The 288,358-nt window shown below is 41.8% G+C and overlaps 5 protein-coding genes and 1 long non-coding RNA gene across 21 annotated transcripts in view; 3 read left to right on the forward strand and 3 right to left on the reverse strand.

Annotated features, from left to right (window-relative positions):
• Positions 1 to 12,085: 12,085 nt before the first annotated feature.
• Positions 12,086 to 83,091, reverse strand: REPS1 (RALBP1 associated Eps domain containing 1). Of its 9 annotated transcripts, none has more exons than XM_076333718.1 (20): positions 82,895 to 83,091; positions 65,713 to 65,836; positions 61,110 to 61,306; positions 51,065 to 51,218; positions 44,475 to 44,539; positions 43,774 to 43,936; positions 43,401 to 43,464; positions 42,376 to 42,530; positions 36,790 to 36,929; positions 32,064 to 32,144; positions 28,882 to 28,969; positions 27,935 to 28,036; positions 23,723 to 23,795; positions 21,306 to 21,424; positions 20,490 to 20,554; positions 19,187 to 19,372; positions 17,643 to 17,738; positions 16,872 to 17,020; positions 16,128 to 16,233; positions 12,086 to 15,520 (listed from the first exon to the last, which is right to left on the reverse strand). In XM_076333718.1, exons 1-20 carry the CDS (start codon positions 83,045 to 83,047, stop codon positions 15,452 to 15,454), a joined length of 2,349 nt encoding a protein of 782 aa, XP_076189833.1. In that variant the 5' UTR covers positions 83,048 to 83,091; the 3' UTR covers positions 12,086 to 15,451. The 9 variants fall into 9 exon arrangements, with proteins under 9 accessions (XP_076189833.1, XP_076189832.1, XP_076189831.1 ...); XM_076333717.1 differs by having other exon boundaries at positions 36,790 to 36,908; positions 44,412 to 44,539; XM_076333716.1 differs by having other exon boundaries at positions 23,723 to 23,792; positions 36,790 to 36,911; positions 44,412 to 44,539.
• A 21,488-nt stretch (positions 83,092 to 104,579) lies between these two features.
• ABRACL (ABRA C-terminal like) lies at positions 104,580 to 108,921 on the forward strand. Of its 3 annotated transcripts, none has more exons than XM_076335512.1 (3): positions 104,580 to 104,634; positions 107,135 to 107,201; positions 108,359 to 108,921. In XM_076335512.1, exons 2-3 carry the CDS (start codon positions 107,141 to 107,143, stop codon positions 108,541 to 108,543), a joined length of 246 nt encoding a protein of 81 aa, XP_076191627.1. In that variant the 5' UTR covers positions 104,580 to 104,634; positions 107,135 to 107,140; the 3' UTR covers positions 108,544 to 108,921. The 3 variants fall into 3 exon arrangements, with proteins under 3 accessions (XP_076191627.1, XP_076191628.1, XP_076191629.1); XM_076335513.1 differs by lacking the exon at positions 104,580 to 104,634 and adding an exon at positions 104,910 to 104,953; XM_076335514.1 differs by lacking the exon at positions 104,580 to 104,634 and adding an exon at positions 104,915 to 105,002.
• Positions 108,922 to 133,525: 24,604 nt separating this feature from the next.
• HECA (hdc homolog, cell cycle regulator) lies at positions 133,526 to 159,542 on the forward strand. Of its 4 annotated transcripts, none has more exons than XR_012994920.1 (5): positions 133,526 to 133,775; positions 148,101 to 149,141; positions 152,261 to 152,415; positions 155,128 to 156,232; positions 159,301 to 159,542. XR_012994920.1 is itself a non-coding variant. In XM_076333724.1 (5 exons), the coding sequence occupies exons 1-4, from the start codon at positions 133,544 to 133,546 to the stop codon at positions 155,290 to 155,292; spliced, it is 1,593 nt and encodes a 530-aa protein (XP_076189839.1). In that variant the 5' UTR covers positions 133,526 to 133,543; the 3' UTR covers positions 155,293 to 155,326; positions 155,913 to 159,542. The 4 variants fall into 4 exon arrangements, 3 of the variants coding, with proteins under 3 accessions (XP_076189839.1, XP_076189840.1, XP_076189838.1); XM_076333724.1 differs by having other exon boundaries at positions 155,128 to 155,326; positions 155,913 to 159,542; XM_076333725.1 differs by having other exon boundaries at positions 155,128 to 155,326; positions 156,136 to 159,542.
• A 15,200-nt stretch (positions 159,543 to 174,742) lies between these two features.
• On the reverse strand, positions 174,743 to 226,648 carry TXLNB (taxilin beta). 3 transcript variants are annotated; one of them, XM_076333727.1, is made up of 11 exons: positions 226,587 to 226,648; positions 225,501 to 225,735; positions 206,479 to 206,895; positions 204,414 to 204,505; positions 200,445 to 200,615; positions 193,174 to 193,368; positions 191,333 to 191,452; positions 185,945 to 186,019; positions 180,514 to 180,606; positions 179,238 to 179,333; positions 174,743 to 178,128 (listed from the first exon to the last, which is right to left on the reverse strand). In XM_076333727.1, exons 3-11 carry the CDS (start codon positions 206,879 to 206,881, stop codon positions 177,316 to 177,318), a joined length of 2,058 nt encoding a protein of 685 aa, XP_076189842.1. In that variant the 5' UTR covers positions 206,882 to 206,895; positions 225,501 to 225,735; positions 226,587 to 226,648; the 3' UTR covers positions 174,743 to 177,315. The 3 variants fall into 3 exon arrangements, with proteins under 3 accessions (XP_076189842.1, XP_076189844.1, XP_076189841.1); XM_076333729.1 differs by lacking the exon at positions 226,587 to 226,648 and adding an exon at positions 225,905 to 225,959; XM_076333726.1 differs by lacking the exons at positions 225,501 to 225,735; positions 226,587 to 226,648 and adding an exon at positions 212,043 to 212,214.
• Positions 226,649 to 228,725: 2,077 nt separating this feature from the next.
• CITED2 (Cbp/p300 interacting transactivator with Glu/Asp rich carboxy-terminal domain 2) lies at positions 228,726 to 231,646 on the reverse strand. The gene is made up of 2 exons (XM_076333730.1): positions 231,393 to 231,646; positions 228,726 to 230,754 (listed from the first exon to the last, which is right to left on the reverse strand). Exon 2 carries the CDS (start codon positions 230,745 to 230,747, stop codon positions 230,022 to 230,024), a length of 726 nt encoding a protein of 241 aa, XP_076189845.1. The 5' UTR covers positions 230,748 to 230,754; positions 231,393 to 231,646; the 3' UTR covers positions 228,726 to 230,021.
• A 45,376-nt stretch (positions 231,647 to 277,022) lies between these two features.
• Positions 277,023 to 288,358, forward strand: part of LOC143158150 (uncharacterized) — a 12,783-nt gene continuing 1,447 nt past the window's right edge. The window contains exons 1-2 of the long non-coding RNA XR_012994921.1: positions 277,023 to 277,139; positions 281,419 to 281,491. This is a non-coding gene — a long non-coding RNA (uncharacterized LOC143158150). The remainder of the gene's footprint in view (positions 277,140 to 281,418; positions 281,492 to 288,358) is intronic.

Below are 288,358 nucleotides of genomic sequence, written 5' to 3' on the forward strand. Positions count from 1 at the left end.
GGTTACGTTGCAATTCAAAGTATTTCACCTTTAACACAGCACGTACAGGGGTTCTGCAGCATCAGTGTATGCTGCTTAGCATTTTTCATAATGCTTCAACTCTTGAAATATGTGTTTGTACTTTCAGTTCTACTCATTACAGAAAGTTAAAAATGGTACCTCACTCTCCTCACCTTCCCAAAGCAGATGGAGAATTGAGTATGTCTATTTTTTTTTATTTCTTCAAACACAGGTTCACGATTCTTGCACATCTTTCGCATAAAAAAAATGAAGGAAGTTACACATTTCTTATAAAAGGCAATAAACCCCAGCTCCTGCCCTAGGACAGGAGCAGATGTGGGAATGCTTTCTCCACATAAATCTCAAGCTTCCTATGAGAAATCAAAACTCCCGTTTTCGTGGGGATAATCTCCCCAAGTATTCCCTTGTAGAAACAGCGACTATCGTAGGTGTAACAGGTGCTTTGAGAGTACTTTTTGCTAGAAAGGAGCTGCTCAGAGCTTACCTCTCGCAGGGAAGCTGGGCACAGAGCTCACTTCCTAAAAATGCAGATGGCAGCCACATTTGGCCTAGACTATTCCAAACCACACAAGGACGCAAGCAGGCTTACTGCGTGTTAAGAGTTGCTTCTTCTAAACGCACTTGCATTTCATCACTCCTCATGCGACCGAATCTGGCAACTTCATGTCAAATGTCACATATATGAACCAGTTCTGTCCATATGCAAGCACCGAGTCTGAGTTCAGAGACTTTTCAGGATTACTAACACAGAACATGTTTTATCCAGCAGTACTGGAAATTCATTCTCTTTTGATTACAAATAATTAAATTCACTGTCAGTGATCTATGCCTTCTGCAATCTTACTGTCACCATCACAAAACATGGGCTTTATTTATCACAGCCCTCTTCACTGACTATAAAAAGACAGAATATTTAGTATGAATGAGTACATACCAAATCCTCGACTGACTGCCCAGAAGTACCAACCAGCACGCAGCGTGAAACATTTGATAGCGGGAACAAGACATCAGAGCAGGCCACACGTAACAACTGCGCCGCAAATGGAGAGAAGATATTTTCATCAGACCTGCATCGATAAAGCAGAGCAATCTAAATGCAGCTCTAGGCTTCAGCTGGCTCACAGGGAGGTGCTGTGACAGGCTACCGGTTGTTACAGTGAATGCAAACGAGCTGCAGATCAGCCGGCACGTTTTAATTCGTAGGTACCAACCTAGAAAGACTTCATGCTAGCTGCACGTTTGCTTCTTTGTGCTTGAGAATGTGCTACTATTGCTATACCGTATTATCTAATTTCTTCACAATCGTTAAAAGCTTGCAGGAAAAAGCGCTCCTCCAAATCGCATCCTTTCAGCATTGCTTTTGAAGAAACAAAGGATGTATCTGTGTTAATCTGGCAGCAGAGAAACTGATTGTGTCACTCTCTAAAGAACAATGCTCTAGATGTTCAAACTACTGGAGATAATTTCAACACAAAATATAAAGCAACTCTCAGAATGCAACGATTAATAAGGGTAACAGTATACTGCATGTAAGAAACAGCGTCAAAACCGCAAATATCTGTGCTCACGCGGATTTGGCTTTTTGGTGCACAAACAGCTTGACGGAGGAGCTCAACTCTTCAAACTAATGAACTAGCTGACACATCTTTGCCTTCTGATGCAGCAGCGATTGTTGTCTTCTGCGCCAGAAGTACTTGCAGTAGGTGCACTGTAAAATGCAACGTCTTTAATTTAATGGAAACCATGAGGGTTTTATCCTAAGAATGTGACTGAAATTTGAAGTTGGCAGGAGACTTGGTTTCTGAGGCAAGGCAATGTCTTCAACTTCCAAGTTCCAGACTGGCCCGAAACAATTGTTCTCGGAAGCTCATGAAACTACCTCAGCAGATCTAATTTAAACCTACAGCCATGGATTCAGAAAGGCATACAAACAAAAAACAGCGGTCCCCTCGAAGCAGCCTAGCACTAAGAGGCTGCTAATCTGAAATGGAAAACTTGATAGCCGTTTCTTAATTTTTGTCACGCGCATTTGAAAGTTGTAGCCCCTTGGGCTAACTCTACCTTGGGAGAAGATAAAAGCGTGCCGAGTATGGATTTACAAGGAAAATGACTACCAGTAATTTGTACTTTACAAACATCAAAAGCATGTTTTTAAACTCCCTGCTGCCCATATGACAACAGCACTGGAAAAGGTTTTCTCTGCCATCAAACCCACAAAGACATGGCATAAAAATGAACAGAATGGCTGAACCGCCCCAATTTATAAATCTGCAGTCCCACATTATTAGGGCATGAGACTGGTTTTTCTGCCAGAAAAGTTGGGTCTTCAATAGCAAATGAAAGAGATGTTACAATAGAACACACCATTACTTCTGTAAACTTATTTAGCCAAAGAACTGCTGGTGAGCTGGATCGGGAGTAGAACCACCACCCCAAAGGCTCTCTTTGTTTCTGAAACCCTACCCATTCTCAAGCCTCCAAAATTGTGCGTGCTGTAAAAAACCCAGCCTGGCGGGGCTGTAACCTTGCGCATTAGGGCACTACTGACTCTTCACTCGTTCTCCCTAATGAAAAAGTCTAACAAATAGCAGCAGAGTGTAACAGTGGGAGTTTTTTAAAGCGTTGACTCTATCGGGCGTTTGCTTGGCAAATGCCTCTACAGCATCTATTTTCAAAATCCTCAAATTTCATTTTTCAAGTTTCACTACTCAATTAGGAATGTACCATGTCATTTTGAAAGGTGCGTAAAAATGGGACACCCTCTAAGGAACAGAAGTTGTTCCTTGTTACTATCCAACATTTCACCATGATCATCACACCTGTTTTGCATGGATATCTGTTTAGACTGGTAAGCACTGTCTTTATACAGAATTTGGAAAAATATTAAAAAGATGCAAACTTTAAAACAGCTCCCTCGCTAGCACGACAGTACCGGGGAAATTATTTTTTTGTCTCCAATCTCCAGCTCACTTCAGTAGTTTAACTCTGTAAAATAAATGCTTTTGCAACAGCATGAATATGCTAGAAGGAGGGAACCTAACAAAGCCATTGCTAGCGTCCCTTACGGAGCCCATACATCATGCGTTGGTGTCACCTACTCTACATTTTCCATTGCATCGCTGTAGTGGCACCACTTCCCACCACTAGTGCAGACAGAGAAACCATGCGCACATGGAACGTGGTGCCACTACAGCGATGCAGCGCCAAAATCTAGAGTAGGTGAGAAAGGCTTCCCCCCGCCCCGCTCACTCCAGCGAGCAGGCTGGCCACGGGCAAAAGGCTGGGAGAGGACACAGCCAGGGGAGCTGACCCCAACTGACCAAAGGGACATTCCCGACCTGAGCGATAAAAGCTCAGGGGAAGAAGGAGGAAGGGGGGGGATGTTTGTGGTTATGGCATTTGTCTTCCCAAGCAACTGCTATGTGTGCCAAGTCCCTGCTATCCTGGACACGGCTAAACACCTGCCTGCTGATGGGACGTCGTGAATGACACTGAGCAAGAGCTGGAACAGACTTTAGATAAGGGGTTAATTGAACTTGGTCAGATAAAGTTGATGCAAATGAAACAGTATTTCTTAATGCCTGGAGGAAACAATAGCTTAGTTATTTCAATATCTGCTCTCACATTAACAACTTTGTTGTGCTACATGTATTTACGCAATGTTTAGAGGATTGTCCCTGGCTCTGATACCAAGGCATTCCTCTCTTCTTCTCCCTAGACTGGAACCCTTACTAGCAGTGTCTTGTGATAAGTAGCTGCTGAATACAGAAACTACTTGCAGAGACTGCCTGCTATTGCTTACAAAGTTTTTTCTTCTGGTCAGAAGGTCAGTCCATAAAAGACTCACCATGTACAAAGATCAACTCTCCAGCCAGAGTAGCACTAGAGCTTATATTGCCAAGCTGGGAGACAAGACGACAGCAAGGGATTCTCAACTGGTAACTCTCACCATTTCTCTGTATACAAAAGGCCTTAAGTAAAACTGAGCCTGAATTCCTGTGCAAGCAAACTCAGATTTTTCCTTTTCAAACTACCAACATGATTCAACATTCAAAAAGGCACCTGCCTCCTCCCCAATGAATGGCACACTCCAGGCGTATCCATTGACTGATGGTCTTGTTCTCTGACTAAGCGCATGATGTCTAGATCCTGAAGAACAGTAAAAATGAAAGCTGCAGTTCATGACCTACAGCCAAGAAAATCGGTTTTAAATTAATACTTCTCCAAATGATCCTTCTCAGCTAGATTTTGAAAAAGTGACACACTTTGCATAACACTTACTAAGGAATTAAGGCTGACCACATTTAATACAATAAATACTAATATCCTGTAATAACAGTGTACTTTAGAATTTGTTTAAAAGCAGGTCTCAGATTCTGCAATAACTGCAGATCCCTATAATGCTACTTGGTTCTCTAAAGAGTCAGTTTAGTTTTGATAATTTTTAGCTTGATTTTTAATTTTGACCCAAAACAAGGTTTATAAAACAGTTCTTGCATTGTCTGTTTTTGACTAGTCAAACAATTGCTTGAAATGCTTTAGTTTTCAAAGTCCCAAAATAAACAGTCTGACTATTAATATGGAACATTTTTTTGAGAAGAATCATGTTGCTAGCTTAACTCTTAAACTTAGCTCATTTCCTTTTATTTTTGACTAGGAATCTGCAAGTCGTTAAAGCCTCCTCAAGCGCTTTTAACACATGCAAACAGATAAAGAAAGTGGATGAGCACAGCTCAGTTTTACGAACTCTTCGACATAAACAACACATAGAAGTCACTACGTACAGTACTGGGATAAGGACTGCATGATTAATCCAACTAAGTATCACACTGACTCATTTGTGGACAAAGCAGTCACCTTATTGTTGGCAAACAAAGCAAACCAATTAGTATTTGCCTTTTTCCCTGCTACACAGTTGTTACATACACAGAGCTCAGAAATTATCCCTGCACAGAGTGTGACTTGGTCCACGCCTTCAGGTGTACTGCTCTCTCTTCAGTATAACGTGGTACCCAGAGGCTTAGCTGGTCAGTTAATGCACCTACCTGTCAGTGCTTGGGGTTTAGCTTCAAGGTCTGTTTTAGCTCAAATCAATGTTTCACAGCTCACCGAACGTTCTTAAAGGACATTCGCACCTCTGTCAGAAAAGCACTGCTCCGATCGGAGCAGTGCCAAAGAGAAACACAGATTGCCATGGGGCTCTTACAAGAAAAGGAGGCATGAAGATATACGAGCCAAGTTTGCTGCTTGTAACTAAAATCTGTCATGCAGGATGAAGTCAGACACTTACAGCTGGGGATGTAGAGCCTTTAAAAGCATTTTTTCAGGAGTTTGTTACTGCAGTAAGTTTGATTGCATTGCTAATACTTACTTTAAAAGCTTTTACCAGAACCTTTACAATCATAATCATTGTAACATACATATTTAAGACTTCTGCCAGTCAAAAAGGTTGACAGAAACTATAGGAGCTAGACCAATGAATAATTTTAAAAGCTTAATGCAAGAAAATACTTTAAGCAACGTATTTCCTACTCAAATGCAAAAAGGTTTCTATTTAATTCTCAAACATATCACAGAAAATAAGGTATCTCTGAATCACAGGACTAACTGCAGGATGAATAAGAACAACGTGTAAATCACCAGATACAGTCTATAAGGAGTGAAATTATTTTACATTGTTTTCTGTATATTTTTAAGCTACAGCTTACTATATACACGATAGAAGACGAAAATAACCAGGAAAATAGACATAGAAACGCACACGCCGGTATTTCTGTAGCAAGTGCTACTTTTTGCTAAGCACATGCCTAGAGACCATTTTTATTTTGGAATTTGTAAGCAGAATTCAGAGCTGAATGCCTCAAGGAATACATAATTTTGATTTGTGTACTTTTAACAACAAATAATCCTTGCCTTGAATTCAATTCTCTGTTGTTCTTGTCCTCTGATCAAAAGAAAAAACATCTATAGATATTATAGAGTAGGAAAAAAAATTTTTTTAAAAATAATTTCGTTGTTTAAACTATCATCAGAACAAACTGCATTTCAGCTGTTAGTCCCTAACACTACAGAAATTTAACATTACTGAGTTAACAGCACCAAAATTTTATTCAGCCTCAGAGTGAAAAGTCTTGCTCTGTGTGGGAATATACACCTTTCTTCAAACACCATTAACATGACATTTTCACTACGACTTCTGATCTATCCTAGAACAAAATTTAAAATGTTTTAATAAAAATATTTCACTGATGGCCAGGGCTGCTATACAGTTTTAAACTCAAGTTTAGGTTGTTGATTTGACAGGTTGCCCTGAACTTACTTAGTAAAGAACACAAGCTTTTTTCCGGATCTCTGCATTAAAGGGATAATTGCATGTGAATAACTGCAGGACAACTTTTCAATTATGGGGCCATCACCCTTCTGTTTTACAATTACGCATGTGTTAAAAAAACACCCACCCCTTTTTCTTCTCAAGCCACGTAAAGCTTTTTATCCCCTTAGCATAAAGTTCTAAACCTCCACCAGTCACAGACCTTCTATTTTAAAGTTACTGTCTGAAACAACGAACTCGGATTTTAGGGTGAAGACACAGCAGACACATGAACCGCGCTTGCCAGGCAGCTAGCTGCTCACAAGTGAGAAGCGCAAACACTGGAAATTGTGAAGAAGGTTTATTTTATTCCACGGAAAGCAGCACCCGAAGTCAGGTTAACGTTCAAGCGATCTTCTCTGATACCACAATCTTACAACTGACTAAGTGTGCCCTAGCAGCTGAGACAGGCCAGCAAGAATCTGCTCAGAAGAGCTGCTGAGACAGTACCCATCACCTCCAGTGACTGGAAGCTATAATGCTGCCTGAGGCACTGGACTGGGCTGGGAGCCGTTACTCCAGTTTTGCTCGTACTGCTGGCTTTTCACACCCCTGTCCCTGGAAGGCTGTTGTTTTTCTTTTCTTTAATGACAATCTGTAGCAGCAAAAGATAACGCAAGTCAAGAGTCAAGATATATCAGAAACGGCTGCGGCTCTGATTCTGCAACGAGACCCGACGTGGCAGATTTCTGTATTAGCACTGAACTTTGCTGAAACAAGGCTTTACACAGACTTGTGGACACTTCCATGAGATCTGTAAATCTCTCTATTCTAAGACAAAAAAAACTCCATATGACATTTCTAATGGCTGACATTAGATCTAAATTTTGAACCTTAAAAAGTTAATCATTGTAACAGATCATAGTTTTCCCGCTCCTATTTAGAAATACCAAGATTAGTACGAGACCTTCAACATATAGGTCTTTAATAGTACTAAAACAACAAAAACCAGGACATGAAACAACCGAGAACAAACTAAGTTTTCCCACAAACTGGAAGACCGGGACCAGAGCGACTGAAAGAAAGAGTAGCTTGCAGATAATCTGACCACCCTGATCAATGCAATATTGCAGCACTAAGCCAAAGGCCAAAATACTGAAAAAACTGAAAATTTCAAAATACTAGAACAAATACAGTCTAACAGTTAAGCACGTACCAATACGAGAAACATTTATATGGAACCCTTAAAATTGCAATGCACCTGTGAAAGAAAATAGAGGCATGTTAGAAGCAAACGACAATCAGCATTCCAGGTTAAAACCATTCAGACTACCATTGCAACAAATAAAAATTGTTTCAATTTCTGTCAGGATTTTCAATCTAATTTAATGTAAAATAAAAAAACCTACAGAAGCTACAAGAAAAAAGTAAGCATTTCTTATTTTAGTTTTAAAAGTTGGCGATTCAGCTGGTTCAAAATGTAACCTTGGCAGACCTACTTCAACTTTCATTGGTTTTACAAGAAAGACTATGCAACCTAGCTGAGAAAAAGTCTTTTTCTTACTTTGTACAGGCTAGAAGTTATAAGCATCTTAATACTTTCAGAACAGTAGCAAGGGGCTGAATAGGCTACCAAATCAAACAAGGTTTGAGATCAAAGCTGTACATTTATAAAGTGTCTTGAATTCATAGAGATCCTGCGGATCTTAACAACAAAGCCAGAAACCTCCCACTGGGTTAGCTCCTAACTCGGGAATGAAAAAGAATAATTAGTCTTAATACTACAAACATATGCTAAGCACCAGTATGGAAAGAGAAAGTAGGCTGGAAATGTTTTTAGATTAGTAAAATTAGTTTAAAAAAGTTTAAAAAGCCCAACTAACTTGGCTTATATTTTACAGGACAACAATTTCTTTTGTTCTCAGTTTGAAATCTAGGCAGATCTTAGCTATTCTGAGAGAAACATTTCCAGAGTAAAGTCAGCCCAGACCTTAAGCAAATTATTAAGTTCAGTCTACCCCTTCAAACACATACAAACTTCTTCGGCAACATGCTTTATCCTGCTGACTCGGTAGTTTGCAGGGCAAAGTTGGGACTGACAACAGAAGTCCGTGTTTATCGTGCTGGAAATGAAAAGGAACTTCTCACAGCTTGTTTGATAGAAGAACTAGTTTGAACGAAGGTTTGACTCCACAGGATCCCATGTCAGGACTGAAATCTTCTAAAGACAACTGCAAGCAGATTGTAAATCCAGATGAAACAAGAATCAATTTTGTCTTAAGACTATTAACTTCATGCAATTTCACAGCAACTAGATGTACTGCACTACTACGAGTTTGAATCAGGCTGTACTTTCACCTTAAGGTTTCAGGAATGCACTTAAAATACAGACTTGCTCGAAAAGAAAGCTGCATGCATGCACAATTTCACGTCTATTGGTAAATTTATATGCCCAAGTAAGGAGTACACAGAAATTCACGTAATTCACCGAAAGGCTCACTCAGTAAATTCATTGTGAAATTACCAGCTTGATCATCCAAACATATGGATACAGCATAAAATCATATGCTATTATGCAAGAGCCTAGCATTCATTGCAAATCTCAACCCTATTCCTACCTAATTTACCTACCTAACAGACCAGTTAAATATGTATTCAGAGTTATAATTAAACACATAGTATCAAGTACCCGAGTTGGACAGTAGCACTACATCTATAGATACTGACACACACAGTTGCGAGCTTCCTTTGGATCCAGCATTCAACCTATTTGCCCCCATTTTTCTCTTATCCTTACTGTTGGCTTTAAAGTGTTAGGACACTTTAATATATAATAATGTGTAAAATAATACATCATAATGCCATCTTTATAAAAATTTTAAACCCAAAATTCTAGCTTGGAATCAACATCGTATCTATTTTCAGTTCAATTTTTGGCATTACTCACTTTATTTTAATTCAGATCCAGACAGTCTTGAGTTGCGACGGTTGAAATGCAACCCCACTTAAATCAATGGATAAAATTTTTTTCCACAAGTGGAACAAAAACTTTTCTACTATTCTACATGCACAGCTATTTGCAAAAAGGAAGTTTTAAGATTTCAAAGGATTCCATCGTTGAAAAGACTACAGGAGAAAAGGATAAAAAACTATTCACAAAGTAACATTTGATACTTCTTTTGGCATGAAAAGTTCTGAGAAATTATGAATGTTAGTATGTTTCTTGGTTAGTGAGTCCACCTATGTAAGCAACTTGGCAGAAGCCATTAAAATCCATCAAAATGATCAACCTCTTAATTTTGATAAAATGACATGTGAATTAATACTGCTTTTCCATGGGAATTTTCTTAATTCAACACTACCTTATCCCCAAAGACAAAGTGCAGAGCAAACCAAGGAATACATTCATTTTAAGTACCCCTCTACAGCAAAAGGACCTCTTGATTCTTCTATGACCTCTTGGTTCCTTCTGATCAGAAAGCAGGTGACCAAGTTCCTTCACGAGGGCAGTGAAAGACAATGGGGTTGAAGCTCTAGGAGAAGGGTTTGTCGTAAATTGCAGCGCTCTTCTTTCAAAGGCAGGGATACAAAACAGAAGAGACAAGTTAAAGCTGGAGGCACATCACTTCCGCATTTTCTGATAGCATACCTTGAATTACAACTTTCTATAAACTTTTCAAAATCTTTTTCTTGAAACACATACTGTATTTTCATACTTAGACTGAACTCAAGCTTTGTATCAGTTCAAGATGATCTGCAAAATAAGGCACAACAGCAGTTAGTACAGAGTGCTGAATTCCAAGGCAGTTTAACGAAACACACTCCCAAGATACCACAGGGGTTCCCAAAAGTATTTCCTTCGATGTCTGCCGAGAAATCATATATTGCTGAAGCTACCTACTATACATACCTTTTTGCTAAGTCTGACACAGCCAATCACATATGCTAGACCTTCAGAAGCTCCTAACAAGTGTTCACATACACAAGTGTTTACAGGAACTGCTGTAACGCTTATTCCACTCCCCGCTCCCCCAACCGCATGTCAGGGCAATTCATTGATTTTAGTGCCTCCTTTCTCAGTATGTTCCTTCAAATGTTAGTCTGTCTTATTTGCCTTTTGAATGGATACCAAAGACAACAGGCTCCTTGCAGAAGACATTCCTGATTCAAAGTGCTGTTTCTTACATTTAACTTGTTCTACCCCATGGACCAGACCCTCTTCTGTCAGTTTAAATGCAGTCTTATTTGAGCCGAAGAGAAAAGGCAGTTGGACTTCCAGGTAGATGACAGAAAGCAAAAGCCACCGTTGCTGCTATATGGGATGTATCAAAGAGTTTACACACATTGTAGAGTAGGATGTCTCTCTCTCTGTGAGCTCCTCAGTAGACTGGGAAACAAATACTCCAATCATTTAAGGTTCAACAGCGGTATTGCTAGAATTTGGTTTTTTTATCAATACACCACTGAATGCCAGTTTAAATTGCTTTCACTATTTATGATGTTTTGTTCATTTCCTAGGTCGCTCATAATCAAGACCAGTCAAAACAGAGTAATTTCAACTGCTTCCAGATTAGATGCATTCTTAGTATCTGTAAGAGTGAAAGTGTGAAGAACATATTCTACCAGAGATGGAAGAGAATTCATGTAGCTTTCTGTGCTACAGTATGCTGTCAAAGTGTGACAAATAGTACTCACAGTCTTCTTAAAACTTTGGATATAAGCTGTGAGATCACAAACTTAGTGTTTCATAGAGTTACAATTCTGAACAAGGGCTGTTTCTGACAATAACTTAAATGCAAGACATTGAATACCTATATATCAGTAAGCTGGAAAAAAGTACTGTAAAATCACTTTGGAGTACACTGTTAGTGTACAGCTAGGTACAATTAATGTACAATCAGCAGCGTACAGTTTAGGTACAATTAGTGTAGAATCTAGCTTTAAAGCAGGAATTGCACCTTTAAAGCCCGTTTTGCCAATTTAAAGAAATATCACTGAAAGGAAATTACACAGTATTAAACCCTCCCCCCAAACACGTAACTGAATTTTGAAGAGCAATTAATTCAAAGACTCCTGTGAAGAAGATTTTGCTTGGGTACTAATTATCAGGACAACACTGTATAGTCTCATTTGGTTATTAGTATATAGACATTTTTAACATTGTTCCTACACAACCACTAGTTAGTTGTTTTCTAAGACTATTAAGAGAACATAACATTTAAAATGTTTTTGTTATTAGAGAATAAAATCCTTAGTTTTCATGTGTTTTCTTCTAGAGAGCTGTATTATAAATGATTAATACATCAATGTGCATGGCAAAACATGCTGGAATTCTGCTTATGAAATTAAGTTGTATGTCTCAAAAAATGGAACTTTGGGGAGTGTAACTGAATGAACTGCACATGGACTGCTTTGTAAAGTATATAAGCAACTTAAGCATGCAACTATGTTTAAAATACACAAGTTACTTTGTGTGGAAGATTAAAAAATAAAAATTGCATTGTTATTACTCACTTGGGAGTAACATGTTTTTGTAACGTATTACCTTTTCACGAAACCACATTCTATTAGAAACTAAGACTAGAATGAGTCAGGAGACAGCAGTTTTGCTTTTTTTTTTTCCTTTTAGGAAAGTTGCATTTAGAGACAAACTCTGTGCATAGCTGAACCCAGGAGAGTAACTCAACTTTGCCCTAAAGGTAGAGCAGAAACACAGCACACCCCATCCATAAGGGAGAGACATCTCACACAAGAAACAATGCCGCAGATTTATTTTCTTTAGTTTTAAGTTTTTATAACCTCAACTTTGTTTATCCCACATAAGACATTTTCAGTAATAAGAGATCCTCTAGTTCATGTACTATACAATTGCAAGTAAAATGAAGGGCATGTGAAGTACAAAAAAAAAATTGAAAATACTAGCTTACATTGGGTAGACTTTAAATACTGCTCAAAAAAGTGGCTTTTCAGCTTTTTACCTTTGCAGTTTGGAAATCTTCTCTGCAGTCCAAAGATAGGCAAGGAATGGAGAAAAAAACAACTCCAAAGCAGGTGGAATGAAGAGAGAGGCACATTAGTAGGAGAAATAAAGGAAATGCAAATCAAACGAGGAAAGAGACACTCCTCCCATCACAAAGTCCAACAAAACACATTTTGCAGGTGTTTCAGAAATGCATGCTGCTGTCCATCCATCCTAGCTGGGTACATGAATCACACTCCATACTATTTGTAGTCTACATTTATGCTTGCAATATAGAGAGCACATCTCTTGTACGGTACATAATTCCTTGCCCCAAAGAGCTTACAATCTAAGTTCATAAAAAAGAATGCATCAAGTAGCTGGATCAAGATCAAACAAATGGAGAAGACAGGGAAATAATTTTATAAGAGATTAAAGCTGGGTTACATTACTAAGTGAGGTAACTTCTGAACACCATTGGCAGTGATGTTCTTAAGACATAAGTAATTTTTCAGTTAGAAGCTCTTCTGATCACGAAAAACTGGTTTAAAACATACTGAATGATGCATTAGAAGTAATCCACAAATTCTTAAAAATAGACTTGTTGGCAAGACAAAAATGTTCAGATTGCCTAAGTTCTTCACTTGAGACACTAACTTGCCATTCTACTAGAAAGATATGGATGTCACAGAAATTCATATGTACATGTCACGTTTGAATGTGAAAGGCTTTTTACATTTAAGCTTAAAATGTTAAATTCTGATTTAAGAATCCTGCTGCTATAAACATAGGCTTAATACTTAAATATTAATATGAAAATAGTTCTATTTTAAAAATGTATTTTTAGCTTTAATCTATGGACAACATACAGTTGGTTTGAAATCAACATTCTTTGACTACAGTAAGTGACCCACTTTTCCCAGTTTTTAAAACACTGTTCTTGCTACTTGGCAGTTAAAATAGAAGTGACTAGTCCATCAACTTTAAAGTTTTTTAGTTTTGATTTGGGTTTTGGTTTGGTTTTGGGTTTTGGGTTTTTTTTTGGCATTTCCCTGGTTATATCGTATTTTTTAAAGTCAAAGTCTTGCACTTTATCTACTAATTGGCAAGACATAGCTGAAATGTAATTTATATGTAACCTTTCTGCCCATTTCACTATCATTTCTTATTCCGTTAACATGCAAATAGAAAGTATCTTCTTGTCATGCAACTATGACATTCGTGCCTTTCATACCAGGGAATCTTGCTTTGAATTATAGACATAAGCCATCCGCAACACTTCCATGACATTTGAAAAAATGTTGGAATTGTTATAGTAATAAAAATTAACCATAATTATTCAATCTGTATATGATAACCAAAAAGAGAAACACTTCTTTTTCACCTTAACAAACAGCATATCCAGTGGAAAAATCTGACTTGAGCTATCCTTTTGTAAGGGAAGCAGATGCTAAGAGAATTTCATTTAAGCATAGAAGTGAGACAGCGAGGATAAGGACTGCTAACAGTCAATCCATTTAGTTTTAATTTTGAAAGGTACTCTCAAGGAAATCAAACCAGAAATGAAGACTAAAGAACTATATATTTCTTTGACCCAAGTCAGTACTAGCATTTACTTTTTAGAGGTTACAACTATATTAAATTTGCTTATAGGAGGATACAAAAGGAGTATAGCCACAGATTACCAAGAGAATTTGATCACTTCTGACCAACAGCTAAATAATGAGGGAAGAAAATGGTCAAGGGAATATGATCAACTATTTCTCGTACATGCCACAAAACCTACAAAAAATTCCCTGCAGACCTGTAATAAACCCCTCCCCACTATATGAATGAGTTTCAATTCCCAGGTAAAGATGAATCAACAAAATTAAAATATTGTGCTGTTTTATTGGTGTAAAAATCACACAATTGCTAGTTCTGATTCTGCAGAGATACATCCATGCAGTTAAACATCTATGATCCCACAGCCAGAAGAAGCCATTAAATAGAATATCTGCTGTTAGTCAGCAATTAATGCAAATTTACATATGAGATCAAAAGGTGTGTATCATACAATATACAACAAATCCTAATACAGTACATCAACCTGAATAGCAGGATACACTCAGGGAACTCTGTTAATAGTGAAGCCTGTCTATATGCCAGAGAAATAAGGCCTGGAAACAAGATGACATAAGGTACCCCAGAATTCCTAAGAAGCAAACTGTTCATTTTTTGTTTGGTTTTTTTTGTGGGTTTTTTTTTCTGGGAATTAGAAGTTCATAGAGGTATTGACACATTACTTGACAATACAATTTGTTATAGTGAAGACTGGTGGATGTGATGTGTTATTAAAAGGTAATGTGTGAAACATGCAATTACAGGTGGTGCTTAGGTAACGTGTAATTAATACGTTGGGGATTTACACCCAACTCTTTTCACAAAAGGGAGGACTGAAAAAGGTCTGTTTGATAGACTACCAATTGTACCATAAATCTTTATATGCATGCGGCTGAATCAGGATCATGAATGGATAAAATGTGAACAACTGGCAATCTGTGGTTACGTACTCTATAATGTATGCAACAAAAACACAAAATGAAATCCAGTCGATACGGCAAACAGCCTGCAAGAACTCTGTCAACCTGAATAAGTTGGTTTATTGCAAAGAGGCAGGCTTTCTAGAATTGTGAACAACTTTCCAATTGTGAAAGGCAGCTTGGGAAGTCACGCTAGCTGATGGCAGATTACTAGTTTTTCTCTTTTCTGGCACAATAAAATAAATGCCATAGCGAAAGAAGAGTTTATGTGCTTAAAGTTTAAAGTCAACTGATTAGCAATCCTCTTCTGCAAAGATGTTTCAATTGGAAAAAAGAAACCACTAAAAAATTCCAGTTGGAAATTTTGGCGACAAACTCTGGAAAATCAAGTCCAACAAAGATCACGGATGCCCACAGAAAGTGATGTGAGAGGCAGTGTCACATTCAAGGAAAAAGTTTTTTTTTTTCTCTGTACTGAAACTAAAATACTTAAATAGAAAAGTGGACAAATTGACAAAACAGAACCACAACATTTAATGTAGAATACAGTGCACTGAGCTAGATGCATGGATCTTTAAATAGGCTTTGAAACCAATACCCCTTTCAAAATTAGTAAATTCACAGTTAACGGCAGTAGGCTTAGAGGTGAGAGAAGGGTCGAAGTTGTTCCAGTTGGACTTCCAGGGAGATTCTCTCTTCAAGAACATCCTACAAAAGAAAGATTTTCTACTGACTGTCCACAGAGAATGAATCTTAAAAATTTCCTCATGCAATCAAAACTGGTAAAAGTCAGCTTCAGTTTTGAGAACTAACGTCCAGGTCTTTTCTACAATCTGGAGATCTCTTCCCATAATCTGAATAGAAGATTGGCTAGCTAGTAATTATAAATGAAAATCAATACTTTGCTCAAAAGCAAAGCCATTTAGTATTTCTTCATTCCTTTCACATCACCCAAACCCACAAAGTTGTAACCAGCTGCAAACCCAACTATAGTATTTTCAATCAAGTCTAAAATGTTAAGGGGGTGAAAGCTCTCATCTCAGTTAAAGGATTAGAAACTCACAATTTTTTCCCCCCAGTTTTTCGTCTTATGTGAATTTTATGCACCTTGACTCTCAAACAGTAACAAGTGAAATTCAGGCTTGATAGTTTTTAAAATGGCCTATCTTCCAGTCTAGACAGTACCACATAAACATTTATATCAATATCCTCTACTATGTATATAATTGGTTTGCAGAGATGCCTGTTACTGTGCATCACCAACATCTTGCCCTCTCAGGCTCTTCTCTTAAACAGACAAAGATTATGGAATTACCTTTAGTTGCTGCTGTAGTTCACTATTCAATCTGGCCAAAACAGTGTTGGTTTCCTTGTTACGTCTGATCGATGCCTGAATTGCCTTCTTGTCTTTCCCCACTGATCTGAGAATATATTAGAAGTATTGTAATAAGTCATTTAGTTGCTTAGCTGAGTATCTCATTTATAGTCCCTCTTTTTTAAATGAGCAGAATCCTCTTTTCAAAACTTTTTAACTTGTTACACTGCTAGTTTTCCCTCTTCTCTCTGGCTTGATTAACCTTGTTTGTTTGCATGGAAGCCACATATGATTAGTTTCAATGAAACAGCAAGAAGCACATTTTAAAAACTTGTAATAATCAATTTTCTGAAGTTCCAACACACCGTACCGCATTCATTTACCTCAAAGCGACTAAGGTTATAGTCTACTTTCATGCTAGGACACAAAGACTATACATTTTAGACTGTTCATAGCGACCACTATTTAAAATCAAACACCACATCTTAATACTTCCACCACTTATTTCCAACATACTTGCAGAAGTTAAAAGAGTTCACACTCCAAAATTCAAGATCTCTAAAAGGTCTCTCAGTAGTAGAGGCTTCAGGATGATCTTGTTTAAAACCCCAAAATCTTTAAACTGTTAAATTAATCTAATTCAAACACATTGAAATTGTTTGCAACTCCTAGAACAGAAAGTGTGTATGCTATTTAAATGTAAACTTTCCAGTAACAGATGTATTTATACACTTCTTGGGTTACCTAGGAATAGATGGCTGTGAAGCAAGAACAGCAGCTATGACACCTGTTTTCTGTGTATGTTCCTCAGCTTCAGGTTTTAGCTCATCTTCTGATTTTAATCTTCTGCGAATAGGCTTTGGTGGTGGAGCAAGTGGGGTAGTGCCTTTACCCTGAAGAGGAAAACACAGTCTATGAATTCTCACAAACTGCATTTTACTTGGATTATAACCTGGTAATTTGTTTGTGTTACATATTCTTAAAACCAGTTACTAAGCTAACTGAATTTACAACCTATCAGGTATTTTCTGATGAACATCTAGCTGCACTCTCATATGGTCTGGAAAAAAACTTAAGTACTAAATCCTACCCCCCGGTGAAATGGCAGTAAGTTGCTACACACTGACAAAGAACTGTGCAAGCAGAAACACCACAGTATAACTGACAATTGCAAATACACAACATCTCAGAGCACGCTTTCCCCCCAGTAATTATGTGTCTGTAACAAAAAAAAAGCTACTGTTAACTAAGTTCTGCACTAAAAGTTTTGCTCGGTTTCAAAAATCTGAACACTTACAAGTATCTTAATTTTCTGCTATCTCGAGAATAAAACTAATCATGAACATCTTTCGATGCAAAAATTCACTATACACGTGCCTATTTCAAGCACATATTGGACCTAAGAAAACTGGGTTCAAGTGGAAGTGTATAAAGTTGCTGTTGCAAATCAAGAGAGTTGTATCATTTCATATACATCAGACAACTGCACTCTCCTTCCAAGTGTACTTTGCATACCGCACTAGTAGGGACATTAGCAGGTGCTTTGTCTTCCACTCTTCCATCTGCTTTGGCAACTCTAAGAGAACTTGCAGAATCAGAGGGCTTTTCAACCTGAAGGGATATAAACTATATTTAGAAAACTACTTCTTAACAAATATTTCATTTGGCAACAGTTGGAATAAATAGAAGTATGCTGTGTTTCTGATACATGGATACACTTAACACCTAAAATTCCAGCTCAAGTCTTCTTTAGAAGCACAGGCTGGAATACAACAACAATACCTGCTTTGGAGCAAAACCATCTAAAACTATCTTGGTCACAAACGCTGTTTTGGCCTGGGAGCAGCTTACAGAAGAGGCACATAGTAAAAAGCTGTACTTCTAGCATCAATAGTCAGACCTGTCTTTTGATACAGAAATTAAGATTTGATACAGAATCTAACATCACTATGAAAAAAAGACAAAATAGTTACTTGAAAGTACTCTGCTCTCAAGCATTGTACACCAGATGTTGGAAGGCCTCTGAATAAAGTCAAATCCCCAGTGTTACGAGGCACTGTATAGTACAAAAGAGGCTGTGGCCTGATGATAAACTGCTACAGCTGTTTCTGCTATTACATTACCACCATTATCTACTTGTTACTGCCAAAGGTTAATCCCTCCAATGGAACACAATGCAACTGTTCCCCATGCACCTCAATGCAAAACAATCAGCAAGCTCAACTTAAGCTTAAGCTGCCACTGAAAACTGCTAACATAGCTGATTTTGCAATGAGGTACATGGAGAGTGCTCAAATGGCTCCATGTCACTGACCTTCCTGATTAAGGGAAGCAAGAACGTGCTGCCGATAGTTGGGAGAACTTTAAAGCACCACTGGTACTTTTGCAACTGAATACACAGAAGTGCCCTAGAGAACTTACAATCTGGATGAAGGCTACAAATTATGAAAGGAAAATGTGAAGTAATTCATGTAATAGCAGTAAGCTATTATGACATTAATAGGAATAAAAGTTTGGAAGCCTCAGGGTTTAAGTCCTGTGTTTGTAGTAGGAAACAAGGTTTTGTAAACATCTCTAAATCTATTATAGAAGGATGCCAGAGCTCTATTCACTTTAGCTGTCTGTCCAATGGCTTTGAACAAAACCAAATTACTGGAGTTTTAACAGATGTTTACGATACTTGACAGTCATCTCACTTATTAAGACAGACTACTTTAAAACTTACCAGTCATTTGGAAGGCTGGCAAGAGTGAGCAGAAGAGGAGTTCTGCCTGTGCTAAATCTTAAATGCACCAACACAATTATGTTTGTGCACATATGCTAATAAGTACAAAATCTTTTAAATTACAATCGAGAACTGAGAAGAAAAGAATTTCTTCTGCCTAGGTGTTTGGCAGCTACTAAATAAGAGTGGCAGAGTCTAATGTAATTGCTTTCTAGCAAAGGATTGGGACACCATAAAAAACCCCACTGAGTTCAAACAGCAGAAATAGGTTTTAACAAAGTCTCATAACTGTTGGTGGTATTAAGCAATTGACAAGATCTTCGCTTCCGCTCACCTGCAAAACTTCTGAGTGTGTTTCAATTTCATCATCTTCCTCTTTGTTTACACCTGAAACAGCAAATGCCTCAAACTGGCTGAAGTCTGCAAAATTTGGCTGTTCTGGTATTTGTTGAGGTGAGGTACTGGTATGAGCTATTAGGCCTTCAGCATCTACTGGGCGATGCACATGAGGACCTGCACCCTGCAATAAAATAACAAAAATATTTAGTGACATTGTTCTTAACATAGTTATCTGATGCAAAGAATCTCACCAAACAACAGTTTGTGACAGAACATTAAAGACTATTTGCCTTTTTAGTGGACAAAGATTTATGTCCTGTCAGTAGGACAAAGTGCATCTCATCTAAGACACAATCAGACAGACCACTCTCTGCGTTTATAAAAATAGAGAAATATTTAAGAGAAAAGGAAGTTCAATCAGATGTGCTATTATTCAGAGAATGAGACCAAAGATGGATGCACCGCAGGACTATCTAGACTCATTGGACAGTAGATGCTTCTGCTGTAACACAGTCCAGCTTGGCTCCGTCAGGCTTGATACAGATTTTTAGTCTGGTTCCATAGGGAAACATGCTTATGTGATCACGCTGTATGGAATGTGTCTGTCATTGTACCCTTGCAGATGATTTCTGGATCCATTGACTGCCTTCAATTGCTGGTAACTCAGATTCTAATAAGTAGCTGCTGCTGAAAAACAACTGAAAAGCAATTTTATCTGTCCCATGTCAGATCTGCACAGCAGTTGAAAGATTCAGCTGGTTGAGACAAAGAAAAAACAACTCTTCCAGGATTTCTTTTCTACCAAATCAGCTAACTGAACTGACTCAAACCAGGACTGCAAAGATCACCAAGTCTATGACAAAGGAAGAAGTGGGATCACTCCTTTTGGGAGCAGGCATGTTATGTAAAACTATACCCTGTGCCAGACACAGATGGAAGACAAACACTTATTTTGTAAAACTTTGAAAGATTGCTCTTACAGTCTGTGTTATGGCCTATTAGCTATACGGGGACAGGTAAAGAAATGTGAAAGAGTAACTTTCCTCTTTCCTACAACTCAGAGCTCTGGAGCCACTCATTGCTCCTCAATCTCTACTTTAATCCCTTCCCATGGTTCCACCAGAAGCAAATCTTTATTCAGGAAAGGCTAATATTTGGCTACAGTCTATGTTTTGCCATCATTCACATCCTGGTGGTTTCAAAAAATACTACTCATTTTAGAGATAAGTTAAAATTCAGAGTTAGATAAAAATGATGCACCAAGTTAGAGTATGATTCTTCAAAAGTGACAACATCACCTGTGAAGGCTGTGGTCTTGGAGGCACTGCAGGGGGATAGGCAACAACTCCAGCCTGTTGCTGTCCTGTAAAAGAGGCATCGCGTTTGGCCAGGATTGTTACTCTTCGCATCACAGTGCTATGTAATTTTTTGACTTAGCAACATGAAGAAATCCTGCATTTTGCCTACATATTAACCTGTCATGTTGAGGACCATAATTGTAATGTCATCTCCTTTCAAATTTGCAAACAGACAAAACAAGGAATCAGAACATGGATATTGTCCTTTGTTCCAGTCCAAAGTACAGACGTGGTCATACTTTTCTGATCTTAGTCCTTTTTTTCTCATTATACACTCTTAACATCTTCTCATACTTTGTGATCCTGAATTGAAAAGTACTGACAAGTCAGAAGTACAATAAAAACCCTTAACCAAAGCATCAGAAGTGACCTTTAATCATTTCTCTAAAGTTGAATACTTAACACGTGTCTCTAATACATCTGACACCAAAAGAACTCCTCTTGAAAATTTACTGGCAGATGCAATTCATTGCATGTGGGTGCACTACCAAAATGTTATTTCCTGACCTTGCTTCCCACATTCATCTAAAGGACTGCAATGCCAGCATTCAGAATTTACTTCTCAATTACCTGTTTAAGCAAAGTGGAGTACAAATTTTAATATAAACAGGAAGAGTGACAACATTTTCTGCTTCTTCATTCAGAAGCAGTTATTAAAAAACACCCTCTAAATCCTTCTTCAGAGGAAAAAAAATTGTCTGCTTCAGGAATATATGTGCTGAAGGATAATATACACTAGGAACACAGTATATCTACCTGGGGTAACTGAAAAGGATCTGTTCATATCTAAAGATGATGATCGAGAATGAGAAGGATGAGGCCTTGGAGGGGGTGGCGGCGGTGCAGTGTTATCTGGAGATGTTCCTGAATGTGATCTGCAAAACATATAAACTTCTGTAGTGATTTTAGGTAGCTACAACAGAACTAAAATTCAAAAGTTCTTCAAAGTAGGCAATTAAAAAAATAAAGTTTGACAGATGGAGAAGAGCCTGATTGCCATTGATTTTGAAGATTGCAAAATCACTTTTAAGCTTCTGGTATTCTTTGATTTCACAATTGTTTTTTATACTTCTATTTACTTAAATCTCCGTTATCCAAATTATTCTTGTATTACCACAAGTAATTTATCTTTGGGAAACCAACAGCTTGATACACCTCCCAAACAATGATAGTTCAGAAACACAGAATCCTAAATATGGTAATTCCATCCAGATGGTAGTCACTAGAATTTGCAAAGTACGTAAGATGTAGTCAACATCTTGATCAGGTTTTAAACGGGTTACGTTCAATGTCACTGAAGAAGAATATTAAGTTTCTGTTGGACCTGCCTCCAGGTATACCGAGCTTACGGAGCTATCTTGTACACTGAGATACATATATTTAATTCTCTGCCTGAAATTTTCCAAATCCATATACTCGGTAGCATCTTCAGAAATTTTAACTCATTCTTAGATAGGATCACCATCTAGTGGATACCTGTTGTAAGTTCATCGAGCACACATGCAGAAAGGACAGAAGGATGAAGTACTGCACTAAGTGCCATTTAAGTGGGATTTAATGTATACAGAATTTTTGTACAGCTTCCATCTAAAAACAGCTTGCAGAAACTTCCTATCTAGTCCAATCTGAGCAAGACATTTACTGAATCACTTACATGAATACGGCTACTCTGTTATTCAACTCACAAATAAGTGATAAAATCTTTTCTATGACTGACTTCTGTAACATTCTTCTATAACTACCATAAGATATAAACTAGGAGAGGTAAGAGGCACCTAAGTTTCACACAAAACCTGAAATTCCTGAAAGTATAAGTCCAGACAGAAAACTGAAGTATCACAATAGAAAAATCTGCTTCCTTAATATACTCTCGAGGACAACACTTCTGTAACACTGCATAACCCTCCAGCTGATGAAATACAAATCTAATTACACTGACTCCTAGGGTCATCCCTCTAGCTAGTCTAGTATAAAAGGCACAAGCAGGATAAAAAAGGGAGAAAGTGGTTTAAGGACACTCCTAAAGTATCATTATCTGACATAGCCTTGTCAGTTTTTGCTTTTTGAAAATACAAAAAGTACTCTGGACTAATGGTAGGGCTAAGGACAATGTCATCTCTGTAGACAAAGTTGCAATTGGTAGAAAATATGTCAGTGGAAGGAAGTAAAAAAGGAAGTGGGAGAAAAATTTCCTGGATGGACGCTGCCAGAATTGCCAGATCTCGACAGAAGCTACCTGTGCCATAAAGCGGCAACTCATCAGAAAGCTTCACTCATCTACAAAAGTTCAGCAAGAGAACCGAACCCAATCAGAGATGAAAAGAACATGTTGAAACCACCATGTTGATAGTGCAAAAACATACATAGAAGCAGGACAGACAATCAGATTTGCCATTAAGTAACAATGGAGGAAAGAAGTTTTCAAGCTGCCATACTGAAAGGCAATTGCAAATCTTTCTTTGCTATTGAAGTCACCCTAATTATTTTTGTTTTGAAACTTACCTCTGAAACTGATTGTAAGATGGTTAATGGCGTAGCTGGTTTTTAATCCTATTCAGGCAGATTTAATGGGAACAATTAGCACCAGCTAGTACAGCACATTCTCTTACATCAAACGATGCAGTTGTTGGTTATGTGCTTGCATAGCTTCCTCCAGTCCCTTAATTTATGTTGGGCCTATGACTGCCCTTCATTTTATAAAGCCCATTATTAAAAGAGATTGAGTTACTGCCGTGATATTTCTAATTTATGTTTTGTTCTTCTTTTATGCTACAAAGTCACAAGGTCCTTCTCCATTAATGCCTAATGGATATTTCTAAAAATACAAAAAACTGGTTTCAAGTAGCATCACAATCTCCTGTGCATACATTCCCTTGTGTTTAAGGAGAAAGTCTTTATCAAGATTTCTGACTGAACGTGGAGTTTCATTTGATTGGCCAATCCCAAACAACTTTTTAGACTATGTTGTTTTTTGAATTTTCACTTTACACATTAACAGGAACAGCATACATTGTTAATGCATTAGAAAACAGACTGCCTCCAGATTCCCGAGTGTTAAAGCTAAGAATCTCTTTAGCCATCATTTTACAAGCTAGTTGTCAAACAACCAGAAGCTCAGAACAGGCTTCTTTAAACACCTTTTATTTATTTTTTTCAGTTGCTACTCTACTGACCGTTGCCGTGTTACAGTGCTTCCAATTTGCTCTGGATCTGAAGTATAGGAGTCCGAACTGCTGTAACCATCTGCTGGTAAGAGAAAGTACAAAGTTTCATATAGGTTTTGCATCATTAGTATACCCTAACAGATACAGGTAATATATAATTTCAAATATCCCATTTTTATTTTTTAAAAAGGTTTATGTCTTTGTATTGCTTCCCTGTAAGGTATCATCAGGGCAGGATTCAAAATCCTTGAGTCTGAATAACTGAAGGATCCAATACAAACCAACTCCTCTCGCCCAATACTACGAGTTGTTTGTTACTACTGGGATGTACTGAAGAATAAACAATGACAATAATGGTGTATTTAAAATACAAAATGTAAGTTTCATAAGCAATAATTTTTAAACACTTGACATTCCATCACTTCAACAATCTAGCCAACAAGAGTAAGGGACATCCAAGAAAAAAAAAAAACAAGAAGTAGGACATGCTTGGTTTTAGAAGTGCTGAATGATTGTCACCAACCTTAGAAGTCAGAAAAAGGAAAAGGTATGTACAATACACAGATGAACTCAGTAGCTTCGCTACAACTGTAACTTCTGTACCTTTAAGGCTGGTAGTCAGCTCTGTTTTGGACTAAATCTTTTTAAAAGCTTTCAGCTTTTGGTCAAGGCAGCCTATAAAAATGAAAGATGCTATTACAGCATCAGGTAGACAGTTTCCTTAAGGACACCCTTACCCTTAAAAGCTGTGCAAAGCTTGAGGGTTCTTCCCCCAGAAATGAGGAGTCTCACCAAAATCACAAGATTTGTGTGGAATGAATGTAGACAGAAAAATGGCTCTCAGAGTAATTTATCACAAGGGATGATTCCAGAGCACCTGGTAAAGCACAATTCAAGGTGGAAAGTCACTGGAGCAATGAAACCCACCCGATTAGTATCAGTAAAGAAGAGAATTCTATCCAAGAACATCAAGATTTTTTCTGAATTGCCCAGTCTCAAAGGATTACTTTAACCTCCTAGGACACTAGTTTTCAAAAGTGTTAAGACACATCAACCAGGATCCAGAGACGAGAATCCTGCAGAGATGACTTTCCTGTTCAGCAAGGCACATTCTTTCCTGTTACTATTTTTTTTTCCTTAAAACTACAGCTACATTAATCTAGCAAAGTTGGTTTGAGACCTCTACCATGCAGTCAGCTGAGGAATACCTTATTCCAAGTTAATTTCAGATTAAAAGTTATTTTGCAGGTTTACAGGTGTGTCTCTATTCAATGAGGGCTACAGAGAACTAAAAAATACCTATATAAACATTCTTTTAAAAAAAGAAACAGAAATGGCTACCATGAGATGACACTGAAGTTTTCAAGGATCAAGTGAGAAAAGTTTTAAGCAGAAGTTGGCTATATGGTGAATGGAATTATCTCTCTCCAATCCAAACATCTCTAGTACAGGGTATATTTCTCAAGCCATCCAGGACATAATATAACCTAGTCAAACAAGAATTCATGTAATCACACTTTTAAAGAGGAAAGAGTAAGTCCTTCTGAACCAAAAAGTTGACACTGATAATGGAAGAAGTATTTCTAAACCAATTTCAAAGACATTTGGACAGTAAACAATTTCAATGGCTTTACAAGGCAAAGGATGGTCACTTAGCAAATGTAATCTTCATACTGCACCAATATTGGCTAATCCAAACTCATGAGTTTGAATACAATTTTAAATCTAACAGAATCCTTTTTCAGTATTTCCAGTAACGTAAGCATGATAGTCAGGTAGAGTTCCTATTATGAAGGATATACACACTTTTGCAATGTTATTTTTGTCCTCAAGGGAGGTTTCTACTTTTCAGTGTTAGTAATACAAGTTAGTCTCCAGCTTTGTTTGAATTTCATTATGAAGGAAGGTAATTTAGATTATCCTTACCTTCTGATTGCAGTATTCATGATCTTGTTTATATCATTTAGCAGGAGTTTAAAATAACATATTCACAAACTTGTCCTTAATGACATATTGAAGTAGCATGTTGCTTTAAAGTTAAAACAATCTGGGAAACCAGCAGTTATTTTTGCTGCTTTTATTTTTACTTGCATAGTAACAGTTTCAACACTGTGGGTGTCCAGCACTCAGAAGAATTATTGACGCACTTCTCCAGTTATCACTTTCTGAGGTTATAGATCCTCTCTCCTTTGTTCCAAATCACACAGCTTGCACAGAAAGACAATTGTGCAGTGCCTATGCCTACTGAATTCTTTCTTATCTCATGCAATGGAAAAGTTTGTCCCTGCTTCCTGGCTTAGGTCTGAGCTGCTATTTACAAATTAGTAACTTCCAAGCTGAATCAAGTTGATGTAAAGCATGGAAAATAAAGACAAATTGCTAATTTCTCAACATCAAGATGATGCTTATAAATCTCCATTAGTTCTCAATTCAAATACTATTTTAATATATTGATCCATGAACAGTAGACTATGAGAAGTAAAATAATTAACCTGCATCTACATTTTGATCAATAAACCACTAAGAAATCTGTACAATGCAGAAAAGCATGTGAACCTATAAACAAAATATTCTAGAAGAAATGTTCTTAAGAATATCCATTTATGAAACAACACTTCCAAAACAGTGAGACAGATAGATAAAACCAAAACACTTACAAAAAGACTTGCTTAAATTAAGATTGAGACTCCCTATTCTCAAATGAATTCTGGCACAGATAAACAAAAACAAGCAACTAAAGCAAACACTGAAATCAGTGTCCAGCCCAGTAACTCAAGGAAGCACACTACAGATATTGTCACTGATTTAGCATAGAAGGTGCTCAGATACACTATTAAAGTATGACACTAAAGAACATTAAGAAATGTAATTACCAAGACAGCAAGTCTGCACAAAAAAAAATCCTGTTAGATTTATGTGGTTTTTTTAAGCATCAAAAATTCATTTTCTGGAGTTAGCTTGTATTAAATGATTTCTTCGGGATTCACTTGGAAGGTGTTAACTAACCATATTACTTACAATAGTGACAAGAGCCATTTCTTCAGAAAAAGGATGGGCATCCCATGATAACTACAGTTTGAGGTACTACAGGGTGGCTTCATGTTACACTGCAATGAGGTTTGTTTTATTTCACTACATTCTTCCTCTGAGGGAAGAATACTTCTCAGTATAATTACAGTTACAGGCCCTTTATCAAAGGTTAAGCTATACTTGGAAAAGGAAAAAGGACTACAGAAGGGCTCTCAGAACTCAGATCCTGCGTATAGTAGTAGTTTCCCCATTAAAAGACCATGTTTGCTCATTCTTTCTTTTGCATCAAAAGACTACCTAGTAAAAACAGAGCTCTGCTTGAAAAGACAGACAGGCTCAAGACGTTGCTCAGAAGAGTGCCACTGAAACAGAGTTCATGAGGAAAACAAAATACATTGCAAAAAGGCACCTTTTAAATTACTCCTGTATTACAAATCAACCAAAATACCTCTGTCTTAATACTGCACAGCAAAGGACTCAAAGTAATGAGTTCTTCAAACCTTATTTTTACTGAAGAAAAGTTCCCAGCTTAAATAAAATAAAATAAAAAAAAAAAAAATCTCAGAAACAGACTCCAGAGACTCATTCAGGCTACATATAATCTGGGACCTCTCTCAATATGAGAGAAGTAGACTAATCAAACCAAAATAATGCAAAATGTTTTGGACATAGGAGATACTGAAAATCAGAAAGGCTACTAGAAGCAAATAAACACTTGAAAAGCTGTCCCTAAAAAATAAATCTAGAAGTCTATCACATTTTCTTAGTAGCTAAACCAGATGAGAAGTGCCTGAAAAATCTTGTGGTCAACAGGTTTTCACTCTTCAGAAAACATGTTGTCACACAGTTCTGAGGAAGTAGAATCAAATGCTACTTAGTCAATTCCACTTTCCATACATTTCAATTTCTCATCCTAAGATTAAAAGAGAAAACAGGAAGATGGAAGAGAGCTGACAAAATGAACTTTTTTGAACATGTATGGCAGGAAAACATCTCCAGTGACATCAGTAGAACTTTCTTAATTACTACTTCTAATATATACTTCATATCAGAAATGTCTCTATTCTTAGGATAAGTTTATCTCATTTTAGAGCTGCTGTTAGCTAGCAAGTTTTCATTCACTGAAGAATATATCAGATCCACATTTTGCATGATGTAAAAAGTGAGATCAGAAAGTACTTTGATACTTACTAACTGTATTTCCAGCTGTAAATTTTACAGATGAACTCATTTTGTTTTCTTCTGGGAGATCAGGTGGTTTCACAAGTAGTGGGCTAGTAGGGTTAGCATGATCTAGATGGAAAAGACAAGCCTAATAAACAAATGTATTCAAACTAGCCTTTACTTCTGATGCCAAAGCTTTACATTAATTTCCTGTCCTTACCTGAAGTGCTGCACTCAAGATTAAAATTGTTGTATTTTAACACTTTTGGCGTATGAATTATTTTGACTTTGAAGTTTTATATTGTAATAGTGTTATTTCTCAGTGTTAAAAGATGGGAATCTTTACCTATTTACAAGGCTAAGGAAATTTGAAAAGAAATGTGTTGTGGATACTTGTTTATTCTCATATGCTGAAGACTCTGCACGAGCTATATGACTTTAGGAAATACTGGCATATTGGGACACGTCTGTAAGTCAAGACTGCACTGTTCCTCAAGGAAAATTATCAAGCCACCTCGCTTATTTTTGACCAGTGTTAAAAAAAGAAGAAGAAAAAAAAAAGGCCTGCCAATACTCCCAAATGCTGTCAAGTTTCAAAATAATAAACTCAGTATTTCTGACCACAGGAGAATAAGCTTTATCAGTGCAGGCTATGTTCTCCATCTTCACAGTCTGTCAGAAACCTAGACATCATCCTGGAGGCCCAAATCAAATCTGTATCATGATGCTCCTGAACTGCTTCAAGCAATGATCTCCTATAGGTGATGAAATCGTCACTGTAGCAAATGGCCAATTCAAACTCTGCACCTATCTGAACAGTACTCTAATTCTTAACTCAGAGAATCTCATTCGTTATGCTGGTTACAACTCCAAATATATTCATCTAAGGAGAAGAAAAAGCAAGCATGTTTTAGGAAGCAGAGCCAACTGTAGTTTTACAAAACTTTCCTCATTAGCAAGAGAAAATATCCTACCACTTCCAGTTCTTTTAAGCTCCATTTCCTGCATGTGGATTTTGCTTGGAGTCATTCTTATGGGAACTGGGTGCACAATTGCAGTGTCCTGTGGAGGAGATGAGAGTTAAGTGATGCTAAGCTAGTTTTAAATTGTTCTATTAAGAATCTCTGACACCATGCGAAATGCCATTTCTAAACAAAATTCATAAATTTTATTTTTTACACGGTTCCAGGGGATTGAATATACCCATAAAACCAAAGCTCTATAAGCTGAAGTTTCTCTAATGATTTATAAGGTGTAACCTAGCATATTACTTTAAAAGGGCACTAGAAATGTTTCTATAGATTACTGTGTTGTAAATAGGACCTGAATTTTACCAGCTTTCCACCATTTTTGGCATACCAGATATCTGTTACTTCAAGTGCATCTTCAAAAGAAAACAAACAAACAACCCCCCCCAACAAACTTTAAAATCCACTTTTGACTTAACTTATGATGCCTCAGAAAGTTATGGCCTCTTTAAGTAGTATGAATAATTCTCTATAAAATAGGTACTTCATAGCAGTTTAAGAATAGTTTCAAGAGTCTTTAAAATAGTAAAATCTTCTAAACTTAAGTATAATAAACCCTATGGAACATATCTCTAGATAGGTGTTGACCTTACACTTAGGCTTTTTCTTTGCAGTTCAGACAAGGGACTCCATTTTAATGTACTTTATAGACAGCCCTTTCCGTTTGGTTTGGAGACTGAGTGTAGATAACAAACAGAAAAATCTCAAACCTTTTATGTTTGTTCACAAGTAACCTAAAAATAGGGACATAGCTGTTTGAGGTTTTTTACTGTTATCTATATTCAGAATATATGAATGGGTGGGACAATGACAGCACAAAAAAAAATCCCAGATTATATTCTGTCCCTAGAAATAACAAGAAGTTTCAAAGCTACCCTTGTATCAGAAATTTAATCTGTTCTGACTGCTCAAGTAGACCAATTTCACCAAGCATAATACATTTACATTAATATTTTCTAAAACTCTTAAAACTTACTTGCACTATTCTTGTTGCAAATATAGGCTTTTAAAACCACTTTCTAGTCACAGCTCAAACACTCTTGTTGCACCAGGCTTTTAGGAATAGTTATCACTTTAAAACATGTTGCGCTTTTTTTCCCCTGTAATGGGATTATCATGCAAAGATCACTCTTGCTGTAGCTACTTCAGTCCTCTGCTGTAATCTAATGCGCAGCTACCACGAAAATAATGTCTTATAGAGTTAAATGGATTTTTATATAATGTATTAATTCAGATCGTTAATCTAATTTTACACAAAACAACTTAACATGTTACCAACTTTCACTTACAATAGGTAAATTATGTTCCTACGGGGGGGGGGGTGTCTGTGAATGTACTGTTTTACTCTTTCCACTTATCTTTTACCTCTAAAGCAGCTGCTTTTCCAACAAAAAGAGAAAAGAACTGGTCTATGAATTTACTCTTTAGTTATTTATTAACAACTGCTTGAGAAAACTGATTCTCTCCTTTGAGAAAGCAGGAGTTGTTCAATAAATCAGTCCTAGGCATCACTGCTGACTGCTAAAATAAGAAGTCTGCACACTGTCACTGAAAATTTGCTCTAATTTGTTCTTACTTTCCTATGAAAATAGACTCTGAAGTATCTATTTCCAAAGTCTGTTACCTTAGCAAGCATCAAAGATGCTCACCATTCTTTAAAATTTTTCTCAACTACCAGCATTGTAAGAAAACGACTCAAGAATGTCATCTCCCAGTATATTTTTTGTATTTCTATTGAATTTCTGTTTATACACACATGCATACACACAAACACACACATAAACATATATATGGCTATATATGTTTTGCATATATCATCACTGTTCTACTTTTTAGATTATCAACGTATGGGAAAAAAATTCAAACTTCAGATTTCTGTCAGTTACTAGTTATGTGTAAAAATAAATTACTATCTTATTGTGGAAACAAGACAGCAATAGCTCTTTACTGTCAAGCAACTATACACAGTAAGAAACAACTACAAACTGATTTCCATCATGTTTACATCATTAAAACATAAAAATACAGTACATTTAAACCAAAAAAGTCTCTCTCAGATGAAAAAGGGCTGGTTTTCACTTTATGACATTTTCATTTGTTTTGAATGTTTACCAAGGGCAATTCTGAGCACAGGGAACAGTGCAGTTTGAATTCTAGCTTCCAGCATCTAGAAATGCTATTTCCACATAAATATCAGTGTTAACTCTGAGAGTGGAGCACTGATATATTTAAAATACATGTATATTTATGTATTATCTTTTCAGAAGTGACCTGTTTAATATTAAAAGCGGTTAAATGTGTATTATGTACCCCTATTATATTTTGTTATGTAATCAAATGGACACTAACACTGTAATTAATTAAATTAAAATGGACACTAACAGTGGTAATTAAATCTGTAAGAAAAGCAGGATGAAAGCAGCGGCTAAATACGAAAGTAATTTTAATGCATTTCAGAACTGCTTCAATGTCACATGCTGTGAAGTTTAAAACGAGCAGAACTTGACACACTGTAGTGAATTTCTGGCTCCCAAACTTGGCAAGGTATTTAAGTACATAATCCTTCAGAGCACTCCTCACTGAGTAAAGCATTAGAACAGCACAGGTTTAGCTGGAGAAATACTAAAAGCCTTATTAATAAGTAACTTGGTGAAAACATTAGCAGTATGAAATACCACACCCATTAAAGCCCAGCAGTTTTTTCAGTGAAGTTGGCATTGTCAGCTCCTAGGAGTTTGTGCAAATCAAGCTCTGCAACTTAAAAAAACAAAACGACACAGAAGACAAAATCTCAAATGGGACTGGTTTATCACTGGGAGGGGCACTTGCATTAACTTATAAATATTTTCAAAAAAACACTTAGTTTAAATACTTTGTGTAATACAGGTTTTGATAGCAGTGTTGTATTACATCAAAATCAAGGGAAAAAAGCATTCTTTGCACTCAGATCTTAAACATGAGCAGTACTAGAAAATTTATATTCCTAAAATAAGCAAAAAAATTAAGAAGCCTGCCACCATTCCCCAAAAAGCAGTCCATGGAATCATGCATAACAGCTAAATACAATGAATGGAAATTCAGTGTTAATAAAATTAATTTCAAACAAGCAAGCTAAGTGATTGACTTACAGGATCAGCTGGTGCAATGTTAGAATCAAATTGGGTCAGAGTTTGTGAGCTTGAAGAGCGTTCGCTAAATGTCTCCCACTGCTGAACAGACAGAGGAGAGAAGTCAGCATGATGAGAAAGATGGGAGTAAAAGATCACTGAGGAGATTTAGCATAGTAGTTTGGAGGTTGCACTGGAAAGTACTAATTTGCACTGGACAGTACTTGACTTGGAAAGCACGCTAATACACATTAAGTATTTCTATTTCAGTCTGAGATTGTTGTGCAACTAACTGTTATCTGTCAATATTAATCTTTACATTCACATTTCATAATGAAGATACAGGTGCACAGTCAACACAGAAGTACCTTCAGAGTTCATGGTTGCCAATGAAAATCATACAATTAAAAAAACTGGTTAAGCCATTCAAATACCGTAAAGATAAAATCAGTGCCACATGTTGTGTGTATATCTGTAATTATAAAATCCACAGAAAGGTTCCTCAGCTTTGTAGCTGCCGAGTTTCAAATGTATTTTGTAAATGCTGATTTTCTTACAAAATCCCAGACAAATGAACACTGAGCAGAGTACTCCAGTTACACCAGTTCAGCTTGCCAGTGCAACCCGAGAAGTGATTCTATGCTGTAAAAGAGTATTTTTTACAAGTCTAAATCACTGACAAGGCAAAGAATTAAATTCAAACATACTGTTGATTGCTAAAAGCAAATAAGTCAATCTCTGAACAATTTTATAAGATATAGGCATGCTGTATCAATACATGGTTGTCAAGAGTCTTCATGCTTAGTAAGTCAAGCTACAGCCACAACTGGATCAACAAAGTACCAAAGTACCTAAAATTAGTCTGTGATCCAGAAACCAGATTACAAATCACAATAGGAATGCTAAACTTGTTATATTTTTGTAAAATAACAAGTAAATATTAACCAAGTTTCAAACACTACAACAAAAATTACAAATACAAAGTTTTTAGTGCTCAAAATTTGACAAAAATGATGTTAGTATAACTGTGAAAACAAATTCATATTCTTGTCCCATCTCTATAGGCAAATCAGTGTAAATGATTCCAGAAGATACAGGACAAACTACATGGTGCTAGTCAACCTAATCTCATGCGCTCCTCTACAACTGAACTAAAGTGAGTGGCCTGTATGTGAACCTAGTCTAAAAAAAATTATTTCAGAAATAACTCTTTATGGAAATTCCTAAATAGCTGTTTTCAACCAGCTGAAATTAAATTCAGAAAAAGATCAACTAAATTTGTAACTGCTTTCATGTGTGGTGCCGTTTCTTGTAGAGACAGAGCCTTATCTCCTCATTTCAAACTCTAAATTAAGGCAAAGATTACGGAATACTGTTCATATGGGTTTTTTGGGGGTGGGCGTTTTTTTGGTCTTTTTTTTGGTGGTGGTTTTATTTGTTTTAAACACACAAAACTACCCCCTTCATGGACAGAATCTAATGAAACCTTTTTAGTAAGAACATAAGGTTTCCCCTTCCTAATTGCTCTGTCCCACTCCCTGTATTAAACAGTTCATCTCTGCGTCACTCCACCCCTTCGTGAAGAGGCAGCACTGCAAGCAGTTTGGAGCTATACAAATGTTTTGAGTGAGCCAGTTTTTACTAAGTCAGAAACTTAATGGCCAAGTTCTGCCAGCCTTTGCCCTGATTTGGCCTCTTGCATTTATGCAGCTGCTCATTTTCATGAAACATGCGTTATTTATTTTAGGACTACCACTACCCTTTTAAACTTGATTTGGCCAGTGGCTTCAAAGTCACCGGTGAGACTGGCAAACAGACCATTGGATTACAGAAAGTTTCTTAATTTTTCAAAGCTTCCATAAAGACATACAGCATCTATGTTATATTTAAGATCAATACTAAAATATTATTTTTTAGAGATGGATGCTGAATTTACCTCTTATTCTACTCCTCTGAAGCCAAACTGCAGGACATTTATTACTTGTCCTCAGGGTCCCTAGCTGGGCACAGAAAAATGACCACCAACACCTCCTGACTGTTCTGGGGAATATGCTGTTTGTGCTCCATCCTGAAATACTACCAGAAGCTAGTTACTGCTAATTTCCTGGTTAACAGAAAGCTACATACATTAAGGATCTACTGGACTGCATCTCAAACTCTGTGCAAGGTTTAACAGCCGTGACACTACAACTGATCAGCTAGGATAAAACTCCCACTAGCTGAAACTAAAATACTTGCCTTCTAGACTTTCAAAAATACTTTCAAAAGGTTAATTACTAAAAACTAAAACTCTCAACAACCTGAACCATTACTAAAAGAACACCAAGACATTTGAAACAAGGTGTAACAGTTGTGAACTCAAAAGCAAATCTCCACATCTGTGTCAAAGCTAATACAACCATATGACACTAGACTTTCAACAAAAATTTAATAGGCTTTTCAATTTTTTTTAAGCTCTCAGAATTAAGTGCTCAGCCTTGAGATGGGATGGAAAGAGATGTCTGAAGTGAGAAAGAAGTGATGAGTGAACAGATGAGAATGTGAAGCATGTAGTATCCAGAGTTAGGTGAATTTTCATGGTGCTCTTTATTCTGAAGCTTGAGATTGATGCCTTAGGTCCATACTTGTGAGCTTACAGTAACTGAGCCCGGCAACTGGAGTCTAAAAATCAACTATGAGCTAGAAAGAGCAGAGTAACAACAGTTTTGAAACTAACTGGGATGAAACTGCCTGGAAAGGCAGATGATTCAAAGATGCATAGCTTTTTCAAGAAATTCATTTGAACCTTTTATAACTGTCATCAACAAAGAGGAAACAATTAGACTGGTGCCTGCAGTAATGCCAGAAATTTTTTTCACGGCATTAAAACCTTGAGGACTTTGACCTGATTCATGCTGAAAAGAAAATGCTGAGGAGCAAGAAGCATGCATAGCAATATAGCTGAAAAAATCAGAAATTCCTTTGTGTTAGAACAAAAAACTCTTAACATTTAATAAATGTTCAACTCTTATTTTAGTATAGTTAGTATTTGGTAGTATATTTAGTGTGAGAACTTTTCCAAAGCTCTTAAAGTTTTAGTAGATTTTCAGAAAGAAAATACCACATTATCTATCTGAATGGACAAAGTCAGTTTCGTAAGATTTTGGCTGATAGAGAAGTGTCATTAACTTTGTTCCACTAGTGCAATTATCCTATTCAATTGGTTTGAGTTGCACTGGACACTGAAGGAATCTGTTCCATTATGATGCAGCTTACCAAATGATTAGCTTATCAAATCTTTATTGCAAACATGAGGGAATGTATCAATGCAAATTTTAATACAGTTGCAGACATTTACAGCTTTTCAGCAACAAGTGAATATCTGCTCACCTCCCTCCTAAAACACAGCTTCCTACCAGCAGTCTGAAGAGTCACTCTGTCAAATAGAACAACTAAGAATCACTAAATCCTTTCCTACATTTTTTATTTGGTAAGGACATCACTGTGAGGCTAGCATTTGCCCTTAAAAGGAACAGCAGACTTTACAACATCCTTCCTCCTGAGAGACAAAGAAAGTTTCCTCTGCTCCTAACTTTAATCCTAAAAATTTGCTTATTTTCTGTTTCATACTGACTCTTCTTTGGTTTGTCTAAATCTTTTACTACCAATCGTCTATTCACTTGAAGTCTAACGAAGAAAGAAGAAAGCCACAAAAAGCTCTTTCAATAAGAGAAGCAGGCAAGATAATACTCAGCTACTGATAGAACTATCTTAGATGTTAAAACAAGTTTTAGATTCTTCTTGAGAGTCTCAGATTATTAAATGAAAAGAGTTTTCCATAAATTATTTCAATACTTTTCCCTCCCCCCCCCCCCTTATAATGAAAAATAAGCCTACATCATCTTTGTAGTATGGTTGCAGTCAGGAACTCATTTGAGTGTCTGAAGTGGCTCTTAGAATAAAACATTGGTTTATTCTAAGTCACAAAGGCAAAAATGTTAAAACAGAACAACAAGAAAAACTCTAGGAATCAATCCCTTACAGGCTTTTTAAACAATGGACATTTGTGGGGGGAAAAAAAACCCCAACAACTGCTTGGTAACTTCAGTTTCAAATTCTGACAAAATACAACTTTACTATATAAGACTGCTTATATAGCAAATACGTATGGTAAAGGATGATAAAGCAGCAGTACATAACAGCAAAAATTTAAAATTTAAATAAATTTAGCCAGCAGTTGGCTTCAGATTCAACTTTGAGTCTTTACTCCTGAAACAAACCCAGAGCTATGACTTCTCTACATTACTGGTGAGATATTTTATATTTCAGGGTAAAATGATCTCCAGAAATAAGTCTCAATGTCCAGATCCATCAGAAATTTATTTTGAAGTTTTGCAAAAGTGTTGGCTATAAAAGCCCTTCAGAGGTAACAAGAAATCCCAACCAAAAACCCACCCTAAAAGAAAAAAATCAAGAATGAATTCAACTTCTCCAATAAATGATATGAGATCATTTTGTGATTAATATAAAGCTTAATTACAGTTAATGACAACATTTTAAACAGTAGCTCATCTCACAATGAGACAGAAAAATCAGAAGGAAAACATTACCTTTTTTACAATTTAACATGTGTAGAACCTTCCTGTGTCTATTGTCCTGCTGAACTTTTTCACTAGTTGTCATCAACAATCCACTTATGATGAATTATGGATGCATACACAATGTAGTTATTGACTGGCAATGAAATAACTCAAATAAAAGTGCTAACCTCACTGCTCTGATTCAGTTCTGGCCAGGTCTGGTTTAGGGATGGCATTGATGGAGACTTGCTTGGAGGTGCTTCTGCTGGAGAGCTGGAGTAACCTACCTCACCAGTCTGTTCCCCAACTTCTGAAATGACAGGAATCACTGTAAACCAAGATCATGAATTGTGTTCAGTTTATTCTCAGAAGAGCTGCTCACGTTTCATGGAAAGTGCAAAGTACCCTTTGCTTTTCTCTTTTCCAAGTAGATACTTAGCAGCACCCATTCAAGTCAAACATACTATTTATCCGGTGCTACTCTTATTTTGAGGATCTTTCTAAAAAATGGACTTTGAAGATTACTCTTACCATACTACCTCCCAGTACTTTGGGTTTTAAATAGCATTTTTAGATTTTGATTACATGTAGAAATAAATATAATCCTTTCTTACATTATGAGAAAATAACTTCACACTAACATTTATTACATCAAATCCAGCACCAAGAAGTTTATCTTCCTTATATGAAAGCTTAAAGCAAAACCAGCATATCAATGCAAACATAAACCAAAAATATGAAGAGATGTAAACCATTCCCTTAGATTATTCTCCAAAGAATATTTTAAGTTTTAAGCCTCCTTACTAAAACAATGGTGTTTCCATTCACTATATTTTGCAAATTGAACAAGTCTAGCCGCTGTCACATTGCAACTGTACATTGTTACTGTTATTTCAGTTTTCCCTGAGCTTTCAGCAAGTACAGTCCCTTGCAGAAACATTCCTCCAGAGTTGTATAAATTTTCATGATGCAGCATAGTTATTTTTGTTCTGTTCAAATTATAAGACAATTGGGTAAAGTAAATCTGAACAGCAGATTAAGCATTCTGCATAACAGTAAAATCCTGCTTACAGTGTCTTCTACTTTGCTAGATACCACAATACAAGCTAAAGCAATGCCTTGAAAGCCTCAAAAAACTGAAGTTCAGATTACAAATGTGTAAGTGTAAGTAACAGGAACAGTTGAAAGAGTGACTGATAAGTAGCTAGACATATTAACAAGATGTTTGTAGTCCAAAGAATTAAAACTCTGAACAAGACAAAATACTGCACAAGAGGAAAGATGGCTTAATTAAATTACCATTTAAAAGGACTGCTTGATAGGGATGTGATTGAAGACGACTGCCACAAGAATGTGTGATACGCTGTACCAAAAATTGATTAAAATTTATAAAAAGGACTGGTTTCAGACTCCTGAAGAGCTGAACTCTGCAGCCTGCTCTTCTGCTACGACAGCTCAATATTCTGTCTGCTGTCTTCCATTCAGCAGAAACTCGTAACAAATCCAGTGTCAAATCAAGCTGTGTGGCTTGCGGGAGTGGAGGAAGCATGTGTGTGGTGGTGTAAAACTGGCACCAACAAAAAGTTTGAACTGGAAACACTTGAATAGTAAATGGTGACCAACTGCACCTTTGAAAACCCATAACAATCCAGTATTGTCTCTGAAGTGCTGTTGAGGACAGCAAGAGGCACAGCCTAAAAAGAATAGCCAAAACACTCAAACCCAAAAAGAAATTAATTGTCCCATCTTGAGGCCAGGGGAGGCTGAGGTGCTACTGACATGAAAAACGCCACACAGAGAAACCAGTAACTCAAAATTTCAAAGGTCTTGTAAGCTTCCTGTAAATAGCCAGGCATCAGGTTGAGACCCGATGTTCCCAAAATTGTGCCCAGCACCTAGCATCTTGTATTACTGTCCTTTAGGGAAAATGGCTTTACAAAGTATTCAAGATAGAAACTACATCTAATACCTGCTTCAGGCAAAAAGCATCTGGCAATAAAAACCAGGCTACATCAAGCTGATATTTACAGGCACAATGATGTCACCAAGTAATCAAGATGACATGCTCTGGTCATTGTACACAGAATAATATTCTAAGTTCAAAATATGCCTGTGGTAATGTTTTAGGAATGCATATTGCATATCAATTGCTCTGAAGTGTAATATGAACAAAAATTTTCTGATGAGTTTAAAACACACTCAAAATTCTCATTTCAGCAGTGGTGCACTAGATAACTGAACTAACTACTAGTGTAGTTAGTGACCTTGTGTTAAACACAAGGTCAAAAGATAAGGCTGAAAACTGCTGTGGATAGACTATGCAGCTACCTGTAATTCAAGGAGTTTTGCAAATATCTACACAAAACATGCATGAGACACCTATGGAAAACTTCAGGGGTTAAAGTAATTAAGTTGTGTAAGACACAAAGCACGGCAGATTCTTTTTCTTACAAAGAAATGGCATTGTTGCAGCAGCCCAAACAAAAAACAAATTCACAGAAAAGCAAAACTTGCTTTGAGTTTTGTAAAGGGTTGATAGCTTTTACTAACTGAGATAAAATTGAGTTTAAAGGAAAATATTCACATTTCTTTACGTAACAGGAAGTGAAACTAGTACTCTCTTCAGCTGCAGATCATAAATTCTGCCAAGACAGATACAGATGCTATCAATAGTATTAAATTCATAAAATAAATGTATAAGCACTTAGAGAAGTATTTGTACAACTGCCTGACTTCACGCTCCCATTTTCATTCACTGCAGTTTTCTTCTACAGGCTGTTCTTACGCAGACAGACCTTGCTCATTCTGAAGAGCTGAAATTATCTATCTACAAACACCACAACACAATGTTAAATCTTAAGTGGAGCTGCTGCAATCCAAATCATTCTTTGAAGTATACAATCCAATTCAAAATACTGAAACCATTCAAATGTGTTGTAGAATTACCACATTATTTTAAGAACTTAAAACACCTCATTTCTCTACCTAGTCAGCAGAACGATATTAGCACCTCATTTAACATTTTTTTCTATTAAAATTCTGTAGGGGTGTAGTGCTATACCAGAAAAATGACAAACTATATAAATGCTTTATTATACGATAGGTCTGTGTCATGTGAGAGAAATACATATCCCTGGTCATGAAACCAGATGTAAGACAAGACCAATCTATTAATGGGTTTGGGACACCTGGAGCTGTCACATAATAGATTCACAGGGGCTGATGAGGGAGAGGCTGCCAGACTGGACCACAAGAGTTCTTCTCTCCCTCTGTCTGAACAGAGACATAGGGTGCAGGGAGCCCTCTGTTACTTTCCTTTCTGCTGGCCACTAGTTCAGAAGTCAAAATGGAAAGAAACAGCAAGTTTCAAGCGCAGAGCAGAAGCGTGGAAGACCAAGCGGAAAGTTTCTAACAAAAGGACAGAATTAATAAGGGTATTGCTAGCACTTTTGAAATAAACGTTAACCATCTTGCACATTGGTTTAAAAAGACATTCAAGTAATTCGCCTTCTTGAACAGTTTGAAAGTATGTTATTCACACTGAGGCTTCAGTCAGCAGAAGATGATCACTAACAATTTCTTTGAGAAAGTTGTATCCCATGAAAGAAGTGCACTCAAAAAGACGCTCCAGTGCCATACTTTACAGTTTCTATTTCCGAGAAGGCTGTTGGAAGCAAGCTTTATTGAAATACAGCTTTTATGGGAACTAGAAAGAAAAAATTATTACAGAAATATAACTGGTTGATCTTTCTAGGCTGATTTACAGTCCTTCAGTTGAACCCATGTAATTTAACATGCACATTAGTCTGCACATAGACCTATGACTAACTTTTAATTTAGATTAAAATAGTAAACGTATACTGGAAGTTTGGACTGTTGTAACTACAAGTAAAACTATAGTCAAGTCAGTAATTTCTCCTAAAGTCTTTTATTCAACATACAAGTTTTGGTGATAAATCATGTTGGTGCTAGAAAAGATTTGCTATTTCCAATACTGGAGGCCCAAATTAAAAAAAAAAAAAAATCTAGTTAACTGGATAAAACTCAACAAGTTTACAAGAACTGTCAGTTTTCATTGTAGCTATTAATAACAGCAGAATCAAGTATCAATCAGAACTTTTTTTTTTTAAGCACAGCTTACACAGCACGGTAACCTTTTAACATTCACTAGAACAGGGTAACTTCCCTTTAATACCAAAGGGAAAAACTTTTTTTTTTAACTGCTTTTAAAAGTAGTTTTTCCTCAATTTAAAAGCCACTTTGTACCTCATGAAAATAAGTCAAAGTTTTATATTAACAAAGTTGCCTGTAAAATAAGAACAATAAACATACACATAACACTTTTTAGTTTAATGTCCAATTTATAAAGTTTCCAGACAACTTCAGTTAAATGATAAAAGCCTTGAAATTTACTACCAATAAAGGCAGTAGAAGATCAGGTATAGATATAGTTGGGGTTTTTTGTTTTGTTTTTTTTGTGGGTTTTTTGTGTTGTTTTTTTTTTTAAACTAACAATGTTTTATACAAATAAATTTTACTCCATTTCCTATCAAGATTTTTGGCCATCACCTTAACACAAAAATAGACAGAATGGGTAGGTTTCAGACACTTACTAGGTATTCACCGAATTAATTGTAGATACTTCTTATGTATGTCTTCGTGATAGTAAAATGCTTATTCATACTGAAAACACTTCAGTTGTGGCTGACTGCTGTTGGAAAGGTTCTCTGAGGAGCTAAGCTAGTCCCACAAAAAGTGGTTTAATTATCAAAGCAGAGGTAGTAAGAGCCACAGTATCTAGTTTAAGAACTCGTCAATAATTGTCAGATGAGTCTTTGACATCCTACAAACACAGTATGAAGAGATCCCCTTTGAAATATTTAGTAAAAAGAAATAAAATTCTAGGAAATCATAGTACCTGTGAACCCACAGTATAACCTGACTTTCCAAGCAAAGACTGCTTGTTAAAAAGTAACCTAAAGCAGTTTTAAAATATTGAGTTTCCTTTATCTGTTTTAAAATAAAAAAGAAAGATGGCCACAAGCATCCTGTTTTTAAACACCACTTCTACATGGAACAGTAGTTTGCTTTTCAGTTACGGGACCAGGTTTTTGGCACATATTAACAAACCATTGAATGTATGAGTTCTGCTTATCTGGGAGCATCCAAAGGTAAAGGACTATGCACAGAAAGACTAGGTGCCAAAGCAATGGAGGATAAATCCTGCTGTCAAGCCAGGAGTAGAATTAAAAAAAAAAAAACAAAAAACAAAACACAAAATCCGTGCTACTGATCCTGTACTTTTAAACTACACAGTCCTACCTCTAGCATTGAATCTGGGAATATTTTCTAAGTACCTTCAAGACTCAGAAATTCATGCCGTATTTTCAGAAATGAGGGTGAACAGAAAGCATATTCATTTGAAAGCAAGTTTGAAGTACAGCTGGATTGGGAATTTGGAATACAATAGCTGATCATGAATAAAATCCATACTATGACAATCTTGTTTTCCTTAACTTTTAAAGGACACAGGCAGTATTTCCAAATATAACAGTCAATATGTGCACTGTTCCTAAATAATATCTCCCTGTATAGAAATACGTATGTGTTCAGATTAGCTCTGAGCAGTGATTTAAGATTTCTAAAAATTGCACATTGCTTTACTTCATACTGACTAATGTGTTACACAAACTTATAAATATCTGCTGATATACTGTAACCTTAACTATACCATCATTTAAAAATAGTGGAATTTGTGTTGAAGCATGTCTTACCTGTGGAGTCTTCCAAATCAATCAGTTTGGGCATTAAACTTTCAGGTAACTTTTCTGGCAAATCATACCCATTCTTCCTAGCAACTACCAGATGAAATGCAGCACAGAACTCATCCAATGTCAGTGCACCATCTTTATCAAAATCTGACAGTTCCCTAAAAAGGAAAACTTAGTATAAATAACATTTCTTAAGGTTATTTTATTTCCAAAAGACACACTTCTGTTGTGCTACTTGGAAGATCAAAGAATGCAGTTTATAGTTCATTTTACCCTATGAAACACTTCATATTAGCAGTACATGCTTTATTCTTCAAAGAAGATGAGCCTTCATTAATAATGTTTCTTAGACCTTAAAGATCATTTAAACCCACTTTTATCTCTCCAGGTTTTTAATTCATTTAAGCCAGTACTACACAATATTATTGGCCTCAGATTTTTGGCAAAGTATACTAAAGAAATGATAGTGCTGAGGCAACGTGGTTTATTTTAGATGGGAAAATACCTGAATTAGAAATCACTACACTGAAAGAAAGATCCAATCTGCCAAGGTAAGCCATTTAATGATAGCATGCAATGATGCAGTACAAATTTTAGAATACAATGAAATACAAGCTTTGCACCAAGTCAAAGCTAAATTTGTCATCAAGTCCCACTAAGTGCATTTAAAAATATTTGCATCTGTACGTTTCATTTAAACTTAGACTTGAATAAAGAAATACAGATAAGGAATTAAGTATTTAAATTTAAATGCATCTTTAACAATAAAAACATCAAATAAATTACTTCTTACTCTGAAGTATTTGAAATTTCTTCAAAAGCTCAAAATGCCTTGTAAATAGTGCTAGCCTAGACCCATTAAAGCCCACTAAAATAATATTGGTATAAATGTGAGTAGGACTGAACATACTACAGTACTAGTGAAATTTCACTTAATAACAACTTCTGGTAAGTAGATTATTAGATGACTGCCAGACAGCTGTCATCTTTCTAAATAATTATCCTGAACAAAGACACATCACACTTACCAAATATGAGAAAGTTCAAGAATAGGTAGTTTTGACTTAGTGAAAAATTCTTTAGCTGCAGATCCTGAAAAATTACAACAACCATTTTTAGTATTTAAAGCAAGTTAAATCATTAGAAGACTTACAGTTATGGTAAAGGAGATGAGCTATTTAGCAAAGGCTTTGGGAAAAAAGGCACTAATTACCAGGGTTAAAAGAAGGAAAAAGGCAAATTAGTTTCAAGTCCTTTCCTCAATTACACTGGACTTTACTAGAATATTATCAGTAAAATGTAGAACTTTCTTCAAAATGGTATGTAAACCTAAGTAAACAACAAAGTCTTTGTAACAGAACTGCTGTACCCACAATTATATTTTTTTAAAGAGTAACTTACCTGGTATAAATCCATTTAGATCAGGTTGAATGGTTTTAAACTGATTAACATAATACTGCCTTTGTTCATCAGTTATTTTCCAGGGGTCATCATAACTACTTGATTGCCTACGAATTTCATTTGTTGTTGTAGCTGATGCTACAGTTCGTACTGTTGTCTGGTCCTGAAATGAAATATTTTTCCTCAGTATTATCTACCTAAAATGCTTCTATGATTCTCAACTTCTTGCCTTCAAAAAATAAAGCATAGTTAAATCTCGCTGTAGTTTAAAAACTGCAGGAAACTATCAGCAGATTGCATCTACAGGATAATGACGGTATTTTTGCACACTGATAGATATGGATAGGAATGACTGCAGGCATGTAAGCAGAAAAAAAGTATGGCACATATGCAAAAAAGCTAAACACAAATGTTTTAAAGTCATAATTGTTGACATTTTTTAAATTAGTATCTTTCAGTTAATCATTCCAAATAAAGTCAACTCAATGAAACAAGTATCTGTTGGGTAAACAGCACTGAATAGAGTACAGCACAGATACACAGTAAACATCTGCAATGAAAATCGTAAAAAAAAGGAAAAAAAAGGATTGCAACATCAATCTGAATGAAGCAAATCAAATACCAATAAAGTGTCACACCTGGACAGAAGCAGGATGCATGGCTAAAAGAGCACTGGTTGGTGGGGTATCTGCAAAACTGACCCAATTTTCTTGATGGGGTGGTGGTGAATGGCCAGACCATATGGGATCACTAGAAGTAGATGAGCCTGAAAGTAGAAGAAACATTTCCTTTTCAAAAGACAACCTTGAAAACTGCGTAAGAACTATGGATATGGAAAGCAGTCAAAAAAAAAAAAAATCTGAAACACATGCTCCTGTCAGGGAGATACACACTTGTAGAATGGTGAAGAAAATGAAAACCAAATTGCACCAAGGTGACAAAGTTCACCTCCTGACAACTCACTCCTGTAGATTTTTACATTAGGTCAGCTTAAATCTGTTCTAAAAAGACAGAAGTGAGGAACAAGCTTATTGCAACATGTGTAAAATGTAAATTGGGTTTTACCCATTTAATGGGTTTTGAATGAGTTAATACTCCACATTTTCACTTAATTGAAATGAGTAACACTTGTATGGACAAACAGCTATTTAAAAGCGGCATATGATATTAGCATGCAACTTTATTATAATTTTTTTTTTTTTTTTTTGAGTTTAGTTTGCCATTCAAAGAACAAAGCCTTGGAAATTCCTCTTAAGAATCAGGCTTTTTGCCACAGATAATTTTTTTTCCTAAATTATTTCTAGACTAGCTTAACTCAGTTGCTTAAAAACAGTCCAAAAATAATAAAAGGCATCCATATAGAGTGCTGACATCTGCTATCTAATAACTACCTGGAACACAATAATTGAGATTCACCCAGTGCCTTGTTACAATCTACTTCTGAAGTACTGCTGATGTTCAATGTCTTAATATTGAAATAATGATGAAGCAAATATAGAAAGATTTGGCCACTCACTGCTCTATATAGAAAACCTTCAAAATTCTCTTAAATTGCAGTTGCAAATTAAAAATTTAAGGAACTCCGATCGGACGGAAAAAATCCCATCGAGAACAAGTCTAGAAGAATCCCAGGAATCCATTCTACTCCTTGACTCCTAAAAGAAATGAACTCCTTAAATCTAAACAGCGGATGTGAAACTGATTAATCTACTCTTCTTGCACAACTAAATGCTTTCTCTTGAAATATGTTAAAGTCATACTTAGATAGGAATTTCTGCCTCACATGTAGAAGCAGGTTTCCCTTTAAAAGGCAGGTCAACTTCCTGTGAGCTTCTGTAAACCCTCCACAGCCCACAAACAAGAATACATTAATGTCATAATTTTAATCCTGCCACTAAGAACTAAATTGAAGCAATAAACCCCAAGAATTTATTGTCAAGATGCTGACTAAAAAAATATTGCTATGAGAAGTCCATTTATACATAGGTAATCTATTTATGAAGCTGACCAATATCAACAATTTCAGGTTCTTGGAGACTGATGACACTGCTAGTACACAATCTGCAGTAAACAAAGTGAAGGAAATCTGAGAGTCAGTGAGGCACACTGAGGGCTAACATCTAAAGTGACAGTAACATTGCTAGTATACAAAATTGCTATTTAATATCTGGCAGTATACAATTACTCTTTCATTCCACAAATGACCATTTTCCTAGGAGAAAGTAATGAGAGAGATGCATAGAACTGGTTTATCTTTGCTCTTCTCCTATGTACAATAGCCATAATTGTGCACAACACACTTAATCTTGCATTATGTAGAGTAAAATTTGAGATTTCCAGGGGGAGAAAGATTTTTGAAGGAGGAGATAAGTCAAATATAGAAAATTGAGATGTTACATTATTTCTGAATTTCATCAAAATATGAGACTAATACCAAGGGGCTTTTTGGTTTTTTGTTTGTTTTTAAGTCAGCTTTACTAGGATAAAAAGCCACTATTAACTACTCCTTTTGTTCCCAAATTTGTCCTCCACTTCTGGAAGCTCCTGATGTGGCCTGGAGCTTCTAGTGACTTTATCCAAAATTGCTGAGAATAAAGGCAATGAGTTTGACAATGCTGTTTGCCTTGGGGTTCTTCTTCAGTAGCTGGCCTAACTCTAAAACACTAGAATGAAACATGCAGGAAAGCTCAGTCTCCCTCCACCTGGTCTCTCTCAGCACAGGGCTAACAGACAGTAAGATTCAGACAAGTCCTCCCCGTCTCTCCTATGGATATGCCACACTCAAATTTTGCTTTTCATACAATGGCTCTCCCCTTCTCTGCCCCTCAGACACTATTGCCACTAACCTTATATATGTTTACTCCGCCTTTACTTCTCCCAACAGCTTGTCTTAGTACAGTTCAATTTGTACCCCACTTAGCACAGCACCTCTTCCAAAGCAGTAGTTTCACAGCAATGGAGATGCCAGTAGCACCAAATTGTCATACATTTGTAGTACTTTACAAGTATTACAAGAACTGTTTCCTTCCTCCCCTGTTCAAATTATCCCAACAAGAATATTCTTGCTTTACTGTTCCTGTTATTCACTCTGTCATGCAACATTTTAGGACACAGGATGGGAAGGTTGGAGAACACTGGAGAAAGATTACTTTACTAGTAACTGTGGACACCTGGATCTACACACATACTCATGGACTGCCACCAGCCAGTAATTCAATTCTCAATCATTAAAACTACATCTATTTGACATTTGAATTAGAGATAGTCACCCCTCACTTTCTTCTCAAACTACAAAACCAGACTGGGAACACAGGTAGAAGGGAAGGTGGAAGAAAATTGGGTCACAGAGAAGACTCAGAACAATCAGTGTATTTTTATTTTTTTACGATTTGTAACCCAATGAAGAAACAACCTTCAAAGGTCTCTGTGCATTTTCATCAGTGAGAACACCATTAACAGCACTTTGAATGGAGAGTATGCTTAAGACCAATTATCAGATTTGAACTAGCTGAAGTCTAATGCACTATGTTTAGTATGAAGACCTAACTTGAATTCCTGTGCCTGCTCTATATCCTTCTCCTCTAGCTTGAATATCTTACCAACACATTGATAACTAGTGGAAAATGATCTCTCTTCCTGTGGGACAAAAGTTACCCCCTCACTTTAAGCTACAAATGTAAGAAATGGTCTATCTAGATAACATCTGAGTAGCTTGTACTTTTAAATAACTATACAAATGTGGGTCAACTTACAGAGAACTAAATTTTCAACTAACTTTGTAAACTAGCAAGAGCTCTCCTTACCATCAATTTGCAATGAAACAAAACCAGAAGGTCAGTCCAATTTTGGCAATAAGATAAAACGCTGTAGAGCTCTTCCCTCCCTGAACAATCACGTCCAGGTAAGAATAATCCTTAACTTGTAACAAGGCCAATTATCAACAGACATTTAAACAGTAACTAAGAGACAAAGGACTATTCAGTCCCCTGCAAGCACAGTAAGCATCTTAGGACTCTAAAGATGCAAATGAACTCTTAGCACAGTAGACATGTTTCACTTCTGTCCATGAACTTTTCTGGTTCTTGATTTCATGAACTGCAGCAAAATCTCTCCCAACGAGGAAAAGAAAGAAGTGTGGCTTAGGGCTGCAAGTTCTCCTACATATTCAGACATCAAAACAGAACTCTGATGTAATGCCAAGGAAAGCTAACAGAGGTCCTATGACTGAACAGAAAACCTCAGATTTTTTGACTAGTTTGAAATAATTGTCTGGATACTACCAACATAAATGCTCTGCTTTGCTTCCAGTCCAAACAGACTACAAGGCAATAAAAAATAGTTTCTAGTCCCTGTTTTGACATGCCACTCAACTATCATTTGAAGTGGGGAAGGGGTTCTTTCTCTTTAGGTTGTCACAGTCAGAATCCTTCTAGCAGCTGAAGCTGTAGTACAAAATGAGCTGAAAAGGTAAAAGTATGAAGTTTTTTTTTTCCTTCTCTTGTAACTATAGGAATAGGAGGCTCTCATCTCATATACAATTCTGTTTCCTACAAAGGGTTCAGTCATCCACTGTATTATTCTATGAAGACTGATCTAGAAAAAAATATTAAAGAGATCAGAGATGAAAGCCAGAACTGAGACATAACAACATGATTTTTGAACAGCTTTATCTTAAACTGTTAAATCCAAGACACCTGGAAGACTTGAGAGACTCAGGTTTTAATAGAATTCACTCAGACATTTAAGGATGAGACCTGAACTTCATTCTACACAGGTGATCAACATCTGTCACCGAACTTTTAATTCCTGATATTAAAGTAAAATACATGCACCCTTTGGGGCTCTCTTTACAAAAAGCCTTGAAGAAAGATGGTAACAAGCCTTGGTTTCTGATTTCAGGTCACTTGTGTGTAAGCACACTGAACTAGTCATGACAAAGCCTCGGGGTCCAGCTACTTATGAAGCATCACTAACACTATCCTAACTGAATTATTGGACAACACAGCAGCAAAAAAAATTTTAAAAACCAAACTCTTCTGCTCTGTTGAGATGAGAACAGGTTTTCTTCCTCAAGAAATTGAGAACTACAGCTAGAAGTTATGCTTAAGACTTCTGATACAAGACAAGGTGTAAGATTTTTAAAAACAACAATTGAGTTATTATCTAATAATTATTGTACAGCCCAATTTGATACAGAAAGCACTATTTAATTTTGTTCATGGTGGGAGTATGATGATGCCCTGGAGTGTCTTTACTATGCATAAGTCAGAATCTTCCTGTTTAAACACATCTTTCTCCTAACAAAAAAAAATGTTGTTTTGATTTTTGTCCTTCTGGTTTAAGGCAACATGCTGTTTATTACTAGACCCATCAGAAACATTTTCACACTTGAGGTTCCATGCTTTCAGTTGACAACCCCACTACCTCAAACAATGTTTCACGTAATGTGAAATACAAGCAGAGAGACCTGGGTTCTTATTTTTCTTGGATCACAAGTGAAATGGTATAGCCCTGCCTTAAATCCTACTGAAATAATATGACATACTTGCAAATTACCTGCTTTCTCAAGAACATCTTGCATCAGAATCAAGATGAGCTTGCAGTGCTGATTTTAAGAAAAGTAACCAACAGTCTATTTAGTTCTACCTAAATGTCAGCAGAACGTAACTTTTCTACAAAATACTGTCCTTAAAAAGTAGGCTCAAGAGAGGGAAAGAGAATGACGAACTGTCTACAACAGCTGAAATTCAAAGGAATAATCAATCATCTGCAATGCAAAAGAATCACCCACAGTGAATCAGGATGACGTTTTTTGTTAAAATAATATATGAAAATCCACTCTACCCTTAGCATTGGCAGAACAGACAATTCTTCTATAGCAGTATCTCCAAATTACTTTGAACACACTATGAATGCGTTTCAGTATGGAATATAAAATTGACGAATATTGAGCTAGTTCAGAAATATTTTCAAACTACTACTGAAAAATTTATCCATTAGACATCACAGGGAAAGCATTGCCAAACTGAAATATTAACATGGTGTTACAACTTTATTTTTAAGAGGACAATATTAAACTCTTCAACAGTAGGAACAGTCTGCATACTTTCCCGGAATCCTTGACTTCATAAGTTAGAAAAACTTCACAAGTTAGAAATCAGCTACCAAACTCATATTTCAGCTTGCAAGAAAAGCAAATCAACTAAACTATGCAAGAAAAAAGTAAAGAAATTGACTGCTGAAAAATCACAATGCCTGGACTGAACCCTTAGAAGTGATTATATGTGCAATGAGCAGGCTAATAATCTTCATTTTTTTTATTCCAAATTGACTGGCACTTACTAGCAAATAACATTCAGGACACTGGCATAAACCTCTGCATACAACCCATTTCACTTCTAAAATAAGTTTAATTTCCTTATCCAACCAATTCTAACAACAGAATCCCTGGTCCTCCATGGATGCTTTTAACTACAGAATGATAAATTGAAAGGTAACATCAGTTTTGGAATATCACAACTGAAATCAACCAACCAACCACAGTTCAATCTGAAACTACAGCCTACAAAATACAACATATTATTCAGCAGTATCATCAAAAACAGAACCTGAACTAGAATTGCTCCACTGTTCCCAAATTTATTAAGTCTATCAGATATCAGAAAACAGAACTTTTTGAAATATGAGATATTAAGGGGAAAAGCTTTTTAAATCTGAACACAGCGATACAACAACAGGGAGGGTCTTCATGTTAAATGAAGAACAATAAAGGATGAAAAGGTGACTGAAACAAGTGGTTCTACCTTGACAGACTGGAGATACAGTAGCTTCAGTTACATTTACATAAACTTTAAAGAAAGCAAAAAAAATGTTAAGAGAATTAGTTGTTCTGTCAATTCATCTAATCTACCAGAAACATAATTCAAACAACCAACACATCATCTGCTGTTTTCCCTTCAGCTCCCCTTGTTTTTGGGTATACTGACAGTTCCTGCACAATTTCAACAAGATGTCAGTTTTGTATTAGAAAACCTTCCACTGGGAAACTTCTGTACTCTCTTTCCCTCCCTCCAAACTCTGAGCATTTCCCATACCACACTAAGAAATGGATCCGCCATATGCAACACCACAGATTCCACAGTGCTGCCATACACAGGAACATTTGAAACTGCAAGAAAGTTTCCAGGATTGGAAAATACAAAGATAAACTGCCCTAAACTCATTTAATATACTTATTTAAGAATTCCACAACTTTGGGTTACAGCTGAAGCATAACAGAAGACATTTATACCTGGTTGTGCTTCACTAAATGGAGCCCAAAAAGGCCCAGGTCCAGCAAGAGGTCGTTCATTATTCCCTCCGCTGGGATGGCGGTTGTGCTTCCTCCATGTATGTGGAGAGGTTGGTGGGGATTGCTGTGGTGAAACAACTGGAGATGTGGACTCCTAATAAAACAAAGGAACCTTTTAAGTTTTTTACTAAATAACTAAATACATAAAAGCCTATCTAAAACCATTATTTCTAGGAACAACCAACACTGCAGTTAAAGTCTCATTTTAGAGAGTGAAAATTTTAGTAGTTACAAAAATGAGGGAACAGGAGAAGTCAGGTACAGTATGACTGGAACTGGACACATTCACTTCAAACAACGTCATCTAATATATTTTTAACTTGGCATTCTTAAGACAACAGCAATACCAAGTTAAATGACTTAGCTACAAAGGAAACTAGATTATAAGACTTACTTTCACTTGTGATAAAAGTTACATTTGAACCCAGGTCTCAAAAGAAAATATTACTTACTGTACAACTTATTATCATACCTAATTTTCATCAAGTGATTCACAATCAGTTACTTTCATTTAAAAGACAAACCAGAATTAAACATTGAAAAAAAATCACTAGACAGGCCACATTATTTTTTTTTAATATGCAAAAACATAGATGTGTTTTTTTCAAAGAATGATGCCATCTAGGATATACTTCTCTGCTGTACAAATTACAAGGTAGTTTTGCCCTGATGTTAAGGCTCAAGCTTCTCTTTAATCTCATATTCTACTATATTCTCCCTGAACAGGTAGGAAAACAGAGAATCACACGTGCAATTTCTACCTGGAATCAGTTCTCATGAGACATTCAGATTACCAGATTATTCCATTTCAAATAAAATACAAAGGAAAAATCATTTATATTGTACAAAGTATTTATATAGTAGAAAGTAATTTCCTCCCTATATCTAGATCTTTTGAAATTCCTGTGTGCCGTTATCTCCCAATCTGAACTAAACTGTATTAGTAAAACAAGTACAACAAGAAAGCAAAGCTTGAGCTCCGAGTTTCCTGAAAGTAAAAACAAAGCTAAAAATCTCAAAATCTGTTTCAGCAGTAGACAAAAAAAAAGTTTGGTACTCTATGTTAACAACTGTTAACATACTATCCACCACCAACAGCCAGACTGACTGTAAACTTCTACATGATTCCCAAAACTGAACTGGTTTACTTTGCCGAATATTCAAAGGTCATTATGCTTTTTAATCAATATTATATCTGTAAAAGTCTAAAAGTCAATGAGTAAGTGCCATAAACAAGCTTTTCCCCATGCAAGGTACATACTAAAGCTACATGCACCCTAACAAAAACGTTTTAGGGCCATGATGACTGGTTACTTTCTAATGTGTTGATGTAAACTTTCACTTTTTTCCCCCCCTCTGATTTTCATATTTCCTGGGATACAAGGCCAGCCTGGTTGATTCTGCAACTGAGGTATTTTCTGAAAGTTCTGACCATTGAGTCAGATTTCTTTAAATAAGTTCCTAGGCCACAAGATTTTGAACTTTCCATTCAAAGCATTTAAATGATGCCCATATGTATTGGCAAAGAGTATTACAAAGTGTCTGGGAGCAGTACTAATTCACTTCAACTTTTAATTCAGAGACCAGCTGATTGCACAAAGTCACTGGTTTTCCACAGTACCTCCACCAGTTCAAGATTTTTTGTTGCAGTTACATGCCTTTCTGAAATTTGCCTGAAGATTCCTTCTCTTAGCATCTTACTTGACAAGGAATTTATTTTAGATGACAGTACATTCTTACCCTTACAAGTACATGGGGGCAAGAGGGGAAGGAGCGAGGGTATCCAGAGTACCACTTGCAGGCTGGAAGCTAGAACCGAGGTTGAATGGTTAGTCCGCTTAGCATAGTGCAACAGGTGCTAGGAGAACCGTCATGACGCATCACTGAAATCAATGAAAAGCTTCCTCTTCCATTGGCTTTTATACAAGCCATCTTTTATCAAACATGATTTGAAGGATGTTTGAATTTTTAGACAAAATACCATGAGTAAACCTAGGGAAAGCTATGCTTGGTCACAGACACTATTCATTTACTCCAGTACTCTTACTCTGATAAGTCAGATGGTCCAGAAAGACACAGAAGAAAACCTGAGGCAGACAAACATATGATAGTCTACCTAAAGGAAACCACTCACTACTTCTAGTAACTGCATGTGAACATTAAAACTCTTGACACATAGTCCTCATGAAGCAGCCTTGCCCTAATGAAGCTGACAACCCTCGCTATTCAGTAAGCCTCCGTCTAACATTTGGCCTTATGCTCAAGGCATAGGAAGAAATTGTAAGTATGATCCTCAACTTCAGTTCTTCTAAATGTTTACTTTACATGTGGTTCATGTGATTCCATAAAGCATGTAATAATGGTAATCATATCGTCAGAAGTACAAGCATAATAAATAATTAACTTTGTTCTCAATGTTCCAGTCAACGTTGTATCAGAATTCTGAACATTTACAGATTTCTCACAATTGATTTGGAGCTTTGGCTTACAGACTCCAAAATTATATAAAAACATGTCACCAATTCTGATGTTAAAAAGCTTCTGGAAGAGGGACAAGCCACATCTTCAGTTTTAACATCATTACAAGAGACACATTCCCAAAACAGTTTAAACCAAATTTAGATGGCATTACTGTGGCACCATCTTTCCCCTGTGCAATCCCAGTCGCTCTCATATACCACTCATGGCATTCATTGATCCAGCTTACTAGAAGCTTAGGAGAGCTAAACTCTTTATTTTTTTTTTAAATATGTATATGTGTGTGTGTACACATATTTGCGTGTGTCTGTGTGTGTATATACACACATATAAAATGGCTTAGCCAAAATACTGATGGCTCAATGCAAGTGTAAAGAAGGAAGATGCAAGCCAGAAAAGACTGGGGAAGAGGCAGGACTGTGGAAACATTGACTCAGATTCAAAAGCAGTCATGGGAAAACACAGTGAGTAGGGATTTATTGAAACTGTAATTACATACAGGTTCATTCACCCCTTATATATAGGTTAACATCAGCTATGTATCTTGACAACTTCTGACCCACTGCAAAGGCATTTTCATATACTCATGCCTAGAAAATGGTTTGTTGTACAAAGTTTCCACTTCAATTTTGCACTGAGCTTCACATTTTAGTAAACAGAGGCAATATGGTTCATTAGAACCACCTCTGTTCCTCAACTGCAACATACGCTCTCATAAACTGAGAGTGTATGTTGCAGCTGAGGAAGTAGATTCTTCACTTTCATCTGTCCGATCTATTAATAAAAGAAACTAATTTTGAAAGCCTGAAATATCCGGGATCAGATTTTTCTGAGTATTAGGGTACAGATGCTAACTTAAATGCTCTTCAAAATCCTAACATGTAACAACTACAACAGTTTGCCTAATTTGGGTTACTAATAACCCAGCGATTTTGAGTTTCACCAATTTTAACAGAAGTTACCCACCTAATCTCTTTGGGAACTTTGACAATTTTATTCACCATCTGCATACTGTAGTTGATGTATCATTTATTAGACCAGCTACTATTAAAATCTTATCTTGATAAACTGTTTTAGCACTTTCAATGAAATTATATTTAAACATTTAAAACACTAGCTTTTAACTTCTCTCCAAACAATCATAGAATCATTAAGGTTGGAAAAGACCTCTAAGATCATCGAGTCCAACCATCAACCCAACACCACCATGCCCACTAAACCATGTCCCTAAGCGCCTCATCTACACGTCTTTTAAATACCTCCAGGGATGGGGACTCCACCACTTCCCTGGGCAGCCTGTGCCAATCTTTAACCACTCTTTCAGTAAAGAAATTTTTCCTTACATCCAATCTAAACCTCCCCTGGCGCAACTTGAGGCCGTTTCCTCTCGTCCTATCACCAGTTACTTGGGAGAAGAGACCAACACCCACCTCGCTACAACCTCCTTTCAGGTAGTTGTAGAGAGCGATGAGGTCTCCCCTCAGCCTCCTTTTCTGCAGGCTAAACAACCCCAGTTCCCTCAGCCGCTCCTCATAAGACTTGTTCTCCAGACCCCTCACCAGCCTCGTTGCCCTTCTCTGGACACGCTCCAGCACCTCGACGTCCTTCTTGTAGTGAGGGACCCAAAACTGAACACAGTATTCGAGGTGCGGCCTCACCAGTGCCGAGTACAGGGGCACGATCACTTCCCTACTCCTGCTGGCCGCACTATTTCTGATATAGGCCAGGAACAAGCCTCAATAAAAGTCACAGCAATTACAACGTTCTGGTTTTTACTATCTTAAGACATTTATTTTTCCTCTTTACATTATTCCAGAAAACAGATCTAAATAAAAGCATGTTGACATAAATAGTTAATAACTATTTAACATTTTCTTGTTAAATCAAACTGCTGAGAATATTCTTCTCAATAACTAATAAAAAATACTGTTATAGCTAACAGGCAAAAATTAAGTAATCCACCTTAATTAAAAAAAATTCACATTAAAAAAAGTTGTAAAAAAGCATTATTTTCATCAAACTGGAATTACAAAACCAAGACACTATGAAGGACTCAACTTGGACTTTTTTGGACTGGTAAGTAGTTACTAAAATAGCATGTTAATTAAAAAAGGTGATGTGATATAATATATGGCCCTAAAAGAACCACCTTAGGGAAGGTAAGTCAAACAAACTGGCGTAGGCAACACAATACTGTGCTAAAGCAACTCTGGAGGGATCTCAACCTCAAAAGGGCATTGCAAGCATACATGAGTCAAATGAGATTATAAACCTTTTCCTGGATCTCACACCTCAGGCCAGAAGAAAGCCTCCTAAGGAGAATTCCAGAGACAATGAAGCCAGACATGGTATCCAAAGGGTAGCTCTAAGGGTGTTGTGATCCAGGTCCTGATACCACACAGCCTGCATAAGAGTCAGGGAACAGATCCATCATGAGGAAAGATTATGCTAGAGATGGTAATTGCATTGCAGAACCCATGTTTTTGCAATCAACTAGCATTCATACTGAAGAACAAAATAGTCCAAGGTTCAATGCGAACTTCTCCACATGCAGCACTACATATTTTTAGAGAGGGGAGGTGTGGTTCAGCCAATTACAAACTTGTTAGTCTGACCTCAACAGTTTGAAAGGTTTTAGACTAGGTTCTGAAGAAAATAATAATTAAAGACAGAGAGACAAACGGAAAAGGGATCAATCACAGCATGGGAAATTTTACTTAAGTTGGCTGATATTATTTTTGTGATTTTCTGGGCAAAGGAACTGCACTACATTTAACCTGAACCTCAGCATACTTCAGTGGAGTGCCATACAAGATAATTCCAACAATGTGGAGATTAATCCAAGAACCTAAGGTTCAAAAGAACTGGCTACAGAAGGAGCAAAGCTGGACTGTATTAGAATGGGAACTATGGGATTGAAGGGAAGTTTCTAATAATGCTTCTGAATGACTGATTTGGGGAATGACCTAATTTGATACTTTAGGTAACTGTTTATGCACACTAAATAGCATGCTGATGCATTCTGACAACAAATGTAAGGAGGCAGACAGATGGATTCCTTTCAGGACATATAGGTAACAGTAAACCATCAAGTTTAAAACATAAAATACAATTTCTTGCATAGTGGAAATTAATACCAAAATGCATAATCAGCTGAAAACAGAAGACTGGATGTACAGGTCAACTATCAGACCACTACAATATGTCAAACGTGACAGATTTGCTTTATTCACAGCTGCTAAGGTATATGAGATATATCAAGCAGAAGTAGGGAAGTACCCTACAAAATAGTATTCATACTGGTGAGATCTCATTTGGAACAAGAAATACAAATCTAAAAATATTTTCAGTAAGAACAAATTCAAATTGAATCAAAGGCAGAGAAGGATTATGAGGATTACTGGTAACTACTTCATGAGACGAAACTGAGACTATGGATTGTTTCGTCAAGCAAAACAAAGCTAAAGGGGAATACAACTGTTTTCCATTAAGCACTGGTGGTGTTCTGCAGCAAATACTAAGGACAAAGCTGTTAAAAGAACAGGTATTACCTGATCTGAGTAAAGTTAGGTGGGAATTCCCACCATATTCCCATGAATATTCCACTATATTCCTACTAAGACTCTGGAATAATTTTCCCCAACAAGACCAGTGTGGATAAAAGGTTGCGATTTCAAGAGAGAACCCTGATTGTTTTTAAAACGCATTATCTAATACAATTTCTCACAATAATAGAGGGTTAGACTCAGTGACACAACAGGTCATTTCCAGCTCTGTGCTCCTAAACAATTTTCTTAATAGCAGATACATTTTACCTGGAATTACCTGTTCAGTCTACAAAACGGAAGCGAACAGAAATGGACTACTGGCAAAACCTTAAAAGAAAGTCACACAACTTCTCACATAGTTAAAAAAAGTTGAAATGATCAAATTTTGACTGCTACAGGTGCCAAATTTGAGCTGTCCCCTCCTAAGGCTGCACTGATATGGCAATAAATCAATATAATCTAGAGTGCCAGTACTATGCTTCATGCACACATAGGTAGATGAGTACCTTTTATTTTCACCTGATATAGCAAGGTTCAGCCTATAAGCATTTGCCACATACATGTTTTTCAGCTGTTAGAGCCTCAACATCTGTTGAAACTAGCTACCCCCCTTTCCTGGAAAAGGTGGCAAGCCAGGTGAAAGTATCCTAAAGCAGTACCTGATCAACACCTGGATCACACTTAACAACACTGCAAGAAGTATTTGCTTTTTGGCTTTAACAACAAAACACAAACCATCCAAAGGCATTATCTAACAGACTGATATTGAGAACATTTAGTCACTTGTAAGCTACTTTCAGAAGATCAAAAATAATTCCTAATCGCAGCGTTGCCGCTTCTTCTAAGAAACTGCTTTCAGTACATTTGACTTATTCCTTTAAAAAAAAAAAAAGCTTCCATCTACAATGACAACTCCTAATTCTACTAGAATTTCTTTTTAAAAAGCACAAGAACTCAACAGAATCTAGATTCTCAAGATCAGCCTAAATTAACATTTTTAGCAGCATAGCTGCTACTACCAAGGCAGAGAGATATGTATATACACCATGGTTAACATACCTATGTCAACAAAAGTGCTCGTATATATGTCACATTGTCAGCAGAAGTGTTCCAATCTACTTAGCCTCTACTATTTAGGAAGGAGAAATTATGCCAGCAGAAAAAAAAAATTTCCCCCAATGTTTTATCTCCGCTAGGATGTGCTGTCAACATGCTGTCTAGTGAGTAAAGGCGTATTTCACTATTTGGTTTGACTCCTAGAATCAGTTCTGCAGCTTCCATGACAGCTGGGCATGACTTCAGTCATCTTCTATTAACACTAACAATATTAAAAAGATACAAACTCCTGGCCATTACTATATTTACTTGGCCATTATAAACTAAAAATGCCACCACAAAAATGGCTAGAGACAGAAAAAGGATGTTACTGAACTTAGTTCACGCCTACTTTAAAAGATGAACTCATTTATAGCTACTCTTTGGAAACACAATCTGATTGCCATTTCCTGATGCCCTGCCTCCGAGTGAAGCTCACTGAGGGGGAACTGCCAAAACAATGCATTGATAAAGAAACAGTTTTAGCTAGGACATTTCAGTAGACAATAAGTTAAATTCTTTTACATAAATTATTTGTAATTATAAGATATTAACCTATGCATGACAAACCTCGCCAATATGGAAAGCTGCACATGAATGAACCCAGTTTTTAAAGATTAAGATATCTTATGATTTCATACAAATAATACTTCAGCCAGAGCATTTTATGAAATCAATGTATTTTGAAGTGCCAGGCATATTAGCAAAGCCAGTAAACAGTTTAAGAAAAAAAAAATCAAAACCCAAACTCACTAATGGAGTATCTAACAGCTACATGATGAGCTCTAAAAGTGAAATATCCAAGCTTGACTTCGACACTTAAATTCCTCCAGAAAGAACAGTGATCCCTAGGAAAATGACATGCTGCAATTTACTTCTCAGACTTCAGCTCTTCTCATCCTCATCACTGAAAGAGGTGGCATACAATGAGGATTCACAATCTGAACTTCTTTGTAGATTTTGTAAATCTGAGTGGTATCTCCAGGTAAAGACAACTGGATCAGCAATTTCTACAAAAACATGGCTAAAAACTGTATCCATCTTTTGGAAAATAACCCAATTAGAGTATTTATGTGGTTAAGCAAGAAACCTGGGCTCAAGCCCCTTTCTCAGCCTAAGGGGATTCAAATTCTCAGCTTTTTTCTAACGTGGTGTCCGAATCAATAAATATTAGGCTGGGACAAGAAGGCTGCTTGAATGGATTCATTGTACAGTCAGAAGTGTAGAATCAGACACAGAAAATGCAGTTTTACAATAGGGTGCAAAATCAGACAATAATTCCCTGATGTTATAGATCATGAATACAGCTTAAAACTGCTGGACTCAATGCTGTGCTGTCTGTTGCATTTGCTCCAAGTCTTTTCTGGGCCAGATCTCTCAAAGAACTTATATACACAGACTTTCTTTATTCCGATGACCCCATACGGTCTTGTGTGAAAGAGATACCAAGCTGCTTCTATCAGCCAAGATGGAGAAATGAAATCTGGATGCTTATACAACTTTGTGACTATGTGGCTGCTTTATCCAGGACTTGAAGACCTCAAACACCAGATTTTTTTTTTTGTTATTTTAAAGTTAGACCAGTACAGATTCCTGTATCAAATTACAGCTGTTCACTAAATAAACTCAACACCATGATGGAAGCATACAAAACACTATTTAAACCAAACTAAAACCCCATCATCAGATCAAGGAGATCTGCAATAGTTGATTTCTTCATGAAGCACTTGGGAGCTCTCTCAAACACACCTAACCAAAACTAGACAACGACAAGCTATCTTCAGATCTACTGCAAGCCCTTCTTTCATTACAGTCCCCATCTCCAGTTTGGGAGAAAGGAAGCGGCAGCCAAACACTGATTATGGATGGCCGCTGCTAATTTGCTTTTTCTTTATATTGGATCAGTCTGGGTTATTCCCAGAGAGATTAATAAATGTTTACGAGTGATTCCTTGATTCCCAGAGAGATTAAGGGATGCTTGCAAGTTCCTTGATTCTTTACAAAACAAGCCCAGAAAAGAGTATACCATGGGGAAGAAAACACGTCATTCAACAGTTATGCACAGACACATACACCCATCAAAATTTAGTATTTGCACTCAGTGTTCTTGCTTGCAGAAAAGAATCAGAAGAGATTTCCCCATGGAAAGAGAGTGTAAAGACTGTAAAAACCAAGGAATTCTGAGGAGGCACAGAGTTGTAAGCCTTTACAGTTTTCATTTATTCAGATATCCTGTAGCTGAAGATGAAAGAACCAGTGAGCAAAAGGGAAATCAGTTTTCTCATTATTAGAACACAATAAAAAGCTATGTGAAAACTTCTGTCTTATTTTTGGTTCTCATTGTCTCTACTTAACAATTAAATAGTTCAACAATAAAATGTAAGGCAGAGAAAAGTAACTATGAGACTTTAAAAAAATTTTTCTAAATAAAGTATTTCAGATTTAAAGGTATCGGAGCGTGTTGAGGAACTAGAAACCCAGTCTTCCATGGCATTCAGTACCACTGTTCCAGCGACCAGGAAGCCAACATGAACTATCTAATAAACGAGGTATTAACATCATAATGATTACAACTTGGTATTTGCTATCATATCTTGCACACTGATTTTCTTTTCTGTCTCAATTTGTTGTCCATTACCACCAATATTTTAAACACAGATTATAAGACTTCATAAAAAAGCGTCTCCTACATGCAAGTATTTCAGAAGCATAATGTGGTATAATGTACACCAGTATGGTTTTTTGGGTTTTGTTTTTTTTTTTAAAAAAGAAACTATATTGAAAGCTTAGAAGCCCTATCAAATTGACACCTATGCAGCAAAGTAGTGGTTAAGAGTCCCATTTAATCTTTTAAGTTAATTTACCTGTTGATCAGTTGATGTACGTTGCTGAACTGCATCATGGCTCACAGAGCCTTTTTTGACTTGTATCCTGCCAGGTGGAGGAGGAATTACACCTGAATATGAAGCTGGATTATCAGCATCTGAAGAATACAAGGCTGTGTGTCTTGATTCTTGTTCATTCTTTGACACAACAAATCTGGGAAGAGGGAGGTCCTTTACTGTTAAAAAAAAAAAGAGAGCAGGCCATTTACTATACAGAAGTATGATGCTTAAAAATAAAAATGCACTTCTATTTTGTAGTTAAAATTTCACACGTGCCTCAATTACTTAAACACTGAGACTGCCACTACAGTCAAGCCAACATATGCCAGTTGGAAAAAAGCAAATACCCCTTCTGCATTATATTTCACGATTCTGCTACCCAAGTTCTGGTTTTGGTATACAAAGAGGACTTCACATAGCTCCATAACAGTTTTACAGAATCACAGAATAGTTTGGGTTAGAAGGGACCTCTAAAGGTCATTTCGCACTAGAACTCTGCATTAAATGCAGTAGCAATCAGATAATCTGGATTTAGCTCATTTTTTCTTAGTTTTGCCAACATTTAATTATTGAAGTGTGATTTTCAAAATTTATCTACCATTTCTAGCACATATATAAAATTAGAGAGTCTACATACAGAATGGTTCATCAGCAAAACAAATGCTAAAATACTGCAGTATATTCAACATCACCTTTTAGTGAGCTGATGTCATGTTTATATTTACAACAGATAATATAATCTAGTCTTATTGCAAAAACTGCAACTATTGCTTAAACACATCTGTGTATACATTTCTACAATAGAAGCTAAATTAGCTGTTTTACTGGGTACAACTGGGAACATTCCAATATCGCCTCACTTTGTTACAAACACCTATAAAGCAAAGTTTCTACAAAATGCTAAGAGGTCCTTAGCTTTATGTACCACAGTTCAGAGTAGTCTGATACAAAAATGAGGCTACATAAGTCTTTATTTTTTCTCTGCAAGATTTCTACCATTTTTCTTACTCACAACCACACCTTTCTTACTGGTCCACTGTGAATAAAAAACTGTGAATTTGCAATACACCTCCCTTGCAAATTATTTTTCCAACACAACACAAATTTACAAGCACGGCTCAAATTTAATTTCTCTTGTTGACTGCTTACATTGATTACTTTCGGTATTGAAAATGAGTCGGTAGTACTAACAACCGTATTAAAGTATGAGATGAAATTGCATACATTTTATTACATAATACATTTTTTGTTTATATTTTATGTTTATTACATAAACATTAAACTGATTTGTATTTGAAGAGTGTCATTTGAATCTATATTATTCAACAACTATACACACCTTTATGTAACCATCCAGTATTAAAGAATAATGCCTCAGTAAGAACATAAATTCTTGATTTAAGCCTCTGTCACTAAGCACAACTCCATGTGCCAAACAGCTTTCATCGGAGGGAAGGATCATGCAGCACAGCCTCTTTGCTAAATTTGTGGTTACCCATCACATGGAAACACTGTTAAAGCAATTCCTGATGCCTTCCTCATTCCTAGATGCCCATTTTCACATTAGCATTGTACCCCATGTTGCACTAGGAAGGTTATTCACGTAGCTAAACAGTGAACAACAGCCAGCCAAAAAGTGAAAAAGGCACTGCATACAAGTGAAAATTTGTATGCTTGCAAAACAGGATAATACAGACGCTAGAACATCCAACTGACACAGGGGAAGTCTATGCAATCGGTTGCTCCAACATGAGGCTTTGGCATGAGATATCTAGCACTATTTCACAAAATAATATAGAGGGCTCAGAAGGAACACAAAATACTCTATTGCCTTCTTTAAAAACAAGACTAGATAAATATAGGTTTGTTTTGCTGTACTAAGTTTCTACATGGCCATTTGAAATCTGCCATTTTTACCTCTCTCCTCTCTGTCTTTTCCCTGTAACAGCAGAAAAAAACCTTATTTTAACACTACAACATTTGTTACCATTCAGAAATCCCTCAATTATAAATGCAATAGCTGTTATGAATAGAATTAAATCTTGATATTGACTAAATCAGAAAGTTCTCTGTTCTTTTTATGCCCTCATCCTTGTTAATATTTTCTTCCACCAAAAACTGTATTCCATACTTAGAAACTGCTTATTAATTTCTCAATTTTTAGCTTCCGGGAAGCAAAATTTTCTGGGACAGCAAAGGAACAACAGATTTAGAGGCTTGTAGTATAATAACTAAAGCCAGTATTTTTACTACACTGCACATCTGAGTAACCAAAAAAGCACTTATTTAACTAAGAATCAACTGGATGACACTTGTGTTGGATGGACTTAGTACTCAAAATTTGACTGTAATCTCCACTCAGCAACTCACATAAAGCAAGCTTCCTGTCTACTTAAGAGAGACAGTGAACCAAAGAGCAAAAGAAACAAGAAGAGAAGGGGAGAGAAAATACCAAGACAAAAGAGCGAATAACATTAAGACAATCATTGAATAAAACATACATAGAATGCAGAGCTAAAAAGTAGATGTCCTAAAATATAAACTTTTAACTAATTGTAAATGTTTTACTTTGAAGAGAGAAAGAGTATACGGTTTAGTTTGGGATGGCTCTAACAGTTCCTCTTCAAGACCTCTTGGAGATGGACTGTGGGCAGAAGCCAGCTGGCCAGGCTGCTGAACCCCAGTTTTCAAAGGAAGGTAACCCAAGCTCAGAATCATTTTATGAGTCTTCAGCCTGCTGTATTTTAGCTGTTTAGTAGCTGCTACAACAACACTTGAATCATCCTAGGAGCAGGAACTTCATAGACAGGACTGGAACCACTGCAACCAAGGCAACAGACAACCAAAGCTAAAAACAGTTAGGGTAAAAATAAATGTTCTGTCAATTGTACTTGTATTTAGTAGGTTTGGAAGCAGTTACAGAAACTTATTCCTAGAAGTCTAGAAACCATTACAAGTATTTCTAGTATCGTCATGAAACAAGGAAATGTATTCCATTATAAAAGTTCCAATGGCCGCTAATTTTACAGCAATATATTTTATATTTTGGAATTAATTCTGTACCTTCATTTCAATTCCCTCCTTCAAATTTCTTCCGATTTTTTTTTTAATAGGAAAGCTCCCTCCAGTTAAGGTATCTTGCATTAAAATAAAACCAAGCATATAAAAGCCCTGGAAAAAGCTACATACACAGATTTAATCTTTGCCTTCTTCAATGGGTATTTGATGAGAAATCCCACAATTGTTATATCAAGTCCCAGTTCTATCAGATATTAAGAGTTGAAGGTCCCTTTTCCCTTCTGATTCTAGGGCATTCCACTACAACTTGCTGAAGCTTTAGATTTGGGAACACTCATCGGGAAAACCAGGGAAACGGTTTATAAACATAGGGTGGCTTATCAGCAGAAAGGAACTTGAATACTAGCAAAACGTTGACTGAAACCATGCACTTTTCCAAAAAGCTACAAAAAACCATGAAAGCAGTATATACCGTTTGTACAAGCCTAGAATAAACGTAACTGTAAAAGTATACACGATGATTCCTTTCTTTTTTATAGCTTTGTCAAATACTTCAGTCCTATCAGATTGTTTTTAACATAGTCTCCTTAACTACTCTGTTTAAGCTATATCCTTTAGACACAAAAAACTCCTAAACTTTCTTGTAATTACTAGCATATATAAATGATATCGTAACATGTATTCTACAGACATAAAAATCTACTAGGGAAGTCATCTTAATGCAAAGCTGTGCTCCAAAGATACCTCTAAGTTGTGAGTTGTGTACTATGCTGCAAAGGGCTACAGTGGCTTAAAACTCACTACTGTGTCTTCCTAAATCTCTCTTCATCTCACAGAGCAACATCGACATGTATCCACTTATGTCACTCAGAAGGCTACAGCAGAGCCTCATATCAAAGCTCTTTCTGCTGTTCTGAACCATCTTCTTAGCATGAGTCTTTCTCCTGTTCCTATTTCACTACCAACACCACAGCTGACCTTTGAAAAGCAGGATAACAGGTGTTTTGGCTGGTAACAGACTTCAAACATCTTTTACAGGTCAGGTTTTTCACTAGAAAAATCAAACCACTAATCTTCATACTTGTGCTAAGAAGGAAGAAAACTGTCAAACCAAGTGCGAAGGAATGTGACTTTAGAAAAGACGACCTTTCACTTGTTGCAATCAAGGCTTCATTAACTCAGCAACTACAAAAGCCTGCAAATGTTGCATTCTTTTCATTCCAATTCACATTAGTCCTATTAGTACTTTATTCAGAGGATATATCACACAAGTTCTCACATTCGTAATCTATAGAATGAACTTGTACCTACACAACAGTCAGTAGTAGTTGTTCATTTACCCCATGATGAACACAGTATTTATTCAATAAGAGCAAGGTATTTCACCACATTTATTGCATAGTAAGAATACACTCCCTCATAGTCTCTCCACAATTTTTTTAAGTTAGCAACATGTATAGAAAGACACACCACACTAATTTACAAGGTTACTCTACAACAATCTGTGAGCCAAGTACAATAATTCTGCTTAGCAACTCAATTTCCCCCCCATCCTGTGATTTACCTGTATTTAAGCTTTCCACTCTTAGAGGGAGACCAGATTGGGCCACAGCAACAAGTTTCAAAGCAATGTAAAATTGACTTCTTCCAAAATAGCCGAGTCTTGTTGCACCACAGAGCTCCATAATCTGAAACAAAACACAGTTACTTGTACAAAGAAACTTAAAACACAAACTGCTCTACAGAGGCGATTTCATACATTTAAGAGCAGCATGCCTTGCATTAAATGCTCTTAACAACTTCCTATATACTGTATTTCAGTAACAACTTCACATGCAATCTCTAAATATTGTGACATGAGTCAGAGTATGTGATTCCTCACAACCAGCAAAAGCACCAAGTCTAAAACTTAAGTTTTTCCCAATTATCCACCTTTTCTTTCACCTAGGCTTTAGAGGTTCTACAGAGTTGATACGAGATAGAGTAAGAGAGCATAACTGGGGTCATGTTCCTTTTTAAAACAAACAAAAAACCGCCCAAAAACCGTCAAGAAAGCACATAATAAACATCCTATGTCACTATTAGCTATTCCATTAGCAGCTATATTGTCTATCTGCCTTTAGTAACTGCAACAGAAAAGGAATAGCATTCAACATTTTTAGTATTATGTTGTCAGATGTAATCCAGAAACACAAAACGAAGATTTTCAAATAATTCTCAAAATTGAGCAGTGTGTTACTGATCAAGTTAGAGAAATAGCCTGCCCCTAAATTTCTCCCTGAAGAATTTCAATGACGAGGTTAGAATTTATAAAAAGTGAAAAAGCTAGACAATTGCAAATGACACCTTCCAGCCTTTTCTGATATAGGCTTGCTATAGTTCAACTTTTAACATACAAAACAAACCTCTGAAGTATTCATTCAGAACACATAGAAGTATCTACACATATGCATGGATTTCAGCATTGGAGGAGAATGCAGAACTTCAGGTTCTCCAAACAATGCCACAGATGCTGTTTCATTTAAGAAATACAACAAAGAATTGGTGTTATTTTATTCCCTTTTCTTCCCCTGGTGTTCTATATGACGGAAAGGTGGTTTTGTCTTTTATTATGAATTTTGAGAAATTTTGGTTCCTCCAGACAGCAGCCATGTATTCAAACATACTGACTGCACACCCCTCCACATCGAAGACCTGCAAACTTGCTAAGGGTGCAGTCCTGCTTGTGCCAGGTCACTGATAAGATACTAAGCATGACACACCCCAAATCAGACTCTCCGACTGTCAATCAGACTGTCTTTTTATCTACCTACCAGTCTCATCTAGGCTGTAATGTTCCAAATGAGACACAAAGATGCTCTCGGACACCATTGTGAAAGCCTTGTTGACGTCAAGGTAGATGACATCACTGCTTTTCTTTCCTCAACCACAGTTCAAGTTTTTCCATCACAGCAGACAATCTGGCTGACAAGTACCCTTGGTAAATCCATGCTTGCTAATCCTAATTACTGTTTTCACCTTCATATGCCTAGAAATGGCTTCCAAGCAGACTTGCTCCACAATTTCTCAGGGACCAAAGTACAGCTGACCAGCCTGCAGTTCCCCAAATCAACCTTCCTGCCCTTCCTGAAGACAGCTGCAACACGTGTTTCTCCAGTCATTGAGGCCCACCGCTGATCTCCACAACTATTCAAAGAGAAAGCTGACTTGCAATGAACATTAGCTAGCACTCTCAGCACGCTCAGAAGCATCCTATCTAATCCCATGAACTTGATATTTCTCAAGAGATCCATCAATAATCTGTACTACTACTAGTTTCTCTCCTCCTTCAATCCCACCTCCAGGCACAAAGGCCCGTAAGACCTTGTCTGTGAAGATCAGTGCAGAGAAGGCACTGAGAATCTCAGCCTCATCTACATCCATGGGTGCGAATTTCTCTCTTCACCCTTCCCACCAGAGCTCAGTCGTAAGCTCCCTGTTTGGCAAATCTGGTTTCTTGACACATCTGCTCATTTACCTAACTCCTGGGATGGACTGTTACTGGGCTTAGAGAAAGCTGTCCTGAAAGGATGAGGAGCCCTGCTTGCAGGCAAGTTCCAACTGAAAAAGTCAACTACCTTTTCACATAGCAGCAACTGAACCACATGATCCATGAGGAGTTAGTCTGTATGCTTCAGCACTGCTGAAACAGAAAATTGTCTGATTTACAGAGTTACCAAAGTCTAACAGATGGGTTTATTAACTACAGCTGAGCTAGATATGGCTCAACAAAGAGCTGCTTGGGTATTTTCCTACCATGCACCAGGATTCTAGGACCTCATGAAAATAAGCTGTTGTAAAACCTGTCACAGGAAGGTGTGACAAGTTGACAAACACTTAGTCCCAAAGTCATCCCAAGAGGATCAGCAGGTCTAGGGCTGTGCATGCAGCTCAAATCCTGCTGGACAGAAGCTAGCTACATTAAATCACTTGGCTATGTCTGCATTGCACTTCCCACATTGTCCTACAGTACCTGTGTTATTTGTATTTTCCCATTACAGTGTTTCTGTAACATGATGTCTGGACAGAAGTCAGGGCATTTTCTAAAGTTCAATAACTAAAAGAAAATAATTCTTGAATACAATACGAGTTTCAATAGGTTGGTTGGACTACAAAAAGTGCCACGAGGAAAGAAGTGAGTCTAAATTGACAGGTGACAATTCAAACAATAAAAACTCTGAGGCATCAACATCTAAAATAAATTGCCTGTACCCAACCTAATGCCAAAAATAATTACACTAAGTTTAAATAACTGGCAGAACAAAAGCAGTGGAGATTCAAGAAACAGCTAGCAATCAAAACCAGTGCTACAGCAAGAGCAATTCCTTTTTTTAAAGCACTATATCCTGGAAGACTGATTAACATCCATGTACTTGACTACACCTAACACAGAAAAAGCTTGTGGATCCAGTGGCCTAGCACTGACATGAATAACTGAGCAGACTCTGGAAAAGCTTCTTATGAAAGGAAGCAATGATGCAGGCATTTGGAGCCTATGGAATCATTAGGCAGTAATGGCTTTGAGCAATTTCAAAGCCAGTGCTGGACTAGAAATTACCTTGTTTGGAGCTAGTCAGTACTGCCAGACTGAAAAAACCTTCAGTTAAAAACTGAATTAATAATTAAGCTACCATGGCAGATAAGTATTAGAAAGGAAAGACAAGCGTGGATTCAAAGTAAATAGGTATAAATGTAGAAAATCCGCCAGACGTAAGTATCAAGAAAAGGAAAAAAACTAAGGTACAAAAAAAACCCCAACGAAAAAGAATGCCCTTATGCTGCTGAACAAGTAGCTGTCAAATCCACCCATAGCTAGCTAAAGGAGTCCTCTATTTCAAACACAGAATATAACCCAATCAGAAACATGACTGAAGGTTGAGTAAAATCATTAAATGCAAACATGTAGTGGAGACTCCTCTGCTGACTGACAGCATGCTTGAACATACACAAAGCAGCCTACCTATAATCTCCTTGAAGGAGGATTGAAACATTCAACAGGTAATAAGCTATACTGATGGGGCGGGGGGGGATAAAAAAAAAAATCAAGGGATTGGTTCTCTGAGATTTATGTTTAGGGCTTTCATCTTCTTAGGAAGAGAGAGTATAAGGAATTTCCTTACACTCTTCAAGGAATGCAGAGCCATCTTCAAGACAAAATGCTCCATGACTGTTTTCATCTCCTTAGATATTAAGGTCCTGAGGTCACACTACTGCAGTTAACCAGATTAAGGCCAACAACTCTGTGAAGCTCCAGAATTGCTGGAAGCTGTTGATACAAAAGAACCTCAGTGCAGTAGCTGTAAATTATGAAATTGCACACTCAGTCATCATACTGCAAAGAAGTAACAGCAGCATCAACAGCATCAGGAGTTGGCACAGATAAGACATGCATAGGAAGCAGTATGTTGACAAAGGGCACCGTTTCAAACACATACCTTCCAGAACTCTTACAGGTTTCAAATAAGAGGTCCTTGAACTTGGAAAGGTTTGTGAACCAAAAAAAATAAGACCTGAGGACCTTTAAAAATTCCAGGTGAAGTGGAACCAATCACATCTCTATCAAATGTGGTGAAATGCACTTTCCAGAACTCAGAAAACCTCTCTGGAAGAGTATTCCAGAACGTCACAGTCCCCCTGCCCCCAGGTTCTTCCACAAGGCAAATCAAGCCCATTATCTGTAAACATTATTTATGCAAAAGTACAACAGTATTTAAGCAGGGATGACTTCAATAGTAAAACAACAAATGCAGTAACATGCATTCCACCTACATAGTAAAGATAAAAATATTTCATCTGCTTGGAGAGCATTACTGAAGTACCTACTGTTCCATACCAGAGGGTGGTAAGAGGCAAGACTTTAATGCAACTTTTGAAGGCTGGAAGTTACAACACACATCGTGTATGCTGACAGGAGAGGGGAGCGAACAAACTCAAAGGAGGACCTTTTGTATCACCTCATCTGAACTAGGACATTAACACAAGTCTATCCACTAAAAAAAAAAAAATCACATTTTGATACGAAGCAAGAAAGAAGAACTGGGATTCAGAGTATACATTTTGGTCCTGATTTTATTAACACATTCTTAATTTGAGGTATTCTAGTAGTCCTACTGTGACCTGGCAGGAATTTTCATGTTTGTATTGTTGGTGTAAAACTTTTTTTTTTAATTAAGAAACACAAAAGAAACCCTATGTAGGATCACAGAATAGTTGAGCTTGGAAAGGTCCTCTAGATATCATCCACTCCACTTCTGCTGCTCAAAGCAGGCTCAGCTACAGCAGGTTGCTTAGAACCGTGCCCAGTTGGATTTTGAGTATATCCAAGGAGGCAGACTCTAGAAACTCTCTGAGCAACCTCTTCCAGTGTTTGATCACCCTTACAGTAAGAAAGTTTTCTCTTATGTTTAAATGAAACAATCACCAGGAACAATATCATATAAACCATGGACCAGAGGTGCAAAACAAGTTTTCGCATTCATTTTACAATATTTGATACAAACTTGAGTTAAACCAGACCAAATGAATACTTGTGCTTCAGTATTTAGTACATGATTTTTCAGTTTTACTGTGCATATTGACAATAACCTTTTAATGAAAAGCAAGCAATACATTAAAAAAAAGCTAATGGTTTACTTCAGATTAAAAAAAGCTGAAAAATTAAAAAGAATAACCTGCATTCAGTTTTAGGTTGTTTAATAAAAAGGTAACTATGATTACAGGTCGATTTTGATTCACAGTTTAAAATGAAAAACATCACGTCAACAATGTTATTCCTGTATCCCATATGCAGCAATTTATTGATGAGAATTCTAAAGCTCTTTGCAAACTTAAATAGGTATGACATGATGTTTTCCAAATTAAAAGTTTATTGGAATACAGCCTCAAATTGGTATATATTGGTGTATATATATATATACATACATACAGCCTCAAATAAATATGCTGTCCTACAGAGGTGCTCTCCTGAAGTCATGTTATCCACTCACCTCAGCTACAACAAAAATTAACCATATCTCTACAGTGTAATGTAATCTGGGGATGTAGAAGGGAAGTTGAAAAAGTATTTCCTAATCTTTGCTACTGTAACAAAAAAAACCTGACCATCACTACATACCAAAGACCTATGAAAACCTCCTTCATGCTTTTTTCCTAGATTGAATACATTTCTTTCCTCACAATTCGTTACCTTCTAATCTTGTTATTCTGCAACCACTGTTCAATAGATCAACTCCTGTCACTTCATTTATCTCAATCTGTCTCACTAATTGCAGACCACAGCTTGACACAGTTTTCTAACTACAGTCTCACCTATCATCAACTGGACAAAGCAATACTGATTAGTTATTCATCAAGAATTTTTAACGTTTCTTCAGAAGAGTCTCATTTGACAGGTAGCTTCTCAGATGCAACAGTTGTGACAGCACTGCATAGCAGGAACAAGACAGAGAACTGATAAAGATCCTTCTTTTGATGAGTTATTTTTAACCAAGTCAAGTCTTTGACCTAGTTCTCCGCAAGGCTCCACAAACCTTGGCACATGGTGGCACACAAGAAAAAAAAAAAATTGGAGACAGGACAAAAAAAATGCCACTAAAAGAAACAGTTCAAGTATTGCTCTGAATTCTATGTTTCAGCACTATTGGCAGTATATGACAAACATTTAAACAGTCTTAAAACTATCCGAAGATCATTTGCAAAATGCATTTATGAAGGATATCGAGAACTGCTATATTTAATTCAATAAGTGTGAAGTAGGCAATGTTCATGTGCTGAACAGCAAATATAATATTACCTCTAATACATACATTTATCTTATTAGGTACTTAAGAAGCGTAGTAGTAAATATACTTAATTAGTTGATGCTAAGAATTCCCAGGCACAGGGTATATTTGGGACATTGTTGTACTTTGTTGCATAATGAATAGTAAGGTCTTCGTTTTAAGTCTTACTGAATGTTCCATGAAGATGGATCTCAGTCAGTGCCACAAACCTGGCTTCAGAACACAGACCTTTAAAGAAATAAAACCAATAGTATTGGAGGACTTCCAAGACGACACATGCTCTCTGGCAATGAACTATTTAGAGTCTCCTCCTGTCTGAGCCTCTCCTAATACTCCTCCGCCCTTGATTTTCACACTGCATGTATCCACAGTGGAAGCAGACTGCTAAAACACTAACAGGAAGAAAAAACTACTCATCAGCTCTGACAATTAATTTTCTATAGATGCTTAGAACTAAACTTTCCTATTCCACAGGTCATTTCAGGTTCATACATACATATATTCCAATCAAATGAAACTTCAGAATTAATCACATCAGAAATAAAGTTAATTAGCTGGTCAAAAAATGATCCAGTATTTTAAGCCTCAGAGGAATGATTCTGCCCCTGTACTTTGGGATCTGTTTTACAAGGATGTCCACTCCCTAAGTAAGGGTTGGCAGATTTGGAGTCATGCTTTCACTCTGTTAATAGAAAAGCAGCAGACAAAAGCACTGAAAATTTAAAACTCTGATTTATGACAGATGCACATAATAAATACATCTCTTAACAAGTGAATATGTTGAACACCACACACACAAAAAAAACCGCACAGAATTTTCACCTACTGTAGTACTTTTTGAACCGGTTATATTTTAGGTCATTCCTGACTTCAACCCATTCCAAAAGCGGTCTGCAACATCTCCTATTGTTCCTGGTAGCACATATGTTCATGGCGGATAAGCCTCACAGTAGCTTTGATTTTTCCATTTGCAATCAAAGTTTGTGGTCTTGCTAACAGCTCCTGCAGAAGCTGTTACAAGCCATATACATGAATCTTACCTGCAGAGCCTTATGCAGAGCCCCACAGCTGTCTAGCGGTCAGTGGTTCCCCTCTTGATTTGGCAGTACATGGTAACCACCATCAATCAATCCAAAGATGAGGCAGATGCACCCTACATGCAACTACAAAGAAGTTCAAGATACTGATTTAGACAGGCCATTTCTCCAAAGATCTGGAGCCATAGACTGTCCTACTCGACTATAACTCATAAACAAATTATTGCCAAATACCCTCAAAAAGAGGACAGAATAAATAAGCTTATGCCCTTCTGACATTTTCAATAGCACCAACAAAGGAAAATCCAGACAGCCACAGGAACACTCACTTAGAAGTAAAAACTCATAGCGGGGAGACCTCAAGGCAGAGTTGCTCTTTGCTTGCATTAAGATTCTCTCTACTGCTTTTTTCTGGCAGAGTAGATGCTCATGAGAAAGGTACTTTACGAGTAGTAATGGTAATAAAGCAGCAAGAAGAACTAGAAATAAAAAATCTGAAGCAGCAAGAGACAGCCTGGGGACCTTCAAGAACCATTTTTAATTCTTGATGCATAAAGTGAGGTTCTTTTAAAAGGAGCTATTCCACATACCTGTCTCCTCTTCCTATGCAATTTTACATTACTGCTTAACCTAAATAGCTCCTCCCTCCTCTACTCTCAGCTGCACAGTTCCCCATTCCTAAGCACTAACCGTTGCTCATCTATCTGATCACACAGTACGATTACTCCACTCAGCAAGCCAGCAAAACGTTGCTGTCTTAGTTATCTGCCCTTTTATTAGAATCATAGAACAGTTTGGGTTGGAAGGGACCTCTAAAGGTCATCCAGTCCAAGCCCCCTGCCATGGGCAGGGACATCTTCAACTAGATCAGGTTGCTCAGAGCCCCGTCCAACCTGACCTTGAATGTTTCCAGGGATGGGGCATCCACCACCTCTCTGGTGGGTAACCTGTCCCAGTGCTTCACCACCCTCAGCGTAAAAAATTTCTTCCTTCTATCTAATCTAAATCTACCCCCCTTTAGTTTAAAGCCATTCCCCCTTGTCCTGTCGCAACAGGCCCTGCTAAAAAGTTTGCCGCCATCTTTTTTATAAGCCCCCTTTAAGTACTGAGAGGCTGCAATAAGGTCTCCCCAAAGCCTTCTCCTCTCCAGGCTGAACAACCCCAACTCTCTCAGCCTTTCTTCACAGGAGAGGTGTTCCATCCCCCTGATCATTTTCGTGGCCCTCCTCTGGACCCGCTCCAACAGGTCCAGAGCTGGACGCAGTACTCCCGGTGGGGTCTCACCAGAGCAGAGTAGAGGGGCAGAATCACCTCCCTTAAAATGAATCTGTCTACGGTACAGCCAGTACTCAGCAGCTACAAGATACATGGGAACATGTGGCTGGTAGCAATAGTTTGTTCATTTGACTCTAAACTTCTTGTAAGACTGCAGCCTCAAGAAAGTTGTGTGCTTTGCATTTAAGAGGAGCAGAAAAGGCTGAAATGAGGCAACTGAACAGAACGTCACATCAAGAGCACTTGCAACTCCACCTTCTTTGCCTTGCCCAAAGAAATCCTCCTTAGAAGGGAAAGATATATTCACATATCAGGCTGCTAAGAATTGCCCTCAAAACAAGGGTGTCTCCTTTCTCCTGGTGGTGCCATGAAGAGTTCAAGCAATATGAGATGACGAAACACACTTTAGGAAGAACTCTCAATGCCTGAGCCAGTCTGTGATGATTTGAGACTCCAGAATGATTCACTCAAGCGACTTTTCTGGAACAAACGGTAGCAGCCAAAGTATCCATATAAGCACCAAGAAAGCATCTAGCTTCAGCAGGCAGAGATATTTTACAGCAATAATATATTTAGTATTTCAAATTATTACTCCAATAACAAATAGTGCAAGGGAGGTCATGCGGATGTTCTAACTGTAGATGCTCCTGCCATGCAGCATTAAGTTGAATATTTTTCCTGCAAAATTTCTACTTAAGTGCTAAATGCTGAAGAGAGCAGCATTTATATAGACATTCTGATTCCTTTCAGACCTCATTTATAATTGAAGCATTCCAGTGATTGATATTCTTTGCTAATAATTATTTTCTTACTTTTTTGATTTTAATATTTTCTCCACACATCACCTTTCATCACTATGCCAGAACAAACGCAAGACAGAAAAGCAAAGAATGGACACAAGCTTCTGGCTTTTTGCTAATGGAAAATGAAGATTAAGGCATCGTCTGATCCCAGAATTAGTGGTCATGCTGTGGCCTGGCTAAATAGGACTGCTCAGATCTGGTCTTGTTATTCCTGAGCACTTCCATACAAGTCTACCTGAAGCTACTGTGCCCATTACTTTACGCTGCTTTCCCATCTCAATCGTTTTTCCTCCGAGCAACAATTTGATCAACGTTAATTAGTTACTTAGCTTTGCACTGCTCTCCTTCTCCCAAAAAGGCCTTTACAAGTCTTAACAATGTGTCTATCAAAGTTTAAATAAACCTCAGTTAAAATTCTAAAAACTGCACGTTTACAGAGCTACATTTGAGATTCGTAATAGAGCTGCTGACACTAGGTCTTAAATGATTTAAGACATTTTAATTCAGAGAGAACAAGTCATACACACTATTGCAGTAAGAACAGACTTTTCTACAAAATTCACAACTAACGGTCTGAAGCAGGAGTAAGTTAGCACCTAGTGTTAAATTTTACACAGCTCAGTCCTGGTCACCCTTCTTTTCTGGGATTACTGAAGTTGAAAGATGTATTTGAAACTGAGTCATCCAATTGCTTTATTACCATACTTCAGGAGCATTTCAGATGTCTGAAGTTCAGAAATTCAGGTCAGACTGCCATCTTTTTCAAGTCCTTTAACCTATCAAAACACAGTTCCTATACACAGACAGGCATGTCTAAGTTATAATGTATTTTTTGTATAACAAGCACAGGGGATAATTTAACTTTTTAGACACCAACCCCAGTTGGAAAAACAAGCAAGTCACAAACATGGTCACCAACTCAGTCAGTCAGTTTAGAAAGAATGACACTGCTGGCTTAATATCCCTATGGTCTAAAGAAATGGTAAAGGAAAAAGAACAAGTGGGAAATACATTCTTACACTATTACTGGAACTCCAGTGAGAAAAATCTGGTAGTCAACATATTGCTCCCACACTCACTTCTGACTTCACACTCATTTAAGCAAAGAGCAGAACTCCAATTTGAAGTCTAGGAATTCTACAAGAAGGACTAATCTAAACAGCAAATATTTATGACCTAACAGGTGTGAAACTTGTCTGTAAGGACTAATATTTGGAAAGCTAGCAAATATAATTGAAAAGTCAGAGACTGCCAGCAAAATCCTATAATTTCACAATATCTGCAGTAATATTTATTGAAGATTAGACTCAGATGAAGGCATGTTTACAATTTTTCAGAGTGGGTGAAGCACTCACAACTTCTAATACAAAAGAATCATCTTTACCAGAAAAAGATCAAGTTTACAATACGTAATTTTGTACAGCTAACTTGATTCTAAGACAGCTGCATTTGCCAAAGGCCGTGATATTTCTGAATAATTTTAGAATTCTATCCAGCCATGTCAGAATAGATATTAATCATCCCTGCTGTCATCTGACGGCACATTTAAAAAGAAAAAATAAACTGTTTTCAAACAAATCTGAGCTGTGATACTTGAAATTAGCTGAGTGCTGTGCTGGCATACGGAATTACATAGTAAATAACTCCTCCATAAGTGACTATACAGTATGAATGCCAGTCAATTACACTGAGAAATCAGCTGAAAACAAACAGAAGTCTAATAGACCTAATCTACACTCCTAAAGTTTTGCCATTAACTTCCTGCCTTTCATTTCAAAAACAATGATTATTCTCTGACTAAACACTGCTGAGATATGAGACTACTCAAACTAATTAACTGTAAAGAGAAAACAATTTGCAGCCCACTATAGTCTCTGTGAAGGTAACATCATTAAAGTAAACATTTTTACCAGAATTCTGCAGAAAACTCAAAGCACAGTTGACAGGATACAAAGGAGACTAAGAGCCATTTCTGGCACTAACAGAAAGTAGACTGCTTATACATCTCATCATTACAGAGAAACAAAACTAACCTACTGCTCAGCTGAGAGGAAAGAAAAATACTCTATTACAATAACATTTGAGGGAAAAAAATACGTAATTCACAAATTGAATATTCTTAACTGCAGATCCAGGCACTGTTTGCATTTACAACAGATTTCTAACAATTCTTATTTCCTAAATGAGAACCAAGATACAGCCTAATATATGTACAAACATCCTTTAAATATATACGTATTATCTATAAATGTTACACAAACTACGTATGATTATAATCCTAAAAGGCTACAGACTCATCAACTTTATGGTGCTCAGGCTAACAAAATATTAAGAATGAGTAAAAAAAAAGCTACAGTTATACACGTCTACACTGGAAGAATGCCTTAGTAACGACCTGTTGTGAATACTGCCTCAGAAGAAATCTAAACTAATTTTATTTTAAAATGTCATGTAGAAAAGCTGTAAGCTTTAAAATAAAAATATAAACCCAAAATGTATGGGTTGGATTCAATTAAGTGATTTCTTTTTAAAATTTGGGCTTGTTTGCAGATTAGGTAAAGGTGAATATTAGGAGAGGAAAGCTTTCTACACTGCATACATTGCTTTTTAAAGATCTGAAAGTGCTATGTATTTTTAAATATACTCCAAGTCGCCGAAAGGAAGGCATGGGATTTGCAGAGTATAAGGAATTCTAACTTCTTACCCCACCAGTTCTGAAAGGATAATAAATTCAGCAAATTAACCAGAACGAGGTTGAGTCTTCTGCATGTCTCTACCACACAGGTAATCCTAAGCATGCCCTGGCTCAGCTTCCATTTTTCGTTGGCATTTAGTAGAATCATAGAATCATTAAGGTTGGAAAAGACCTCTAAGATCATTGAGTCCAACTGTCAACCCAACACCACCATGCCCGCTAAACCAGCAGTAAATTCTACTGATTTGATAAACAGGTAGTCTTTGTGTAGGAAAATTCATTGAAACAATAACTGCAACAATAATATCACTGTGAACAAGTTTTTATTTTCTTCGATCCCCTTCTCTCTACATCCATTCTCCAACAAAGAGGCCAACATTTTAAATCAAGAACCTGCAATTTCGTTTTGCCATGTTCTGCCTATAGATTGTAATTCCAATTGTAATTGCATCACATGCCACAGATGAGCTCTGGCATCTGAGGAAACTACCATTCCACACTCTCCGTTCCCTATGTTTGCCAAAAGCTGTCACCCCAAGAACAACAGAAGGCAGCATATGCCTGCACCTTAGCTGTTTTTCTGCACAGTGCAGAAATTGTAGCTGATGAATGAGGCTTCACTAAGAGTCTGGACTTTACAACGAAGCAGCTGCATCACAGGTATGTACTTTCTTACAACTTTTGATGCAAAGGCAGCAAACTCTGACAGAGAGTTGAGGTAGACAACCAGAGACAGTAATTTTTTCCATCAATGACACAAGAACAATCAAAACTAATCTGTCTGTAAAGACTCCTTAGAAATGAAAAAAAAAAAAGGCTTGAAATTGGCTAACATGAGCCAAAAACAGGCTTTACACTAGGTTTTTAATGGGCTAATGCAAGCATATTGTAATTGAAGAAACTGGGCATAACTGTACAATTTATCTGTCATTTCAAAGGCTTTCTAAGACTAAATTAGAAGTCAGGTAACGTTGCTGTACATTGCCAACGCTGAAGATGACAATTCATTTGTTTTAGGGAAAGTACATGCAAATACTCGCATATTTGTTGTTTTATAGTAATGTTGTATTTTAAAGCAAGATGCCTCGACTCATTAATTTCAGATGAGTATCATACGCACAACTGATTTCTTCTTCTCTTGAGAAGTTTCTATGATGCATAATCAAAGAAAAGAGTGCGAGTTCATGAAATTTTCTGTGATTAAACCACCTAAATAAGAATTCTACAAATTGAACAAATGGGACAGCTATTATATTAATCCCATGCACAAGTAATGAACTTCACAATACATTTTTTGGCTGACTGTAGCTTTTACAAGCCACTTCACCACGAGTACAGAGGCACCAAGAACTGACTTTAATAGCATACGTACATTAGCTTTTTAGGTCAGATGTGAAATGTGCTTTTGAAACCAATTTCCTGATCACCCTCACTGCTCTGGTTCATACTGTGCAGCCACTCCAGAATAGGCAACTAGACTTCTTTTGTATGAAGCTAACCTAGAAGATACACTCTAGGAGTGCACCTAATGAATCCCAGCTAACATTCAGTCTACAGGACCAGGCCAGAACTTGATCAAAGGAAAGCTTCTGAAATACATATACAAAGTGGATGGCAGCTCCTCAGCATCACTTCTGTTGTGTCATACTATTTGCTAATACAAACACTGATGCACATGCAACCGAGCCATTAGCTCAGGCAGCTGAGTCAAGTGAAAAATAACTTGACAAAAACCCCTAACTTTTGGCTGAACAAGCTTCCTGAACCAGCTCACTGTCTGTTCAAATGAACGTCAGTGCCAGCATAAGGCAGCTCCAGCTTCTAGTGGTTTAAGCTACCATGAAGCCCATGCTAGGTCACAACTGAAATACCCAATCGCTCTAGAAAGAGGAAAGTTCTCCTCTTCCCCTCCATCAGCAAATGGTTTTCCTACCTCCTTCCTTCTGCCAGCACTGACATTCATTCAACCCCACTGTTAGCTGATACAGAGTTAAAATCAACAAAAAATTGTGATTAATGTTCTGCCTGCGTAGCCCCTGATGCCAGCGTACAACAGCATCGGACAGGCACTAGCGCCTTTGCAAGGAAAAGCAGCAGCAGCACATGGCTGGGGGAAGGGGGAAGACTGAACGACCTCCTTCAGTGGCAACTCACCATTAGACTGGTTTAGCTGCAATGTGAAACCACACCCTGAGAGCAATTTACAGACTCATGTAACTGTTGTGAAGTAGTTGGACTTGTTATCCCAACACAGGTACTTCTAATTCACTGTTTATGCAAATCTTCCACCTCAATGCTAATTTCAAGGATGTGCACAAAAAGGCAGAAATATGGGTTAATAAAGGCTGGTGTTCTCACATGTGCAGTTAAGGCTGTAACACAGTTTGTGGTATTTTTGTTCTGGTAATAAGGCTGTCCTTCTGTACGTATGTATTAAGTGGACATATAGCTTTTCTCTTCCAGGGTTTTGTTGCTTTGTGAGCATATGATTTGTATACAGCAACCGTAACTGTTTCAGTTTTCTATATGTTCATTTATTCACATTTAATAGGCAGCTGACAGTGTCCCTCAGAGGCAGAAATAAGAATGATTTGGAACAATTAGCCACATGTATTAACTTTTCCTGTTGCAAGATGAATCTCACATAAACATAACTCTTTGCAGGAAAGGTTGCATGTGTATCCAGCCTGTAAACAACAAATTTGCGAGCAAAACAAGTTATGGGTCTAAAAATGCAACTGTCACACATTTTCATTTCCAACAGAATCAATTCTGAATTATTCAAAGGTATCTACAGACCTGTACTACTGAAGAGGAAAAACCTGGAGGTAGTTCCTCAGGACTACTTGGCCCCTGTGAGTTTGAAGAGCAGTAATTTTGTACTGTTTTGCACACCTACGAAGGTACTTAACACTCACGTGACTAGTACTACACTTGCATTACAGGATTATATAATAATAGGGTAACTGAATCAAGTTCCCTTCCCCACAAGCATCAGGTGCTTCAAATGAACAGGTAAGAACACAGCACCATGTGGTCAAAAGAAAATTCTATCTCCTTCACAGGGTTTCCTTATTTCTTAAGCTGTATCATCTTGAGGTTTTAGTTACATAGTCACAGCTTCCAAAGCATCAAATGCAATTTCCCTTGGAAGAACCCCCATCCAATGTATTCAGGCCTGCGTTAACCTGAGGTACAGCCCTACTTCAAGGAGAACGTAAAATCACTAGACTACTAGATTCTCTCCCTCACAAGTACAAGGTACTTTACAGGTGACCAACAGTGATTGCACAAGATAGTCGTAATGGGTCAAACTGCTAAGGGCATTCTGACTTTCTTTGTATTATTTACAGTCTCATTCCTCATGCAACCTAATATCTTGTTTGCTGTTTTAACTGCAAGGTTTTCCTTGAGATCACTACAGAGATAAGCCAGGTCTGCTTCTTGAGTTAATTTACTTAGAACCCATGGAATGATGCCCGAGTATTTTCTCTTCTTCAGATGCAATCTACTTTGCAAGAAAATATTTGACCTCCTCTGCAACAGATAAGGATATAATCTGTGGCCACTTGTATTCAAAATTCCAAGTCTTTCCAAGTTCTTGCACTAAATCCCTACATAGAACAAAATCTCTAACACTAGTCTACTTTATCTTTACAGTGATCCAGACAAGTTTTATGGAAAATAGATTTTAAATACAACAAACATGTAAATGTTCACTTTCCTGGGATGATTCTTCTGAAATTGGTTGGCCACACACAGAAAGAAGCAGTGGGTGGCCCTTGAGAAACCTCACTCGTAATACTGAGCATGCAGACTCTCTTACCATTAAGTCCAGTCTAGCAAGTCATCAAATAAGATTACTAGTTTTACCAGTAAGAAGCATTTCTTACTCATCTCCCTCCCACTTTTTTGCATCTTAAACTCATTTTAACTAACCAAGTTGCTCTTAGGAGCCCAAAACACATCAACAGTAACCCTAGTTAGGCGTTAAGTATTCTCCTGAAATCTGGTACTAAATTGCAGAATGCTGAAATTTGTGTACTGTATTTCCAGCTACAGTAACTTTAATGCTTTGTTAAAAGGGCTGCTTATCTCACTAGGCTGAGGATGAAACTGCATAAAAGGCAGCATGGCTTTTTAGATACAGTTTTACCCACAGCAGCTCAAACTTCAAAGCATTGAACAATGACAGAGGGAACTGCAGAAGCAGCAAATAACAAATAGCTGTTCGTAAGAATGGTTCACTGAGAATACTTTCCTCAAATAATCACAGAAGACACATCAGAGCAGACTTTCCCTTTCCTATGTCGGTAGCTCTGTAATACTGCTAACACCTTTCAGACGTAACCTGGCCAAAGAAATAAGTGCTAAAACTGTGCACATACATATTGCAAGTATGGGCCCGTGTCATTCTTAGCACCACATTTTTCTTTATTAGAAATGTTTTGATGACTACAGGTAAGTTAATACCTGCCGAGAACTGATGTGCAAAAAAGACTGCACGGCTTAGGTGAAGTGGATTAGCATCAGTAGCACCCAGCGATACAAACCCAGATTTCCTTCTGTGTTGCTCTTCATCAGCAGACTGTGGGATGAATCTGCCTCACATCCCCAACATGCTTTGGGGTTCTCATGCTTTGGATAGCCTCTGCCGACACGAAGCAATCGAGACACTTTCCTACCAGTTGCTGGACATCGCCAGCAGAGGTATCAACAGCCCCTTCCTAGCCTCGTAGTCAGAGGCCCCACAAGTACATAAGCGGGGGCCTGCTATAGGCATGCTCAGCGCAGCAACTCGCTGCACCCCCCGCCCTTCCCTCTCCGCCGGAGAGGCTCAGCCTTCCCCTCCCGCCGGGGCTCAGGTGGCCAGCTCCGGGCCGGACAATAGCTCCCGAGTCTCCCGGCGGGTCCCGCTCCGGCCTCCCCGCCCTGGCCCGCCACCGCCTGCGGGACGACCCCCGCCGAAGGGCTGCCGGGCGGACGAGGGGGCGAGGGCCGAGCCGAGCGCGGCGGAGGGGAGGGGCGGCAGCGCCGGACGGGGCTGTCTCCCCGCGGGCTGTAACGGCGGGGCGGTGCCCAGGCCCGCCGCCCCCCGGGGGCCCGCGACGGCTACCTGCATCACCACGTCGTTGGGCAGCTGCGCGGCGCGGAAGAGCTCCAGCACCCGCCCGTTGGACGCCACCTTCTTGGTGCTCTCGGTGTCGCAGTAGGAGAAGAGGTCGCAGTAGTAGCGCTGCTCCGCCTCGCTCAGCGTCAGGCCCTCCATCTTACACCCCGGCTCCGCGCGGCGCTGCCGCCGCCGCCGCCCCGCATCCAACGGCGGCGGCCCGGCCGGCGGGGGGGCGGCGGGGAGCGCGCGGGGCTGCCTCGCGCCGCCCGGCCCGTCGCGGGGTGGGAAGGGGGGGGGACGGGGGGGGGGAACGCCGCCGCCGGCCGCCGCGCGCCTCAGCCAACCGCCGCGCACGAGCGGCTGCTCAGACCTTCCCCCCACCAACCGCCCACCCGCCCCGCCCTCCCGCCCACACGGCGGCGCGCCTGCGCGCCTTCCCCCGCGCCTGCGCCGACCGCCCGGCGAGCGCGCGCCCCGGAGAGGGAGGCGGGGGAGAGCGCCCAGCGCCGCGCGCCGCCGTCCCCTCCGCGCCGCGGGGAGCCGGCCCCCTCCGCGCGAGCGGCGGCGGAAGCGCCAGGCGCGGGGGGCGGGGTTAGCGGGGAAAAGGGCCAACGGCGTTCCTCGCCGCCCGCGGGCCCGCCCCCTCCCCGCCTCGCGGTGCCGACGCCATCGGCGGCGCCCTCGGGAGGAGGGGTGAGGGGGAGCCCCGGCGCACCGCCCCCTTCCCGGGGCCCGGATGTGCCGTGCGGCCGTGCGCGGCAGCGCCCCCTACGGGTGTGGCGGTGCGGGGAGGCGGGCCCGGCCGGGCCGCGGCGGCTCCGCGCTGGGAGCTCTCCTCAGGGACCCCTTGAGCTCTCTGCGGGGTGCCGGGCCTGCAGCGCTGGTGCGCAGGCGCTCGGCTCCCCGCGGGGGAACCCCCGCTTTCTTCGAGACAGCGGCGTTGGCCTCTCGCTCTCTGGATTGGCCGTGACTGCGCGCAGCCGCCTCCGCAGGGGCCTCGGCCGCCGGCTGCACAGGCCCCCGAGGAAGCTCCCCAGTAAATCCCGCGGGGATGCGCGGCAGCCCTGCCCACGCAGCCGTCCCGGTCCCGCGAGGCTCCGCGGGTCGCGTGAGAGGCGGAGGCAGTGCCGAGCGGCTTCCTGAGCCTGCCTTCCAAGGGGCTCGGGGCACACGGGTCATGACGAGTACAGGTTCTCCGGGTAACCGGTGAAGAATTACCCAGTCTGTACGTAGGCCCTGCTGTAAATGATTGCCTTCCTCCGCGTGCTGCCTCTTTCCACTGCCAGTGCCTTGTGCAGCAACACCACGTAACACAGAACAAGAAGCGGCCTGGATAATAACTCAGTACATCAGTCTTGCAAGAAAGAGTAGGCAAGAGCTCGCTTACCTCGTCAGCCAGAGCTCTTGCTCTGCGTGCCTCCCTTGGCTGTGTTCCCCTGGATTCTGTGTGTTTCCCTGGGTAAATCTACGCTCTCGCTGCAGTACACTAACAAAGTTCCCTCCAAGCTGCTTTGGCTTCTGGAGGGAGTCTTAACATCCCTGACAGAGTAAAGGGCCTATGCGGAATGCCATGGTCTCTTGCGAGACCCTTTTGACTACCTGATCTGATTTAAGTCCTGCTGAGGTAGCAGTCCAGTACTTCATACTTAGAGGCATCCTCTCATTTTTAATTTATCCTTCTTCCCTTCTTCCACTTCATCTTCCTTCACAACTCTTTCAATTTTTCTCTTTCCAGATTGCTGTTGCCAACTGCTGTACTTCCCTTAAGCACCTCATTCTTTCTGCCTCTTAAGATAGCTATGTTCTGAACTTAAAGCAGAGATTCATCTTCCTTGCTATTTGAAATACACAGTATATCCTTTTGCTGCTAACTAAAGTTTCTGAAAACCAGTGATATGTTAGCTTATAGTTAAAGTAACAAAAGGATCTTCCCAGAAATGTACCATTATCGAGCTTTTGCAACCCCAAATGATAGTAATGGTGAAACCATACAGATTGATCACATTTCTCAGTTAGTTGAAATTCCTCAAAATAGGCTATACTGAGGAAATAATTAACTTTTTTTATATCTAGTTATTTTGATTTTATAGACTTAGATAAGGCCAACAGCATTGTAGGTCACTTAATTGGAGCTATTGTCACATCAGTATCTCTGCAAGTAAAATGAATGTAACCTTCTCCACAGCTAAATTGCATACTGCAATTCTATTAGTTATACAGAGCCATTTGTAGAAGAGGTTTTTAAGTCACTTATTAGCAGATGATTGAGTTCAAGTGCCTTTGCTTCTTACAGGTTCAGTGATTGTATGCTATTCGGGCATGGGAGTTTGAAAGATTAATAGATGTATATATCTGTAGCTATGAAGTTCTTCAAAAGTTAGTGTAAGGACCCCAAAATACTTTTATTGTCAAAATAATTTTGAGTTTTACGTCTAAAAGTAATCTGAACATCTTATTATTTTAATTGAGTTGTTATTTTATTATTTGCATTTTTGCAGCGGGAGCACTCTTTTGACATTAATGGGGATCACTTGGCTGCAACAGTTTGTACAAGACACAAAGAATAATACAGAGAGGAGGTTCCCTAGTATGGACTAGTCCCACATGTCCAAATGCCAAACAATTCTGAAGTAAGTAAGTTTAGTAACTCTATTTCACTAAAACCATGATGTGGCATGTGAAAACGTCACGTCATTGCTTACTGGAGAGTTGAATGCTCTGGGGGAATATGCCGGGCTTTTTGCTGTGTATAGCACCCCTCTGAAGCCGTTCCGGTAGCTATTTTGGAAAACAGGTTGTCGAGTCTCATTTCCAACTCCCGTACCATAAACTTACCTTCTTGCTTTGTGCTAATTCAGAGGCTGAGCAGAAAGGGTAAGAATGACGTGACGTGTAGCAAATTCATTTCTAATTCCCAAGATCTACATGTGGGAGAAGCATCTTTGTCTCAGATATTCCCAGCACAATGTTTCTGTGTTTGGCTGTGGGATCTCCCTTCCCCCCGATCGGCCCCTTGCAAACCTCCAGGCCGAGGAGGGATCTGCTGTTCAGAACATCACCTGTTCCCATCAGGACAGACTTGGCATCTACTGAGATAAAAAATATAAATCTTTTCAGTGGATTCTCAATGAGGATTCATTTTGTTTGGCTGGAGAATATGCTGTTTGCTACAGGATGAACTGAGGAAAATAGTATTCTGCATGTTTGTAAGATCCATTAACTTCTCCATATTTGCCTTTTTCAGTGCAACTGACCCAAACAATGAAACCATATTTCTATTTTTAGTTCTTTTGGTTTGGAAAGATCTGTATCACAGCATTTCCCAGAGCTCATATTAGATAGGCGAAGAAGAAGGTTTATGGCAAAATACCCACCAAAATGTATCGCTAGTGATACACTTTTGATATAGTAGATTCAGCCTTTGGTACATGAAAAACTTCATTTAACTGCCTTGAATTATGATTTAAACAGAGCAAGAAGAGAAACTTTTCTTGGCTTTTCAGGTGTTTTACCTTTTATTCTCTCTTTTTAATATATCTTCTTAGAATTCAGAGCTCTGAATAGCTAAGAGTTATTCTCCACATGGTGCCTAATTTTACTGTATTTTATTTTCTGTGAAGCAACTATTAGATGACATATATTGATATCAAAGCAGTCATCCTTTTAAGAGATCAAAGTCAGAGAAAACCATCATCGTCATAGGAAGGCCAAGTCTAATGACCCAGATGGAAGGAAGTACAAGGTTATTTTGCTGCCCGTAACAACTCAGCATCAGAGCCAAACTATACATCAATAAAACATTTTTTTTTTAAAAAAGGAATACTTTTATAACTTGGTATGTGACCCGAAATATGTATGTCCATTGCTACCTAAAAAAAAAAAAAAGTAATGTTTTATTCATTTGAGGGAAATGCCAGTTTAAACGCTGCTCAGGTTTCAGTATCTTTTATCAGCTGTGAAATTACTATTGGTTTCTAAAAACTAGTTTTTACACATGCTGAGACTCATTTCTAAACATAAAGATAATTCATACCCGTATGGAGGGTCTAGTCTTCCTCAAGTATTGTGGGAGTGCCATGTCTAGGGTCTACCCGCTTTTGATGGGCCTCTGAATCTCGCGAGTTCTTATTACAGTTAGTGGGTCTCATGTACTACCTTATTTGCACTGAAGTAAGTGATAGGCTCAGATTTTTTTTTTTTTAAATTAAAACACTTTCAAATAACTTTCAACCTTATAAAGTATGTATTTGGGTCCACTTTCCATCTTGCACCTGGTTCCCCAAGTTTAGAAAAATGGCCTTGAGGTTATTTGTCATTGCCTTTCTAAATTCTTCCGCATGCTGTGGAGCAGGTTTTACAATCTCTGTCACTGTACTCCTTTGCTTGCAGCTCATCAGGAGTTACGGGAACTTGTTCTATCCTGATTCTTTAGTGGAAAGACAAGTAGATTAAGGCTAGAAATGAATGGGAGATATTTAAAAAAACCTGCTGTCTCAGACTTTAGAGCTGTTTTATTGTTACTGCATGGTCTTCTCAAAAAAGAAGATACCTTTGGAGGTAGGGTGCCTTATTCCCAGAGAGAACAATATTTTCAGAATGGTGTTAACGCTTACGAATGAAAGAAGTCCCTGTTCTGTTTTTCTAACAGCATCCTTACTTCCTTTGTATAGAAGCAACATTTTAATGCAAATATAGCCACTTCACAGATGTTTGTACCCATACTTTTGTAAATTTCTGCATGTATGTTCTGTCTGTTACAGTTTATAACCTCTTTCCAACCTTGGTGTTCTCATTTTCGCAATTTTGAAAAACATGAGTTTTGTCATATGGTCAGGTTTCACCTGCTGCTGATTTTATCTTCTACGAAATGGCATCCATATTTCAGAGAACCTACCCTCTCTTCTACCAGTCTTGCTGGGGTTGTTTCTCCATCAAAAGGGTGGCCCACATTTAAGGCTGTGAGATTTTCCATGGTGGATGAAAAAATCCTTTCCACACAGAGCCATGTAGCAGACAGTAACGACGAGGCGGGTATCGTTTTTACCTTCTATACAAGGAGAGCGCCTTTGCAAGGAACGTTCAGCGAGCAAACGGTGGCTTTAAAGCAATGTTGTTACTCGCCACAATGCGGTTGTTCTGGTCGCTCCTGCACCTCTGTGCAGGCACGTACCGTAAGGGAAAATAACAACTTCCTTCTCAGCAGCCTCCCTAGCGTGTTGTGTCACCACTGAAATATGTATGGGATCCTGGCTGGAGACATCTACTATCTGTGGAGTATTTAATATTTCTCTGTGTAAATTTCCTCAGTGGCGAGTGAGTAATACCTTTTCTATATCGTTCACCATTGTGCCCGCTCGGTTTTCCCCGGTCTCTCCCTTAAGCTTTTAATTTGTATATCTCTATCATGATCCTTGTAAAAGTTGCACACATTTTGAAAATCGTCCCCTCTCCTCTTTCATCCAAATACGTCAATTGATTGAAAGGAGTAAGCGGTCAAATGAAAGCCTCTAAAGGCAAACTTTTTCGATTAAGACAATCAAAGTGGAAGATACTGGAAAGGAGAAACCTTTACTCCTTTATGATTTTGGCAGATTTCTACATGAGATTTCATCTCCGCATCTCAAAAGGTGGGGGGCACCTACCCTCACCCCAGCACAGCTATATGTGTTTGGTAGGTTCTGGAATGGAATTCCTTTAGAGAATGGATTAAAGGGAGGGTGACTTTTCGTATTTACCTCAGCACCTCAAAAGCCTGAGCAGCTGGTCAGATCCCACCTCTCTTTAGATTTTAAAACTATCCTTGTTTCTTCCAAAAGGAGAGGATGTCTCCTGCTTGCATGATACTATCAAATAAGTCTCTTCGTATAGAAATCCACACTCCTTTTAGAGCCTTTCAACATTTAACTATAAATCCATCTGGTCTTGCTGCCATATTTATTTACAGATTATTCGTGACAGAGTCTACATCTTCTTTTATAAATACATTCTCTATAATTTCACGGAGTCAGGAGGGGTAAGATAGTTTAACTTTTCTTTGTACTTTTTGGCACTATCTAACATACATAATTCTTCATACAATTATTTATATATGGATAACAACTGCCTTGAAGTATGATAAAGTTATATTCAAATTACTTTTTCTTAATGATTTGGGTTACCTTTGTAGTCCCTCAATATCTTTCTTTGTTTTGAAGCCCTAAAATTTGCATTACTGAAGCCCCAGCTACTCTGAAAACAGTGTTATACCTCCTTCACTACCTTTATTTACTCAGCTCCCGTCTCCCTGGATTCTTGAGCAGTTTTCATTGTTCTCGTACTTTTTACTCTTTCCTCTTCCTCCCAGAATGTGGAAGTGCACTGTAACTTGCTGATGGAAGAGGATGTTATCCCTTCCTAATGGATCATTATTCCACTGAATAATGCTCTCCATCTGGGAGGGTTGTTAATGGCTACTTCAGGAAACTTCTGGCACATTACTGAATTTGTCAGAAATTGGTTACGAGGTGGGAAGAAGTGCTGAAAGCAGAATTTCACATCCCTCTTTCCCACGTTACACACATACTCACGCCTCCTTCCTTTTCCTATTCTCTGCTTTTAGCTGGATATATAAATGTATCTTTCCTTTTCCATTTCACTTATATTTTAGTTTCCATCTTACTATTTTTTTCCTTAACAGTTTTCAGTTGTAATCAGTTACTCAAGGATTTTCATTTCCACCTTTAACCTATCTTTATACATATTTCTTCCTCACACTAGCAATATAATCCTCCACAATATTGATAGTCTTGGGATTCGTACTCCAACTTGCCCTTTCCTTGTGCTTTGGTACCTCCTCTATTCTGGATTCACCAGTTTGTTATTTCGCAGTGTGATTCTGCCTCTTGGTCAGAATTTGACTCAGCCTGTTCTTTTAGCTGTTTTCCATTAAGATCAGTTTCCCAAGGATTTTAATCCCTTCCTTCTTCTCCATGGTGATGTGGGCTGCTCTTGATGTGTTAAGATAAATAAAATGTAAAACTCCTTCTGTGTCTTATATTCGTTCAAGATAGCAATAATCTAGTTCATTTCTTAAAGTCCTCCAGATCAAAACCACCCCAATGCACTGTAAAATCTGCTTCTTTTGTTAAATACAACACTTATAATGACATTTCTCTGATGTTTGAGTCAGGTATGGGAGGGATATTAAGAATGCTGTATGCTCCATCTGTGGTGGCTGTAGGAAGGAGTCTAATAATTAAAGGTCTCTCTCCATATATAGCTTTGCTTTAATATGTTTTCCAAACTCTCATTTCTTCACACTTTCTAATTTTTATGTTACTTTTTCTGTCCCCTGTCTTACCTTTTTCTTCCTTTTTTTTCTTCCGAACATCTTACTTTGAAGATCTGTTTCCAATTACATCTCTTTGTCCACATTTATTGTCAGGGATTAGCAAGGGGAGCCGGGAGCCAAGCGTGATGACAAGACAGGCAGTGGCCATCTTTCCCGACAAAAGTCCCATCCCGCCACCCCCAGCCAGGGCGCCGGGCAGGGCCAGGAGGTCTGGGCCAGCGGCCCATGGCCAGGGACAGGCAGGGCTGCGATGTGGTGGGGCTGAAGCTCCGGCCAGGCCCCACAGCAGAGCCTCAGATGAAGGCAGCCCCCACGGGGTGAGGTCGGCCCAGGCTGTGGCTACCCCTCCGGGAGCCGGCTCGCAGCTGGCCCTGACCCCCACAGCCAAACCCCGACTTACCTTTAGGTCATTGACCTCACCTCCGTGTCCCCAGCTTACATATATTGTTGTAAAAGCTAGAATAATTCCATCGCACTGAGGAGTATAACTTTGCATTTACATTAGTGTACTTGGGAGCAGAAACTGATTTTGAAGTATGGTAGCATTTTCATTGCACTACCATACCTATTCACAAAAAAAACATTTTTTGAGTTCGACGGTAAGATATATACAACATACACAGAACTGAAACAACTTCTGTTTGCATTAGGACACTCAGGATGTCAGAGAAGAAAGATGTAGTTTTCCTGTTAGTGTATAAATAATTCCTGAAGCAAAGCTCTTACCATCATAACTTCCTGCTAAACTTGACTCAGTTAGCAAATGCTAATGACAGTCCTGTAATGTAAAATCAATAAAAGTTATTTGAACTGAACCTATTATTTGAGCAGAGTGGAAATACACTTAATTAACACACATTCAAATGTTCTAAAGAAATTACATTTCTTTATTTTTGAAACATCATGTTCTGTTCCAGTCATTTTAGAGGGACAATATTTGGTAGAATGGGTGCTAAGCCTGCATAGTGCTACGGCTCTCTGAATTTAAGTGGAATCATTGCCAAGTAATTTATTCCTCCCTGTGCCTTCTAGAAGAAGGTTCAGATCTTACAGTTCTTGAAATGAATCATAAAATAAGCATATTAGAAACCGGCAGGATGGAATGAATATACGTGCATAAATACAGAGAGGCAATTGCATCTTTTGCTATCCATGCATTTTTTTCACGTAACTGTTAACTTGTGTGTGCCCTTGCGTGTGCTTCCCACCAAAGTCCTTTGCGAGGCCTTGTGTCTGTGACAGAGGAGAGAGAATACTCCGAGTGCCTGAAGCACGTATCTCTCTTTTACTGGAGGGTGAAATAAAAGGTGAAGAAAAGCAGCTCTTTGCATCATTACTCATCCCATGTGCCTTTTCTTTCAGGCTACTCTCTTATAGAGAAAATAATTTCATTAGGAAGGGATTGGAAGGGATTAGAAGGTATAGTCGCCCCTCCAATTGAAAGGTTCTGTCCCAAATTGGTCTCTCTTCTGTACTCCCAACAGATCAAACAACGGTTGTGATAGAAGGCAACGCTGCTTTTTTGCTATGCTGTTACCTGGCTGAGGTGGCAGCCTAGATTTCCTAGCTTGAACAGGTGCTAGAAAGTAGCAGGCTATCTCACCCTCCTCTTCCCCTCCCGACCCAGAGAGAGATGTACTAGTAGGTTTCTTCATGGCCAGCTTTGGGAGATGTCTGGGTAGTGCTTGTTTTCACAGGTGTCTTACAAATGGCTGAGAGACTGAGAGAGGACAAGCCTCGGGCACGATCACGGCAATTCCTTTGCGGAGGATCTTGTACAGATGGAAGAAATAGCACCGGACAGCAAAGCAGGGCCTGCTGGGAGCGTACAGAGGTCTCATGCTTGCTTCCCCAAATCTCCAGTTACAGCTCGTCGCTGAGTGAGAGCAGAAACTTCTTGTACCACTTCCCAATTCATTCCAATGGGAATTGTTGCAACCCTGGCAAAAAGCCTGGGACTAGGGTAGCCAAGAGTGGGCCAAATGTGCTTCATACCTCAGACCTTTCTCTCGTTTATATGTGATCGTCGTACTCCAGCCATTCAAAGGACTGAAGACTTAGGAAAAACAGCTGAGAAAAAGAAACCCAGAAATAGTTTATTGGGATTTTGTGGGCAGGTTATTTATTTGTATAGTTTGATCTTATTCTCTCGGAAGAGAGAGAACACTTGGAATGAAGAGCTACTATATTTTATATGAACGAGAAACAGAGGCAGCACCTGCCTTTGATGTACAACCTTTTTGTCAGATAAAGGCTTTTCTGATATTGTCTATGTACTACAAAAGCCATTTATATATTATTAGATATCCAAATACACTAAACAAACAGAGACGATGCACTCAAAGTGGCAGACCCTTGTTTTTTCGAATGAGGCATAGTGAAAAAGGAGGCAGGAAACTGTAAGAACAATAGGTCTGGTCCCATTTTCCTCTTCTCTTTATACAGAGATTTTGAAGGAAGTGAAATGGCTCTGTTTGCTCACATCTGACCTGTGAGAAAAATAGTCTGTGCAGTCAGTTTTTAGCTTGGGAACACATATGAACTCTATTTCCCAGTAATGAAATAAAGGATGTGTATTCCTTGGAAAGTAAGTGAAGAAAAAAAACCCTGCATTTCTTCTGGTGTGAGATACTTTGTGTGTAGAAGGTCTTCTAGTGTGAGATACTAGTCTTTCCACCTTCTGTTTGCCTCTGTGATGGAAACACTCTGATATGTATTAACCAATTAACTGACGTACCAAGCCTTTATTTGCTAGATAAGCTGTTAATACTGAGGATAATTTGTGTGTTTGCTTAGAGAATCTTTGGTTAATTGATAGAATGGGGTCAACAATACAGCCTTGGTACTTTAGTTTATATGTGTCTCAGCCTACAGCTCTGACCAAAGAATTCTTACTTGTTCTGTGTGTCTTCAGCTATCTAAAAGTTAGTTGTCATCTCTGACCTACTTACTGAAGCTCCCTCTATAGTGGTGCTTTTTGGAAGGTGAGATCTTTATCTCTTTTCTTTACTACAGAGACATAACTGTGTATACATGCAGAGAGTTAGTCAAGTAACTAAAAATAGACACCTTACTTTCAGGTAGCTAAAGTCTGGTGAGATGAATACTGATGTAAGGTGTATGCACAGGTAATACAATTTAAAAGCCTTACTGAAAATTAGGGATCTTTCAACTCCTACCCAAAATCTTAGCCACTGTACTTTACCCAGTGATATCTTAAAAGCCTGCTGACTTTTCAGGGAGATTGTTAATTGTTCTCTATGCAGTTCACAGCAGTCCTACTTTGCTAGCACCTGCAGATAAACAGTTTTCCATGGCTGATGTACATCCTAGGGCAACGCCAGCCATTTTAAACAGTGTGCATCAACGTCAGTCTTTCTTCTGAAAGGTGCACTAAGAAAATGCCAACCGAGGTCAAGGGAAGTCTTCTAAAAGGTTGGAGCATGAAGGGTCACAACCCACCCTTTTAAGGAAAAACAAGAGGTTAGGCTCTCATTACATTTTCCCATCATATCTCTTTTCTCCTTTGCTTCCCCTGGCAAGTGAAATGATTCAATAGGAGGAAAGAGGGAAAGCTGGCTGGCTGGAGTCTTTGGCTTTGCATGCCTCCCTAGTACTAGACAGAACTGATCCACTGATTGACCTAATGATCAGTTGCCTCTGTTTTAGAGACTTTCTCCAGTTTTCCTCCAGCCGGAGGACTTCCATTGACTGTCCTCTTGCGGCTCCAGCTATGTCGCTGTGTAAAATAACTGAGAATAAGTCCTTGTTTTGTTTTTTATTTCCATTTTAAGACCCCCACCTCTCCTGAATGTACTCCTGAGGAAGACGGCTACTATTTCCTCTGTACCTTATCCCAAATACTGTACCTGTGCCCACCTGTACCTTTGCCCTCTGATGGACATGCATACCTTATTTGTGGAGCTGGGAAGTTCCTCATCCTACATTGACTTACTTTACCCAATCTATGATGCAACTGATTGGCTAAAGAAAAAAAAACTTTCCCTCCCATTTCTGTTTCCTGTTAGCACTGTAATTACACAGTTATTTATGGTTTTTAGAGCAGAAATACGTACATAAATTCTGGAATCATCAGGCGCCCCCCCGTTGTTTCTGCCAAATTTGCAGATCATCAGAAGCATACTTTCATGTCATCTAGTATTATTTTATAAGCTTCCATTAAATTCAGAATGGAGATGAGCTTTTTAAAATGGAGTAATACACTGGTTCCTAATAGCGGAAGGAAGTTGAAGCTGGGCTAAACTTGTGTAAGGAAGACTTGGATTCAGAGGAAGTGCATTGGGAAGTTTCTGTAACAGTTCACAAAGAAAACACCTGTCTGTGTGCAAGACAGCTTTTGTGCTTTCCTTCAGTAAACATAAGGGAAGTGAGATTCATTTGTGCTATTTGTGTGACAGAGAACAAATAATATTTGCTTCAAAATACTATGTCACAACACCTTGAGAAGCAAATATTATTTATATACATGTGACACAATTACATAGGATAACTATGAACCAAACAAGAAGATGGTTATACTTAAGTTTCTTAACTATGTTTTTAAATCTAAGCTTCTCCAACATGTCAGAGATACTTGGACAAAATTTCCTCGAGGAAAAATTTAAAAAGGGTAAGACTTATCCCACAAGTTTGGGATTCACAATTACAATTAACTTTGCTGATGAAAAGTTTGTGAAAATTCATAAAACTTAGTTGTTAGATGAAGGAGAAAACTGGCACATCATTTTTAATCAAACCATATGGTGTGTTTAAAAGCATAAATTAATCTGATGTTCTCATAGTACTTCCCTGGTAGATATTTGTCTGCTATTTGCAATCAGCATACAGTTTGTCCTTCTGCACCATGACAGAAATTCCTCCTAGGCTATTAGGTCAATAGGTGAGACCATTAGCAGTGCTCTATGGGAAGCTGTGTTGGGAGTCTGATCGTTGTTTGTGTTGCAGTTTCAAACAGCATGAAATCAAATGACTTATGATCAAAAGACTTGTGGCTGCAGTGCCAGTGAAATTAATAAAGTTTGATCAGTTATGAATTTGAACCTCATTTGGATTTTAGAGCTGGCATTGCATCTTGAAACCAGAAAAGAATTCTTAAAAGCTAGTTTATATATAAATTTGACCCTAAAAATAGACTTCCCCATATGCAGAAACCAATAAAGTGCTCCTGTACTTGACTTCAAAATATAGTATAAATTCAGTGTAATTGCGAAGATTATCAGATTCAAATGATCCAATGTGCACCTTAAGCACAGTTTTTGAGCTGAGAACCTGGAATGTAGACTAGTAAAATTACAAGTTATCCTGAAAAATGCTTATAAACAGGATTGTTGCATTAAATGATTAGTAACTGTCATTAATCCAGTGATAAAGTTTTCTTATGTTTTCAGCCAACTATAAACTTCTGTGAATCATGCTTGCATGGCCAGCAGGAGGTCTTGACATTTCACTAAAAAAAAAAATTTAATGTAATGACTTTTGCGATGACAAGATTTCATATGTTAAGTAAATGCATTCTGACAAATGTCAATCCACAGTTCCATTTCAATAAGATTTCCTTCAGGAAAAGATTTGATGTACTTCTGTCATGAGTCATTACAAATGCTTGAGCTTTAGGAAGGAAATTTGTATGAAACTAATAAATAAAGATATTACACCTGGAGCTGTATTTGATGTGGATGTGAATAGTAACTCTAAATTAATGTAACTGTCATCTCTGCTACCATTATTTGACATTTTAATGCAAAGCCAGTATTTTTGGTTTTCTGAAAAAGTCCCCAAAATGTCAGTATGCGTATGTATATGTGTAGAGGGAAAGGGAGAAGGGGAGGTGATTTTTTTTTTCATTATGCATACCATACAAGAGGACAGAGGGACTGGATGATTCAGCTGTTACCATGCTGTCTGGAGATCAGGAGATGTACTGCTGTTTCCTTGCTACAAGAGTTTTTTCTGATACCAGGAATCTGAGAAAGTAATTAGTCTTCATGTTCCTCTCTCTCAAATAGTCAGCTATTATAGCAAAGAACACCATAAACCACATTAAATACAATCAGCTATTTATAGATTTCTTTTTCTCTTTGTAAACTGCCTCCAAACACTTTTTGATACTCTGCTCCCTCAAGACATTACTGCACATCCTCTTTACTTCACATCCCCTTGTGTAGAAAAGCGTCACCCAAGCTCAAAATACACCTCCTACTAATTCTGACTTTGTGCATATTTAAGGAGGTTTTGAGTTCAGTCTTACAGTTTTCAAGTAACTACTCTCGAACACATGATTAGGGTCATCCTGTAGTTCTTTTTACAGTGCGTGCTGTATGACTAACATTATGGGCCCAGTCTTTCAGCCTGTACTGATACAGCATCTTTCTGTCATTCCATACAGAGGTTTACTCTTGGGTTAGGGGTAGAGCGAGTCATTTTGGTGATTTACATAAAGATTCTAAGTACTCCTTTTCTATTCAGCTGTAGTAAAGATTTACATGCTTGATTTGGGAAGAAGCAGCATTACATTGTTTGAGGCACCTAGTGGATAACAAGAAGGGTATGATGCCCTGAGGCCATTTCTGAAATAAGTCCCCTCTCCTGGACAGACACAGGTGAGTAACAGCGTAAGTGAATCACTCTGTTTACCTCAATGGAAGTGCTCGTTCAAGCGCCAACACTGTCAGCAGTCACTGTGTTTGTATTTGTAGTCTCTCTTGTTCCGAGGCTGGTCCGTTGTGTTTGCTTTTACATTTAAAGAAATGCATATATTTTGCTAGGTTACTTTTTCAACTCACTGAGAGAGAAAAAAGAGAAAGTGGGGTTTTCTGTTTCGGTTTTGGTTTGGGCTTTCTTGGTCATTATAGGAAAAGTAAAGCTAAGAGCCCATACAATTAATATTTTAAAACATGGCTTTACAGGAAAATTCTTGGAAAGTTTTCCAGAGCATCACTATGCTTTTCATTTTGGTAAAATAATTTTCTCGCTTGAAACAACTGCTGACTTAAGACAGAGAGAGTGGCCAAGTAAGACTAATGATTGGACCAAGAATGATGGAGGTGCTTTGGATACGGAGTTTGTAAGAGAAGAGAGTGCTATTTTCCTGGTTGATTGGCTTGTCTCAAACAATATAGTTGTTCTTCTGACTATCTCTAACAACCATACTCTCTGAGTATTGCTTACTCCCCTCAGATTTCTATAACAGCATTGACTTGCTGTGGTTTTTTCTTTCTCATTGCAGCCAAGGACCCCGTCTTGTTCTAGGAAAAGGTGTATCTTTCTTTGTCTGTGGTGTTACAAAGTCCACAGGAATAAGGAATGTAGCAGATCTTCTACCACTTGAAATCTTTAAATCATGCGAAGACATATTTTTAAAGACCTGTTTTACCTAGGCTGAAGTGGCTTTACGACTTCATGTTGAGTCATAACCCTACAGTGGGTTGCATAATACGGCACACCCATGTTGAGAAGTGATTCACGGCAGGCCGACGGCACAGATATGTGATGGGGCTGGGCTAAGACAAGACACATACACACACTCCTGGTTGAATCACAGCACTGTAGTTTCTGTCCAGCCTTGGAGACCGTAAGGAGACTCTCTGGCACTTTGCACAGGTATAGGTTGCTGGTGTTAAAGCAAAGGGATGGGACACAGGCACATGCAGCAGGAATTCTACTAAATCAACAAGTCAAACAAAAATGTGTTGAAAGAACAAAGTAAGACCTGGCCTATGTAAGAAGACAGATAGGATGATCTCTTCTAGCAGTGAAATCTGCAAATCACGGTGGCAGTTCTAATGTTTTTTAGCTGGGGAGGATCTCAACAGAAAACTGTGTGTATGCACGTGTGGTGCATATGTCTATTCACAAGCACATATAATGCAACAAAAATTCAAGAGAACAGTATTGTACAAAACAAGAACAGCATGGGTTATCAAGATATACTAGTAAAGTGAGAATAATTAGTTAATATATGCTGGAAAACAAAAAATGGCCATTATCTAGCAAATGACCTTGTAACTTTCTCCTACATTTTTCAGGCTTGGCTTGTGCTGCTACACGCCTGTCTCTGGAGAAACCTGTTACAACAGATATGTTTACAACATGTTTACTGTAAACATTAAATACTTTTACAGAACTGATTTCTCATGGGGTAAGAAGACAGGCTCCATTCAGAACCAATAAACAGCTGAAAGGCAGGAGGAGACAAAGAGGTAGAGCTGATGGTCAACTTTCATGAGGGGGAGAGGTTACTAGTGCGCTCTTAGTACCATCTCTGTTTGGACCTGTGTTGTTCAAAGCTGTTGTTGATGACATAGGAAAAGAGGTGACAAAGGTTGTGTGATCTTGTTTCAAATCACACAGTAAAACAGCCAATGGTACTGAAAAATGCAAAGTAATATACTGGGGGGGAAATAATCCTAATTATCTGTAACAGAACAATTAATTACTACCAGTTTGGAAATAGTTTTTGAAACCACTGTGGATAGTGCTCAGCACTTTTCAAAAAGGTAAGTAAAATGTTGGGAATTACTAGGAGTGAGAACAAAACAGAAAACATCATTATGTCTTTGTATATACTGTACCTACATGCTGAATAATGCTGACAGTTCTACTAATTCAATCCCAGAAAAGAACGTGGAATTATTTGAAAAATTATAAAGAACAACAAGAAGGCTCAGCAGCATGGAAAGGCATTCATCTTACATGAGATTAAATAAAATTAGGGCTCTTCAGCTTGAAAATAAGATGAGTGCTGGGAGAGCTATAGGCATGAACGTGATGGAGAAAGGAGAAGATAGAATCATTACTTGCTCCAGTAAGTGCCAGGAGCCAGGAGAGAAACCAGGGGATCAACCGATACTTTCTGTTGATTATACTGTTTTCCAAATGCCTGCTCTTGGTCACTGCTGGAGGCAAAATGTTGGGTTAAATTGATCATTTGATCAGATCCAGTACGTCTACGGTGGTGTTCTCAAGCTATGTTTTTTAAATCTTGCATTGCCTCATTCCTCTGTTTGGCTGCCTTCATGTAAAAGTGTCCATTTGGGGGGACAGTAACAGTACAGTGAGATGCCAAGAAAGGTCAAATTAGAATAGTCTGTTTTAAGGCAGAGAGGAAGCAGTCTAGGAGGTTCCTGGAGTGTGTGGAAGACAACTTCCTGACACAGCTGGTAAGTGAGCCTACCAGGGGAGGTGCCTCGCTCGACCTGCTGTTTACAAAGAGAGAAGGACTGGTGGGAGATGTGGTGGTCGGAGGCCGTCTTGGGCTTAGCAACCATGAAATGATAGAATTCTCCATTCTTGGTGAAGTAAGGAGGGGGGCCAGCAAAACCGCAACCATGGACTTCCAGAGGGCGGACTTTGGCCTGTTCAGGACACTGGTTGAGAGAGTCCCTTGGGAGACGGTCCTGAAGGGCAAAGGGGTCCAGGAAGGCTGGACAATCTTCAAGAAGGAAGTCTTAAAGGCGCAGGAGCAGGCTGTCCCCATATGCCGTAAGAAGAACGGGCAGGGAAGACGACTGGCCTGGCTGAACGGGGAGCTCTTGCTGGGACTCAGGAAAAAAAGGAGAGTTTACCACTTGTGGAAGAAGGGGCAGGCAACTCAAGAAGAGTACAGGGATCTCGTTAGGTCGTGCAGAGAAGAAATGAGAAAGGCAAAAGCCCAGCTAGAACGCAATCTGGCCGCTGTCGTTAGAGACAACAAAAAAAGTTTTTACAACTATATTAATGACAAAAAGAGAGCCAAGGAGAATCTCCATCCTTTATTGGATGTGGGGGGGAACATTGTCACCGAGGATGAGGAAAGGCTGAGGTACTCAATGCCTTCTTTGCCTCAGTCTTTAACAGGCAGACCAGTTATCCTCAGGGTATTTGGCCCCCTGAGCTGGAAGACAGGGACGGCGAGCAGGATGAACCCCCCATAATCCAAGAGGAAGCAGTCAATGACCTGCTACACCACCTGGACGCTCACAAGTCTATGGGGCCGGATGGGATCCACCCGAGAGTGCTGAGGGAGCTGGTGGAGGAGCTCGCCAAGCCACTCTCCATCATTTATCAGCAGTCCTGGTTAACGGGGGAGGTCCCGGACGACTGGAGGCTTGCCAATGTGGCGCCCATCTACAAGAAGGGCCAGAAGGAGGATCCGGGGAACTACAGGCCTCTCAGCCTGACCTCGGTGCTGGGGAAGATTATGGAGCGGTTCATCTTGAGGGCACTCACAAGGCATGTGCGGGACAACCAGGGGATCAGGCCCAGCCAGCATGGGTTCATGAGAGGCAGGTCCTGCTTGACCAACCTGATCTCCTTCTATGACCAGGTGACCCGCCTAGTGGATGAGGGAAAGGCTGTGGATGTGGTCTACCTGGACTTCAGTAAGGCCTTTGACACCGTCTCCCACAGCATTCTCCTAGAGAAGCTGGCGGCTCATGGCTTAGACAGGTGTACTCTGCTGGGTAAAAAACTGGCTGGACGGCCGGGCCCAGAGAGTTGTGGTGAATGGAGTTCAATCCAGTTGGCGGCCGGTCACGAGCGGTGTTCCCCAGGGCTCAGTACTGGGGCCGGTCTTGTTCAATATCTTTATCAATGATCTGGATGAGGGGATTGAGTGTACCCTCAGTAAGTTTGCAGGCGACACCAAGTTGGGCGGGAGTGTTGATCTGCTCGAGGGTAGGAAGGCTCTGCAGAGGGACCTGGACAGGCTGGATCGATGGGCCCAGGCCAACTGTATGAGATTCAACAAGGCCAAGTGCCGGGTCCTGCACTTCGGCCACAACAACCCCATGCAGCGCTACAGGCTTGGGGAAGAGTGGCTGGAAAGCTGCCCAGCAGAGAAGGACCTGGGGGTGCTGGTCGACAGCCGGCTGAACATGAGCCGGCAGTGTGCCCAGGCGGCCAAGAAGGCCAATGGCATCCTGGCCTGTATCAGAAATAGTGTGGCCAGCAGGAGTAGGGAAGTGATCGTGCTCCTGTACTCGGCCCTGGTGAGGCCGCACCTCGAATACTGTGTTCAGTTTTGGGCCCCTCACTACAAGAAGGACGTTGAGGTGTTAGAGCATGTCCAGAGAAGGGCAACGAGGCTGGTGAGGGGTCTGGAGAACAAGTCTTATGAGGAGCGGCTGAGGGAACTGGGGTTGTTTAGCCTGCAGAAAAGGAGGCTGAGGGGAGACCTCATCGCTCTCTACAACTACCTGAAAGGAGGTTGTAGCGAGGTGGGTGTTGGTCTCTTCTCCCAAGTAACAAGCGATAGGACGAGAGGAAATGGCCTCAAGTTGCACCAGGGGAGGTTTAGATTGGACATGAGGAAAAATTTCTTTACTGAAAGAGTGGTGAAAATTGGAACAGGCTGCCCAGGGAAGTGGTGGAGTCCCCATCCCTGGAAGTATTTAAAAGACGAGTAGATGAGGCACTTAGGGACATGGTTTAGTGGGCATGGTGGTGTTGGGTTGACGGTTGGACTCGATGATCTAAGAGGTCTTTTCCAACCTTAATGATTCTATGATTCTAAGGCAGAATCTCATGACTTTTGGGGACCACTCTTAGTAATTGCAGCTAAAATGCATAATGAATTATGAGTCTGATGATGACCTTAACCAGTGATAAGAAATATGTATGAGCAGTATTTCCATATCTGTCCTGTGAGCTTGTAAAGGACAATTTTGCACTTTTTCTTTTTAAAAAAGTATCATTTTGTGGAAGCAGAACGACCAAAAATCACCATCTCCCTAATTTTCACGTTTCCTGCTCTCTGCTGCTGCCCCTGTAAGGACATAATCAGTCCCTTAGTCCTGATGCTGCCCAGCTCATTTTCATACTTCGACAGCATCACTGTTCCCTTAATTGTCATGGTAACAGACGGTTTCGATTACTTATTTACCTAGAATTATTTTAACATTACATGACAAGGACGGGCCATGAAAGCAATAGTAATGAAAGCATACCGTGTTTTGATAATCTCCTGATGTGTTCCTGGGGACCAATACTTGGGTACATAAAACTTTCTTTTCAAAAGACAGAATTAAAAAAAAAAAAATTGTACTTCCTCAAAAAAAGGGTTAAAAGAAAATAAGATAAGGAATTACAGATTTTTGTTCATCTTTCCCAGATGTATAGTTGATCTGCTTCTTATAAATTAGGGACTATGATTAAAACAGACTTAGAAAATAATTTCTAACATAGATTTCATCATAATAATACCTTTGGTCTGAAAAGTCCCAAACTATTTCTCTATCAAACATAAATTATCCATAATAACAATCACATTATGCAAAGGCCTATATTATTTGTGCAAATGTAACGGTGTTCTGATGATTAAGAAATCTAGAGTATGTGCATGATACAGCTGAAAGCATGTTGTTAACAATAAAACCAGAAGATAAACACTTTTATTCTATGCTGTTAAATAACTGGAATATTTGCCATATTTGCTAAGACACTAATTAGATTCTCTTTTAAAAGGTTTATCTCAGATTTTCCTTAAAAGTCTATCCTTTTTACTGTAGTATTTAGCATTGTGTTGGCCAACAAAATGAAGATCTTAGGAAAAGCAGTATGCCTTAATATGAGCACAGATGCCATCATATGCACAGAGCATCAATGCTCTTCAGATACTGCATTTTTCTGAGAGTTCTCCACTGCCTTTTGATTCAATTCAGACAGATATAAATTTAATTAATTTCATTATCGACTTAGGAATGTAGCCCTTTCAATCTTAACTCATTCGCCTAACTATCAGGGTTTGTTTTTGGAAAGAGCACCTCTTACTGATCTCAAATACAGCTAATCTGTTCGGGAAACTGTTTTGATGTGCTATCACCTGCTGAATATGTATCTCCTTGAGCAGAAAGCAGCATGGGGTTTTTCTGGCTAACCAAAGACTCTGTTACTGAAAAATAGTGATTATTCTAAGGAAAAGTTAATCTTTTAATAAAAACACCAGCATCAAAAAAATCCCTCAGAAAAACAAAGGGCTTGGACTCCAGTTATACATCCCTGGAGTGATAAAAATGTGATCTTCTTGGCATCGTTTCCGCTGTGCAAATCAATTTATCTAGCTGCAGGTTCTGCCAAACGAGCCCTAGCAGAGCTTGCTGTAGTGGTTTAAGGTGCCATTAGCTATTTATTCATCCTTACATCAGGGATGGGAGAACGTAGTAAGGCACCAGACCTAACTGGCACAGCTCACAGTCTGAGAAAGTATCTCAGCCTCACCTTCAGAAGCTAATGCATGAAAATGTGAATTGCAAGGGCTGGAAACAGCTTCTCATACCAATTACGCTTTATGGGCAGTCATGCCTGATAAGGAGGTGGGAGAGACAGCCAGGAATGGCAATGCCTTGAGCTGTGCCGGTGAGAATTTTCTGGAGACGTTTGGCGTGAGCCTTGCCTCTGACTAGCGGGTTGGCGGCAGCCTCCTTGCTTTGTAGGAGTTAATGCAGCTCTCAGTTTTAAAGCCTGTGTCCTTGAGAGAAGATGTAAACATTTCTGTGAAGTGAAGAGGAAGCAAGAGAGACATGAGCACTAGCGAACAGCAAGATACAAAACGGAAAAAATTAAATTGCATTCTCTCCACAGTGTAGAATGCAAGGACATGGCGCTGAATGAAACATTAGATAAACTGCAACATTACTTTATTAAAGGTAAAGGATGTTAACCTAGTTCATTCACTTTCTCTGGGAAGACAACTGTTTTTCTAGGAGAAAACAAATGGGGGGGGGGGCATAATAAGAGAATGTGGCATGGCGTCACCCGGGGAAGCCAGTGGAGATGGAGAGTATGAGGCATGGTACGGTCACAGTAAGGGACTGAAGCAACAGTGTATTATGTTGAGAGCTGACCTACTGGAAGAGAGGGAGTTGCTGAAGGGCTGGCCTTGGGAGGCATTTTACCTCACAAACTCACTAATGCCTTTGTCACGAAGAGGACAAGGTGTGCTGGTGAAATCTGTAGATGGCACAAAGTTGGGAGTCGCTGATGTGGAAAAGAGCGAGGTCCTCACAGGGGGGAGAACGAAACGGTCCTTCAACTGGGAACGCAGGGCCAGGCCCTTGCGAGGGGCCGAGGGAGAGCCGGGCTTGGCGCCGCGGGCGAGGTGCCCGCCGGACGCTGCCGCCCAGCAGCCCTCGCATGCCACGGGGAGAGGGATCCCGGCAGGGCAGGGCGACTCCTGCTGCAGCGAGCAACAGCAGAACCCAAAATGGCCGAGGGCACCGTACCGGGGCGGCGCGGAGCTCGGCGCCGGCAGGGGGCCTGGCCCCCGCGGCGGCCGGGCGGGGCGAGGCCCTGGCGGAGGCCGTGCAACCGCCGCCCGCCCCTTCGCCCTGCCCCCGCCTGCCCCGCCGCCCCCGCGCTGCCTCACGCGGCTCCCGCCGGCGGCGGCCCCTCGCGGCGAGAACGGCGACGGCAGCGGGTGAGTGGCGACGGCGGGGAGCGGGAGCGGGCCGGGGGTGCCGCGCCGGGGGAACCGTCCTTCCCTCCGCTCTGGGGAGGGAGAGGCGCTGCCCGGGCAGGCGCCGGCAGCGGCGGGCGGGCGGGTGCGGCTGCCCCTCGCCCGGGCGGAGCCCGTTTCCCGGTGCGCCCCGCGCAGGCGGCGGTGGGAGCCCCGGCCCGGCCGTGCCCCGGCAGAGCCCGGGGAGGCGGGGGGGTGGGTCCTGCCGGGGGGTGCCTCGGTGGGAAGGGGACCGCGCTCTGCCTCCAAACGCGGGCCCGCCGAGGAGCCATCTTCTCAGGTATTTGCAGTATCTGCAACGGGAGAGGTCGGTGCGGTTGGTTACAAAGGTGTGTTTGTGCTTAATAACGGTTAGGTGAATTTCCAGCAAACAAAGAGAAGTTTAGCTTTCGTACTACGTACTGAAAAATCATACTGGCTTCCAGCAATGTATCGGCATCAGAAGTATCAGAGTTTAATAGTGGGCATGCGCTTTTGGTAGTTGGTGTGTCGAGTATATGACAATATAAAGTAAATGTTTAAGTGTTCTTAAAATACCTAGAATCCCTTCTTCCTTACTCCTTACACAGCCACGGTTCTTTGATCTCAAAAGTGTTGCATAATAATGTAGAGGGGTTTTTTTAATTCTAAATGTTGCTATTTAAATTGACGTGTATGTATGATGGAAAAGAATTTTAAATTAACGTGAATTTAAAGAGTTAAAAGTTAAAGCAAAAAAGCCTTTAAAGTTAGAAGAGCATCTTTAAAGAGAAGCTAATTACGCCATTGTAATGACCGATATTAAAATTTGCAGTTTGACAAATTAATAATGACAGTGTAAGCTTTCTGGTAGATGGGTCATATTTTCCTCGGTGACTTGTAACGCTGTATTTAGTGCTGAGTTAAAGAAAATCTAAAAGTTTGTAGAATTCATCTAAGGCGATTAAAATTCTGCGGTCCTGTTGCCATGCCCTTCTAAGGCAGCTTTGCAGAGGTGGTGCCGCGGCAGCGCATCCTGTTGCAATGTTACGTGTCAGTCTGGCAGTGTCCGCTTGAGTGTTGTTACCACACGTTAGGGGTGAACCTGTGGTTTGGAGGGGGCTTTGCCTGAAACCCACGCTGATACTGAGCTTGCTCAATTTTCCATGTTAAAAAGACAGGTTTTTGCAAGTGAATTTTGGATCTGAAAATCGGACTCTGTTACAAAGTTTTTTTGCTGCTTGGATAAATCGTGAGGGGTCAGGAGGTGGAACTATGTCGCTCTTACTATTTTAACTCAATAAAAAAGGGAAGGAAGGGAAGCTTTTCTCTTGGGAAGAGTTTGTCGTGCCTCCAGATGTCAATTTTTTAACTCAGCTCGCTTACCGTATCGGTGCAGAAATCCTGGTTTCTTGAACAATAGACTGTCTCAGTGCTCATGGAGCCCCTTCCGGACAGTGCTCAGCTCCAGAAGCTCTCTCTATAGCTTTTGTTCCAGGCTGCATTGTTAGCACCTGTGGAAGCTGCATTTGACACTTTGCTTTGTCTGCGGGGCCCAGTTTCTTGTGCTTACCTTGATGCCAGTTTTTGCTCAAGGACTTTCACATTTAAAGGTTTCATTGTGTTGATGCTGCTTTTCATAGCATAGATCCCAGAACACCTTTCAGGTGCCTGCAGTTATTAACCGGGGACGCTTTGTAGCCAAACAGTGTGTTGTGCGACTGTAGCATTGTCATCTACTAAGTTGCGTATGGCTAAACTGTTGCAGGGCGTTAGCGCACATTGGTGAAAACTGCCGTCTTTCACAGCAAAGAGGTGCACAGGGTATGTTTGGCGGTGTAGCAGTTCCTTGGGATCACTATGAATGGAAAGAAATGTCGGCCTTCTCAGGACACTTGTATAGTTTGTCTCTGGTTCAGTTCCGCCCTCAGTAGCAGGTGTGCGGTAGCTGCTGTCCTTTAAGGCACCGCGTGCGTCGACCTGCTGTAACCAGCTGGATGTCCGCGATATCTTGCCAGGATAAGTGGAAAGCTGTAGTGTGGTTTAAAAAAAAACAAATCTACCACATATCGCAGAGAGGAATTTAAAGGAAGATGTTCCATTTTTATTGAGGGCATTGATAGAAAGTTGCAAAGCCCCTGAAGACCTGTGATGTTACGAGGATGCTCTGGTTCTGTGGCAGCCTAAGCTCATTCTTTAAAACAAACAACCCCTCCCGCCCCGCCCTTCCCATATTTTTCATATTTTGAGATTAGCTCCTTATATTTGTGTTTAGAATATACCGAGGTTGTAGTTTCTGTTCACTTCCCCTCAAATGTGGAGGTGTGGAGTCTTTTTATCCGTTCAAGACTGAAATCTCAGATTATCCTGTAGCCATGTGTCTCCAGGCTACTGGGATTTACAAAGCGCTGTGACATTCCTGATGAACTGAGAACAGGCCAGGACAGCACAAAGCATTTACAGGTCTCCTGATAACTTTGTCAAAATTTGTTTTACTTTTTAGACCACAATGAATGTGGAACATGAAATTAGCCTCTTAGTTGAGGAGATTCGGCGGTTGGGAACCAAAAGTAAGTATTGCAATATCTCTGACCGTACAGATGTAATCATGTTATACATACATGTATGTATATGGCATACATGTCATACATATGCAGGCATGTTATATCAACTGACGAACTTGGCGAATTTAATTAAGCAGGCTCAGGTAACCTGAAAATTTGCATATATACTTAATGTTGGACTGTATGGTACTCCCTGTGTCCCATCCTCTAAAGTAGTTCTGTTATGACGTTTAAGCCTCTGCAGCACAGAGGATGTAGGCCTGAAATCCTGCTCCCACTAAAATCAACTGCAAAATTACCCTTTTCTTTAGACTTCCAATACTTGCCACAGCCATCAAAGAAGAAAGTTGCACCTTTTCCTTCCGCTCCTTCCTTGGTAACTCTGAACTTCAGAATTCATACACTTCAATTCTGTTCATCATAGTGTTATTTGGAAGGAATTGATCTGTATGCCTAAAACTAATCCAGGAGTTACAGGTGTAGTCCCAACCTTCCTTAAACTTGCTTAGAAGGTAGCCTTTTCTCTGAAGATTGTTTTTCATTGTTAAAACTCCTCTTACTTTACACGTTTTTGCAATTTGTGGATGTGCTACCTGCTCATATATTTCAGTTCTGATGCAATTTCATTCAGTTCCATTTGTTTTTCAAAGCCTAAATGGATACGTACATCTTGCATTTTGCATGACTGCATCTGCCTTTTAGGAATAACCTAGCTAATCTTAACATATACTTCAAAATTCTTGCTTTGTGTGAGAAATGAACTCACATTGCACCTTTTTCAATGTGAACCTTAAATATTAATAAGTGAAAAAAAAATTAGTTGAAAAAAATATTTTAACATTTTAAGTATTTAAAACGAATTTCCTCCTTATGCTTTGAAGAGGTTCAGTAGCCTGTGCTGGTCATAGGTTTCAGAAAGTCATCAGTAAAAACAAACGTAGCAGATATGTGGTTCTTGATATGAGTCTCTGGAAAAAAGGGTCATGCCAAGCAGGAGTTTTACCTACTATTTATGATGAGCATTCATAATATGTTCTCCAATAAAATGGGAAACACCATGGGGTTTACCTTCAACGTTCTGACTGCATGTCACTTTGTTTCCCCAGTAATTTCCTAACTGAAAGAAAATCTGCATGTGTTTTCATGTTGTATCTTTGATTTAGATGCTGATGGACAAGTGAGCGTGAAATTTGGTGTGCTCTTTGCTGATGAAAAGTGTGCCAACCTCTTTGAAGCCCTCGTGGGAACTCTTAAGGCTGCAAAACGACGGAAGATTGTCACTTATCAAGGAGAGCTACTTTTACAAGGTGTTCATGACAACGTTGATATCATGCTACTGCAGGACTGATGCAGTGTTTCAGCTATGCATTAATAGAATTGTTTGAGCCAGTGACTTGCAACATCCTCTGAATAAGGCTGATCATTTTAAGGCGTTTTGATGTATTTTCTATATCTTTATAGTCAAAAGGAAACTGTCCTATTTTGGAAAACATTCCCTTTTGTAATTTTTCCTAAAATGGTACTGTATGTGAGTAAGGTAAAAGATGCCAGATCTCTCTCTCTCTTTTTTTTTTTTTTTTTTTTTTTTTTTTAAATCTCAGGTAATGCTCTCAAATGTCTGGTGGTTATTTTCAACATATGGAGAAGGGGTCTGGTAATTTAATGTTTACAAATCAAAATGTGCCATGAAAGTATAAAATAAAAGCACATACTTAAATTTATGTAATTCTTATTGCTGTTGTTTCTCTTCTTATTTGCAATCTGAAATTAAAGCAAACTGAATTCCTGTAAGGAACATAGTTAAGTAACTGTACAGAAAGCATGCCAATGAGAAATAATTTTGCAGCATGATTCAGTTGAAGAATGACCGTCCTTCGGAGTGGCACAAAAAGCCACGAATGATAGATGTACCACATTCGTCTCTGGCAGTGTAACATGCTTTCATTTTGTTGTCCTCCAGACTGTTGAAGGAAGTGGGTGAGGAGCTCCCTGAATGCTTTCATGCAGCGTTAACCAGAAGATGGTACAGTAGCTTCAGGTTGTGATTATTTTCCTCACAGAAATCATACTTTCTCTAAATCACTCCAGGCAAAAAACGGGAGAGAAGGAAAAAAAGCCCTTTTGATTGTTTTCTAGCTTACTGCTAATTCTTCTTAGCTGGCAAAAATGCTCCTTCCAGTAGGGAGAAAGAGTTGCTGCATGGGGAAAGCAGCAGTGGGTAAGCAAACTGCTTACTGCTCTGTGCTTCCGCTCTGCAGCTGCAGATCTTAAAGTTGCAGGATGGGTGAATTTCCCCTTACTTAGCAGCCTTTTACAAGTGCAAAATGCTTGAAAAGTGTCTCCTTATTTCCAGATACAGGAAATGCACGCATGGTTATGGAATCTCTACAAAGCTGTGTAATTCCAGCTGCTGCCCCTTTCATCTTTGTTTGCTCTGCTTTGCGCAACAGGAAAACAACTCAAATCCTGTGTGCAAACAGATCTGGGCTGCCTCTGCCTGTGCTGGCCCCAGAATCTGGAGAGCAGGGAAGTGATACACAGAGAAACTAGAGCTGTCTGGGTCCAAGCCAGCTGGAGCTCAGAAGCAGAGTAGAAGCTCAGCACAGCTTACTGGCTCCAGTGCCCTGTCACTCCAATGCAGCTGCTCTGCTTCCAGACCTGAGCTGGCAAGTGCCCGTGCCCTTGCGCTCCACAGGTAGAAAGAAGGAGGACTGAGGCCAATCATTCTGCATTGGGGGTGAGACCAGACAGCTCTGCGTTACCAGATAACCACAGTTGTGTTTTCCTCTGCCTCTATTTTGTCGACAGCCTGAGTCATTGTCTGGGTTCACAGGACAGCCTGAGTATGCTGACAGATACTGAGTGCTTTGTGATTGTCTGAGATGCTGGTTTTGGTATGGGAGGGCACCAGCCTGCCCCAGCCAGGATATAGTTCTCTGTGCATGTTCATGACAGCTCTTCAAAGCACTGAAGGGGCCTCCATCTTGAAAATTTAGGTACCAGTAAATTTAAGGCTTGGTGCTGGGTTGGGAGCTGAGACAGGACTATGAAGAGACCTTTATGTCTCATTTTGGATTTATCCTCTTAACAACGCTCATAAATGTATTCAGAGCTTCTGGGAACATCGTGTAGAAAGAGACAGAGAAACTTGGAACTAAAACAAATTTGTAACAACTGGAGGAGAGTGTGACTGTGTGTTGCCCGGGGGAGTTGAGATTTGTTTTCCCTCTGTTTCTGAAAGCAGAGGAGGAACAACATGAACAAGGATGTATATCCACAAACTTGCCCTCAGTGCAACGCTTAATGTGTCTGCTGGCCCTAGAATTGTGTAGGCTTCTTCACTTCAGGTTATATACAAGCACTGATGACTTAATTTTAATTTTTTTTTTTTTTGCAGAGAAAATCAGATACTAACATCACTTCACATGCGTGGGACCACGCCTCTGTTAAGGAAATAATTACCACAGCAAATGGCCTGGACACAAGGTGTAGTTCCTGGAGCGCTTGACACAATAATAGAAAAGCTAACTATGGGGAAGGCATTACCTATTTTTGTAAAGAGTAGGACAATCAGCAGTCCCCTGTGATGGGTTCATGACCTTGCCAGCCATGGGTCTGAAGGAAGTTTGTAGGTCAGCCAGGAGCACCAGTGATTCCAAAATAGCAAGTCATTCTCCTGACTGCTGGGAAGTAGGAAGATGCAGAGATTTTTGACAACAGCATAAAAGAATGGTCAGTAGAGCGGTTACCTGCCAATGATAATGCTGGGAGGTCAGTGAAAGAGTAGCTTAGCTAATTCGGTCTCTATCTATGTAAGCTCTGAGAACGTGGTGGAACCTTGAAGAAAGGTTAGATGAGCTCCAGGCAAATCTAGCTGGTACAATTTAAGATGTTACCATTATATGTCTTCAGCAGGGACTGTTAGAGAAACCGATGGAGTGGAGTGTATACACTTACCTCACCTCAGCTGTTGCCATGCAAAATCCAGTGACTGGAGATAAATGTGCTTTTCAAAGCAGTTTTGACTAAGCTGCAAAGGTGCTGAGGCACAGGTTTGCATAACCTCTGGCGAGAGGTGGTAACATCTTAAACTTCACAGCTGTTTCTCTTGTGAGCGTAGGTTTTTGCTGGGAACTTGAGCACAGGAAGGGTTGAAATGTATGCTATGTCTTTTCCATGCCTCTTTCATGTTGGAATGAATTTTGAAAATGTATGTTGTGTTTTGCTTGTTTCTCATCTCCCCTCCAAAGCTTTGCTGGAGGTGTTCTTTCCGCTTCAAGGGATTTGTCTCAGTGACAGCAATGTCACTTTTGCCATTCATATCTGTGTAAAGTTGGTTATCTTTACTTAGTTTCTTTGTCACAAAAAAACACTTGAATGAAAGAACAAGAGTAAGAGGAGCAGGAAGTTCTTACATGCTGAAAACTGATTATATTGCCACTGACACTTAGCAGTTTTATTTAAAAATAGTTGGATGTTTCAGAAATAGGCTGAGATTCTCTTCTACTCCAGCAGCACAAAGTGACTATTAAGCATGTTTAAACAGTTGCAGAGCTTTTGCTAAGGTGATGTGGCATGAACCAATGAATGCCACAGGACTGGCCTTATCGCTCCATATCAAAACACTAACCATTAATGATATCTTTCTACCGCCTCCACCTAGTATAAAAGAACAGTCCTAAAGGTTTGGTCTACACCCTGCAGCATAATTCATGTTCGGTATTGCCTGAAAATCCTCTGTCTGGTAATCGTATTATGGGAATCATGGTTTCAAGGACTTAAAAAAAAGCAAAAAAGCCCAACATGCATTTCTTTTGGAAGCTGGCAAAGTCAATAATTTTGCAAAATTCGTGTCCTTGTTCATGTCCTCCTCAAGCAAATATGGGACATTTGGTCTGTAATGGATCTTTTTTTATGATGTGTAAGAAAGCGATTCATTCCAAAGCCAGCCACAAAGGATAGAACTAAATATGAACAAAGCAATTTGAAGGGAAATGAACCCCCGAGACCAAAAAATATGTTTCTGTGCTCTGACAGCTATTTGGAACAGGTGATCTGGCTAGGTTGAAGAATATGAGTTTGGTGACCCAGTGACATATTTAAGCCTTGAATACCTTTCAGGACAAAAGTCAGTATGACATACTTTGTTTTGCAACCCAAAAGATGATGATATATGTCAGAATACTCTGGGGTTTTTTCTGCTTCCCTGCAGACCAGTCCATTTTTACTTTGGAAACTGTCCATTAAGCTTATGAAAAAGACCCAAACTGTCCCCTTTGGTGCATTTATTACATATCAGAGAAAAAGACAAGGACAAAAGAACCGCTTAGTGCTCTCCAATACACGCAGATGGGATCCAAGTCAAGACTGTTAATGTTACAGGTGACGCTAAAAAGCAATGGTCTGCCTTTGCTCAAAGGTCCAGCACCCATACCAACTTGGATCTCCTAAGGATTTGATTTTCAAGGCAAGTTATCTTCAGTGTTTTGATCTGAAATGGCATTCTCAAAGAAAATCAATAGCAGGTTGAAGAGTTGCTCCAGTGCAATGATTTCAAGGAATCTGTACGGTCAATATTTCCAGGTACTCCTTTCTTCAAAAAAAAGCCGAATGGGTTAGTTAAAGATAGGTGCTTGACAGTGTTTCTAGAAAGCCAGCGTATTTAACATCTAGTTACATAAACTGCTTAATGTGAAATTGTTCTAATAAAGTTTTCCTGAGGGTGGCATTTCAGTTTAGTTCTGCCCCTCTGAGTACAGCTTTAGCCACAAATGCACTCTAGATGCATATTTAAGCAGCTGAAGCTAGTCTCCTGGCAGGTATTTTGAATGATGCACCAGAAGAAGCATTATCTTGCGGTGTAGCCTAGATGTCATCGCAGATTATGCTTATCTCCGCCAGAGCACCTGAGTGACTCGGGGAGGTTAAATACCAGGCTGGTACCTGGGGAGGGAGTAGTGGGATCTGCAAACACACTCCAGAGTCTTGTCAGATCAGATCCAGATCAAACCTTCTTTCAGAGAAATGCTTAGAGTCAGACCTGGGCATTTTCCAGTACAGCATTTTCACAAATATAGCAGCATTATGTCCATGACCTTGCTCCTTTTTGGAACTTATTCCTGCACAACCACTGCAAGCTGAGTGACACTAAAAGTCTTAAGGCCACCTGGCCATGCTTAAAGCTGTTCTCCAGGGAGGACAACAGTATGTACCATATATTTGTATGTGCATATTATGCATACATATTGGTACAACATGTACTGAAAACCTGACTATTTTTTCCCAGTGGGGAAACACTCAGTAAATGACAATTATGTTTGGGAATGTAGTGAGCTGCATTTTCTGGTCTTTGCTAAGTCTGCTAAATGCTACAGAAGATCACATTAGAATAATTGAGAGTTTATATCTTGTAGAATTAGGTCTTTTGTGAAGCTTTGGTGATAGAAGACATATTATTGCCAGGTCTTTATTAGTCAAGAGACCTTGGTCTGTCTCTGTAGCTAATGTTCTAAAAGGCTTCCTTTATAAAGTTGTATTTTGGAGCACAGTATGATTTTCTTGGAAATCTACTTTCAGTTTTCTTAGAAAAAAGAAAGACATAAAGGCAAGAGCAGTTGAAGACGCCAGTGTTCAGCAGGAGTTCAACACTATGTAGCAGCTGACACAGAAGTCAAGATCCAAAGATGGAAATAATTGCATTATAGGTACCTTCCGTGGCATTTGAGTACCTGAATTCAAATATGTGATTCACAACATCTGCAAGGTACTCGGGTAGCTCTAAGTCCACAGGCATCTAAGGTTTGACTGGAAAACTTTGCTGGGAACCTAAAATCACGCGAGCCTCCATATACCCAGAGGCATTGCCACCTTGTCTGCGCTGAACACCAAGGCGACTGTCTCAGACTTATGTCCACAGGGGATCAGCACACTCTCATGCCTAAACTCCCCCAGGATCTGTCCTGGGAAGCATGGACACTGAGTAGTCCTCAGCCCTGTACAGAAATGTCTGTAATTTTCTTTGTAAGAGTCCACTAAGAGACCTTTTGTTATCTTGGCAAATGGATCTGGCTTGAAGGGGGTGGGAGCATCTGCAGCAGGTGGGCGCAAATTGCTGCTACGCCCTGCGTGCTTACCCCCTGCATGGCACGTGGTGCGCTGAAAAACACGTCAGCAGATGAAGAGAAATCACGGTGTCAAAAACTGTGCCTCGGGCTCCTTGGGAAGTTGGTCTGTGCTTCTGTGTTAGCAACACTGAGGCTGAACAGTTTGCTCAGAGCCCAGAGTAGGATTCCCTAACCTGTGTCTTAGTTTGTGTTGTGGAAAACAACGCACACTCTGTGTGCTTACATTTGTATTGTATTACAGTGAAGCAAGCCCAGCCAGCTGGCCTGATAGCGGGGAACTGCCGTAGTGGGACTTCTCAGAATTGTTTTCTTGTCTATAAACACATTTGGCAGTTTACAGAATCATAGAATATCTCAAGTTGGAAGTGACCCATAAGTTTGTAGCACACATCAGCTTGGTTCCCTTCCAAATACCTTGCACAGTGAGAAAAAGAGCTCCCAATCATGCTTGGGACCCCATTCATAGATGTGCACCCTAGTAAGGGTCTTGACAGCTTTGTTGACATTACTGAACACATCTCATCTTAAAAGAATAACAATATGCAGCCCAGAAAATGAAGGGTTAAAAAAATGGCAATACCACAGCCCCACTGTCATCACTAAGTCTAGGCCTGTAACAAACATGCTTCCCTTACATTTTTAAAACAGCCAAAGACTGTAGGCTTTGCATTTGGATGTCAAAGTCAGACCTTCCCCTCCACGCTCTGCAGCTCGAGTGCTGGCAGGATGTGGCGGTGGATGAAAGCCAGGGGTGAAACGCGCCCTGGGCTTCTGCAGAAGGGAAAACGAAACCGATTCACTTCAGCAGAAGCAAGAGGAAGTAAATGGTAAAAACAGTGCAAAGTAAATGATACTGCGAATTTTTGTTTTATTGCAATCCTGTTTTATTGCAGACTGCTAGCGATCATGCAAGCACATATTTTAAATTGCTATGTTGATAATCTCCATTTTTAAAAAAAGACACATCACTGAAACTGTCTAGAAAAATCCTGACTTGAGCCGTACCTTGCAAGTTGCATGTGTTGCTGTCAAAGTCTTATGACACTCTCCTTTAAATTTAAGAAACAAAACTAATCATCTTTGCATTATTAGTTATATATATGGCAATAATCTTGGCCAGTAAATGATGTCTTGAGGGTAAAATGCAGACAGTTGGCATTTTATCTATTTATAATCATTTTTAAAATGGCAGTGCCATCCCTTCACTCCCACTCTACCTCTCCCACACACACTCAGCATTGTATGAGTCAGGCTGCAAAAATATCGAGAGGCTGATGTAAAGATGAGGTTTTGGAAAGTTCTTCTGTAAAGAATGCTTGAGGTGCTTTTTCCTTGCCTTCCTTTTTTCTGGCTGTGAATAGGTCATATTTCTAAGCCACTGTCTGCAGTACAAGGGCAAGGTTTTTATTAAATCTAAAATCTGAGGGTATTCTATGGTTAAGGTGAGGCCACAAGAGAAATACATTTTTTTGCATCAAATTTCTAAGAATATTTCTGCATTTCAGAGGACCTTTATTTTTGCAAATGTTTAGGAGTCAATGGGGCAGTTCACACACGACCAAGCCATGTATATGGCTGTAGCTATAGAAGCAAGGGGGCAATCAGTGTGAAAATCACAGGTCTCATCACTGCACTCCCTATTTATGCGTGTTCCCATCCCCAGCACAGGTAGTCTGTGAGCTATTCAGGCATAACGTCATGATCTTGTGGCTTTATGACCACAGTAGTTAGTGATACCATACCATTGACCAGATGGTACCAAGGCCACAGCTTGGACATACAATCATATTCTAGATACATTTGTCTCATGAGAGAGGTTCATATTACCATTTTAACCCATTAACATTTCTGTTTAAAAAAATACACCTGGCATGAGATGTGTTTCAGGTTTAAAGGTTCACTGGGGTAGTACAGGTGTGAAGACTCCTGGGTGACCCGGTCCCTCAGCTGCTGGAAGGGAGCAATCCCGGGGGAGTAGCCCAGGCTGAAATTCCTGAGTGAGCCTGAGGTCCCGGTGGGTGCTCAGCCCAGTGCTGCCCATGGTTGCAAGATGGGTCTCCGCTCCGGGGACACTGCTGTCTCCACCTGGGAGACAACCCACATAGCTCCTCCTCTCTCGGCAGTCTGCAGTATGAGGGGTGGGCATGCTGCCTCCACCTCCCACCGCTCTGAGATGTGGCATTTTGGGTGACTATCCAAAAGGGTGACTCTCTCTGCCCTCGCTGGAGAAAGTAAAGTGTGAGTTTGTGTCTCTGTAACAACAGCAGTCCATTTTACAGGTCTCTCTTTTTTTGTTTTAGGTTATGTCTCTAGGGTAAACATTTAAATTAAACAGCGTTACATCCCTCTTTTTTCTCTTCCATCCCCTAAAGCCCAAGCAGCATAACCCTACCTGTTGCATTGCAAAATATCTCCATCTTTGCATAACGGGTAGACAAAATAACCTTTTGAGCGGTCTTAGCCCATAAATCCTAGAAAAAGCTCTTGTAAAGGCATCTGATCACAGAGCCCATCCCTGTGGTTTTCCAGGTTGCACCAGGGCTTTTTGGTGGAAACTCTCCAGAGTAAGTATTGTTTCTTAAAATTTGTCCATTCATGTTATGCACCACTAACCCAGTCCTGACTGGAACATCTGCTTTACTGATGTCGTGGTGCAAATGATAATATCATCTAAACTTACATTTAGTAGCTTTCCAAATAATTTTTTCTTGTCAGAGTTTTTACACAAATACAGCAAAAGGTTTTAAAAGAAATCCATATAAGACATTGTTTTGCACCAGGGGTGGTGGTGAGGTGAGAGAGAGAGATGGAGGGAGAGAAAGATGGTGCAGAGCTCTTTCTGGATCTCAGTAAGAAAGGCCCAACAACAAATAGATTAATAAAATAGCCATTTTAATAAGATAGAACAAAGAGAGGAAAATAGATAGTGAATAATTCTGATGTCCCTTCAGATGCTGGGCACCCTGCGCTTGCGCAGCATCGGGCAGGCCCCAGATGGATTTTCCCATGGCAGATCTCTCCAAGGAGAGGTTCCTCCTTTTTGGTCCTTCGAGCTATTAAATAATTTCCTTACAAGAAAACAACTCTATTCCTAAAGGATGTTTGCAGGAGAACTTTTCACTGCACTTTCAGACAAAGGCAGGGCCAGGCAGGTGGCATAATCGCTGGTACCAAGCAGGAGCTGCCCGCAGGTTCCTCTGTTATAACGAGGTGGCTGAGTTTGTCCCGCGGCCAAGGGATCTGTGCAGCACAACGCAGGCTGAAGGCCACGCTGGACGTGCGGCGCGGCACAGCACAGGCCTGGGACTGCTCAGGTTCGCTGTGATGCGGATGACCGATTCCTCGATGCACAGCGGTCTCCTGGTCAGGATCACTACACAGGTGGTTTCAAATCTTTAGTTTATTCCTTCTAAGAAGCTGCTAAGCTATTCCTTAGCTCACCTCCGAAATGAGGTCATTTAACGTACTGGTGGTAACGGGAAGAAAAACTGGGAAAGTACTTTCTGTTGTTGTTTTCAAGTAGAGTAACTGGTCTTTCAGAAAACTTGTGTGTTTCACGTGTTGGAGTGGAGCTTAAAAACTGTCCCAAGAGGAATTTTGCCAAATGCAAATTTTCTATTATGGAAGAACTATATCATGTCACAGAGTTAGGATATTAATAGGTACCTAATCCTACTGGGTGTCATGTCCTGTTTCTGTGCCTTCCTATCCTTACAAAGGCTCGGTCTTTTCAGATTTTCAAAGCTGCCAGGCGCTCTAATGTCGGCCCACGTTATACTGACCCGCACACTTCTTTTCTGCCCTGTCGTGTCTAAACCGTCGATTCACTGTCCGTGAAGCAGACTGAGGGAACTGTGGCTACGGTCAGGGAGGAAGTCTGTAGCAGCGGCAGGGACACAACTGAGTTTTATTTTGTAATATTCACTTGCTTTATTCCAAAAGACATGCTCTCTCCTGCAGTCTCTTGCCTTTGCTCTTTGCAGAAGTCTCATTTCCTACATGGTGGAGCAAATGAAGCAAGGACCCTCATTAATTCCCAATCTTGCTTCTTTTTCTTATCGCTGTTCTCACCATACAACAAGATCCCTGTGAAAAAAAAAACCAAAACAACATTTAATTAAAGGTTATCTTCCATTGTACGTACACAAGGAACCGAATTAAGGCTGCATGGAAGGTGTCATTTATTATTCTAGAGTGTAACCTTAGTCTAGAGCATATTATGTAAGTGCTGTATGTACGAGCATATATATGTATGGATAAGCATTATCTCTATATCGATAAGCATTTATACATACAAGTCCTCCGTGAGGAAGACGGATAAGCAGGGTCTCACTCTGGATCCATGTATGAATTGTTCCTGGTAGCACACTCCATCCTCCCTCTTTGGAAGGGCTCGTGCTCAATTATTTTAGCAGGATTTTGGCAGGATCTTGGCGGTGCAAACGCAGATGGCAGAAGGACCGCAGCAACCTGAAAAACACTGTTTGTCATCCAAGCTTGAATGGAGCTCCATGGAAGGCAGGCAGAGCACTTGTCACCACTCCCCTCCAGACCTGCAAAGGCTTGCTGTGAGGCAGAGGTAGCAACTGAGCTCCTCCCAAAAAGGTCAGATATCTTTTGCAATAGCAAATATTAATCAAGCTAAATATGTAACTCCTCACAACCTGCACATACAAGTCCAGTTTGCTCTCTTGTATCATCCTTACTGCTGAACTAAGTCATGGCAAAAGGCAGGGAAACGACTTCTTCAGGATAACGATTTTGGTATGCTTAGAAATTTGGTAAACTTAGAAATGTGTTTTATTCTTTTCTCTGTGGATACACAATGGCTTTTAGAAGCAAGTGTGATGTTTAAACACATCCCGTCTGATTCAGTGTCACTAATTACATCTTGCTGAGCATCAGCAATTGGCAGCTGTTTGTTCCTAAATCTTTTTTAGAGCTTTCCTTTCTTAACATTTCCTATTAGCACAGTACTAGGTCTCAGATAGTGCAGGTCCAGCATAAATAATACATAAACTGGATGCAAGCTGTGTTTTCCCTCCAGTCCTCAAGACTGCCTGTGAGCAAGGTTAGAGGACAAGATGGTAAAGATGATAGTGTTTTCCTACTCTCTGGCTGATGTTGCTCGTAGGAATGAAGCTGCTGCGCTTCCATTCTTTTTCTACTTCCATTTTATGTAACTTCCACAATTTTGTGGGTGTCCTTCATCTTTCCATCTTTTTCTGCTTATTATAGCCTGGCAATCTTGTGGAAGCAGGAAAATTGTCTCTCCAACTTCTTTCTCCTTGCAGAACAAAGCATTCGTTCACTGTGGCTTTGCACCTCACGAAGATGGCAAAATGATGTACAATTATTACTAGATCAGAAAAGGTGTTTGTGCTCAGTTTGCACACCAGCAGGTGATTACGCCAAGTGCAAACTGCTGTACAATTAGGCCCAGTGTTTCTAAATATATGCAGAGCTAGAAAGGGTAAGTTTTACTGGAAGTTTTCCAGCAGAAGGTATTTGATCTTGCAGCTTGTACTTTGATGTTTGTTCAGTATGTCTCAATCAGAGCTGTAGGATTGGGCTCAGCATATTCAAAGCAGTTTGAATCTTTCAAGATCACGTCTTTTTTCCATTTCCAAACCCAATGGTTTCAAATCATCACATTCCACTGTAGCTGAAGTGATTTATATGTCTTAGCAGTGCTGCAAACTGCAGTCTTCTAACCTGGAAGTCTCCCCGCAAGGTATTAATGCTCCCCAATGATTTCAAATCACTTCGCACACTGTAAAAAGGGCTATGTGATTAACACCCTTAAAATTCCTTATGTTTGGCAAAGATTTACATTTAAATCCTAGGCATGTAGAAAGCCAGGCTGACACAAACCACAGGATGTATTATTTTGTACATTCGAATGTGAAAGGTATTTCCCAAGCTTTTTGCTCTATCATTCGGCTAAACGTGTCAGAGTCTGTAAAATTACTCTCTGCCTTTTAACTTCAGCAAGTTCTAGTAAAAAAGCCAAGAAAACTGGTGTGATTTTTTTTGGCATAAAATGGAAACTCTGCCACTATTATATTATGCTTCCCTAAACTATATACTGTCTCTGTTTCTCACTAGCCTTTCTTCTCTCCTTTTTCTTCTCCACGGGCTGTACAGAATCGCTTGTTCGGCATGGGGTATTGTTTATATAGACAAGGGGGTGGCTCTGAGACCATACAAAGCAGATCCAAAGCTGCATTCAGGGATTAGAGTAAATCCGCTGGATTTCTCCCTCCTCCTCCCTTTCTATGATCTGGTAAAATGAGGGGACATAGAGTAAGAGCATGTGAGGTTGGATCAGTGGGTGTTGGTGTGTTGGTTGGAAGCAGATGGACCTTCCAGATTTGTTGCCAATGGATACAAAGGTATTTGCACAGGTGGAGTAAGAACAGTCCAGTGTGGAAATTCTCCTGTTTTCCTTTTTTTTAAAATGCAGAACAGGCTATCCTTTTACTTTCTGGAAAGAAAAGGGCAGAGCTTATTGCCTTCCCTGACCAGCTGCAAGCAAAAAAATCTGTCCCCTCTACCCTTGTGCACATAAACACCACCTTCACTCACACCGGGTGTCTGGAGATGGCCTCCTCCAGCCAGGTTCAAATCTTTGTCTCTTCCTCATATTCCTTTTGCACTTTTGTTTCCCCTCCATGCAGCTGGAGTCCCCGCTGGTATATGTAACCTCAGAACTCTGGTGAGCTCTAATTGCTACTGCTGGGCCAGCGACTTCAGCCTCTGAACCCTTCTTTCCTTTTCTCCCAGCTCCCAATACAATGTCCTCCTTGAGACTAATCTCTTGAATTTGGATCAGCAGAGTTTTGCCACTGAGCTAGTGATGTCCACAGAGACCTAGTCCTTAATATTAGCCCTCCTGAATGTAAGTGCCAAAATCTGTGTGTTCGCCTTATCCCATCAAACTGGGGCTAAATTCTGCTGTCAGCACATCGCTGCCACATCACTACAGTCAATCCCATTCAAGGGTATAATGGAAGGGCAGTATCTGCTACATACAATACTTGTGGTGCAAAGAGCTAAGCTTTTTTGATAAAAGGATCCCTTCCTGAGCATGTGGCTAGGGGATTTCAGCACCAACCCCAAGAGCGAACAAGCTGAACCACATAGTTCTTTTGTAGCACAGAGAATTACTGATGTGTTAGTAGGGTAAATCAACTGTCAGCTCCCCCAGAGAACTAGGTTTGGCCAAGCATCTTGTTTTCTCTGCGAAGTTTGATGTTGGGTTTTTTAAATTGTTTGTTTATTTATTATATTTTCTTTCTTTGTTCTGTTGTGAGAGGAAAGGGCTGCAAACTGAACAATACCTGTGTGCGTATTTCAAGACAGGCAGTCTCATGGGCCTACAAGCAGTGAGTCTATAGGATGAACTGTGTTATAACAACAGGAGCAAGAAGTTTGTATCGGTGTGCCTTTGAAAAGGACAGTCAGCTATGGGACCTGTGAAACATCTACCGTGATGCCTCCGAGTTCAAGGAAAGTCCACGTTGTTGGTTTTATTTTTTAATGAGAAGCTTTTACTCTGCACCTGTGTTTGTCTGCACACATACAAAATGTTGAAAATTAGATGGAAAAGAAACATTGGCTGGTCTTCAAAGCCTGTCACTGTTATTTTTTGTGCCTGCTATTTTGCTACTATAGAAGCAACCAGAAGCCCCTAGAACTACCGCATGGGGCTCCTCAAGACCCCAATTCCTCTCAGCAAACAAAGAACAGGTTAAAAGAAGCCAAAAGTTAGGAAGTGCGTCTTGGTCCTGGCAAAGAGCAGGGTCTGGCTGCCCCAGATGATCCATGGGACATCAGGACAGGCTGGCTGCTGCCTTCCCCTGTTCCAGAAGAGCTAGCTCGAGTCTGACTCCATGGGAGATCAGTTTTGTTGCCTGAGTGAAGCAGGATGAAAGCTAGCACACTGGAGAGTTTGGATACCTGTTTCCTGGTCCTGGCACCGGCCCCAGCTCTTTCTGTGACAGCTGGATGACTAGTTTTTCCTGTATGTAAGATGAGGGTAGTAGTATTTACTTACTTGGCAAGGTGAAATGATGATTAATTGGTCTTTGTTTTTGCAGTCTGATGTACAGAGTGCGATTAGTTGCAATGCGTGCACACATCCCCCCGGGCAGGCTGTCTTTGGGCTGCTCTCGACAGCGTGAGCATGAACCCCAGCAGAAGCAGCTGCTTTCAACTCTTCCTGAACCAGGGAGGGAGGTGCCTGGATTTTCCCTTCCTCAGTCCCACACAAAGGTGGTTGTTTGTCTTTTACCTGAAGGCTTAGTGCAGATGTGGGTGTTTTGAAATCACCTTGTTAACCATTCTCCAGATTCTGGGCTGGCCCTGTGCACGGTGATGAAGATCCAGTGGACAAGAGCTGGCAGCTGCAGGTGGCAAATTGCATTACAGGTTACCCACGAATATCAAGCTTGTCCTTCAGTGAGGGCAATGCCTCCCATGAAGACAAATTTCAATCTAATTGTAACAATATTCTTTGAATATAATGAAACATAATACAAAAAGATTGCAATTACAACAATGTAAACCAGCACAGCGTACCTGTGTACGCTCCCATCAGCTGGTCTTCATTCTGTTGCTTCATTTTTTTTCCTGTTTCACTGCAAAGGATTTACAGGTCTGGACGTTAAATCTATTCGACTTTTGTAACAGAGTAGTGAACAACATTGCAATCTAAATCTAAACTCAATGCCTGACAGAAGTACTCTTGCTCGTTAGAGATGAGGGAACTTAGAAAAAAAAAAGCTCAGCTCTTCCAAGGAACTTCAGCTATTCTTAGTGTTTCCAAAGACTGGACATCACCTTCACTCTCTCTGCTCTTTTGATCATGTGCCTGGGGCTGTCCTCCATAAATTCTCCATGGATTCGCTAGAATTGCTAGAGCTCATGGCAGCCGTACAGGTTCCAATGCCAGCTTCTCTTTTCTGTAGTGCAGAGGTCTATACTACAGAAAAAAGGGAAGAAGCCTTAATGATCTACCCCAGAGCCCACAGCCTCACTTGGAGAAATCAAGGAATGATGGCAAATTAGATAATGAAAAAGATGTCTCAATTTTTTTTTCTAGTTCCTCCTTCCTGACTTGTAGCAGATTTTTTGCTGCTGGAAATTGCATATAAACTACAATTTCATTATTATAATTTACACTGACTTCATGCTTGTTTCCTGGTGTGAGAGTCTGCGATACGCGATCCACTTTTCCTTTGGCAGTTGAAAAAAAGACCTCTACTTCTTACAGCAAGAGAGACCTTTCAGCCTGTGACAGGAATGGCGAGGAGGTTGAGTCTGGCAGTGATGGCTGTGCCAAGCGGAGATGCGGTTGGCATCTGTGTACCACCTTTACGTTAAGTTATTTATCACCTTTACCCATCCCCATCCTGCCCACGTCATCCCGACTATTTCTTGTGGCAGAAGTGTACTGAATTGTTACCTAATGGAGTCTGCTCCTGAAAATCACCAATCTCAGACGTTCAAAGCAGCAGCCAGGCCCAGAGTAACAAATGCCCTCATGTTAATTGTAGCTTTTATGGTGAAGAAAGTACATTGTGGGTTCTCTTATCTTCTCCTTTTTGAGCTTTCAGATTGCCCTGAGAGCTTTTTTTCAACTTTTCTCTGAAATCATCTGAGGTGGACTCTGTTAATTTGATGCTGTGCCCAGCAGCAGGGGCTCTGAGAGAGACCTCAGGGTGCAACACTCGCTGCCTGGACGGTGCCTCCCTGCAACCAGCCCAGGAGGACCTGCATACCCGAGAGGGAGGAGATAAAGCCAAGCATAAGTTACGGCACGAATAAGCATGGGAAGATGGTGCTGGGAAAATCTCCTGGGATCTTGCTGGGCTGAGCGCTGGCGGCTGGCCATGCCGGACCCCCTTCTGAGAAGCTGTCTCCAGCATGCTGGTTTCTGCCTTGTTCAAGGAAACAAGATTTTGTACATTTTTTGTAAATAAGTGGAGCTGTGTCAAAGACGCCCGCCTCTCTTATCATTAATTTCTCTTCCTAACAGAAAATGACTACAGAACCTTGAATTTTGGCTAAGCGTTAGGGTTAAAACACAAAAAGAAAAGGAACAGTAACTTAAATACACAAGCCATGTCTGGTTCTCTTCAGGCATCCTGCAAGACTAATTTTCTTTTCCTCCTTACCCCCCACCCAAGCCACCCATTGTCTATAATGCAGGATTCACTCAGGAATGTAATTTCTTTTGGAAGCCATCCTTCCCTGGTATTTCTGATTATTTTATTTTTTTCCCTTGGAACTTCCCATTTGCAGGAAATATTAATCATTTCTGAGTTTGGTATGGTTTGGGCTAAAACTGAATTAAAAAAAAAAAAAGGGATAATTGTCCATAAACTGGGAATACGGCCTTTTCAGACAGCTTTATCTAGTTAGAACACTCCTGAATTAATGTATGCATTTTTGTATAATTTCAGGATAGCGTTCTGAGGCTCTTAGAAGTTGCTTTGTAAATGCATACTGCTGGTGATTTTTCAGTGTAAGGCTTGACTTCAATCCATGGATTTCAAGGCATTTTACAAAGGACAGCCATATCATCGTCCTTATTCTAATGAACGGGAAATTTTAAACTAAGAAGAGAGGATGATTTTCTCAACATCACACTGTAAACATGTGGAATGGCTGGGAAGAGAATGTAGATCTCCTGGAAGGAAAGTCAATATTCACAAAAAATATGCAGCAGTCACCATCTCTGTATCTCAGCATGAACTACTGGTTTAATTGGCTATGTACACAATTTTGAGTCACTAACACAGGGTCTATTGGAATTGAAGTTATTTTTGAGTGACCTCTCTCAAAGTTTCGTTTATTTGGGGGTTTTATTACTGTATTTACAGCATCCCATTTGTCTTCTTTTGTTGGCCTGTAGAAGAACAGAATGCACTATTCCGCAGACACCTGAGTCTACACAAAGAATGACAGACTAGCGGCAGATAAAACTGGAAAAATATGAAATAACTAAGCTACCTTTAGCATCTACTGACTCAGATTAGATTAGGAGAGAGAAAAAGGTCAAAGTACTGGCAAATTCCTCCTCTCAGCTGGAGGGAAGCAAGCAGAAATCTTAGAGGCAGAAGTACATTCTTCGGTGGGGAATTTTGACTGATAATATAATAGACTGAGCTGGGAGAAGAAAGTGGGGAAGGAAAATCTCCATTGATGTAAGTTAAATGTAACTGCCATACCTATAAGACAGTCAGTTTTGTCTCCATTTAGTATTAATGAAAAAGGTTTGGAAGTAAAACAGTTAGTTGAAAAATTAGTTTAAAAACAATTAGTTGGAAGAGATCTGTGAATGACATCATCGAGGCTAAGAAAAGTTTTTCTGAGTTTAATTTCTCATTTTTTTGCATTGTTTTCACACAGCTGGAAATTATATCTCCCCTTTTCTTACAAAATGTCTTGTTCAAAGCATTTTTTAAAAACTTCGCAGGTAATATTTTGGTGAACAGCAGAACTTGAAACCAGAACCAGAAATTCCCTGAAGACCGAGATAGTCTTATTTGCTTTTTAAATGGGAAACTATGGATTTCATGCTCCTGAAAGCAAATGACTGGGACCTGGATCCTCAATCCAGGCTTCAGAGGCCTCGTGACATTTAGTATGCAAATTTTCTTTTCTTTCCTGTGCCAACAATTTATTATGAACTCCTCAACACCAGCACCCTCTCCTCCCTTCTCCTTGTTTGGGGGTCCATGTAACAAAAAGCCAGAAGCAGCGTTGTCCTAGGACCTCTAAGCTGCTGGTGCAGACCGACTCCTGTGGTCACAAGCAGATCCAAGGAAAGGGGCCCGGCTGGCTTCGGGGTCTTTGTAGGGCTCAGATGTGCTGTGGGCTCTTCTTTGGCATCCACCCACTTTTATCAGGTACTGGACTCGTGACAGCTATCGCTGGTGGCTTAAGTCGTGATTTGACCCATATGCTGGAACACAGAATTCGGTGGATGCCGATAGCAGGGTAGCGATTCGCCACCTGGCGTTATCTAATCATACCAGCCCACATCTCCTGTGAGTATGGGGAAAAAAACCCTAAAGCTCACACAGACCTATAAGCTATTCTAGAATATATGCCTTTCTATAAAATATACTTACCCCTCGCTATACTTACACACGCTTTCAGAATGATCAGTCTGGATTAGCTCTTAAAATAAAATTAAACTCGCAGCAGCAGCAGCAGCCGTAACAGGGTTGTCATCAGCAGGACCCAGACTCGGTGCATGCTGAGGGGAACAGCTGGTGCAGAGAAATGAATAGCCAGCCATTGTCCTTGCACCTGGCCGGTACCGGCTCCCGCAGCCGGAGGTGATAAACAGGGCGACCACGGAGACGACTGGTGTATTTTTCTGGAGAGGCATAAATTAAATGATAATTGTGGCAGAAGTATATGACGTGTAAGAATTATGTATAAAGGAGATGTGATGAACATGATCTTCCCCTCCCCCCATCAACGAAAGCTTTTTAGCTCTCTTGTCTTAGGGACAGAAAGACGTTGGGGGGGTCCTTTCATAAAATGGAAAAATGGGGAATAGCCAGATCAGGGAATGCAAATGAGCCTCCCGGCACACTGGACGAGACTCTAATCCTCATTATTCTTTGTGGATGCAGTGGTGATTTTGATTGTTGCTTTTGTTAGCTAAATGCAACTGAGACATGACTTGTACGTGAGGCCCATCTGTTTGTAAGAGCGAGGGTGGTGAGGCAACTCAGCCTGCCCTGATGCTTACAGCGGAGGGCATACACAACTGTTACAAACATCGGCGATGTTTTCATACATGGAATATGGAATAACTGACCGTTATCACCATGCAGGGCTTTACCTTGTGACTGGGAAGGGACAGGTAAGCCTGCCGCACAGGCTGTGCTCAGGAGGCTGGAGAAACCCTGTGCCTGTGCTGCGGCCGCAGCTGCCCTGGTCCCAGTGCCGGGAAATAAGGTCTGGGGTGACGGGAACGGGTTTCAGCACAAGCTGAACATCACGCTCATGCTTTGCTGGAGTCAGGGCCTTTGATCATTCGCGCTCAAACTCACTTGAGCACAAGGAATGGCACGCAACACCATTTTCCTTAATTTCGCGTACAGCTCTGCAGTGCTTTGCACTTTCCCTACCACAGATGTGTAAAACAGTCTTCCCGTTCAAATGAGTAATAGCAATTCGTAATAGCAGAACCGATCTCCTGAGACCTCATTGTAAATCCCCAAACCCAGGCATTTACACGTAGTTAGTGATAGCAGGAGACTGATCCCCTGGCTGTTGCTCCCCTCAACGCAGGAGACAGATCCCAGGGATGGCAAACGCTTTCCCACTGGCTGTTTGGAAACTCAATCCAGTTTTTCAAAAGTAAACACTGCAAAAGCGACATGAAGACTTCTTCATCCCTTCTCCTTCAACAACTGTTGCTATACCACCTTCCTACAGACGCCGGGAAAACTTGCCTGTGCGTTGCCTGGGGCCTTCGCAAAAAATAGCATCCTTTATTCAAAGAATGAGTAACAGCTCACAGATTACATGTTGTGTTTCCTTTTTTTGTTAAGAAACGCCCGGAAGAAATGCTAACAACTTCTTTGCAGTAAACACTCATGGAGAGCTGGAAAAATTTCCAGGTTGTGGATAATTTTGTGTTTTGCAGCTTCCCACAAATGGATATTTTTCACAGATGCATGATATTCCCTTGGAAAATCTGTGCACTGCCTGTCATCTCAGCAATAACTATGTGAAATTGATATAATTTCCTTGAACTTCATCACCTACCCACTTCTGAATAGCAGCAGTGAAGGTAACAAATGCCACCAATTTTCCCTCAGTAGTTGCAAAAGCTTCGAATATGCTGCTCTGGAACCAAAGCTCCAAGGACTCGAAAAATACTTGGGGCTTCGCAAGAGTCTGCGTTCAGCCAGTTGCCACAAATCATTTCTGAGCTGAGAAGCTCACATTTTCTGATTAAACCACTTTTCCCTGGCAAACTTCACTGACCAGCTGCGACGAGAACAGCCTGCTTGCCATTATTCCACATTAAGGGCAGAGAAAGATGCTTCGGGAAACCTAGCTTTTATTGTCTTAAAAATTGGAAGGACTCATATAACACTACTTTGGAAAAATTACAAGTGACTTGTAGGTCGAAAACTACTTAGAGAGAGTGGGCTGAAGAACCAATGTCACTTCATCTCTTGCTTTCTGAGTTTCAGCCAAAGCCATCGAGGAGAGGGGAGCTGCACCACAGGTGTTCCCAGGCACTCAGGTAGGGGCTTTAATAACAGGGGATGGGAGGCGAAAGACCGCTGCGGCACCAGTGGAAACCACAGATGGGGACCGCAGAGGAAGAGGACGAGGGACTCATCTCTCTTCTGAAAGAGTATTTTTGAAAGGTAACTAACTGGAGCCCAGAGGTGAGGTTTTAGTCATCTTAAGTAGCTGGGTGAGCAGCAACCTGTTATCTGGAGCGGTGACAGTAACAACTAGCAATGAAATAAACCAGTCAAAGTAGTCTATTTTGTCTCCCACAAAGGATGTTTTATTTTTATTTCTTGGTTATGGGTATTTCTACTTGATCAGCTTGGAATCAGACTTGAATGAACATTTTTAAAGTTGTGCAGGAGAGCTGCAGAGGTCTGAATTTGAGTTTTCACTGTTTTAATCTAATTCTTTCTTTTTCACCCTATGCTTCCATAAAAGTACCTAAATAGAATGTTTACAATACAGGATATTTGTATTAAATATTTCAGACAGGAAGATCCCAAAATGATTCACAACCTCTTCCCATTAGTGCTCTCTCACGCTTTTTGACAGCCATGGGGTGGAATATGGCTCGATCTCTCTCTGTCAGCAATTTAAGTAAAATGGCACTATTTTATCTACTCCCATTTCTTGTCAATTGAGTCTCTTTTCAGAGTATGACCCCTATTTCAAGTGTCTAGTCTGTGACCATTGAGAAAGTCTTGTTTGCTCCTATACCATCATACTGATTAGATGCAGTCATTTATTTCTGTTATTGATGCTTTCATGCTCATTTTTTAACCTCAAAGGAGATTAAACCAAGAATGAAATACTGGCCAATGCTCATAAAACCAAAATATATTGCTTATGGGAATTTTTCTTCTCTGTAGAAAACAGTCTTAGTACATTTTCTTAAAGTGTCTTGATCCTTTCTATGTGCATCTCTTTTGAAGTATACAAATGTGATGCTGTTTACGCTACTACAGCTGGGTGTTAAGGTGCTTTTTATGTTCTAAATCAAAATTCAGTGAGATTGAACAATTTGTGAACACCTGCAAATCAAGTAAGCTAAGGTTAGCTTTCTGGGACTGTTGCTAGCCCTTGGTATAGGGAAAGAAATAAAATATCAACAAATATGAATAAGAATAAAAGGCTGTGAAAGGTGGCTTGTTTTGCTAACATCTTCCTTGTTTATTTATTAAAGGAGGACATCGTATCTGTTCTGATAAAGGAACTCCTGAGAAAGTATGATAAATGGAAAAGATCCAGGTGTGAACAGAAATCCGGTTAAGTTTTTCAAAATTGGTGTGAATAATGTAATTACTTACCTGGCTTTTAAAATAACTCATTTCAGAGTGAAATGGCCACACCTACTCTGTGCACTATATATATAACAAAAAAGATATGCTTACTTTTGAGTTATGAAAAACAAGGCTTCTGCAAAGGATTGGACCGTGGGGAGAGAATTTGCGGTACCGGTTGGCGCGGACTAATCGCACTCGTCAGAAAGATGCATCTCCAGGAGAAGTCCCGGCTGGTGATGCGCAGTAAGGACCTGCAGACCCAAGCAGAGCCACCTTGCTTCCATGGGACGGGGAACGCAAGGGCCCTTGCGGAGAGGCTGGTGGAGACCCCTCACCCTCACGCGGAGGGATCCTCATGACTCCACAACCAACCACGGGGCTAAGTAGGAAAGTGCATGTACCAGGGAACTGTGGCAGCCTAGTTCCCCTGCCAGACCAGGCAAGGGAAATTAGGCAGCATACATGGTAGCATCAAGACAGTCGAGACGAGTTTCTCTGTCCAAAACTAGTATGCACCTTGAGCCTTCTCCTTGCCCAACGTGCCTGCTCTTACTCACTGCTCTGCCAAAAACTTGTCCCAGGTCCCAAAACTGGCTCATGGCTGGCTCAGAGCTGCGGGAACCCCTGAATCGCCTAGATGAAGGCCACTATCTGTGCTCCTCCCCTTCTGATGCCATAGGGGTTTTTTTGGTGCTGACCACAGACACACCCTTAATTTGTCTTAATTTGCCTAGTTTGTCTTTACCAAGTCAGCTTAGAGACATCATACCACTTCAGAGAGGAAATTTCACCTTGCTGTGATCACCTAGGACCCCCCCTTCTGTCCTCCTGCTGCTACTCACAACCCTTCTGCTCTTTGTTAACTGACACAGGTCTTTGGTTCAGTAAGTTTTGCCACATAGCTACATATCTGTCCCCAGCAATGTTAACAAGAGGCCTTTCATTTGGATATGCATTTAGTAATGGTGTTTTGTACCCACAGAGGGCTTGTCACCTCTCCATTAAGTAGATCTGAACAAGAAAAGCCCGAGAAGCAGACACCTCCTCTGTGTGAGCCAGCAGGTACTTGCCACACTTGTGGAAGGCTTTTTTCACCCCCAGAACATTACGGCAGATCTCCATGACTACTGAAACTGCCATGAATTAATTGATCTCTGCATGTATTCCTATGATTTCACCCTGACAAGGTCTCACCTACACATGGCACAACCCTCACAGAGCGTAAAGGCTGATTGGACATCACCAAGATTTGACCTTGCAAACCAAGAAGCTTAAATTTTGCAAAACTGATGTTTGAGACGTTACACTCTTGTACCCAGCCATGGCATCTAAGCAGTTACTCCTCCAGCTCCTCTGATGCATGGTACGTAGCTGCTTTCTTGGCTCAAACTGGACCATTTAGCCTGACACTCCACACCTACTCCAGACATGAGAATCAGGCCTCCGTTTCACATCCATGGGGTTTTCACTGTCCTATAGGAACTTGAAGACTTGAAAAGATTTCCTTGGAGCCTGGCCCCCTGTTAGTGCAGGCAAGCACATTTACAAGGCTGTGAGCGTGGCAGTGGAAGGGATCAATTTTTTTTGGTCTTGGAAACCTAAAGAACTAGGGCTGAAATCTGCTCTTGCCAAAACAAATGGAAATTCTGCAATTGAGATGGCTGGGATCAGGATTTGTCCAAACTTGTGGCCTCAGAAATTGGTCACACTTTCTCCGTTGCTCTGGTTTCTAGAAAGAAATGCAATTTAGAATCTTCAAAGTTGTAAACTAAGGTAAGCAGGACATTTAGCTATGGGAATGCAAGATACTGAAAAGCACATCGTTTCGGAAGGTTTCCACCAACACAAGAAACTGCTTTAAAATCTCTCTAAAATGTTGATGTCTGCAGGCAAAGAAACATGACTCAAAACTTCTTGTGATAGCTGCTTCAAAAAGTATTTGAAAATACAGCGGCTAATTTTCTTGGAAAACTAAGGCCCTGGCTACAGGTACAAGACGACCCAGGATGTGTGTCCAGAAATTTGGGAACTGTTCCAGGCAAACAGTTTGGCCAGTCACTGTAGATAAATTGCAACTTATAAAATGTGGCACCTTCTTCCTTAGGACCTCACTTAGTACAGGCTTTGTCCTACCCACTTTGACTTGACCTCTGGAGCCCAGACAGCTCATGCAAGCTCTTGTACTCCCAGCCTGGATCAGTCACAGACCACTAATCGTAACTGCTCTAAGAAGGCGCATTCTTGCTCGCCTGTGTACTTCTTCCGTAAGGATATCATGGAAACCTAATCTGCAGGATCTGGGTCAGAAAGGAAAAAAAGTTAATTTATGTGCAAGGAAAAGCTTGCCAGGCTCAGAATAACTGCTCAGCCTGGGAGTTGGCGCACCTTTCTTAGGATAGGTTGTATTTTCTATTCCCAAATTGGGTAAGCTGGTAGGTACCAACGTGAGCACACCAGCAGCGACACTTAGGAGCGAGGAGCTGCTGCTTGTCATCAGTGAGGCAAAGGCATGTCGCGAGTGCTGCTGTTTTGCAACTGACTGGCAGCATTTCGCCTCCCTGGGTGCGGGAATCCCATGAATATTTGTTACCAGTTTTCTGCTGTGCCTCCCACCGAGCCCGGACTCCTGCAGAAGCTGAGGCCACTGCCCCTCCACAACGCCCCTGTTGAGGCGTGGTGGCTTCCAGCTCTGCTCCAGGCGAGCGCGGCAGTTTGACAGTCTTCACCTAACTTTTATCCTAAAGGTTCACCCTCACTATCCGTCACCCACGGAGCTACCTCGACCAGTAACTACATGAGATGAAAAATCTCAAGTCAGGGCTGTAACGTTGTAAGGCCTTTTTGCTCCTTAACTCGCCCCCCCAAACACAAGACTGCATTATTTCGATTCCTCCCTACCACACCCCCACCCCCCCCCCCTTTTATTCATGCACCTTCAGGAGGCATTTTGCAGCTGTTCCCGGCCGTTTGGACATTCACACCGCCTGGGATGCCGCGGCGGGTGCCCAGCCCTGACCGCACGGGCCGGGGCCGGAGCTCCGGCGAGAAGCACGCACGGAGACCCCCGGCACCCGCCGGCCCCCGAGCTGCCGCCCGCCTCCCCCGCTCGCCCGTCCCCCCACCCCGCCGCCCTACCCCCGGGGCGCGGTACGGCCCACGGCGGCAGCTTCCCGGCGCGGCCGCCCGCCCCGCCCCGGCTGCGGGGGGGGGCCCGGCCCCGGTTCCCGCTCCGGCTCCCAGCGGCGGGGCGCGCTCTGCGCCCTCCCGTGAGGTGCTGCCGCCCTCCCGCCCCTGTGCCACCGGCGGCGGCCCCCCGCCCCGTGCCGGCGGGAGCGGGGCTTTCCCTCTCCCGATAAGCCCCTCCCGCTCCCCCCGCCCGGCTCAGCCCCAGCCCCCCCAACGCGCTCCGCTTCCCGTTGCCGCCAGCGCCCGCGCCTGCTCCGGGAGGAAGCGGGGCGGCGGCGGCGGCCGGCCGAGCGGGACACGCCTTTCGCCCTCCCCGTCCCGGCCCCCCGGGCCCCGCCGCCCACCGCGGGCGCGGCGCGGCGCAGCGCAGCGCGGCCGCCGCGGCCCCGCCATGAGCCGGAGGTAGCGGCGGCGGCGCCTTCCGCAGCCGCCGCCGCCCGCCCGCCCCGCCGCGGCGGCGGCCGGGCCCGCGATGCCGAACCAGAAGGGCGGCAAGGGCAAGAAGAACAAGCGCGCCAACAGCAGCGGCGACGAGCAGGAGAACGGGGCGGCGGCGGGCGGCGGAGCCGCGGCGGCGGCGGGCGGCGGCGCCGCGGCTGGCGGCGGAGCCGGAGCGGCGGCGGCGGGCGGCGGCGGCGGGGCGGGCGGCGGAGCGGGCGGCGCGGCGGCCGCCGGCGGCGCGGCGCCCGGAGACGTCAAGAGCGGTGAGCGGCGGGCCGGGCCCCGCGGCCTCCCGCGGCCCGCGGTGGCGCAGGCGGCGGCTGGGGGGCGTGTGGGGGGCGCGGGGGGGGCCCGGCGGGGCGGGGGAGCGCCCGGCGAGAGGGGATGTACGGGCGTGTGCCTGGGGGCGGCGGCGGGGCCGGGGGAGGCGGGGGGCGGGCGCCGCCCGGGGCCCTGCGCCGCCGCTGGTGCCGCCGGGATCTCCCCGAAACGCGCGGCTGGGGCGGGGGGCTGCTCGCCGGCGTGTCCCCGCCCGGTGACCCGCCGGAGGGCGGGAGCCTCCGCGGCGGCGGTGCTGAAAGCGGCGCGGGCGGCGGGAGCCTGCCTACCCCGCAGCGCCCGGCTGCCGTAGCAGCGGGCAGGCGGGGGGGGCCGCCGGCCCGGGAGCGCGGTCGGGGGGGCAGAGCGCATCCCCGGCGGCGGGCGGGAGGTGGAGCGCCCGCCGGCTCCGGCCGCGTCTCGGCTTATTCAGCGCTTAGTTGAAAAATCCCGACTTTATTTCAGCACAATTAAAAATGGAGTCCTACTTTTCGGTCCGTTTTGTTTGTCGTTTTACAGCGGTTGGGTTTGTCAGGGTAACACGCTCACTTTTCATCAACCATTTTATGCTGCCTTTGGTTGGTGGGTTGGCTTTTGGTTCAGAGCAATTTTAGTAAGGTGTTTTCTTGCAGAAACTTGCATTGCTAGCCATGTTTGGAGATCGTCTTGCTGCAAAATGATATTTCAGGCTAAAACTAAAGGTAGGCTAGGATTTTATTACACTTTTTGCTAAGCCACATCTTAGGTCTGCCGCTAGATTTACAAACTGCGGCGCAGACTCTTTACTCTTGACTTTTTTCCCCTCCCAAGTTGGACTTCAGCTTTTTACTCTCCATGCTTTGGAAAAAGTGGGAGGGTAGCTACAACTGGTTTTATACTTTGTGGCGGTAGTTTTGCCTGGCTGCTGTTTGCCAAAGGTAGCTCCAGGAATCTTACTTTGGTTTTCAAGATGTCTGATTCCTGTGTATTATTTAATGGAAACTTTTCCTTAGAAATATTAGCAATTAATTGCGAATCACTTTAGCTCACAAGGTCTTTGCCAGATTGCTTTTAGAAGAGTATTACTTACTCCAGAGAATCATGAAGAATGCTTAGAATTTCCTTTTTTTTTTTTTTGACTATTTTTTCTAAGTGACTGAACAAGGGGCAAAAAAAAAAAAAGATTAGCAGCAGTTAGAGAATTTCTGGAGCATTTTTATCATGATTTCAGTCCGGTGATGTCACATGCCTGACGTCCGCTTTGCAGGTGGTGTCTCATACGTGATGCTGTTGGCTTGTAGTTTTTGAGGCAAGGAGAAACGGTGTTTCCAAATTTTTTTGCTCAAGCACAAGTGAAAGCAGAGGTGCGTTTCTGGTGTGGCTGTTTTGCGTGGGGATAACAAAGCGTTGTTCCTTGTGCAGATGCCACTGAAAGTGATGCCAGTGAACACTGGTAGCGGTACAGCTTGCTAGCTGGACAGGTTGTCAGTCTCCTTCAGCTGTAAGACTGTGTCCCCCCGGTACCTTACGTGACCTTCCTCTGTGCTGGCCAGTGTCCTCAGAAGCTGAGGCTGCCTTTCCGAGAGCTAACCTGAGATGCTCCTTTATTCTCTCTCTCCCTGCTTCCATATGACGTCAGTGGTCAGAAACATCCTCGACGCTTTTGTCAAATCCCCCCCCTCCCCTTTTTTTTTTCCCCCTCACAGCAGAGGTACAACATTGGCTTCGGCATTTGCTCTGAGCGCCTGGTCAGCACACCTGGTCTTTGCTTTGACAGGATCATTGCGTCTAGTCATACCTTTCATTTCAGATAATCATAAAGGCTGGAGGAGTAGATGTGGTTGCTAGCTTTATTTTACGTCAGCTACTGCCCATCAGATAATCCTGAGCCAGAAGTTTCATAAATTGTATTCTCACTGATAAGTCCAAAGCTTTCAACAGTTTTGGTTCACCTGATGAAAGGAGAAACTGCTCCTGTTGTGCTACAGGGCTGGGAATCCGGCTCTCAAGTGCAAGGAAAAGATTAGATGATGATAATGGATTCCCCCAAGTCTTCAAAACCGATGAATGTGAAATGAAGCTATGTAGTATAGCCAGGGTCTTGGAGGCAAGTATCCCATTACTAGACTCAAGACGTTTGTAAGAGGCCGTGCACTTACAGTTACTTGATCGCTAAGCAGTTTATGGAGGACGCGGCCAGCTGCAGTGAGTTGTGAGGTTAATAGAGTTCTGTACACAGTCAACTCTTGATTATTCACGGGAGATTATCTGGGTTGCGGATTAAGCGTGCTGGGTGCAGGGAAGGTCTTCGCTGTGCTGCTTTTGGACTGTGCAGCTGCATGCTGTGACTCGTGCTGCCCAGGCTCGCTGGTCCTCTGCGTCCCTCATCCCTGGGCTCGCTCTTCTGTCCTGCATCGTCACTGTATGTTGTCCTGGAGTAATTTGCATGTGTCTGATATTATCGCTCTCCCAGTCTATTTTTACCCTGGAAAAGCAGTAGATGATCATAATAACATAACCTGTTTTCTTTCATTAATATGAGACACAAGTATGCAGAGATGAAAGCAGCAGATTTAATAATTGCAAAATCAAGATTGTCTGTGCAAACCTTGGCTTTGCATCATGTTGTCAGTATGACAGTCTAATTACGCAGTCCCATCAGGACCCTGCTTTATTCAGGGAAGGGATAGTGGTTCAGATATTTTTTTTGAAGTCTTCACAGTTCATTATGTGGTCCATGTATTGTTTCTGCCCCCCGTCCGCATGCCATAATGAAACAGAATTTTTAATTTCCTCTGGGCTTCTCTGTGCAGCTCTGACCATGTAATATGGAACTGTCGTTATAGCACCCCTTTACAGTGGAAAGATGTTGTTCCCTTTTAACATTTTGACAAATTTAGCTTCAATCCCTGCACAATTTCCCCTCAAAGTGTCAGTCAATTTTTGGCATCATGACTGAGAAACGTAGGCTGATTTTCCCCTGCCCCAAGAGGGCATCTGTTTATGCTTTTTTCGGTGGTGTTTTAACGTGTGCATGTTCAGAGCTCAAACTGCAATCGAAGGGTTCTAGACTCCCACATGGGAATCGGGAAGGTGGAGAGTGTAACCACTGACCAGATGTGATGGCTTTTCTCCATCTTGCACTGCAACTTTTCAGCAGGTATTGGGATGATGCCCACAAGGTGGATTCACGTTCTGTAGCTGTGCCTTCCTTTCCTATTTCTTCCATCAGACCAAGCAGGAATTCTGTATATGATATATTAATCTTTCTTGACCAAAGTGCATCCCTTTTCTGCATTGAATGAGGCACAGGTCACGGGGGGGGGGACGGACACACACACTAATTTAACAGTATCACAGTGCACAGGGAAACTGAAATGTGCTGTTACAGAAAGCCTTATTTCTTAGATTCCCTGTCTTCAGAGTGGTTGAATGATATTCCTAATAATTTTTTACTTTTCTAGCTAATTTTCTGAGTTACTTTTCTTAATCAAACTGGAAAATCTGAGCATCGTGTAAAATTAGACCAGCAACTCCATGGGATTGTGCACTTACCCCACTGACTCCAGCCTTGTGGATTACCAGCGTTCCCAATGGCAATAGTTGGTTACCTTCATCTGCCGACATAAATGAATGTGAGGGGGCAAGACGTTTTGTGGCTACTTTGTCCTGAGCAGCAGAAGAGGAGAATCCACAGGGTTTACTTCAGATCTGAGGGCTCTGAGTGGCAAATTCCTTCTCTGCTTCTGCCCCACTGAGCCTGGCCGCTTTTACACCGTCAGCTCCAGCCTATAAACTTCTTGCTCTGGTCTCCATATATAGTTGTTTCTGACCCTAAAATTCTTTCTTCCATCCATTTTCTTTGCCTTGTTTCCATTCTTGGTCTCATTGTCCAGTAGACCCGAGTCCTCTTCCTTCTCTTGATGGTCGCTATCTTAGCATCTTGCTGCTTCATCTCCTTGTCACTCCAGTCTCCCCAGCGTTGGTGCTATGAGAAGATGAGAGAAAAGGAGAAGCTGGCTCTCCTTATCTGTGCTTTCCCCCTTTAACGTGGGGTTCATTATAGCCAGGTAAATGCAACTAAAAAAATATGGCATAGCTGTCTCTAAAACACCATCTTACGGTATATTGGCCACCTGTTTTAAGACTGTACTTTTTCCCCTCTGGCATAGGTGAGCCCTTGAACTGCACAAGTGGCAGAGCTGGCGAGTCGGTGGGTTGTCAGGTGGAGTTGCCAGAGGTCAGATTTCTACAGGGCATGAGAGTCCTTCAGGGAAGAAGAGGCTGGGGGGGAGCTGGTGGAGGCGCTTGCTGTAGGTGTCACTGGAGCATGGTTTCCCAGGGGTGGAGTTCCTGCCACGGCAGCCGAGGGGTTGTGCGAGCAGTGCCCACCGCGCTAGCCGGGCTCTGAACTTGTCTGTAGTTACTTGGGTTTAAAATGGCTAGCTGTGCTTTTGCACACTCTTCACCTGGGTTTCACAAGTTTCTAAGACTTTGATTTACTTTAAAATAAAAATGCTAATGTAGGACAAGTGTATGAAGAAGAAAATCAGTCAGCGCAACAGCGACTAACGTATTGAAAGCTGTGACTGGCCAACAATTAAGATTTAAAAAAAAAAAAAATTATATCCTGGAGGTGGGATAGTTAAAGAGGGCCAGAAAATTTGTCAGTGCAATATTTAATTTAAAAATGTATTTTTAGAGCATGAATTGCTGTAGTATTTAAGCATGGATTAATATTTGCTGTCAAATGTTCCCTGCTGCATATAACATCCAATTCTACTTTGGCACTCTAGTGATGTTCCGTCTTGGCACCTTCTTATTATTTAGCTTGAGGGAGTCCCATTGATGTCGGTGAGACCACCTGGAAAATTAAGTTTCTATTCTGTTGCAGTGACTACAAAATTTAATACCGATTAATTTTCTGAAGGAAAGCCATTTTGCTTCATAATTCCATTGAGTTCTTCTAACTGCAGAAATCAATTGAATGCAGATTTCACTGTCTCTATCAATGCAAATCGGGTTCGAAAGGACTTTCATGTTCATTTTAGGATTTTTAAAACTATGCAATTACATGCTTTTGTAGCAAATGCAATTCATGTTCTGCAAATCTTTGCAAATGGAATCATGTCTATGGTATTACTGAATAAAATAAATACTATCCTTTCATGCAAGCAAGTAAACACCCATTTAATTTTTTTTAACAGTTACTTGCTATCAAAAATGGTTATCGGTGCCCTGACAGCGTTCTGTGTCCCTGTGATTAGTCATTTGTTCAAGCGTAGTGCTTGCATGAATAAGGGTTAGGCTTGATGTTTGTTAGGTTTCATATGAGGAAATACAGTTTTTTGATTGCTTTACTTTGTCCGTACTCATCCCGTATCTTCCTCCCAGTGATCTAACAAGTAGTGACAAAATGACTTCCAGTCCTTGGAGACATTTGTAAGTTTTCTTCAGCCTCGCTTACAGCCTTGCATATTGAGACATCCTTTGATATTAAAGTACTGTGATGACTGGCAGATGTCCATCCTTCTCTCCTTTTCTTCCTGTAGCATATGTGAGGGAGAAAAATAGAGGTAAACCTTGCATCTAGCTCAGGGTAAAATACTCCAGCTAATCTTCAAGGTGTCTAAATTACAACAGCATTAGTAGGGCATGGGCTTTCTTTAAACAGTTTTGATAGAAATTCAGATAATTTCAGAGAGGCCTCTTGAAGCAGTAATCTAGTCACTGGAGTGGGTAATTCTGTTTTGAAAGCTTGCGGGATTTTGCGTAGAGCACTGGCATTTCCCGGTAGACTTCAGTGACATTTATCTTGAGAGCATTCACTTTAACCTGTATCTTTCTCTCTGTCTCTCCTGCAATGGTAGAGTCTATCAGTCCTCCTTCCAGGGCTTGAGAGGGATATTGCTGTTGTTCCTGTCTTGAATGCCTGCTGGGAGAGGAGGTAGCTTCAATCAGAGCCTGGCTATTGAGTGTGCCTGGCACTCCCCGTCTCCACTTCGTGCTACCGGTACCCATTTTGGGAGCAGTGTACAGTCGAGGTCTCTGTATACTGCACAGATGCCAAAGATGGCACATGGGCAGGGCTGGGAGCCAGCACAGCATCACGAGGGAGATGTCTATTGGAACCGACAGCTCCACACTCAGGAGCTGCTATCTTGCAGAGATGCTAGGTACTGCAGCTAGGGTGACTGCATCTCCCGTTTCCCACAGAGTTTCTACCAGCTTCTTTAGCCTTTGGCATGGGAAATAAAAATACTGTCTGTCATATTGAAACTTGGGAAGGATAGACCAATGACACAAACATCCCTAGACTTGAAACTAAAAGAGGTGCTGATACCACTTGATTCAACCTTTTCTCCTTTTTCTCTTCCCTTCTTCTGCTTTTGGACTGGGTCTGGTGGCTAGCTCGCTCTGAATCCGGGCAAGTCCAGTCTGCGGTGTTTACATCTTGTGCTTGGTATTAGGGCATCTACTGTTTGCCACAGTTATCTCTTTATTCCCAGCATGAGTTGGAATTTGCCACTGAAAACTTGCTAGGGCAGGTGCATTAGAGTCTGCTTTAGTTATTAGGATGTCTGTTTCTTGAGGCACCAGGGTTAGTTTCCTGTAACATTTCAAGGTATTAAAAGCTATTGGAAGGCTACAGTAAGAGAATTTAATGGTGGAAATGCTTTTCTGTGAGGATGATTCACGTGCGGACAAAGCAACAGCCAAGCTTCAAAACACTTTAATGCCACCAGTCCTGAGATAGTCTCTAACCTCTGCATTCACCATGAGAGTCACCAGAAAAATCCACCCACAGAGTTGTTCTCTGTGTTTAGACGACAGGTATTGAATGGAAAGAAGTTGCCTAGATGATAACTGTACGGATTATGGTGACTTCTACACGGCCGTGTGAATTCTCATGAGGGATTTCAGCGGCGTAGGCAGTTGGTCCAGCTTGGAGCGCAGGTGGCTGTGTAAGCAAACTGCAAAACTACTGTGCACCTGTAAGTGCCTGTCCTCCTCAGTTTGTACAGTTTTGCTCTTGACTTTCTGACTTACTTTGGTGAGGTGATGGCTGAGCTGGGAGTGGGTGCTTGAGTAAGAGCCACAGATAACTGACTTTGTATCATGTGCTAATTGCTGATTTCATAAACAGGCATTAGTTCTGACTGTGCTATAAGTTGGAAGGTATTAACGTGGCAGGTATGAGTTAAGCCTTCATGATTTCCATGGCATCTTCCCTCCGCTGTGTAGTTGCTAGGCCTTTCTCTTTTTTTTTTTTTTGTGAAGAGACTTCCTTAGAGGCCAAGCATGAAGTCAGCGTAAGTGACGTGCATGGAGATGGTTCTAGCACCTACTGAGCTCTCCAGGAGTCCTGTCATCTGAATTTCCAGGTGAACCAGGGTTTAGTAGCTCCAAATTACCTGAAATCTTTTCTAGGGGAAGGTGATCACTTCATGTAACTACTCACCTAATAGAACTAGTGACATCTTGCACATGGGGTGAGTGTGCCAAGTAGAGCCAGGCTGCTTACGGCTTTGTTCTCTTTAAGCCCCTTCTGAGCCTAAATATTGACTGCAGCTACTTGGTCCTTGGGGGTAGGATTGAGCTCCAGATTGGCACGTAAGTGTCAATATGTAGGTGCTTACATGTGGAAAGCTATCAGCCAGACTCCCATTGCGATGGGGGGTTGTCTGGAATCAGTGGCTCTCCAAAGGTGATTCAGATGGGTCTGTGCTGGGCGTCACGCCAGCCTGAGGTCTCTCTCCATTGCTCACTGAAGATGGACTTCTGGTGTTGGCTTCTCTTTCCAAGAATGTGAGAAGGAGTCTCGTGACACAGAAGAAAGCCTGTGTTTTAGGCGGCTTACCAGGTACTGCTGTCTTGTTTTTTCCCCTCCCTCCCAGAGAATGACTAGAAACTTTCATCTCGATCAGTCTGCAAAGGTTGCTTAAGAAGTGTTGGAGAGACATCAGTCATCATCAGGGAGTGTTATCAATATAAGCCATGAGCCGAGCTGTTTTGGAAGACTTCTCTCGCTCTTTGTTGGCTGTTATTTGTTGTTGCTGCACTGAAGATCCAAGCCTGCATTTTGGATCCACTCGTGAAACATTTTTTCCCATTGCATTCTTCCTGCTGCATTCAGGCTCTTAGGAAGGTAACTGATCGTTTCTGTATTGCTGTGTTATTTGTACTGTTTAAGCAGTTATGCAATGGCAATACCATCTTGTCACGTCTTGGTAATCTTTTGAATATGAGATTGTGTTCCAAGGTTCACCAAAGCAAACACATTGGACAATTAATACAAGTTTTGTGTTCAGTCTGTTTTGTTGTTGTGGTGGTGGTTTATTTTCTACAGCTGAATTACAGTAGTAGCACGATAATATTGTATGACTTCAATTAAAATAAAGCTATGCTGATGGCAGAGGAAATTCAGAAGATTGGTGCAGATGGTTGGTAGGGAGTAGCCTTCCACAGAACTGACTCGGCTCTGGTTCAAGCTGGCAGAGTGAACAATTCCTAGCTGTGTAGGGTTGTGAAGGGAGCACTGTTCATGGGAAAGTGGTGGTAGGGGTTAAAGTGCTTGATTTGTAAAGTATGTGTCCCATAGGTACCCTTCTGGCCTAAGTAATGTGCTGGCAAGTAAAGTGTCCTTGGCATAGATGATGCTAGAGTAACGGTAGACCAATAGCAAGCCATAGTTAAGTGTCTTGCAGCCAATCCAGTGCCAAGACCTTACCTTTTTTTTTTGATAATTTCTTTTTCCAGATCCATAACAACCTACCGTTGCCTGACAGTTGTTTTAAGATGACAGTAGGGCTGCTTCTTCCAACAGCCGCCGCGCTTCTCTCTCCTCTGCCCCCAGCCTCACATGTTTAACACCCCCCTTGAGCTTTACCAGCGATCGCAAGTCTGTGCGGTGGGCTGAAACCTACGCTGATGAGTACAGGAAATAATTATCTGTTTCTGTCCACTAACTGAAAAACTCTAGTGCTTCACACAATGGATAATGTGGGAACGTGGGGGTGGAAGAGCGAATTTTGCTTTAGGCGTTCGCATTGAGAACTTGGAACAAATGAGAGCAGTCACGAAACCGAAGCCGTGGAGTCATTGCATTTGGCTTGCTGGGTGCATCTTTGGTTTTATGATGGGTGTGTAAACAGAAGTAAACAACATTCTCCTCCATTTACTTCACCAGCGGGAAGTTCCTCAGGCAGCCGTTGTTCTGCTGCTTTTGTTTGGGTCATAAAACGGGAAGTGTCGCCTTCATATACTCTCCTTTTTTATTAAAATGTAGAAACCGGTTAATGTGGTTTTTTTGTTGAAGGAGATTTATCTCAACTGTCTGTTTCTATTCCTGGCTTTTATTGATGTGTATAAACCTGAATGGAAAAACTGAGAAAAAGCCAAACACCCAAACCAGCTTCCTTGCAGTCTTCCATCACGTTCTCATTTTTGAAATGGTAGTTCTGTCAAACATAAAACATAACCTTGTTTAAACAATGACCTATCTTTGCTCAAATGTACGTTTGTTTGGACTATTGTATGTTATTTCTGTTTTAGAGGACATTTATGTGCTGCCCCTTGCAACTATTTTCAGAATCACTGATCAAAATCACTGCAGTGGAATATGAGAAAACATTTATTTTTTAATGTGGAAACATAACTTGTAGAAAGAAGCAGCGTGCAATTGTAGTTGCAACTGGGCAGCCTCTCTGTTACAGCCGTGCGCTTGTGTCTAAACTTCAATGCCGTTCTGCTACGCAAAACTGCACGCTGTCTTGTTTTGTTCTCTTAGGCTGTGAAAACCATCTTGAAACTGAGAGGTAAAGTAGAGGTACTTTTACGGTCATGTAGGCATTCTTTCAGAAGGGTCTTCTGGGAGAATGGATGCTGCTCTGATACCTGGTAATCTTTCATTTTTCCTGAAGTTCAATTTTATAACTTTGGAAACCAGAAATCTGTTGAGCTATTAGCTACTCGGAAGCAAATTATATTCAGGTGACAAACCAGCTTGGGGCTGCAGGTGTGGATGGGCAGTTTGGCCATGTGAAAGTCTATTTACTCCCCTTTATTGTCCCTCTTGACAGTAATCGTTGTACTGTTATCATAAAACACTAAGAGGATGATCCTAGCTCTGACTTTTTGAAGAAGAATCTCAAAATGCATTTCTAATTAATGGGAAATAGAAGGGCTTGATAACAAGAATTTTTAAAGTTTTGTAATTCTGTAATAAGTGCTTTGTCTCATTTATAAAATGATGATTAAATAACCCAGAGCACTTTCAAGGGTGTGAATTGATGGGAAGAGCTCTTCACATTTGCTAATGTGGCTCCCATACTAAGTGATCTGAATGCTGTCTCTTTTGCTCCTAAGGCATATCTGTTGCTGTGAACTGGGAAAGTTGCACAAAAAATTGCTTTGTTTTCTGTTTCTCATTTGTTCTTTATGTAGGAACCTGTGGCATGATTATGTTTGGCAGGAGACATGAATGGAGAGAAGTCTACAAGGGATGTTCAGTCCTGCACAGTCTGTTTTGTACAGATAGACCTGCTGGAATTTGAAATCTTAGGCAGAACGAAATGTTGGCTTGAGGTTTCTATACGCTTTTCAGGTAGTGGAGTTTTCTGCTTTCTTAAATATGGGGATACTACAGAAGCGGCAGAACTTCCTACTGAGACAACTTTCATGAGCCATGCTGGGCTCTTCAGTTTCTGTTGTGGAAATACTGCAGCGGTTTTATCAAGGCCTTCTCCAAATCGGCAGACTTCGTAATAACAAACCTGTATCAGTGAAAGCAGGTGCTTTGACTAGCATGGCATTAACCTTACTCTGGAGCATGGCAACATGGCAGAGACCTGTTGGTTTTCTAGTATTTCCTGTGCTACTACAGTGACAGTGGTGAAATGTCAGGTGAGTTCCCAGAAGAGGTGGGTAGGGACCAGCTTCTCCTCTTAGCAATGATGTTTTCCAAAGCGATCTCAGTGCCACCATTGAACAATTCGGTGGAGTCTTTTGCGTGGGGGAAGGCTCTTGTTCCCTCCGTTGCTTTCTTCCTGCTGCTCTAGACCTGCTTTTGCTGTAGTGGTTGTGTGACTAGCCAATTCACACTGAGTAGATAGAAGATCAGATGAGGGAACGTCTGAAAACTTTGTAGGCATCTAGTTAACGTAAATGTTGAAGACGACATTGCTGTCTAAAACTTGAAGCTTTTTCTTTCTCATAGTTATGCTGTGTGGGAAGTTCCTTGGGTAATCTGGCATCTGTAAGTTCTCAAGGAGAAGCTGGAGAAGATCCCATTCCACAGTCCTTCCATTGACCAACCAGGGAAAAGGGGAAGAAATCTCTTGAAAGTCACCTTTACGATAGCCTCTAGACACCCAGTACACGTTCGTAATCAAATAATTGTGGACATGTTCTGTGGAATACATGGGCTGTGGTGTTTTTTTCTGTATTTCAGCCACTTATTTTATTAATTGCATTTTTTGTCCACGTAACGAAGAGGCTGTAAACTTCTCAGGGGCCTAGAGATCGTATGTTTTTGCATCCAAAACCAAAAACATGTTCAAAGGCTAATCGAGGAAACACTTTTCTTTTTTAGTCAGTTAACTATGCCAGTATGGATGAATAAGTGTAAAGTCTTTATTCTGAAGTGGAGATCTTTAAACTTGTCTGTATACTAACTTTCTCGGCTGTCAGCTATAATTATACCTGCGACTGTTAGAACATTTACACTCCGAAACACAGGGGGAGCTTAAGTGGATTTTTGGCATGTTCTTTCTTCCTGCCTTCTGACAGTGGTGGAAAGGAATATGTACCGAAATAGATGAATACAGGAAATGCGTAAGTGAGAACTGTTCATATTGGTACCTCCGGTATCTTGCTGCACATCTGACTTCTGATGATTTGCCTTTAATGGTTTCAGTTTAACTGGCTTTCTGAGATGAATTTCTTAAGGATGCTATAATTGCGAACTATGCTTTCAGACCCTAAATATAATGAAAGAATGACTGACAACGAAGAAGAACTTTGCAGACATGCTTAGTGTGGCACAGTGTGACTTGAATCGAAGTCTGGGAGAATGGGTGGGAGAACTCTGAACTGGTAAACTGACAGATTTTATTTCAGAGCAGGTAAGTTATTCACTTCTGCTCTTGGCCAGCGACGTTATACTCAATAATACACAGTAAAAAGTGTGGAGAAAAATTAGCCATTGGTAGCCAATAAAATTCATGCTTCTCAAAGACATCTCAAAACCTCCATGTTCTTAGTGGGCTTTTCAGCGACCCGAGACAACTAGTAAGAATGTCAGTGTCACATGTATAGAAGGAACTTCCAAAGAGTCCTGAGGGAATGCCTCTCTTATCTCTGTTCTCTCCAATTCGGTAATTTGTCTTTAATGACTGAACAAGTCCACACTTTGAAATGAAATAGCCTTTTTTTTTTTTTTTTTGCTTTAAGAGAACATTTTTGGGAATGCACCTTGGTTGCAGTTTATAGTCTAGTCCCTGAAGGAAAGGTATTGCAGAAAATTCTCCTTGCAGCTGTGCCACTTCTGGCATTAAAAATGAAGACAGACAAATGAGGTGAAGGATGTGGCATCTTCCAGGGAATGGCTCGGGAAAATTCTCTCGTACTCTTTGTGCCCGTCTCTTCTGGGTAAATAGGTCTTAAGAGCTACCGTAATCTTGAATTTACTGAAGATAACCGTGAAGATTTTGTTTGTTTGTTTATAGCCTTTTAACAACAACTTGTTGGGAAGGGGCAAAGCCACTAGTATGGCAAAGATCTGTTGTTGTAAAGCATCTAGTCTGTGTATTACTGCTGTAGGATGGATGATGACGGGTAGTGTGTCTATTACTGAAAGTCTGAGTAGAAGTGAACATAGCGGCGTAAAACCTATCATCCCACTGCAAATTATGTTGTATTATTTGTGCCAGCAGTGACAAGAATGGGATTAAAAGCAATGCAACCGAGTGGTGCTTTTTTCCCTGCTTATCAGACAGAAATTTCAAGTCCTAAGGAAAAAAAACTTGGATCACGGCAGCCTCTCTCCAGGAGGCTTGGTGTACCTCTTTTGCAAGCCCTGGAGCTCTGGCTGAGACTTGGGAACTGCAGGGAGCCTTTTGCTCTGTTTTGCTCAGGGTGAGACGGCACTTGACCATGGAAGACCCTGAAGAAGCCTGCTAGTGTTTGAATGCAGCAATTACAGAGGTTAAAAGGCAGCCTGCCAGCCCTGTTGGAGCAGTATTTTTTGGTGAAGTGGAGGAAGTAGGAAGTCAGAAATACAGCGGAAAAATATTTGTAATACTTGACGAAGCATCTGAAACCTTCATAATTAGAAACTCTTAAGATCCAGTAGAAACTCCAGCTGAAAATTTCCTGTCCTTTCTGTGCCTCCCAGCTGCAACTGAGCAGCCAGAAATGGGAGTAGTTTGTAGTCTGTGGTACTTCAGTGAGGGAAGGGAAAAAGTCATTGGTCTGTAAATGAACATTTATTGTAGAAAGTTTTTGTGTAGAAGCTGATACTGTTGCAGGGAGAGAATTGAAATAAACTGTTCTTTGCTCAAGGATATAGCAAAGGCTGCTACTTTGCTGATAAAAGACGACATGGCATTTGGTTTTTTAACCTGTCTGTGTTGCAGAACTATTTGGTTTGTGAAATTTAGCTATCCAGTAGGTCAGTGATGGTGGTATAGTCTGTATTTGCCTGAGCAATGTAATGAAGGCCCTCCTTTCTGCACTAGGAACATAAGCTGTTAGTCTTGCTTTTCAAAGTCCTCTGCTTCCTCCTTCTCTCCCTAGCTGTTGTCTGTTGCTCAGTCCCAAAGAAAAGATCAATTCCTGCCTCCCCCTGCGATAGCAAAGCCAGGCTGTGTTGCCTACTTGTTTTTCAAACAAGCATCTCTGTGTGTTCGCCCCATGTTGTCTCTCAGGCTTCAAAGCAACCCTCCAGAAATATCCACAAAGCTTTCTCCTTACTTCTTAAAGCCTTTACAACGGTATCCACAAACCCTTGAGGAGGGCTAATGCTTCTGAGGTGCTTTGGCTTTGAATATTAAACAAAACTGTAATGTCATTTTGTTTCCTTATTCCTTCATTTCCGTATCTCCTTTCATGTACTTAACTTTATTTGGCAAAGACTGCTTTTTGCCCTGACCCAGAGCTGGTGCTTGTGGGGCCCTTCGATAATACGGATCACAAATAAGAGTTCGTGTGTGTATTTGGGACGACGTTTAAAGAAGTATTGCAGTAAGTGGGCCATTAAGTAATTACTGTATCTGTTTTGTCTTCCACAGAAGCCCCTTGTGCTACTCCACTGATCTGTAGCTTTGGAAGGCCGGTGGACCTGGAGAAGGATGACTACCAGAAGGTTATATGCAACAACGAGCATTGTCCGTACAGCACCTGGATGCACCTTCAGTGCTTCTACGAGTGGGAAAGCAGCATTCTCGTCCAGTTCAATTGCATTGGCAGAGCCAGGAGCTGGAACGAAAAGCAGTGTCGCCAAAACATGTGGACAAAGAAGGGATATGACCTGGCTTTTCGCTTTTGCTCCTGTCGGTGTGGGCAGGGTCATTTAAAGAAGGACACTGACTGGTACCAGGTGAAGCGAATGCAGGATGATAAGAAGAAAAAATCAGTGTTAGAGAAGAGCACGGGAAGGTCCACGGCAGAGTCAGCAGAGGAGGCCAAAAAGGGCAGGCCGACCAACAAGCCGCAGAAAGGCTTGAGTCATGACCTCCAGCGAAGGCACTCGATGGACAGGCAGAACTCCCAGGAGAAGGGCGTCATGGGCGGCAGCTATGCAGTTCGTTCGCCTTGTGTCTCTCCCGGCCAGTCCCCGCCCACCGGCTACTCTATTCTTGCCCCCACGCATTTCAGTGGCCCTCGTTCCTCGCGATACTTAGGAGAGTTTTTGAAGAACGCCATTCACCTGGAGCCCCATAAGAAGAACATGGCTGGTGGGGGCATGTTCAGGAACGCGCATTTTGATTACGGGGCAGCTGGTTTGCAAGCACATAGATCAGGACACTTCGATGCCCCTGTGCAGTTTCTGAGAAGGCTCGATCTATCTGAGCTGCTGACTCACATCCCCAGGCATAAATTGAATACTTTCCATGTGCGGATGGAAGACGATGCCCAGGTGGGCCAAGGGGAGGACCTTCGGAAGTTTATCCTTGCTGCTCTTAGTGCCAGCCACAGGAACGTTGTAAACTGTGCGCTATGCCACAGGGCGCTGCCAGTGTTTGAACAGTTTCCGCTGGTGGATGGGACCCTGTTCCTTAGCCCATCGAGACACGATGAGATTGAATATGATGTTCCCTGTCACCTTCAAGGTACAGGTTGTCTGTCAGTCATGCTAGGCTTCATTAAATGATGGAACTGCCTTCTGTGCCCTGCCCCTCCCATTTTAGATTTTCATCCCGATTCTGCATTTTTAAGCAGTTCTGTAAAACTTGAAGTCACGTCCAAATTATCACGTGGATCAGATTGAAACACTCAGGAAGGAATTACAAGGAGCAAATGCCGTGTAGAAAGATCCATGCCTTGTGTTTGGGTTTACAGTTAAGAGATTTCTCATCTGGTTTCTAGGTAGACCATGGGAAGGTTTTCCAGCCACTCTGTTCTGTAGCGTGTGCGTGCTGATTTATCTGTCGTGAGCTTTACTCCAAGACATACATCAACCTTTTCAACAACCTTTTAAATTTAAGCATGCTGTGCTGCAGCATGGGTGAAAGTTACATTTGTACCACTGGTGAGATGAGATGCCTCTCATCTGCTTTCAGACTAAAGAATATCAGTTTTGTTTTATAGCAAACTGTTTTTTTGTTATACGAAAAGGACTGTAGTCTGGCCTGCGTTAACACTGGCCTGGAGAGGTCGGACGTAGTACAAGCAAGCTTTTAATATGGTGGGTTGAAGCAGCAAGGGTGTAGATTTAGACTTCTTTCCAAACTCCCACCTGTTTGGGCTGCATCCTAATAATGTCCCAGCTCCAAGCTGAGTTGAGACCAAGGCGTGTATTACTTTTCTCCTCCTAGAGAAACAAATGGATGTGGGCTAGGATGAGCTTCAGCTCTTCCTGAAAGCTGTGTCCCAAACTAAGTGATCAGGGTGGTACATGGCAGCACACGCCTGTCCTGCAGCCTGCTGGCAGCCAGCATGGCTAAAATAAGTCAGAGAAAGTATTCATAGTTTGGTGTTCAAAAACAGAATTACATGCTGAAAAGTGTGTTGGGAAGGCTTTGACGAGAGGTATCTTAACATTTAAATTTCTCTCCTTTCAATAAAATATGTTATATCCCATGCATGGTCATAATACGTGTTAATGTAACATTCCTTTGCTCAACAAACTTTGTGTTGTTTTTTTTTTTCTTTCCTTCAATCACTGCACTAAGTCACTAAACTGTAGTCATGCTAACATTATTGTTTCTGTCTTGCCTAATGTATTTTAAGGAGAAAAAGTGATAGGCAAATATAAGAGCTAAAAAAGCTCCAGGATAAACAGAATATACATATGTGAGATAACAATGCTTATTTCTTTGGTGGGGAGGCATGCACAATGTGCTTGTGATTTTATCAGTACTAATAGCTGGTTTAGTAATAGTGAAACTTGTCACTTGTTAACGTTTGCCACCAAGAATGAAACTCTGCGAAATTATTATTTTTTTTTAATTAATTGCTCCTTACCGATTGGACGATACATCTGAAAAACTTGCTCAGACAAGATACCATGAATAATTAATTGTTAAAATTTTTACTTCCTTGTCCTGGGTAAAATGGTTTGTTATCAGAAGTACTCTTTGAAATGGAAGTAAGCTTGCAAGGTGCTGTTCCAGGGTATTATTTTCTCTTCAGTACAGAAAATCACTTCTTTTATTTCAGGCATGTTTAAGATGTCAGGTGCCTCATTTCCTATATAACAAGGATCCTGAAAATTAAGCGGTGGGGAAATGCAGTATTATAATGTGTGGGAGCAGTGCAGAACTTCAGATGAGGAAAATTATTTTATCTTCCTGCACAACGCAAAACTTCTGTGCGGGAAATTGTTTGAAATCTCAATCCAATCTCAAGTGTTCACTTCAGGAACAGAGTTTATTATATTTGCACTTCAGTCTCATCACATCACATTTTATACAACTGAACACGTCAATGTGGAATAACTCAATTTTTACCAGCTCATACTAGCAAGTTTATTTCGTATGTATATTTCAAGAAGAATCTGGCTTCTCTTCTCATGTTTCTAAAATAGTTGGCTTAAAAAACAAAACAAGTTAAAAACCAAACCATTAGTTTTAAAGTATCTGGTATGGACTAATCATAAATTGTTAATATTTTATTCCCTTTTAGCTAGAAAAGGTATGAGATGTGTGTCTTCTTTAAATTGCAGGTTGTGATGTGTTCAGTACTTGGATGCTAAAAAACACAAATTGCATTCCAAAATAAACACGTGTTATATGCAGTCCTGTTTTGTAGCTGATCTGTAACTGCAGTACTTCTTAACTTTGTCTTGTATAGCAGTGCAAAATACGGTATATTACAGAATTAGTACTCTCTGTCAGCCCACTTTTAATAGCCAACTATTAAATTACAAATGGATTCAATCACTACAAATCAGGAATAATCTAGATGCCAGCTCTTTGTAATTTGTGTGGGGCTTTTTGTTTTGTGTGAAATTTGCATCTCAGATTTTGCATTGGTGAGTTTAGTAACATTTATGTAGAGAAAATCCTTCATTTTCAAGTCTGGGCCGCTTGATTTTTTTGGAAGTCAATATAACTCAGGTTTTGAAAGTCATTGTGTGTACAGAGCCTAAGGTCATGATAGAGCTCGAAAGATTCATAGTTCTGAATGACATGTTAAGATCTGTATGTGTAATATATAATGTTTTTAAATATACTTACTGTAAATGAATGGTCAGGAAAAAGTACATGAAAGAAAATTGCTCTTCTGGCTGTTGCTTTTTTCCATGAGGAATATTAGGTCCTTAGTTCCCTCTTTGCTGGAAGATTTTGGCAAGTTGTTAAAGGAATCTGTACCCAGCTTGCTAATAAGCTTCAACACTTCTCCACTTCTTCTGTCAGGTGGGGATGAAGCTAGGGCACAATCCTCGTTTTGGAAACACTGCAGCTGATCACATAGCTTAACCTGGCATCTGTTCACTGAGCTTAAGCAACTCCTTTTATAAAATATTTTGCTAAGGTCTACCAGCAAACGGAGGAAGGGAGGGTGGGCAGGGTGATGACTAATCCCGGAGTTTTGCATCCCTGGAAAACAGCTTCAGTCAAGCCCTATGTATTTCCCATAGAGAAACATTTTTTACTTTATCATTCACCCTTTAAAAAAAAAAGTAAGGTGTGATTTGTATCACTAAAGGGCAGATAATACATTGCGGGAAATGTCTGTTTTAATCTTCTGTTCTAGTCTCCTTAATAAGTGTCTTTCCTGTCCACAGGAAGGCTTATGCACCTCTATGCTGTTTGTGTAGACTGCTTAGAAGGGGTTCACAAAATTATCTGCATTAAGTGCAAGTCCCGATGGGATGGAAGCTGGCATCAGCTGGGAACTATGTATACCTACGATATTCTGGCAGCATCTCCCTGTTGTCAGGTTAGTACCGTATGTAAATAAGACTCATAAGGTGAAATTCCAAGTGATGATAAGTGAAGCCGAGGTTTGTGTTTCTCTTCTCCCTTCCCCTCTTTCATCCTTCTTTTCCAGCCTGTACCTATCAGTGCAATACAAGAAAGCTGACCGAGTCCCTGTCTCTGTCTTAACTTATGAGGCACAAAGGCCGATAGCTAGACAAAAAACAATGCAGTGGTCAGTGGTTATTACTTATTGTTTTTAAATAAAGCCCCTTTAAATGCATCCACAGTTAAATCTGATCCTTGGGATGGTCCCTAGCAAGTATCTTTGGCATCAGGTATAATTCCAGTAGTATTTTAATGACAGTTGCACATTTTGAGCAGATGTTTCGTGTATTCAGGGTTCTCATAGTTGTTTGAATTGTGTTTTATCGTAAGACAATTGTAGCAAAAAAGCCAGGGGAACGGAAAGGTCTAAAGAGTCTTTGTGCTTGGAGATTACCCAGCTCTCCTTAATCTTTGCGGCGACTGACTCTGGTGATGGTACTCCACCACAGCCTGAAGCAGCTTAGTTTTCATTAAATGCTTGCCTAATCTATACCTTGGGTGAGAAAGATCCGAGGCCCGGGGTTACTGCCTGAGGTACGTGCCTGAGGCAGCAGCATCGTCAGCCTCCAAGAGAAGTGTCCATGCGATGGGCAGAGCACTTCTGTTGTGTAGGTAGGGGTAGAGAGCCATGGGAAAAGCATTTGTCTGGGAACGGCTCAGTGGTCCACTCGGGATGCTCAGGAGCAGGCTGTTGCCTTTGGACACGCAGGTTTTGTTACTGGGTGAGAACAGAACCCTCGCAGAGATGCAGTCATTCAAAGTATGATCACTTCATGGTATTGTGCATGCTTAAGAGGTTTGTCAATATGCGAAATGCCATTTTATTTTAAATTTAACATATATACCAAAATGTGTCAAAAGACTCTGGAGTTGCTGCTACTGGATAAAATGACATTGCTAACAATTATAATTAAAGACAGAGATATTGCCTCCAAATTTAGTGCCTCTTGAGATTGTAACTTTTTTTTAATAATAGGGACTTTTAAAGATAAAACACTGATGCTGACTTGCTAGCTCTGTAAAAGCCAGGAAATTTAAATCTGAATTGCTTCTGTTGAATATACAAGACAAGAATTAGGTCTCATTTTACAAGAGCCTTAATTATGTGATTAATGGACAGTGTGACAGTACATGGTAAGTAATAGAACTGACTATGAAATCATCAGCTGCAGTGACTGTGATTGCCAGATAATACGCATTATTGTTTCACCGTGATTGTTACAGATGATTCGGTGCATACAGAGGAATGACATTTAAATATGATATATAATTTAACTCCGAATTGCCTTGCTAATTTCTATTTTGAATGATTTCATACCTTATTTCAAAATATTTAATTATACATCACAAATGTGCATGTTGGATAATGAACTGTAGCCACTGTCAGGTTACTGCAGATAGCTGATGTGCTGGACAGTAGCAAGGGGGAAACCAACACTTTGGTTAAGAAAATCATACAAATCCATGCCCTACTAGATTGTATTTCTTAGAATTTCTGTTTTTCAAGCAGAGCAGATGGCTGTGGAGCTGATGGTTTGTTTCTTTTTGAGTCTTGTCGCAACAGTAATAGTACTTTAATAATTTCTTCCTCTCCTCATCCCAGGAAAATTCCTTAAATGAAGATTGCCATAGAAAATAATTTTTTGTTCTTTTCAGTGGAGAGCTGAAGCTTTCGTTAGCATATTGGGCTGCGAGGTTAAGCTATGGTACAGCTCAGGCCCTCGCTGCTCATTTGCCACCTTTACTCTTAAACTCCTTTACGGTCTCAAATCTCTTCTGCTTCTCTTGAGTATTTCAAACGGCCTGCTGAGCTTTCACACCGCCTGTCGCTTTCTTTACATCAAATGGGCTGGGTTTCTCAGCTAGATGTCTTCTGAAGACTTACTTTTTTTTGTTACTGCTGAACATTAATAGCTCTGTCTGTCCTCACCCTTGACATTTAATTATTTCTCATATCCACCCCGTTAATGTTGGTCCTTTCTCAGTCGGATTTTGTAGAATAGTTTTTGTGCTTGAAGTGATGTTTAGTTTGTATAACCTGGTACGTATTATAAATGTTTAAATAGATACCTAAAGTGATGCAATACCATGCCATGCTGATATAGTAGATCGAGTTATACATTTCTTAAGCTGAAAGATTAAAATGCTGTTATATTTCATAGACAGATCATGTTCAAACGTCAGCATAAACGGTTGAATTGCATGGTACAAATGTAAAATTTCTCTCTTCGCTTTGGGGCTTCATTAATGATTTATTGAGGCAGCACTTCTTGTTCTGGGGATTGAGGAATTGGTTCAGAGATCAATCACAAAAGAATTGTGTGTGTACATAAACTTTGAAATTCTCCACCTCCTGTCAGTCAGAGTGGGAGGTAGCTTACTCACCAGAATTTGGCGGTGGTATTTCATGTGAAAAACATTGTGTATGCCTGCGAGTTACCAGTCCGGGTGAGGAATGCCCTTACCAGCAGATCCCGTTGCTGCCACTTTCCTGACTTACCCCGTCTCCTGCCGAGGAGGGCAGGGCAGGGGGCTGCGTGCGATGCTCTCTTTTTCAGAGGCGAGAAGCGGAGGCGAGTTTGGTTATTTCAAAAGGGTTTTTTTGTTTGTTTCTTTGTTTTTACAGGCTCGACTGAACTGTAAGCACTGTGGGAAGCCAGTAATAGATGTACGGATTGGCATGCAGTATTTCTCTGAATACAGCAACGTCCAGCAGTGTCCTCACTGTGGAAATCTAGACTACCACTTCGTGAAGCCATTTTCTTCATTTAAAGTTTTGGAGGCTTATTGACGAAAGCTTTGCTTTAGTAATAGCTATTTTATGGGTATTTCAACTTTATTACATATCTTTTTATAGGATTCATTCTGTGATGAAATTTAATTTCTTTTCTAACTGAAAGAGCAGCTTCTTTGTCTGTGTACATATTAATATGTATATATATATACATGTTGTTAAAACCGGAATCCTCCTGACAAGATCTCTGTGAAGGTTGGAGGCAAGCCAATTCAATGGCCTTTGAATATATCCCGAGTGTGGGGTGGAGTTCAGCTGAAAATGATTTGGTTTTATTTTTTTTGTATAATTGTAATACAGTTTATAGGAAGGGTATGGGGAGACATACAGGACAGATAAATACGTCAGGTTGGAAAGTGGGTAATTGTGTAGGGTTGTTGCCCCTCCAGCTTGGTGGAAATGGGAAATCCTTGGAAAGAAACCGTCCTGTTACTGTTGAATTCAGCCTTTCGCATTGGTTCCCACGGGCGCAGGAGCTGGCCCCGTGCTGCCAGTTGCCTCAGCAGGCTTTCTTTCAGATTTCCCGAGACGGGGTAAACTAAGGTATTGTGACAAGTGAATGTAAATGTATGCCAGAAAATACAATCTTGAAATGAATTATTTTTTTTTTGGCATAGCGTCTTCCTGCCGTGTGCATTTGATGTGCGTTGCCCTCACTGACGGACCATACGGCAATAGTGCTGCTTCCACCAGGGCTGTCATGTGCCCAGCCGGGTCACCTGTTCATACCAAAACAAGCTGGAGATCTTAAAATGCTTTATTTAAAGGTGTTTCTTCACAGACATTTTAGGGAAGGAACAGGCTGAGCTGAATGGGGATGTGTTTGTATGTGTCTGCTAGGGCTGAGGCTTTGCTGCCTGCTGCGGACTGGTGTGACTGGTGTGGAAGGAGGACCATGAAGTGGGATCTGGGCCGTCAGACCTGTAAGAGCTGAGAGGTACTGAGTACAAAACATGGCGTTGCTTTTTAAAACAACTAATTGCTGCACCTTTGTCTTTCAAAATTGCGTTAAGTCCAGGATCTAAAAACTTGGAGACTTTTTAAGAAAGCAAACTTAGCGTATTTACTTTCTGCATGCCTCTGTGCTGTACATAATAGACTATGCATTAGGCAGTGAATTTGTATCAGAGGGCTTGGCCCTGTAGACTCTGCAGTTGTTGTTTCTTGGTTCCCATTTCTCCCTTCCTTAAATAAAATTTTTAAAATAGGTCATTAATCTTTTGCTTGGTTTCTCAAGCCAATTGAGATTTAGGGGAGGGGCTTTTTTTGCTTTTCTCCATAGTGTATTTATGGAGTGTTTGTCCAATCGAGAGGTGTGGGGTTTGTTTCTGTTTATGAGATGGGATTATTTTTAGTTTCTTCTGAAGTTGTTCGGTTTTCCCAAATTAGAATCTTTTTAAAGAGTGTATCTGTTGAAATCATGGTCTCGAAAATGGCCCTGATATGATACTCTGCCACCCTGGGAAAGAAAACAAAGAAGTCGGAAGCCAAAAAAGTGTTTCATATGCTGGACTGAGAATTACGCTTTCTGCTAACTTAAGAAATTAATGTGCACGTGTAAAACTCAAACTGAATATCCATGTTTCTTTGTGCATAAAAATGCCAAGTTCACAGTTTTATTTCCTGGCTGTCTTCACTGCAGAATTAGCTCCTTTTAGCATTAGCCACTCTTCTGGTAATACTCGAGCTGCACAGAGGGCTTATGTTGGCACAGATCACTTCCTGCTAACTTGAGTGGTAATGTCCTTAGAAGCCAGCCAGCTCAACGTTAATGGTTTTCACATCCAGACTGTCTATCTCGTACAGTTACACTGGTGATCCACTGCTGGTCTGAACAACGATGTTAGCAGGCTGCGGTAGCCTTCATCACTGGCGCTCCCCTCCTGTCCTCGCTCCTGTGTTTGGTTTTGGGTCTGGAGCACCTCCTTGGGGTTTTGTACAGTTTTTCCCTGTTTGTGCCAGTTTTGGGAAAACCTGGCTTTTTAAAACCTTTCTTTTTAAGGAGAATTATGGGAAGGACTTTGGGGGACTTCTAACACTGTTCTGGTGTGGCTACCACAAACCAAGTAACACCGAGCCCAGTTGCAGTGGGACCAGCACTGTAACCATTGCCCATAGGAGCAGGAGCTGGTCCAGGCATACCTGGGCTGGAAGAAGGTGTCTAGCAGATAAAACCTGGTTAGCTGTGCAGTGTAGACGGAGAACAATCAAGTTATAATTTGAATTAACTCCTCAGGGAGGATGGGCCCTTCAGCTTTGATGGTACGTTGAGCAACCTGATGGAGTTAGGGTGGCTAACAAGGTTTCGAGTTGCTTTGCCTGGCAGAACCAGACCAGATGGACAACGGCTAGACTGTTCCAGCGGCCTGAAATCACACAGCAAAGACAAAGCTCCTGTAATGAGAAAAATTAAAGGATACATCTGTAACTGTAGTGTTTGGTCTTGAGTGCTAGTCACTCATGCCATGAGTCTAGGGTGTTGATTCCCACATAGGCTACATGGTGTTGTGTACCCACTTTTTCATGCGTTCGACGAGGGGAGGTGTCACTGTACAATGCACGTGGTAGAGGAGAAGTGGGATCTGGAGTCCTTCCAAATACTTGTTCATTTGCTTTCCTTAGAGTAATTTAATTTATAATTCTGTCCTTTAAGTACTTAGATGCCTCTCCAGACATGTATGTATGACAATCGAGAATGAGTAGACATGGAGAAAGGGAATTTGGCCAGCTTTAAAAACACAAGCCTATGAAAGGTTGTACAGTATATTAAAGTAAAAACCAAGAATGCAGCAGACTGAGAAAATGGGAAGGGGAAAGCGTATTTGAAGTCTTAACAGTGACAAGGAGTTACGTACAAATCTATCCAAGAAAACGATTTAGTTCTCCATCAGCTTTTCCTTTTAATTCTGCCGCTAAGTGAGTCTTATCTACTGCTTGAGGAAATGCCTATTTTCTTGCAAAACACATCTCTCAACTGGAGGCTTGCAGCACATGTAGCACTGTAAAAATGATCCTCAATGGAAACCAGCTGAGCTATGGAAAGATTCCTCTGAACTTTCACTCCAAAGTAAATTGTCCCTAATTTGTAGAGAATGCTTTCCTTGCTTCTTGCTGGTACTGAAAACTGGTCTTGGGTTACTGCAAAATGCGGTATTTTTTGTAATATGCATGATTCCAGTCAAGCAGTCAGGCCCACCCTTTGGCCATGAGAGTTTCAGCTGGGCTTTGCATAAGTACAAAGGCAGAGGTAACTTCTTTGGGACCTAATGGCTACTTCAGAGGTTAAACTAGACTGCAGTTGGTTTGCTGTCCATCTTGACGAGCACTGGAAGTAGCCATGAGCTTTTAAATGTGTCAAAAGGGAAATGATTTCCCTAGCTAGGGAGCTGCTTGCTTTGCTTGTTTGGCTAAAGTTTACTCTTTGTTACCTTTCATTTTTCTGATGCTGTGTGTTCTTTTAAATCTGGCCTGTGGTCAGATTAAATTGTGCCTGAAATACGTTTCGTAAACGAGAATACAGTCCTCTGGATTTGGAGATCCATTCTACTCTTAAGTGCACGATACTCCTTGTGATAGTAATAGGAGTTGCATGTGCAAATGCTTTTCTTTCCAGTAGTTAACTCTGTTTTCCATACGAGAGGCTTGCATTTAGATAGACTTCATATTTTGGATGTGTAAAAATGAATTCATCCATCAGTAGGATGTTTAAAATTAAATTTTGATAACCGTAACTAACACAATGGACATCTTTTACATGCTGATGTGTAATTTGACATCTACCAAGGTGATCAGCCTGAAATTCTTGTTAAAACTACGGTGTTCTATAGACAGCCCATACACTATCCTGTAGTCTATTTGCATTAACATCTCCGGTAGTGAGCAGTGTATTCATAATGAATTTAGTTGGGAAAATAGGGAATATTCCTATAAAGGAGGCATCTAACCCAATTTCTTTCTTTTTTCTTTTTTTTCCCCCCCCATGTACTCTTCATTTTGCTGTACGAGGTAACCGAGGACAAACATGTTGTTTTAAGGCCACTGGTGAGAAAACCCCTCAAAAATATACTTGTCCGTAACGGTTTCTTGTTGAGACATTCTTGGATTGCACTTTTGCAGATGGAAGAATATGTACATAGCAAATGAATGTTGATGAAATTAAAATAATTGGTTATGATATCATTTGCGTGTGTTGTTAGAGAATATTTTGTTGTGACTTCTCTGTATTAAAAAGTAATAAATACCAGACAGCTAACGGTGTGGGTTCTTCTTTCCCCCTTCTTCTCTTGACTAGTTTCTTACACCTGCTCTTTTATAGAGAGACTTACTCTAGTCACCTTAAGTATTAAAGGGCACAGTGAAAACAGGTTTTCAGTGTCAATTAAAATGAAGCTTTGATGTAGTCATTTTGAAGACTGCTATACTAAAAAGGGGTGTGGGGTGTGATGTGTCCCCTTGCAAAAGAGAAGTCCTCTTCACTTCGTTGACATTGGAAATGCTCCTCCTGCAGTGTAGCGTGTCCTGCAGGAGCTGTTTTGGGAACGCCTGGGTGCTGCGCCGGCAGTTGCCAGTGGGGATGAATAGAGGACAGAGTGCGGAATCCTTCACTTCTGGTTGAGTCTGTTAATAGAAATATGCCCTCTGGTGCCTAAGAAATATCAGAAGGGCTTCTGTAGGGGAGGGTGCAGTACGGTAGCACTAGGCAAAAGGGTGTCCCATGTTACGACTGAACACTTCATCTCTGAAACCCTGTTGCAGGGGAGGGAGCCTCAAATCCTTGCTTCCTGCGTAAGGTTCTTAGCAGTCTGGCTAATCATCTAATCATGTATTTTAGCAAACCTTGCTCCATGTGCTTACAGCATGATTTTTCAGCCTTTGCATATTACCACAGAGAAGTTCAGGAAGGATGTAAATGATCAAGGCAATCCGGACTTAGAAAAAGTAAAGCACATACTGCGGCGGGGGAAGGAGGGCCACGGCTCAAGAGAGATGAGGTGTGATTTGGAGATTGGAGACACTCTTTAAACAGCCAGCCGTAGCTGTTCAGGTTTAATTTTGGAAGTAGATACTGTGGCTGGCTGGAATAACCTTCAAGCTGGAAACCTGTGTTGTGTTAATTGTGGAAAGCACTCTGGATAGCTGCCTTTTAAAATACAAAGATCTGTGTATGAGGTGGAAATGTAAATAAGCTACGATCAAGTCATTGCAGGTGAACGCAGTGATTCCATACTGATGTCTTGCTGAAGGGGTTTGGTTTAAGCCTTAAGCCTATGGGGGAAAAGTAAATGAGAACTAGTATTTCGGGGAGACTCTTCCCCTAGCTTAATTACTGCAGTGTTTACCACTTTTTTTGGAGGCATATGGTACTGAGCACTAAACTGCAGAACTTACGGTTTGATCTGCTGCAGTAATTACTGTGTTGCTAAAAGAAACTGAGTAGCATTGTGAGAATGTGGAGGAAGGAAAAAGTCACTGAAAAGCTTTTCAAGCTGTTACCTGATGTAGTATGTAGTTAAAATAGGGGTGGCACAGGCAAATTGGGTTAGGAGCATGCCTGGGCTCATGTTCCTGCTGGAGGCATCCCTGTTTGTATCAGAGGAGGGGAATGAACTAATCGGGCTGCATATGTGTGTGGGTGTGTGCACCTAAAAATACATCCAGGTTTCACACAGCTATATTAATATTTGATTTCTATTCTGGCAGTATTCTGTGAAACAACTTCTGTTCATTCTGATGCTAGTAAAACCTGGCCTTATAAAACAAAACCTGCTTTCCTGTTAAGGCTGCAGCTGCTGTGCTTTGTCATTGACTTGGTACATGAGTATTTTTTGGCCTTAAATATGCATATTAGTCACTGGGTTTCCTGCACATTTGCTTTTCATTCACTGATGTCCAACCAACATCAATGGGATGTACAGAGAAACTACAGCGGCTGGTATAGCTCCTTAACCCACAGACTGCCTGATGCGATGCTCACGTGAGCAAAGCTTGCAGGGCCGAACCAGCCGTGGTGGCATCCAGGAGTAGCTCTCAAGCCCTCTTCCAAGAAGAAATTTGCTCCTTCCTCCCATGAAGAAAAATGTTTCCTTTTTTGTAATGTACCTGCCTGGAGTGCTGTATATTCAGGAGTTTACATCTGGCTCCATTACATAATGTAACCCTGAAGCTACTCCCTTTTGTTAAACATGCACTGCGCTTGTTTTCTTGTGAGAAAAACACGTGTGCAGATCACATCCATCTTACTGCTTCTGTGTCCCATTTTCCTGGCTACATACTCACTTAACAAGCATTTGAAAAAAATAAAAAGCTCCGGCAGGATCTTTTCAAAATAAAAATCTCCCTGGTTATCCAGATAGAGTTACAGAATGACAAATCAATGCTGCCTTTGTGTGATGCCTGCATGACTCTTACTGATACAAGAGTCATAACTGTGGAATGGAGTCTTTGGAGATAGAAGGTAATCCGGCCATAAAATCAAGGAGACTTAAATAATAATATTAATTGCCAATTTTCAAATACTTCCACCTTTTTCTTTTTTCTCTTTTCAGTGCCTCAGCTTCTAAATTAGTTTGGCTCCAACTTAACTAATACCTTGTTTGGAATGTCATTAATAGTAGGCTCAGTTTAATTGCCTGGGACTTGTTCTAAGAAACATGCCTGCTAGCCGATTACTTGTATAATGTTCGCAGATCTCCCGCTCCCCACATGACAAACTGATCCTTTTGTATTCGTATGTTTAGGAAGCATCATGCTATTGGCACAAGACACAAATACCAGTTGAGGATACTTGGCAGCTCTGAGCCGAGCTCTTCCTTTCCCGTGTCTTCTATAAGACCTGGAGGCAGACAGCCACCTCTGAGATCCGAGACAAGAGGAAGATAAAGAAACTGAATCAGAATCAAGGATCAACATTTCAATAATGAGGGAATATTTTCTTTAAAGCTTTGTTTAAATGATTGCTATGGTTACAAGCTCTGTAACCAAGATACTCCAGTTACACAAATAGTAGTTGAGTTTAGCCTGCTTTTTAATCTCAATTTTCTGCCAAAGAATATATTGAACTGCGTGGGAGTCTTTCCTTGCCATCGGGCAGCCTTTCCATTCGGTGCAGTCAGTGCTAGATTGGCTGGCCGGGCCGACGGCGGAAAGGGAGCAGGCTGCAGACCTTGGCGTACAGCCGGGGAGGACATGGGAACCGAATGGTGGGTAGCAAAATACCGCGTAAGCTGCAATTCACTGCTGAAGGCGGTGCAGCAGCCAGGTTGGTTGGAGCACAAGTCAAGTGCAGAGTAAGGGGCGTTTTCTGTCAAAAGGTTTTTCCTAATGTTTTTGTAAGCAGTCCTCACTTAAAAATTGGCAGTGTTTGTACCTTGTTGAATTTACCTTCCCGTGGCTCTGGCTGGAAGAGTCCCTGTTCCCCTGCTTCACCTCTTCCCTCCCACCCGTGCTGGCGCTGAAGGGATGCTTACGGCCCGGGGGGGCATGGACCTGGCTCCCTCCAGACCCACCGAGCTGGCTCTGCACCTCAGTGCTTGCAAGTACATGATGCAATGCGGAGAGGCTGAAGCTGGCCCTGGGGAGGGCCAGCATGGGTATGACTGAGCTGAATTATTTTGCCTCTGTGTTCTGCGTCCCTCACCTGTAATATGCTTGTGACTTGCTTCTGAGGACTATTTATGTTAAAGTTTGCATGGAGAAGGAAGGAAAAAAGGAACACAGTTTAACTGCCCCTGCTGCCACATGTTAATGGCATAATACCTGTTGGCCAGGGGAACATAAAGCACTGCGAGCTTGCTTTAGTTCCTTGCGCAAGGAGCCATGAGGCTCCTTGTTTCATTACTCACGTGCTGGAAGAAGATCAGCGGGGCTTACTGTTACTGCCATGGTGTGACTGCTTAGTGTAGGCATCGTGCCCGTGGAGGTGGAGCAGCTACGTGGCAGGCGGAGCGTGATCGCCCAGCCATCTTTCTGCTCTTTGGGAAGGTCCTAATAAAAGTAGCTTTCAGGAGCTGCCCGTCTGTGGCTGAAACAAATGAGAAAGGAGTAGCTCGCAGCAGAGCCGGGAAGCCAAGCCAGGATTTTGGCAACGTAGCTGTCCTCTGTCTCCTGAAGTCCGTGGAAATCGTGGTGTGCCTGTTTATGCCAGGAGAGGATTTGTACTAGTGCTTCGGTTTGTTAATTGCTGGACACCAGAAATTCAGAGTACAGGTATTGCTGAGAATAAGCACTGTATAAATTAGTCTAGTCATGTGTTTGGCGGATCTCTCATTAACAAGGAATTCTTAATAAGAATTACAATAGTCTTATTAATGAGGAATTACCCTCTAAATCCCTTTCACAGGAAGAAAAGAATCAGAAATCTGACTCGTACAGTAAGGTGAGGACATTTGACTGAAGGCATGAAAGAGGTGATGGGAGAATTAACATTTCACTTCCCTCTGGAGAGCGTACAGCAGAGCACTGTTGGAGGGAGGAGTGTCCTGACACAACAGACTGGGCAAAAGGCGGAATTCGCATTTTGGTGAAGACAGGGAGAGCTTCAATCAAGATGTTTGATGACTAGTTTAGTTTACTTGCAATAGAAACTTTGGCTTGGTTGAAACTGTTGTCAAGTACAAAGGGCTTACTTTGGTCTCTCTTTCTTGTCGTTACTGTCGCTAGAGCTGGTAGGAGTTAATACCTGTAGCACTGGCACAGTCCAATGCAAGAACGCCTTGAGAGGGGAGGGGAGTCTCTGGGTTGCACTCAGCTTTTGCCGAGGATCGTGTCTGCATGCCAGCACGCTCCTCTGCAGGGATGGCGATGTCACGGCCTCACTGGAGGTTTGTTATTTGTGTGGATTTTGGCATGCTCCGTGTCTGACCTTCTCTGATGAAAATGTGCTGGCAGGAGATCAGCGCTGGAGAGCCCAGCCCCGTTCTGCTCCTGGGCTGAGAGCATGGCTGCCCTGTCGTCCCTTCGCCGCTCAGCTGCCACCTCTTTGCAAACACACACCTACACCTAAAGCAGCTGGACTTTCCAGGCCAGATTATTATTGAATCCTCCCTCCCCCCTGCGCTTAGCTGCTGATTAGTAGAAACATAGTTTTATGAGCCAAGCCAGAGAGAGTGGGCCAAATTTTAAAGTGAGTGTGTATAATCTCCAGAAAAAAATACTGTGTAACTGTGAACTCTCATTTTCTTTGATTGTTTTGACAGAGTTCAGGGCATGATAAACGTGCATGCGAGAACTTGCACTGGTTTAACTGCAGCAATTTGAAAATAGACAGGCATGAACAAGACCCAGAAACATCTGTATTGCACTTTTGAAAACCTGTAGCGTGGTAGTGAGGACCCCAAAAGAAGCCTGACTTTCCTCCATGGTACCGTCGCTCCCTCTGACTGCCGTAGGTGCACACTGCACCAGCACAGTGGAAGATATTTCAGACAGGCTTTTGAGTCCTGGAGTCAATAGTGCGAGGGCACAAACCATGTGAACTTCACCATAGTATCTTAACCTTGCCTCTGGCTTTTGGGACCAAGTAGCAGACACCCCACAAGTCTTAGCAGTTTAGTTAATCATCAGCTGTGACTGTGACTCTTAGCTAAGTTGTTTCAGCAGAAGTTTTTAAAACAAAAGTACATATCCAACAGACTTCAAAATGGTTGTCACACATTTATTGTTCAGACTATGCTGGTTGGAGTACCCCTGGGAGATGCCCTGTAGGGTACATTTCTGTTCAATATATTTACCAATGATCTGGATGCAGGAGTTGAATGCACCATTAGCAGGTTTGCTGATGATACCAAACTGGGAGGTGCTGTTGACTCTCTTGAGGGACGAGAGGCCTTGCAGAGGGATCTAGATAGATTGAAGCACTGGGCAATGATTAATGGGATGAAATTTAACAAGTCCAAATGCCAGATCCTGCACCTAGGACAGAGTAACGCCAGGCACAAGTATAAATTCGGCGAGGACTGGCTGGAGAGCAGCCCTGCAGAATGGGATCTGGGGGTGCTGGTCGACAGCAGGCTCAGTATGAGTCAGCAGCGTGCCCTGGCAGCCAAGAGGGGCAAACTGCATCCTGGGGTGCATCAAACACAGTATAACCAGCCGGTCAAAAGAGATGATTATCCCGCTGTATTCAGTGTTGGTGTGGCCTCACCTTGAATACTGTGTGCAGTTCTGGGCCCCACAATTTGTGAAGGATGTGAAGGTCCTTGAATGCGTCCAGAGGAGGGCAACAAAGCTGGTGAAAGGGCTGGAAGGAATGTCCTATAAGGAGCAGCTAAGGACTTGGAGCTCATCTAGTTTGGAGAAAAGGAGGCTGAGGGGCGACCTCATTGCCCTCTACAGCTTCCTGAGGAGGGGAAGGGGAGAGGGAGGTGCTGATCTCTTCTCCCTGGTATCCAGCGATAGGACACATGGGAATGGTTCAAAGCTGCACCAAGGGAGGTTTAGACTGGACATTAGGAAGCATTTCTTTACCGAGAGGGTGGTCAAATGCTGGAACAGGCTTCCTAGAGAGGTGGTTGATGCCCCAGGCCTATCAGCGTTTAAGAGGCATTTGGACAATGCCCTTAACAACATGCTTTTACTTTTGGTCAGCCCTGAATTGGTCAGGCAGTTGGACTAGATGATCGTTGTAGGTCCCTTCCAACTGAAATACTCTAGTCTAGTCTAGTCTAGTCTAGTCTATTCTATTCTATTCTAGAGCGGCTTCTCAGTGGTAGGCTGGTATAATAAGCCAAAATGTCTTTACAAGACTGACTTAAGCTTCTTAACCTTTAAGGATTAGAAAAGACTTTTGCTTGTTTTGTTTTCTCTGGTGAATGTAACATGCATGGGTGCGCTTTAACCAAGTTCTCATGGTGCTGCATTTTTCTTCTTAGTAATCCTTGTAACATTTTGCCTGGCAAGTAGGAACAGTACATGCGGAAAGTTCATACACCTGTGTAAATGTTATTGTTAACAATTACTATTCTGCTGAGGACTCGGAAAGATTTGCCAAAGCCTCAGGAGAAGAACTTCATCAAGCGTAGGAACCTGAGCCTACGGGAGGGAGGGCCCAAGTAGCTGATGCTGTGTCACACATCCTGTTGGAGCTGCAGCTGCAGGCGGGTGAGGATTTTGCATTCCCAACGGACCTGGATGAGCCCACCTGTTTGCCAGCGGTTGCTCCTTTACTCAGCTGGCACAGTTGCCTACGTAGTCATCCCCCAAGCAAAGTGAGGTCAAAATGATCTGGTTTGCTTGAGCATTTTCCTAACTAAATCTAAAGCTGTCTGATGCGTTTTCACCAGACCGGGTTAGGAAATGATCACACGAGCTGGTACGCTGGCAAAATCGGTGAGGGGTTAAGCTGTGGTGGAGTTCATGGCGAGGTACTGGGAAGACTGGGGGATGAATGGGGAGCGGTGGCTGCTTCGCTTAGATAGCAGCAGCTCGAGCAGGCAGGGAACTCACTGCTGCAGTTAAGCGTGTACGTGGGCTCTCTTGTCATGAAATAAGGGTGTCCCATGTCATCTCAACAGAAGAAGAGCTGAGGGAGCTGGGTTTGTTCAGCCTGGAGAAGGCTCAGGGGGAATGAACTGTTGTCTTCAACTAATGATGGGAGGCTATGGAGAAGACAGTGGTGCATTGTGGCAAGGCGAGAAGCCAAGGGCATGGGCTGCACCAAGGAAGATTAGATAGAAGGAAAAAAATTTCACTGTGAAGGTAATCAAACATGGGAACCCAGAGATGTGCAATCTCTGTCCTTGGAAATATTCAAAACTGACAGGACCTGAGCAACCTGAGGTAACTTTAAAATTGGTCCTGCTGCCTTTTGGAAGGGGAGGTGACCTCTAGAGGTCTCTACCAACATAAAATATTCTATGATTATAATTTTTTATGGCATTTTAAATTAGATGAAGACAATCTTACTGAGAATTAAATGTTTCTACTCAAGCTTGCACTCAAAATAACTCGCAACCACATTCACTACCCCAATTTTACATGCAGGAAGCTGAGGCAGAAAGATCATTCATTTGTCTGAGACTCAGGGTCTGAAGAGCAGGGATTATAATGCAAAGATTGCAGGGGTTTCAGGTGCACAGCCTGGTGTCCACATTGTATGTCTCCCCCTGCTATCTACCAGCGCCAGTGGGATTCTCCAGGGCGTAGTGAGGATCCCAGCTCCTCCCTGGGGTAGAAGGGCACCAAGCGGAGCAGCGATGCTGCACTTTGTCCCTGCAGCTGTGGTGTTACAAAGCTTACACCATTAAAATGTCTTACTACAGCTCTGCAGGTCTATGTGCTTTGTAGCCATAATAGAACATGCTACATCATATGATATGTTACATTAATATATAATTAAGATGTTAGTATGGTGTATGTTAAATACACCGGTAACTGCGGATGAAGTGGTGTTCCATCAAGAATCTCTCTGTTGGCATGAGAGATAGAGATAGAGACATAGAAATAGGTAATGGCAAACATGATAAACTGAAGATGTGGAAGGCCTGGGTGGGTTAATGACACTGTTCTGCACACACAAGGTAAATGTGATCTTTTATAGCAGGAGAAGTTTGATCTTCTTTCTGGGGAGCCAGCTGAACATATCATGCTGTTGTGTACCATGCTTGTAAATGGCAGTCATTTTAATCTATATTTTAAAGTGTTGTGGGTGTATTTAGTGATGCAGAAAATGATAGGTGAAGAGGAAGGGATTGACCCTGGCAGGTGCAGAGAACTGCTGCTGAGTAAGACATCTCTCATGGTGGCAGGTCCATCTCTTCCTGACCCTATGTCAAGCTGCTATTTCTGTCGTCAAGACTTTTCTGAACAGACTTTCTAGCTGTACAGAATAGCACCAGTCAAAAGTATGGTTTTGTGCAATGATCTGGCAGTCTAGCAATGGTCTAGCAGCACAAACTTAAAACCAAAACTGTCTCCAGTTGATGTAATTCAGATGTGACCCTGAATTTCAGGAGGTAACACTGCATTACTAACCCAAAAGAAAGGCTGCTTCTAATAAAAATGACATGGACCACACTGTTTTCTTCCTTTCTTCGAAACAAATGCCTCATTTTATTTACATTACATTCAGCCTCCGGTGTAACAGGAAGAGGAATCTTTTGTGTTCTGAGATACTGTGGTCTATAGACATTGATTTAATAACATTTTGTAGTACACTAAGCAAAGAAAGAAAGAAACTCAGTTCATTCATATTGCTGAGGGAATTTGCCAATTAGGATCTACCAGGATGACTGGGAGCAAAGAAATGATCCTTGAAGTGTGAGCAATCACCTTGCTGCTGGCACATGACCTGTTCTCGTGTGTGAGAACCCAGGGCGTCCATATGGAAGCAGGAGAGCTTTAATTTTCTTTGTGAGCAGAAGATGTAATGCACAGTTCCAAACACTGGAGCTGGTCATTATCGTCGTGTGTTGGGTATTGTGCCTTCCCCATCTTTTGTGTAGAGGGTCAGACTGAGATTTAAAATACAACTTTTCAAGTTCTGTTTTCAGTCCAGGAGTTTTCTGCTAAAACAGTCAATGGAAAGGCTACCATTAACTCTGAGAACAGCATTATGCTCCAGAGTTAACATCCAAATGTGTGGCTTCCTTTATGAGCAAAGGATGGGTGAAGTTCAATTAGCAGTTATTGTGACCAGAATTCAGGTCATAGTTTCATGAGATACTATCACCAAAAACCCCAACTGGATCACTGCAATGATCTGAGTTAAAATTAGCTCTTCTTGGTGCAGGGGGGGAATATTTTTAATCTGGATTGTTTGAGCGACCCAGTTCAGGTGCAGCCTTGCAGCAGCACACTGGCAAGGGCAGTGGGTGCAGCACGTGGGTGGGAGTGATGCCTTGAACAGGGGAACAGGGGAAGCAGCTGTAAGTCATGTTACTGCTAGAGCCGGCATTTTATTTTTAATTCTGTGGTAACTGGTGGAAACACCCGGGAAGAGATAGCTGAGTAACATGATGACTAGCACAACTTGACTCTCCCCTTGGGACTTGCTTAAGGTTTTTTCTGTGTACGATTGCTGTGACACTGGAGGTGTTCAGCTTGTGACTTTGTTTTTCAGAAACTGAACTAGCTGGCAGTTTGGAGGCTGAAGCTTTCTGGCGTTAGCCGTAGGGCGCCGGGACCACCTAAACTGAGAAAACAGAAATTCCAGAAAACCGACAAATCTCAGCAAATGCTGATTTTAAAAAAAGCTATTGCTTTTTTTGTTATTGTTGTTTTAGTAATACCCTCCAAAGGGATGGATTGAAAAGGGGACTGAGCATCACAGTGCCCAACTTTAATGTTGCTGACACTTGGCAAATCATAGAATGATAAAGCTAGGAGGGACCTTGAAAGGTGAGGTGAGGTCTGGCGTGGTCCGTGTGCCTGAGTTGCACAAGCCAGTTCTCCCAGCCCTGTTACCATTTTGGTAAGGTGCCCATGCCTCGCTGAGCTGTCACATGGTGATGGGACCTCAGAGGCCTCTCCAGTCCCCCAGTGCCTAGACCGTAACCCTTTCTTTAAGGGGTCCACAGTGTCATACAGCCCTTTTCCCTCTGGGCTGCAAAGGCAGATGCTGCCACAGCCTGCCATTCGAGGTAGCTTTTTTGGCCTAGAAAACTGCCCACCTTTGCAAACTGGAAGTGATGTGAAATAAGAGTGATCTGCCAGAGGAGCTATTCATGGCCTGAGCGTTGCTGATGTGCGGGGGCACATGGATGCTCAAAAGCCCTCGGCTCCTCTCAGCTTCTGCACTGAGTGAAGCACTAGCACCCCAACCCCGTAGTAAGCCAGTTTTGGGAGCCACACCAGCAAAAAAATATTTTTTTTTCTTTTGCAAGGTTGGTTTTCTGCCAGGTTAAACCCCAAACCAGCCCACAGCTGGGTCAGAGGGGTGCCAGCATCCAAATAGGAGAGGAGGCTGTGACATCCAGTAGAAGTAGGGGAAGGAGTACTCCTTTGGTGGTATCTAGTCTTTAAGAAATAACAAATACCCTGCTGCTCACAACAGTCGTCCATCTGGTCCTGTATTCTGTCTCCGGCTGTGGCAATGGGAAGAACACACTTTAGGTTGTGCTGCGATTAAGTAGTAAGTGAGCAGGGTTTCGGTACACCTGAGCTGACCTAATAGCTTGCTGCTGCCAGAAGGACTATTCCCACTTTATCCATCAACACTCTGGATGTTGATGTATGCTGGAAAATAATCCTTTTTTCCTTAGTTGGATTATTTTTCTGTTGGGCTAGTGAGTTAGATCCGTTCATTAGAGAGCCTGACAAGCGCCACAGCTGGTGCAGAGGAGGGTCTGCAGAGCCGTAAACTGGTGAGAGGAGCAGGACCTCCCCCGTTCTGGAGACAGAGATCTGTTGCAGCAGCTCAAACGGTATTGTCAGCCCTGACCTAGATCTCATGTGAAATGAAACCTGAATCTAATCATATTTTGTTCTATTTTTAACAAGGTCTATCCAGCAAGCTGCAGTAAGCAGAATAGGTTTAGACCCGTCATTGAGTGGGAGAAGTGTGAGAAAGAGCGAAGAGCTGCAGGAAGTGGGTGAAGTGGTTGAAGAAATGGTGCTCTGCCTTTCATCCTTTCTGAGGAGAGGATGTGAGCTGGAGCACTGCAGCATTTGGTATTTGGATGAGCTGCAAAGCGCAGCCTGTGGCCACTTGTGGTCAATAAAGATTGCTTTTTTGGCACTTTTCCTAAAAGTAGCTTCATTAAATGCAATGTGTTGGCCAAATTCTAATTGAGTAAATCCATTCTGTCTCTCTCAGGGCCCCTGAAGTATCGGCTGGGTAAAATGTTTGCTTCATAGGAACAGAGGACTGACTTGCTAATGGTCCAGTAATTCAGCCCCTTGGATGGGATACTCATTGGATGTCAGCTGGCTCCAAAGGATTCACACCTGCAAGGAGCTGGACCTTTATTTTCTGCTGATGGCAGTGCCAGAATTATCAGGGCAAGGTACAAAAAAACCAGGCAATTAGGGAGTAAGCTGGCCGTTGAAAAGGTTTCCTTCTATTGCCAGACAGTTAGTGGTTGGATTCTGCTCTGAAGGTTTATACCTAGTGAAAGCCTCTCCCGTAACTCTCTGTATTTCTGCAGTGTATTGCTGTAGCTTTACAACCCAGAGCAGGTGGCCCTCAGCCCAAAGTGAAGTCATTCCTTAACATTTATAGCTTGAAAAGCATTTTGGGATCCTCTGAAGGCACTCTCTGTGGTGTATTTTGATAATCAGAGTATAAAATCATTCATGCAAATAAGAGGGCTTCCTGAACATCCTTTTTTTTTCTTATTTTCTTTTTTCTTTTTTTTTCCCCCCAGAAAAAGGAATATTCTACTAACACAGAACTTATTTTCTTGATCAGCGAACGTGAGATATTTTCTTCACCTCTTCTTTGTCTCATGGCTCGTGGCCACAAGGTGCAACATTTTAGCCCAACTTTAGAATCTTTTTTTGTGTTGAGCATAGAGTGTTTTGCTAAGGCTGCCTTTCTGTCAGGCTGGATTGCGAGTGTTTCATCTGCACCTCAAAGCTGAATCCTACTAACTTTGTCAGAAACAGACTTGCACTTAAGCCTCTCCCTTTTTTTCTTTCAAGCATAAAAATATTTTCAATGGGATAAACAGAGAAAGTAACCTCAGATCAAAGATGCATGAAGAAAAAAAAAAGCCAGGATCCAAACACGGGGAGATGTAAAGCTTTTCCCAGTCTTCCAGTCAGGGCTGCATGCAGCTGTGACAGGGAGGAAGGATGATGTGGCTGTTCCCTCCTTAACATCCTTATGGGACACAGAGCACATGCCTCATTAAGCAACATGAATGGGTGTATGTGCATGCCTTTGTCGCATCCTCAGGGTAAATCCAGGACTGCCCTGGCCTGGATGCATGACTTCAGTTGCTCTGTCTGGGCATGCTTACTTTATGTGTCTCCCTTGAGTAGGGGCAAAGAGCAAAGAGCATTCCCTTTAGACCCTGGTCCATATACATGTGATGTAGATATTGTAAAATACACTATTCTGGGCTTATTTCTGAACCATTACCTCTTTTGGCTTTTCATATGCCCTTTTGTTCAGACCATCTCCAAATATAAGCAGGAGTGTGGAAGCTACTGTGCTGACAAAATTGCTCACAAATGGCATACACCCTGGCATCTTTCTTTGCCACCCCTCTCTCAAGGTTGAGGCCAAAGCATAAGATCCTCCACCGCTCCCTGCTGTGCCTGCGGAGGGGGAGCTGGCCCATGGTTCAGCCATCTGCGGCCCACGAGCAATTACCTCTTGACTCGCTGTGTTGGGTCAAGTGTGATGAGTGGCCGGGGCTGCAGGGTGACCTGAGCTGTCAGCCATGTGAAGCTGTGAGCCAGTGGGGACTGTGGATGTTGACATTTCTGGGTTTCCCTGAGGTTTGGGCGCTGGCCCAGCACTGTCCTGCCACAGCCACAACCATCGTCTCCTCCCGCATCTTTGATAGGGATGTGGTAAGTCTTTTCTGAGTAGAAAGCATGGCACAGCAGTGACTGTGTTAGTGCAAAAAAATTCAGGGGAAGGGGAGCCCACCAGTGCAGCAAGCACTCATTTTCCATGTCTGCCCTTCCCTGTCCTCCTGACTCCCTCGTCCAGCTGGCAGGTGCTGTGTTGCGGTGCCTCAGCCGGGCAGGCTGATTTGCGGGCAGGGTTATCTCTGTTCCTTATGCTCACCCCTTGGCTAAGCAAGGTCATGGTTGAAAGTTAGTATGAATGGCAATGGTAGTGTGTGGACCCAGGAGAGGAACGAGTCCTGTTGCAATTTCCTTATAAAGTAAAAAGAAAAGTCTAAATTCAATACTAATGAGCGCAATGATGTTGATTGCAAAGAGAGAGGGGCGGTGTGAATCTGTGGCTGCATATGTGGTTGGTTGCAATCTGTTTGACAAAGTGAACTTAAAGATGACATTAATAGTGAAGCTTATAATAAAAGTTGCACCATATTTTATTATACGTCCCTGTTTTGGGTCACTTGCACTACTGCTGCAGTTCTGTCATCTGGATTGTATATTCCATGTCTGTGCCTACTTCTGTTCAGTTTTGTGGGAAAAGTTAAGCTGAAACAGATCAGCTGTTTCCTCCTACTCTCTCATCAACAAGATTTATCATTACTGTGGTCTGCCACAGAGATCAGAAATTAGGTGAGAAGGTCATGTTAGCATCATGGATGTGATTTTAGCTGTCATCATGAAAATCCCTTCACATTTGGAAAAACTCATTGAAAAATGCTGTGTTTTACATGTTCAGCGGGGGAGCTGTTAAATTTTTGAGGTGACAAAGGTCAGACATGCAGAAAGGGAAAATAATTTTGTTCTTTCCTTGCAACTTTTGCAAATAGAGGCTGTTGCTGGTTTGGAAGCAGCACAGCAATGGATGGTTTTAGTAAGGAGGTTGTAGCTACAATCACCACCTCTATTGCACCCAAATCTGTGCCTGGTGGTATGGGAATAACTGTGTGAAATAAAAGCAAGACTAAAGGAGGCAACCACAGCACACACCAGGATTGATGAGACTGGCAGTATCAGTAGGAGAATGATGATCAGGATGAACGACAGGGAAGACGCATGTCTCACTGCTACTTACTGCCTCCAAATGATCACAGAAGTGTGGTGGGTTTCTGTGTCTTGAGTGTGGAGCTGACGTGCAGACTGCAATCCCAAGGCTTTTCACGAGGGCACTGCTGCCATGCAGAGGCAGCTTTTGTACTGGATATCAGTACAAGAAGAGAGCAAGAGGAGGCCGGCAATTAATGTTGAAGAAGAATGAGAGAAAGTAGGTTAACACACAGAAATCTGTGATGGCGATTGTGGTTTAAACTGCCAGTCTGATGCAATGGATGATGAACAGGTGCATGGTTAAATTTTATAGATTTTCCGCCTCTACTGAGGGTACTCCAGCCTCCCACAGCTCTATAGGCCGTGAGATTACACATAAACCATCCCCACAGTCTGACTATCAACGCTCCATCCATCCTGGGATCAGCCAGAACTTTCCCTACATCTCTTGCAAACATGTGAGGTCAAATCCTGGAACTAAAAGCTGTGATGGTTGCTCTCCTGTGCTTTCAGTGTTGTATGTATGCATTGAGAATGAGGAGGAAACTGCTGGGATAAAATGCAGTTGGTAGATGGTATGGAAAAAGAGAAGCAACAGGTATGTGGGTAGAAACTCAGAGAGTAATAGGAACTGCAAGTATGTGAGTGCAGTTTTAGATGCAAGAATTAAAAGGGCAAAAATGAGGAAGGTGGAATAGAGTGGGAGTGATTTTCCCAGAAGGCTGTGTAATTATTCATGAGGGATGATGCTGTAAGAATCAATCATGACTATGTGGGAAGGTTTTATCTGTAGGATCCTTGTCTCCCTGCTTGCTGAATTTGGAAGGTATGAGGCAACAATTATATAATTAAAGATGCGACCGTAATGATTATGCAAAATGGAACCAAGTTAATGGTCATGTCGATCATTATTATTATGTAATTGAATATTTGAATGTATAAGAAAGCTTCAACAATTAAAGGCATTCTAAGGGCCTACTTGAAGAAAAAGAAGTTGGTTACATGCAGGCAGTTACTAAAATGGCAACCGAATCAAACAAGACCAAGAAAGAAAAAAATCATTAATGGGTATATAAATTGCATTAATTTTAAAAGTCACCCTAACAACAAACAAAACTTGTACTTGTAATGGAAACTAGATTTCTACAGACTAAAGTCAATGGAAACTGAAAAAAGTAAATCAAGTGTGTATAGCTTTTTATCTTGGGATAAGGATTTTTTATAGGTTAACATTTTCACAGGCACATAACTGGCTTGGTTTTCAGAGATGGCCATTTGCTTAGGGCTTTGAATCTGAATGTTTGATGGCATTCATCTTGCCTAATTTAGACATCTAATAATGGACATTTTAAATTTAAGCTAGTTGTCTTAGGCTGGCTCTAGAATCAGTGAAGAGAAATGGCATCTTCAGAGAGAAAGTAATTTCTTCCATCTTGGATGCCAGTTTTACCATGACATGACTTGTCCTCGAAAGATGCCTATTCTTCTCCACTGCGTATAAAAGGAGCTTAAGGTAACTAAGTCTTGAATGATCTACTTTCAGGTGATTAAAGACATGAAATAAATCCCATCGGTCTTGGTATCTAACGTAAGGCATCCACATTTAAAAACTGTAGCCATAATAGCTACTCGTAAGGCCATATCAAAACAAACTGTTGTGAAGCATGCTCTGTGTACTCCAACAGTTAGCTCTCAAAAAGGCTGGACCAGTGCAGACACAGACATACACAACCAGGGTGCGGACCATGTAGGCAGCAAGCAAAGAGCTTTTGGAGAGTGGTGTGCCAGAAGGACTCTGTGACCACAGTCTCCCACGGTCTGCCAAAGATGGTGTCTTTTCTCTTGGTTCACCTGTATTTCAACTTCGGCTTGAATGAGTCACTTTGTCTTCAGGGGCTTCTTGGGATTTGTCTATAAACATGGGTTTGTTTGCTTGCAACATTTCCCTTTCCAGCCTCTGGACATCTTGTTTAATTAGCCTTTTCAAACTCTTAAGCTATCCAGCTCAGACTCCAAAAGGCCTAGACTGAATTCGGAGGAAGGGGATGAGAAACAAGAAATGTGCCAACAGGATTTTTTTAACCTTCTTCCAAAAAGCCTTCTTACTGTCCTTGCTTGAGACCGTACAGGTGTCTGGGTAGGTACCCTCTCTTGCCCCCTTCCTTCTTCATCTTTGTTCTTGATGCCAAAATCAACCAGTTTCTGACAAGGTGGCTACATTATTAAACAGTGGTGTGCTGGCAGGCAGATGGGAAGAGCCTGTTAGACAAGAGAGGGGATGAGAATGTAGTCAGTCCCTGAAGGTGCCTGTGAGAGGGATTCCTGCTTTCCTGGTACCTGTTTGCTTCTGGGCTATTTACTTGTGCTCCACTCCAACCAACGGGGTGACAGACAAGTGTGCTCGCCCTTCTCCTGGGAGCATCAGCACATGCAGCAGGGCCAGGAGGAAGCGGTGGTGAAGAGGTTCACGTGGCTATGACTAGGAGAGATGGGACAATCTGGAAGCATGATCTCAGGGGTATCTTCTGGAATACATCCTGGTACCTTCTAGTGTAGCTCCACCCTGCTCCTAGCCTAGAAGCTGACATCTGCAACCAACTTCTGAACGTCTGACCTCATTTGCAGGCTGGAAACAGCCATAAGCCCCTCTGTTGGGCTCGTGATCCCAAATAGTATGACAAGCTAGCAGGTTTCTGTTGCATGCAGAAAGAGGGTTGTGACTCCTACCTTGGGAATTGCCATCCATTTGGAAATTGCTGTTGTTTTCAGTCATTTTATGAGGAATCTAGAAAAGATCTTCTCCCCTCCCCTGTAGTTCTGTTGAAAACAAAGCCTCTTTTAGAGCACTAAGCAGAAAAAACCAATTCAAGGTAAGGCTGAAAGCTTGTGGGTGTTCAGGCCACAGTGCTGAGTGGTAGTTTAGTCGTACAAAAATTCACCTTTTGTTATTGCACCTCTCCTTGGATATGGCTGACCACATCGATGGTTTCACTATTTTACTTTGTAATTACAGATTCCTTTCACCTCATTTATTAAAATCACTACGTGTCCAAGTAGGCCATCTTTTATGCAACATCATGACAAATAGATACAATTAATTATGAGTCTTTAAATATATGTATGTGAATTGCAATGATTTTTGAAACATGAAACTTCCACACTTTAAATTATTTTGCTGAATGAGATGACTCATTATGCCTGGGAAAAAAGATCCTGTAATTTCGTTGTATTTTCCTGTCATTAAGAAAATATTGTAGTTCAAGCAGATGAAGGACAGCAAAATTTGCAGACCTATTATTACTGGATAGTGGTAGCAAAGAGAAGTGCATTACATTTGCCTACAGATATGTGAGTGTGTTTTAGCACCCACTTATTGATTCTTTAAAAAAAAAAAAGGTATCAATTTAGAGGACAAAATAGAGCTGTGGTTTGTAGAAGACAAGCCTGGACACACCAGTGTCTTCAATCCACTGCTTCCATGTCTGTGTCCCCTGTTTGCTCTGTGGACTGACCGTGGACAGATGGCTCTGCTGGGTCATCCACACGTTCTGCAGCTTTTGGTGCACTTTTTGTGGGTACTGGCATATTCCCAAGGGGAGTGGGCATGTTTTGTGTGGGTGTTGGCACGTTTTCGGGGGTTGCTGGCATGCTTTCAATGGGTTTTGGCATATTCCCTGTGGGTACTGGCACGCTCTTGGGAGGTATTGGCGCACTTTCTGTGGGTGTTGGCACCCTTTCTGGGAGGGCAGGCATGCTTTTGGTGGGCTTTGGCGTGTTCTCGGTGGGCATTGTCATATTTTCAGTGGGCGCTGGCGTGCTCCCAGCGGGTGCTGGCACGTGTTCAGTGGGCGTTGGCGTGCTCGTGCCGGGCTGCTCACAGCGATTCCCAGCCTCTGACCGTGGGGTGAGAGGAGAGGGGAGACCTGGCACCAGGACAGCATTACATGTTTGAGCGTCACAGGTCTCTGGATTGCTGCTGTTGCTCGGGAGGGACTCCTCTGCCTTGTGGGACACCCTGAAAGCTTCAGCCAGCTCCTTCAGCATGTTCTCGTCAGCAGTGCGCAGCTCAATGCTCGCCTGCTCAGAGGAGGACGGGCTCACGTCAGCATCTTCTTCTTCTTCTAAGATGCCAATTCCATTCACCTCTTCAGGGAACTGTGCTTGCTTTATTTTTTTGTACAATTCATTCCTCTCTTCCTGCAGAGCCCGGCAAAGGTTCTCTAGCCTCTGGATTTTTAGCACGAAGCACTCATATTCCTTGGACCTCATGGCTTTCTGTGGTCAAAGACATTAGACAAAGGTGCAGACTGAGTTCATGTGCATGCAATTCATTGGTGGAACTGGCAATTAGGAAACAATCTGAGATCTAGGCAGCCTTCGTGGGACTCTGCAAGGTAGCTGGCTTTCACCAACTGCTCTGCAATAACTACGGTGTTTCGTACTGAAGCTTCGAGAGGAAATTCACCCCTGTTACTGCAGTGTATTAGCATTCTCTATACAGATTCAGATCAATTTCACTCAAAAATATCTGCAGGAATACCTGCCGATGATCTGTAGAGATGGAAGAACATAGTGGATGTTCATACAGAGAAGCATCCAAAAGCCTACCTGGACTTACGGTGGGCATGGGTGTGAAATTTGGGGAAAACAAGCTGTATTATATTTTTTGCTTATTTTGCTTCTAGGTTCTGTGAGAGCAGCCAGAATTGGAACATTTTCTTGCTTCTACACCCAGTGAGGAAACAAGAGATACAGAAACCCGTAGAAATAGCAATAGCACAGAGCTACAAAGCCAACCAGAAAGACCTGGTCCAAGTTCAGTGTAAGTTTTGGGTGAAACTTCAGGCAGCTTTTATCTTATTTGAACGAGTTCCAACATGCCTATGAATTTCCTCTGCAACGCCCCTGTGACAGCATGTTTAAAACTATGGTGAGCCACAGTACTTGATTTTGACTCTTAGAGTTTGCCTACACAGGAAGTTAATGAAAGGCGTGAATTTAAAGTTCATTAGCTAGAGCACATTAATTCCCTGGGTGGATGCTCTTATGGAGAAAGAAAGTAGCGTGAAGTGAACTAATGCCAATTTGCTTCTATGTGAGAGCATTAACAACCACACATTTTTACAACACTTAAAATTCACAGTTACATAATTCAGTTTCTCGTGGACGTAATGAATGTTTCTGCACAATCTAAAAGCCCCAGCAGTTGGGATTTTTGTCTCTTTCTTTAAAGACATCTAATTATCAAGGTAGCTTGAAAAAAAGACCATTCGATTCAAGAACAAATTTTTCATTGACTTTTGGCGATTTCAGGTCATCTCATCTCCTAGTTAAAGCATTATGTGGGGGAAGGGGTGCATCCTGAGAAAAAAAAGACCGCTCACCTCTTCAATCATGTCCAGTAATGCTCTGTTACAGTTCTCAAACCTGGATTTCCACGTAGCAGTATCCTTTTCCAACTTCTTCATTTTCTTTGTCATCTATAGAAGCAGAAGGAAAAGCTGAATCACAACAGGAATTCCACACTGCAGATTAAATTAGGGTAGCCCTTTTATTTAGGTCTTTGGCTGTACTCATAATGCTGCTACCAGCAGCTGTAGTGGCTGTGCTAAGTAGTAACTGATGTTAAGGGATGGATTTAGTTTTAAGTAGCTGCCATATAACTTTCAGCCTCCAGTCTGTAGTCCTAAAGTAGGACCAGTTGATTATGTGTGTAAAAGTATAGCCAACTCCTAGAGTACAAACTATCACAAAAACAAAAGGCAAAGAAAAGGTGTTTGTCTCTTTACCAGACCAGAGTGTTAGATTGCTGGGAAGTTAAAGAAGGGCTTGTATCTGCTGAGCCAGCACTGCCAAGGGAGTTCCCACTGAATTAGGCACCTCTATACTACCTCCAGCACACACCACTGGCTAAACAGCACCATCTTTCCCTTTGGTTTTCTGCAGGCTGAACTCTCTTGTGAAGATCATTAGAGGTTGCCTGGATCAGGGCACCAGGATTTTGGGCCCTGGTGGCAGAGCAGAACATTGTTTATTATGAAAGTGGGAACAACATGTGGGTGCGTTTGTTTTTTGACTCCCATTCATTACAGGAAATAAGTACACCAGCTGCAAGGAAACGGTCATTTGGGCTTAATGGTGGGAAGGTGTTGGTGGGCTTCAGCTCTGCCCGCACACTCCAGTGGGAAGACATGTAGCCTGTGTCAACATTTCTGTACCAGTGTCAGTCACCCAGGAGGCTCTGGGCACTCCTGGAGACATAGGCTGACAAATGCAGCTCCAGACTCCCCCTTTGGTATCTCTGAGGGGTCTGTACCCAACCACCACATTAGGTTTTAGGTAAAATGTTCATTCTTCCAGGCAATTTCATTTTTAGTTGAAAGGGAGAGTGAAATGTTTGGCTTGCAGTGCTGAAGTCTAAGCTGCTGTCGGTCATGGCCGCATGTGCCCCAAACCTTATTTAGATGTTGATGAGATTTTTCTTCAAAATGAGCAGAAATGGCCCCATCCCAGATAAAATTATTGCATAATTAATAATTTAAAAATATTAATTAAAAATCATTGTTTAATTAAAAATAATTGCATAATTTTATTGCATAAAATATCAAAATCTAAAAGGAAAGTGTCAAGCACAGAGTTCAGATATGAGCTGCTACTCACTTTCTCCATCTCCTGTTTGAAAGTGGCAAACACTTCATTGCTTTTGGTCAGTGTTTTCTGAAATTCTTCAAACCTTTCAGAGTAGAGAGTGATCTGCATTAACAGGGGAAAAAAAACCACAGTGATTTCAGAGTCTCCAGGATGGTGAACGTCTACTTTGGTAGAAGATAATAAAATAAGTATTGTGTTTGGACATGGAAATTAGCTTCTGTTTGGAGACCATGAAGCACAAACAGCAGGGAACTGAAACTCTCTGCATCTTTTTAAGGTTGCAAACTATTATGATTCCTCTGTTGCAGAAAGGTAAACTGAGGAAGAATAGAAAGACCCAGACCAGTGATTTTAAAAAGACCTGAGAATTATGGGTGCCCTATTCTCCTGAATGCTGCAGCTATGGTATCTCTACACAGGGTGCCCAGAAGCAAAATAATTCCCTAGAAGTGGAGACTTCTGAAAACATTTCCCTTGGTAACTCTGTGGAGACTTCAAGAGGACAGCATTAAAGTCTGAAAAGATTTCCAGTCCCTGCCTTTCCTCACAAGCCCTGTATACTTCTTTTCTGTGTACAGTTGTGGCGGACATCTACAGGAAAGGACTCCTAGGATGACCTACAGAATGGAAAACAATAATGTGATCCCTGGGCCATCTCCATGGGCAGGCACTAACCTGAGCTGGTCCGACCACTGATGCTGTGCAGGACCAGGCAGGGGGATTAACTCCAGGTGAGAGCCAGAGTGGTCAGAGCGGTGCCTGAGCTCTAAGCCTTGCTTTGCCACATAGACATCGCCAAACTCCAACTTTAACGTGAGGGTGTGAGCTCTGGCAGGCTTTTGCGGAGGAGCTTGGTACAGCCTGGCTGCCCAGCTGTTTACCCACCTTCTTCATTACCCAGCACGCCAGGCTGGGAGCTGGGTGCTAGCCTGGCTACACTGCTTCTGACGTCCGAGCGAGCTGGGGGAGAGGCATCCCCACATCACGCTGCAGCCACAGTTTCCCCTCTTCCATCTTTCCAATCCCCACTCGGTGGCTCAGGCTGTGGCCAGGAGCTGTACCAGGAAGCACTTGATGTACTTCACTGGACTCCACTGTTGAAGAGGAGCATCGCTGCTCCCTTCCTACATTATCTGGCATGCGGGGTAGCCCTACCTCCGAGCGAAGCCCACCCTTTGCTTCACACCACCGTGATCCTGCACTGGATTCCTTCAAGCTGCATCCCTGCACTGTGGCTTGAGTGAGCTGAGAGGGCACCTTGTCAGCTCTGTTTTGTAGCCTGCGTGTGGACTGCAGCTGTAGGCAAGGCCAGCACAGGCAGAGAAAATAATCCCCTGCCAGCGCCTTCTGCCAGCTTCACTTCACTTCATGAAGCAGAGCAGAAGATCTCTTGCAATGTGCCAGCTTTTAAGACTATTAGGGCTCCATACTTTGCTATCAGTTTGCACTTGGTAGCCACGTGAAAGTTCATCTGTGGCTGTATTTTGACAGTAAGACATGTTTTTATATCTAAAATTTGTGGATTTTTTAAAAAATGGTTCTAAAGATCTGAGGTTAATTTTTCTGTAAGAATATCTTGGTTTCTGCTTTTTCTTTTTTTTTCTGGGTGGGAAAAGCACTTTCAAAGCTCCAAAGTCATGCAGGATGCTATGTAGATAAAGCATCGTTATCTGCTCTTTGGAAAAGAAGACCAGCTCCAACTCAGCCACTTCCTTCTGGTGGCAGAGCACCCCCAGCAGTGTTTAGGTGATTGGACATTTCATCTGTCCAGGCTGACAGCTCTCATTAGAAAAAGAGCGCTTGGCATAACACACAGTGGCTGAGGTGGGGCAGGCGCAGAGCAATGGGAGGTTCAAGAGCAGCCTGCAGTATTCAGGCATCTGGCTGGAGGCTGGCTGCCCTCTCCGCACCGGCGGGGAGCTGACTAAATGATTAGCTAGGAGCTTTTATTTTGTGTGGTGCCAGCCAACACACACCCTCCCCTGACACTGCTCTTCGGTTACTGAGGAAAAGAAGATTTAGAAAATGTGGCTAATAGTGGGGTGGGTTTAATACGGTTATGTTATGATTCATGTTAATTCTGGTTAGTTGTTATGATGCTCCTTAGAAAATATTGTGGCCATAATTGCAGTGTACTGAGGATGTGCCCAAGCTCAGTTTAAACTAGGTAGTTAGGGTCTTGGTGGCCGTGAATACGGCACTGGCTGCAGCCCTTCGCCACAGAGCTGGGTGAAGGCATGGGAGGTTAATCCATGCAAAGCTCTCTGGTGCCAATATCGGACCTAGCTGACATGAAGCTTGCATGTGTGTATTTATACTAGGCTGTAGCCAGAGCTATGACCTATGCACAAACAGAAACACAGAGGGATTTGTTTTAGCAGCTCGAGTGCCACAGTGTAAGAAGTCGGACACTGATCCCAAGTCGGACATTTGGAATAGACGTCATGGCTCTAAGGAGAAATGCCTGAGCATCCCAAAGCCGGGTGAGGGAGCAGGGGTGGGAGCCAGCAAACCGTGGCTCCTAGCCCAGAGCCATTGTCTTAAAAAAACTCACCTCAATTCTCTGTCTCTGCTTTTCCCTCCCAACTTTCGCCTATTGTTTAATTAGATTAAAAACCTTTCAGGTTTGAACAGGGCAAGCTCTGATCTCAGCTGGCGCCCTAGCCAGTACCATAGCACCAAGAATAGCTTCTGCAATTTAAATTTGAATAATAAATGCCTGTGTTCATAGTGGCTGGGAACAGGCTGTGAGAGCTGTCTCTCACTAGGAGCATGCACTGGTGCTCCTCAGTAAGGGAGACGAGGACCCCCTCCCTGCTGCCCACCGCCCATCCAGCTCCCCTGACAGCATGGGCAGGGAGAGCAGAGGCAGTGCTGCTGCCAGGTGAGAACTTCTAAGTGCAAGGCTTTGGGAAGTGGGGGCATCTCAGCATCACCATGCCGTGAGGGCGCTACAACAAGGACGGCCCTTCAGCCCTGTTATGTTCTTCTCGGTTGCCACAGTGCAGTGGTTGCACTACGCCGGCTACCGAAAATTAAAGGCCTTGGATGACTTTTATCTTCTTGCTTTGTTTCAAATCATGAAGCTAAAAAAGTGTGCTAAGCAACATGCCTGGGGAGGGCGTGCAGCGTCCTGGCAAGCACCACTGCAGTTTGGGTGTATTCCCTGAGCTGGTGCCAGATCTCTGTCACCATTTGGAGGGCCGGATTCGGCTGTCTCGGGTGCGCTGTGCTGCCCAGAGACAGGCTGGCATGAAGCTGATGTCCCCTGGTTCCTTCCAGCTCAAGGAAGCATTGGGTGTTGATCACCTCCTCTAAAATGGAGTAGTATCTCACTCGCTATAGCAGGCGGTGAGGGCTATATTATGGCTTCTCCTTATCTTGTTGGCCAATGTCTTCTCCTAATTTCCATGCAGTTGTTCCTCTGTTAATATCTATTTGGTGTTTTGTGCTGTTTGCATCAAGGAGCTCTTCATGCTTTTTCTGTTCGGCGCTTGCACAGCGCCTTGCACAATGGCATCTGGTCCATGAGGGAGGCCCTTCAGTGCTACCATACTGGAAATAATAATAATAGTAATAATAATAATAATAATAATAATAATAATAATAATAATAATAATAATAATGTTATTATTCCCAGTAATTCTAAATGGAGGCTGCTGTGTAAGTGACAGAGCTTTCACACTTGAGCCGACCACGTAACTGCGTGTTTCATTTCAGCAAGTGAATCACTTAATTTTCATCTACGCAAGTCTGCAAGGGGCACATTTATTATCAATGCCTTTGCAGACTTCTTTGGATTTTTCTAAAAATAATTTTACCATTTCAAATATATGCTTAATATATTCTGGCTTTTATTGATACCTTCAGTTTCATTAAACTGGCTGCAGAGGTCTGCCTGCATACAAAACTCTTTCTGGTTGAACATAAAAGTTTAATTAAAACCACTCTGAGAAAATTGGGAGCAGGTTTGCAGTTGGAACGGACTCAGCTGGAGGTCTTTGAGGTTTGATTGCAGGACCTGTCAAACTGGTGTCAGCAGCAGTTTATGTGATATTCTTTGGTGTGCTACCTGCTTATCTTAGCCTTTGAAAAAACACGTAAAGGACCAAACCCCTCTTAGCATGTTTCCAGGTTATCAGTTTAACACTAGCCTTTCTTGACTGTTCAACAGGTAGGAATTAGACTGTCTACAAGGGCAGAGCTGGAACAACTTACCAGAACTGTGAGCAAGGAGGGGGCCTGCTGATGGGTGAGGAGCTGGGCAGCTGCAGAGGGGTGGCAGGACTGCCCCCCCCCCCCCCCAGGCTCTGCTGGGGGGAACCATTCTCACAGACAGGTCCAAGAAGATAAATCTGCATGACTGTATCTGTAATTCTAGGAAAATCTACTGATGCTGTCTCTTTTTGATGTGAAAGTCCGGCATGTCATCTGGTGTTCTCACTTGTATTCAAGGTTGATTACTGCATTGCTCTCAAGGTGTAGTATATGCTGTCTGTTTCTTGTTTTTACTGCCTTTCACTCCAGCCTGACTCGTAGTGTAATTTTGGCAGGTAATTTAATTTTACTGAATGTTTCAAATTCTAACTGAATATTGAAACCCTAGAGGCCTCTTTGTATAAACCCTTAGTAGGCAGAATTCCTGCTGAAGTTAATGAAAACTCTGCCTTCACACTCCAGTCCAGAAAAGCACATGAGCACATCAGCTCCAGTTTGGTAAACGTTTCACGATATGTATGTACTCCGGTGCTTTGCTGGATTAGAAACCTGCCTGAAGGCTAGTTATGGTGAATAATCAAGCCAAGGCACCCACATTGTTGTGTGGTTGAGTATTGTAAACACTCATAAATCATAGCATCATAGAATGGTTTGGGTCAGAAGGGACCTTTAAAGGTCATTTAGTCCAACCCCTCTTGCCTTGGGCAGGGACATCTTCCAATAGACCAGGTTGCTCAGAGCCCCATCCAACCTGGCCTTGAACACTTCCAGGGATGGGGCATCCACAGCTTCTCTGGGCAACCTGTGCCAGTGTCTCTCCACCCTCATAATAGAGAATTTCTTCCTTATATCTCATCTAAATCTACCCTCTTTTAGTTTAAAACCGTTACCCCTTGCCCTATCACTACAGGCCCTGGTAAAAAGTCTCTCTCCATCTTTATTATAAGCCCCCCTTTAAATGTGGAAAGGCCACAATAAGGTCTCCCAAGAGCCTTCTCTTCTCCAGACTAAACAACTCACATGTCACAGTATGATTTGCCGTATGGGCATTACCTTACAGCTGGCTTGAAAATAACCTGTTTCCTTTGCAATAGTCTATGGGATGTAGAATGACGCTAGAAGGAATACATAGAAAGTAGTTTGGATACTTTACCTGAACGTGCCTCATGGGTTAAAAACTGGGAAACAAAGGCACACCATGCAATCACCTCTCCTACGTCACCTGTGCCTGCAGGACAGTCTCTTGCTCCTTTAACATTTTGGCCTGGAGCTTCCACTCTGCAGCTTGGTTCAGGAGCTGTGTTTTGGGCAACAGAGAGAAAATTGTTAGGTCCCTAGTTTATCAGTTGGAAAGCCTCATCCTCCAGCTACCTATGCTTCTGCCACTGCTACCTTGATAAGGAGTGATCTAACTTTCAGATGAATGTAGTTAGAGGAGTTAGGCAAGACGGAGTATTTAGTGCTATCCAGAGACGTGGGACAGGGCACTTGGTTTGCAAAGGCATATTTGAATAGGAGTTCAAAACCTACTTGGAATGAAGTGTGCAGTACAGTGGGCTCTAAAAAGTGTGGTATTTAACCATATCTCCACCCGACTTCTAGAGAGTGGTTATGGTACTTCCTGGCACTTTCATTTCAGCACAGCTCCGGCCAAATTCCTGCTCTCCAGTGAATGGCAAACTCTCTTTTGCATTAATGATCAGGACTTAGCATGGTCACAGTCAGACGTGCCTCAAAAAATCTGCACGCTTTCAGAAAGGGAACGCATAGTAAACGTCATACGTTTACTGGTGTCTGTTATCTTTGGGCTCCATTTGCACTGACATGCCATCAGCAGAGAATCCCAGGTCAGGATGATAAATGCCTCACTTAGATCAAGAGGGCAGCCCAGGAAGAGCTTGACTGCAGTTTCATCCCTGGCTGCTCCTGGGGAGATGTGATTCCCTACTTCAGTGTATTCAGCAAACTGACATTCTGACATGCAGGCTGCAGATGGGAGGGTTGGTCGAGGCTAAATGAATTGTAGGAATGAGGTGTACCGACATTTTTCCAGGCTGCAGTTCTGAGTCAGCACTTCCAAAGTGTGTAGTAATATTCTAGCAACTGGTTTAATCTGAAAGCAGGAAACATTTACTGAAGTGTTAAACAAATGTGCCTATCGCCTACCAAACATTTATAAAGAGTTTTACTGGTTAGGCCAAATGTATTTTAGAAAAAGAATGCTAATGATAGCTCGAGAAATGAGATATAAACAAGTTAGTTTACCACAGGACTTTCTTCTGTTGGATTAAATTGTACTGTTTAAAATAGCACAGTTGGGCTCTGAAAATATATTGAAAATAAAAGTACTGTGTAAGTCAATAGATCCTACTCTCATATTGGAAATGAAAGGTGACTAGAACCACATGCAGAAAATGTATTTATTTGATCCCTAGTAAAACCTTTTATTCTAAGCCTTTTGTTGGAAGTAACACATGTAAACTACTTGAATACCACCTGGTAAAAGAGCTGAGGATGTACACTGCAAATGCTGACTGAACAACATAATGAATTCCCTCCCTGTCTCTAGCTATTTGTGGCACAAAGACTATCTGAATTAGACTTGTTGCCTATATATATATATATATATATATATATATATATATATATAAGCTCTAGAAAAATATTTCTTCCATCAATTTGGCCTTTTGATTTGGACCCACTGAAATTTTACCATCTACAGTTTCCTAGACAAGAATGTTTTACAGCTCAAGTATGCATTGTATGAAGAAATACCATGTTCTGTTTGTTTTATACTTGCCTCTTAATATTTATTTTGAGAATTTAATTTGATATTTGGTTCAATGGAGATAAGTAAAATTCTTGAGTTTAGATCTTGCTGGCTAAAATTTCAAATAGGTTGTGTCATAGCCAGTAAAAAGAGATGGTATGAGTAGGCCTAGGTTAAATGAGCCTCAGTTCATGCATTTGTTTTCTTGGGAGAGGGTTTGTTTTACACACACAAAAATAATTAATTGTTTTTTAAGTTTGGATGAAATCTGGATTTTTAAGTTTCACATTTCTTCGATATCTACTTGTTTGGGGTTGGGGGGGGGTTAGGAATTATAGGGTGTCTGGTTTGAATGATTTAATAAAAAGTGCTTTGAAAACCTTCAGAGATACCCAGTCTCTAGGCCAGTCATTACTTCCAAAAACTGGGGTTTTATCTGTATTGCTTAAATCTCAGCTAGGGTTACCTTTGTACCTGGTGTTCCTGGGATAATGAAAAGGTCCCACCTCCCGCACCATGTCTTCTGCCACAGCACAAGAGATGGACAGAGAAGGCAAAGAAAAGTTGCTTCTTTCACCTGTTAATGAAATCCTTCTTTCTTATTGACCCACATAGCTTCTGCAGCCAGTAAAGATCCAAGAGTTAATAAACTCTTCTGTAATGGAAGCAAGCCACAGAGAGGCTTGCTCAAATTAGCACGCGCTCTTGTGCAGCCTGAGGTCATTTGCAAACACCAAGCTGGGAGAAAACGAATCAGGAGAACTGATACATTTATTAATAGGCTATGAAGTGGTAACAAGGAGGCTGAAGTATAAAGAAATGAATAAATATTGCATGTGGTGTTTACAAAGCAGCACTTCAGTGAAGTGTGGTGATGTTACACTATATTATTAGAGCTATGATAGCTGCTGGAGGCCCAGACAGTCCCATCATGCTCAGGACTGAAAGAGCTGGTCCCCAAGAACATACATTCCCATTTAATGACATGGATCTAGGGACTGGCTTAGTGAAAATTAAGCTTCCCGTTTTGCTGCCAGACTCTACAAATTCCAATTATGTAGAAATCTGATCAATACCTTCCAGTCATATACTTGAAAGCCACAGAGGCTTTAAACTGCAATTAATTGCACATCAAAGTTTGTATTACAAGTGCTAAAAATGTATGGTATGGGGAGGTAGTCCAAGTAGTGTTGACCAGTTATAGGATGATAGTAAAATTGCATCCTTAGGTAAAGTTGACCCTTTGGGAAAGCCACACAGTATGAACCATTGTTCCTTATATAAGGAATCACATTCTTAGTTGCACGTGTAGAGCGAATTGTGCAAGCAATGAGATGACCTGCCTCTGTGATGTACAGAGGCTGCAGGAGGGGACATCTCTCCTGGTCTGAGGTAAAGAAATTTTGTATAGGGGCAAAGATTCCTACATGGGAGAACTGCATAGGAAGACATCAAAGTGAGCCTTCAAGGAGCAATCAAATAGATAAAAAAATACCAAAAAAATTCATTTAAAGACATTTTGAAAATCCTGCAGCAAAAGTCATGCACAGGGATGTAAAAAAATGGTATGGAGAGAATTGGCATATAGTTCTGAAAGCATTTCCCTCAAATGACAGGATGCTGAAATGCAATAAGGCTCTGACTTTGCACATTACTGAGCTGCAGAGAGATACAGCTAAAGGAGAGGACTCCATCAAAACCACCTTGATTTCATACATACATATATATCCATTACTCCTACAGACTCTAGCACAATAGCTGGGTGCGTGGGACTAAGAGCTCAGCAATATGATTGAGGTGGGAGACAAGTGTAGGCCAGCTCTCTGGGTGCTGGGCTACCTGCCGTGACATGCTAATCATGCCTTGACTCAGTGCATGGCTTTTGGCTGGTCACTTAAGTTCTTCAGCTAAACCTACCTTGCTCTGAGGTGACGTTAGCCATACCTCACCAGCCTACCTCAAAGGTAGGGGTTTTGAGCATTAGCTTGGACAGTGTGAAAAATATTCTTTGCATACGGTGCATTTCATTATACACCCACTACTTAAAGGCTTTGTAGCTTGTTTTCGAACCTGTTATTTCATAGGTGCTAGTCATACATGCAGCAAAGCCACAAAAAAAATCTCCCACTTCCAAATGTAGACGGTGATGACTTTCACTGCTTTAAAAGAAATGAAAATAACAAAACTGTGGATATCAGTTCTGGATAAAATACACAAAGAAGGTTTGGCTAGAAACAGGGCCAGTCACAGCCAACAGGCAGCCCCAAAACTCATATTCTGTGAGGCACAGCAAGAAAGGTTATTGATATAAGGCTATATATGTCACTTTTCCACAGAGCCAATGCCCTGTCTTTCACATCTTTTTTTTTTTCCCCCCCAGTATCTGGAATCTGGTACTCAGTAGCAAAACTCCCAGTGACTGCAGTAAAGTAAACCCAAATTTGCTTTGTCATAGTAAGGGATTTCTTAGAAATGTTTCCTGGGGTTTTAATCTGCCAAGAATCAACTGTCACGAATGAAATTTGAGGGTTTGGCTTTACATAGGCCTGTCAGTGAAAGGGAGGACTCAGCTGGACCACAAATTGTCATGCAATGACATGCAGATGTGCACATGGAGAAGCCCCAGCTCCTCTTCCCCTTCAGTCTTTAGCTGGGAGTAAAGCTGAGCAGGACTGGGTGTCCCAGCCACAAGATCAGTGCAGAGAAAGAGGATAAATGCTCTTATGGGCAATTTTTGGTAAGAGGTGTTTGCTGTGTTTCCCTGCTGCTCTACCCACAGGGCTTAGAGCCCCACATTTTCATCCATATTTTTTGATACTTTGGCCATGCTTGTGCTAATGTATCTGTTTCCAGATACGGGGAGGGGATAAATATCCTCTCTTTAGAGCTCTCTCGTGCTGCTCCTGAGTTAGCTGGAGGACTGGTGAAAACTAAAGCTTTCTTCCAGCCGATGAGAGCATGTCGCTCCGCCTGAGCAGTCTCAGCTGCTGCCACCACTGAGAAGAGGGACGAGGTGTCAGCGTTGAACTCCGATCCTTTGTAGATGTGAGGATTGCTGTGAAAATACCAGGCAGCCCGAGAAAATTAATTTTGGTCTGACTGAATTGCAAAATGCGTGAGACCACGGAGGAGTGCCCTCCTCCTGTCCCAGCTGTGCCTGCGGGGGACATCCCGCCCGGAGCTGCTCTTCCCTGTCCCCCTGCTAGAGGTGTCCCCTGGCCAGGCAGGGAGGAACAGCAGAGGAGGCTGCTAAACGGACCCAGACCCTTCCTGCCTGAAAGAGGCACTGGCAGACCAATGTGGGGAGGGGAATCTCTCCAGAAGGGAAGGGGAGGGTCCATCACAGCAAGCAGCTCCTGAGGCCTCCTCCGCTGGCAACACCAGACCCACAGGGGGACGGCTGGGGAGGCTCTGAGCCTGGGGGAATAGCGGCCTTCAGCCATCTCACTTTAATCCCATGTTCTTGTTCTCCTCTCTGATTGTTTAAATGTGCTCATTTATTATGTGGAGAGGTGGAGTATCAAATATCACAGCCGTTTGAAAACTAATGGCATCACCCGACCCAACGTCACGACAAATCAACTGTGTAGTAACGGTGAGTTAGCTAGAGCCGTCTGTGCTCTAACCTACCGCTCTGCAGTTTGCTTCAAAAACTGTAAATGCTAATGAAAGCAGCCTTTCAGGGGCTGTTCCTTTACATAGAGCATTGACAGTAGCAATAAAAATGTCTCTGCTACCGTATCCCAGCTCGGACTTGAAGAACCAATATATTAGTGAAATAGCATGCAGGGCTGGTTTTGGCCTAAAGTTAGATAAAAGACAGATTAGAAGGATAGGTACGTATTCCTTTTCTTTCTGATGTCGCTCCTCGGCTTCCTTCATCATTTCCTGAGACTGCTCCAACTTGGCATCCACCAGTTTCTGTTGAAGTTCTCTGTGCTTAAATATTTTATCAAGGTGCTGTAAGAAAATAAATTCTGCTGAATATGCAGGTTTAATTGTGTACACAGACCTTCATGCTCATGCATGTACAGCTATTTACTGGAACGCTCATAAGACAAAAACATTGCAAAACAGGAAGAGTCCCAACCTATTGCAATTACTAAAAAACTACAGTGCTGATAAGAACAAACTGTGCCAGAAGTTGCATGGGAAGGGAAGCCTGATTACATTCTCTATTTTGATTTATTATAGCAAAAAAAAAATTTAAAAAAAGCGCCTTAGCATCTTTGCCAGTTCTGTGGTCTACGTATGAAGTTATATCAGTATGATCCAATACAATTGAAGATCAAATAATTGCTCATCAATAATAAATATGCAGGGGGGACACTTTTTTGGAGCTGTTAAGTGACCAGCGGATCTAAGCCACTGTGTGGATACAAGTGTAAAGGCACACTGCACCTGCAGTACCTGGGAGCATGTGCACAGCTCGTACTGTCCTCTCTGTAAATACAAGCCCTGTACATCCCCTTTGCTCTGGCCTCACATGCGTAATGTGGGCTTGGAGAGCCTGGGTGAAAGTACATGAGTGGGGATGTGGAGGAGACCAGACCAGATGAACCAGAGGCCTCCTCTGGCCTGTAAAACCTCTGGCTCCATGGTGACCTTCAGGAGGTAAATGTTGCTGATAGCCCTCTTCGCTCTTGCTTCATTTAGATAAAATTCACAGGAGCAAATATTCTGAGCGCATCCCTCTGCTTTACATTTTCTTCTCATAGAAACCACAAGACAGGAATGTACATTTCCTTCATTCAGCATAAGACTTCATACATGATGCAACAGACTTGGAAATGCATGTATCGAATCGGGCATTCCAGATTGTAAGGACAGATTACTTATGTTTTATTCAGTATGATAATGTTGTCTGGTTGCACTGAGGCTCACAATAAACGTATTTAGAAACAATAAAAAGACCCATTGTGTTATTTGTTAGTGTTTGTCATAAAATAAAAAAAAAATGGTGGTTTGGCATTTTACTGTAGAGGTTTTTTTTGTGTCAAAATTTTCTGACCAACTCTAATGTTTACAGAAAAAATAATTTCCCATCTGTCTATTATCTGCTAGATCTTATGGTGAGCATTGTGCCTGCAAAGAAGAATCTATTCCAATGCAAAGGGCCTCCTTTATCTGTCATCTTAATTTTCTGCTTCTGAAAGGTCAAAGCATTTACATCAGAGCCCTTCTCAGCAACCTGTGTCTGGAGGGAACAAAAGTGTATTTGGCATCACCAGCAGAGCAGGCTGTCCAAAAAGATGGGAGCTGGGAGGTGCTTGGTGGGGACTTGGAGGGGGGAAGCAGGAAAGGGGTGCTGGGGGGCTCCCCAGGGATTTGGAGGAGCTGTGAGGGGGCTGGGGGGCAGCTTAGCAGGCAGCTGGCACACCTTGCTGCTTGGGTGCCTCGGCCCCTCTCCCCACAGCGGCAAGGCTGCCGTGGGTGCTGCAGGCAGGGTGCCGGCCCGCACAACTCCTTGCCTGCAGAGTTTGCCACGCGGAGTCCCGTGGGCTCGCTGCATGCGTAGTCCCACTCAGATGGCAAAGAGTGGTGGGGGCTACCCTCATTACCTCCACAAGACACCCGAATGATAGCCAGCGGGGAGGACAGGCTGGCAATGCTTTCTGCTTCCCCCCAGGGAAGCCGGGTTTGCTGCCTGTGCCGGCGGGCAGCCAGGGCGTTGCTCTCACCTCTTCCCGCAGCTCGTACTGGTCAATGATGCTTTTCAGCTTCTCTGCGAGCTCTGTGTTCTCCTGGCAGAGCTTCATGTTCCTCTCGCTTTGCTGCTCGATCTGAGCCTGGATTTCACTCAGCGTGCCCTGGAAATGATTAGTTATTTCTTTCCTCTTCTCATCTTCCTCCCGTGCCCGCTGAATTGTTTCCTCCTGTTGTTAAATGGGAGAGAACACAGTCATGTAAGTAAGATGCATAATAAGCGGTTCCAGAAAGATACTGTTTCCGAGTAGCATAAGGCTTCCCTTTGAAGGATTATACATGTTTGCATTCCTCTTTGGAGATCTTCTTGCTTTCATCTGCTCCAGCATTAGGCATGATTCTAAATTTACAGAGCAAATTACACAGGGGCCTTGAAAAAATTAGGGAGCTAAGAATTTGCATTTATAAAGATGGATGTAGAGCAGAGTTTCAGATCAAAGCAAGCCTGGAAAAGGGGACATACATGCATGTCTTGATTCATGGTACTGCAGCACAGCTTTCGCTTTGGAAGAAGAATTTAGTGGAAGTAGTCAAAAACTTTTTTATCGAAATTCTTTTTGATTGAATTAAAAAAATCACCCTTTAAAATACCTCCTTTTAACTAGGAATCCTCATATCAAATTTATGGTCTTTGGGATTTTCATCTTCAAAAGAAATCCATCACTTTCTGTAGAATCCCTCCCAGTTCCTCAATTTTCCTTCCCTAACTTTTTAACTGACACCAACATTTGCACTAATTTATTAGGTAGTGGAATCAAGGAAAGCTTGTGGGCTGTTTCTTACAGGATCAAAGCAGAGAATCAGAATTTTGCCTGGAGAAAGATTGATGGATTTATTTTTTTTTCACCAATTATTGAAATTCTGTTTTGGATTTGTTTATGTAAAAGACAATGCAGAAAGAATCTGGATTCATTGCTTTGGATCCCGAAATATGGACTATTTTTATTCCCTACTCATTTGCTTCCAGGGCAGTCTGCCCTTCTGGGGAATGTAATCCTGACGTACAGCGGCTAGGACCATATCTGCTGTAGTTACAAATCATGCCAGAACCACGTTAAGAACCCACTCCACAGCATGCAAATGGCATACTCTAATAAGGTTTCAACTAGCATAGTCATTTACATAAAAATCTCTGATAACACTGCATATGGATATTTTCTATAAATATACTTGAATAAAGCCTTAGCTGACTCTAATGAGGTATAATTAATATCATAAATGTGACATAAAAGGTATTGATTCAGGCCCTACTCTTAAAGTAAGACAAATACCAAATGACCCAATTTCTACTTAGCATGCACAACACGAGCCTGATCTTGGACAACTGCTGTTCAAGGTAGGGGACGTTTGTCCTTTTGCTGACCGGGGAGTGATAGAGATGACAACGCCTTGGACGACGGGAGGAAAGTATTGGAGCCAATAGTGCTAATAATACCGTAGTGCACAGGAATCACCATGAAGCCCTGCTGTGCTCTGCAGTTTGCACAAGAACATGTGTGTGTGCTCACAAACAGAGTAAACCAAAGCGTGAGCCCAGAAGGACTCTCCCTCTTAAGAGGAAGAAAGAATTACAGTTGGAGCTGGGCAAATGTCTTGGGGGGGTCCTGGTTCAGTACCTGTGTTGGAAATTGGACACACGAAAAATTTGCAGCAAGATGAAAGAGAAGCTGTCTAATTATTTTTTTTTAATTGGTGAGAATGATTTTGAGTTAGCCTGAAACATTTTGATGACCAGAAAGTGAGTTGTGTTGTGTTTGTAGTTACTTTTTGTTTAACTCTTTTTAGGACAATTTTGAAACAGAAATGCTGTTCCAAAGCAGAGTTTAAAATGCTACTCAGAAGGTGTTTTAAATCAACTGCTTTAGCATTCCCAAAACGAAACATTTCATTTTCTTTTGAAAGGGGATGTTTACAAACAATGTCATCCCTTTTATTTTTGTTCGAAACTTTGCCAAATTTAACTTGAATGCCTAGATAGTTTTGGTCAAGTCAGAACTCCATTTTACCTCTAATACACTGTTTAAAAAACTGCTCGTGCCTCTTTGTTCTCCATTGTATAGGAGCAGCCCTGAGCAGGGAGAAGGGTGACCAGGTGCTTTCACTTCAAGAAGTCAAAGACAGTGAGAAACTGAACTTGCATGTCTGGAGTCCTATTCTGTGGCTTCAAAACATCCTTCCTCAAAAATACTTTATTGTTTCAGTGGACCAAATGGTGTTATAACATGTCACTGCTGTGATTTAAAGCTCTCTGAAGTAGTAAATCCAGCTGAATATAAAATAAAAAATCAGTGGATTGTGCATAAGTCACACCACAGCGTTCTGTTACAAGGTGAAATGAGACATCCTGAGAATAGCAATCATGCAAATGAAAAAAAAAAAAAGTGCATGTGTTACTCAGAGGATCTTATTTCCTGCTCATCCTCGCTTCTGAGGTAGAATAATTATACAGAGCACAGAGACAATACAAAGATTCATGGTTAAAGACACTGAGCCAGGAAGCATTTAGTTGCAGGGCACGGTATTTCTCTTGACCTCTTCTGCTTCAGAGAAAAAGATATTTGAGGAGGATATTTGCCTGGGGGGCTAGGATGTGTCCCAGAGAGCTCCTCAGAGTCCCTCATAAAATGGCAATGATTTGTTAAATCCTCGATATCCCCGTTACAGATTAAGGGTGGGTGTGGGTGGGAGGAGCTGACTGAGCAGAAAGGCGAGTGTGTGGCTACGGCACTGTGCAGAGGCCTGCAGGCGTTGCCTCTTCGCTGCGCCAAGGAAACAAACCCCTCTGTGCCTCAGTGCTCTGCCGTGCCATGGAGCTGGCCGCGATGCTGCCAGTGCCCGGCTGACGGCAGGCTGGTGCCCTGTCCCTAAGGTAATACTCGGGTAAAGAGGTTTCAATCTCTAAGTGCTACTGATAATACCGTGGGAATAGCGACGGGTCTTTGGAGGTGTCTGCATTAAACCTGAGCCTTCACGAGCTGAAAAGCCTACGGCTGAGGCTGCACCTGCGCTGGAGCCAGGGAGGGGGCTGGATGCCCACAGTGCCACCAGCAGAGCCCTGCTTCCCTGCCAGCTCTGCTCCGGGGCTGCAGGGTTGGCTCCCCTTCACCCACCTCGCCTGGACAGGCACAGTCTGGCAAACCCCAAACCATCACTATCATCCAGGTTTTATTATCACAAAGCTACAGCCCCAACTCTTTGCTTATACCTGTCTCCGTAACCTGACAGAATGCACTTTTTTCCAATAGGTTCCTTAGTCCTTCCCATTTCAAGACCCCATAGTGGAAAGTAAGATCCTTAAGTTTTCTCACAAGTTGGAGGCTTGAAGACTGACTTCTGCTTTGTGTTACTGCTGTTATGGCTGAAGTAGCTGTGCCGAGTCCAGAGCTCCTGGCTTGCTTGGTTGTAGGGAGCAGAGGGTGTTTGCGGTGGTGACTTCTCAGCTTCATCAAGGGTGTGTAGTGATAGGGCAAGGGGGAATGGCTTTAAACTAAAAGAGGGTAGATTTAGATCAGATATAGGGAAGAAATTTTTTACACTGAGGGTGGTGAGGCACTGGAACAGGTTGCCCAGAGAAGCTGTGGATGCCCCACCCCTGGAAACATTCAAGGCCAGCTTGGACGGGGCTTTGAGCGACCCGGTCTAGTGGAAGATGTCCCTGCCCATGGCAGTGGGGGTTGGAACTAGATGATCTTTAAAGGTCCCTTCCAACCCAAACCATTCTCTGATTCTCTGATTCTATGATCATGGTGAACTCGTAACACACAAACCACGCTTGGCCTTGTCAGCTGCTTCACTCTGTGCTCATTCTTTTAATAATTTTAAATTAAGTGTTCGCTTTTAGTGAGAAAAATAAAGCTTTGTAAATTCTTTTTAGATTTCCAGTTGTGGAAGACTAAAGTCCAGCCATAAACTATTGTTCCCTTTCCTCTGCCCTTTCATAATCTTTGTGCTCCATATCGACCCTATCAAAGATATATTCGTGTGTCCTACTGCAATACTGCTATCACTCTCGTGTTTTACTGCTAAAAATGTAATAATGCATTAAATAAAACCTTGTAAAATTAAGACAAGGATATTTTGCAGTTTGGGATTTATCACTGGAATGTGAGATAATTTGCAAATAGCAGGGCAGGTTTGTCTCTGGTCCTCCTCTCTGGGGCAAGTCAAGAAGACTGTTGGTCTGCTGAAGTCATATCAGCCAAGACAATATGAGCGTGGACTCCTCATTTTCAACAACCCATTCTCCTCATTCCCAGGCAAGCACGGTCTGAGCCTCAAGGTCTGCAGTTTGGAGCTGAGCCCACAATCAAAGCTGTTGACTGTTGTGACATTTGTGTGAAAGTCATTGCTTAATGCCTGATAGCAGGAAGGACAAAGGACCTGAGATGTTCACGTCAAGTAGCCACCAAACTGTCAGATAACTGGCAGAACACGAACACAATGCAGAGAAATGAGTCACTGTTGGTCTTAGCAGAGCTACTCTCTATTGCAGTGGGAACGCACTCTGCTATTTCACGAACATTTATTCTGCTTTTCTTGGAGGGAGAATTAAACATCTGTTTTCTGCTGTGAAGTGTAACTGCAAGGAAATAATCTGAATAGCTGGACTGTAAGTAAGTAAAATTTTGAGGCCACTATCCAATACTAACCACAAATTTTTCTTCTCTGCTCCGCACTGTGGATTTTCAGCTCCGCTCCACATTGCATATTCATCACCACTTGGCTGCACCGATCTCCAGTTAATGGGAATTCCACACACCAGATGAGTGAAGACGACATTTACATGACGTGATGTGCATGTAATGTACCACATGGCAAGTCAGAGGAGGTTCGTGATCTGGACAGGCCAGGTTTCTCCTTTGCTATTGAAATGACACAATCTCCTACAGTTTTTATTTTCCATGCTTTGGAACACAATCAGAAGTGCTAATCCCAAGTGCTAAAAAATTATGAATCAGCTTCTCTGTCCTGCCAAAATCAAAATAAAAATGACTTAAGCAGGAGATTTTAAAAATAACATTTGATGGATTCTCCTGTTTTGGGCCCTCTCAGTACAGTCATAAGCGAAAGAAAATTGCACTCATTTAAATAAACAGAAGATGAGATTCTGGAGATTCACAGATGTCCAGGAGCTAAAGCTTAAAGGCAAATATTCCAAGAATTATGTTAAAATTCTGAGAGAGACAAAACTGGATAAAGATATTGAATGCCTTTGTTTATTAATTTAATCCTCTTTCATTCTGCAAGTATATTTTGTCTTACTGTTTTATTTAACTTTTGTTTTTACACTGAAAGCACAGGAACCAGAGGAAAGCTAGTACTCTGGGTTTCTTAAAAGGTCTCCAAATTCTTAGAGAGACGTGGCCAAGATTTGAACACCTCTTCCTCCTACAAGATCAGCTCAGGTACCTTTCCTGGCTCACCTGGCTAGGTACAGGATAAAAATCAGAACTGAGTCTGAAATTGACAGGTTTATTTAGGGGATGTAGTCCCAAAGTAAAACAGTCCAATAAGTGGAAAGATGTTGGAAAGAGACTTTCCTAAATGTAAAGATGAAACATGTAATGAAGTATTTATATGCAAAGAGAAAGGAAAAACCATGCTCTCTGATATTGACATTAATAAGCATATGACAGCTGGGAAATTCAACAAAACCTGTTCCAAATATGTTTTCCAAATATAATCAGTTTTTCTCTATACCCCAGTTTCCGCTTATTTGTTCCACTGATATGATTTATTTGTTTTAGAAATCTCAGTTAAGTCTATGCAAAGCACTGTACACTGTACTCTTAAATCACTCTAAAATGAGCTGTATTTCTGTTGAAAGATTTTGCCCAAAGATGGTCTGGTAAATCAGTGTGGATCAACAGTGAGGTATAGCTCAATATGCACCAGTTTTGGTACAAATGACAGGCACAAATTTAATTGACACTACCAGTTTTGCACTACTATAACTGAGCACACAGAGATTTGCTTCTAGTTTTCTTAACTACCTGTTAAACTGCTTTTGTCCTTCTACTAGTGCACAGTTTGAGTTTATACGTGGCTGTTCCCCCTCCCAGCTATATTATTACCAACGTACAATGAAAGTCAGAGCTAGACCCTGAAGGCCCACTCCTGAACTGGTGGAAATGAATGAAAATCCGTTACAGTTTATAGAGGTTATAGCAGGTGAAATTCTTGCTGCTGAAAATTCATATGTGTAATTCTATACATAACTATATCCCCATAAAGAAGGATCTTGAATAGATCAAAGCAGAAGCTTTTTGTATAATAATACCACCACCATCACTTGGAGAAAAAGGAAGATCACAACAGAAATGTACTTCTTGAACCTAAATTTTTTCAAGAAGCATAATAATATTATGAATTTCACATTTAAATGGTGTGATGCACCAAGCAATAGGCAGACATGGCATATGGATCCCAGCCTTTTGACAATCCTGAATATTTCCTTTTAGAACTGATGCCCGTAATCCAAACGACTTCCACAAACAGTGTTGGCATTCTTCCTGTCTCGAGGCTCGAAGTCTTGAGGCAAATGTCCTGATTGCCTAACCCTCACAGATCACTTGAAAATGCCCAAGGGCTCAAATTACATCAAAACACCCGCCAGCCTTCTGTGAGTCTCCTGGAGCAAAGCTGGTGTTCCTATTATTCTGGCCACGCACATACATCCGCATCTGCAGTCTCAGGGACCTGGGAAGACATGTTCTGGAAGACCTAGCTGCTATAGCTTAAAAAAACGCCCTTCCCCAGCTGCCTGCTCCACTGCTCAGCCCCTGCTTGCTATTCCCAGGAGGGGGACGTGTGCCTGCGCCACCCTCTCTCCAGCTTCAGCCATGGCTGGCGCCAGGCTGACAGCTGGAGTGACAGGGACGCTTCTCACAGCCCAGCCTGGTGCCGGGTGACTGGCCTGGCTGGGGGGCAGAGGCCAACCTGCCACAGCAAATTTGGCAGAGCTGGTCTGTTAGCACCACTGGTTTTCTCTGCGCTGAGCTCCCTGCTAATGTGAGAAGGGCTTACAGCCAATGTGGGCAAACTCAATGCTCAGAAGCACTTGGATATTTCCAGACGAGGAATAAAGGGTCTTGGTGTACTGGCCTCAAGACTAGAGCATATATATAATTACATATTGCACATGCAGATGTAAATGCTCCTTTGATTTGGTACTAGAGCAAGATGGGAAGGCATCGGCATCTTCTTCCCCCCTACTGCCGGGTACCTTGATAAGGCCACCTCTCACCTTGAGGTTTTTGTTGTGCCTCTGGAGCTCCCGGCACAGGCTCTCGAGCTTGCTGCGGGCGAGGATGGCTCGGCTGTGCTCACTCTGCAGCTGGTCCTTCTCCTTGGTGATCTGGGCCTGCCTCTTCTGCAGGTACTTGAGCTTTTTCTGCTCAGCGCGATGTTCTTCAAGCTAGGCGGGGAACAGGAAAAGGAAGAGGAAAAGGAAAGAAAAGAAAATGAGCTCTTTTGCTTTCAGGCAAGTGTTCATACTTTCTTAGCCTCTTAGGAAATATTTTGTATTTATCAGCGCTAATGGAAGAAGAGCAAGCGACCTGGAGGGAGTTCCAAGCCTGCTCGCTGCAACAGTCCCAAGTGTGCTGTAGGGTGGGTGAGTGAACATAATTCTTAATACTCTTGTCACACCATTTCAGCCCGCCCTTCTTTGGTTTGAATTTCTTTGAAGGGCAGCTGTGAAGTTTTATTTTTGTTTCAATGTTAGGAACTGGAGGAGCCGGTAGCGCTTTATGAGGTGAGCTTTCTCCAGATCATGAGATAACACAACAGTTGCTCATTCTGTTTTGTGGCTTCCTAAAAAAGAAGCGGCTTCCTAGATACCCAGGAACTTGCTGGAAGAAACAACAGCAAAAGAGGCGCTGGAGACCAGGGACGCTGTCTGTGCAGGGGCTTTGCTGCTGCTGGAGGAGAATGCTCTTCAGGGACGAGTTCCCCAAAATGACACATGGGCATCTCCTCTTGTCAGGCTCCTCTTGCTTGCAGGCACACATGGCACCGTCCGTCAGTTGTGTTTCTGGAGGTCCCGTCATCAACAGGGGTGGGTTGCAGGGAATCAAACCTCTTTCAGGCTCTTCAGATCCATGTAATTACTGAAGAAAATACGGACAGTCCCTGACGTTCACTTGGGAACCTGCTGTTCCTGTGGGTGCGTGGCTCCTGCCTTCCCTAGAGGGCTGGCGGGAGGAGGATGTATTTGGAGGGGGGGTGAGGGACAGCAACAGAATTACTAATAGCAGTCCCCACACAGACTGGTCATTTCTTCTGACATGTGCCTATTACTGGCTGTTTTGAAAAAACTTCCTGCACTGCAAATTAACACCGTAACAGTCACGTCAAAGAAGCTTTTCACCTCTGAAGCTTTTAAAGAATTCTTCTCCCATTCCAATGCACAGCAGCCCTCCTCGCTGTATTGCAGGCGTGCATACATTGCAAGACATGTCTGAAGTCCAGATGTTTTCCAGTTGAAAAACAGCAGCACATGAGCTGCAATGTGCAAACCTTAATAATAATAGTTGCTATTAAGATTACATTATCTATTAATGTGGTACCACTAGTATTAATTATTAACCCCAGTATGACTGGGAAAGTTTGTGAGTTCAGGGGAACGATGTGCAGCTCAAACAAGACAGTCAACGGGCATCATATTTTACACTTTCTCTGCCCGAGGATCTGTTTTCTGCAGGTGCTTTGTAATTTATGCTTACAGTACAGAGCTCTGTGTATTACCAATCAAATAACAGCTAGGCATACCACAAAACAATGCAAACACCAGCTTGAAGTATATTTACAGTTTATGCTCAACTTTTTGCATGTGTATCGTGTTTTTACCCCAGTAGATCAGAATAGGGGCTTTGGCATCTAATCAAGCTGCACTAACTGAAATCATTTTTCTCGTATTGTAGGGAAAAAATAGCCTCTCTGTAATTGAGGCTGAGATTTGTTTTCCTTTACAAGCTTGATTTTGGCCCCTTCCCCTTCCCTTTTAAAAATACAAAAAGGGTTCTTTTTTCCTTCACATTTTGCATGCGCAGCCTGTGCTGAGCAGATAATGATTTATCCAAATTTTAGATGATTCACTCAAGCTGTGCTTGAGATAGGGGGCTTAGAATAAAATAGGTCTTAATCGTGATACGAGAAGTCTTTCAAGCATTTTTTTCTCTTTTTTTCCATAAAAAGGGCTTGCGCTAGAAACTTGTATTTCAAAGTTCTCAGGAATGTCTAAGACATGGTGTTACTTTTGCACTGAGGAAGGGAATTCACTGGTAAATAGGAATGACAAAAGGGCCCCCAATGCTAAATTTTTAAGAATAATTAATGAAATAGTAGCCAAAATTAACTACAAATAGAAGGAATTCTGATTTTTGAAGGCTGACCCAGAGAAAGAAATTCTCAGTTTAGGAAAAAAGTTTTGTCTTGACCCCACTGCAGACAATGACAATACTCATATTTATTTATTAAGTGTATAGTTCGTGCACCAGCACTTGCGAGACCCTCAGGACCTCTGAAAATAAATAGGTCACAAGCAATTCTGCAACAGCCATTTGTAGGCAAAAGCTAAAATACAGCACAGTCTGCTTTACTAACCCCAACCACTCTGCCTACACCAGTGTTAGTGAAGAAAATGTTCTCTGATGGTGAGTAGCATGGCGTGGCTTGTGCCCCAATGGCTACGCTGCCTTCCTCCTGTGTACCCACAGGCATAGCTTCCTTCACACCAGCCCATGCTCTTTCCTGATGCCTTCCATTTTCTGGTGTACCCATCACTATAGGCTGTGCCAGGGTATGTGCTAACAGTCACATAGCATACAGCTGGGTGGCTGTGGGGAAGCGCTGGTGCTGCGTAGGGTCCCCGAGTACAGGCAGCAGCAGCACTATCTAATGCAGCTGAAGCCATTGCTGGCACCCAGCTCAGCCTGGCACACGGCTGCACCATCCCCTGGGCTGTGCTGCAACAAGTGCTTGTGTCACCACATGGTTCACCCACCAGGGAGCTGATCTGGCTGGAAAACAACTCAGCAAAAGCAAAAAGTGACCTGAAGTGTGTGATGGGGATGGACAAGAGGGAGCAGAGAGAGTGGTAACTACTACAGCTGACTGCTGACAAGTTATTAATCACACTACACCCCTCAGCCGTGCTGAGTGAGAACTGCAAGGCTTTCTCCAACAAGCTTTTAGTTGTATTTATTAACGGATTGATTTTAGCAGCACTGGACAGGATGTCAAAACTGAATGCTCAGTACTTTTGTTTTAGCACCTTTCTCCTGCACAGGTTATTGGTAATACGGCCCCTGTTTTATGCAGTGCTCCAACAACGCTTGACTGCAGTGGAGAGTACATTACAGGAGAAGATCTATTTCAGTTAATCCGTGGGCATGAAGTCCCTTTAAGCATGGGCTAAACTATAAAGTACCTGAGCCAAATTTATGAAATCAGAGGATTTTACATGAAAAAAAGCCAAAGCTGAACTTCATATTATGATGAGACATGGACACATCTGTGCATAAAACCAATTATAAAGTTAATGTTCTGCTTGGCACATTTTGCAGTACTCCACAAACTGTAAAATGCTGCAGCCTCTTAATTTGTAAGATTTCCACAGCTTATGGCCATACGGCCCTTTAACTACTTAGGAGAAAATACTTGATCTGAAAATAACCCATCAGAAGTGCGGAAAGAACAGAGTCAGGTAGCTGGCTCTAATATTACAGGGGTAATACTATGGTGGCAGGGGCTTTGACTCTTCATTTCACTATGTTGTGGTTTCTCTCACGATTAGCCTCAGTTCTCTTTTTTGTGATTTTCTGCTTCCTAACATTTTATACTAAGCCCTGTATTATTTTCATTTTGATTAAATCACTGATATGTAATTTAAAGCAACACCCGCATACAGAGGTATGCAAAACTCCTTGCAGAAGGTGAAAGCAGGAGCCTAGACACTAGTTTCCAGTGTGGGTCGCTTTGGTAGATTTGCCTCATCAACCTTTTAACCCAAAGTCCAGCTTGTTTTCCTCACTTTTCACTTTTTTCTCCTTCTCACCCATAATTAATTATTTAACTCTGACAATTATTTTGGGATTCACTTAATAGGACAGACGCTACTACTACATAAGGTTTGACCGTGCTGCATGGCATATGTTTTTTATACCTTCCCGTATAGACAGTTTGCGCAGAAGAGAACCAATGCTGTACTGACCAGCTCAGCATACTTCTTAAATAACAGGTCCAGCTTCTCCTCTGGAGTATTCAGCTTGTTCAAGCTTTGCATCAGTAGGGTGGCTTCCTTCCCTTAAAAAAAAAAGAAGCAGAGATTTGATGGTAGAGGTAGTTTGTAGCTGATGTACTGTTACGAAATTGGTTGTTTGATGCATGAGTCTGTAAAAACTCAGGGAGAAATGAGGCATTTTGGAAGGAAGGGAATAATTTTTGCTATAAATTTCTGGGTTTTTCTTCTCCCCATAAGAACAAACATGCTTGAATTTTCCTCCATTTCAGCCCTCAATAATGTGCTGTCTTCTAGCAAAAGCATTGGCTGTGAAATGCTTTTGTCCTGTATAATCTGATTTTCATTTAATGTTTTACAACATGACTGGATCACATATATGGCACATTTGACTGATACAGGATTAAAAGGTCCCGGACCCTGAAGGCTCAGAAGTCAGATCTCTTTGCAGGCGAAAACAGATCAAAGCTGGTGTACTCAGCTCCTGTGCTGCTCCACCCATACAAGGCATAAAGAAGATTAAGTTAGGTACGGAGACTATGGTGTGGATGGAAACAGAGAGCAGTGGGTACTGCCAGCCAGGTCTGGGCTACGTGATCGTGGAGTAAATCAGTCCCCTGACTTGGTGAAGAGAGTATGGATACCAGAGACAGTCTAATAACTATCTGGGCGTGCGTAGCTAAATCACTGCATAGCCATTTATGTATTGCTTCTCTTCTGATACCTCCTGGTATTAATTTCAGCCCTGAGTATGAGCTGGAGCTTGAACACCACTTGTTCATCAAACACAAAATATCCCTGGTGTCCCTGGAGATAAAGATGGCTGTGGTGCCAGGGGCTTGGCCGTGCTTTTCCAAATGCTCCTCTTTCCCAAGACTGTGAGAGCAAATTTGCTTTCTGCTTTAGGCTGGACTTTTTCTATTTCAAGTCTAGTGTAGTCCAGGAGTACTGCCTGTGGAGAAAATCCACTATTTCACACTAAGTTCTCTCTACAGCACCAGCATAAATAAGTTGAAGAGAGCTAAAAGAAAATACTGGCGTGAAAACTGTTGCAAGTGCGGTTGGAGAACTGTGCTTTGCTAGTGTTTTCACTGATCTTGGAGAGGTACCAGTAACTGGACCAAAGCCAAGGCAATAGAAACTGAGGAACTTTATTTCTCCTGGACATTCAAGGAATTTAGGGAAAAAAAGTCCCTGCTCTGTCCTATGATTTGTCCCTTGTCTTTAAGAACGTCCTGCAGTGATTTTTCTATAGGCTTAGTCTGCAGTTGGATTTGGGTTCTCACGCAAAGGAGGAGCTTGAAGATTGGTGGGAGTTAAATGTAGGAAGGGAAATAAATTACCTGTTTGCTAGATTGGGAGAGCTACATTGCTCTCTAGTGGCTGCCCGGCAGAAAGGACATACTTTACAAAAACTTGCTGAGACTTCTTTCTAGCTCAGCTAACAGAGCCCTGCCGTGGCCAAGGTGCTCTCTAAGCACTGTGCTTAGAGAGAATAAACGTATTGGCTTATTTCATATAGTCCGTGATGAGTCCGGAGGTCTGCTAGATGAAAAATAACCTGGGCATGGCAGTAAATTTGTTCTGCAGATTCCCACGCCACGTAGCAGCACCATTAGCACCATTATGACCGCTGAGAAGTCATGCCTGAGGAAGCAGGGGAAGAAAAAATTTACCCAGGCACAAATGAGAGGCCAGGTTTTCCTTTGTCTAAGAAGCAACTTTCTGCAGTGTGTCATCAGTCTCACAGCTTTGGCTGACTAGTTTGGGCGGCCCGATAGTATATCAGAATTGTGTGATATAATCCTAAGTATTTGTCTTTTTAAAAGGACTAATATCTGATACAGCCTTCATGTATCTGTCGGGTAATTGCTGAAAATAATTATCAGTTAGAGAAAAGTTGTAACAGTCACTGCAATTTTCAGTGGTAACTAGAGGTCCTATCATCCACAGCAGAGACTTAACATGGGAAAGAGCAAAGACCAGGGAGGTTTTACTTCTGTTCGCAGAAGGGCTGTGTAAGTACATAAGTACTTGCCTAGTCCTTTCAAGATTTTCTTCTCCAGTTTTTGCTCCTTGCTGCCGCTGGGCTCCTTTGCTCTGGAAGCATCCCCAGGAGCCAGCTTCTCTTTCTCAATCTCCTCATTTGCATCTTCATACTCCGCATCCTCCATGCTGCCTGGCTCTCCCTTTTCAGGCCTGTCGGTTCCCGTAGCGGCGCTTTCTGTCTCCATCAGGCTCACGGCAGACCCGTAGGTTTTAATAATGTCCTCCAGCTGCCGGCTCAGCTCCTCCGAGATGTCGCACACAGCTGCTTCGGGCCGGGCGCTCGGCTGCTCCGCAGGGGCTGGAGCAGGGGGCTGCAAGCTGGGGGCAGGTTTGTCCCAGCTCTGCCCCTGGATGTCCTGCCTGGGCGAGGTGGGAGACTGGTCATTCTCCATGCTTGGTGCAGTACCTGACAGCAAACAAAAGGAGGGTTAATTTAAAAGCGCACGGAATTAGTCATCTAACTGTTCCCAAAGCTCGGCCAGCATGTGAGTGTATTTGTGCGGAATTTGGGACGGCAGCTCATCCATCGGCTCTGGCTTGATAAATATGTCATACTTAAATAAACAACCAAGGTGATTTGCCTGCAGGGAGAAAAGCAAATTATATACTTTCCATGAGGAAAAGCCTGCACAAACCTAATACTTAAAAATCAAAACCTCTTATTCGTGTTGCCAGCGATAACACATGAAATGATGCCTGAGTCATTTATACCACTTCCCTCCCTGAACATGCTATTTACCACATGTTTACTTTTCTTGATCTGTTTACCCGCGACGCTGGCTGCCGATATGGGCGGCTTCACTTCTGAGCTGCATTAGTTTCATTTCCTATTTCTCCCCCGTCGGCACATCTCTAAGTCAATAATCACGAAAAAGGAATATTTTAAATGAAACCAGCAAACTGAAAATTGCGCTGTGCTCTTGGAGAGCCCAGTGTCGTGCTTAATCTATAAGTGGCCTGGCTTGGTACTGTCACAATAACAGCAAAGAATAAGATAAACAGCTATAAACCACTCTTCTCTTGTACTTGCTGCGTGCTGCTGACAGCTTGTTTGACAAAGTACAAATACAGAATAAATCACAGTGAAGTAAAACCGACCGGGCGTAACATGGGTTGGTAGTCCGTGGTGTTTTCTGGCGCTAATTTCACATAATTTGTTCCAAATCTGCAAAGGGAAGCTTTTGTTTTCCCATGTCTTTGAGTGGCTGCACTCAGCCAGGCGAATCCAGAGCCCCCGATCTGTCTGTGTTCCTCCGGAGGCTGCGCCGGCTCACCCAGGATCTGGCGATGAGGGTGTCAGTGAGAGCATCCTGGGCACCTGCTCCCCAGCTCCTGCAAGGTGTGGGCCAGCAGAAACAGCATCTCTGACTGCGTGCAGCTGGGAAACTCAGTGTAGAGAAGGCTCCTTCCTTCTCAGAGTGCCAGCAGAGCTGCTGTCGCTGCTGCATTGCCCTCACGAGGCGCAGGGTGCACAGCTGGGTCTTGCCCTGCAACTAGCCCCCGCTTCTGCTCGGCTACAGACTCTGTACTCTTTATAGCCACAGGTCCTTTCTCTCTCTCTTTTTCAGGCTGTTTTTTGTTCCTCCCTTTAATGATATGATTTACAATGGTGCCAGTGGAGAACGAAGAGTGGAAGAAGATTGCTTTCTCGGTTCTGTTCCAGCATCTGAGGTAGTTGCTTTCTTATTTTTTAAAAGACGACTTGTTTTGAAAACATGGAGCTAACTGGGAAGCATTTTGTTCCCTGTTCAGCTGGCCATAACGTATATCTTCTATGGTGTCTAAATTTCTACAGCTTTCAAAATCATAAACTAACTTGGCCAAAGGCAGTATATGATAAGAGAGATGTAATTTACTGTAATACATGACTCGGCGTTTGTTATTAAACTCTCCCCAGTCAAAGTGATGTTTGGAAGTGCAGTGATGGCCATCGCTAAGGCATTTTTCAAGATTCGATTGTTGAGCTATTTGACTGGGCTTACAGATAAGACAGTCAAATATTATGGTTTATCATCTCTCAAGCAATTAATTGTGGGCCTATAATTGAAAGCTTTAAGTAGGGCTCAGGATGTGCTTGAAAACTGTTAGCTATAAATCCATGCCCCTGCAGTCCTCCCACAGGTACAACTCACCAGCAGGAACGGCTTGGGAAGGCGGCTGGACCTGGTCCCACAGACCCAGACAGACACATCCCATTCTTTCCTTCCTGCTTGTGGCATGGTCATTATATCACTGCAAAGTGATTTTAAAATTATATCTGTCTGATTTGATTTCATATTGAACTCAATTTATGTTGAAAGATTAGACCCCACATGTGCAATTTAGGTAAATAATTCCAGATAACAGGAATGTTAGACTACAGTTTGTGATCCTGTTTTAACTAGAGTTAATTGACTGCCAATTAATTCAAGGTCAGTAAGATTATTGTAAATACTAAGCTAGAAGCTCCACAAAATGTGTGCTTATTTCTGACATGTTCAGACTAGTGTTTACAATTGTATTCATTAATTTGAGCTAATTGGCAATTGGCGATCAATCAGCTAGAAAACCCAGGATCACCAGCTCTTGTCTAGGCAGAACAAAAGCCTCACAAAGTACATCCCCAATTTAAACTATCTGTTTTTGTAATATGTTCATCACAGAAGGAGAACAGGATTGCTAAATGCTCCATTTCCAAATATGAATTTCTCTTTTGCCTATCTCCCTCTCTTTGTAAGAAGGCACAAGTCGACGTGGTCCTCGCTGCACCCCGACTCTCTCCCTTGGCTGCCTCCCAACTCCCAACTGCATCGCTCATGGAGCAGCACCGCCTGCCTAAAGGTTTCCTCCTGTGTGAATTACTAAGCATGCCTGCAAACACAGTAGGCTTTAAATCAACAGCGGCAATCGATTTATGCACAGTGTTTCTCTGTAATAAGGGAAACACATGGGTGAATGAAAGAGAAACTGGATGTTTAGAATCAAGGACACAAGATGTTTAAAAGCTGGCCTCACAGGAAATCTTCCCTAACATACATTCCTGGCTAGAAAGGGATTAGTAATAATCAGTCTCTGAAACCATGGCAATTCGCATCTGCTGAGGTTCAGGCCACCAGCCTGAGCAGGCAGGCACCACAGAAATACCCAGCAGTGAACCTTTAACACAAGGGTGCCCACCTGACAGATCATACTGGGGATCGTATTTACACAGACAAGTAAATATTTTAATGCTTTATTCCATTCTCTTTCAGGCTAAACCAGAGGTCTGATAACTCCTTTCAGCACTAACATAACGCTTGTTAAGACTTCTGCAGCTTGTTTTGTGTAATGGCTTTCCCAGCGTCACGGAGTTTATATTTAGGGAGACAGGGCAGCTCTCATCTGCTGAAAGCAGCCCATTTACAGCCTTTGATGCCGGGAGATTTTACTGCAGCTGGCCCTGGCCCTCCTCGTGCGTCAGCCTGTTTAACCTTGATGTACATCAGGAATTCTTTCTTATCAGGCCATAAAAGACTTTCGGTGCCAATCTCAGCAAGACCTGAAGTGTTTACTTTATACACTATCTTAGACACAGTATTGCCTAAAAATTAGGTGATTGAGCCCGGAAGGGAAATCCTTTGGTTCCTCAGGGAATTTTAGACTTGCCCAATTTTAGACTATCCACCTCTTGAGTTTTGCGACTCCTACTACTATTACTGTTGCCTCCAGGCACCTGAATTTCCAACATGGCCTTATCCTGTTTTACGGTGAGGGGGAGGACTGACTGGTTATCTGACTGAGTCTGAGAATTGCATCTTGTTTATTCTTTTCCTCCTGCGCTCCCAAATCCTGGACCTGTTCCACAGCCCTGAGATCAGTATCTTTCATGGCCCTGGTGTTTTGGATGGAAGCTTGATCCCAGACACTTGTGGTTGCTGCCTACAGATAGTCACTCCGGTCCTCCTCTCCTCCAGTGGGAAACACCCCCAAGAGCCAGAGGGTGCTACTGCCTCCCCACTGTGGGAGAGGCTTTTCTCCATTCTCCTCCTTCCTCCATTAAAAACTTGGGATAACCCAGGAGAGCAATGGAGCTCCTCGGGGCACGGGTGACCTCCAGTCTCAGGTGGGAGGTGACAGACACCGGTCCCAGGTTGATGCCTTTCTGTAGGAGGACTTGTGGCCATGCCTGCCATCCCACAATGAGACTGGTGCTTGGGGCAGCAGCAATCTGCAGTTGGCCCCAAAGGCACAAAACAGGGCTGAGCACACAGCATAGCCACAGCTGGACTCAGAGGCAACAGAAAAAGGTGTGCTGCTACGCTCAGCCTGGTAACATGCTGAATTTGTTTGTCTCTGACCATATCCCTTAACATGTCACATTTACGGCACGATTTGCCTTCTCTGTGCTTTGAAATCAGCCAGCACCTCCAAAGTAAAAGGTCAGTCGGCAAGAGCCAGTGCCTGATTTAGCAGAGCTGCAATAGCCATCCTTCTGCTGCTGGGAAAACTGTCCCCTGTGCCGGGCACCGCGTCAGCCCGCCTCTCGCACCGCTGGAGTGGACCCTGCTGCCGAGGCACCGTCCCGGCACGAACAAAGCACAAAACAAACGTCCTCTTCTTAGCTTCTCCGGCAGACTGCCTTGCATACTGTCGCAGAGTTTTGTTTATCTTTTTTAAACAGAGCGCTTCCCCTTCCTTCTCACAGGAATTGCTTCCTCCTTCCCTTCTCGCAGCTTGAACTTCTAGAGGGTTTACAAACTGGTCTATATTTAGCTCTTGTCTCCCCATGTATCCAGCAGAAGGACACATGGCACCTGCTCTGCAGCCAGGAGTTATTTTAAGCACTTCTAAAATGGGTAATGGTATTTAGCACTTTATGCTCAAAATTCACATACACACACACAATTCTCTAAAACAAAGTGTTCCATATACTTACACCAGCCAGCATATGCTGATAAAATCTGAATTTTTACCTCGACATAACACCAGATTGAACTACAGTAACACCTCAAAGCAGCACATATTAAACTCTGGAATGGCCCACACTACTGTAACTCCAATTACCCTCCAGAAAAATACAAGTGCCTTGCTATAGCCTAGACACTGTCCTATGTATTACTTCAGAAAGCGGCGATAAAATCAGCTTTATCAACTACATGCTACATTTGAATAGTTTTATGATTTACGCACAATTTTCTTGTACAAAACTGAACAAAAATTCAGAGACTTCATGGCAGGTATTCATCAGGCATGGAAAAAGCCAGACTCAGAGACTTTCTGAAGTCCCCTGCCTCACCTCTCATGTGGCACCTGAGTCTTGATCACTTATTGTTGTAGCAAACCAGCCATGGCCCCTAGTTTCACTTAAAGGCAAGCTCTACCAAAGTCAGCTTAAATTTTTTTGATCACTCTTTAGAGAAGCTTTTCTTACTTTCACCAACATGCCTGTTTTCCTTACACGTCACACGGTGCCCAGGCTTTTAAGGTTATTCCTAGAAAACATGGGCTGACAGTCCCAAAGGGAAGTACTTAGATTAAAGCCCTTGCGCTATGCCACCAAGCAGTGACAGCAAGGAAGCTGTTCATCAGACTTACCGGAGCAAAGAGAAGAGCTGAGCAGAGAAAAAAAGTCAGGCAGAAAGCTCAGACAAGGGCACGCCAGCAACAGGACACTGGTACTGTAATCCTGCCACCAAGGGAAGAGGGACGGGAAGACCAAGCGAGGGGGAAGGACAGAATGACACAGCAGGAGCAAACACTGCGGAGACTGAATGCACGCTTTGCAGGGGACCGGCTCTGATAGGCGAGCAGGGAGGCTGCCTGCTAGCTGGCAGCATAAGCCAGCTATGTTGGCTACTCCCTGCTCCGACAGAGATAGCACGAGAGATTAGAGACTCGGGCCCTCAGAAAGAGAAAATAAAGGAAGGATCCATACACAGCGGCTACCCTTCAAAATTAAGTCTTAATCCTTCACGTAGCGCTGTGTGAAATTTGTCTGTATTGACTATGGATTGGTCAAACTTGGTCTAACTTTTCTGTCTGTACCAGAAAGACTGGGATGGCTTTCCATAATGTGAATTCCCAGCTGTGACTGCCCTTTGCAACCGGGGATTTGGGCAGGATTTGTTAAAAACCAGGCTGATCCTTAATCCTAGACTCACTGGCTAGAAGGGACCACAGGAGGTCTTTAGTTCAACCTCTTGCTCAAAGCGAGCTCAGCTGTGATCTCAGACCAGGTCTCTCAGGGCTTTGTATTAGTCTTAAAATAAGTCTCTCCAAGGATGGAGACTGCATGACCTCCCTGGGAAGCCTGTTCTCCTGCCTGCCTGTCCTCGTGGTGAAAGGGTTTCTCCTTATACCTAGCCTGAACTTCCCTTGTTTCAGCTTGTGCCCATTGCCTCTTGTCCTCCCACCTTACACCCCTATGAAGAGCCTGTCTGTCTTCTTGATAATCTCCTCGTAGGTACTGTGGGGCTGCAGTTAGGGGCCCCCAAAGCTGTCTCGTCTCCAGGCTGAACATCCCACTTCCCCCAACCTCTCCTCATGGGGCAAGTGCTCCAGCCCCTCCAGTGAATTGACCAGCTTCTCCCATGGGGGCAGCAATGCTAATGGAGACGGCTGGTGTAGCTGTTCCCCTGATCCCGGTAGCTCCCAAACAAATGTTCTTGTTGCTGCCAAGGTAACCTGCCTGACCCACTTTCTGCATGTCACTGTGCCGGCTCACAGTGGCCCAAAGTTGTTTACACAAACAAGCAGAGGACTCCCCAGGGAGCTCAGCTGCATGCTGTTTATCCAGCGACCAGCGACTCTCACTGCAGTGACCCACAAGCCACTCAGGCGGCATCTTGAGATGCCAGATGGCCTAAGGACCATCTGCTGCTCACTCCCTAGAGAGACATGTAGGTCAGTTTAATGCACAAATATGCAAACAACTGAGATGCGCTAAGCTGGTACTGGCAGTGGCAGCCAGTGCTATGAGAAGAGAAATGGTACTTTGGCTCCAGTGAAAAATAATAAGGCTCAGAATAACAATAGGAGGAAAAACACATGTATACTACAATGATTTGGAGTAAGCCTTCAAACTGAACTGTTGTTGCATGGCACTAGAAGATCCAGAAATGTTTGGTACCTGATTTACGAGGGATGTAAGAGAAAACAGTACTGGGCAGCTCAGCATCAAGAAGTACTGGCTCAGAAATTGTCCATATGTTAGCAGCATCCCAGACTTTCACTGGAGAGGACTAAAGGTCTTGCTATATTTGTGGACATAGTGCCTGTGGGGCGGAAAGAACATACTTGGGGTCGTTTCTCATTAATCTCATTTATCTACTTGGAAAAGGTAGCTCATATTATCTGGGGATGTGTGAGCATCATGCCTTAAGGAAAAATCAGTTCTTCAAATCTTCTTCAGATACTGGTGGTGGCTCGGTAGTGCTCCTAAGGAAGGCACAGATTGAAGGATGATGAAAGGGAGCTTGCAAGGTCGGGGGCTTCTGCTGTGAATCTTTTGGAGGGGGTTGGAAACTGGCTGGACGTGTTTTGAGAGAAGATAAAGCTCTGGGGTTGTTTGTGACAGGGCAGCGTCAGTGAGCAGAATACCAGTGAAGATAAGAGTGTGCAGGCTCCTTGGGCTCCTCCTGTTTTGACTGGAGAATTCTCCTGTTCCAGTCCCCTGTTCATTTTTCTTTTGAAATAAAATCAGCTCCACGGTTTCCGAGATCAAAATGCACAACTGAGCTACCAACAGCTGAGTTGCAGAAAGTTACTCTGGCATATCCTCACTCCTTGGCAAACACAAGGCAAGACACGGTCAGCTTCGCCCTCTTTCACTGAGGTTAAAGCTATTACGTGTTAGCTCATTTTTGCAACAGCCTGACAGCATGCACGCAGACCCTTATCGCAGCTCAAATGACATGTGAGGATTCACTGGGTGGTGGGAACTTGCTCATGTCCTTGAGCCATCAGAGCATACTGATAACAAGAAATTAGTTGGGGTCATCATTGTAAAAATTAGCTACAAGAAATCCAAAGCTACATGTTCTCAATTGTTCCTAAATATGCAAGTAAAGAAAACGGCCTCTGGTACAGTCAGGGAATAGAAAGGGGCAGATGAAATCAGTGTTCCTGAGTATGTGGGGAGTATGCGTGTGCAGCTCCGGAAGATTAAAAGGGATCTGCTGGATTTTGACGTGTGAATTGAAACAACTACCTTAAGAAGGGAAAAGGAAACTCAGACTGAGAAATTTAGAGGAGTGTGTTGAAACTGTCATGCAGGCCATTTACATGCTGAGGGCGACTGACCAACTGGCGTTCTGACTCTGCACGCTGGGATGGTTGCATCTGGCGAGCTGAGGAGAGAGCTGGCTGAAAAGCCTCTCTGTGAAACCTGCACTGCTTCTGACGTTTCTGCTTTTGCAATGCTTTGGGCATTTCATGTCCCTGTTTAGAGGAAGAGAAAGAAAAGCTTTCTCTAATCCACGAGAAAGAGGAGAAATGTACCTTCCCCATGTTAAAGCTAGACCACTCCTTGAGAATTTGCTGTAACAAGGCTGAATTTCTTTTTCAGTTGTGTTCAGTTGTGAGCTGGCTTGCATATCCACAACCCTACACTCTCTTTGGTGCACAGTGGCATTTCCACTGGTGTTATTGGTAACGTTACACAGAAATTGCTTGTCTTGCAGCCTATTTCTGGATTAAATATAACCATCAGCAGCATAAACCTACTGAAGAAACAGGCTTCCCAGGGGAAAACTAATCTAGTAAGTAAATTTCTACCTATATTTATCATTTGCTCTGTATGATATTCAATGCATTCAGGCTTACTAAATGGAAGGACAAGTTCATAATTAAGTCAATGCTATTGAATCTTTTGGGTTTTCTTTCTATCTTTTTCTGACATACCTTTTCCTTTCTTTCCCCAGGCCATTTTCCTCAACTGCAACATTCAGCTCTCACCTGCTGATGCTCTCCCCCCTCCCTCCAGTGCTAATGTCATCGGCATTGAAACAGTTACTTTTGGGGGTTTTATGTATTCTTTTTGTGTGCCATGGAAGGTTTAGGCAATAGACCCACGGTTCAAGTTTAGAGCCTCCCTTTCAAATGCTCAAGGGCTCTAAAAAATGCAAACTCTGTCTGAAGGCCATACTGTGTTGGTTAAAACCACTTTAAAAAGTTTTGAGGGTTTCTTTTTCATCACGAGCAGTGGCAAGCCTCTATTTCTTCTTCCACCTAATTTCTGCAGAAGCCCTAATATCCCTTGGAAGCCATACAGACTGCTTTGGCCCGCAGGCCAGTGTCTTGACAGAAGGTGAAGAGGCTGGGGAGGGTCTCCTGCCTTCTACACTGGCCAGAAAAGAGCCATCTGCACCCCTCTGCAAACTGTAGCCGCTCTGCTCCACGAGATCCCACTTGCCAGCAGCACAAGAAAAATCTGGAGACAACATTATTCCTGGTCACGTCATACACGGAGTTGCAGACTGCACTGGACTGCCATGGCCTGCCACTTCAATGCCAAATCTGTATCAGTGAGAGCATCATTTTTGGATTCTAGCAAGGAAACCCTGCTAAGAACCTGGAGGAGTTCTTCACAGCTTTCCTGCTGAACAGTTTGTAGTTTACTTTTGGAAAGATACAAGTCTTTCAGATTATACTGTACCTGGGCAGAACCAATTCCTGCAGTACCACTACTTCAGTTAATTATATAATATATCTGGAAATAAAATTGATCCATTCTGTTTAAATATGTACCATAATACACTTATGCCATTACATAATTAATATACTTATAACATGATAACATATAGTAACAAGCAAGTATGTAAGACATATAATGAAAGTATAGCATGTATGAAGGATTTAGAAATGCTTATAACGTACAATGTATAATTAGAATTTAGAAATAGCCCTCGTAAAGGTCTTGAGACACAGAAGCACAGTGATGTGTGAGCGGTGGTCTGGAAGTCAGAAGCTTGCTGCGTCTGGCAGTGTTTCCCTGCTGTGGGCAGCTACAACTGAACCAGGGTTGGGAGAGTCCTTTGAGGTCCCAGTGCAAAGTCTGTCAAGACCAATCTCCGTTGGGTTTAATTTACTTCTTTAGAAATGTCGTAAACATCTGGACCAATCAGACATTTTGCACGGTGACCTCTTGGGAATCATTTCTCTCTTGCTTAGTCCTGTGTCAATGAAAAAAAAAAAGGGAAAAAAATAACATATTTGCATTTATTTGCATACACAAAGCAGGTGCTCCACACTGCATCAATTTTCTACAGATTTCCTAGTTCCAAATCAATCTCAAAAGGGTTGGGAGGTTATGATTTGCCTTCTAATAAGATTTTATGGCCTGAAGGGTTTGTCATATACCTACGGTTTGCCAGGTTTTTTCTTCTACAGCTCAAAGATCCTGACTACCAATGGCAGTTAATAACACAGCCAAATTAGCTGACACAGAAAATCCCAATAGGCAGCAGACTTAACTATTTTAAGCAAATAATTTAATTCTTAATCTACATCAGTAGGAATATAATTTCTGAAATTTAGCAAGGAAACCACTCTAAGAATCTGGAGGAATTCCCCATGGTTTGCTACTGAACAGTTTCTGATTTATTCTTGGAAAGATTCAAGTCTTTTGAAACCTTAAGAGCAAGCAAAATCAATTATCAGGGTTTCCATTTTCTCCAGGCAATTTCCACCGCTTCAGCTTGCCCAGGAGATAGACTCTCCATAAATACATTATGCTATGTGCTATTTGAAGAATTTGGCAAACTGGAGAATAACTTCACTTGAAAAATCACACATAAGGTAAAGGAATCCCTCAGGTGAGGCATGCAGTCACACCTGAACGCATCTCTGCAGTTTGGAAACAACTCTCCTCCAATACATACAGGTAATTTATTGGGAAGGAAAAGAACAGTATTAGCTATTTCCAGTTATTCTGGTACTGCAGTGAAGTTACTGCTGATTTACACCATTACAAGCTAACATGAAACTTCAAAAAGGTACCGAATCCTGAAACTGTCTAGTTTTAATCTAATTTAATTTTAAAATGATGCCCCTCTAGCTAGAAATGACCTTCTATCAACAGACTGTGGGAACAGAGTTGGGCCAAGTCAACTGTCAACCCCAGACATTTTGTGAACCTGCCAGGGGAAATCTCTGGGCCCAATTCAGATGTAATCATGCTGTAAATCACATATCAGGTGTAATTTGGAAGCCTTTTAAATGCCAACGGTACGCTGGTCAAGCGTGAGTTGTAGAGAAGAAACTGTCTATTCCAGTAAGATAATGTAAACTGACTTGCTTTGTATGAGGTAGCTTTTTGTCTTTCCCTCCGTTTTCTAGCCCCTTCCATTTGCTAGTAATGTTCACTTGCATCAGTTTCATTATCAATCTGCAACATTTTTTTTTTTAGATTGCTGCTAGAGCTGGCTTGTAAAAATTAGAAATGGAAAAGACTTATTAAAGGCTCAGTCCTGCAGCTGCTCCGGGTGTGGAACTGCCATTGATTTCCCAAGCAGCACCTGCTGGTGAGCAGCACAGAGAATAAAGCAAATTAGAAATTGAAGGCGAGCTCTCTCAGCTGTATGGGCTGTACATGGGCGGTAAAGCATCTCGTAATTGGAGCCAAACATCTTTCTCTGGAAAGGACAAGGTCCAAATTCTGCTGACAGTCATAAGTAAGCTGAGGGGGGCGGGGGGCTGAGCAACACTGAGGTTATGACTAACCTGCCTAAGAGTACGGGAGGGAAGAATAAGGACTGACACAATGGGAATGACACAGATTGAGATAACGCTTAAACAATGTTTGGAAATGAGGGGCACGTTTGTGGTGAAAGATAAAGACATGTAGACAGAAGGGGGAAAATAACAGAGGCAGTAATGGTGAAGTAAGTCCTAATGAGAATCTTATTTTTTAGGATAATGACAGGGTGGCTGATGAACTGTTAGTTCAAAAGGAACCACACGGTGATCTGCAGAGCTGGCAGCACTACCGTGATGTCTAAAACTGCTGCTGATGTAAACACCAATGACCTATTTTAAGACATGCATGGAAAGAGAATCACTACATGAAAAACACAAAAGGATGCAAAAGGTATATTGGCATTAACGGAAGGTATATTGGCATTAACAGATCAAAACTGCAAAACGGTGTTAATTGGATTTTTTTATAAGGGTTTTCTAGCTGTCTAGGTAGAATCGCCTTATTAAACATAACACGTTTGGGGAACCAAATGAGTAAGGAAGAAAACAAACCCCAAGAGATGAAAGGATGAATAAAGAAAAGATCAGGTGAGAGTGACTTTCACATTTTACTGAGCTGAAAGACAAATACAAGAGGTGGCACCAATGTCACCAACTTGTTAAAATATAGTACATCTTCATTTTGTGTACATAAAAAGCCTATGCAAGTCATATTTATTGTGAAAGGCAAATTGGTCTCTAATTTAGATCCTGAACTTGAATAGGAGTATAGGGACAGATATATGCATAATATTTAGTCTTAGGTATCTTCAGAGGTGTCTCCAAAACTCTACTACTACAATGAATTTAAAAAGTTTTTTTCTTCTAACAGCACTCTAAAAGAGAGGACGGGTTAGATCGCAGTGCTTCTCAATAACCTCAGAGAGGTCATGTAATTTGGAGGCTCCCAAACCAGTTGGAGTACGGGGAATTGCTGAACCAGGGAAAACTCAGCTATTTAGCACCCCCCTTGGAATCAGAGAGAACAATTCTAGTTCACCCGGATACTCTGAAATCATCATTATCCAATCTGTAATATCGACTGTGTTCCTATAGCATTGCAAGACACATCACTAATTACCGTTTACCTTATTAATTTTTTTTCCCTTTGGTTATTAGTTCTGTTTTCTGAGCCCAAAACATATTTTACTACAAATCATGGTTATCTGTGGTTAAAATATTTAAATCAAACTTGTAGAATTAAAGATGTAGGAACAAACTTCTGTGGCAGAGGTTTCCAGTTGTGTAGTAGCTTGCATGCAAGGATCTAATATAATCTATTAAGCAAGTTCAACATCAAGCAGCAATGAACTGCAAAAAGCACATTGTACTCATTATTTGAAAGGGTAAACTAAGACATAAAGTGTTACATGTTAATACACAATAAATAATGACTTGCCCAAGGTCATGCAGATGGGAACAAGATGTGCTCAGATTCTTTTCCACTTTAATTGTGGCGTGCTTGCTTTATACATGAGGACCAGAGTTGCATGCTTAGAGTGAAGGGGAGGTCCACCTCACAAAAATGTTCAGTGTCTTTACGTGCTTTATGTGCCTTCACTTTCTGTGAAGGGTTTGCATCGGTTGTGAAATTCACAGGACCCGTCTAGTCAACTTGAATAAAGATGGTCTAAAAACCGCACTGCTTTGCACAAAGGAGGGCTAAGTTAGGTAAATTGTAGGACTGGAGGGCCTAAATGGTAGCCAATATAAAGTAATCTTCCCTATACAAAGGAACTGGACTTCACACGACCACAGAAAATTGGAACTCTGATTTTCATTAAATTCATAAGACATCTGTGAGATCTCCGAGCCATTTCAGGGGCTGTGACTACGACAACCCACACAGGACAATGTAAATAAAATCTTAGGGCTGTCATATTGTTATTCTAATGACTAATAAATATTACCTTTTCTCAGCTTGTTTTCTTTTTTTCTCTTCATTTGGTCTCCCACCTGCCTTCCCTGTCTTGTAAGATAGCCAGTGGGTAAGTCCCCCAGAGCCACCTTTCTGTTGCATGCTTGTACTCTCCCGGCGCAGCAGGCTCCTGCTCTCTGGTTGCACCTCCAGGCTCTTTAGTGTTAGCTTCTGTGCCGTAATCTTTTCTCACTAGGAGATCAGCTAGCAGAGCAGGCAGGAAGGGTAGTCACTATTCGTAAGATTGTGGACTGTTTCACCAGCCACAGAATGGAAAAAATAAAATCTGTCTTTAGTCCTATTCGTTCTCACTTATTTGCCAGTCACAAAAAGGAAAAGCTATTGGAGGGCACACTGGGCAGTAAGCCCCCCAGAAACCTCCTTTGTGCCAGCCAACAGCAAACAAGAAGAAGATACAGTTCCTTTAAGTCTGGCTTGCTCTGTCTTCTCTTTCCTCTTATGTCACCAACTAACGTTTGACCAGCTGGGTCCTTGTGAGGCTTTATCAGTTTCAAAGTCCTGTTCTGTCACCCTGTTCCTTCCTAGACTGTCAGGTGTCAAGGATACCCACAGGTCATCAATCTTCTCATCAAAAAGTGGAAGAAGAGGGAAATGCAGCATTTCAGCATGATCATCCATCTCAGGCAACAAACGCTGAGGAATCATGAACCCGGTAACTGCTGGCACAAGCAGGTATAAGCTGGCTACTTGCCTTTCTAAAGGAAAGTATGGAACCCCCCTGATAACAATGGATGCTTTACTGGCAACTTGAATTGGTTGGGATATTAAATACTATATACATCTATTTCTTCGCTGTTTTAGCAGAACAACCAGAAAGACAAAAGTGTCTATACCCCTAAGATGTGACATACATGCAAGTTAAACATGCATATACTTAAGCTTCCTTAAAAAGTAACATGCAATTTCCTCACAATGAAAGAGGCTGGCAAAAGCCACTGACCAAAAGCAGTCTGGAGCTGTTCATTTTTGTGGGGAAGGAAAAAAAATTAGGAAAATGTTAGTCAATCAGATTTAGCAGAAAACATCCAACTCAGCTTTCCATCTACCCTCCTTTCCTTTTCAGTAGTTAAAGGCCACCTGCTACCAGGGTGATACAAAAAAACAAAACTAAGAAAGAAGACATCTTCAAGTTATTTCACCTTACGCTGAGGGGAAAAAAGTAATCAGAAGGTCCCACTAAAACATTATTAGAATGATTTTAAGAGTCATAAAAACGAATAAGCTAATGTCAGAGGAAAATACGGATCAGAAAATACTCTAACCCATTCCTGACCCAAAGGCCACTTTAAGAATATACTCATATATGTGATGTTATATTTGAATTAAGTTAATAAGAACCTCAGATAGGCTCTTGGTCATCCTAGTGATTGTGAATCCTGACTTAATCCAATCTGAAATTATCATCGTAACACGAGGTGTTGGAGTTACAGAGGATGGTTCATGTCCGCGCCTACAGTGCTGTGCTCATTCAACGCTTTCACTTGGTCAAGCAGGGACTCCAGCAACACCACTCCAGACTCTCAAGACCTGAGACTGATTTACACCACTATGATGTACCCTGGACAAGCAATGTATAGTCCTCCTAAAATGAATAATATATTCAGAGCACTTTTAGGCCCACTGACACCGGTGGGATGACTCAGGGGAAACTGAAATAACTGCGTTAGACTTAGAATATACAATGCAGTTTTGGCGTAAAGTACTGCCTGCACTCCAAAAGGGGTCCCAAGGGTATGGCTATATTGGGTGAGCCATCAGTCAGGCCTTGATTTTTGGCGTGGACACCACTGGCCACGCTAGGTCAGAATTAGACCCAGAATATCACTGATCTACATTTTGGTGATGAAGCTTATGTGGGAAAATCACAGGTGAAAAATAATCTTAATTCCTGTTAATCTTCACAATTTGTAAATCAAGATCACTGCCTTTTGAAAGCTAACCATAAACTGCCCCCCCAACATGGAGAATGGACCTCCTGAACTTGGCTTACACATCAGGTCTTTTCTTGGCTTGCCTTATCTTCAGTCAAAGTTATAAGGATACCATTCAGGGCAAAGCTGTTACGCACAGAAAGAGCTAGAGAGATCTGAAGGAGAGGCAAGGAAGCAAAGTATTCTCCCTTTCTTCCTTAGGCCAAAATACTAACTGAGAGTTCAGCTTTGGAATTTAGAAGTGCTCTGCTTCACTGGTTTCTGTGGAGCCAACCTCCTCATTTAAACACAGCCCTTGGTAACAGAGCCTGGGAGAAAAACACACAACCAAACGCAGGTCCGCTAATAGAGGACTTCATTGCTTGCGATATTTACATGTAAAATGAACCACGTCAAAAAGACTCCTGAACTAGAAGGTCTGGACTAGAGGAACCAGAGTAAAGAGTCCCTGTGCATATTAACCTAATTTTCGTGATGGCATTGTGGAGTTGCCGAGATGCAATTCTTGCATTAAGTAAAGGCTCTACTCCATAAGCATCCATCATTATTCACGCTGACTACCTTTCATTGGGTTAAAACGTATATGACAAATCGAATTAAAAGGCTGCTCTTTTAGACTTTAATCAATAAGAAATGCAGGGCTTCAGCTACACCTAGTGGACAAGCTCCAAGTACTGCAGCCTTTCTGCAGCCGCTCCGGTAACGTGGGCTTATCTGTCATGTTAAATTACTCCTGCTCTGTTTCAATATATAAACTGTGAACTGAAACGAAGCACCTCCAAGTAAGTATCAACAATTTAAACAGCTCCTTTCAAAAATCTGTGTGATTATCTCTGCATCGCTGTCTTTCATGTAAAGTGCTTGATTAAAAGGTCAGGCAAGAGGACCCCGCCTCAAAAGGCGAGAGCTAAGAAAGAGAAGAAGAAGCCACGGGATGGGACGGCGGGCTGCCCTGCAGCGGGTCCCCATCTGCAAAGCCGGGGACGGGGCGAGACGTCCGTCAGAGGCTGCTCTTGTCCTTATAGGGCAAAGTCACACACAAGGTGACTGGTGACAGACCAGCTGTCGCCCTCCCCTGCCACCCTAGGGCACGGCTGCAATAAACCACCGCACCAGCTGACTGCGCATCCCAAAGCAAACACACACCACCTCAAAACGCTTTCAACGGCTTATTTTCACCCTGATTAAACTAGAGTGAGGGCAAGAGAAAGCACGGGGCCTGTAGTGCTTCCTGGCCACCGAAAAGAAACCCGCCAGACGAGGCCGAGATACTGGATTACAGGGCATTTAAAAAGAGAGAAGGTGGTTTTTACAAGCAGGACTGAGCACAGGCTTCAAGTCCATGTTTTGGCTACAAGTTTCCAGCTGTGGTGGCTGACTAGGAATGGGACTGCTCCCTACTCGTCTTCCAGAAGCAAGGACACAGATTCCGTCCCCAAGAGCAGAGCAGCCGGCACACGGGACTGCAGGCTTCATGGGCTCCATCCAGCGGCAGCTTTGCTCACTTATCTCCGCCAGAGCAAATTCAGGTTTATGTTGTAAATAATGGTCTGTGAAGAAGGTTAACACATCATGTTTTCTCGAATTCTCCACTTCTCCAGTGTACAACATTGCGCCCCATCAGACATGACAAGAAAAACCAAGCTGTCCCCATCACTCCACAGACAGGCACCTGTTTATAGCTTGTGGGTTAGGGCTGGCTGGTTTTCAGACCTATCCCCTAAAACCTTCTCAGTGATGATCATAACTAAGTCTTTTTTGCCTACTACTTAGAAAGGCTTTATATTCATCTCCATACCTGTGTTCATACTTTGCCCTTCATCCCCTTGTCAGATCACATGCTAGCCTTAGCACAGCCTGCTGATAAACAGCCCAGAAGCAACCCAAAATACACTTATATAACCCTTATAATCCTATAAGCAATCCAAAATGTAACTCTTTAGCTTCTGTACAAAGCAGATGCGTGCAGAGGCTTGGTGTCACTTCCCATCATTGGAAAATCCCAGGAAGCCATTCCTGCCTTCAAATACATACTTTACTTCATACAAAGTTGATGGAGGACATAGAGCTGTACAAGGTTTGTAGCCAGAGAAAGTATGAATTATTAGCCCAAATAATGTAGCTGGAAGAAAACAGAAAAGATTTTGAGTAACAAGCCTTTAAATATTTATCCCGGCAGAGAGAGAGTGAAATCTGTGCTACTTCTGTTTGCATGGCAGCAGATAAGACATTTTACAGACTTTGAGAAACTTCACCCTCTCCTGCGCAGGGCGCTAGCGCCAGCGAAGCAGGCTGCACTGGGAAACTCACAGTGCAATTCTCAGGAGGCTCTGGGTCAGAACTGCACATAGGTAGGTGCACCTTCAGCATCTTATTGTGGTGAGCGTCTGCTAAGTATTTAGTGTCTGAGCTCAAGAAATGCTATGTACTCACAGTAGTAACTTCAGCCACGGTTTTAGGAGCTTCACAATTCTGAAAGTTTCTTTTACTTTATTGCTGATAAAATAGGGAATATATTGCCAGATGAACACGCCAATAGACAGAGATGACAAAATGGCCCGGTGAAAGAAAAAGGTGAGAGAAGCGGTCAGATTTTATGAAGCCTGGTAAGCTGGAAAATCTTTTGCACATTTTTAATATGGTAAACATGTGTCTTTCAAAATCTGTTTCAGGCTTGTGATCAAATTGCCCCTCTGTAATTTTTTAAGAGGGGGAAGGGCACAGCAGATGGAGAAGGACTGATCAGAATACCTGATCCATCTCTATTAAAAACCTGGTGTTGCAAATTTCTTTCTAAACTGAGGCAAAGAGAGTAACAGAGAACCTACCATAACAGCAGCTCATCTGTTCAGTCACTTGATGTATCTCGTTATTGTTGCAGTCACTGAGACTCAGCTTTATCTTGTGCGCAAGCACAATAGTGGCACCATATTGAAATGTGTAAATATATTTTCAGAAACTATGTAAAACACCTCCTCTGTACTGACAAAATTATGCACTTAGAATACATGAAACCCTGAGAAAATGCTGCTGCCTTGGGTTCCAAATTCCTTTGATTCCTCATCTTAGTTTTATTGCATATGCAGTGTTATCTGACAAATATATTTGCCTGACTATTTAAAAAGTACTTTGTCTTATCATTTAAATAGCTCCTGTCAACGTTACTTGGTCCTTGTTCACACTGCTATCCCTATGAGTGATAATACAGAAATAGATCAGGTTAAGGTTGGTGTGCGTAGCCCAGATCCGTAACATTGGCATTTCTTATTCCTGTCTGCAGTAGCGAGTATTTTGGAGGAAATGAAGGCTTCAGAAGGATAGCTGTAGGGTCAGGGACAAGAACTGCTTTTTCTGACTTTATTTCCCTTCCCTCCATGCCCGTGCCCATCCCGGTTTTGCTGAGGCTTCTAATACGAGGAGGAAGTGGTCCCTTGGGTACCAACTCACATTAAGCCCTGCTGGGCTGTGCAGCCAGGAAGGAGCGGAGGCAGAGGGCAGGAGGAGCAGGATAGGAACAGGACGGCTCCTACACCAAGGTGTTGACGCAGAAGCTACCCATGCCCTGAAGAAGTATTATGACGTGGCTCCACAGACACATGCCACAGCCTTTTGCCGAACACCAGCGACCCACGGGGCTTTGTATCCAACTTCTCTAGCAGATCTGGAGTGTGGAAAACATCTCCTAGGGGAAAAAAAAGGGGGGGGGGGGAAGCAAAAAAAGAAACAAATGAAAGGAACTCTGCAAATCCAGATGTTGGAATTTTCCAATCCCCCTAGCAAGACAAGATAAGCAGGGGATAATCGTCGTTTATATAACTTTTTCTTTTTTTTAAATAAAACCTGAGACCAACAGGCATGTTTTCACAAGGTTTGCTTGCTTCTTCTCTAAACCCACGCCGAGAAATTTCGGGAGGCCCCGCACCCCCTCGGGCCGCAGCGCCGTGCCGCGCCGCGCCGTGCCGCGCCGTGCGGCCGGGTGCTGGGCAGCGCCACCGCCTGCGGACACCGCTCGCCCGGCGGGCCCTCCGGGGCGCCTCGGGCAGGGCTGCGACGGGCACCGGCGCTGCAAGGGCACATGGCCGGCTCCCCTCGCTGCCGGCCGTGCCCTTCCTCTCCCTGCCGCACGCCCTCGGTGCGGGCCTCTCGCCCCGCGCAGCCCAACGCCGCGGCTGGGGGGAAGCTCCGCGGCTCCGGCCGGGCGGCTCCCGGCCCCCGCGGGTCCCCTCGCCCCCCGCGCCCGGAGGCGGCTGCGCGGAGGCCGGCAGCGCCCGCGGGAGCGCGGCGGCAGGGAGGGCGGCCGCCCGCACGGGGGCGGCGTGGCGCCGCCGCCCGCCCCCCGCAGGTGGCTGCGGCGGCCGCGCCGGGAGCCGCGCCGGGCCGGGCCGGGCCGGGCCGGGCAGGGCCGTCCGCAGCGGCCCCGGCCTCGGCGTCCGGCGGCGGAGCCCCGTCGGTGAGGGGGCAGCTGCCCCCCCGCGCCCACCCGTGAATTCTGTATTCCCGGGGAAAAAGGCAGAGGATTGCGTTAATGGGCACCTAGTTTTCCGCCGAGCGTGTCTTGCGTGGCGGGGCGGCTTAGAGCTGATCTCCCTTCCAAATAGAGCCGCGTATCTATTTATGGCGGTGGCTTAAAGAGGAGCAGATCTCATGTACCATGTTGGACGTTCTTGAAAACCAGCCAAAGTACAGAGGTCAAGTTTCCTGTACTGAAAGCAACTTATAATGGGACGCAAGACGGCAACGTCCTTCGCGAGGATCTGGCAGTAGCCGGAAAACTGGGTCACTGTGCATTTTTCACTAATCGCTGGGTTCAAATGATAAATTACTTTATCATATTTCTATACAGTGTGGAAGCTAGAGAGGATCCACTTGAAGGCCTGTTACTGCTTCAGCCGTGGGAGCCAGCTGGGGGCGTTGCCAAGGGGTTCACGTCCGAAGATGAGGGTCAGGCCCCCAATATTGCCTGGTGGACGATATTATGAAGAAGAAAATATGTAGTTGTGCTATCCACTGGGATCTGATTCTTCATTAGAAATTAAGGGACAAGGTAGTCAATATGATTGTTTTGCAAATTTCCCCAGGGTCCGCTTTTAAGAAATCGTAAAACTCCTCGACGATGCCTTGCCCAAAGCCAGTGCTTTCAGTAGCTGCTGTTGTTTGGAGGCAGCAGCTCTCAGGAGTTTTACAAGGAGTCATATGCAAATAGACTCTACCAGCGTGCCCGTGAAACTGCCTATTCTTGGAAAAGCTTATATGGAAGGATTTAATGTTGACAGACTTAAGTAGTGATGTCTCAACTGTGAAGAATCTGTTGTTTAACCAACTTTATGAAGCAAAAGTGCTTATCATTAAAGCAAGAGTATTCCCTTTTGTTTTAGGAGATCGTGGTGGCTTTAAACATCTATGCAATTTGGTATGCACATAATTTGATAGTCTGTTTTATAAGAAGTTGATTAGAATCAGAAAAATCACCCTCCCAAACTCCAGCAGAAGAGGGCAATGCAACGTGTGCAGATCAAACAGCCTTAAAATGGAAAAAGGATTTATATAGTGGCAAGTTGGGCAACGGCTCTTAAAACTACAGCTGTATTCTTCTACACACTCTTTTACGTCATTGGTGAGTTGATAAGTTATGATTCGCTGCCATTTGATGTTAAATTTGCTGTCACAAAACATTAGCGATCACTGGCTGAAAGCAGACGGTTGTTTTTCTAAATTCTTGGGTGCCGAGTGTTGTCTAAGAACGGGCTGCTACTGCCTGCAGAGAGCGTTTTGTCGTCAGGTTTTCCCAGAAGCGTACGCTTCCTTCTTTCTAGTTTTGCTAATACTTTAATACAAGCGTTATTTTTTTTTTACATTCATAAAACATTAGCTGCTTCACGTCTGTAAGGCAAAGAAGGCCAAGTATCACTTTTCTCACCAGCTGGGACAATTTTAGCAATAGTAATCAGTTTAATTTCCCAGCTTGATTCAAAACACTGCTATTTACACTCCCATTGTGTGGCGATACCCTCCCCTGTTTACGTGCCCAGGTTTAAAATTTAACTACATCCACCATGTTGTTTTTCTTCCTAATAAATTCAGAAGACGAGGCTGAAAAAGCAAGCAAAAAGAAAGCACGGTGGTATCGCTCCTGTATCGAACTCGGGAAGCGTGGCTAAACGGGATTAACATGTATTATCAGGGTCCCGATCCGGCAGTCCTCACTGAAGTAGTAACTTGTGCGGGCGCTTTGCCAAAGGCTGAGTGGGGGCAGAAGGCTGCAACAGTTGGCACTAAAGGAGCAAGATGTCAATTGCCTTCTAATAATGGGCATTTTTCTCCCAAATATTTACAGCAGACCTGTACGGATTTGTCTCTGTGGCTTCGGTTGGCAGCAGTTGCCGGGAGAAGGGGGTTAGAGATGTCCCAGTGTGGAATATTTTAGGGACATAGGCCCCTTCTCCTAAGTCACTGGAAAGGAAACACAGTCGGTTCTGGTGCGATGCAGATCTGGATTGATGCGGCGCTCTCCCGTGTTAACCCTGTGAGGCGAGAGGGACGGGACGACGCCCACCACCCTCCCCCTCCCAAGTTACAAATACCTGCGTGTCAAGCGCTTGGTCTTTTTACATAGCTCTTCCAGGTGAGATAATAAATATACAAAAGAACAAAGTCTACTATATAAATGAAAGCAGATTTATAAAATTACAAGTTTAATAGATAAATATAATAAATACTTTATGCATCATAACTCTGGACAACTACATTTAAAGCAAGTATGTTGGCAAGTCACAAAAATGTTGCGCCTCGGTAACTTTATTTTTCATAAAACCACACTGACAGGCATATTACAATGTTACGTATGAGGCTTTATGCTGCAAGTATGTTCAAATCCCGCTCACCTACCGAGTTCACCATGACATATATATGGGTGTAGTGTACTTTCTATTTTGGAATGTCTTTTTGCACACCAACACGGTCGTACAGATAGATGTTCTACTTACCAGGGACAGTGGGGAAGAGTTTTGAAGAAAAATACTGGTAAATGACTCCTAGAAAAACTAAAGCATTTCTTAACTTTTTATTGACATTGGCAAATTAAAATAGAATAAATTAACAATATTTTCTCAAAAAAATGTTTTGTACAAAAATACTGTCAAAATTTCCTGAAAAGCTTTCAACACAGTAGTATCTTTTCATGTACTGAATAAACTATATTAGCACAGTGTCAAAATGCTGAAGACAGAAACAAAATAATAATTAAAAAAAAAAAAATCTGTGAAATGTTTGCCACTAGTCAACATTCCATCCACACCATATTATTGTCTGTACATATGGGGGAGGGGGAATGGGTAGCAGACTTTTTAAGTAACAGCATTACTTTTCCTGATCTGGAAAGGTTTGGCCCACATCTGTTAAGCTTCCAGTTTAGCGTATCCAAAAAAAAAAAAAAAAAAAAAAAAAGAAAAATTTATTAGTCTGCACAGCAATGCATAGTTAAAAATTAAGCAAGATGGCAGCATTTGTGCAGTAGTATCTGCCCTTCAAAGTTCATGCAACCAACTAATGCAAATTTCTTTCCCTGTTCACTCAGAATTTGAACGCAGTTCAGGTCATTGGAAATCATCGTTTACAAAATCCACAAGATTAAGCAATTTGCCAAGATTAATATCTAACAGTTCAGCACTGTGGGAATTATGGGCACGTTACTGCGAGGAAATGAAGAGAGCGAGGAGGGGAGGGGAGCGACCAACATAAAAAGGCAGAGTTCGCTAGAAATCATTACTACGGGAGGGGACGTGAACGTCAAGGCTACAAAAAATGTGGCAGCGATTTAAGGGGAAAAAAAAAAAAAAGAATTTATACAAGCGCATAGTTGACTCTGCTTTCCAGATTCTCACCTTTTCAAGCCCTGAAAAGTGAGACACCGTGTCTAGGGGAATGTTTTCATTCGCACCGATAGAAAGTCCTTTGTTTGTTTTAAATGAATCAGCAGCTCACCCTGCTGGGCTGCTGTTTGCAAACGAAGTCTGTCATGAAGTCAAACTCGTTCTGTCCCAACCACAGCTCGGGAAGCTCCTTGATGCGATCCAGCCCCATTTCGATGACTAAGGACATGAGGACCTCCTCGTCGATGAAGTCAGTGTCTATGACATTGGGCGGCAGCATTGCCGCGGGGACGTGGGGGACGGCGGGCGGCAAGCCGCTGCCGCCGCCGCTGCCGCCGTGCTTGGGGTTGCAGTCCCTGAAATGCTGCTGGCTGCTGCCGTTCAGCTGGTGGCTGCCGGGGTGCAAGTCCGGCATGTAGTGGCTGTGGGGGTAGGGGTGGTGGCTGAAGTACTGGTTGTTCAGCTTCTGGAGCTGCATGCTGGCGCTCAGCTGCCCTCCCGGGCTGGCGACGGGGGGGGCCATGAACTGGGAGCCGCTGAAGCGGGCGGGGGGCGGCATGCTGCCGGCCGGGTGCCCTCCGCTCACGCTCCCCGGCCCCATGGCGTGCCTCACCCCGCTGCTCGCGTTCATATTCCCGGCTCCGTAATGTATATGGTCGCCCATCAGGGCGCTGAAGGCGTGCTGCTGCGGCGGCTGCTGCTGCTGGTGGTGGTGATGGGGGGTGGGAAACTGCCCCATGCCCATCCGATGCGCAGGGTGGTGGTGAAGCCCGCCGGATGCGTCGGGGAATCGCCCGTGGTTCATGGCCATCATGTGGTCTGCCATTGCCCACCTGGAAAGTTAGCGTGTGAATACATTAGGAAAATACACCCTCGGACATCCAGCCGCCCTCTCCCGGACCGGCTGCGTCTGCCCGGCGCTGGGAGAAACGACTTCGCCGGTCCCGCCGTCCTCTCCTTCTCGGGGGGAGGGAGAAGAGGAAAAAAAAAAAAAAAAAAAAATCCCCTACCGCGGCTCCACCGTGGAGTACAAAGGGAAAAATGAGAAAGGGGAGCCCGCGGTACGAAAATCCCGGTCCCCTCCGCTAATCCGGCGAGCAACACGCCTTCCCGCTCCAACTTGTGCATACCTATCGCCGGAAAGTGTTGCATTCGGCAACAGCCGCCTCCTCCCCGCACGTTCAAAAGGCGCCCGAGCCCCCCGGCTTCGCCAGGGAAGGCAGCGGATTTCCACGGCGCTCTCGCTAACTTGCGGGGAACGAGCAAAGAATTGGGAAGTCCCACCTAGCCGCTGTCAGCAACTTTTGGAATTAAGTCCTAATTATTTCGGTAAAAATACAGTAAGGCACAGATAAGGAGGTAAAGCCGGGCAGCTGAGAGATACCTTTCCTCGCGTGTTTAAACAGTCCCATTTTTCCTGTTGCACACAAAAGGGACACCCGGCACCGGCTACGAGAACCGCCGCACTCACCTCCCGGCTTCTTTCTTCTTTTGCTTCAAAGGTGGCGGTGAAATCAGTCAGTAAAAGTCACCCAGCATAGAGAGGGCTTCCCCGGCTCTCTCCTCGGCGCTTACGTGACGGTGCTGCGATCGCTGCCGCAGCCCCAGAGCTGTTTTTCACTCCTCTGCGAGGCTCATCGGCACTTGCCAACAATGAGCTGTGTTTCTTACCCAGCTTTGGCCACAGCTAATATAGGATTTCAGAAGGGAGGAGCAAAACCCTTACAGGCAACCAGAAGTAAAACCTGGAGCAAGCGAGGGGGGAGAAAAAAAAAAAAGAAAGACAGAAAGAAAGAAAGAAAAGAAAAAAAAAAAACCCAACACCCAGCGCGCGCGCGCGCAGGCGCGCGCGCACACGCACAGGGACACACGCGCGCAGCGAGACACGCGGGAAGAGGCCAGGCGGCTCTGCAAGGCACCCGAGCGCCCCGCTCCCCCCGCCTGGGCGACACGTGTGTCCGTGGGTCGCTTGCGCCGCGCTGCGCGCCCCGCTCAGCGCCTCCCCCGGGAACAAAGCGGGGCTCCGCGGCGGGGCGGCGGGGACCGGCGCCCCGCGCACCCCGCCGCCGCTCACCCGCCTCCGGCGCGGCCACGGCGGAGGGTGCCGCCCGCCTCCCACGGCCCCGGCCTCGGCCGGCTCCGCGCTCGGGCATCGCCGGGCTCCGTCGCGCCCCGTCCGCTCGCGTCGCTGCAGCGCGGAGGCCGCGGACACGCGTGGGGCTGAGCGCTCCGGCAGCGCTGCCCGGCCAGGACGAGGTCCGCCCCTCCGGTGCCGCCGCGGTGCAGGTGCCCGGCCCCACCGGCGTGGGTCCCCCGGGCCCGCGTGGGCGCCCCCGGGGCCGGCCCCTCTCCCGGAGGCGAGATCCGAGATCCACCTTTTTCCACAGACACGGGCGCCGCATGCGGGAGGTGTGTGTGGGGGTGCCGGCACACTCTTCCCCCCCCCCCCCCCTTCCACCCCTCGTGTTTGCCCCACAGCCACCCGGGGCGTGCAGGGCGGGTGCCCACCCACTCTTGCCCTTGGCCGGTTTGGTGGGGTTTATTAGCATTATTTATGATTGTTTTTCTTGGAATGGCAAAGGAAAACAGAACATGCAGAGCGCGGGAGGGTAGGCGCTTTGCAAAGGCGGTCGCCCTGGCTGGGCACGTCCCCTATCGCTCCCCCGTGTGCGGCAGCGCCCTGCCTCGCAGCACCGCCCCGGCAGCGCCACGCGTGTGCAACCCCCCCCGGGACCGGCGCTCCTGTCTCTTGCTCCAGATCCACCAGCTCCTCTCCGAAGGGTGGCCGTGCTGAAATAGCAGGCAAGCGCTGAGGGGCCAGGGGAGGCCTGCTGCAGGGAAGCGCGGGATGGTGGCCTATTTTCAATAGTGCCTTCGCCTGGCTTTTTGTTCCCCCTCTCTGCTTTCCCCCTTTCAGCTGCCCACGGGCACGTGAAGGGGGCAGCGGTAGACAGGACACCCTCCCCGGACAGGAGGAATTGTGTGCTCCTCTTCTGAGGTCAAAGCAGCCATCATGTAGGTTGAGATGGGGTTTCTGCTCCTCCACGCACTCCACAAGGATGCAGCGGTGCAGGAGGTCCTCCTTGGGGAGGCACAGGCGAGGGCGAATGGGATGCTTCAGGATGCTGTCCATGTGGTAGTCCTCTTGCCCCCTTTTGGGTGGGCCCTTACCTGGCCGCAGTGAACTATGAAGGTGAAACCAAACCAAAAGGAGGGTTAGCTCCACCTCATCATCTGCTGAGGTGGAGGCAGAGCTGGGTTCCTGGGTGCAGCGAGGTGTGGCAGAGAGGAGAAGGGTAATTCCCTGCATGGCTGGTACAATCCTTAGCAAAGCCACGCGGGCAGGCGGCAGTGGGTGGGCACATATAAGACGCCGGAAAAATACCCGGCTGACACCCCAGCTGTGGGGGACAGCAGGGATGGAATCAAAGCCATGGGAGGACAGGAAGCTTTACAAGTGTCAGAGTTACCTCGAGGAAGTGACCTCATCCCGCAGCCCTGTTTCCTGCAGCGATTAAGTAGGGTGCCCACCATGATTTCACGTTTTGGCCTTCAAATGCATGTGAGTAGGTGGACGGCTGGGAGTTACCGTTGACCCAGGACCTCCAGTCTGGCCAGGGATGGTCAGAAAAGTGACAGTACCTTTCTGGAGATTTTTCCTTCTCGCGGTTGTGCAGGTTTTGCAGGGCAAAACAATGAATAATAAGAAGATCCTGTTCCATTTGGCAAGTAGTCAGCTGTGTATCATGACAAGTGGTTTGTTTAATGTCACATATCCATGGTGATACTGGTATGCCTTTTTGCTCTCCACTGCCTTAAGTTTGTGATCCTTTTTAAAGCCAAGCACACATCATATCACCGCCCTGCAAATGCCCTTTCCTATTTTTGGCTTTCAGATGCTGGAAGCTGCCAGCTTGCCAGAGCGAGTTATGGAGAATTGGCATGAGACTGCCAGAAGCAATAGTAGGGAAGTCACAGCCTCCATGGCACTTTACTCATACAAAACGTATCTTCAGGTATTTACAGCACACACACAAAGAGTTGGGCAGGACGGAGTTTCTTCATCAGGGGTTGCAATGGGGTCCAGATAAGGCTCAGCAGAGCGGTGCCAGATGAGCCAAGTTTGTCATTGTTTATAGCCATAGCAAAGTGGGAACACAATCAGTTGGTTGCTTTCCAGGAAATGGCTGGAAAACTGGTGACAGGCAGCTAGGGGAATGCAGGACAAAGCATGAGCCCGTCACCACTGAGCTAGCAGGAAGCCCCAAATCTCATCTGTTTGCCTCTCCTGATCTAAGCCACAGTTATTTAAAGAAATCTTTTCACTCGTCTTCTTCAAAGGCTTCTGCATACCTGAGTTGGTTCTTCAGTCGAACAACAAGAAAGCAGGGCACTGTGTATCGGGAGAATGCCGGAGATGGCCAGGGGCGGGAATGAAAGCAGCAGGGTTCACAGAGCCGCTCCTCAGTGAAGAATCCGAGTAGAGTTGAAAGCAGAATGTGACTGCTGTGCCCATCTAGGAAGAATCACTGAGACATATCAAACACGACAATGGAAAAGAAAGGAAAAGATGGATCCTCAGTTGGGTGTTAACATTTTGGATCGGAAGGTCAGGCAGGCACTGAGGCTGGGTTGCGGATGTGGCCCCGCTCACTCCTTCCAGACTGGAACATCTGCAAAGTGCGGTGAAAGGAAGGAAAGGGAAATCAAAAAGGAGAATCCCAGATGGTGTTTTTCGAGGTATTTACTGGAAATGTTCAAGCCGGCTGAATACTTGTAGTTCCAGAGATGTATCACTGGAACAAGATACACAGGGCAACAGATTTCAGGGGGACCTGGATCTCTCAGTCCTTTTTTGCAACTCTGAAAATCCCTAACTCTCTGTGACAGATCTGTCTGTCCCATATCACCGTGGAGGTGAGTTTCTATGTGTTCCCTCCCACACTGACACAAAGCAGTCAGGAAAACCCAGTTCTGCTAGGGTTATCTGATGGGAAATTTTATATTAGAATGATATCCTGGAAGAAATGCCCTTTCTGTAGAAATGACCAAGCTCTGCTATTGGGAAGACAAGCCATGATTTTCTGGCTGCTCTCGCTTCTGACCTCCTTACAGCTTCCTTCAATCCCACCCTTCCCCAGGGCACCTGGCGCTTGGCAGGGAAGAGGGAACTGTGGCGCAGGAGGTCCCCAGCTCTTTGCTTTACCAGCACCGAGCTGGACAGCTGCCGCTGGTTTCACTGCCCACCCCGAGGAAAAACAATGAACATGACAAGCTTGTTCCAGATGGGCACCCAGGAAGCAGGCAAATCTGTTTTGGTCTCTCAACATGCCTTTTTTTTCTTCCTGGAATTCCCTTTGTGAGAAGAACAGGGTTTTTTTTTTTGCCTGTGGGGTGAAAACAGAGGTTTTGACTAGACGGGAGTTCCATTTTCTGACATGCTTTACTGAGAGACCTGTTATTCTTATGTGATTGGGGGGGAAGAGTGGAGACAATATTAGCCATGGGTCTGGGCACGAGATCCTCCAAGTATCCAGGTGGTGAAGGAATTACCTTGGCAAATTCGGCTGTTTGAACAGCACCAAAGTCCAGACTACGGCAGAAAACATAGGATTAACTTGGTTCACCTAGTTCGATACCAGGCACAAGCTTCCTAAAGCCATCACAGCTCCCCTCTGCCAGTTCAGACACAGCCAGGCATTTCCCAGAGCTGAGCATCTGCCCTCCCATTTCAACAATCTGCTCTCCCGGGGAAGGCCACCCTTCAATGAGGTAGTGCACCTGACATACAGGTAGGCAGCCCAAGTGCGGAAGAGATGACCCACTGGGGATTTCTTTCAGTGGTGGTGTATGTTACAAGGAGTTACTGGCGTGATGTCAAAGCAGATCTTCCTCACAGCTGGCTCGTGTGGGAGAGTTGGTGGAAATGCAGAGAGAGACAGAGCGTGCGCTATCTCCGTTAGTCAGCCCGGGACTCATTTTTTCTTTGCCAGGTTTCACAAGGTAATCGATCTGTGTGCTGATTGGAAGTTGCCGATTTCTCTGCTGAGAATGGGGGTTACCAGTGTATTTGTTAGCAACAAATCTTTATGAAAAGCAAAGAGTTACCCAGAGCAAGGAACTTCCTGAAGCATTTGGGGGTATGTCAGAGGGTTTCATGTGCTTACATCCCTTGTTGGTGTGCCAGGAACCAAAGATGCACCCATCAAAGTGCTGTTCTAAATTGAGGAACACAGGCTATGCAAATTGTGTTACTCTCTCCCCACCCACCTTTTCCTGTTTGTTTAGATGGCTCAAGATAGTAATATGCCAGTATATTTTTTACCGGTAATAATGAATGTGGCTTTGCACCCTTCATCTGCATCGTGAGAATGTCTTGGGAAGGGTGACAAGCTCCACTGTTTCACCATTATGCCCTCTCAGCGCAGCGCTTCAAGCCTGTGTGATCGCAACCAAGGTTCTTCCTTAAGTGTAGTTTCACTGCAAGGTATCTTCTTTGAAAAAGTAAATCTGTAAAAATGGGAATACTTATTAAGAACATTATTTCTTGAAGAGGCTCAAGAGGATGTAAATATACAAAAATAAACACACACGTAAGTAAATAATTAATCAAGTATCACTCCATTTGTATTCTGTCACACAGAACCCCAACACGGACCTTTTCGCTACTCTTTACTTTTGGGTATCAGTGGGAACCAGAAATAACAAAAGGAACACGTTCGGGTGCCTTTGAGAAAGTGGTAGTAGCTTCTGTAGTAAACCAAATGACACCAGGTTCAAATAGAGCACAGAGGTGGAAAGCTAGGCTGTTTGAACAAAATTTTGTTCTGTTTGGGGCCCGAGCCAAGTAATAATAATACTGTTTTGGGCCAACAAAGACTTCTTAAAAACTTTCAGGTAGAATGAAGTGTTTTATTTAATTAAACATTACTAGAAAGCAGAGTACATACTTCTAAGTATGTATTAGACCTGGATGATTACACCCAAAGTGTTCATTGCACATATTCTGTAATTAATTGAACGGGTAGTTGACAAGTAATTTATTTGAAGTCCACCAAATAATTGAAGCTTATTATTAGAATGAATTGGAATGCTCCAAAAAAAGGAAGATTTGTGATTACAAATATAGGCCCCAATCCAGGTTACGTTTATACATGCGAATAACAGTCACGTTTTTTAGGCAGATCATTTCACACAGTGCCCTCCTCTCTTGTATCTGCACACAAATATTCTAATTTAAATCAGTGAGGCTACGCAGGAAGTAAGATACTTCTCAGTATGAGTAAGGTTGACAAAATCTTAACTTCTCAAACACCAATTGATCAAATGGACACAACTTAAATCCAACAATGGTCTGTACTTGGGACTGGATTTCCAGGTGGTCGCATCTTTAGGAGCACAACAGGCCACTCGAGACACTGATCTGTATGAGTGTCTGGCCTGGAATTTAATAATACCCAATCTAAAATTGGGTATCAATTATTCCATTGATTAAGTCCACATTTTCCCTTTGCAGTTCCAATATTTCTGACATGAAGAAGATGTTAGTAAAATTAACATAATAGTTATAGAAGAGAAATGTTCTGTTGCTGTACTGAACATCAATTTAGATTAGGGTAAGCACGTATTTTGGACATGCTTATCGGACCTAACGGTATCACACACAGCAGAATTTTTCTAAATCACATGAGAAACACTGACTTCCATGGGACTCTACAAGGGTTCAGTGTACAGCAAACAAGTGTGTGCTGAAACAGTGTTGTAGCATGTAGGAAAGTAGTTCTTCGGTATAATCACTGTGGTCATTAAGGCTTCTCCAGCATCCTTGTGACTTTGAATTTTGTTTAAATAAATAGGGAAGTAGTTTAATCCTCATGATGATAAAGGGTTACAAGCAGCTGTGGTGTTGGTCACGTGTCACACACTGTCAGTAGACAGTTGCAGTTTCAGTTACATTTTCTCCTTTGATTTGATTATGTTTTTCTCCTAAATTAAATAATTATAATGTGTGTACTGTGTAGTAATGGCAGCAGCATTCGTTCCAGGCCTTTATGAATATGCTGTGGTTGAGGAGAATTTGTAAGCAATAAACCTTCTCATCTCATTCAGCGTTTTAGGCAACTTCTTTCACATACACCTTCTCCAGTTTGGTTTCCTTTTACAAGTATGAAGCATCTGGGAATCATTCCAGTCTGACCCATCTTGTCAGTGGATTTTCACTGCATTTCTTTAGTTGAGAACCTGTAACCGTTTTTACTGCAAACCTCTATGTTGAGGCTTTATATTTCAAGCTGGGTCTCATCTCAATCCAGTACTTCACATCGCCTTTCTCTGGAACACTGATATGTTATCTTTGTTCTCTGTGGCAAGGGTTACGCTCGCTCAGACAGGCCATTCTCAGTGTAGAAGATGCCTATCTGTGCTTCTCCCTTCCTGAATGCTTGCTGCAGAGGAGGCTTGCTCCTACCCCTCTCAAGATTAGTTACACGCTTTCTCTATGGATTACTTTCCGTTTTCCCTCAGCCTTTCATTTTGGCTGGCACCAGCAAGTGTTGTTTCCGCTTGTGTAAGTAGCTGTTTTCGTGGGCCATAGGATTCGGAAACAACAGACTCGATTTCAGTACGTTTCAAGTTTTGCTCTGAAATATGTACAGTAAGTCAGTCGGACCCCTGAAAAATAATGAAATGCAAACAAAGTACATGTAAATAGGTCAAAATAGTTTATATTTCCTAAAACTAGTTAAAACTCAAGTTTTGTAGCCCCTTATTTGGAAACATAAAGATAAATCCTGTTTTCTTATTGGACAGATCTTTGTGAGTGCTGCAGAATTATGATACACTGATTTTTTCAATTGATTAATTTTGGTTTAAGTTGTTTTTAGGAAGGCACAGCAGATGTATGTGATTTTTCACACTTCGCTGTTCTTATGCGTCAACCTGATGATATCATACTCGAGCACTAATAATACTACTACTTGCCTTTTACATAAATTAGCACTTTACAGCTTCAGAGCATAACACCAACATTACCTAATTACTCTAGAATTGAGCATGCACTCTTTTCCTTTTAAAGGAGAAGCTGATGGATTTAAATGGTGATATGTAATCAGAAAGGAAAGCAAGTCCTTTAACAGCCTATGTAGCGGTCTCATCAACAGGCCAGGAGCCAGGGTATTTAGAATCATAGAATCACAGAATAGTTTGGGTTGGAAGGGACCTTTAATGGTCATCTAGTCCAACCCCCCTGCCGTGGGCAGGGACATCTTCAACTAGATCAGGTTGCTCACAGCCCCGTCCAACCTGACCTTGAATGTTTCCAGGGATGGGGCATCCACCACCTCTCTGGGCAACCTGTGCCAGTGCTTCACCGCCCTCAGCGTAAAAAATGTCTTCCTTCTATCTAGTCTAAATCTGCCCCCTTTAGTTTAAAGCCATTCCCCCTTATCCTGTCGCAACAGGCCCTGCTAAAAAGTTTGCCGCCATCTTTTTTATAAGCCCCCTTTAAGTACTAAGAGGCTGCAATAAGGTCTCCCCGAAGCCTTCTCTTCTCCAGGCTGAACAACCCCAACTCTCTCAGCCTTTCTTCATAGGAGAAATTTATTCTCCCCCCTCTCCCAATTCCAGTAATGTAATGAAAATCAGACTTAAGCACCCAAATTCCTTTCTCCTTGTGAAAGTTTGACACAGACCCCAGTTTCTCTTTCTATAAAATGGAAAAACTGATACCCTCCTCCTAGAAAATGTCTAGCAGAGACCTTTTTGGGGTGAATGCCTAAGTATCATTACTGTGGCCACAGATATTTGATGTCAAAAAGATTTTAAAGCTATCCTAGTTTTCTGCTTTTATTTCAGAACATGCGTGGGACCCTGGCCACCTGAATGTCAGTAGAAATGGTCATTATCACTGACCTCAATGGAGGCAAGGTCCACCCTGGCACTTTTAATCTCCCACAAAAGGTAACCCTTCCAATAACCTCTTGGCAGTGGCTCCTTGCAGCGCTCACTCCCACCCAAGCAACAGGACAAAATGCCCCCCTCTCTTCTCTGCCTTCCCTGTGTCCTAAATATTCCACTCCCAGTGCCTCTTACCAATTACCTCTGCAAGACTCTTTGGAGGCTCTTGTTTCCTTTCTGCTCCAGGATGAATTATCCCTGCAGACTTTCAATCCACATAACTCTTGTCCAGGAAGATCACTGCAGTTTTCTTTCCAAATAGCCCATTTCCTGCAGCTACATGCAACACCCTCCACCAAATCTCTCACTCGGTGAACAGCAGCAGTCCAACAACGTATTATCCATCACAGTGAAGATACGTTCTTCGACAACAACTTCTTTGCATAACGTCATCCACAGCCTCTTTCTTCCCTCCAGACTCTGACACCCCATAACCAATTTCCATTCATGCAGAAAATGTTAAATCCAACAACTTCCCTCACTATAATGCCCATGCACGATAAAACAAACATCCTATAGTTTGCTCTGGTACGGAAGGTGTTCAGCAATAGCAAGAATGTGTGTTAGGGCTCTTACATCCATCTGAAGTTGTCTTCAAGATCTTTAGTAAAGTATTTCCTCCAAGTGTGAGGCTGGCCTACCTCCTGAGGTTGCCTGCTCTTCCAATTCCCCCTTGCCAGTCACATGCCAGGGTAGGAAGAAGGTTCTACTAATAAACATATACATATACCTTTTACTCCTCCAACAGTTTGAGAAATATCCATTACTCTGTATTTTAATTTACAGATTTTCTAAAAGTCTTTACATCTAAGGACAAAATCCTGCCAGTTTGCAATGTTTTATGAATATTTCATTCATTGTCTTTTGTGTATAAATTCTCAAGGCTAGTTGATTGCTCAAGAATATTTATGTTGCTTGCGGAATAAAACAAACAGCTCTGTGACTAATACTGGCTTAAATTCAGTGTATAGCTCTGATTAATGCTATTTTTAACTGTAATATAAGGTTCATTGCTGCTCATGTATTATGGCTAGCTATCCCTGGCTCAATTTTTGTTAGCACAGCACAAGGAAACTTGATTTCAGAAAGAACAAATAGCTAAAAGGATATCTGAAATTCAGTCACATGTATTTTGCCTGAAGATAGGTATTCATAGCACAGAAAAAGCTGCTGGTACACTAAGTTCAGTATCTGCCTACTAGCAGTGCCAACAGTAACGTCTTCTAAAGAACTTGTAATGCGTCAGGCATTCAACAACACTATACCTGGATAAGGATTACCTTGTGGCCATACAACTGAGAAGACAAACCTCTAATATAAAGCAACTTGCCAGTTATATCACCACTGATGGAGACATAAATCTGAGGGATTTCTATCTTAACCCTGCTGAGTCTTGAACACTGGAAGTTGAAGGCTCTTGTCATTTTTATTTTCGGTACAACAACTGATGAAATGGTACCTCCCTGGCTTGTATAATCAGTTCTACTGATTACAGCAGTTAATGGACTGACTCGATTTGCATGAGCTGAAAGACTGGATTTCCTTTTTTTTTTCTTTTAATGTATGTTTAAGGCTCCTCCGATTTGGTGGTAAACTAAGCTATTTACCATAGTATCAGTTTATGACCAGTTTATTCTAGAGATTAGTTATACGCTGCATTGATAAGCTATGTCCTTTTGTGTGTTTCCTTATTATTGAACAAGGTACATAAGCATGCCACGTACCATGTCTGGTCCATCCTTCATTGTACAAACTTTCCTGTACTTTTTCTTTAAAAGCCCTCATTCTGCTCAGTTAAGGTGCTGAGAGCCTGGGATGCACTGTAACAGGGGAGATAACTTGGCACTTGGCAGGACTGACCTCTACAAGGTCATTCGGTTTATTCTGTAGGCAGGTTTCTCTTCCACATCCCTCTAAGGGTGGCTAACTAAAACTTTCTATCAATGTTTTATATAATCATATTACAATATTTTGTCATCCATTTTTTTATTACAGCTTATTTTCTGGGTTTGACCACTGCAGCACACTGGGCAGACATCTTCATTAAGCTGTCCACACTGATGCCTCAATCTTTTTGTTGAAAGGTTACAATTAATTCAGAACCCATCTGTGTATACGAGTAGTTTAAATCATGCCTTCCAAGGCGCATTACTCTGCACTTATCTACACTGCATTCCCTCTGCCGCCGCATTACTCAGTTACTTAGTGTTGTCAAGGCTTACTGAGGTGCCTCACGATCCACCAGCCTTGCCTTGCCTGCCACTCATACGTATCCAGCCTTTCTAGTAGGTCCTCAATAAGTACATTAAACAATGCCACTGTTTGTATTGATCCTTGAGGCACCCCACTACTTAAATGCTGTGAAGAGAACTGAGCAATTATTCCTGCTCTGCCCCTGCCTGCTATCTCCCAAGTAGATTTGCATCCACGACTGGCAGAATGTTACCACCTCTTCTCCTCCTGGCAACTGACTTTCCTTAGTAGCCCTTTGTGAACGGTCTTTATTCAAAGCCTTTTGACTGTTTAAATAACTTCCTCTGGTTCCCCATTACCCTGCATTTTGCTATTGCTTCACAAAATTGCTCAAAATCCAAAGATCTGTCATCAAAGCCACCTTTCTTTTCACATGTTGTTTGTTGACCCAGAAGTTTTTGTTGCTATGAGTGGTGTTATTTCGGTGTCCCGTACAGGCAGGTGAGTTTCAGGCCTGTTTTACTGCAGTGCTGCTACGACGGGGAGCTATTTTATAAACTAAATCCATCCAGCGGGCTGATGTCTTTTGTAGGAGTAGCAATCTCTTCAGAAGCAATTCTCTCAGCCACTTGAGAGCTTCAAAAATACAAGAGAGAAATCACGCTTTCTCAGCAAGGATGCCTCCAAGTACCCACATCCCGGTTTGGAGCTGACTGAGGGTTCACTTCTAACCCTGGGGTCCTCTGCTTGTGCGACTAAATGCGATACAGGCTGGTCAGCAGCTATCACCTTCTCCCTCATGAGAGTTTCTTACGTTTTTGGTTTACCCGCAGGAGAGGCTCCTCTCAGACACCAGGCTTGCCAGCCAAGTGAGTCAGCCCCCTTCCCCTCGAGGGCTCCTCTCTCCCTGCCACCCCACAGCCGCCTCGCCCCGGCCTCGCTCATCCCTGGCGCCTCTTCTCCTCAGGCCTCACACCGGAGCCTCCGCCCCTCCTCGGCCCTCAAGCGGATCGCCCTCCGCGGCCACCGCCTCAGCCCTCGGCGCGCGGGCCGAGCGCCCCTCGCCGCGGCGGCCCGGTGCCCCTCCCCGGCCAGAGGCGACCCTGCGGTCAGGGCAGGGAAGAGGGGCCGTCCCGCCCCGCGGGGTGCCGCCTCAGCCGCCCTCCCCTCCCGCCGTTGTGTTACCGCGGCAGATGTTCCCGCCCGCAGCGGCCGCGGCGCAGCGGGGGGCGGCGGGGACGACACGTAGGGCACGTCGGGAGCCGGCAGGTGCCCGCCCCGTGCGGGGAGCGGGGAAAGGGCCGGCTGGGCCGCCTTCTGGCTTTGGGGATTTGGGGCAGGGTTCGCTCTTACAGCGATTTCTTGCTGTCCCTGTGAGCAGGGACCCACCGACTCGGAGGAGAGTTCTGGTCCCGCGTGGTCAGTCCCTGGCTGGGCCCAGGGAACCGCCCAAAACTGCGTGCAGAGATCACCTGGCTTGCGGTTTGGCTCTGTATGGGTCACTTACTTCACACTCTTCTTCATAGGTATAAGGAACGGAAAATGACTTTGAGAAAAGAAAGGAGGAGTTCAGAGCACCTGGTGCCAAAAAATAATGGCACAGAGTGCTAGAGACTTGTGACGGACGGTGTGTGGGAAGTGGCGCGGCACCAGAGAGCAAAGCTGCTCCAAAATTGGGCCTTTCACAGGAGGGGACAAACTTTCTTCCTTAAGGGGATTTTGAGGGGGAGGGGGGTTGTTGTTGGTTTACTTTTTTTGTTAAAGGCTGTTAAGCACTAGTAATGGGTGGGGGCACAGCTCCTGTTAAAACTGTGGGAGTGCTTATGGAGATAAAACAGTCGCTGGCAAATTTGGCACTGCGGTGTCAGGCCATGAAGTCTCAATGGCAGTGTTTGAAATATGCACGGCTAGGGAGCTTCATCTGCAGCTGTGCGCCAAGCATCGCTGATACTGATACTGATGGGGTTAGACTGGCCTTGTCAGTCCTGAGGGACTCCAGAAAAAACACTGGTAGGGACAAGGCCACTGCGCCCCAAACGGCAGACACTGCAGTTTTTGAAGGTTGTCTTGTTTACTACTTGTTGGCTTTTGCTAGCAAAAAATAACAGGTTTAAATGTGCAAGACCAGCTGTGATTCTGGTCAAGACATGACCATCATGCCAGCACGGGGCAGGAGGCAAAGATGGGAGTTCGGTGGCGTTGTGGGAAGGTTAGACTGCCTATTTTGCTGGCTTATACAATGCAGAGCAACTGCGTGGCAGGGCCGCAGATACCCTCAAGTAACATGCAGCTGGATACCTTTTTCATTATTCCAAGCAGCAGAAGGAGAAGCAGCAACTTGTACCCTGAGGAACTTGTACCCCGATTCTGTTCCCTCAAGAGAATATACCTTAGGGCACTATACATACTCTGTGGCTGGTACTGTTGATACCACCTTGGTTTCCCAAAGCTTTCAGTTCATGGTGTTCCAGTTTGGTGAATAAAAAGCTTAGAATATTTTTACATTCATTTTATTAACCTCAGAGTAGACCTGCCAAATCTGACACACTGAAAATAAGCGATACTCATTTTGGATTAATTTTAAGGCACTCTTAAAAAGCATTACCCTTCCCCTCTTCTGATAAAAGAATTTTGCAGTTGGTTTCAATGACCCATTTAAAATCTCACTCTGCTTTTGAGGTTCTTTTTGTAATCTAATTTAAATTTCTACTGCTTGGAAGACCTGCTAAGAATTCTTAGTTGGTATATGGAACAGTAAATATAAAAACAAATGGCAGAGAATAATGGAAGAGAACAAAACACTTTGAATACAATAGAAACAAGGAGTGACTTTGTTGCCACTATTCCAGCAATGCAAACTTTTTCCTTTAGCAGCATGCTGAACGTCAGTTCTCTTCCATAACCTTTTACCCTCTTCTTACACATACAGGATTTTTCTTTTCTGAATTATTTTTGGAATCATGGTTCTGCAAAATTTGATTTCCTCTTTTTACCCCTCTATTCCTCTCCCAACTTCCTTGCAACCAAGAAATTAATTTCTTTCTCTAATAATTGCGTTGTGGAATGGAGATTGTATCATAGAAATTAGAGATGCAAATGGCAAGTTAGGTCATTCAGCAGTGCATCTGCACTGCGTATGCATGATGACTTCCCACACTGTAACATGTTCTCTAGTGTTTTGTCCAATCCAATTTTGTAAATTGGGTTGACTTCTATTTAAATTGGGAGGCTGTTCCATAGTACAGAGAGATCACCAAGAGGAATGTCCTACATACGGCCCAGTTTAGGGATTTTATTTTTTTTTAGTCAACCTTTTGCCATACAAGTTTTAAAAACTTCTTGCTAACATCATATGGGGAAATGTACAGAACACTGGAATGGTGATGCAGCTTGTAATCACTTTGAAGGAAAACTGAGGATTAATCTTGTCAATAAATGCATTATGTGGACTGCTTCCACAGCAGTTCTTCCCACACAAGTGTCCATTGCCCCAAATAGGAGCTGCTCGAGTGCAATAGCTGCAGAATCAATCCCACTTTATGTAGCATCCATTGAGTAACAAACTAAAAGTGCAGTGTATTATTAGTTTATCTACAGTCTGAAAGTCTCTCAGTTGTTTTTGCATGTGAAATGATGAAGTGCAAAATTATTATATAACTGCCTAAGCAGAAATCCATTAATCTAACCCCAGAAATTTTAAAGTGATTTGCCCTAGTTTATTTGGTGGAGAAGGAGACAGGAGGCAATATTGTTTAGGCACCTCACTGGGCTTGAGTGATTTCAGTGTGAGCTGGCCATCTACACAGCTGCTCGGTGCCTTAGACCTTTGTAGCTTTTGGCCTGAATATTTGGCCTCCAGTTCCCTGCTCTAAGCACTGCTTAGGACTTCTAATTCAGTAATTTGTCATATTAGGCATTAGAAAGAATAGATGAAGCTTCAATATTTCTTTGCGTGTGGGTTTGTTGGGTTTTTTTTAGTTAATTGGCCATTGATATGTAGCTTAATGTTATGTTTTTATTTCCAAAGATAAACAGTCAGCGTGTACTGTTGGTACTTGGCTGCTTTGGAAATCAAGATTCTTTTTTTCAGGTGCCTGAGGTTGTGCATGGTGTTCCAGGCTGGAACAGCAACGCAGTTTTGAAGTTAGTTCCCCAATTGTCTCTACTTACCGAGCTCTGGTTCAGTTTGCAAAGTGATTTTGGTGTGTGCCAGCTAAATTTTGTTTCCTTTCAGGAAACTAAACCAGAAGGTTTGCTCTGCTTGTACACCAAAACCACTTTGACATCTGGTCATGGTCCAAGCCTGTAACAGGTCCCTTGAACAACTTTGAATTGGCCGGGGGAGCACACAGCTCAGGGGATCGGACTAAGCCTAGTCTGAAGTCCCCCAGACTGCTTGAATTGCAGATATAGGGGCCTCAGTACCAACAACTTCGATTAACTTATTTGCGCCTATAATGTCAAATTGTTGGCTAATGATAAACTTAGCCTGAGATTTTAGGAATATAGCTTTTGGCCCCTCTTGTCTGGCAGTTTGGACCTTTGTGTGCATTAGGGACTCCCTGCATGCCTCTTCCAATTCCACTGGAAGAATAAGTCATCTTTCTCTCTGGCTTAATCACTTGGAAACTACATCATCTTGAATTAAAATTGCTTTTTCCTATTTACAAAACCAGGAATTGTTTCTAAGAGCTCTGCTCCTCCCACATTGCTTTCTTTGTCTCTTTTCCAGCTGGGTCCAGCATGATTCCAGTGCTCAGATAACAAAGCACCATCCGCAGGGTGATGCGGGTGGAGGCACATTGAGAGGGTGTAACTGCCCACCACACATTTTAGATCTCTTTTCACGGAATCAGGTGAAAAAGATAGTACTTAATGCCTTTAAGAAAGGGCTGCCTGCGTGACAAGTACAAATTATACTTCATGTTCCTGTAATTTGACCAGTCAACACCTGGTCTAAAACAAGTGATATACTGTTAAAAGAGAATTCCAAAGCCACATCTAACACACAGACGTATCATTTTCCCTATGAAATAAACAGGCAGTTAAACCCCCATCTGCACCCAATCCTCCCCAGAAACCCTAAACACTCAAAATGTTACAAATAAGATTTTAAAAAATGAAGAAAATGTAGGTAATAGCACACCAGTTTATATTTACAGACGTGTTCCTTTTTTTTTATTAATGGCTATATTAATCAATTTTAAGTTTTTGAATCATTATAAAACCAGAAACATTTTAAGATAAAACCTGGAAAATAAAAATTCACCAGATAGGGTCTCTATCAAAATAAGTATGTTTTATCTTGACTAGTAAATTTAAGTACTACTTCAGTTTTGTGTATATAAATAAGAAAACTGGAGTGCTCAGATGACATTGCTTTAATAACTTCTGCTGAGAATTATTCTTTGAGTTCTGTTCACTGCCAGAACCGAGTGTAGGTGCCCAGCAGATCACACAAAAACAAAAACAAAGCAGTAAATAATTGTTCAAGAAAGTACTTTTGAATTGTGGCACTTGGAGTACTAACAGTTTGGGTCTCTATAATACTATATATAATTGAGCCAGCTTGGGAAAAAAAAAACCAAACCCAAACTTGCTGAGAAAGAAGGATGTCTCCATGCATCAGAAATACGCGGATACAAAAGAACTCGAGAGAACAACAGCTTAAAACCAGGGCAAGGAAGGAAGGAGTCTGCAAAATTCACTGGCTACCAATGAAGAAAGGAATTTGGGGGCTGGTAGTGAAGAAAGTGCACCCTAGTCTGCTTCAGGCAGAGTCAGCTGGGTGAGCTCAACCCCTCTTTTTTTGCTGCCTGAGCAAAATCAGCAAAGCTTGAACAGGTTTGGGACCAACTCATATGAGCCCTCCAGTTCTGCGAGGGCAGGGATGTCTATCAGAAGAGAGAGCAATTAGTAGAGAACATTTGCACACTTGTCACCAAATTGAGTGTCTGTCCACAGCACTGGCTTTAAGAAAAGTACCTGGCACTGCGCTTCACGTGTGGTTGGGTATATATTCTGAGGATGTCCTGTGGCTGGAGCCACCGACTGAGGAGTGTCTTAAGCTGTGTTATGTAAGAAGTATCTGCCCCAGGAGGTGCTGGGCATGGGCCATTCCTCCTGATCTTGTTAGGGCTCCTACTGTGAATAAGGGCTTGTCTACACATAAAGCTATTTCTGATTAATGCCACATGTGGATGCTCTGGCCACACATGACATTAATCAATAACAATTAATCAGGAACAACTCCATGTGTAGACAAGCCCAAATTTAATGTGAGGGTGGTCACAGAATGGTGCTCTGTGCAAGAGAGACCTCAGAGCAGATGAGTAATTGCCTGTCATTTCCATGTGGATAATAACGCTCTTGGCAGGGAACAAATGGACATTTGAGAATGGTTTAATTTTTTATTACCAGGTACACACACATACACCGTTGTCAACATACCCAGTCCCACGAACACTGGGTATGTGCAGCATTAGGCTTTGTATGCATTACTAGGCACTTGCAAGCATAGCTGTGTGGGCCAAAGGTGTGAAGAAGTGCATTTATTCCTTTATCTTAGGAAAGGATAAGCGCACAGAACTTAACCCTTTGTTACTAAATGGCTTGTTTTGCTCAGGACAAGCTTGGGTTGAATTTTCTTGTTTACAACCAAATTATTGCTAGTGCAAGGCTGCTGACAAGTACTTCTTGTGTGGGCAGCTTTTGAAGACTGGGATGGTTCAATGTGCCACAGGATAACTTCTTCCTGTTACCATCATGGGAGTTACCTGAGCTGGGGCTGATAGGAAGCAAGATTATTCTGGAGGTGGGTTGGTGTGCTCGGGGAATATTTATCCATACCGGAGCTGGCTCCCAAACTGGCTGTCACATTATTTTTATGCAAGCTCTTTTCTATATCATTTTGTGTGGAGCCAGTTGCCCATGCTTAGCTTGCTCTGGGTGTGACTAATACTTCTTTGTCCTTTTCTTCGCCCTTCCTTTTGGTGCTCAGACCAAGGAGTCGCTGCCCTGGCTCAGTGCCTGGTTGGGTTGGTAGGACCCCAGTACCACACTGCTGGGATGATGTGCATTTTCTAGTCAGAATTTTTAGTGGCGTTCACTCCAGTATATCATTTCTCATGAAGCAATATGAAATCCCTTGAAAGCTAGTGTGTCACAGGTTAGGATAGAGAAATTTATTTTATTTTATTTTATTTTATTTTATTTTATTTTATTTTATTTATTTTGTGAGGGAGGATGCAAAGTAGCTGGCCAGTATTCAGACCATATTTGTATTTGGTCTGATTTGGAGCCTTGTCTAAGCACAGGTTTCCAATATCTGAGGACATAGCATATTTTTGTGCAAGTATCTCCTATTGAAGCTGTTCTATTTCACTGGGAATGGAAGCCTGTGAGACTAACCTGCTAGTTAAAGTGGTCATATGGGAGACCCAGATTCACATGTGTGTTCCAAGAGATGTACAAATGTTTATACAAAGTGGAGCAGCTATAGCGGGACAGATTGAGACAGATTTTTTCAAAACACCGAATGGCTTTGACATTTAGCCACTTCCCAGAGAAACAGGAGAATGGGTTCAAGTTCATTCGATGAACCAGGCAGAGAGGAGACTTCAGAACGTATTTCCCAATACGCACGCATGTGCCCTAATCCTGACAGATGCGTGCCCTGACTCTGCTGCTCCCTCTTACCTTCCCCCCCAAAATGTGAATGTGAAATTTCCAGCAGGGATTAGGCATGAGGTAGGGCTGTGAGCAGCTTCACAGTCTGGCATGTGCCTACCTGCTGATCTCCTGCTCTGCCCTCAAATTTAAGCAGCGATTGAAAAGGATCTGTGGGTTGCGGTAATGCTGAAATGTTAACCTGAGGTACCTAAAGGTGGAGTTAGGCACCCAAGTCATTTGTAGATTTAGTTCATAAAATCTAAAGTGTGGTGTAGCTTAATAATTGGTTTCTATAATAAGCACTTAATTTTAGCAATAAAAATGTGTTTCATGTATGTATAAATTGGCATTTTTAATTACCCATTTTTCTAATACTCTTGTGAGGTTATAATTTATATTGTAATGTCATGGCACTCAAATGTAATTCTAGGAATAGCATTTTTGGTATGAACAGGTTTTTTTCTTGTTACATTTTACTGAACCATTTAAAATTATAGTCGGCTGAGAAAGCGTGCGCAGCTTTTATTACAGATCTCTTCTTACGCTGATTCGAGATGTCCAAAAAGCTGAAAAATAGTGGCTTGGCATTTGTAACCTTTCCTTTGAGTAGATTTATGCTTTTAAAACCTCATCATTAGCTCATGGCAAAATGCTCTTTGTGGTGCCACACCTTAGAGGCCACCTAAAGCTCCGGCTGGAGCAGAATGTACATGTTCTCTTGTGTCCCCTACGCAAGGGTGCTACGCTCCTGTTCTCTGATCTGTGCTGTCTTTTGATACGTTTAGGGTTGCGAGATAAAGAGTTAGCTTTAAATCCCACAGCCATAAATATGTTTTTCCTAGTTAACAAAAAGAATGTCTCCTCTGCATCTGTGTAATACGGAATTGGAGGTATCTGCGAAGCTTGGGCTAGCAGTCAGCTGAGGGGTTGGATACAGGGCACATCTGAGTCAGGAATCTACTGCCATGGAATTTGCTTCCTCCATTTATTGCCAGAGCATGAATCTGTTGACCTTTAGGTCGTGCTGTCTCTTCTACTACATCTTCTCTGGGGAGGAGAAATGAGAGGATTGAAGACATGTTTCTTGGAAGAATTTTTTTTTTTTCTAAATTTCTTGGAGGGTTGAAGTGTTTGGACACGAGTGCTATTCATTAGAACTTAGTCTTAAGTGGATGGAATACAGACATTTTGACTATGCTTAAATAAACAAACAATATCATAAAGGGACACAGCCTTTAAAAATGTCAGCTATCGAAAGTTACTGCAATTTTGGTCACTTTAACTCATGGAACTGACATTCAGATGACAGATGCCCAAGGTGTTGCTGACCTTGGGAACATTACTGAGTAATCAGTCATTAAGTAAGCATGAAGTGTTCTTGAACAATTCAGTCAATGTCTTCAGCACTTAACATACTTTCCCTTGAAAGCATGCATCTTCTTGCTCCATCTTCTATTCCGGGACACAAATTTGTTCTAATTTAAAGGGAACACCATTCTTCATTTTCCTTGTTTGCTTTTTCCTGTCATATCTCTTCTTAATGGGAGTAACAGCCTTCTGTTCAACTTTTGATTTTGCATATGTCTCTTAATAAAAGTATAACAAAACTTGAGTTTTACCTCTTCAGAGAGCAACATGATTTTGAATGTAGAAGGGCTGAGTTCTGCCTTCAGATGAAAAAGCATAATTCCCACTGAAATAAATGAAACTCGGGCATGTATAGCGAGAGAATAAAATTTGGATGTCGGACTGTTTCTCACAAAATCCTGTGGGGAAGGCGAGCAAAGCGTTATTATACCAATCTTTGCAGATAATCTGAGACAAAGAGGATTAATGAATTGTCGGGATCTATTGAAAGAATCATTAGTTAAAGCTATTACTGGCACTCAGGAGTTTCTGGGCTCCCAGTTGTATGTGCAATCCACTTGGCCACATTGCTGAAATGGAGGCACCCTAGGCTGGTGAATAACTCACTCTGCCAAGAGGTTACATAGAAGTTGTTTACATTCTCCAACTTCGCATGCAGACAACCAAATTGGTACTTGGACCCACACGCTTCTTCGCAGTGTTCGGAAGCAAATCAGCAGTGAATAAAAGGCTCTGGAGGCCATGGCTGAAGGATGAGATGTACTGTTTGGTGTACCGGGGCGGCACTGTTGATGCTCAGCGCACAGGAGGCAGGACAGCGTGATCAGAGGGGACGTGGGGGAGGGAACGTCATGATGAGAGAGAATAGGGTGGGAGTGGGAGGAAAAGGAAATGGGAGGAGTATGAGAGAAAAAGCAGAATGAGATGGAAAGGGATCATAGAGCTAAATTAAACAAAAGCCTATTAATTGATGTCATATCTCATCGTTTAAAAAGTGCCCATTATATATATCCATCTGCTTATTTTCTATGCATCATGACAATGCTACTTTTGAATATGTATTCCAGGAATTATTGATTGCTTCTGCAACACAACCAAATATGTGTTTTAGCCATTGTTAATTTGATTTTCTGAGTTTAACAAAGTTAGTGGTGTAGTTTGTGATAGATTGGAATCAGAACTGCTAACTGAAGCACAACGAATTAAACCAATTCCTGAAAAAATAAAGGTTTGCACTTGCTCCCACTGATACTAATATCAGATTTCAAATTGACTTTAATTAAAGCAGGATTGTGCCCTTACATGAAAGCCATGATTTCCTAAGCATTAAATTTTCTATTAGATGCAATGGGCATCCCTTTCATGGCTGGGAATGGAATATATATGCCCACATTTTAGCGCTAAAACTCCAGTATAAAATCTACCCAGGGCCACCTGACTTAATGCTTTTTTATTCTGAACCACTTAAAGGGACCCTCCTTAAAACTTCCTGGTTAGAAATACACACTTTCTGGTGAAGTGCACTTAACTAATATACTCTGAATTATTAAAAAAATTATGGAAGTTTTTAATTCCCTGATGAAATGCATGAGATCGTTGAGTAAGGGAGAAATGAGAGCTTGAACATGCAGAACTTGCCTACACCAGCTTATTTAGGATGGGCACATAATCGAATGTCAGAGGTACAGATATATATTTCTGTGTTGTTTCTTTCAGTTGCAGTAGCCTTAAGTGTTATTTTTACTGTTGTGGATACCACATTTGATAGGCGTAACAAAGATGTGATTTTCAAGCTGACCCTTTTAAGGCAGAGTAGCCTGAAGGAAATGCACCCATTCTGCTTCAAAGAAGATATGTCAGTAGGAAGGAGGAATAATATGCATGCATAAGTAATTAATAATGATCTGAAGCTTTGATATTTTGTAAGGCCCAGAAAATTACATTTTTACAGGATGTAATATATTGTTGGGTTAAAAACATATGGCTTAATTCCGTATCCTGTAACAAAATTTCTGTTGAGATAAATAGGAACTGAGCTTGAATAAGGACAGAACTATCAAAAGCACTGGTTTGAGTGCTGTGTGTGTCCTTTTATTACACCAGTGAATACAGTTGTGGGTATCACTGCAATCCTTAATAGGATAATATGGATGAGAAAGATCTTCAATACGGAGTATAATGAGGTGCTCAAATAGCCTGACTTTTCACTTAATTTAAAGAATTCATTCCCCTGAAAAGCTCCATTTTTACATACCTAATAGTACAACATGAAATTCAGAGGCCAAATCTCATTGACTAGATTTTGCTTGAATATGTTTTAAAACAGCTGCTTTGACTTCATTAGATGTTTTTAATGTAGCCATTTGTAAAGTCCTTTTCTTGTATAATAGATTAACTTGCAGAGAGGAACCAGCTGATACAGCAATGCCTTTTGACAGTCCTATTTTTAGAAGCAGAGGGAGGTACAGTCAAATAAAACGTTGCAATTAATAGGCTAGATATCAAGTGTGGATCGTTATGGGGAAACTCCCTTTGTATTTTAACAGTCTTTTGGGGCTTCCTGCCCCTCTTACAACCACAGAGAATCCTACAGGCAATTTTTACCTGGTGAGAAAGTACCTGTGCACTTATCCGTTCATCTGTAATAGGTATATATATATTTTTTTTTTTCAGGGACAAAAGATGTGAACCTGACTATCAGCTTCCACTATTCCTTTATCTCTCCTGTCATGTGTTGTTTCAGCTGGACATAAGGACACTGAACTAACAGGTAATCACCCTATTATCTGCCATGGCTCCAGCAACACCACTCTGGTACATTGCACAACAGTGACAGACCACGGTGTGAAAGCCTGGGGAATATGTTGTACGATGTGTTTTGGAGTGGTTAAACTACTCGGGACCCAAATGGTCAGTTATACAGAAACACGGAAAAATCCAGGAGATTTAATACTAAACCCCAAAAGTTTTAGTAAAAGGAAAATTGCAATTCTGGCATCAAAGGAAATGGACTAAGCACAGTTTAGCTTTTGCTGCACTATTAGCACAGCACCCTTGTGCAGGGAAAATACCTTCCTGATGCCAGACTTGTTGGTTAGTTTAGTTCTGTGCCTGAGACATGACTGGCAGAGTTTAGATGTTGCCTTAATTGAAACATTACACATTTAGAAATTTGAGTAGCAAGCTGATGGAGTTCTCAATAGAAAACATGTATGTATTTTTGTATGGATAAACTGCCTTTTGTATGCAAATCAGGTACTGATTGATTTAGTATTGCCAGAATATGGTTATTGCCATCGAACAACTTTTCACTGAACACCTCTGCCCATTAAAGTTGTCAGGAAAGAAAACATTCAAACCTAGGCTTCCTTGACTGGAAGCTTGGATTGGCAAGATGAGGTTAGTTAACCTAATTTAGGAATACATCCCCTTTGGTACATTGATAGGTGTCTGGTGAGAAAGGCTGAAGATCAAATCTACGAATGCAACTTCCTGCAGGTCAGCTGTACTCAAGTGCCTCTAGTCTTCCAGCATCTTGTACACTCCCCCTACTTTTTCCCTTAGATAAATTGGCTGTGCATTCTCACTGAGCACTGGAGAAGAATGTGCAAAGCAGCTCAGATTAATACAGGCTAATGGTGCAGGGGATGTGCTCCCAGAAGTCCTTCTAATGCATTGCATGATGGCGTTACCTTTGTCAATGCAGGCGCTTGAATGCTATTTTGTAGTATGGCTCCTTTAGCTTAAATGTGGATAACTGAAACAGTCTCTAAGTATATGAGGCATTCATGATATTTGCAGTTACCACATATTTTTGGCCACATTCAGACAGTACCTTTCAAGGTCATTAATGAACAACAGAGAGCTAGACAGGCATCCCCAAGGAACCCAACTTGTTACTTCTGTCTTCTGCAATCCATTGTCAGCACATTGACTTTTTGTTTATGCCTATTGGAACAGTTTGTTATCTAATTCTGTATACTTACATCCTACAAACAAGTTATCTATTCTAATGCTCTGTCTAGACAAAGACTTAAAGGTGTGATGTTAGTACGTGCAACCAACTTTAACCCATGCTAACCTGGTAGAGCCTAGGCTCCCCATGAGGCTTTAAGGCATTGTGTTTAGTGTGTGTTAAAGGTAATGTGTCTTGTCTAAAGCTTAAGAAAAATACAGTTTGACAAAAGCTTTAGGAAGACAGCAGTGTACATCGCTAGTCTCTTTGTGTAGCAGTTTGATGCCATCCCCCCCTTCAAGATGGCATTGTATATTTTTGTAAAACAATGTGTCTTTGTTTTATTTATAAACCTGCCTATCATTTTGCCTTTGTGGAAGACTCCACAGTTTTATCTTGGACTGACTGAGGCTCTGTTTGCAATGAGTTTTGAACTGATGTATTTGCAGTCACATTTAATCTGCAGTGTGGACTTCTAGTTCTGCACTGAGCTAGACAGTTAACCCTCAGAGTAAACGGTACTCATAATGCTTGCTTTTTCACCAAGGTAGTATGTCTATATAAGGTAGTGTTGCCACAGTTGTCCTGTATAGTACCAATTGTGCTGAATTATGTGGTCAAACTCAAGTGTCCTATGAAATATATGTTGAATTCAGTTTTTCCCAGAGCAGCCGTCACAATAGTTATTCAGAAAAGCAGATTTTCTGAATATAGAAATTACTTGTATATAGTTTGTCTGATTCCTCATTTATTAGAACAGTTGATTGACGTGCAGACTACTTCATTCTGAGTCAAATAAAACATGTGCATAACTTTTCTCTCTAGGAGTATCTTGGATTTCCATATTTAAAATCTGACAGCTGAAACATGAGGGATTTTTATCAGTGTGTAACCACTATACAACTATAGTAATGCAAAAAAAAAAAAAGAGAAAAAAAAGACTTTAATGTCTATTGACAACAGCCAAAGATTTCTCTCCCCTGTGTTGCCTTGATTTTTCTCTTTTTCACAGTTTCATTGGGTTTTTTTACAAGTAAGGCAAAAATAGGAGTCATTTTTTAATACTCTGATACACACCTTATGATAGCAGGTGTTTCTTATTTGTGCTAACTTGTTTTCTTGACCACTGAATATTGTCAGGTGTCAACCATTTAGGGCCAACAGTATTCCAAGCTCTTATACATTTATATTCACTTATGTCTTTATTGTTCGAGCCTGATGGTGGCAGATGCTAAACCACCATCTTTATCTCTTATTCTCCAATAGGTTTAAACCATATTTTAGGACATATTCATTATCTACTTATTTTAATGCTGGCCTTTGTAAAAACCTAATTCAGATCCTTAGACACTCTTATGATGTCCTCTGTCAAGGACACTGACTAGTTCTGCAAGAAAACTGAACTGCTAGTTCAGTTTTCAGTATTCCTACATCACATTATTTTGCATTGCCGTGCCCTTTACACATTTTGTCTCTGTGATTTTTCTTGTACATGCCCTACATAACTCACTGAGACCAGTCTTCATTTCATCCTCTCGCCCCTCCTTCGCTACCCTTCCACTTCTTATAGTGAATTTTTCTTTTTTGATAACATAATTTTCATGTCTGTGGTAAGCTGGTTTGTGTTCCTTCTTGCATTCTTAAAAAACAGGATAAACCTGCTCTGAGTGATACGTAGAACCAAATTCAACATGTCCCCTCATATCTTTATTCCCTTACCATTAAAATACTGCACTGTAGTTCCAGTTAAGCATTTTCAGTGTGTAGAGTAAGATCTTTGCTTTTACTTCACATCTGAGGAGTTCTTTCTGGCCTGTCCAGCAGCCAGAGAGCCACATCGTCATGAGCAGTGCTGGTGCTGCCAGCAGGTCCTCAAAATTCAGCATCCACAGCAGTTCTGCGGGATCAGTTAAGCAGCCCCAGGACACCTGCAGACCTGCAAGATAGAGTTCTTTTCTCACAACTCAGTGAAATGGAAACACTGTCTTTTAATAATCCATACTCTGATAAACAGTATTCTTCATTAGCATTGGATTTATTCATGTATTTGATTTCATTAGGCAGCAGGACGATGAAGACTCATTCTGCCTCATAAATGTAACTTGCAGTAGCCTAGTGTCACAATCTGGTGTGAGTTACATGATCGTTGTTCACACATACGTTCTTGGGGGAGGAGGTTGCATTTCAAATACAGACAACAGAAATTTGACACCATTTTGACTTGATGAGAGAAGCATGCAAGTGTCCTGTCACGGACTGGATGCTATACTTTGTTTATTAGCAAAGAGATACCATTTCGTCCATAATGCACGCAAGCTGTTTTGAACGATAAGGCAGAAGAAGAGACTTGTTAAAGGATGGTCTGCTTTTGCCAAGGTGGGCATGAGACTCCTGGCTCAAGATTGTTTGTCATTCCCCTGCCAACATATCAGCAGTGAGGTAATGAAAACACTCAGATCTTCACGTTATAAGATGGAGAAGTTCAAGTGGTAATTACTTGAACATTCAAGAACTGGGCACTTTCTTTCATGGCAGAAGCTTTCTTTTAGGTGGGAGGTGAGTGTGAGCCCAAGTACCGTTTTTGTAGGTCTCATCCCTTGCCCATAGGACCCCAGTATTCTTGTGGAACAGTGGGAATACAGAATGATCTGTGGAATAGAGCTTTATTTTCCCTCGTGCTGCTCCCCTGAGCAATGTAACAGCAAGGAATCATTTTCTTTTAGAAAGAATAGATCCATACAAAAAAAAAATTCCCCTTTCTGCACAAAATGTGGTGGTGTGATCGGCCCAATGTTACAGGTGCTGATGGTGTCTAATTACTCTTGCTTTCCGTAAAGTTCTAAGAACAGCTTTACATTCTATCATTATCTTGAAACAGGTGGAAACACTGTTCATTAAAAATTTAGCAGTCCTCTCATTTATTCAGAATAGATTAATATAGTGGTGCACTATGAGAGGTAGTTGCATATGAAACCAGCGATGCTGTTACCCTTGAGCCAGACATGTGGCTCTTTCTTAAAAGGATGCTGTAAATGCACACAGTTCTCTATCAATCATGGTAAAGGCACAGGATCTTTCAGAAGTGTCTGTTAGTTTCACGTGCGTCACTTCTGTGGTGCTTATCTTCATACAACTTAAGAGGAGCCTGATTTTCAAAGAGCAGGTGTCCATCATTTTGTAAAAATCCAGTTATATTAAAGTGTCACTCAACTTGAGGTATCCAGATGTACTAAGCCATTTTTTGAAGTCTTGTTCAAACCAACGTCTTCTGCAAGACTTTGTAGTCTAGTTCAGCCAAATACAATGTATAGAATAAAAACAAGATGAGGCTTGAGAAGAGAGAGAAACATCAAAGGGAACAGAATGAAAACAGAATTTGTCATATCAGAGCAGACCATTGATTTGAGGAGGACTATGTTCTGCTTCCAGCTGTGGCCAGTACCCTGTGATGTAAAAGAAGGGCCAAAAAATGTGATTCATAATGTGCTGTACAAAAATCCCCCCAAAGGTTCTCGCTTGTGTTGTTCACTGTAAATAGATTGGTTAAGTAAGAATGAGGTAGAACAAGTAGCCATGCATGCCAGTTTATAGTTGATGAAGGAAGCATATCTGTGTCTAACATACAGGCAAAATGCTACAAGACTAGTTCATCCTTAGGAAAATATTATCTCTGTAATGCTGCCAAATTCAGTGCCTACATGGGTCATGTCTGCCTTGAACAGAAACTGCTAGATTTGCGAGGTGAATTTCTTTGGAATGATTTATCTTAATTTTTTCTGATTGCTCAGAAAACTTCTATGATATTTCATTCATTTCTCCTTTGTGCAGGACCTGTTGCTTAAGTTGGAAAACACAGCTCACCAGCTAGGGCATTACTTCCTCAAAATGCGGATGTAGAGTTGGGCACTGGAGGTCAACCCGTGTGTCATATCCTTCTTACTCTTGCATCAGTTCAAACTTGCATCTTCCTAATTATCACGTTACAAGAAGGTCTGAGCAGAATCATAGAATGGTCTAGGTTAGAGGGGATCTTTGGAGGTCATCTGGTCAACTCCCACCTGCTCAAAGCAGTGCTAACGTTTGGGTCAAATTGCTCAGGGCCTTGTCCAGGAAAACTTTGAATATTACCAAGGATGGAAGTTTCATGACCTCTCTGTGAGCCTGTTCCTTTGCTTGACTGCCCTTATGATTTTTTTCCCCTTCATATGTAATTGGAATACAATCATAGAATCATAGAATCATAGAATAGTTTGGGTTGGAAGGGACCTCTAAAGGTCATCTAGCCCAACCCCCCTGTCATGGGCAGGGACATCTTCAACTAGATCAGGTTGCTCAGAGCCCCGTCGAACCTGACCTTGAATGTTTCCAGGGATGGGGCATCCACCACCTCTCTGGGCAACCTGGGCCAGTGTTTCACCACCCTCAGTGTAAAAAATGTCTTAATTCTATCTAGTCTAAATCTACCCCCCTTTAGTTTAAAGCCATTCCCCCTTGTCCTGTCGCAACAGGCCCTGCTAAAAAGTTTGCCGCCATCTTTTTTATAAGCCCCCTTTAAGTACTGAGAGGCTGCAATAAGGTCTCCCCGAAGCCTTCTCTTCTCTAGGCTGAACAACCCCAACTCTCTCAGCCTTTCCTCATAGGAGAGGTGTTCCATCCCCTGATCATTTTTGTGACCCTCCTCTGGACCCGCTCCAACAGGTCCGTGTCTCCCATGCTGTAAGTTTTGAGGGTTGCTTCTTGTCCTTCTGCTGTGCACTGCTGAGAAGAAGCTGTCTCTGTCTTCTCTCTGGCTCTTCTACCCCCTTTAGGAAGTTGAAAATAGAAACTAGACTCTCCTTTAACCTTTTCTCTGGGTTGAACAAATCCGGTTTCCTCAACTTCTCGTTATAGGTCATGTGCTCCACCACCTTGATTGAACTTTTCAGTTTGTAAACGTCTGTTTTCTCCTGGGGAGCCCCAAACTACACACAATGCTCCAGATGGGGTCCCTCAAGTGCTAAATTGACGGGAATAATTGCTTATTTATAAAACGGGTCATGTTTGGTTTCCCCCTCATCCCTTTACATTAATACAAAATAAAAAACAAAGTAAGAAAACAAGATTCCAGGACTACAAGAAGGGAGAAAAGAGATGTTGTGATGCTATGCTTAATTTTTCCTTCCGGTTCTTTCAGTTTTGCTTTTCTTTCTGCATAGTGACACAACTTCAAAAGAAGGGGCAGATGGTGCTGCTACTGATCCCAGCTATCAAAGAAACACCCTCTTGGGATGGAGGCGAGGGATAGGGGCTTCAGCCAGTTCCAGCGTGGTCCTGTCAGTTGTTTGGGAGGAATACACCATCCATTCAGGGATGATTGAGTATCAAGTTGAATATTCTCACAGATGTCCTTTTGCATGCAAAAATGTTATTGTTTTGGATTTTGAGGCTTTTCTGTATTTGCCCGTATTGCAGACACTCCGCTGCCCCTATAACAAGTAGAATGTGTGTGCAATATCTTAGGCTGGACTTTTGTACCTTTGGAAATGCTGCCTGTATTAATTTGTTTGGGAAATGCAATGCTTAGGTGATTTAGACACAGGAATTGCCTTTCTAGTTCCTAGGTTTCATTGCAGCTTAGACTAGGGGAAAGCTCTGTGCTGGAGAAGCAAGGCACTTTCAAAACAAAATGACAGCCGAGTCTGGCTGCTGTCAGGTGGGTTGTCTAGGCACATAAAGTCCCATTTAATTGCCAGAGTTCTCTTTGGGGGGAGTCTAACCTTAAGAGTCAAATTCTAGAAGTATTCTCAAATTTTAGAAGTATTTAGGCAACTAAGTGAGCAGATAAGAACGTAATGTGATTTAAGGAATTTTCAGCCCTGCCATGCCTCAGTTCCCTGTTTGTGACATGGGCATATTCTCTTCTTGCAAGGGTGTTGTGGAGATGAAATTGCATATTCAAGTCTGCAGAGTTCTCAGACACTATGTTGTGTGAGGGCCATAAAGTTATTTCACCAGGTGATACGATAGAGGGGTTTAATGTTCCTCCTATCTCAGTCAGTCAATCCTCTGCTTTCCTTCTGCTTGTTTGCCTTTTCCCTCCTGTTTTATTGTGATATACTTCTGTTCTTAGAGAAGCATATGTTGACGAATACTGATGGCTGAGTGAGTGTTGTGGAAGAGGTATGTACTCGTGGATTCCTTTTTTCCATGACACTTCTACAAAAAATAACTGCAAAGCCATTCATGAATAAAACCCAGGCACTCAGTATCACTGTGCAGAGTATAAATCAACAGAGAGGCAGCCTCATGTTTGACTTTATAATACGGAGCAGAAGTGCCTTCACATCGTCAGATGTTGATGCTATGGCTGCCATTCCTAAGTTGTTCCCCCCCCGCAAGCTGCTGCTAATAAATTACAAACACATTTGCTCTCATTAATCATTCTTTGAAATGGCAGAATAGTCTTTGCTGATTGAAAATAATTATTAGCTTCTCAAAAGGATTAAACAGCCTGTTTAGATTTTCATTTATATCACCATTTTGATGGAGTGATGTGGGGGTATGTACACAGCCTTTGTCTTAAAAGTAATAATAATAATTAATGCTGTGTAACAAAGAGTTTCAGAAGGACTTCAGACAAAGAGAGAAAGAAAAGGCGGGCAAGGTGAGATGTGGAATAAATGTAGGACACAGAACTGAATATAAGCTTGTGTTGGGCAGGAAGCCTCCTACTGTAGCAGAGCAGTGATAAACACAAAGGAAAATACAGCATTCTCAACATAGCAGTGGAGAGACTTGAAATTTCTGGCTAACGTTACAATCTGAGCAGTGTAATTAATCTGGAATTGAAAGAATACCACAGATGTTTAAAATTATTTTTTCTACTGAGTCAGTATCCTGCACATTTACAAATTGTAGGTTGTGGGTTAATAGCCCCTGAGGTTCATTACCCAATGGGCCTGGCTCCAAGCTTTGAATTTGCACTCAGCAAAGTGTATTTGGATTGAGACAACTTCCTAATGTTGGGCCCCAAGATTTTAAAATAAAGTGTGTTTGCTCTTAAAGTGTTCTGTGGACACTGGGATGGGAGTGCTTGCTGGAGTGCCAGAGGTATTAAAACAAAAAAAAAAAAAAGAGGAAAAAAAAAAGCCTGATAAGAGTTAGCACATGTACATTTCAGAATGGGATGCGATGCGGAGATGCCCAGATAGTATAACCCTATTACTGTCTTATACCCAAAGTGTAACATTGCTAATATGATATTATATTTGCCTGCTGAAGGGCAGGACTTATTAACTAGATCCATGTTCTATACTAATTTGATTGCGCTGTCTTGGGACCTGAGCTGACGTATCCATGTAGTGCAGTACAGCTCTCTGTGGAGGTACTAGCTAGTTTGGGTTCATTACATGATACAGGCACGCCTTCTAAGATGCTGGATGGTACAGAAAGACTATGGGTCATATTTGGATAGTGTGAATTCCACCCAAGTCCCCGTGCTTGATATTTCCTATCAGTTCTCTGTAGGCAGCTCTCTGCCTTGAGCCTCATTTCAGTCCTCTAAGTCATCACTTAAGAGTCTGTCAGATGCCCAGTTCTCTAGACATGGCACTTAGATGTAAACGGGGCTGTTAAAATACATCCCTCTGTGACTGTCCTGTTTCATTCATCCTCAGTAGCATGCCTGAAGTGAGAGCCCAAACCCTGGGAGCGCAATAATGGATTTTCTTCACCCGGGGGGATGAGAGATGTGGCATTCCAGTTTCTACTCAGAAATATTTACATATTTTTTACAAAATGGAAAAGCCCCAGCACGAAGGGTGGAGATGTGATCTCCTTGTTTGGAAATTACAATGGTCATGTAACAGTTGAATTAAATCTCTGAAGCAGAGAGGAATTCCATAGCCGTTATGTAGACGAACATCCAGAATTGTTCTTTACGTGCTGCTGTTTACTGATGTGGGCTCCTGAGAGGGAGATGGAAGTACAGTGCCTTTGTGAATTTTTTTGGGACCAGGTTATGGTTGGTCACAATTTAGATGGGTGTGCATCTACTCAACAGCACCTTGTTGACTTTAGCAGTGGAAGAAGGGGATGTTTTAAGCATTGAATGTTCAAATGGTGCCTTAAATGTTTGGCTCAGAAACCTAGAGGCACGTAGGTATCTTGTGAACCTAACTCTGGTCAGCCCCAGCATTCATTTCCTGGTGGTAGTCTTTGAATATTACTTTTTTCAACTAAAAGAGAAATTGTATAAAGATGCACTGAAGTAGTGTGTCTTTTGTTCCCCATCACAATTTGTACTGAGAGTCACACTACAAAAGCTTACCTGGATTTCTGGTTGGATAAATGGTTTTGTGACACGGGTCAAGGAACCCTTGACTTAGTTACTTAACTAGCCTCCGGAGCATTAGTTCTCTGACTGTACAATGGGAATCTTAATTTCTCTTGCACTTCGCTATGCTTAATTAGCGTGCAAGGTCTTCTGATAGGTCTAATTTCTTAAAATTTATCTAAGCATTTTAAGGACCTATGCACTGAGATCCCCATTTCCACTGAGTGCTGCGGTGAAACAGGTAAGATGGGCCATGTGACAGGGTGCATGGCACGGGGTGCTCTGCAACCATAAAGTTAAAGACAGTGTCTGCTCCAGACAGCTTGCAATCTAAATACCAGTGATTTATTTTAGCAGCTGTTTACATAATTCTTATATCAGTGTGAAAATTGTCTATGACAATATTTAAAAGTAAATGTAATTTATTCTTCCAAAGTTCAGTATCCCGTTCCTAAACCTGGAGCTCCAGATGGAGGTTTATTTACTAGAAGTGTGTCTGTTACGTTATGTGTGGCAGTATATGCTCTTCCTTCCCTTTTTACAGGGTGTTCTTATTCCTATGTGCAGGTTCCATTCTGAACGTACTCAGTACCAAACATTTTATTTTTCAGTCACCTTGGAAGACATTTCTGAGAACTGTATATACGGAAACAGGGTCATGACTTTCCTGTTTTTCTCACAGACCACCTTAATAAATATTGCATTGATTCTTTACTATATTAGTTGCTACCGTTGTGTCCTTAATTCAGATTTTTCCATGCACAGCTGCTGTTTAAATGTACAGACATCAACAGGATAGAGTAGGTCAGACCTGCTTGTATTTTGCATGCATAGATCATTTGATTTTACGAGGGGAAGGAACTGATCTAACCTTATACTAATAGTTACAGGTTGATTTGCATAACAAGTCGATGGCAAAGCTTTCCTTGTCAACAGTGAAAAGCAATATCGGATTCAAATTAACAAACTTGTGGAGAACGATAAAACAGAATATACCGGTCCTGGAAATTAAGGCAACAAAACGTATGTCTGTCTTCCACGTGTTACCTAATTCCTACTTTCTCTGGGTTCAGATCTCCCTTGCAAGTCACTTCATGCAGCCAGATAGGAAAGCATTTTCCTCATCTCCCAGCATGTGTGCAGGGAAGACCCTCACTCCAGTGAAAACCATGATCCCTTCATGGCACAGCCATCTGATGTGTAGGTGGGAGGACCCTTGACTGGCTCTCTTCCGACACCATCAGCATCATGTGGAATGGGAAGGAAGGTGTAGGAGATACACAGATTTGCTGCTACATACTTCCACTATGGGTCAAGAACTTTCTGAGCTTTATACCACAAACCTTTTTTATAAGTCAAATTTGTTTGCATGTTAGCTCCCCTTGGTATACTCCTGCATGTTAGCACCCAGTTACGTATTTCTACACGCAGGTTTTAAAATTAGATAGTGCACAGTATATAATTTTAACCACTGAGATCTTTGGTTATGAACAATTCTACAATTACAAAGTAGAAACACAAAGGATGAAGAAAATAAGGGAATGAAAAACAGTAACTTAGAAGCGTCGTTTTTTATAAAAACATTGGCATGATTTATTAAAATACGGGATTTTATAGTGCAAAATACATTTGTGTCTGCTAGAGACGTTGAGAAAGTGGGAATAGACAAGGTAGCATTGAACATTCATTCTCTTCTTATGCACTTTTTCTTTATTAACTTGGGTTATCATATCTATTTTATTATCAGCTCTGTTTTTATACAGTTTGGGCCTGATCCAGTATTGTCTTACCAGGAAAAAATATTCTTTGGATAGGGAAAATAAGATTTTGTCATTTTATTTGTTGATTTTGTCTGCTCATTAGACTTCACTTTTGTTGGAGCTGTTAACAATCTGTCACTATATCTTGAGAGTCTCCCTGGATTGTTCGTTGATAATTGGGAGACTGTATAATACAACAAATTATAAGAAAAAAAAAGGTATAGGGTATAACAGAAGGTTGCTATAATTTGTTGTAATTGTTACTTTGACTCACTTGTCTATTCTAAACAAATTTTACCGTGTTATTGCAATTACTGTATGTCAAAAAATAGTAAAAGAAAAAAATCATACAGGCTTCTATTTCAAGTGAGTTATTAATAGGAGAACCTGAACTTAACTGCAGCATTAATAAACAATATCTGGTTCTGCCTTTTTAAATCCAACAAAAGTCAAATAAATTGTGTGGATGAAACTGAAGTGTATTTAGACTGTTTATTTTGGTTGGTGCTAGGATAGAATGTGAAACTAAATACGTTCATCCAAAGATAACTGAAGTTCCTGCTCCTGTTTAGATTTCATTGTCCCTTAGAAATCTCCTAGGTGATTAAACTAATGCACTGTAAAAGAATAAATCAGTCCTGCAGAGCTCTTCTCTGTACAGAAGATAACTTGCTCAGTTAAGTACTATTGGGGTTTTACTAAATTAAAATCCTAGGAATTTTTGTACATAATATATTTTATCTGTGAAAACTGAGCAAAATTTTATATGTGACTCTCCAACTAAATTCCTGTGGTAATTAATAAAGAAGATTTGAATACATTTCTGGTAGAGTCATCTTTGACCAATGTAATAACTTGATTTTCTTAACAGAGGAAAACCCTTATCTCTCAAGGCTTGTGGTAACATTGGGATACACCATGAAATTGTTAAGAGAATCAGAGAGTCTCTTCTTTGTTGGGAGAAGATGAATTCAGACTGGAAACTCATCTTCTACTGATTCAGGTGGAACACATTCTTAGTAATTATTTAATATTTGTATTTCAGTTCCTGTGTAGGTTCCAGTAGATCCCTGAAATTCTTATCAGAAGCATCAAGTCTCCATTGTGTAGCAGCACGTGAAAATATGACCCTCCCTCAAAGCTGAACTCACTGGACCCTGATAAGGCTGCTTACATATGCAAAGCCGGCTCATTTTAACTATTCACTTGTTTACAGATAAACATGAATGTTGGTTTTTGCATGTCTGGCAAAGATGGGCAAAAAATGTAGTCAGAGGTACATTCTTCTAACATACATATACACATACTTGCCTTTTTTTAGTAGATTTATTAAATGTTACTTATCCCCACCCCCTCTTGGCCTATTTTTTTGTGACTGGTATGGCAAGGGGGAATGACAAGAGCTAAAAAAGAGATAAGGAAATGATCTTATCAGCCAGCTCAGAGATGGCATTTCATGAGTGGCGTTTTGCGATTGTTGCATGGAATAAAAGTGCAGATATATAATAAATTTATGTTTTTCAGTGGGATTTTTTTGGAACTCCTGATCTCCAGCTGCAACTTATTCTTGTCCGCTTCACTCAATGTAGTTGTGGGTAAAGACTATATGAAATTCACTGTAATCCAACAAAAGCTTCCTTTTATTATATGACATAGCATTTATGTGTGCATTCATGATCTAATTCTAATACAGTGTTTGACTTTTGATTGTAGTCAACAGAAATAATTAGCTCAGCTTTTTTTCATCTGGTATGTGCTTTTCCAGTTTTTAAAGTTTTCCTTTAAAATTCCATGTAAACATCTTCCTGTGCTGTACCCAGTAAGTACCTGCACAATATACACACTTCTGTAGATTGCTAAGTCAATGTTAAATCTGACTAGAGTTGACTGAATTGTGTGTGTGTGTGTGGGGGGGAATTGTATGCACTCATTTGAATTCAAGAGGAAATTTTAATTCAATCATGCCTGCTGCCCTTTTATACTTTCTGTTTGTGAACACTTAAGAACTTGAATCTTGATGCTGATAATATTCCAGGAATATTTAAGACTGAAGATTTTATGAAAACAAATGTTTAATATAGTACTAACAGGGTGAGACTCCTTTGGCCCTTTTGTAATAAAGAGCTGGTTGATGTGGAACTTGATTTGGAAGAGGGCCTTTCTTGATTAAATTCAGTAGTTTTACACCAGTTGGGGAAGGCTACCATACTTAGGAAGTAAAGCCGATAGTTTTCCATAGGAATGTTACAAAGTGATGTAGATCTATTTGATCTACTTGAAATGACCAATATTTTCAGGAAAGGGTTTCTTGTGCAATAGCACTTGGCAGAATGGAAAAGAGGACTGCGCAGTCTGGAAGAAGAAGGAGTTGATAGCAGCTCAGCATACAATGCTTTTCTTAGTTATTTTGGAACAGTACATTTAGTTGGCTTTTGACCTGGTGTCCTCCTAAATCAACAGTAAAGGCCAGACAGATAAATAAGAGAAATTTGATGCGCTGGTAATTAAGAAGGTATCCTGATTCAGGGCAGTAACTTAGGGGGAATGAAGAATGCAAACAGACAGATGCAAATAGAGGGGAGAGCCTTTCCTAGGCTACTCCAATAACCTTTGAGCTCTGCTTCTGCAGAGTACAGTACTTTGCCCACTGTGGAGGGAAGGCTGATTTAGTTCTTTCTTCTGCTTTGTTTTCAGCGTAGTCACTGCAGTAGTCTCTGTTCAAAAAATGTTAGGGACATGGCAGAAGTTGCTGCAAGTGAGGATTACCCACAGGATTTCTACGTATGGTTTCTATTTCCATGACAAACATTGCCCCAAACAAGAGAGCAGTGGTAGCTGACAGATTAAGTCAAGGCAGATCCTGAAGGAAAGATCTCCTTTCAAGAGATGGCATTTTGACAACTGGCAGGTCAAGGAATTTCATCTTTAACGGAACGGAGACTTGGAAGTTCTTTCTACCCAGCCGGGAAGGTGACAGTCTAAATTGCTGAAGAGTCCAAAGGTAGCAAAGTAATGAGCTAAGGAGAGCAACAAGCTGGACGGAGCGTAAATAGGCATGTTAATGAACTTAAGAGTAAAATGGCTGCTAATTAAAGTACGCATTCTCTTATTTAAGTCAGCAATTATATTGGAAGATAGCAAATATTGTACTTATGTTTATAAAAAGCCCCAGTAATAACCTGGAGAATTACAGACCAGTAAGACTTACTTCAGCTCTTGGCAACTTAACTGATAGGGTGATTAAAAATTCAGTTATAAAAAATCCCAGAAACACAGAGTTTGATGATAGGGTAGGGAAAAAAATTGCACGAATTTTGTAAAGGAATATTGCACCTCGCTAATTCTTTAAATGTATAAATGATACAGTAGATGAATGAAAACCAGTTGATGAAGTATATTTGTGTACATAATCACTGATACTTCTTAAAGTGACAGCTAAGGAAACAAAAGCATGTAGATTTCCCTAGAAAGGTGGCGAGAGGAGGTAGAAGTCCGAGATTCCAGCCTTCCTTCTGCATCAGTGCAGAAGACAGATTTGATCTTACATTCTCTGTATTCAAAATAGCTGTTTGAATCGGTGGATTTCCGAGATCCCAAGGAGTGAATTTTTCGTTCCCTTTGTTCTGATAGGATTTACAGTCCCTGGCAGAATGCCTGTCTCAGCTGAATTGATGCCTAAACCCCACCCATTTCCTCTGTTTCACTGCTGACTTGCTTAGCTGTGTCACATTCAGCCAGCTTTGGGAATCTCTTTAGCTGCATATTAATTGCATGCAAGTATGCCATTAGGCATCAGGGCATGTCTGAGTTAGGCATAGTAACACTTTAGTATCTTTGATGTTCTGAGCAAAGTAATACTCTGAGAAAGTAACATCCTGTGTGGATAAAAGAGTACGAAGCAGAAAAAAAAAAGTTCCTTTTCCTCAGGGGAAAAAATAACCTTTGGAGTATCTCAGGTTCCCACATATGGGTGGAAGCTGGTGTATTTATTAATCATTTGGAAAATGGAAGACCAATGAGGTATTAAATTACAAACATACTCCAAAATCATTTAATTAAGGTCGAAGAAATGTGGACAAACTTCAGGAGGAACTAACAAAGTTGGCAGCAAAGTTGCCACAATGGCGGGCTAAAATCAGTGTTGCTTTAAAGTGGTGATCCTTAAATCATTTTATGCCAAAGGACTACTGCAACACCTTCAATTTTGTCACGGATGGCTTTTAAAAATGTGAGTGCAATGAAGAGAACGTCTCAAATGAGTAATGAGGTGCAGATGATATAATCAGAAGAATTCAGAATAAATAGAAGAATGAAATGACTACTAGTAAAAGCATGCACTTCCTTTTCATCAAACTTTTAATGGATGAATTATAGTACCGTTTGATAGGCTCCTGTGGACTGTCCACAATCTACTTTTCATGGCTTAGCAGAACTCCATGGAAACCACAAGAATTTGGTTTGGGATCTCTTGGCCTAAGAAAAGCACTATATATTGAAAGGTACAATTTTAACTATTTTTACATCTTAATGGTTTTAAAAACCTGAGTATCGCTGCTTGTTGCTCAGTGAAGTGCCTGAGTTACTAGCGCCTGGGGCTGACCTCGGGCTGCCTGCCCGCCCACCCACGGGCTCAGGCAGTTCTCTGTGCCAAAGGTCTGCCTGCGTAATGGTTTTCAACCTTTTTTGATTTGTAGTACCTCGAGAAATTTCTTGTAGAGGTGCAGGCTCCTGTGTAATAAGTGCAAGCGTTCTGATATTAGGCTTGCTTTTTTTTAAAATGACCACTCGCAGATCCCAGGAGTAGTCCATGGAGATCCAGGAATCTATAGAGGATAGGTGAAAAAAAAGCCCTCCAGTTCAATAAGGGTTTTTAAAGGAGCCTTTAGTTGAAAAGTCTGGTGATTAGGATTAGAACAATTGTACCCAGGCACATGCTAAAGTGTATTTTGCATTTCATGCCATAGCTATTTTTAGCATCCCTACTTTATGTTTTTCAATTTGAACACAGGCCCTTTGTTTTCACTGAAGTTGAAAAGGAAGACATTCTGGAGTAATTAGAACATTACTGCTCTTTTCAGCCTGTCTTAGTGCTCCCTTTATTTTACAGTTAAAAAAAAAATCAAACTAACGGACTTCAGAGACTGGGTGGGTGCATGGGCTTGGAGAAGCAGCAGGAAAGCAATATACTTAACGTGGCGAAAAGTGAGATAGCAAACTTTTATGTACCCTGGGTACCAGGTATTAATCTCCTGATAACTGCTTTCACATTTGAACCTTCTGTCTCATATGTGAGATCCAGCAATCTTTGCTTTTTTCTGTTCTGGGAGCAATTTTCCGAATCATTAATTTTCAGTGGCCAGGCTTCAATTAGCTTAATCAGGCATTGATTAGATTTCTCAAGTCCCTGGCATTTATTTTCCACCTTGCCTGTATGGTTCCTTGACTCCATTACCTGATTGTTCACTTATTGCGTATAAGGTTGAGTCCTCTCCATTAACATTCCCTGATGAGAGGTTTCATTAGCCATCCAGCTAGCCACTTCCATTAGTGATGGTGGCAATTCATGGCGAAGGCCAGTTTCTACTGCCCTTGCAAAGCAGAGTATGTCCCTCTAAGTAGTGTTACTGAATCAACAATCTACTCAGGTGAAGGTGCTGCTTACGAACAATTCTGACCCAAAGGGAAAACACTTTATTTGGAATACACTTCATACTTTGTTTAAAAAGTTGTGAAATTGTAGAAAATGAATGAAGTAAACCACATTTTTTTCAAAGCATGCTTCATGCAAGTTTAGGGTTTCTTTCCTTCTGCTTTTCTTAGTGTCTAGCCTGATGTATTAAAATGCATTTTCATAGCCAGTACTCATGATTTCTGAGGGAGTTTGACGTGGTTTTGTAATCAAAGGTGGTGTAAGGCACCTGCGGGACTCCGTGTCCGCATGGACTGCAGGCCCCATAGACGCATGCCCTGTTCCTAGATACCAGTTGCTCAGCAGTTAACAGCTCGTGATGATACATGTTTTGGGGAGGTGTGAGCATGCAGCAAGACAGGTGAAGGATGAGGCTGGAAGTGAGGGATTGGACAGAGTTGGAAAATGGGACTTCAGGTGAATTTTTCTAGGTTGAAAAGCACTGTATTTTCTCTAAATCCTGTTCAGGGTCTCACATTGTCTGTGGTCAGATCTGTTCATTATGCTTTGTTTTTGCAAACAATGTCTTCTGAAGGCACAGACCTCTTTTTGAAATTCTCTTTTTACGTCATGTGTCTACACTAGCTTGAACTAGACAGACCTGAACGTAAATGAGCTTGTGCCAAAATCAATAGCAGGGAAGTTCTGATAGCACGGAGTTTCGATTTTAAGAACTTTGTGTAATATATGCTAATTAAAAACTCTAATAAAAAGTTACTTTAACAATAAAATACGGCTTCCAATTAAAAAATATGGAATCAGATCTTCAAGCAATTTTTTTCTATAGCTTCTTTGAGTGGGGAGAGTTGCCCACATTTCCCTTTCTTTGTAACCAAACCAAAGTTGCTTAACTTCAGTTTTGATGAGTCGACATTTCTGAAAAAATGACGTTTTGCCAGGAAGCTCCTAACCCACTCTAATTGTCACACACTTATATAATTAAATATATGATTTGTCTTCTCCCAGTCCTAGGACATATACATGCCTTCTAATTTAAATGATAAAGGATAAAAAGGGATCCTCTCAAGGTTTAACATTTGTTTTTTTCCAGATTGTTCTCAGAAATATTTTGAGCATCAGCTTCAGCTTCTGCTCAAAAATGCTAGCACAAAAAGTTTGTAAAAAGCACTTTTCATGATCCTTTTCTTCTTAACAACTAGGTGAAACAGTGATTAGATTCAGCGTGAGACTGTTCTGAAGTTAATTTCCTCTTTTTGTACTCTTTGTTTTAAAGATTCATTGTGATTTGCTGGATTTTTAGACACAGAGAGAGAAGATCTCTCATTTTTCTTATTCACTGTGTTGTTTATGCTTCATGACCTTATTGTGCCCCCCAAAACTGTAGCCACTCATGTGAGAAATATAAAATGTGGGGCTTTTAATAGGTTTTCTGTCATGAAATTATTCTAAAATCATCTTTTAGGGGATTGCAATTTCACATATATGCGAAACATTTTTTGGCTTTCTTAAAACACCCTCCATCCCTGTTTTGAATCTTCCCCTCCCTTTTGAATCAGAGGTCCCCTTCAGCAAAGAAATTTTCATGTGTCTAAAGCTGTCTTTCCATAGAAACCATGGTCTTCTGTGATGGAAAAACCCTTTGAAAACATCTGACAGTTCATCTCTGCAATTAGTAATTTTCAATTACTACATTCAGAATGGCGAGGAGCATTAACATATAACTATCTCAGAAGTCACATCCAGTGTCATCACTCCTTCGGTTTTGGTCATTAGCATCGCTGAGGTTTCTGGGCTTATTGGGAGCATTTGGGGGGCACCGTGAGTTTGGACCTTTGTCTTTTCTGACTAGTGAAAGCCATTGCTGATTCACTGCATTACTTAGGCAGTTAATAACGCTCTATGAAGAACTGCTAGGAGGAGATATTTTGTTAACGGCAGAGGCAATGATGTGGGGCTCATGTTGCTCCAGAATTGATGGCACAACTCTGACAATCTTGCCAGCTGTCCAAGCGTGTCTCATTTTCAGTTTTGCAGCTAGAGGTTATTGATAGAGTATGGGTAAATGACCTGTTCAACAGTGATTCTTTCAGGCGTAACTTTACCTGGTTCACCCAGCTGAACCACCCTGGCGCATAGCAGATGTGAAAATGGTTGCCCTGAGGTGCTTTTCCTTCCTTCTTGGATGGTCCCAAAGGGCACTGTTGGGCGCTATACTTCAGAACGCTTTCTACGGGGGTATTTTACGAATCTGTTTAGAAATCCCTCAACTCCAACGTATGCAGAAAATAAGATGCTGGGTCTAGGGAGAAGTTATAGTCCTCGGTGGAGGCTGCTTGTTAGACCTTGCCTAGTTCTGGCTAGTCAGAAGGCTGCTGTGGCACATGTCCTATCATTTGTGTTTTTCCTGCTGATAAGGCAAATATGTCTATGTGTTTCAGATCCCCACCTTGCAACGCTTTGTGTGTCCTTTTTACCTTCTGAGTGGTCCATGGAAGTGTTCCTCCATGAAGTACTACCTTGGGATCTCAAAACTGAGCTTAGCAAGGCTGCTTGAATTACTCAAGTGGGTTCTTAGAGAAGTCCTGTGACATCCTGTTGCTGAAAGCTCAAAGCTTCTGACTAAAGATGAAGTTACTGGTTTTAATTAGAGCTGATCTGGATAAAAGGAACAAGATCTCAACAAAATTTTCATAAAAGTTTATTTCCATTTTTCATCACAGCTTTCTTTCCACTGAAATTTCTTAGAGGCAAAGATTACCTAAATTTAGGTGCTTAACTAAGTTGTCAAAGGTCAGAGCTGTTTTTCTCGATTCTCTCTGCAGTCAAGGGAGAGAGGAGCAAAGCTAGAAGGATTGTAACTCTGGTTTATGTGGGCTGGGTTGCACACTGAAGCAATTTCTCTTTCTCCATTGACTATAGAGGACAGATACAACAACCACATAATTGACTATAGAGGACAGATACAACAACCACATAGCTTGTGAAAATAAGCTTAGATGAAGTGCAGAAATGTAGAGGGAACAATCTGGACCTAAGCTTCTTCACTGCAATGTGAATGAGGTGGCTAGACCTCCAATTGTCCCATACGGTCTGCCTCAGGGAATGGACCTGGCTTAGGGTAGGGAGGTAGTGATGGAATGAGCAAAGTGAGCCATCCTCTCCCAAAGTTGTATGTTGAATAAATGACCCAGGAAATATTTATGACTATTAATCAAACCTGCTTCTGCTAGAGAGGCTCCATCTAACTCCAAAGGGTTAGGTGTGGAGAGTTTTATTCCTTAATACTTTTTTCTTTCAAGAGAGAAAGTAAGAACAAAAGCCAAGAGCTGGTCAAAACCCTAGTGCCTCCTTATTCCTAAATATTTTGAAGTAGCTTGAACACAAAATTTATGGCTGAAATTCAGCTTTGCATAAAACAAGAGGTTTACAGTGTTAGTTCTTCATATACATTAGTTCTTATTTTGTCTTTCTAAAAAATAACACGAGTATTGTAACGGAGCATTAATGCTCTGAATTAGAAATTACTGCATACTTTACTAACTGCTTCAGCTTATGTGATGATTAAAAATAAGAAGGCATATATTCTTGCTAAAAGTGAAAATAAATACGGTACATTTTGTGCAGGGTCAAAATGGGAAGAAACTTACTGCTTTTAGATGGTGAAGAGTAGAGTTGTATATTTATTATATACATAGAGAGAATACGTTATATCATGATAGGATGTTTTTTCAGTGTGAATTTGGGACAGCCACACTATTAATGATTAAACTACAGTGGGGTCATCTCATGCTGGTATGAATAGTACCATTATACCATGGCACTTTGTACATGAAACGTGATGCATGTATTGTGCCAACAGAAAAAATATTTTCAAAGCAGTTAGCTTAAAAAAATTGGAAAAAAATTTTTACTTTCTGCTTGTAAACTCTGGTAGTTTCCACCTGTATATCTATCCAAGGCCTCAGAGGCAGCCATAAAAATCCCTGAAAATAACTTTAAAATATTGGGAGTTTGAAATTTGATATTTCAAGAAGTTTTAAGAGCTAGATGCAAGCACAAGGACCTGTTGGGAAAGGAGGGGTTTCTCCTTTCAGTTACCTTTTCTACTTTACAAGGCTGGAAGAATTTCAGGCTTTAAGTTATGATTTTTATTAATACAAAATCTCTCTGGGATAGATTTTTTCTGTCTTTGTCCTTAGGAATAATTTGGGGAGGAAGAAAAACAAAGATTTCTGGAACTTCTTATGACCCTGAAATATTAAACTAAGTCCCAGAGAGCAGGATTAATATACAGAGGTCAAAGATGCTTGATAAAGTTATTTTTTACACAGTTAATTTCTCACATGGCTCTTACTGAATGTGCTATTTTGCCACGTCACTCCACAATGACAGCTGGGTAAATTTATTGGATGCTGAGTGTAGGAATTTCTGCAGATGGAGGAAACATTTTTCCTGGCCGATTGATTAAAAAGAAAATGTTTTATCAGTGTGCAATTGCATCTGGAGGAAAAAGGGTAAAGGAACGAATTGGAGGTCAGTCAGTATAATCGTAAGTGAATCATACAAATGTGTATGTGTGCTCAGGCCATGCAGACCTGACTGAGTATTCATTGTTCTCATGAATATTATGCTGGCCTGGATTTTTTTTTGAAAAATATTGGAAAATGTTGATTCAGTGAAACCAAATCTTCTTGTAGACTCATACTTAGTTTCACCTGTATTTGGCTGGAAATGTTTTCAGGTCTTAGGAGAGAATTTGGCTGGTGGCAGGAGAACACCAACCTTTCCCCTGGAATAATGCACTGGCTGAGGCACCCGGCGCAGACGTGAGTGAGGCGGTGCAGAGCCACATGCCCGCGTGCCCGCCTCGCCGCAGGAGGTGAACCTCCCTTCTGTGCCTGGGGTGATGTCTTTCCCCACCCTGCTGGCACTGCACAAGGAAGCAGCGCTCGCTATGAATTTTATGAAGACCATTCTTAAGTTAGACTTTGGGGGGTTTTTTTTGTAATATAAAAAGAAATCCTGAGACTCTGAAATTTCAGAGATAAAATTCAAATTTTCTGCAAGTTATCTTTGAATCCCTATATTTGCTTTTGGTCCCATTGCATATTTAAGCTCCTTCACTTAAAAGAGTCCTATTTAATAAGTAAGTCTCTACCTATATCCCTCTGAGTGTGCTGCTTCTTCCTTTTGATTCCTCCTTTTGTTTTCTTCTCGTACTTCTGGCTTGTGCCATAGAGCCTCTGGACCTGAGGTAGCCTCGTCTTCCAATATCCCTGTTTTCCCTACAACTCCTGTTTCAAACCACTCCCTAACACAGCCTTTCCTTCTTTTTTCTTTCACCTCACTTGCAATTATCCCCTCACGCTGCTCTCCTGTGTTGTACAGATGGGAGTTCCAGTTTTGTAGCTGGGTCTTATCCCTTGCATTATTCTTTCAGAGGTGTTCTTTTAAGAAATCCATAAAGTTTTAAAGGTTTAAAGGCCAAACTTGAGAGGAAGATCTGGTAAGGGTGCAAGGGACTTTGCTATTCTCTCCTTTACCCTACTTTTTTCTTCTTAAAATATTTTTTCCATTTGCAGCTTTGCTTCATGAATAGCAGTTAAACCCCCCTGGGGCCTGTTTATCCAGTCACCCCTATTCTTACACATTTGGGGTGGAATAAAACGGAATCCAGATACCATCAGCTCCTGCTGTTGGGCAGAAGTCCGACTCATGTTATTTTGATAAAAAAACAAAAAGCCAACCCCTCTTAAGGGATTCTGGCCTTATTTTATGCTTTTAAATTTAACAGAAAGAAGCCATCATTTCATGTAGCATCTCCTCCTTCTAGCTGGTCTTCGGAAGACTGGAAAAGGTGGGGTGTACTGCTGGAGCACCCCTTGTTTCCCATTACCGATTCCCCATGCCTCCCTTCCTCCCCAAGCACACACATGCACACAGGCAAACAACAGTCTCTCTGCAACCCCGTTACCACTGCGAGCAACTACAGCTTTTTGTTTAACTGTATACTTGCTCTCTCGGTGTTTTTTTTCCCCCGTCTCTATTTGTTTTCTTAGTAACTAAGACCAGTACACTTAAATGGTCCTTTTCTTTTTTTTTTTTTATTTTTAACAAGCATAGTGGATGTAACAAGATATGCAGCTAAAAACATTAATCATATTAAAGCTAATTAAAAACTGAAAAGTTTCTGTGCATTCCAAGCACTGGGGGTGGGAGGGGGCGGGGAGGGCTTTGGTCTGAGCACTGGCGTTTCCTGAGCGCAAGCAAATGCCTGACACATGGACTTCGCCGAATTCCAAAATGTAGCAAAACAGCGCCTGCATATTTGGCAGGAATCACCACCAGTTCAGGTCAGTGTCTGTTTCAGCAAAAGACGAAGCCCTGCATGTTAACAGAGGAAAATAATTCAGAGGAAAACGGGAGGAACAACATGTGACATTTTGTAATTGCAGCATTTCTGTTACCCAAGGAGCACCACTCTGCTGCCGCTCTGTAAACACTTCCTCCTATGCAACTGCCTTTGAACGCATTTTTTTCGGGGGGGGAGGCAGAGGGAGGGGTGAGGAGGAGGTCAGGGCTTTCAAGCTGTTAGGATATGAATGAGCTAGGGTTTTTTCCCCTTTTTTTCTTTTAACTTCTTCTTTTTAAACGTTGAGCGCAATAAATGTTTTAAGGAGACACCAGTGAATCTGCGGCCAGAAGGATGTGCAAGCACTGCTACAGGACGCCAAACCCCACATCGGTGGGAGCCTGGAGAAGCGAAGGGGCGAGGCTGCGGGGAAGGGTGCCAGGGACGGGGCTCTTGCAGCGCAATCTCAAAATGCCCGCTGCAGGGGAGGCCAGCTGGGAAGGGCGGGCGACCCCCTGAAGCCCCAGCACCTCACCTCGCTTCCACCTCGCTGCTCCATCAGCCTCCGCCGTGGTTCTCGGCCGCTGGTCCCCGATGTCGGGGTGGGACAACCCCCATCCGCTTAGGGGCACAGTCTGACTCTGACCCCCCCCCCCCCCCCCCCCCCCGTTAATTTAGGAGCAAACCCACCTTTTAAGCCTTTCCCAGTAAAAGCAAGAGTAGGTCATTATGATTTAAAATAGTGCTTTGGGCGTTGTCTTCTTACTTCTTTCTTGAATTTCGGCACCTTAAGCTGCCTTTGTTGTTGAGGAACTTGCTATTTCTTCAGAGATAGGGCTGGATCACTTGTTATTGTAACACTTATTGGTGATAAAGTTCAGTCTAAAAATTAAGCAGCTGCAATGTTGCAGCACAAATTAGTTTAATGTAAGCAGTCAGGAGCAGCTGTTTGGCTCGGGACTCCGGTTCAGCGGTGGGGGAAGGGCCCTGTGATGCTGACAGTGTTTTTTTCTCTACATAAACATTTTCGGCTGTTGCAGCTTTTGTGCCGATCATGTGACAGTGTCCCTAGGCAGATAATTTATTTCTGTAGCTTTCATGAGCAATCATTAACCTTCAGACACTGAGCTTGCTTTCTGCTTTGTGGCATTTGTTATTTTTTTTTGGTATCCTAACTAGTTTAATTCACAGAGTGTCAGGAGAAGATTACAACCAATTTATAATAGAGTGTAATGCATAATACTTATGTTTCTATTAAAACAGCCCTTGCTTACAAGACCATTCTTACGGCTTAGCTTGTGTTCATGGATCAGAATAATTATTTTCAGTGATGTAAGTGCAGCTGTCATCATGATACTCCCATAGTGTCTTATTCTGAATGCAGAGCCCTACAGAGTCCTGATTTGGGACCACCCTTTTGAATTCCCCCTTTGCCGGAGACGCTGCAGAGTTTATTGAGATGCAACAGGCTTGGGAGAAAGGGCATAGCATTTGTTCTGGCGATTGCTATTCTCCCACCATGACCGGCTGCTGAACAGGTATTGACCGCCGCAGAAAGTGTGTCTAGAAGAGAGGTGAGGCATTACTGATAACAATTACGTCTCGAATCTGCGCTAACTTAGTCTGGGGTTTCACAGCAGGCTTAGCAGATAGGGTTGGATCACAAAGCAGTTGTGAACGTTAGAAAAAGACTTCGTTTTCATTCCTGTCCATTTTGTTACAGCAAGGGAAACAATAAATTAAGTGACTTTGTCAAGGTCACTGAAGAAATAAATGTCAGGATAGGAATTTCCCCTTCCCCGATCCTTTTCCCCAAGTCCTGTGCTTTTGTCTAGGGAAGACGATAAAAGAGTGAAAAATACAGAGTCTTGGGCAAAAGAGCTAAAAAGTAAGCAGTAAAAAGGGGGGAAAAATCATAAAAAGAGCTGAAAGCCAGGATGACTGCCGACTTACTGTGAATATAATTTTCCTTCAGATCTGAATGTGATTTTTGCTTTTGTTCGCTGCCTTCCTGCCCTATATTAATTCCCTTTTCTAACTGGTCATTCACTATCACTAGGAAGTTCATCTTTTTTGCATCAGAGAGCAAGATATTACGTTCGTGTAAGCTTGTGAATAGGTGTAATCTAGACATACGTATTCCTTAGTTTATTTTTATAGCTTGTGTCACAGTGGAATAAGACATTTATGATAGAAGTGCTACCAACATAATGTTGCAGATACAATGGACATGACAAACACAGGGTGGAGGGGAACAGAGATGGAGAAATAAAAAGATTTTTCCAATGCCCCAAGGAGGAAAAGGGACATTATCATAATCTGGTCAATGGAAGAGCAGTAGCATCCAGATAGCTCAACTATTGCTCTACCCCCTTAGGACTCAAAGGATACTTTGGCTATCCTGTGATTGCTCATTAACTTATGAAAAAGGCGTGTAACTGGAAGAAGACCAAAATATACACTTAGTCTGAGATGTGACAGCGGTACATGCTGTATCGTCTTGTAAAATATAAAAATGGGTGGACGGATTTTGCTGTCAGTGTCAGGAAAAACATTTCCTTTCCATTAGTTAAAAATAATAGTCTGAAATTGGTGTATTAGTGATGCTAGGTTTCTGTGTGGAAAGATGAATGAATGAGTAGCTCACTGTTTGAAACCTCCATCTTTCAAAATGTTTAATGAAAATGAAAGCACAACATATGGTAAATGTGGACTGAAATCAGGGACAAAAAAGCAGAAGCCTGGGGACACTCAGTGAAGGGCAAACGGGACTACAGAGGGGCTTGGTGTTGTGTTACATATAGAAGTGGGTAACATTTTTGGATGCATTAGAGTGATTTAGGAGCTATCATCCCATTGACTTTTGACTAGAGTCAGGATGTAACTGCCTAAGTCAATTCTGAAAATGGGAATTAGATTTCTAAGTAATTTTAAGGTGCTTTTGAAATTTTTACCCCTAATCCCAGGGCAATTAATTTGTAACAAGGTGATTCATTCGTATCTTTCTTGTCTTCAGAAGCCTGAATGACACATCTGAGATGCGCTCTAAAAGCACAGGTAATAGTCAGAGTGCTACCTCAGCTACTTTAAAAGACAATTGATTAATTTGAATTCATGCTTTTCTTCACACGTTTAAAGGATTCTGAAAGTAGTAATAGTGCTTCGGAGCTGCTTGGTTTGAACTGTCACTTCCATGCCCTTGCCTTCATTAGGGTTGTCCTTTTTTTTTCTTTCCTTTTTTTTTTTTTTTTCCCCTGAAAATTGTCCCTATCCTTCCCCATTGCTAACAGCACTGCAGCCCCTCTTGTCACAGCAAAAACAGGTCTAAGGTAGTAGATGCTTTGCTGCACAGAATGGATGAGTAGCTTTAGACAACACAGTGTCCAGGAACCTGCTGTGGACTTGTCTCTACTAGTTTGCACGGGGAACTACAGGTACTACTACTTTTGCTGGAGCCGCTCCACAGTTAGCAATGCTGGGAGAAAGGGCTGCTCAGATACGGTTAATAAGACAAGGCTTTCTTACAGTAAATTCAAGCCACCTAACCTGCTAGTTTGTCTGAAGATGAAATAAGACTGATCGCTTTGGTATTTCACCAGATTTTGTTAGAATCTTGCTAAAAACATACTGTAGTGTTTTATGAACTTAATTTTTTTGTTATTACTGTCTTAAAGTTAATCTACTGTTGAAAAGCTGGAACTGTAGTAGTACTTGTATAGATTTGGTCAAGACATTATATAAAAATATATATACTGCTGCCCCACATCAGCAACGTTATTACAAAGGTCGGTTTCCATTGCTCCTGTGAGCCTCTGTGTTTTAGGGTGTAACCGATGGTACAAAATCCTTTCTGGAGTAAAATGAAGACTGCCAAGCATATCTATGGGACTTCTCGAAAACGTTAGCACTTACCAGAAATAGCAGACATCAGAAACCCAGCTAAATATTTGAGTTGACTGTACTTTCAGAATTGAAGGATCTGATGATCATAACAACCTTACTTTTGTCCCCTGGTACAGCTGCAACCAAACAGGCTTCTCAAATTAATTTAGAAGGCAATGGCTGGTATTAACTTTGCTGTTTGGAGTAAGGAAGCCTGGGTTTGCTTGAACGTCTTCAAGGAGAGGAGTGGAGGGACTGAATGCAATACAGGTTTGATTTATGGACTAGTATCTCCAACTTTTGACTGTGGAAATTATTTTGTGGAATGATTTGTTTCATGCAGTTTCAAAATAGTCTCCCTGAGAGCTACAAAGTCACTTAAGTTTTCTGTGCTGCAGGCTGGAGAGAATCATGGTCCCAGGGAGCCCTCACGCACCTTCTAGCACGTCAGCAGTCTCGACCGCTACACGTGTAAGTGTAAGGATCCCTAAAAACTCCTAAGGAAAACTGGGGACATCCATAGGGGAAACATGCCTCTAAGAACATCCTCTAAAGCTTCCTACTGTCATTCATGCAAGAACAAGAGAAGGGTAAAGCTTCATCTCAGTCTGGGCTTTTCTTTCCTGGGTCCCTTGCATGGAAAAAGTACTGCAAATCACTCGGTCCTTGAGGAACGAGTGCCTTGCACTGAGAGCAACCCTTGCAGGCACTTCTGGCTCACGTTGTTGTTTAGAACATTCAGCTCTAAGTTAATGAGTGACAGAGCTTTCCTGCTCGGTAGCCCAAAACTGTAGAGGGTATATCCAGAAGAACTAAAGGCTACCGCAAATTTTACCACCATCAGTTCTTTGAACTTGCCTTTTTAAATATAAACTGATATGTGAGTGTGTATGTAATACTTAAACATATTCTAAAACAGACCCCAGACTGTCTGTACTGCTCTCAGGAGAGAATGATAAAACACATTGCTTCGTGCATTAACAGACAGAGCTTGGAAACGGTGACAAACACAAGGTAAGAATGTGTATGGAGGATAGTAAATCTGCTCTTTGAGGGACTTGAACGGTGAATTTCTTTCCCTTGCATTTTTAATTGCTTAAAGGGGGGAAAAAACAACCAACACCCCCAAAAGGCAAAACCACAAAACAAAACCTTAACTCAAAACCCTGCAGAGGAAATGAAACCACAAGAACATTTTTCACACTAGCTGATTTCAAGGGTCTGGCATATACACAGCAAGCCTAGGAAGTTCACAGGTGCATTATACCGTTCTCCAGAAGGCAGATGCATTGGGCTTTTGTATGAAGTACACTACGCATGGGCTTTAATGTAGTTTTAAGCATTTCTTTATTTTCACTTTGATTTTTTACCACCTGTAATCCACTCATTCTTTTCACTGCCGTGCAGCCGACTAGATCCAGAGGCTTCACATTGGAGTAATCTCTCATCCCAGGATGTGTATGACGTAGGGAAAGTTGAGCAGACGGAATTTATTTTCACAAGAGCAAGGGACAGTTGGAGGGAACAAGCTTGTCGTTTGCAAATCAGAAAGTATTTCACTTATCTGAACTGCAAAACATAAAAGAAGGGAGGAGCTGGCCAGAAACAGGAAGCAAGGATCTAGAAATATATTTTTGACACAATTATTCCCCCCTGGAAATTAGCAACATAGAAAAAGCAATGGCTGACTAACCAGAAGCATTAGATCTTCTGCATAAGTTTTAGTTTCTCTTTACGGTATCTGGCCACAGGTTAGGAGTCTGGCTACAGGCACGAATATTTTGTCCTATTTTTTTTCCCCTCTTGAGAAAAGTTGCCGACTTGAAAGAAGGTGGTATGTTGAGACCAATGTCCTTTTATGGAGCATGTGTTTAAAATAAAAGGATAAATATCTCGGAGAAACAGCAGGAAACATCTTTATAATTTCATTAGCTCAATTTAAGGTTAATATCAAGCTTCTGAAATGCTTTTGTTCATTCGTTTGCTGGCAGTTTGGTTTCACTTTCTCCCTGTTTAACATTTGTTGGAAGACTGTTGTATTTTTCTTCATGGGTTTCCCTCCCTGTTCTCTGAGGAAAAAAAAAAAAGGATTTTTCACTGAAGTTTTCACTTTCTTTACAGGGGCTTGAATGTTAAAGTTGTTAGAAACCTGAGAATAGGTCAAAAGAGAGAGGAGCAATGTGCATAATAGTTAACAATATTACTTAAGTGGCTTTCACTGTTGTCTTGTGCTGTACACTAGGAGGTCTACCTCATACCATTGTCGATAATGTTTAATTGACTCTTCTTACAACTGACTTCTCCAAGAGACAGTGAAATACCCAAAATATGGCTAAATGGAGAAAAATTCCCAGAATCTCCCAATTAGAGAAAGTTTCAGAGGGAGGTATAAATAGAGCATAATTGAGACTTAAGTGGTACATACCCCATTGTGACCTTCTGCATAGAGGACATATTCACCCTTAGCTAACTATTTCAGCAAAGATATGTCTGGTATTGGTCCTGTAGTAAATAAAAGACATTCCTTCTCTTTAAATGTGAACGACTATGATCTGCAGCTCCAGCATGTCAGTTCAGTTTTCTTGGAGGGGAAGAATCTGGTGTCTGCAAGCTGCTTTCTGAGTGCTTAAGTGGATTTGAGAAGCAGACAGCCATATACTTGGGGGAAAAAAAAAAGTGCTTGAAGAAAAAAATTTTCAGATTTCCCATTCAGAATGTAAATAGCAATCCTCTTTGTTTGTGTGCTCAATATGTAGTAAAAATAGGACCTATTATAGCCAATCACTACTCTGAGTTTACATCCAGTTTCTTCACTGAAGCTCAGATTTAGCCCAGTATCTGCCCTGGGAAAGAAATACGTTCATGAGATGAAATGATGGAATTTGATGTAATATAGAAATGGCCCAATCAGGTATAACTAGAAGTAACAGGATGAAAGTGAACAAAGAAAAATCCGTGCTGATAATGAGGAAAAATTTCCTAGCAGTGAGGTCTGTTAGTCTGCTGAATGGTCTCCCAAGGGAACGAGTTGAACCCTCATTGCTTTAGTTATTTTTAAAATGAACAAAACAGTCAAGATCCTTGTAGGGAGACACTCTTAATTAACAAGAAGACAGAAAAAATGACCTAATGGGTCTTTTTTTCCATCTCCACTGTTCATGACTATTATTGTAGGCAAAACCAGGTTTGGCAATAAAATTACGGATTTCCAATTTTCACAGCAATTTTGTAGCACTCTTATTCCATAATAATAGCAGTACTTTCCCGCTCTTCATTTCCCTCTATAAACTTTTGTGCCTTACTTTTCCTTCAAAGAGGGCTATTTTGTAGCCCTCTGACTAAGAAGAGCTGCCAGGTAGCATAATTTACTTTAAATAATACTACTTGTAAGTATAAGATAAATATTTGGACCTTGTACCTCCTGATTTTCATCAAAGACTCTTCAGTCAGACCTAAGGGCCAGGGCAGCAGTACTGGATAAAATGTCATTGCCTGTATCTGAGGGTCATCCTGTGAAATAAGGAGCCGTGACATATACAGCGAAGTCTTGGGCCCGTGTTGACTTCCACAGACATAAACTATGAAGGCATGAGATGCAGCGTATCTTTGTGGTCAGTATTCAGGGCTCTTTATACGATTTCAGCACTTTTCTTCTTTCCATAGAAACCAGTCTTTCATGTGGAGTGTTTTCACCATAGCAAGAGGTCTGGGCAAATGTGACTCCTGCTCCTCCAGCCAGGCATCACTGGTACCTGCCACTCATGTCTGCCACTGCCCTCCATTCCCTCCCTTGTTCCCAGAAACTCCCCATCGACTTGGATGCTGAACTGGCTTAGGCAACTGATAACTCAGCAAAAATAACAAATACGAAATAGTGCTAGAAGAGCAGCAATGGCACGTAGCCCTTTATGGACCCGATTCTCAGCAGCTGGTTTTTAAGATGAGAGTGACATGAATTTTACTGACGTAAAACTGAAGTAATGCCACGATGAGTCAGGTCCTACTTCTTCGAAGTGCTGTGCAAATATTTACCAGTTACTCTTCCCAGTAGCCAGCAAGCTACGCAACCTCGTTGCTGCTCTATCAAAAGACGGATTGGTTGAGGTAAAATGCAGGAAGTTCTGATTGCTTTGTTACAGCTATACAGCAAGGATAGGCGAAGGGTATTGAAGCCTCTGCTACAAAACCAGCCTCAGATAAACTTGTGAGTAGTGTGACCAAGATGACTAGAGTATAAAATGGAGAGAGACATGGTGCTAATGTATATTTATTAGTGATTTACTGAGATGAACGTTCATCCCAAGAATTAATCCAGGAATATCCAAACCACTGTAATTATCCTTGCACAAAGGCTCTCTATTATTTGCCTGTTAAATAACAAAGCCTTTTCATTACCTGGCACTGACATAACTTTAGCTGTAGTGGTAGGTAGGCAGCGAACAAGCTTCCCCTGTTTGTGGGGGATGGGATGTCATGGGATGAAGCCTTCCGCCCCAGAGGCCTAGCGGAATACAAACGGGATGGCCAAACTTTTCTTTGAATAAAAATGACTATCATTGCTAACATGCCAAATTTCCTGTACCACAAATAGCTGAAATCTTATGAACGGTACAAAAAGCACAAAGGAGCAAACTCCTATCGCACACGGAAGTGAAAATTTAGAAGTACCGGCCACAGGAATGTAACTGTATTAAAATTGGGAAATGATCCAAAACTGTAGCAGCTCTCTAATCTGTGACACAAGAGCAAGGATTTTCATTATGTTTTGCATTCCACATACGGCTTTGCTTTGGAGCTCTTATGCAATTGGTGATGCAGTAAAACCATTGTATTCATAATGATTTCAAAGATGTGGATGCTTCCAGGGTTTGACCTATTTTACCACTCATGCATTATACACTGGGTAAAGCTACTCTCATAAGGCAGAGTCATTAGTACTTAAAGTGTATCAGTCTACTGCTGTCCCTTTTCTCTGCAAGGTTGCTGATTTTTTACAGTTCTAAATCAATTATTCTTTATTCAATAATTTATGTTTACATTCGTCAATGGAAATTGCCCATGCACATTTTAAGGCAGAGGTTAGCACATAAAGATAATGTAAGGGGTTACAACTGTTATTAGCCCAAAGCAAATACTTCTTCCGTTAAGGGTTTCTTAACCAAAGTCTAAATATTCCCTTGCATTTTCTGATATTTTTTACTTTGGAGATATGAAAACATAACTGTGGTCATTAATGCCGGAGCAACAATGCAACTCAGGTTTTTTGGAGGCCCTGATTCAGCAAAATTCCTAATCCCATGCTTTGGGATGAAGTCTTCCCTAGTTAAGTATGTTTGAGACTGATTAATATCTATAGGATTCAAACTTTGCTCTGCCATAGTAAGGTGCAAAGATCTTCTTGAACCTCAGTGGAATGCTTCAGAACCTTTCCACAAGCCAGACTGGATATTTTGTGTGCTGATTTTTTTTTTTTTTTAATTTGTGTGACAATTTTCTGTCATCATTGCAAGGACACACCTTCCTGCTTCTTTTGAAATAGGCTAAATTGTACTAAATCATTTAAAGAATTAATATCTGATCCCCAAACAGTATAGTTCAGGGCTTATTTTCTTTAGATCCCCTGAGCCATCCTGCCTTGTACTGCCAGCAAACTGGAACTGCGAGGACAGCACTGATTTCTCCAGGCGCTAGCATGGGTTGACATAGTAAGAACAGGCCCAGGACAAACGTATTCTCCCGCTGCTGAAGTGTTACCATGGGTAAGGCATAGAGCGTATATGGCAGATGCTGAGAGTAGGCTCAGGCCAAAAGTTTGCTTGCAGCGGTGGGGGAGGCTAGTGAATACCACCCTTCCCCTCTCCCTCCTCCACAGGGATCTTGTTTTCTGTGGGTCAGAGTCTTCCCCTTTCTCCACAAAACCTGGATTAATCTCTGTGAAGCAGCTGCAGAACAAAAGCTTAGATGCCCACAAAATCGTCCGTCTGTACCAGCTGCACCAGTAGCGCTGGGGCACAGATGTCCCCTTTACCTGCTGGAGGGAAAGAGGCTCTTCATCATGTCACTCCTGGCTCGTCTGACTCTTTTTTGAAACCGTTGGGAGGGTGATGCCGCTGTGCTGCTGAAGAAGACCATCCGCTGGTCACTCCAGCGTTAGGTAACCCAGGGCAAAGACCAGGTCTGTTCCTGGGGGTGAATTCAGGGCGGGACTGAGGCTTTCCCTGCTTCCCAGTTCTGGTCTTGCACCTCGGCTCTGGTCTGAGGTGGACGGTGTTTCTCTGGTTGTCTCTGGTGCTTTGGGGCCAAAGTGTGGTCTCTAGAGAAGTTAAATGAAACCTTTGCTATTTCTCTGACCTCCACAAACAGGAGGAAAGTGAAAACAGAGGCAAGAGTCAATCAGCCAGTGATTACATTAAAGAAAATGATTCTCTGTGGAAAGCATGAAAGAGAAAACAGACTGGGTGCTGGGACTGAAGAAAGGAAAACAAGACTAGTGGGGTTTTGAGGTCTTTTACTTCATTTTGATCCTTTCATAGTGTATTTTAAATTCCTAAATAATGGAATAAAAAAGACCCCAACAAAACTCAGCTGAATGATCTTGAGCCCTCAAGCCTCAATCAAAAAATAAACACTGTAATACTTTTAAAAGGAATTAGTAATGCACAGTTATAGTATTCCATGTTTAAAAATAAAGCTGTTGAATAAATGAACAATACCTTGGCTGAAAAGTATTTCAGCTGAAGAGTGAAATCCCTGCAGAGAGTGATCTGTGAGATTCTGCAGGAAATCTGCATTACAATACACCATTTCCATTTCCAGGGAGGGACTCACAGAAGGACACATGGAGGAGAAAAAAGAAACGAAAAAGCCCCAGTCCTTTATGCCTAGGTTGTAGGGGGCCTTGGCCCATCATTCTTATGCTAAACAGTTACTTTTTCTACAGGTACCCAACTGAAATGGGAATATTTTTCGAAGGAATAGTGAATGTGAAAAAGGCTAACCGAATTGGTTCTTTGGTTAAAGAGAACTGTCTCCATAGCTCCCCTAGATACAGCAGAGATGGGCTTACCTCTCTGCCTTGCTGCAAATGAAGTAAGGAGTGTGTCCGAATGTGGTAAGCACTGGGCTGCTCTTTGTCTTCTGCTCCTCCATTCCAGCCACTCCACCTCTTGTTACTAATTAAATATCTTTGCAGCGGAGGAAAAGTTTCTAGCTAGATCATTATCCCACTAGTCAAGCAGCTCATGTGGGGTGTGGGAGGCCAGGGTCCTAAGGCTGGCCCAGTGACAATCTGGTGTTGCTGTTCTCCAATGCAGGGGACTACAATTAGCCTCCCCTAGG

Source organism: Aptenodytes patagonicus, chromosome 3, assembly GCF_965638725.1.
Source record: "Aptenodytes patagonicus chromosome 3, bAptPat1.pri.cur, whole genome shotgun sequence".
Taxonomy (NCBI): domain Eukaryota; kingdom Metazoa; phylum Chordata; class Aves; order Sphenisciformes; family Spheniscidae; genus Aptenodytes; species Aptenodytes patagonicus.

Bases quoted from the DNA above. Each gene is read 5' to 3' on its own strand.
- REPS1 (XM_076333713.1), bottom strand. From the start codon at position 83,047: ATGGAGGGCCTGACGCTGAGCGAGGCGGAGCAGCGCTACTACTGCGAC. The intron at 28,037-28,881 runs GTAGGATATTTT...TTTTCCATCTAG, and splicing joins GCTTAAAAGAACTGGAAGTG to ATCATGCTAACCCTACTAGC. The intron at 21,425-23,722 runs GTCAGTAGAGTA...TATGTTTTGCAG, and splicing joins AGCACTGTAACACGGCAACG to ATCACATTCAGGAACATCTC.
- ABRACL (XM_076335512.1), top strand. From the start codon at position 107,141: ATGAATGTGGAACATGAAATTAGCCTCTTAGTTGAGGAGATTCGGCGG. The intron at 107,202-108,358 runs GTAAGTATTGCA...TCTTTGATTTAG, and splicing joins TCGGCGGTTGGGAACCAAAA to ATGCTGATGGACAAGTGAGC.
- HECA (XM_076333723.1), top strand. From the start codon at position 133,544: ATGCCGAACCAGAAGGGCGGCAAGGGCAAGAAGAACAAGCGCGCCAAC. The intron at 149,142-152,260 runs GTACAGGTTGTC...TCCTGTCCACAG, and splicing joins TGTTCCCTGTCACCTTCAAG to GAAGGCTTATGCACCTCTAT. The intron at 152,416-155,127 runs GTTAGTACCGTA...TTGTTTTTACAG, and splicing joins CAGCATCTCCCTGTTGTCAG to GCTCGACTGAACTGTAAGCA.
- TXLNB (XM_076333727.1), bottom strand. From the start codon at position 206,881: ATGGAGAATGACCAGTCTCCCACCTCGCCCAGGCAGGACATCCAGGGG. The intron at 191,453-193,173 runs GTGAGAGCAACG...ATTTTCTTACAG, and splicing joins AGTACGAGCTGCGGGAAGAG to CACCTTGATAAAATATTTAA. The intron at 179,334-180,513 runs GTGAGTAGCAGC...CTGCTTCTATAG, and splicing joins TCAAACAGGAGATGGAGAAA to ATGACAAAGAAAATGAAGAA.
- CITED2 (XM_076333730.1), bottom strand. From the start codon at position 230,747: ATGGCAGACCACATGATGGCCATGAACCACGGGCGATTCCCCGACGCA.